At 39.1% G+C, this 245,356-nt stretch overlaps 8 protein-coding genes, 2 long non-coding RNA genes and 4 pseudogenes across 20 annotated transcripts; 8 read left to right on the top strand and 6 right to left on the bottom strand.

The window, feature by feature from the left end:
- Nucleotides 1-2,161: 2,161 nt before the first annotated feature.
- Nucleotides 2,162-18,816, bottom strand: pcgf5a (polycomb group ring finger 5a). Of its 2 annotated transcripts, none has more exons than XM_055172234.2 (9): nt 18,629-18,816; nt 17,327-17,585; nt 15,766-15,862; nt 15,629-15,684; nt 13,425-13,484; nt 13,180-13,325; nt 12,265-12,363; nt 11,879-11,968; nt 2,162-3,622 (listed from the first exon to the last, which is right to left on the bottom strand). In XM_055172234.2, exons 2-9 carry the CDS (start codon nt 17,436-17,438, stop codon nt 3,575-3,577), a joined length of 708 nt encoding a protein of 235 aa, XP_055028209.1. In that variant the 5' UTR covers nt 17,439-17,585; nt 18,629-18,816; the 3' UTR covers nt 2,162-3,574. The 2 variants fall into 2 exon arrangements, with proteins under 2 accessions (XP_055028209.1, XP_055028207.1); XM_055172232.2 differs by having other exon boundaries at nt 11,873-11,968; nt 18,629-18,815.
- Nucleotides 18,817-39,336: 20,520 nt separating this feature from the next.
- Nucleotides 39,337-42,719, top strand: ankrd1a (ankyrin repeat domain 1a (cardiac muscle)). The gene is made up of 9 exons (XM_055171562.2): nt 39,337-39,655; nt 40,180-40,359; nt 40,453-40,578; nt 40,684-40,791; nt 40,881-40,979; nt 41,094-41,192; nt 41,320-41,418; nt 41,549-41,647; nt 41,949-42,719. The coding sequence occupies exons 1-9, from the start codon at nt 39,629-39,631 to the stop codon at nt 42,072-42,074; spliced, it is 963 nt and encodes a 320-aa protein (XP_055027537.1). The 5' UTR covers nt 39,337-39,628; the 3' UTR covers nt 42,075-42,719.
- Nucleotides 42,720-43,962: 1,243 nt separating this feature from the next.
- Nucleotides 43,963-76,173, top strand: LOC129417105 (kinesin-like protein KIF20B). 6 transcript variants are annotated; one of them, XR_012370466.1, is made up of 23 exons: nt 43,963-44,118; nt 44,414-44,524; nt 44,633-44,738; nt 46,854-46,973; nt 47,145-47,283; nt 47,497-47,681; nt 49,782-49,833; nt 49,931-50,143; nt 53,273-53,384; nt 53,505-53,576; nt 53,663-53,809; nt 53,889-54,045; nt 55,530-55,751; nt 59,201-59,349; nt 59,458-59,587; nt 59,680-59,881; nt 60,698-60,747; nt 66,773-66,892; nt 67,017-67,167; nt 72,860-72,998; nt 73,091-73,213; nt 73,309-73,772; nt 74,315-76,173. XR_012370466.1 is itself a non-coding variant. In XM_073869408.1 (20 exons), the coding sequence occupies exons 2-20, from the start codon at nt 44,421-44,423 to the stop codon at nt 68,211-68,213; spliced, it is 2,526 nt and encodes an 841-aa protein (XP_073725509.1). In that variant the 5' UTR covers nt 43,963-44,118; nt 44,414-44,420; the 3' UTR covers nt 68,214-70,104. The 6 variants fall into 6 exon arrangements, 4 of the variants coding, with proteins under 4 accessions (XP_073725509.1, XP_073725508.1, XP_073725511.1 ...); XM_073869408.1 differs by lacking the exons at nt 72,860-72,998; nt 73,091-73,213; nt 73,309-73,772; nt 74,315-76,173 and adding an exon at nt 68,119-70,104; XM_073869407.1 differs by lacking the exons at nt 72,860-72,998; nt 73,091-73,213; nt 73,309-73,772; nt 74,315-76,173 and having other exon boundaries at nt 67,017-67,605.
- A 1,767-nt stretch (nt 76,174-77,940) lies between these two features.
- LOC129445925 (uncharacterized) lies at nt 77,941-79,661 on the bottom strand (annotated as a pseudogene).
- A 566-nt stretch (nt 79,662-80,227) lies between these two features.
- Nucleotides 80,228-98,457, top strand: LOC141365254 (uncharacterized; annotated as a pseudogene).
- A 10,600-nt stretch (nt 98,458-109,057) lies between these two features.
- Nucleotides 109,058-143,501, top strand: LOC141349193 (kinesin-like protein KIF20B; annotated as a pseudogene).
- LOC141365255 (uncharacterized) lies at nt 121,895-124,096 on the bottom strand. The gene is made up of 2 exons (XM_073869412.1): nt 123,962-124,096; nt 121,895-123,321 (listed from the first exon to the last, which is right to left on the bottom strand). Exons 1-2 carry the CDS (start codon nt 124,089-124,091, stop codon nt 122,828-122,830), a joined length of 624 nt encoding a protein of 207 aa, XP_073725513.1. The 5' UTR covers nt 124,092-124,096; the 3' UTR covers nt 121,895-122,827.
- Nucleotides 143,502-147,994: 4,493 nt separating the features above from the next.
- LOC129417107 (uncharacterized) lies at nt 147,995-164,125 on the top strand (annotated as a pseudogene).
- Nucleotides 164,126-164,350: 225 nt separating this feature from the next.
- On the top strand, nt 164,351-203,607 carry LOC129417104 (kinesin-like protein KIF20B). Of its 4 annotated transcripts, none has more exons than XM_073869403.1 (35): nt 164,351-164,490; nt 164,830-164,941; nt 165,063-165,152; nt 166,604-166,723; nt 166,908-167,046; nt 167,233-167,417; nt 168,480-168,531; nt 168,629-168,841; nt 170,923-171,034; nt 171,159-171,230; nt 171,313-171,459; nt 171,538-171,694; nt 171,882-172,139; nt 175,765-175,913; nt 176,022-176,151; nt 176,244-176,445; nt 177,263-177,312; nt 178,881-179,000; nt 179,126-179,276; nt 179,831-180,914; nt 183,596-183,734; nt 183,827-183,949; nt 184,053-184,113; nt 184,271-184,396; nt 189,024-189,142; nt 189,396-189,551; nt 189,681-189,857; nt 192,622-192,744; nt 193,265-193,354; nt 193,569-193,781; nt 196,887-196,946; nt 198,753-198,827; nt 199,095-199,203; nt 199,316-199,452; nt 203,098-203,607. In XM_073869403.1, the coding sequence occupies exons 2-35, from the start codon at nt 164,834-164,836 to the stop codon at nt 203,173-203,175; spliced, it is 5,325 nt and encodes a 1,774-aa protein (XP_073725504.1). In that variant the 5' UTR covers nt 164,351-164,490; nt 164,830-164,833; the 3' UTR covers nt 203,176-203,607. The 4 variants fall into 4 exon arrangements, with proteins under 4 accessions (XP_073725504.1, XP_073725505.1, XP_073725506.1 ...); XM_073869404.1 differs by having other exon boundaries at nt 176,247-176,445; XM_073869405.1 differs by having other exon boundaries at nt 175,774-175,913.
- On the bottom strand, nt 168,897-174,315 carry LOC141365256 (uncharacterized). The gene is made up of 2 exons (XR_012370467.1): nt 173,429-174,315; nt 168,897-172,363 (listed from the first exon to the last, which is right to left on the bottom strand). It is a non-coding gene; the product is annotated as an uncharacterized lncRNA (long non-coding RNA).
- An 18,904-nt stretch (nt 203,608-222,511) lies between the features above and the next one.
- htr7a (5-hydroxytryptamine (serotonin) receptor 7a) lies at nt 222,512-226,863 on the bottom strand. The gene is made up of 2 exons (XM_055171722.2): nt 225,024-226,863; nt 222,512-224,309 (listed from the first exon to the last, which is right to left on the bottom strand). The coding sequence occupies exons 1-2, from the start codon at nt 225,629-225,631 to the stop codon at nt 223,496-223,498; spliced, it is 1,422 nt and encodes a 473-aa protein (XP_055027697.2). The 5' UTR covers nt 225,632-226,863; the 3' UTR covers nt 222,512-223,495.
- A 101-nt stretch (nt 226,864-226,964) lies between these two features.
- On the top strand, nt 226,965-228,417 carry LOC129417209 (C-signal). Its single transcript, XM_055171723.2, has 3 exons — nt 226,965-227,353; nt 227,515-227,692; nt 227,980-228,417. The coding sequence occupies exons 1-3, from the start codon at nt 227,030-227,032 to the stop codon at nt 228,264-228,266; spliced, it is 789 nt and encodes a 262-aa protein (XP_055027698.1). The 5' UTR covers nt 226,965-227,029; the 3' UTR covers nt 228,267-228,417.
- Nucleotides 228,418-231,616: 3,199 nt separating this feature from the next.
- pank1a (pantothenate kinase 1a) lies at nt 231,617-244,392 on the top strand. Of its 2 annotated transcripts, none has more exons than XM_055171720.2 (7): nt 231,617-232,141; nt 237,717-238,069; nt 238,302-238,555; nt 238,714-238,890; nt 239,389-239,512; nt 241,959-242,084; nt 242,228-244,392. In XM_055171720.2, the coding sequence occupies exons 1-7, from the start codon at nt 231,814-231,816 to the stop codon at nt 242,285-242,287; spliced, it is 1,422 nt and encodes a 473-aa protein (XP_055027695.2). In that variant the 5' UTR covers nt 231,617-231,813; the 3' UTR covers nt 242,288-244,392. The 2 variants fall into 2 exon arrangements, with proteins under 2 accessions (XP_055027695.2, XP_055027696.1); XM_055171721.2 differs by lacking the exon at nt 231,617-232,141 and adding an exon at nt 232,595-232,902.
- Nucleotides 234,375-235,135, bottom strand: LOC141365257 (uncharacterized). Its single transcript, XR_012370468.1, has 3 exons — nt 234,930-235,135; nt 234,789-234,843; nt 234,375-234,564 (listed from the first exon to the last, which is right to left on the bottom strand). It is a non-coding gene; the product is annotated as an uncharacterized lncRNA (long non-coding RNA).
- Nucleotides 244,393-245,356: the final 964 nt, after the last annotated feature.

Consider the following 245,356-nt stretch of genomic DNA (forward strand, 5'->3'; position numbering starts at 1 on the left):
TATTTACGTATTAGTTTAATACGAGCTGCGAGACGCCTGACAGACACGACATTGCATCGCGTCTGGGCAGTATGTTGAAACAGTAAATAAAGAGCGGGACATGTTTAACTTTTTATATTAAGAAGTTATGAAATAATAAGTTACTGTTACACTGAGATAGGCATGTGCCCGCGTGCACTGAAAGCCAGCTGGCAGCGCGGAGTTCCCATAGCTTATTTTTTGGCTATGTGCGCAGATATTATAAAAGCTCGTCTCGTTAGGTATTCCTGACATGCGTTTATTTAAAGTAACAGCAGCGTAAACGCCGTTTATAAAATATTAGAAGATCATGCTAACTAAATTTGTATTTACCCAAGACTTAAGAAAAGTTAAATGTTAAAGTTGATGTTAAATGAGAATGCAGTAACGTTACTACTGATAGTAATATAATATTAACAGTAATAATATAATGGTTACATTTTATAATAAGGGTTCATGAATCACAATGAACTTATTTTTACTTCAGTCTGAACTAATGCTGAGTAAATGCATGTACTAATCATAAACTAATGAAGAGTCATCATTAAGTACAACATGACATGTTTTTTAGTTAATGTATTAATAAACAATGATTTCATGTGAGTCATTTTGTAGTTAATGATGACTCTTCATTAGTTTATGATTAGCACTAGGGCTGGAACAATAAAGAGCGGGACATGTTTTTATATTAATAAGGAGTTATTATTCAGTTTGATTTATTTTTATTTTACTTCTTTAATATTAATATAGTTTATTTGTTTAAGGTAAATAATGCCCCTTTTGCACTGTTTATGTTAGGCTGAATTAATGTTGGACTTGTTTTTATGTGATTTGTTATATTTTCCTTGGCACTGGCACTGTTTGTGTATTTGTTTAATTGAGAAAATGCTTCAATAAAATGTTGGCATTAATAGCAGATGTTACATTTATTATTTGTAAAAAAATCTTTAGACTATTCGATTAATCGAAAAAATAATCGACAGACTAATCGGTTGAAAAAATAGTCGAAATTTGCAGCTCTAAACTAGATTGACGCAGTAATCAGGAAATTATAAATGAGACGCATAAACAATGACGCACGTGCTGTAGTGAGGACGCGCGTGTCATGGCAACATGAAGTTGATTCAACTCTTTAAAATGAGGGATTTACAACATTCACAACGAGAAATGTCAGCAAACTGGACTGAAGCAGATATCAGGTAAGTTAGCTCATTACTTACATCGTTGAAACGGAGATCATTCAGCAGCATAAAAGAATATCACGTCACATGCTCATTTGAGCTATAATAAACAAAAATACCCGTGTCAGCCCAACAAGTCGTTCAGCTCCTCAAAATGCGGGTTTTAAATGCATATAAACAATCACGATGAGAAATGTCTGAAAACTGTATTAAAGCAGAGATCAGGGAGCTCCTCAAATATCCACTCTGAAGCCCACCTGTCCTCGGCACCCAGCTTTGACTCAGGAAGTTGCGCCACAGAGCGCCACTCACATAGTTTAACATTAAATAACATCATATTTGTCCCAAATCATTAATGATTAACATTGGCTGCTAACATATTTTTTTGCATTTTAAAGTAGGCGCTATCTGACTAAGCTCACGCTATTTAATGTGCACTTTCGGTTTACGATACCTCCGAGTAGTCCTAGACATGACTCGACGCGGTGCTGAGCTGCGCGTCCGGTGTGCAACCCCCTTTAGATGGCGGCATTATCGGAAGCTAGTTATTTTCGTTTATAAAGTTTTAAATATGGATATTTCTACAATATAACGATGCGCATTACCCTCAGAAAACCTTTGTTTATCATCGTGGAGCCGTTTGGATTTCTTTGGGGAAGGATAAATGCACATTTTTTGGACTTGAAGGACGTGGACCCCATAACTTAACATTTGATTGACTGAAAGATCTAAAACATTTTCTAATATAACTGAAAATGTGCCAGTCTAAAAAACGATGGACATATGCATCTCGGACGGCCTGGGGGTGAGCAAATCATGGGTTTAACATAATTCCCGGCTGAACTATCCCTTTAAAGAGGGTTTTGCATCTGAACTCTTCAAATATCAGATTTTACAGAACTCATATCACTCGCACATCCTCTGCATAGCTGTTTTCTGAATTACATACTTTCAGACAAGTACAATTTTACAAAATTTGTTTAATTTCAAATATATATCAAATTTTTAAATATCAAATTATTTTATATTCCCTTTTAATTATCAATGAAAATATGTTTTAGTCTCAGCAATTCTGATCCACCAAACACTGCTGCATCGACACATAAAAACTATAGCCTTATTTTGCAATTGCCTAAGTGCAAAACCACACAAAATACACAGGAAATGTAATATTATAGACATTCTGGGTGTTGCATTCATAATTCAAAAAGTCTGTTGAGTTGATAAGGATTTCACAGGAATAACTTGTTGGCATTTAAATATAGTTTCTAATTAAACAGGAAACAACAGAATGTTTACAGCTAGCAGACTGTGATTAAAAGCTGTTCTGTGCAAGATACTGTACAGCTGGTGCTCCTCAGTCATTGCTTTCACTGAGAAAACATTTTAAAAAATGATATTTCTCAGTGAACCACTGGTTTAAACATATCTGGCATCAGTTATTGTAATACCATTCCTAATAAAATAAAGATCTAGTTTGGGTAATGTAAGATTTGGCCTTAGATTAGTGTGAGGGAGAAATGCTTACCCAGAGTGCCTTTCAGTGCAGTTATTTTGGGACATCTATAGACCTCTCATTCAATTCCAGCTGAATGAGATCCATCAATACTTCAGACCAGAGCCAAAACACCATTGGAAAAAAATTAGTGTGCGAGGGAAGATGGAAAAAGCTGGAGAAAGACAGAGTTCATGTGTGTGTGTGTGAGAGAGAAAGATAGAGATAGAGAGAGAGAAAGAGAGATAATGGTGACATGAAAAGTGTTACTGAATGTATGAAGAACAATGTGGGTGGTAAGAACAAGGTAGAAAAAGAAGAGAGAGAGAATGAAACAAAGATAGAATAGCCACAATACAGTGAGACATTTGGATTCGTCTCTAGTGCAAAGTCTCAGATAAAATGCCTACTAAAACAACAATTTAAAATCAATTAAACCCTTTTCTAGTAAGTATAAACTTCAGCCTAAAAATTCCTTATTTTTCTCTCCTACCTAGCCAGGGTGCATTTTTTGGATGTGTTTGGGAGGTTACTTTCTGTGCTAGATTGCTATCACATAATCCCAACAGGCTGCCCTACGCTAAGGCGTCGTCATAGAGACAACATGTAGGGAAAGCTTTGAAGGAACGTAATCATCAGACTTAATTCTGTGCCAGTGGGCGGAGCCACAATTGTCAATCAGGAACAAGGAGGAGGGAAGAAACACGGATAAGGCTGAAGCAGTGCACACAGGAAGAAGAGAGCAGTCCTGTCAGCCGTTGGGCTTCATCTTATTGTCTTTTAACAGAGGCACAATCATTCAGTTAATTAGCTTTTTGTCTATTACTTGACATCGGTCTGCAGGAGATTGGAGGAATTTCCAGAAAGCTGTAAGTGCCATTTAACCGAAGTCGATCCGTGGACGATACTCAAGGACCATGGGATAAGCCTGTAAAAATGTAAACAAAACAAACTTTCATTTTTTTTTCATTTAAAGGGATAGTCCACCCCAAAATGAAAACTTTGTTAGTATTTAATCACTCTCATGTTGTTTGAACCCCCAGTGTCTTTTCTGTTCAAAACTCAAACACAGAAGAAGAGTTGTTTTGGGTTTTCTGGTTACTAAGGGAGTGGATGGTGACCCTTTCAGCCCGCCCCATAAGTGTTAAATAAATAACTCCACTCGACTTGTGTGATATATTTTAAGTGTACTTAAGACATTTACATCCCTACTTTTTGTGAATATTGCTGTAGGTTCAGTTGTTACACATCATTTAAAAAGTAAACATCCTAAAACTGCCTAAACAACAGTTCAGACAAAGAAAATGAGCATTAAAAGAGAGAGTTTTATTTTACAAAACCCATTTGTATCCTTTTTAGATACATCACAAGTCAAGTAGAGTTATTTGTTTAACACTTTTGGGCCCTTTTGATGCTTGAAGGGGTGGTCTTCATCCACTCCCGTAGTATCCAGAAAGCCCAAAATAACACAAAAAAATCTGTATTTGGGTTCTAAAGAACAAAGAAAGACATAAGGTGAGAAAACAACATAAGGTTGAGTAAATAATGACAAAGTTTTCATTTATGGCTAAACTATCCCTTTAGCGGGATAGTTCGGCCAAAAATTATATTAAATCCATGATTCACTCACCCCCAAGCTGTCCGAGATGCACATGTCCACCGCCCCTCACACAAACACATTCTCAGCCACCTTAGAAAATGTTTTAGATGTTTCAGTTCATCAAATGTGAAGTTATGGGGTCCAGACCCTCAAGTCCAAAAAATGTGCATCCATCCCTCACAAAACGAATCCAAAAGGCTCCACGATGATAAACAAAGGCCTTCTGAGGGTAATTCACGCAGTTTCGTTGTAGAAATATCCACATTTAAAACTTTATAAACGAAAATAACTTTCATCCGGTAATGCCGCCATCTTAGTCGCGTCCGCACTCAAGATCAGAGCTTTACGCAGCATACGGAGGTTTCTCTGCTGCTGCTCTGTGCCCCCACCCTCCGAATTTGTCCTACGTCACTAAGAAAAGTGCGTACACTACGCTAATACTCTCTCCTGAATACCGAGGAGTCTAAGATGGCGGCGCTACCGGAAGGTATTGGATTTATTTTGTGAAAGATGGATGCACATTTCCTGAACCCGAAGGTCGTGGACCCCGCAACCCCACATTTAACCAACTGAAAGATCCAAAACACTCTCCAAAACAACTGAAAATGTGTTTGCATGAAAAACGATGGACACACGCATCCCGGACAGCCTGGGGCGAGCAAATCATGGGCTTGATATCATTTTTGGCCGAACTATCCCTTTAAGATCCATTTGATATATCACTTTGCTTTTGCTCTTTATAAGTAAGTTGAGGGCACAACCCTAAGGGCACCGATGTGTCCTCTGATTTTGTGTCAACTTCTAATGTGTGTGTGTAACTGGAGAAATATGACTCACAGATCTGTCGGTAGCTGTAAGCAGTTTTTTACTTTTGACTTCATCACAATCAACGACACCAACTCACTGACAGCTGTTCACACTTCTCATGAACACACACACCCAGACTCACATCCACTTAGGGTGTACTCACACTATTCGTTCCGTAATTTACCAGAGTACATTTGACCCCAAAGTACCGTTTGTTTGGCTAATGTGGCCCCTCCGTAGGGTGGTATTTTAAAAAGCAAATTTTTCGTTGCTAAAAAAACGTTATTTTGTGTATTTGGTATAATACAATGTGTTCGAGTGATTTATTAAAAAACACATAATTTTCAAAAATTTTTGTTGCTCCAGATATCCCTGCCTTCTTCAAACGCTCTGATTTGTTACAAAGCTCATCAATCTGAAAAGCGCTGTGGCCCTGATTGAAAATGTGATGCTCCTTACCATGTTTTGAGGATTAGCACACAATGCAATGCTGACAGGAGTTTATATCGTCTTTACTACCTTATCAATACAAGCCGAATCTGATCCAGAAAATGCAGATGACCAAGCTGATCGATCAACTTTGCTATGGAAGCATAATGGTAGCAAATTTCAATTTAGAGTTTGAGGCCGTTTACACTTGGCATTAACATGCGTTTTCGTCGATCGGATCACAAGTGGACGACGTTAATGCCAGGTGTAAACAGTGTTCAAAACGTTTTGAGCTTGTCCACTTTCGACCACTTTCAACCACATCCAGAGGTAGTCGAAACCACTTTCGATCGGATCGCTTTGGAGTTGCGGAACGCACATGTGGTTGAATGCGTTCGAACAGCCACACACGACTACCCTCTCTCCGCCCATTCATCCAATCTGAGGTATTAAACACAAGTTTTACGTCTTTTTTGAGTTCTGGCGTGAACATACGGTGAACAGCGCTATTTTTAGCCTTTCATTGATTAAACCAAAGCGGCTGATATCCGTAGTTTCGCTTTGAAAGCGTGTAAAAGTTGCGCAATCCTATTTCATCAATTGCGCTAAAAATTCAGAGAAAGCTCTTACATACACACGTACAAAACTCGGTGCAGCATGTTTACTTGCTAAACAAGCAGTTGAATCCGAAATAATATTAGTTTGCGTCCATATAAATTCATAATTACTCTCCCGCTCGGGTTTGAATGACAGTCCACCGCCCACCGTCTCACAGACCACCCCCTCATAGTATTCAGCACAGAAGCGGTCCAAAGTGGACAAAAGAGACGGACCCAAATACCAGGTGTAAACGTAATGTGTCTCCCTCGTCCACTTGTGATCCGATCGATGAAAACACATCTTAATACCAAGTGTAAACAGCCCCTTAAATATGCAATATTGCAATGCAATATGTAAAATGGCAATGCATTTCTGTATTTTAATTTACACTTTCCATGCTATATGTGCAATGTTTAGTGCAAAATTAAAATTCAATAATAGATAATAAATGTTTTTAACATGGTCAAGCAAAAATGTAGAAAAATAATCATTTAAATCATACCTTTCAACACTCCAAAACTAAATAAAGCTGCAAATTTAACAACAGCTGGATGGAGGAGATTAATTTCTTACTTACTGCGAATCAATATCGGCAATTCCCATGCTTTTTGCAAAGTATGTTGTGCTGATTTTTGTATCGGACTCGTGGGAAAAACAACATAACTCAGCACAATAAATCACAACAGGACAATCACACTGGAGGCTAAAAGCATAGACATTAAAGAAATAACTACACTTGCGCATTTGCTACTGGATCATGGGTCAACGGTGCCGCCATATTAGTGGTGGCAACTTCTCCATTAATCATAGCAGCTGGAGGTAAAATGCATCCGTTGTGTGCAATTTGAAGGTGTACAAACCATCACACACCTAAAAACAAGTCTCGGAGAATTACCTTTCGCAAGCAAGACTGAACAGTTCTTTCTGGTTGTGTTAGATCATTAGATCACAATCGTTATAATATTATTATGATAGAGAGTAGAGCCCGACCGATTTATCGTTTTGCCGATTTTATCGGCCGATATGAGCATGTCGCAGATATATCTGTATCGGCGTATAAGCCGCAGATATGAAGCCGATATGAACGTCCCTTTCAAAAAACATTAAATGCTTTTGAAAGATGTAAGTACTTGTTTGGCCAGCAGAGCGCGCCCTATTGGTTGCTAATGGCGACCCAGGTCACTCACTGGAGTGACACCAGCCAATCCCCCACCCCTTTCACTTCAGTCAGTTCAGGTGGCGGCAGTCACGCGGTTTCTTTACAACATTATACACCTGGAATTAAGATGCACTTTGGTCGATTGGACTATGAGTGTGCGAGAGAGACACATTCCTGTTTACATTTGGTGTTTTTAATCCGTCGCTTTTGTCCACTTGCGAGTTGTTTAAAACGCAAGCGGAAGAAATGACGCGAGGCGGAGAAAGGACGCGCTTAAACTGACGCGCAGTCTGTGTGAGTACAGCTGCTTGTGTTGTTACTGAACATGCAATTGATTAAATAAGCTCGCGCAACTTTGCTCTCCGCCTCTTTTATTTAGCGAGGGTGTAGACGCTTTAGTTTTATAAAAGTTTAAAGTCCCGACAGAACACTGTGGGTTCGTGTTATAAAAACGTTGTGCAGTACATTAAACATAAGCCTACATCATTATATTGTCAGTAAGTCAAGCATTGTGGTCTGAACGGTAAGTTTCTATTTAATTTGTGAAGTATAACTTACTGTAAAGCTAATAAACAATGACTTTATAAGTTTCTATTTTTTAAAATAAGCCCAATATAACATTATTCTCGTCAAAACTGACAATGGTTTAAGTTATATGTATTTTGTTTTGTTTGTGTTTTAAAGTTATTTATTATAAGTCAAGTTTACTGTTTTGTGCACTTATATCAGAATCATTTTGGATAATATAGTTTATTGTTAACTTGTAAAACACACCTGCCTATATTACATATCTTTATCACGTCATTTTAAGTGTTTGTTCACCACATTTGTGAGTGATGTGATCATTACAAAAAAGTATTTATATATAGTATATTCTGTTAATGTATATAGTGTATTCTATGTACAGTACTGTAGTAGTATAATATACTGTAGTATATGTGTACTGTACTATAATATGCACATAAAGAATATCGGCCGATATATCGTTATCGGTCTTTTTTTACTCCCTAATATCTGTATCGGCATCGGCCCCAAAAAATGCATATCGGTCGGGCTCTAATAGAGAGTTGTCAACTCGAGGTAGACTATTAATAACCAGAGATATAGCTTTTAGCTATGAATGTTGATACTTTACGAGAATTAACAATGTTTATTTTTGTTTTGTTTTTTTATAAAACAAGTTAGACTATATTAAATTGTCCATCTTACAATAGTTTGCTAGGGTTTACCAAAGTGAAAAATATGAGGAGGCATTGGGAGGTTGCTGAAAGTAGAGAAGGGTTTTGCATGTTATAATTTCAGTGCTATAAAACAGAATGCAGACTGTCACACTTTGCTAACCCCCCAGACAACCCCCCTCCCCTCCGGATTTTATAAGTTGGGAAAGAGCACCACCTGGTGGATAATAGTCAAAATACAGATTGCCGGAAAAACTCGTCATTGGCAGGAAAGCGTTTTTTCTTAATTGACGAGTTAACTCGTCAATGGCGGGGAAAGAGTTAAGCGCAAATTCGTTTTAAACATGACATTAGAAGGTTTTCATTGAACTAAACACGACTTGCTGTCAGCAGTCTGGCTTTATCCAGAAACAGCTCAAATAACGCGATAGCAGCATATAAAACAGTTACAGGCACTGTTATAAATTTCTGTCTTTATCATGGCACGAATAACCAAAACACATTTGTCTTTTAACGCAAGTAAATTAAAACAGTGGACAGTATACGTGAGGTCATCATTTGTGCTCTGCACAAAAGCGCTGATGGAAGTAGTGATATCTGCGGGTTATTTACTAAAAAGGCACAAAATAAATAACACAGGCGCAACAGCTGATTTCCATAATGACCAGCGCAATCTACGAAGAAAAAAATGAGTTGCGTGTAATCTACTAGCGACTTCAGCATCACAGAGATCACAGCTAACAAAGCCACAGGACACTGAAAAGTGAAGATTTATAATGAGTTTTGAAACACCTGGTATTGTGTGACTTCTCCTAGTGACTCCTCTTGGCAAAAAATGGCTTGGCAAACTGTATTTTTGAATAATATGTTCCTCTGGCATTACAAATAAACTGATGTATTTTTAAAAATCCTCTGCCTTGTACCACACGCTCTCTGATGCCTTTCTTATAAGCGGTTCTCGGTTCAGTACGGTTCTTGTTGTTATTGTTTCTTTTAATTTTTTAACACTCCAGAAATGTATTATCTTATTAATGTATTAATTATCCATATTTTAGGATACAGTATTAAAAAGTTATATCATGTAATCATACACAAACTGAATTTTGCTACAGCAAGAGGGAAGACATTGATGATTTCAACATGCTTTTTATTTATTTGGCAAAAAATAAACTGTGTATTGCCATCTACATTAACTTTTGTGCCTTTTTAACACACAAAGATAACTTGCATTTATCAAACTGCCAACTTCAGTGTAGCTCTTAGATTTATCACTGAGAGGCTGCTTAAATACTGCAGAGATTATATGTGGACGAGAGAGAAACATAACGTTTACACCTGTAATATTTAAATCCGTCTCTTTTGTCCACTTTTGACCACTTCTGTCCTGATTACTTTGAGGGGCAATTTATGAAAAAAGATCTCACAACTTTCACACGCTAGCAAAATGAAACTCCGCTGCTTTTGTTTTATCAATGAAAGGCTAAATATAGCGCTGTTCACCGTATGTTCCCGGCAGAAGTCAGAATAGACGTAAAACAATTGTGTTCAGTATCTCAGATTTAGGGATGTTAACAATTAATCGATCTTCGATTAATTGTCGATAAGAATTAAAATCGATAAAAATTAACGATTGTCGACAAAGCAAGCACGTGTGTCTGGCGCCTGCGCAAAGCACATACACAGCTGGTGAAAAAATTAAACAAGCGCGAAGAAGTTAAACTAGCCATGATCACAACGATGTTTGATGCCAAACACTCACTTGGGCTTTATAACCTCATTCGAGACGAGGCTGGCTGCTAACGCAACGAAATGGCATCCGCAGTGGATCTGAGAGGTTCCGATGCCGAAAATCTAAACACAGTTAGGATACTGAAAGCAAAGACCCTCTTCAGGGAAGCCTGCAAGATTAGCACAGCAACGCTGCTAACGCTGCTTTACACAGGGAAGGAGACCAGAAGCCGTTTTTAATAAACAGATTAAAATGTAAAACTTACATTCTGGCAAGAAACTGTTAAATGTAAACTGTAACTGACTGTCATTACACTCTGAACGCCCACAACATATATCATTGATCATCATCATTACTGGCTGAGGCGCTACACGCTAAACGGATTTTTTAATGGAAGGTTGAAGTCTTCATAATAAGCATCTTTGCTGAAAGTACGCCGCAGGTCTAAAGCTGAGGTGACGACGGGAAAAATGCCCTTTGTGTGCTTCTTGGATATAATTACAACAAGTGATGTATCAACGACTCAGAAAGCAAGGTGAACAACTAGAAAAATAACACTTGATGATAATGAAAACTTATTTTGTCATGGACGCACGGACTTTCATCCGACTGTGCGGAGTGCCCGTTATGAGACGGAGTTTACTGTGTCTATTAGTCATTATATTTCATTACGAGATTCAATTGATGATTTTTATCAAAACACCAACTACATTGACTCATTTTACAATCCCATTAGCATGTTATTTAGACAAAATAAAAACTTTTAATTTGTGTGAGGAAGCTGGCATTTTTACGCACACTTTTATGTCATTGGCTATATGTCACTGCTGTAATGGCTTATTGCACTATTACTGTTAACGATTATTCGATTGATTGATCGTTAATTTAAATGATCATCGAATATGGGAAATTGCATATTTTCACATCCCTACTCAGATTAGATAAATGGGCAGAGAGAAGGCGGTCATGTGTGGCTGTTCGAACACATTCAACCCATAGACTGCAGTTCTATCTATTGTATTATTTCCGCTGTCATCATAGGTAACATGAAATAAAAAAAAATTCCACACACCAAACTTATACGACGCTGGCACATCCTCCAACTCCGTGCAGACTTTCTTCCCACTTGCCATTTCTACACATAACATGACCTGCAGCACTCACTCTCCACACCAGTCACCTCTTCTTTCGCACGATTCGCGAAAGGGAAACTATCTGAGGTCACATACAGGGCACGAGGCTATTGCGCATGCCATGAACCATCGAACCGGGCAATGCACACACGCTCCGAACCGAGACAAGCGAACTGAGCGGTTCGGATTTTTTTCATGAACCGTGCCACCCCTAGTGTACATGTAAGCGTAGGCATTGTTGGAGAAGTGTTAAAAAGCTCAGTATCCTGAGCAGCACAAATACAGTCCTGTAGACCACCATTGTTGACATCACCGTATCACAGTTACGTAGTTTACACAGAGACGACAAGGTGTCGTTTTCAAAAACTTGCCTTTTGGAACTCATCCTCAAAAGTTTGTGTTTTGAGGACTCCAAAATGCAGTTGTCATGTAAATGAACAGTCAAACTGTATAAAACTTTCCCATTTACAGCTGAAAACATTGCAGTGTAAACGGGCCATAAGACGGTTTTCAAAGTGAAATCTTAAATAAACATACACTTACACTTACGCTTTCTCCCTGTAGTCTCCAACGAGTGCGGTAGATGAATTCCAGGGTGTGGTCTTTGCCCATGATCTCACCATTACACAGAACATCAAGCTGCAGGCACATCCCCAAGTACAGTATAAATGTATGTGAATATAAAAAATCTATTTAGTGAAATGGGGTAAGATCAGGTAACTAAACAAAAGATGATAATAATTAAGATTTGTTTTTAGATGGGCAATTGCATTTAAGACTCAATTTATGTATACCTATTTAAACTCTGAAGGTTTACTCTGGTAACTCTGAAAACACAGGCACATGCAGTTCACTGTTGTGAATCTAGCTGCATTTATAGTTTAAGTGTTGACTCTGGCTAACCCGGGGAAAAGAAAAATATAACAGTATTTTACCTCATAAGAGCTTGGCAACTTCAATTTCACACAGAGGAACTTCTTAATGGTTCCCACTGTAACACGAGTAGAGCAACGGATGAATTTCTTCATTAAACCCTGTCGCAGAGAGACAAGTTGAGGAGTTGTAAACATACTGTACACCGCCACAAACATACATCCAAAATATAAACAGTATATAAAGTGGCCCTAAGAAATTATTTCTGAAACTTAAACTGAACACTCCACAAACTTAAAAATATCCCCAAAATCAGCAAACAATAGATTTTAGATTTTTTACTGTTCTAAGCCATTTTCACAATGATGTTTAACCAACTGGTCTCTTAAGTAATTTTTTGTGGATGTATGACATAAAATTTCCTCTAGTTCAAACAGGTGTCATAGCAGAGTAACCACAAGTTTGGTTCATCACATAAACTATGGACAAAGTGTCCACACACGTTTAGTAGTATTTATTTTGAAAAGTATATTGTTTTAAACTTTAAAACCGAAACTGGCCAAAACTGGTACTGCAATCACAAAACTTGTGGCTAAAACTGGTACTGCAATAACACAACTGGTGGCCTCTACACAACATGACAACATAAACATCAGTTGAGGGCTGCAACTCCACTTTTTAAATGACAATATCCTGGCCAGACCACTGTTGTCAGTGATATAAGTATTTGAAATGAAAATTATTTCTTAATGTCTAGTGACAGATCAGGGCCATTTTATGATTCATTGATACAAATTTCTTACATACTGTTCCTTTAAATGTGTGTTTGTGTTACATTTAATTAGAATAAATGGCTTTTGGTTTTATATTTAATGTTTGTTATGAGTGATTCATTACATTCATACATTTTTTACATGGCTCAAATGTCCAAACACTTTAAGGGCATTACTATATTTAGCTACTCTGTCTCTATGTACCTTTACTATGCTTTCTCCTGACTGGCCATTGTTTCGTAGACAGTCCAGACAAATGGCAATCTGAGGATCGCTTCTGTGGTAGTCTCCACCCTTTCCATCATCTTCCTCTTCATCACTCAGTCGAGGTTTCTTAGACCTAGGGCCATCTATAAAACAGACAAAAATCATGGCTTCAAACTCAAAAGTATATTGATAACAATGTGTGTAAATGTTTGAATATCTTTGCAGGAATTTATTTAAGTTACCTTCTCCATTTGATTTGAGCTTATTTTTTCTCCAAAATTCACTTTCCTCTTGTTCCTCCTCTAGTAAATAAACATAATCAGTAAAGACACCAGTGCATTAAAAAACTTTATGAAATTAGGAGCTCTTACCAACCAAAACACAACCACAAAACATATCTTAAGACAAACTGTGAGTTTGTTTTTAGCTTTGGATATTCTTGACAAAGACAAATAAAGGCCGTTTAATACTAAAGAATTATAGTTTTGCGTAGGACCTTCGCCGTAGCCTGTGAGCAGTGGGCTACACGTCAGTTTTCATTTATACTTCTGCATCATTGTTCACATCGACATGCAACTGCAATTGCACATGCAAATTGCTAGAAGCCAGTGTCCATGGGCATGTTACTGGTGTATGCACATTTTCAAGGCAAAGCCGAAGAAGAAACAGCCTGCTGCGTACGATGAACGTAAATAGATTGCAACTTTTGTTGCGGCTGGAGTTAAAGAACACATATTCCGTTACTAAAAACAGGGTTTCCATACCTTAGTTAACTTCAAATTCAAGGACCTTTCAAGGACTTTCCAGGTCCAATTCCCTCAAATTCAAGGACTAAATGTGGGGACACATTTCAAATGAGAGCAAGATTACACCGTGTTACCTTAGATACATTGTTACAGTTCCCTTTCGAGGGAACTCGCGCTGCATCACTGCGGTGACACTTTGGTGCGTCTGAATGTGTATATTAAATTCAACCAATGGTGAGGCTTAACGACAAAGACAGGGTTATGCGGGAGCCAGGAAGTATATCGCTATCTGAAATATTGCCAAAGACGGCGTTACAAGGAGCAGGAAGTATGGCAAGGGAACAACAGTTACATGGGTAACCTGAGAGATTTTCATGTGTCAAACACAACTAAGCAAAAAAGCATTTTGGTATGAATCAACATTCGCATACAGAAGATATAAGCATTTAAAGCAAACAGTTTAGCACATGTGCTTAAAACGTATAGAATTTTTATGATATTATCCTACACTACACAGGGAATACTATGGACTTTTCTCCAGAAAACTTCAATGACTTGTATCTATGTATGTATATTTTCAAAAATTTCCCAGGGCCTTGATTTTTTTCCCCCAGATTCACAAACTTTCGAGGATTTCAAGGATCCTTGGGACCCCTGTAAAAAACAACTTTATTTTGTGTATGTGGTATAATACAATGTGTTTGCGTGGTTTATGGTTCAAAATACATTATTTTCCACATACCGTACATTTTTGTTGTTCCAGATTTCCCTGCCTTCCTCAAACGCTCTGATTTGTTACAAAGCTCATCGATCCGAAAGGCGCTGTGTCCCCAATTGGCCAGCAAACCAGCACGTTGTGATTGGCCTAAATACCTCTGACGTCAGACGGAAATGTGACGCTCCTTACCATGTTTGTAAGATTAGCTTACAATGCAATACTGATAGGAGTTAATATCATCTTTACTACCTTATTAATACGAGCCGAAACTGATCCAGAAAATCCAGATGGCCAAGTTGATCAATCAACTTTGCCACAGACTGGTAAGGTAAGGATTACTAGATTGGTAAGGTAAGGATTACTAAAACCATGTCTGCATTTGTGAACGTAGAAACGACAAACAGCAAGCTACAACGACTACTTACAGGCTGTATTTCAGAAGCAGGCGGAATTATGATAATGACCGTCGTGTCCATCGGGTCCACGTCAACTGGCCCAGGAAGTAAACTGTTGCCTACAATCCGTGTGTTTGTTGTAGTCCAAGAAAAGAGATTGACGTTGGAAATGACAACTCGAGGCATTGTTTACTTTGGGATTTGTACCTTTTGCATATCGTTAACATACAAATTTACTAACACACATTTACACACCTATGGAAATGTAAAATCGTGAATCAGATGATATGCTCTTTACATGTCACTCCCTAAGTCTGCCCATCTTTTATTTACCATCAAGTGGAAATACGTATACAGGAGAGGTACTAGTGGACCAATCACAGTGCTTGTGGTCCGCTTAGAACTGAGGTGTTGTTACAAATTTCCAGAGGTACACGTCACGCTATGCAGAGCTACACACAAGCTTACAGCACTACGCAGAACTATAAATCGCCCTTAAATGTCAGTATCTTAGTATAAAGACCATTACGTCTATACAAGGTTCTCAACAATATAGCTTTAAAGGTCTGTCTGTGTGAACAACTCACTCTCTCTTAGTCCAGGCACCAGCTTGAAGATAATCTCTTCTAAGGTCTTATCTAGTCTGCAAGAAGATAAGACAAAAAACCATATAAATCACAGAGGAAGTGTGTTTACTTTAACCTGTGTGTGTGAGAGACAGTACCTCAGCATCTCTAAAGGGTTGGTTTCATGGACCTGTATTCCACACTCTGGGCACTCATTGCTCTCCTCAAAATGCTGAACAATACAACTCTTACAAACTACATGAGTGGAAAAATAAAGAAGAAACAGAATATGAGAAAAAACGGAAAGACAAAAGGTCAAAATATACTAACATTTGAAGTGGATCAAAAGAGTTCATCAAAGTTGTCCTACGACAAGAACAGGTATTGAGCATTAATTTTAAGACAACTGTTATGAAAGGTTTTGATCCACTTCAAATGTTGACTAGTTTAGAATCATAAAACTTTTTCAAAGACTGTATCATACTTTGACCCTCAGGCCACTGATCTCTATGGAAAATTATAAGATTTGTTGTCCAAATAACAAGTTGCATTGCAAATATGCGAATTAGGGTCACAGTTTGAAATAAAAGGTTATGAGCAAATATATCAGAGAAACAATATTTCCATGAACCAATAGTACAATACAACATCAAAGCCTAAAGTTTCCATAGACAATACCTTAAACACCATTCAAATATTCCTTGACAGCATCACTTTAAAAGTGTTACTTTGCTAGTGTCATTGTTCAAAGGCGTTTGCAATCTGAACATGCATGCACCCACACACAACTTGGTCTTTTAAAGAGCACATTTCACAAGACTTTTTTAAGATGTCAAATAAATCTTTGATGTCCCCAGAGTCCATATGTGAAGTTCTAGCTCAAAATACCACATAGATCATTTATTATAGCATGTTTAAATTGCACACTTTGTAGGTGTGAGCAAAAATGTGCCGTTTTGGGTGTGTCCCTTTAAATGCAAATGAGCTGATCTCTGCACTTAACGTCAGTGCCGTGGTTGGATAGTGCAGATTAAGGAGCGGTATTATCCCCTTCTGACATCACAAGGGGAGCCAAATTCCAATGACCTATTTTTTCACATGCTTGCAGACAATGGTTTACCAAAGCTAAGTTACTGTGTTGATCTTTTTACATTTTCTAGGTTGATAGAAGCACTGGGGACCCAATTATAGCACTTAAACATGGAAAAAGTCAGATTTTCACGATGTCCCCTTTAACATCTTTTGAGTGCTTTGAAAGACCAAACTCGAACATCCCACTCCACACAAACACACAGACAGTAACTCTACCATGGCCTTTGACCTTTTAGACTCACTGACAACTGACAATGTATCTGACAATCGACAGGAGGTATTTTTTAGGTGGTTCAAGAAAAGACGGAAAGAATCTGGGTGTTAACCAGAGTGAGAAAAATAAGCTTAGATGAGAGCTGTGAAATATAACAACATAGTATAGACATTTGATAAGACATCAGGGATGCTATTGCTCAACCAAATGCACCTGCTGATGGGTCATTTCTTTCCAATATGAATTTAAAATATTAAAAACAATTAAACAATGTATTATTTTCGACTATGATAATATCTGTGATTTTAATGAAATGCAAGTAATTGGTTGATGAGAAATGCCTGGGAAAGTAAAAAAAAGAATGAGGACACAGAAGAGTTTTTAAGTAAGAATAGGGAAATGTAAGGACTTACAGGTGTGCAGGCATTCTGTGACAGCAGTGGGCTTGATCAAGTATCCACGGCAAATCGAGCAGGTGATGTATCGGTTGAAATCTCGGACCAGGTGCTTTCGCTGGTTTGCCATCTCGACTCAAAAGGTCACAGAGGTCAGGAGATCTCAAGCTGTCTGCAGCATTACTGTACAGGCGGTTGCCACAGTGATTTCATTCTTGCCTTAGTTTTGAGGTAGTTGTAACTCAAATCTAAAAGCATCTTTGTTCAGACAGTGACCCTAGTAAAGAAAAAGACATTTATTTATTTATGTGCTTATTTATAGGAACTTTTGCAGACCTTTGCATCATATTTTGTGCCTCCATGATATAAAGCAAAGTGTGAAAGATGTGAAAGACACCTCACAAATTGTTTTGAAACCAGTCTAACAAAGCAAACACAACCTGAACTCATGAAGAAAGTATATCAGAGTTCAAAAATCTTTTTCATTATGAAAACGTCTAGGAAAGTCCCTGTCAAGGGACGGGAAAGCTAAGGGTGTGTCATTGCAAGCAATATTTGAGATGTTTTCATTGGCTTGATTTTAAGGTTGTGTGGTCACAGAATAACCACCAGATACAGGCAGGGGAAACTGAGGTCATATTTCTTTTACATACACACAACAAAGTATTTAATACCTTTTTTTGGTGCTTTTCTCAACTCATTAAGAACAGATTACCAAAACAAATTTTTAGTTTGTTTAGCACGAAATGTTTGCTAGCATCATAGAAAGATCATCACAGGTGCTGCCATATGCCTTAGTTTAAACTTAACTACAATCCTACATGTACTGCTACAGTGTGACCGAAACCCGCATCATTTCTTATGGCGACGTAGTCTCGGCGATGCTCTTGCGTTTTACGTAATTTGTATGTAGCCTACACAACAGGAAAACATCAGCCCGCCAACTGGCACGCGAGGAAATACCCACCATCCGTCACAAATTCGACAACAAACCAATGACCTACACGCAAAAAGGGTTCCACGCGGATCACAATCGCGCAGCGCATCACACGCGGCAACAGTCCAGTTATCTCATCGGCGATAGCGTGACGTCATCGCCATAAAAATGATAACACATGGTAAGTTGAGCTCGTCTCGCTACGTCGTTTTGATATTATGTAATTTTGGATATATATATCCGCTCCACGAGAGCCGCACAACGGGCACACAGTCTCCGCGACACCACATGACACAACCTCTCCCCTCCCCAAACTCCACACACGCGCACGCGACAACGCCGCGCAGACTCCCACGTCCCGTGGCTATCCGAAATACACTTACCGTTATGAATTCTTTCGCGTCGCGTAATTCTGACTTCCTATTAGAGTCTTAAAGGGGGCTTTGTGAAAACCAGAAATAGTCACATCATTGCAGTCCGTCGGCGGATTTAGCGCGTGCAGGCAGTGCGTGGCTGGTAAACTCGCGGCCGACACGGAACTGGCAGTAGCACGCGCAGAGAAGGGGCGGGGGACGCGCGAGCCTGTTTTACGCTGTAGATTAATACAAGCGGAGGGAGCAAACAGTTTTTGATGGTTTTCTTTACACAGATAACATCGTTAAGAGAACGTCTCCAAATGTACGTGGGGAAAAGACAACTGTCAATAAGTAAAATAATGTACTAAATTAAAAAAATGTTGAAATGACGTACCGATTCTTTTTTCTACACTGATTTTATTTCTAAGCCCACACTTGAGAGATTAATAAGGGAGTAAAATGTTAAATACAGACATATAAAACAGATGTTGTGGCTAACAAGTAATGTAATTAATTAATTTTAAATATAATTTAGTTAGTATTAATTAATCAAACCATACACTTTTAAATTAGGTTTAGGGTTTGATGCTTATTATATGCATATGTTGTAATTAGGTAACAGTGACCTTGTTACAATTAAAATGCATTCCAATCTGACCTAATCTAACATTGTTATTTGGGACAGGGTTGTTATTTCACCACAGTTCAAAAGGTCCACATACAAACCACTTCCAGAAAAAATATCCATTAGTGTAACTGGATTACTTAAAACCTTATACTTCCAGTGATACTGTGTACAGCCCTTGTGACATCTGTAGTTCACAGTACTGTGATATCACAGTATAGAGGCAACAATATGTGACAACTAGCCCCGGTCACCCCTACTAAAAGTTTTCGCTTGCCCCTCTACTCTAATAATTTTTTTATACTGTAGGCTATACCAAGTGTTTAAGCCATTGTGTAAATAAACAGGATAGTATAAAAATCTAGTAGAATGCCCAGTCTCTCCCAAGTGTGTGGGTGAGTGCTTTAGTTTAAAGTGTGTGGGTGATAGCACAAGCTTTAATGGGTGAATGGTGACTGCATGTACATTTTTTAATGGGATAAACATCTGAGTTTTAAAGCTTTGCTTAATGTAAACACTCACCATTAGGTATGCTACCATAGCAACAGAACATCAGTGCAAAACCCTTTAAACTGAAAATATCATGATCATGATAGATCTTCTGAGATATCTGCTCCCTGGTGCATAGTATTACACATATGTGTTTACACATTGTCCATTTGTCTATGACCTGTGTGCTAAAATGATGTGTGCCCATTTATAGACACACAGAACATTATGCAACTTAGTTTTTATTCCGATGTTGTGTGCACAACCACACACAATGGAAGTATACATTCACGTTATTTTGCTTAGGGTGTTTTTAAAAGCCTGTGTGTGTATAATGTGTTTTCAAGGGGATTTTCTTCTCATACAGTTGGATGTCCTTCAAATCCTTCTGATTTTACTTGCCATGACATGGCACTATTTATAGAACAGCTTAACAAAGCCAGAAAATAACATAAAAACAGAGATGGGGGAGATGCAGAATAGGATGAGCATGTGTTATTTCAAAGACATTATCTCAAAGAGTTGGTGTTAGTATTGTGCAAAATCAAAAATGTTAAGGCCACACTATTAAAAATAAAGGCACTTCCCACAGAGGAACTATTTTTGGATGAACAGTTCCATTAAGAACCTTTAAAGGCAGAGTGCCCGATATCTGATAGATTCTAGATTTATATTAACTTTTAGCACCTTTATTTTAAAGTGTGTCGCTACCACTTGTATTTTACCAATGTGACGACAAAACATCAGAGAGATGAATTTCAAGTAATGCATAATGCGTGAGGTTATCATGTCCAATAGGTTGTCAAGAAACTGGTAGTTTGTTTGCTTAACATGTCGTAATGAGGACTGTATTAGCATGCCTCTATTGCTTTAAAAATGTTGAACATGGTCTCTGAGAAAAATCACAGTTTTTGAACCATAGTTAGATTAAAATTGTGAAACAGGTGATTCAACACTAAACACATAATGTAATGGCACCTTATTAAAGGGGCCATGGCACAAGACTTTTTTAATATGTCAAATAAATCTTTGGTGTACCCAGAGCACATATGTGAAGTTTTAGCTCAAAATACCATATTAATAATTTATTATAGCATGTTAAAATTGCCACTTTGTAGGTGTGTGCAAAAATGTGCCGTTTCGGGTGTGTCCTTTAAAATGCAAATGAGCTGATGAAATTCAAACGCTGATCACAATGATGGTGGTTTGTTGCAATTAAAACTCAATTGTGCTTTTCTCTGCACTAAATGGCAGTGCTGTGGTTGGATAGTGCAGATTAAGGGGTGGTATTATTATAATAAGAACTCCTTATGACATCATAAGAAGAGCCAAATTTCAACGACCTATTTTTTCACGTGTTTGCAGAGAATGGTTTACCTAAACTAAGTTACTGGGTTGATCTTTTTATCATTTTCTAGGTTGATAGAAGCACTGGGGACCCAATTATAGCACTTAAACAGAGAAAATGTCAGATTTTCATGCCATGGCCCCTTTAATACTCATATCATTGTAAAACCATATAAGGGTGATTCTCACGAAATCCAGAGTTAAAAGGTGTCCATCAGATTTTTTTAAAAAGCCATTACATTTTTTTGCACATATAAGATTAAGGTCTGAACTTACCATAACCATTATTTTTAGAGGATTTAAAAATATTTCCTATAGAATTCTTTACATTTTATTAGATTATCATTATAAAAATTATCATTACCACAACATGATATTACATTAAATATATGCATTTACTAACAAATGTTTCGGTAATGAGAACTAAAAAGTTGTTTAGGTACTATGACAAACAAAATGTTAACTTTTATCTGGAGAGAAAAAATAAAAACACCTTACCTGGAAACCATCTTGAGTGTCACAGTCAACAATTTAAAAAAAAAATGTTAGTTCATTGAGGGCTTAAACAATGATTGAAAATTGTTGCGGAGGATGAGAAACTTTTCTTGGCCACATTTATATTCCTTATTGTTGTCTCTACATTTACCAGTGATCACCAAATGTTTTTTACCGTAAATGTTTATAGTATAACATGCACTGAAGCTTTTTATTTTTTTATGTCAAAGAACCAAATACAACCAAATACACATTGCGGTAATGAAAACTCTCATATACTGTACTCTACTAACACCTACAGAATGAGAGAAAGTGACTTCAGCTGTGACTCTAATTATTGTATTTTCTGGCAAAATGTGTATAATACAAAAAAACTTGACATTTAAACCTTTAAATAAAATGTGTATCTTCATCTCATTTAAACAATTAACAAGTGCTTCTTTAAATCAATAATGTTAATTATTATTCTTTATGTGCCTTTTTTGTTTTACTTTTTAATGCCATTCCTTTAATGCTACTTTTTCAGCAAAAATAGGCAGGAATAAGAGAAAGAATAATTGAATCATGAATGTATTTTTATACTGAGCTGTTTTAAATTACTGTATGAATGATAACATTTACTGTACAATAAAGATGTTCTGTACAGTAACCGTTTCCCATTTTCTGCTGCGCTTTTACATTTTTATTTGCTCTCTCTCTCTCTCTCTCTCTCTCTCTCTCTCTCTCTCTCTGTATATATATATATATATATATATTTCCGGGACGACTGCAGAAGTACAGATAAGACTGTTGATTTGAAAAATAAAGAAAGGAACAATGAACTCTTGGCTTCTAATAATGTCATAAAATAAAGGAATAAAAGTTAAAGAGAGAAAGGTAGTTTGCCACCAATATCAACAACCAAAAAATTCTCATACAGACTCGTACAGTATGAGATACTGTTGCGTTTTTAAGAGTCGTTGCTGCTTAAGTGAACAGCTGTGTGTGGAACCTGTATGTGTTTGCATATGAGGTGATCTCATTATTATCACATTACAGCTCTTTGCAGGGCATGGGAATTCACAGACAAGGTTTTTATGAGTGGGCTTCCTTTGTCTTGCACAATGAGTAACTATCTACCAAAGCAAACCTTTGCTCCACCCACAAGGTCCAGGAATCTTAGTTGTCTGCTTCTCGCCACTGTCGGCTGTAACTTTATGTGAAGAAGTCATCAATTTTGGCAAAAAAGAAGGACACATAATACAGACCCATAAAGAAATGTGTGTGTCATTTTTTGTACACTTAAGTGTGTGTGAGTCCATTTAGTGATTTATATTACTTCAACAGCTGCAAGAGAGGTCATAAAAATAAAATCTCAAAACCAAATGGTCATACCAGTGTGTGTGCCTGCATTCTTAAACGTCTGCTCTAGGCGAACACACGTTCTATATTCTTTTTTTTCTATATTTTATGTGGCCAGTTTAGGTTTTAGTAAAACAGCAAGCAAAGCCAAATGGAGTCGCAGAACCCTTAGGCCCATACATCTTCTATTTCCAACAAATGGATATGTTACACTTCCTGTTTTATAAATGATTCCACATAGAAAGCCATCAGAAGTTAATTTGCCCTGTTTTGTCTGAGGTGAGCTCAGTCCAAGAGCTATTAACTGTAGGAATACTTTCAAGTCCAAACCCAACATATACAGAAAAGTTTCTATTTAAATACTGTTATATTAGCCAACACTTGTGACAATAAAGACACAACCAAAGAAAAGCTGACAGAAATACAAGAACTCATTAAATCCACTATTAAAATCTGCTGAGTTGTCATACATCTGAGCCCTTGTGGTTTGGGTAATGCTTTATTCCACTACAGGAGAGGGCTATGGACATTTCAATGAAGGGAAAATAAAGTGGCACTGGTTAATATAATGAGGTTATTACATTTATTTATAAAGAAACTTGCATTCAATGTAGTTTTGCATTTGTGGGTTTCCCAGGTTTAGAACCCATGACTTCGGCTTTGCTGGCACCATCAGCTGAACTACAGGAACTAGATCAGTGGTCTCCAACATGGTGCCCGCACAGTGTCTGTGAGGTGCCCGCTGAAGCACATTCTTTATTTATTGCATATTTTTTATATTAGCTTGGCTTCTTTTATGTATGCTAACATTTTAAACAATGATAAAACGTATCAACAACAAGTAAAATAAAATAAGTAAAACAAAAATGTTTTGAGTAAAAATCAAAATGTTGCCTTCCAGATACATTGCCCTTCCTCACAAAAGCTTTGAGACCCCTGAACTAGATGTACAATTTGTTACAATACTATAAGGTTAAAGAAAATTGTTAAAGGAATAGTCTACCCTTTTGCCATATTAAACTATGTTATTACCTCAACCTAGACAAATTAATACATACCTATCTTTTATCAATGCGTGCACTGTGCAGCGTGTTGTCAGTGTGTTGGCGTTTGGCCTGGCCCCATTCATTCCTATGGTACCAAAAAAAGTTTTATTTTGTGGCACCATACTTTCTGGTATAACTCCTCATGTAACAGTCTTTAAATAGGGAAAACACGGAAGTGTTTGGTGGCTTCCCTGTTTGGTACCATATGAATTAATGGGTCTAGGCTGGGTGCTGACGCATTCACGACGCGCTGTGCAGTGCACGCATTGAAAAAAGATAGATATGTATTCATTTGTCTAAGTTGAGGTAATAACATAGTTTAATATGGCAAAAGGGTAGACAATTCCTTTAATGTACTAATTAGGGACACTAAAACCTCGGCTGTTTACACTTGGAATAAACATGCGTTTTCATCCATCGGATCACAAGTGGACGAGAGAGGCACATCACAATTACACCTGGTATTTAAATCAGTCTCTTTTGTCCACTTTCGACCGCTTCTGATCTGAATACTATGAGGGGGTGGTCTGTCGAGATGGTGGGCGAGTCTCTGCTGTCATTTAAACGCGAGTGGGAGTAATGATGAGTTTATATGGACGCAAACTAATATTATGCTGGAGTCTGCTGCTTGTGTTGTAAGTCAGTGGTTCTCAAACTTTTTCAGCGTGCGGCCGCCCTTGTGTACGCCGCATTCCTTCGCGGCCCCCCCAAAGAAAATTTATGACAAGAAACTGTTTTAAAACTCAACTTTTGATTAAACAAAACATATTAAATGATATGAAGTAGTGCTGTTGGTTAGTAGTCTTATTTTTTTAGGTTTAATTGCACAGAATTCATGATAAATTAATTTATTTTATAAAATGTCATAAAACTGACCCCCCCCCCCGACCCCCAGTTTGAGAACCACTGTTGTAAGTAATCATGCTGCACAGTGTTTTGTACATGTATATGTTAAAGCTTTCTCTGATATTTCATCGCAATTGATGAAATAAGATCGCGCAACTTTCACACGCTTGCAAAATGAAACTGCGGAGATCAGCCGTGTTAGTTTTATCAATGAAAGGCTAGAAATAGCACTGTTCACAGTGTGTTCGCGCCAGAAGTCAGAAAAGACGTAAAACATTGTGTTTAGTACCTCAGATTAGATAAATGTTCTTGCAGTTGTTGTTAAACTTTAATTTCTTCTCTTCTTCAGGCTGTCCATAAGTTAGCTTAAACAAATTGTGCTTGTTCATTACCAATACCTAAATAGAGGCAATGCAATTTTACCTTGACTGTTCAAGGTAAAAGGAACCAAACAGCGACCCAAACCATTTTCATGAGACTGCTTAAGATGCATCTTTATCGTCAGCACTTGTCCCATAAATACTAGCACTTACCTACAGTATTTTTATCAATTTATTTTTAAAAAAAAATGCTAGTACGAGTAATTTCAGGTAAGGACCATCACATTTCCGGCAGACAAACAAACCATTTGTGAGATTAAATAACCTCCAAATCAGATTATTTAGAATGTAATTTAAAGTCGTCAAATCCAAAATGACAATTCTTATTTTTTATAGAATATTGCAGTGTTCATTATAAACAATTTATCTGAGTGGGTTATAATTCTTTTTTTAAATTCATGTGCCCTTATTAACCTTCAAAATCTGAAAATATACTTCCACCATCTTGTGCTGATCATTCTCTGATGATGTCAGATTGACGGTTTAAGCGGGGGCATCGTTAATGCCGCCCCTCCGACTGTCACTGCGAGTTCAATTTCTGAATACAATGCATACTTTTCTATATTTAATCAGTTCACAATGAAAACACTGATATTCTGTGTCGTTTGGAAAATGTCACAAAACAGAAGTCATCACAACTTCCTGTTCACAGGGACTTTAATCATTGATCTTAAGTACACAACTCTCTTTACCCAACACTAGATATAGCATAACACGTGTATATGATGCAGTAGAACATCATGCAAATCAAACATTGAAGTGTGGAATCATGTTCCATTACAGTGGCTTGGAATGCTGTAGGGCAGTGTTTCCCAATCCTGGTCCTCGTGTACCCCCTCCAAGAATAATTCAGATGTCTCCTTATATAAAACAACTGGTTCAACTCATCACCTCATTAGGGAGACATGCTTACCATTCTCGAAGGAGGCTGATAAGTTGCATCAAGTGTTCCAAACAAGGACATGTCTAAAACATTCTGGGAGGGGGTACTCAAGGACAAGGATTGGGCAACACTGCTATAGGGATTCGGAAATGCTGTGAAGGTATGTGACTGGTGAGGGTATTTAGGAATTCTCCAACTTTCAGCCCTGGCAATTGTATATTTTCAGCTGTAGCCACATGTCCAATGTGTTGTTGTAAGATGATATATTTTCCCTTCCTCTGCGTGACACTCACATGGCATCACTTGATCCCATAAGAGTGTCCACAACACACACATATTTCTCTATCACCTGAACATGTTTGCTATAACAGAACTAACACTGGCTTTTGTAGTTAAATTTGCATTTAATCATTTAGCAGACTTTCTTTAGCTTTCACCCAAAACAACCTATTAATGAGAATAATAATGGAATCAATTGAGTAAGCAAAGGGAGTAAGTTTTACATGGACTTTTAAGCAATTTAAAGGACAAGTTCGGTATTTTACACTTAAATTTATAAAGACGTGAAACTCACCAAGTGGTCAGGGGTGTTCACTGATATGCTCACACAAAAATCGCTGCAAAGACACATTCCAACAGGTTTTATCGTAGTTTTGTCAAACTCCATTGACTTGTATTAGATGTGCTGTGAGGTATTACTCCGCGCAGGGAACTTTGTTTGTATTCTTGCAATTGGCAAAAGCAGATTATTGCCACCAACTGGGCTGGAGTGTTTATTATTCAAGCTTTTAACGGTAGAATATACGGGTGTGAGGCGTTTGGAAAAATAGGTCCACGAGTTTACAACGAATGCTAAAACACCTGTTGGAATGCGTCTTTTGCAGCTATTTTTGTGTGATCAGTGAACACCCCTGACCACTCTGTGAGTTTTCACGTCTTTGTAAACGAAAGTTTAATGCATTTTAGGAAGGATTGTTCCTGTGCACCTATACACCCATTGTAGAGGTGGGAGGTGAAACAACAAACATCCGAAATTTCTCTTGGCAGCCACATATGTCGAAATTTCAGTCAAAACCGTTCTATTTCATCATAAACAATCTGAAAACAGGGCTTTAAGTGTAAAATACCGAACTTGTTCTTTAAGCAATTGTAATCTTTAAGTAAGTTTTACACTGATTTTTAAGCAATTTAAGTAGGTCTGTCAAAATATTAATCGTGATTAATCGCATACAAAATGAAAGTTTTTGCACGATTTATGTGTGTGGACTGTGTGTAATTATTTTATATATATATAAATACACACACGTTAATGTTTGTATTTAAGAAATAATTTAAAATTTATATATATTTTGATATATTTTATATTTTAAGTATAAATAAAAAATATACCCAAATAACATTTTTCTTCAATTCATACATGTGTGTATTTATGCATAATATATACACACAGTATACACACACATATATTATGCAAACACAAACTTTTATTTTGTATTTGATTTTATCGTAATTAATATTTTGAGAGCCCTAAATTTAAGCAATTGCTTAGAATTCCATGTAAAATTTACTTTAAAAAGTGGATGCAAAAATGATGCACTGTATTTTTAAGTAAATACAGCATAATATTTTTAGTCCACTGCCTAGTTAATTATATTTACTAAAATAATTCAAGTAGTTAAATTAAGTTATTTAAAATATAAATTTAATTTTCTTTTTACAAATTTTATATGATAAAATTTAGTTGCATTTATTAAAAAATGTTTTCATTTAGAATTACTCACATTTTTTTTTACTAAAATTTGGTTAAAAAACAAGAATACATTTTTTTAATATCATTTATTAATTTTATTTAATTTTACTAAGCCACAAAATCATTTTACAGTGCAATGAACACAAGGACTGTAGGCAACAATTTATTCCATAGCAAGTTGACATGGACTTAATGCACATTATCATAATTCCGCCCACTTCTTATTCACCGCCTGCCTATGAATGAGTGTGTAAGTAGATTAGAATAATGAAATATGCATGACCAAAATATACTTCATATTTTTGTATACTGTATATCTGTATGCATGTTTTGGGGAAAAGGAGTTTGCCGTTTGTGTACATTTTGAAAATAAACTGGAAGGTTATTCTGGTCTGGTGCCTGTTTGCTTCAAACGAGCAATAAAAAACATCACTATAACTAAGACAGCTGCTGCATGTGCTGGACAAATACAATCACAATCACTTGATACGACGATGTTTGCCAAGGTCAGTGTGTTGTAATTTTAAATCCCTTAGTGATATTAACATATATCCACTCAGTAATAAACCATAAATAAACCTTATTAGCGATTCCCAACTGCTAAATTTAACCTGTTTATAGGCACAGATTACTAACATGCTATTTATATAACAAAAACAATATTACGCCATTAACTTTAGACCAGGTTTTAATTGGTTAATGGCATAGTCTATTTTAGTTGCCTCAAAATAGCAACGCGTCAACAATGCGCCTGAACACACCTTGTTTTTTCGACCAGAATGCTCATGGATGCAAAAATGGGCGCAAATTTGCTATTTAAACAACGTGGCACTGAACGTGAAAATTACAACTGTGCCGGACTGAAACTAGCAAAAAACACTTGCGTCGCGCTTTACGCTCCATTGCGCGAGGTGTATGATAAGGGCCCTTACACACCAAAGAAAATGTAAAATCGTGAGTTGGAAAATATGCGCTCATTAGCTTTAGTTAACAGTAAAATGAGTTTGTAGGCTTTTTTAAGCATCATGAAACACTAACCAACATTTTTTTTAGATGTTTAATAGAATTAGTTGTGTTGCACATCACAGACGACAATGTTAGTATCTGTTAATTTTAACATTAGGAGAAAACTGGTTCATTCTAGCTTTTTTGTGATATTTTTGTCTTCCGAGTTTAAACTCCATATCATATCAACCTAACAGTTTGTGACATGGCAGCACTGTAGTACATTTTTGACTGTCTGTGTCTTATTATTATTTATAAGATAGCATGTTCTTATCCAATGCGAAGACGTTTCGCTTTTTTTCTACAAATACATTTAAACAACTTACCACAGTGATTGCTATCAGGATATGAGGAGACTTTTAACCAGCATAACTATAGGCTACATCGTTATTTTTGTTCTATTGTCATCACATATCCAACAATCGTCAAATGAGTAATGAGGTAAAAAATGGTCTTTTGTAAACATATGGGAAACTTGAGTGTGAACTGCCTCAGCTAGCACAGATAGCCACAAATGCTACACCATCTTTTATCTAAGGTCCCACTCTAAAAAAATGAGTCCATTCACAGCATTTTCTTTGGTTGTGTGCATAATTAATCCCTTGCTATTTATTATATGTGCAAAACAAAAAAATAATATTTATATGAAAAATGTATTTTTATACCCTTCAGTAAAATGAGAATAACTTTTGAATGCGACATGCTAAAGAGTTCATTCTTTTTTTGGGTGTTTACTGTCTGCTGCTGGTAGCAACCAGAACTGTCTGCAGTCTGCTAGAGCACCCAGAACCAGAGTTATACACTATCAAAACAGTATTCACAACATAAAAAAAGAAAATTTGGTGTTGTATCATATGAAAAACAACCTAAATAACATTTTTTGTCACAAACAGCAGTTTTTATGTAACTTCAAAGGGTTTCCTGTAAAATGATTCCAAACTTTTGTATGTGCAGCTCTACTTGTGGATATGGGAAGCTTTTGAAATTGGGTAGGCAAAATCCAGACGGAAATCCCCAAAATAGCCTCAGAGTGTTGCTATTCTTAGTAAATCTTAGCTTATATCAGTTTCCCCGCCCACTTCTTGCTGTTCTTCTCACAGCGTTCACGCCCACTTAAATTGCATTTTTCAAAATGATAGTGACGTAGACTGGAGCTGAAACAACGGGGTTTCGTGACGCCTTAAAGAGCACCTGTTTTCCTTTTCATGATTTTACATTTCTTTTGGTGTGTAAGTGTGTGTTAGTACATATTAACATCTGCAAAATTACTAATCGCTAAGTCTACGATGACGCAAGTTATCGTCTCCAACTTAATTCTCTTTTCTTGGACTACAATGAACAATAGGATTGTAGGCAACAATTTACTTCCACAGCGAGAGAGAGAGAGATAAATTTAAGGTTAAATTTAGCATTTGACTTTGCTGTCATTCAGGTAGCTGTCATTCAGGTAGCAGTTCAGCACCATGGAGAGTGTCGACAAGCTGACGTCCATTTAAAAACAAATACAAAAATATTCATGTCATTTTAAATCTGGATTATGATCCAGTGACACCCAAATATAACCATACTATATTTCTACGCTGCACAAAAAGTCTGTAACTGATCCATGCCGCTAGCTATTATTAAAACGCGAATAGTTCTACTCCATCATGCCACAATGCGATTTATACGACTATTAACAGACTTAAGGAGTTGTATTTCATCACTATGACACAGGCTTCACTGGATATATTGGTTATTTTATGGAAAGAGTATTATACACTTTAACTTAAGAACCCCCAGATTAAAAAACAACGCATAGATATTTTTAAAACCAACTGTTTACATAGAAGAGAATATACAAGAAAGCAAGATAGAGAATCATTTTCAAAATGCATCTTCCCTGAATGAGATTGGTCAAACACCTTGTTTTTACAAAGTGGGTTCGCAACATGTTTAAAAGTGACTAAAGGATTGTCTTTTAAAAAGATGTTCACATATCATGAAATTTGATGATGATGGAAACATGACATCATGTCATCTTTTATGTTTATATTTAGATACGGTAGTCTTTATGTGCCCTTCATACAATGTTAAGTAAAACAAAATATAGAAATGACCAACTGTATGAGGCTGTTTTGTATTACCTAATTTATTTTTGTTCTGCTGGTTATTTTTCCACAGCCAAAAGTTGTTAACCATTTCTTCTATATAAAAAAAAATATATGAAATTAACAAGTGACTAAATACATCATAATCCATGTAAATGTAATAATATGAAATGTATAAAATGCAACACTCAGTTTTATACCAAATCTTATTTGAGGGACCTGCTTTTGTCACTGTGTTTCCCCTCCAAAAATGTCTAAATATTGTTTAGATCACAATGTAATTTTTAGTTCTTATTGATGGAAATGTAGGGTTTATCTATGATTGCCATGTGATAACCAGCAGAAATGCTACAAGGTTATATAAATACTTAAATTAAAACAGCAAAGGACACCTTGTGATTTTCTGTTGTTATTCTGGTTGCAGGTTTGCCCACACTTTATTAAAGGTTCTCTAAGCGAATCTGTGTGTTGATTTTTGAAATGTGTTTTCAAACAAACTGAGCGTAGTTAACTCCTCCCCCTCCCTTCCGTGCTTTCATGAACGCGCCCAAACCCAACCCCCAAATCCTTCTTGGCGTTTATTGGTTAGAACACTTTGTTATGGTTTCTGTTGTAGGTTTGGCCATTTTGTTATTATTGCAGTTTGTGGAGGCTGGGCTGTCTACAGAGATCGCGTTTTTTTACAGTTTGATCAGCGGACAGGAAGCAAGCAGATAGTGAGATGTTTGCTGTATGTAACAAAAAATGTTTTATGGTCTAAAACGCGTGAATTCGCTTAGAGAACCTTTAATTGTAATGCAGATATTACTGTAACTCACCTAGACTACTGTATATACACTTACCTAAAGGATTATTAGGAACACCATACTGCGTTTGACCCCCTTTCGCCTTCAGAACTGCCTTAATTATATGTGGCATTGATTCAACAAGGTGCTGAAAGCATTCTTTAGAAAGGTTGGCCCTTATTGATAGGATAGCATCTTGTAGTTGATGGAGATTTGTGGGATGCACATCCAGGACACGAAGCTCCCGTTCCACCACATCCCAAAGATGCTCTATTGGGTTGAGATCTGGTAACATTTTAGTACAGTGAACTCATTGTCATGTTCAAGAAACCAATTTGAAATGATTCGAGCTTTGTGACATGGTGCATTATCATGCTGGAAGTAACCATCAGAGGATGCATACATGGGGGACATAAAGCGATTGACATGGTCAGAAACAATGCTCAGGTAGGCGGTGGCATTTAAACGATGCCCAATTGACACTAAGGGGCCTAAAGTGTGCCAAGAAAACATCCCCCACACAATAACACCACCAGCCTGCACAGTGGTAAAGGTATGATAGATCCATTTTCTCATTCCGTTAAACCAAATTCTGACTGTACCATCTGAATGTCTCAACAGAAATTGAGACTCATTAGACCAGGCAACATTTTTCTAGTCTTCAACTGTCCAATTTTGGTGAGCTCATTCAAATTGTAGCCTTTTTTCCTTTTTGTAGTGGAGATGAGTGGTACCCAGTGGGGTCTTCTGCTGTTGTAGCCCATCCACCTCAAGGTTGTGTGTGTTGTGGCTTCACAAATGCTTTGCTGCATACCTCAGTTGTAAAGAGTGGTTATTTCAGTCAAAATTGCTCTTCTATCAGCTTAAATTACTCGGCCCAGTCTCCTCTGACCTCTAGCATCAACGAGTCATTTTCGCCCACAGGACTGCCGCATACTGGATGTTTTCCCATTTCACACCATTCTTTGTAAACCCTAGAAATAGTTGTGTGTGAATATCCCAGTAACTAAGCAGATTGTGAAATACTCAGACCGGCCCGTCTGGCACCAACAACCATGCCACGCTCAAAATTGCTTAAATCACCTTTCCCATTCTGACATTCAGTTCGGAGTTCAGGAGATTGTCTTGACCAGGACCACACCCCTAAATGCATTGAAGCAACTGCCATGTGATTGGTTGAATAGATAATTACATTAATGAGAAATTGAACAGGTGTTCCTAATAATCCTTTAGGTGATTGTATATTGTCAGCTTCACTTTAACTGAAATATGGAAATATGGTCATTGCCAAAAATCTTACAAACATAAAGAACAACAAACTTAATGTTTCTTACAATCAGCCAATTCTTTCAACAGTATTACAGCTTGAGTAGATCAGGTTTCAACAGCATTTTTAGCATTAAAATAGTAATTTCCTATCATCACTTGCATGTGTGATTTGAAATAAAAATGTTTGAGACTGGGGCATTCATTCAGTTTCATCGTACCAGAATCCTTACATTAAAGGTCACATTCTTCCTGATACCATTTTTTAAACCCTAGTTAGTGTGTAATGTTGCTATAATAGCATAAATAACACCTGTAAAATGATAAAGCTCAAAGTTCACTGCCAGGCGATATATTTTCTTCAATAGAAGTCCTCTTTAAAAGCCTACAACGAACGGCCGGTTTGGACTACAGCCCTCTATTTCCTGCTTTAATGACGTCAGTAAAACAGTTTGTTGACTAAACTCCGCCCACAGGAATACGTCAGTCACCAGCTTTGGCTCAAACGGATTTGCTAAGCTAAGCTGCTATCGAATCACAGCACACTAAACAAACTTCTCGGTTACGTATGTAACCCACGTTCCCTGAAGGAAGGGAACGGAGACGTCACGTCATGACCGACGAATTGGGAACTCGTTTAGAGAGAACAATCTGCTTCGTAAACTACTAAAACGCCAATGAACTTGGCATTGAGATATTTGCATAATGCTGGCGCCACCCCGCCAGGTGCGTATATAAGCCTCAGGAGCAAATATGGAAATTAGCTTTGTTTCACTGAGAAAGCCGGAAAGTGTGACCGGCCGTTAAACAGCAGGGAGCAGCCCTCTGGCGACGGGACGTGACGTCTCCGTTCCCTTCCTTCAGGGAACGTGGGTTACATACGTAACCGAGACGTTCCCTTTCAGTCGGTCACTACGACGTCACATCGTAACCGACGAATTGGGAATCCCTACCAAAACGCCACAGAGGGCTGACCTCTGACTCTGACACTCCGGGCGATGGCAGAGGATCACTCTTCAGGAGACGGTGATTCGCTCCTTCCCCCGGTAGAGGGTCGGGTGGAAAATCCTTGGTTTGCATCTGTTCCACCGGCTGTCCAGCCGGTACCCACTTAACCACACATAAGCCACTTAAACTCACGATTTTCACGGAAGCGGCTAAGCGGGCGGGGCGAGCTGCTGACGACCGGTTCCCCTGCGCTGCCGAGATGGGGTCCGAGGAGGGGAACGGAGATGGCCGCCGCAGGACGCCGACGGCGAGAGGCAGACTGAGGAGCCGGCGTTGGTGGACCAGGGCAGCTCTCTTCCGCCGGGGCACGACCTAGGAGATCGCCTCAGTCTGCGCAGCGGAGCTGTATGACTCCCCGGGCTCGCCGAAGAGGCCGGTCTGTGAGACAGGAGCATTCAGGAAGTTGTTCTCATCTGTGTCCGTCATGTAAGCCAGACACAGCCAAAGGTGGCGATCTTGAACCACTGTGGTGGACATCGCACGACTGAATGTCGCGGCCTCCCTTGTAAATCTCTAAAGCCTTTGCTTGGTGAGCCTGCAGCAACATTGAGGGAGGTGAGGGGTGAAAGCTGAACGGCCGAGACGGCCGCAAATCACGTCAGCTCTTCGTGCCGTCGGGAAAGGCAGGCACAGGAGGTGAGGACCATAGAGGCCCGGGCAGCTCCGAAGTACCAATCATGTGGGGTTAGGGTTAGGTTCGGGCGGAGAGGGGTTAACCCCTCCAACTCTACCGTTTCCGCCGCTCGAGCGGGCACGGCCGCCATCTCCAGGACGACTCAGCCTCAGAGGGAAAAAATGGGCACCCCTCTGATGCTGCAGAAGTGACGGGACCAGAAGGAGGTCCAATGGATTCGGCAGAAATCACAGAACACGACTCTGCAGTCTCCACCGGAGCCTCAACCGGCTGAGGATGAGAAGGCCGGTAGGTGAAGGACGCTCTACTCAGCATAGTGATGCAAAGAGCGTCCTGCGAGCGCTTGACAGCCGCACCATGGCGGCGTTCAGCACTGCAAAGGCGCGGACGTCGTTCCCGTAGAAACGACAGTCGTCTCCGCAATCCAAGAAGGGTTATGCTCTCACAGAGAGAACCAAAACTCTCCACAAACGCAGCCTCGCAGTGCTCGATGCCCAAGTACGAAGACAGCGCTCGTGACCGTCACTGGAGCCCTTATACTTCTCGCATCCAAGATCGCACGGATGAAAAGCTATCCTGAAAAGGACGCTGATCTCCAAATATACGAGCGAGTGGCTGTCTTTAAAAAGACACAGAGCTCTCACGTATCACTCTATTAGGGAAATCACTCTTTAGGTGCTCAGCTGATGATGCGCACAGGGAGAGGCAACGCAAACACTAAACTCAAAACAAAAAAGATGCAGAGCAGTGGAATACTGCTAGCGTCCACTGTGTGTACTAGTACTAGTACTAGAAAACAGCGCTATACAGATAAGTAAATTGTGTGAAAAATACCGCGTTTTTTACACGTGAAACATGAACACATGTTATATTGCCCACTATAAACACAATCAAAGTTTCAAAATCACAGACAGAACGGGAGCTTTAAGCGATAGAGTGTTTAATTACTGAGGCACTTAACCAAAAGGTTGCAAGTTTGATCTTTACAAATAGAGATTCCAGCAAGAGACACTTTTATTCACTTCAACCTTTGTAAAGTTTGCTCTAGAAAGGCTCAAAAATAATATTTGCTCTAGCAAGTAGTGCTAAATAAAAATTACTTGATACTACTACTTCATGGGTCACTGTCCTTATCATGAGTCATGGTCTTTGGTAACTCTCAGATATAGATTTACACAGTTGCTAAGTGTCTCCTTGTAAGGCAAACATTACTGTCTGCCCCAAACCATTGCGAATCATTGATTTTGATTGATGGCTAATGGACTGCTTAACGTGCTCCACACTCTTACTGTAAACCTCAGATGTATCATAGACTGCTCTTATGAGTAATCACGCTTGTGCTTAAGCACCTGTTCAGCTCGCGGTTTAAGGGAATGAACGCCTTGCAGAAACACCTGCAAAAAGGCGCCCGCTGATAAATGACATCAGACCAAATCTATCTGTCCATAAGAGGTGAGGAGGTATCTGTGACTCTGTCACTACTGTGGAGCTATTTAAAGCCTATATTACCGACTGTCATCACATGTGCATTGTCATGTAAGAAGCTTTTAGACATCATACCATACCTGTCATGCTTTACACAACATGTGACATTTAAAATAGTATTGTTAACAGTACTTGACTGCCTCTCAAGAACTACGTAAGGGTAACATAACACTGAAAACAAGCCCATGACATGGGAAAACCATAGGTGAAAACATAAAAGAATACAAGAACAAAAAAGTTCTTCATAATGTACGGGTGAGCAGGGCAATACAGGGTTAATTGTATCACAGCTATTTTACATAGTTACACTCTCAGAAATAAAGGTACAAAAGTTGTCACTGGGACAGTACCCTTTCAAAAAGGAACACCTTTGTACCCAAAGAGTGCAGTTTAAAGGTACATATTGGCAGTTCAAAGATACATATTTGTACCTAAATGGTACATATTAGGACCTTTTTTAAAGGGTACTGCTCCAGTGACAGCTTTGTACATTTATTTTTGACAGTGTACACAGAGCCGAGCAATCTGTGCTTTCATTTTTTTCCCTCAAGGTCAGAAGATCTCCTGTGAATTAGTGAAAAGTTTGGAGTTTGTGAATGTGCTTTTTCTGAGTTGGGTGTGTAAGTCACCAAATCAAACCTTATATTATTTTAATTACTGTCTTGCTACCTAAAACATAGCACCATATTGAACATATTGAGTAATTTTACTTGATTACTGTACTTAAGTATTATTTTTGGGTATTTTACTTTACTTGAGTACAATTTAAAATCAATACTTTTACTCAATTTCATTTTTTAAGAAAAAAAGTACTTTTTACTCCTTACAATTTTATTTACAGGATAAAAGTACGTATTTTTTAGAGATCTCTTTGTTCTATTTTCCCTTGCTCTTACCAAACCAACTGAATTGGGCTGATTGCCAGTTTAATTTAAATGTTATTTTAATGTTAGCTCCCTGAAATTCATACGGCCGTAGCTCGGCCACCTTAAAGCAACACCAAAGAGTTTTTTTAACCTTAAAATAACGTTTCCAAAAAAGTTTCAGTCGTTCATCAACTCAAAACAGGGTGAACGGCACTTTCACATTCACTTAGCAGCCCTCTATCGGCCAAAACCGGACTAAAGAAGTTTCCAACCGCCGGGTCGCGGTCCTGTAGTTCGTGTGAAAACTACAACAACTTGCATAACGGCAGACCTACAATCCAATCAGAACCAGCTATGCTTCAGTAGGCTAAATTATCTACGACAGTGGTAATGAACAATTCTGCTTCTAACCTGTAGGGGGAGCAAAGAGCAAAAACTCTTTAGTGTTGCTTTAAGTTCAGGGCATTCGCCCTTCGCGACCCTTGTTCTGCCTGAGAGGGCCTTTCCAGCGAGCCAACCCCCGACTTTCTAACCCTTTCCAAGACACTGCGGTCATTCCCCTGATTTTCCCATGGCCGTAGCTTGGACGCATTTGGGTTGCTTACTCTGCCCGAGGGGACTTAAGTCGCCCAAGCCACGGCCTTATAAAAATCGGGGAAAGGACCGATGTATCTAGTCCAGGGAAAGGGCTAGAGACTCGTGGGTGGGCTCGTTGGAAAGGCCACTCGGGTAGAGTAAGTGAAGGACAAACGCCCCAGACTTAAGGCGCCAAAGCTAAGGCCAAGGGTAAATCCGGGACGGGTCAACCGTATCTTGGCAAGGGAAAGGGCTAGAGACTCGCGGGTGGGCTCGTCGGATGAAGATTTTTTCGCTTCTTTGAAACCGACAAGAAGTGAAGCCAGCAAAAAGTTGGATGGATATCTGTCCTGTGTTTCAGACACCAGAGAGCTCTGCTCATGTTCCCTGCTATTTGCACCCTCTCTATCAAGACTAAGACCTAAGACTAAGAGCTGCCTGAAGTGTACATATGAAGTAGACTCGGTCAAAATCAAGGGAGTGAGGGTCTCTCCATATAAACTTTCCTCGTCCACTTGACGAAGTGGAACGCACAAAATGGCAACAGGGATTTCCCCAAAGGGTATGTGTTTAGGGAAGTTGTCTAAAACTGGAGTGGAACGCAGCTCTGATCTTCAAAGCAACTGTAAACTTCCCTCACCACAACGTAAGGCCCGCCTCTCCCCTCATTCGATTGGACAATGGAAAGACACGAATGACGTCAGGCGCTTTTCCCCTCTCAGCGCTCCTTCAAAAGCGCGTGCTGTGGCAGGCGGCAAAGAACGCAAGGCATTCTGCACATATAAACAGCGCGCAAATGCTCCCTGCCCATAGAATATCATTCAAAAAAGCCTGCAACTGCCATAAACGCTTTTGGTGTGATTGGCCCCTAAATTTGTGTTGTTGAATCAACTCAGGTACAAGTCATGTGTCAACTTACTATTGTTTATGACAAGAGGAGTTGCTATAATGAAGTTGACTTTTTTCAAGTTATAACAACTCATCTAGTTATTACAACCCATCTCTAGTCAAGATAAATAATAGTAAATCAACATTCAACCAAAAAAAATTCAACAAAAAAAAAATTAAGGAAAATTAAAAATTAAGGCAGTAAAGAATTGTTTACAGTGTGTGTTGTTTGTGAAAAAAATTATTAATCAACATAAGTTATTGTTTGAATGACTGAGTCAAAACCAAAATGCCCCACTCCCCCTATAGTTGTAAAGAAAAGTTACAATAACTCCTCACTAGCCAAGATTAAAAACAGTAAGCTGAAATGACTTAAACAGTCTATTTGATAAATTTACAGTATAGTAAAGTAGTTGGGTAAACAAGTGAACACCCACACTGGAACACATTAAGGTAGCTTGCATTTTAACCTTGAACTTGTTGCGTGTGTTTGTATACGTCGGTAGGTATACATCAAGTCAGGCTTGTTTAAATTGTCACATTTTATTGGTGCATAATAGTTGTAAGTACACACAATTGGTTTAATACCATATCTGTAATACCAAACTTACAGTATAAGTGAACATTTATATTGAATTGTATTGGGTGGCATTTATCCATAATTTTGAGGTCCACAAATACAAAAAAATAAATCCATAATTCAAATATTTTTAATTAACAATATAATCATACAGCCCTGTTACATGTTTTTATTACTTTTTCATGCGCAGAATAGGCTATGTTGTCATACAGTACACGTTCAGGCACCTGTTGCTCACAAGCATTTTCAGTGGTAGCAGGTCACAGTGAGTCTAGCTACTGGTAGGCGCTGTCCATACCAGAGGCAAAGCCGTGAGTTCCTGACTTGTGTAGTCATCTCTCACGCAGATCATCAGGAAGGATGAATTAAGGTGTCTCGTGCCTTTGGAATTTTGTGGGCGGTGAGAAAGTGAGACAGAAGTCATGGAATATGATCTAACTTTGCATGGCTTGTGTCACAGTCTGGACCTATATATATAAGCAATGATGGAGAGGGGCTACACAGATCATCAGGGAGCTGAGCAGGCACACTGATCGCTTTGGGACTAATTTACTTAAGAGGACTACATCCCTCATCACTGACAACATTACAACACAGGCACTACAAACAAAGAGCTGAAAACATAAACTCAAGACCACAGACATGGGACTGCTGCGTGTTGAAGAACTGGTAAGTTTGTGCTGCTGACACACACAACATTCTGTATGCAGGTATGACTGCGGATGGGATTTTCTTATAATGTCTGAATGTGAACTACAGAGTTTGATTTTAAGATTTATGTGGGCAGACTATAGTGAATGCATGCACAAAGAAAGAAAGAAAAAGAAAGATTGAGACAGACAAATGCATAAAAAAGTTACAAATTGATAGATAGATAGATAGATGAGAAAGAAAGAAAGTGACAAACAAGAAACAGTTTGAGGGAGGGGGTGATGTTATTAAATATCTGTCAGTGATTAAAGAGGATCCAACTGCAGGGACCTTTCCTACTATTTTAAACAACTTGGATAATAACAAACGTCTGTAATTATTTATTTAGATACACAAAACAGCTGAACACTCCCTCTGCCCCACCCGCACAATCACCCTAAATTAAACTACATCTGCTTTAAACCACATGGCACTTCTTCGGAGGCTGTTTAATCCTAGCAACAGTGTGTGTAATAATAAATGTACTGTTGCTCATATTACAGGTAACTGGGAAGAAAAGCGAGGGAAAGGGAACAGGAGGGGGCTGTGCAGAGGTGTTTCCTACAGGAGAATATGAGACCACCATCATTCAAGAGAAACAGGATGGTGTTCAGACGCACAAGGACCCCAATGAAAGCATCCAGAATGACAATAAACAGAACGAACAAAACATCAAACTCAATGTATGAATGCATACAACTTTACAAGAGCGAACATGGCTGAACATCTTACATGATAGCAGTATGAAAACAAAATCTATTGATTTCTTTTGTTAGGTCGACCGGTCAGGGCAGTTAAAACTGGAGACTGTAGAAGACCTCTACAACATTTTGCAGCTGAGAAAGAGGAGGAAGGAAAGAAAGACTCAAAAGCCAAAGAAACAGCCAGAGCCTGACATCCTGGTAAGCTGGGTCATTACATTAAACTAAATGTAATCAGTGTACAAAACACATAAAACTGTTACAGTATGTAATAACGTGTCGATTTTCTGCCTGTATTTTTTTCAGCCTGAAACCGTTGACCAGACTTTGTTTCTGAAGGCTGTAACAGAAAATAAACTCCCTGTTGTTGAGAAATATTTGTCAGATGGTGGAGATCCCAATGCCTGCGATCATGTGAGTATGACAACAACACACACAGTCTAGTGCAATGTACAGAATTGAAATAAAAAATGTTGTCCTCTCCCTCTCTCTCTTTCTCTCAGTTTAAGCGCTCAGCTCTGCATAAGGCCAGTGCACAAGGTCACATAGAGATCATGAAGAAACTCCTGGAGAGAGGAGCATCAATGGAACATAAAGACAAGGTAGAACAAATGGGACTGTGTAGAATAATAATTATCATTTTACAATACAAGTCATAGATGCAAACTTCCATGTCATTGGCTTTTTTATAATTCGTCATTATAAAATGTCTATAGCTGGATGCCAGAGCTGTGCACTGGGCCTGCAGAGGTGGAAGCCTCCCTGCCCTGGAGTTACTGCTGAATGAAGGAGCCAAATTCAATTCTAGAGACAAGGTAGATCCAAATTTTTTCATGCAATATTCTTCAGAGCAAATAAAGTGATTGATTAATGTAACGGCATACATAAGTTACACATTTACCAGAAAGTGCACTAACTAGTTTCCTTTTTGTGGATCTGCAGCTTAGTAGTACACCCCTCCATGTTGCGGTTCGAACAGGACATTACGAGTGTGCTGAACATCTCATTCACTGTGGAGCTGATGTGAACGCTAAAGACCGGGTGAGATATTTTTGCACTTCCTTAAACAATGCGAAAATGTTTTGGACTTTCATTTAGCATATTTTTACACATTCACTGACACATTATTACGCTACTGTTTCTCTTATGCTAATGCTCTGTGTTTGTGCAGGATGGAGACACACCCATGCATGATGCAGTGCGGATAAATAGATTTAAAATGATAAAACTGTTGATGATGTATGGAGCCAGTCTTCATGCTAAAAACAACGTAAGTCCAATCTGGGTACATACTACAACTCAACATACACCACAATGTATTTACTTGGCGCCCTCTTGAGACAGATTGAGTTATTACAACTGACTTGAGAAAATATTACATTTAGAGGCAAGAGATGCAAAAAAAGATAATGAGTGCTACTGTTTACAGATGTTGGTTTCTTTTCATCTGTTTAATAATAACTATCTTACACTGTTTACCTTAGAGAAGTCATATGTACAAATAAACCAATAAGAATGGGTTTTACTTATGCATACTGTAGATATATATCCTAAAATTATGTTCTTTACAGGATGGAAAGACACCTTTGGAGAGTCTGCTTTCATGGCAAAAAGGAGTAAAAAACATCCTCAATAATTTTAATGAAGAGGCAGAACCAAAGCCAAATGACTTAACTTCCTTCCTACTGCTGAACTAAGTGACACGTTTCTTTTTTTCTTTCTTTCTTTCTTTCTTTTCTTTTCTTTCTCTTTCATTCTTTTAAAAAATGAAACTGGGCAGTGCTTGCAATAATTGTGGACATTTGCAATGATGATTCTTATTGCTGGCAATAGAGCATCAAATATATTTATGAGGTTATTTGTAAATATTGTTTTCTCACCCTGAAGATTTTAAGAAAACTTCAGTCAGTGGCCTGAGAGTTGTTTATTGGGTGGTTGGTTTGTGTTTGATTGTTTATTTATTTATTTGTGCATTTATTTAATGTAATTTTCATTGGTTTAAGATCTCAGTGAGTACGCTGAAATAATGTCATGGCTATGTTTTGATCTTTTGAGAGACGTAGGCTACTGCAATTGTCTGGAGAGAGAAACAGAACTGAAACAGAATGTAAATGCGGGTCTGAGTATGTTTATTAAGTGAAGTTTATAATGATGGATTTTATTTTTCTAATTGTTTTGTAACTATGGATTGGAATTGAGAAAGATATGGAACTGTATAGATGGAAGTCCCTAAAAAAGCACTTCAGAAACATGTCAAATGTGTTATTTTCATGAACACTTTTATAAATTGTGCACCATTGTAATTTACTGTACATGTAAATAAACCGTGTGTCTCAATCAGCTCCCTTCAGTAGTCAGGGCACTGATCAGGAAGTCAGCCATTTTAAGGGCTGTCTCAATCGCAAAATCCGTTCATTGCACTCACTGGAACATTCGTTCCCTAAAAATTCCCACAATGCACCGCAAAAACCAGTGAGCATCGATGCTCCCTATGTTCCCTAACCGGAAATCACGTGACCTTTTCTGAAGCTCGCCAACCGAACATCACGTGATCCAACTCAATAAACTTTATGAAATGTTACAGAACTTTTATAAAGACAAACGTTTGTTTTAGTTGTAAATATAAACACACATTGCTACACAGTAAGGGACCACAATCTACTCAATATTTAAAATAATAATATTTATTTAAAATTGTAAATATATTATTACATTTAAAATGTAATTATATGCCTCCAATTTTATGCACAGATATCTAAGAGAATAATGACAACATTTTTCACAATGTACTGTTTTTAAAATTAAGTCAGAGAGATGTTGGTTTTGCCGGTTGTTAATGAGTAACAGCTGTGAGTTATTACAACGCGCTTATAGTCACGTGACAGAAAAATAAGTGAACATTGCTGTTTCTCAATTCCAAGAACGCAAAGAACGGACTTGCGTCCTCGTGGAGATCGGTCTTGCCAGGCGACCTTGGAAGAACGAACTCGGAAGTTTTGCCGCAATGACTTCTGGGGCGTAAAGCGATTTCAGCAAGTCTGCACTCGATGCATCCTCGATATCAAGAACACATCCGGGTATTTTCATGCGTCCTCTGTCCTTGCGTTCTTGAGAATTGGAATGAACTTCGACCGTTAATGATGACGTAGAGCGAGGACACGAGGACGCAAGATCGCTTAAGAACGCATATTGAGAAACAGCCATTGTCCCAATGTGAAGTGAGCTAGGGTCCTTAACAGTGCCCGAACCTGTGTACACGATGTACTGGACTGATTCACGACCTCGGGAGCTAGGGAACGAATTGAGACACACGGAAAATGTTTGCCATTTTGTGTCTTTGTTGAGTCTCAGTCTATTTCATTCCTAACAAACAATAACAAACAAAAATGAAATAAACAACAAAAACATGAACACGGGCAATAACATAATCTTTACAAAACAAACTGAAAACGAGACATTTACACACTGACCTACTGTACTGCACCAATGCAGCGCCATGTAAATGCTGCGCATTTTGTAACGCCACTATGAAGTTCTCGAATGCGAGCTCCCAGCAGCCTTTGCCGTTGGTTGGTCTCGCTCATCCCATTGGAGGAATTTGAAAATAAGTACGCGCGGCTGTTTGGGAGATGAGACAACACAAATAAACACTGTTAACGACGTCGGAATTAATATTATACAGAGTTTATCATCCGACATACAGAGTGTTTAATGCACACGTTTAGTGTTCTGTTGTGAAAGGTAACGTTAGAGTTTATTTTGGGTTTGTGTGTTTGGGAGTGTCCGTATGACAAATGTCTGCTAAACCTCCGAGAAAAAGTGTGTAAAGTTTGTGCATCACTGAACGCATTTAAAAAGTCAAATCAATAGTGAAGTCCTAAAGGCGAGGAATAGAAATATAGCGAACAAGAATTCCATTGACGTCTGAAGTGCTAAAGGGATATTGTCACCACTTTGTGTTTTAGATACGGTGATCTCAAACGTTAACGTGCTGTTTTTTTTGTTGTTGTTGTTGTTGTCATGTTGTACTTTACAGCAGGATAATGGAGTCGGGGCTAAAGGATGAAACGGTAAGATCTGAGATGGTAACAGTGGAAGATCTAAAGATAAATTTATCATCCGAGTTCAGTGAGTGTTCCGATTTCCAGGTAAGCTGACAGCAGGCATGCTTTTATAAATGTACGGATTTTTACATGAAGAAATCTGTGATGTGTGGAAGCCTGGATGGATTACATTAAGGATTGTTTTGTGTGCTGGTGTCTCTTTTGAATGATCCGGTTGACCTGGAGAAGGAACATTTGAAGGTCTATCTCAGGATAAAACCATTTTCAGCAACTGAGATTGAGAATGGAGAATCACAGGTGAAAACTAGAAGAAAAGGCTGTTGCACACATATGACAAGCACTCTATGGGGCGGTTTCCTGTACAGGGTTAAGGACATTTAAGTATTATTAGGACATTTAAGTAGTTTTTACAAACAAACCTTACACAAAACAATACTGATGTGCATCGTGAGACAAAACAATGGCACTGATATGTGTTAAAATATGTCAGTGCAAGATATTTTTTGAATTAAGGCAGCCCAAACATGCATTTTAGTCTGGGATCAGGATAAGCCCTGTCTGGAAAACCGACCCTAAATGCTTCTGTTTCCTGGGAAATGTTTAATTACTAGTTTTTTCTAGTATTTATGTATTTTGACTGTTAAAAATGCTGACAATTTTTTTGTTAACTTCATTTGTGGGTGATTCTCACGAAATCTAGACTTAAAAGGTGTCCAGCATCAGATTTTTTAAAAAGCTCTTGAAGACATTTTTTGCACATATAAGATTAAGGTCTTCTATTTCCTATAGAATTATTTACATTTTTTGTCATTATAAAAAATTATCATTACCGCAACATGATATTACATTTAATATTTGCATTTACAAACTCATGTTCGGTAATGAGAAATAAAATGTTGTCTTGGGTGCTATGACAAACAAAATTTCAACTTTCATCTGGAGAGAAAAAATAAGATCTGCTTACCTGGTAGCCATCTTGAGTGTCACAGTCAATTATGTCCCTTCCAACTATTTTTTTTTAAAAATGTTAGATCCTTGAGGGTTTAAACAATGATTGAAAATTGTTGCGGTGGATGAGAAAATTAGTTTTGGACACATTAATATTCCTTATTATTGTCAAATACTAGGGCTGGGTATCGATTCAGATGTTCCAGATCGATTCGATTTCGATTCACAGGCTATCAAATCGATTCAATTTCGATTCTCGATTAATTTTTCGATTCTGGTTCTCATGTAGGTTTTTATACTCGATTCTCGATTCAACTCAATGAATATAGATTTAATACAAAAACTATATTAATAAAAAAGAACAGTGAACAGCAGTTTACAAGTGGGTAATTAATAAAAAAAATTAAAAGCCACAACACTAACGTTGAAGAAGACTAATTAGATTAAAGTTAATCTTACGTTCAATGTTTGCGGAACTAAATATAAAAGAAAAAAAAATCGATTCTGCTCTTTGAGAATCGATTTTTATTAGACCACGTTTTAAAAAACGATTAATCGGAAAATCAATTTTTTTGCCCAGCCCTACCAAATACCACATGTTTCTTTACTGTAAATGTTTATAGTATAACATGCACTGAAGCTTTTCATTTTTTAGATTTTTTAATTATAAATATTTCCATGTCAAAGAACCCAAATCCAGTCATGGACACGTTGCAATGATGAAAATTTTCCCCTATAAAGGCGGAGTCCACGATGTTTGAAAAACGCATTGGAAAAGGAGACGGGCCGACTACCAAAACACACTTATAGCCAATCAAATCAAATGCCGGGTTGCGTATGTGTGGGGCGGGTCTATCAACAGAACGTCCAGGTTCTATTGGGGTAGGGGCGTGTTTGTTTAGGTGATTTCAAATATCAACATTGGCTTTCAAACATCATGGACTCCGCCTTTAATGTAGAAAAAACGACAAAATTGGTTTGTATGATGTCATTTGAAATCATGTGCAAAATAGTACATGAAGAGATGTTTGAAACTGTATGCTGCTTATTTTGATACTTTACTTGTTTCATGACACCTCATAAGTCTTATTTCGCGAGAATAACCCATGTACAGCAGAATTTAGGTAGATTTTAATGCACTGAAATTAACAGGGTAAAAAATACCTTGGATGACTTTTCCAGTCTTACACAAATTTTGCGATCGAATATATTCACCGGACAATTTGTAGAAATTAATTTTTGTTTTATGATGTGTGTTAGATTTTTTTGCAATATGCTATTGATTTCTATAGGTTATAGCAATAATTGTTTAAGTTAGTTCAATGGTAGTATTCAACATAATTGGAAATTTTCATTTATGTGGTTAAAATGATAAAACATTCCACAATTTCAGTGGGTTAGTATTGCCCTTCAAAAAGTTCATTTCTGACATTAGTCTCTTTCCCATTGTGTGCCTTTCTGTAGGACTGTGTGGCCATGCACCCTCCAGAGACTGTGCTTTTAAAAGCACCACAACCATCGCTCTCTGCCAGACTCAGTGCGAAATCAGTTCCTGTTACAGCTCAACGTTTCCAGTTCTCTAAGGCAAGATGATGCACCAGCACTCTCAGTTTATAGTGATTGATGATGTGCAATAGTAGTTTTTCCAGTTTGACAACACCGAACAACTTTAATCTTTGTACTTAAAAAGTTTGAGATCAGGTATTGTGCTTTTGTTTTGGTCAGTTTGAGTCTTATTTTTGACTGTATTTTTAGGTTTATGGGCCAGACACAACGCAGGAGGAGATGTTTGATGGTACAGTGAAGAGCCTTGTCCAGCATGTGCTTGAGGGACAGAATTCTCTGGTGTTTACGTACGGTGTCACCAATGCAGGGAAGACCTTCACCTTTTTAGGTCTGTGTATTTTGTATATATTATATTCTACTTATTTTTTCTTTTATACCAAAACTGGAAAAAAACACGAACATTTCTAAACCCATTCTAAATTTTGTGATGTTAAATATCTCACCTCTTCTTTCTTAGTATGATGCTAGAAATGTGTTTTATGAATAAGTAGTTATTTGAAAAATATTATTTTCAAGCATGTTGACTGTGCTAATGCCTCAGGTCCAGATAATGATCCCGGCATCCTGCCCCGTTCCCTCAACATGATCTTTGGCAGTTTAGAGGGTCACATTTTTAACCAAATGTGCCTGAAACCTCAAAGGTGCAAAGATTTTATTAGGCTGACCAAAAAACAGGAAAATGAAGAAGAAATCACTAAGCGTAATCTACTGAAGCTCTTCAAAGAGGTACTGGAACATAGATACAGACATCAGATTGCTCGGAGACAGTGGCTGTATCTAAAATAGTCCCGTTCACAATTCCTTACATTAATCCACTAATATACCAGTAGTTCTCTTAAAGGGGACATAGAATGATTGAACGGAGTATTTATCCTTGTTCTGTGATGTGACATGTAGACAAAAAAATTTGTTTGGGTCTGTAATGCTTTAGAAGCTTCCTAAAAACCTCTCTCAGATAGCTCTATTAGGGTGGGGGATTTTAAACAAGTGGTTTTGCACCTATTTGGCTCCCCCTACTGGCTTAACTTGCAATCTCATTACTGATTGGCTGACTTTGCTGCCACTCAGAAAATGTAGCCAATTATTTTAAAGTGAAGGGGCAGAGAGATGCATGTGATGTCATAAGCATCAGTTTTTCAGATTGGTCCGTTTTCTGGCTGACATTTCTAAAAGAGGAATTTCTATGAGACTGAGATGTTGAGCATGTTTAGCACTTTTTGTATGTTTGTGAATGCGGGTAGACCACCATTATTCAACAAAAACAAGGTAAAAATGGTTTGTCTTTCTCTGTCCCCTTTAAAGGAGTGAATCATATCCCGATCTATGAAATCGAACACACCTGCTGTGTTTGCACTTAATTTATAGTGATCAAAGGCTTAGGGCATTCCCTATTCACCAGTAGTGGACACTCGTCGCAATATAAGTAATGACCCACATCCAAGTCAACAAGACAGAGGGAAGTTTGCGAGGAAAGGGAACAAAATTTTACAGTGGAACACAGCCTAGGATTTTGGACACTAGGGGAGAGCAGGCCACAACCTAACACTTTTTGGTTTTGGCTCAATCATTCAAAAAATATTTGAGTTTGATTACTTATATTTTTACACAAGCAACACACACATCTCTGCTACAAATGAACATTTGAAGTTTGTTTCTAGTACTTACCATTCTTGGACAATTACACCAAACGTGACAGAATTGCAAAAGTTACAACTTGCCCCATAGGTGGGGTTAATTGTAACAGGCAGGGGGTTAGTTGTAACACTTGCTAAAAATTAAGTTTGCAGGCAAATATTTCAATACTATTTTGTCTTTATACTTAAAGTGGATATTGTTTATATATATCTGTCTTTAATAGACAGGTATCCACACTGTATTCATTCATCCAGCCCTTTTCTAACAATAGTTCAATTATAAATTAATACAAATGTCTAAATATGTGAGAAAAGCAGCACAATTATGACAAAACACCTTTTTTATATGTGACCCAGTCTGTAATAACCATACTACAGTTTCAAAATCAAATTCTGAGATGATGAGCATCAAAGTCTGATTCTAGCCATTCATTTCATTATCATTTCAATCTTTGACATGACCTTATTCAATCAATATTAAACATATGAACAAAAATAAGACGGGCACATTTATTTTGTTGGCAGCCAGCAATCATTTGTGTGTAGCTTATTTAAAACAATGGCAAGAATTACGCTAACGTTAGCGGTTTTCGTATCGTAAGTGCTGAGGGGTTAGTAACACAGCGTTACAATTAACCCCGCTGGGTCAAAATATTTTCAAGCCTACCAAAAAAGTTGTTAAGAGCTGCAGGTATATTTCAAATCGATGCTATATTTTAGTCAACAAGACACTGATTAATATGACATAGCATTGGATTTGGTATCTTACACACCCTACATAGAAACCGAAAAAAAAAACATGATGAATAAATGTACGTACATGCCACCAAAACACTTGTTCATCAATAACTCTCTGGAAAAACATTATACATTTCCATTAATTTGCTGGAGATCGTCTTTTGGCAGCGTGAAAAAAACACAAGAAAAATAAACACACAACCTTGTGCAACAATGTAAACAGTCTGTGTTACAACTAACCCCGCGTTAGTTTTTGCCCTGCACACCCCTACTAAAAATAGATGTTCCCTCAAGTAGTGCACTATTTAATGGTATGGGGGCTATTTCGGACATAGCCAATGTCAGGTAGAGAGTGTAAAACTCACTACAATTCGAGTATCTTAGTTTTTGCATGGGTGTTAAATCCTATTAAATATTAAAATTTGATCTTTTTTTAATTCTTTATTCTTTTTAGACGAATGCTCAGAAGAACTTGTCTGGCCAAAGCTCAAAATCTGATTTTGATGGTAAAAAGCACGAATTTCTACACCACTATAATATATTATATGATCACTGGCTTGTATTGCTTGTATTGGTGACAAATAACTTTTGTTTTTCCACCAGATGGTTCTTCTTTGTGTGATATTAGCACTGGAGCGAATGAGAAAAGTTTGGCTCTGGACATGGACATTCACACTAAGTTTTCTGTTTGGGTTTCGTTCTATGAAATCTACAACGAGAACATTCACGATTTGCTGGAACAGCAAGCGAACAACGCCTCACGTAGAATAAACCTCCGTCTTTGTCAGGACGTCAAAGGCAACTCATTTATCAAAGGTAATCGACCACCTGCTTTTATATTTCAAGCAACAAGAAATGTCCTTGGAACAGCTATGATTACCACAATAAAGGATTTTAATCTTTTAAACAATTAATAACATACAGTTTCATGCAAAATTGCAATCTTTCTTTATAAAATCAATTCACCAATACTTTTAACTCTTATTGCAGTGGGTTTGTGGGTGGTTATTTATGGTAATGTCCTTATGTGCAATAACTAAAACTGGCCAGTGGTTGGTGCTAGTACAACATCAAAAAATTGACAAAAACAGCATTCCAACGTTTCCATGTACAAAGCTCATGTACTATTCCTCACATTGGTTGTTTCAAACCCATATGACTTTTCAGTTAAAAAAGCCAATAAGATGTTATGGATGTTTTTTTTATGCAGTAACCATGTATGAGGCTGTGCATGTGTTATAATACAGTACATTTTTAAGGTGAGGAAGACACAGATATAAGTTATAGTAATTACTTATGGAATGGACATCTGCCTTTTAGTCCTCCTTGGCACATTTATGAAAGTAGCAGCAATTGATTTTGTATTTCAAATCTGTATTTCAACTGATTCATTGAAAAGATGAAGAAGGATTTGATCATAATATGAGGATAACAAGGGTTAACAAATATGCAACCTAGTCTGTGTAAACCGTTTTCTGCATTAAAAATCATCTTGTATAATGTAAAGAACATTCTGGCCCCATACACACTGCATATTAATTCGGTTGACACCTTTTAATGCTTAATCCTGTTCTGTACACACACACAGTTCAGTAATTTACGGGACTGAAACAACTGCATTCTACAACTGAATTTACTCCCGCAAAATGCAGGTAGTGACAACTGCATTTAAAGTTACTCTGCATAGTGTGTGTACATAACTGAACTGAACAACTAGTAGTTAATAAAGTGTTTAAACGTGCTTCATTGCTGTGGAGCATCCTTACGGTACATTCACACGGGCATTCACTTTTAATGGATGACGTCATGCTTGCCAAACTGAATTGTGGATCCGTCGGTTCCGTGTCAGTGCCGTTGCGCGTGGCAGAAGTTGAACATTTCTCAACTTTTTACGCGGCAACGCGTGCGTCAGCCAATCAGATTGCCTTATGCAAATAATCTAGGCAGAGCCAGCCAATTACATTTATGGAAGACCGGAGCAGGTGCTGCGGCCACTGTAATTCGCTGTTGGCCATATTTCAGACAAGCCTTCTGTCAAGCGTCAACGCTTTTGCACTGTATGTACCGTTATGCTGCGTTCAGACCAGCCGTGGTAGACGCGTGAAGCGCAAATGATTTCAATGTAAAGTCTATGTAAAGACGCGTTGATACGCGTCTGGAGGTCTCACGATGCGAATGAGGTGTTTTACGCAGTGCGGTACATGCGATTCGGCTTCATTCACTCATCTAGTTCGCGCGAATGACATGAATTGAGCGTTGCCACGGTAAACGCGCGAGTTGGAAAATTTTAATTGCCGGAAAAATGTGCTGTGTTAAACAATCAGGAGCTTGCTCTAATAGTGACGTGAGTACAGGAAGCGAACAGAGTCGCAAAAGCCCCTCCCATGACGCGAATTCCCACATGAATGTCTCGATGACTAGAATTTTACGCACAAATGAAGTGAGTAAACTCAAACTGTTCAAGCAGCAAACTAGGCGTGCTAGATGCGATTTTGACGCCTCAAACTAAGCTGGTGTTAACCCACGGTTATGCTGCGTTCAGACCATAGACCGTAAAAAAAATTGGACGTAGTGTCCGTGACGTCACCCATTGGTATGTGAAGATCGCTTTTGAAGCTTAAAGTAGGCGTTGCCTGCCGTCGCCATCTTGGCCGCGCGTCCCCGCGAATTACTCGCGGAAACCCGAAAATGGGTAAAGAGGCGGGACATGGGTGAAACTGAGGTGAAACCACGCCCGCCTAGCGCGAGTCTAGTGACAGCAGTGGCTGTTCAACCGACACTCAAGCGGCCACGCCCTTAAATATGCAGAAGTTTAAGGCTTAATAAAAACTGAGTTAGAAAAAAAATAACCCCCTCACAGTTGTCATGAAGGGCAAAATTATCAATATAGGCCAAAAACACATTTTTTAACAGGCTATAAAAAAATTATTTTATAATGTAAAGTTGGCCATTTTTAACATGGGAGTGTATGGGAATTGACTCCCTTTTGAAGCCAGCCTCAAGCGGCCAGTCGATGAATTGCAGTTTAAGTCACTTCCGTGTTGGCTTCATTGGAGAGATCGGAAGGTTGCCCCTCGGTTCAGACCAGGGGCGGTATAGGCGTCAAGCGTAAGTGATTTCAATGTTAAGTCAATGTAAAGATGTGGTGACGTGCATCTGGAGGTCTCGTGGCGCGAATGAGGCATTTAGTTCGGAGCGTCTAGTTTGCGCGAATTGAGCGTTTCTGCGGGAACCGCGCGAGTTGGAAAATTTGAACTTTGGTGATAAAATGTACAACATTAACCAATCAGGAGCTTGCTCTAGTAGTGACGTGATTACAGAAAGAGAACAGAGTCGCAAAAGCCTATGGAAGGTCTTCATTTGGCGCGAATTTCACAAGCGAATGAAGTGAGTAAACTCAAAATGTTCAAGCGGCAAACTAGACGCGGTAGACGCGAATTTGATGCCTCAAACGCGGCTGGTGTGAAACCACTGGAAACACATTCGTACAATACACAATGCCAAGGTTAATTGCAAAACAACGCTGTTAAATTATTTTGGTCAAAGCTGTGAACGATAAACACGCGAGACGGCAGAACGTTGCTATAATAATCTCTGTGGCAATCATCACTTTTTTTGGGAGTCACAGTGAGTCTTGTTCTGTACACACATAAAAATAACATTTGGGGCATTCACTCCCACATTTAAATGCGGTTGTCACTTCCGAAAGTTTGCAGTGTTTACGAGGCCTCTGTGAAAGTACAACCCTGATGACTTATTGACCAAGTAAGGTCTTGTCAGAGATTGAAACTGAAGTAAAATCAGTGTCTGTAGTCAAAGTTTGATGCTCCTAATTAGTTCCTGAGACATTAGTTTGGATTTCACCGACATGGTCACATATAAGACTGGTGCATGGTGTTGGTGTTTAAGAGTAACAAAGTGAGCCTTTGCTGTATTGTTCTACAGATCTAAAGTGGGTGCAGGTGAGCAGTGCTGATGAAGCGTTTAAAGTGATGAAAATAGGCAAGAGGAATCAGAGTATCTACAGCACCAAACTCAACCTTCTCTCCAGCAGAAGGTAAACATGACCCACTCATTGTGTTATGTCAAGCTGGTTCAGTACAGTTTGAATTGAATGGTGGATTGAATTCTTTCTCCATCTTTCTGATTTAATGCTCTTGTTCCCTCTTATTTTTAGTCACAGTATTTTCTCAGTCCGGATTCTGAAAGTTGAGGATGTGGGAATACCCAGAGTGGAGTCAGTCAGCGAGTGAGTCGGTTTGTCCTGATCTGAGCTATCTGCAAGCTGTTTGTTTGTTTGTTTGTTGAGTTTCTGAAAGCATGTTGTGGTTTCAGGCTGGCATTGTGTGATCTGGCCGGGTCCGAACGGTGTGCTAAAACCCAAAATATAGGTGATCGTCTGAAAGAGGCAGGAAACATCAACACCTCACTGCTTAGCCTGGGAAAATGCATCAATGCACTTCGAAATAGCCAACAGTCTAGGTACTGTATACATGTTTCTTTCTCTTTTTTATTCTTTATTTGCTTCTTTTAATTTAAATGATTTGTTTTTTATTTCCAGACAGCATGTTCCGTTTCGAGAGAGTAAACTCACTCACTATCTGCAGGGCTATTTCACTGGCCGAGGTAAAGCCTGCATGATTGTAAATATTAACCAATGCGCATCCATGTATGATGAGACGCTCAACGTACTCAAGTTCTCTGCTGTGGCACAGAAGGTTTGTGATGCATCTGCACCATGTACTTTGCTCTTTATTTGTTACAGCTTGTTTTATTAACTGACTATTTTCATAAACTTTTTCAGAGTATGTTATAGGGATGGGCATTTTCCAGTAATTTACTATTCGAATATATAAGCTCATAAAGAACGAATATTCGAATATTCGTTTATTTAAATTATGTTAATTAAGACATGCGTGTTTTGTATTTTTCATTTTTTCATAATTTCACAGAAGGCTTATAATTAGGAAATATCCACAACAAGCTAAACTTATATTCTGTATGCATATATATATATATGTATGTATTTTTAAGTTGAAAACATTGCAAAAAATATATATATATATATATATATATATATATATATATGTATGTATGTATGTATGTGTGTGTGTGTGTGTGTGTGTGTGTGTGTGTGTGTGTGTGTGTGTGTGTGTGTGTGTGTGTGTGTGTGTGTGTGTGTGTGTGTATATATATGTGTGTATATATATATATATGTATATATAAGTCAAATCCTTAGTTTCAAGTCGGTCGTTAATATGAATTCATTACTGTTTGATCTTACATACATTATATTATACCAAATATTATACACTAACCCCAAATCTAAGCGAAGTTTGAGGACTTGCGAAGTTTAAAGTTTGAGGACTTGGCTATCATCATTTAAACCGACTCAAAACACCAAATAAGAGCCCGAAGCAAACGAAAAAACACATCTACATAACCGACTGTTCAGTCGCCATATAAATATCTTCTCAGTTTAGTTTGACATGTATTTGTGAATAAAGAAACCATATTTACCCTACCTGCTTCGGTAAAAGCCCGTTCTTCTGACTAGATACAATAATGCCGGTGCTGCGGAGAAAACTCTTCCTTGTGATGGTTATCCGATAAAAACAACAGACGGATTGAACAAGATTAAATATCTGTATTTAACATTATTTTACAAATAACGTAAGCTGGCTCGATACCTTATTGTTGACTGTGCAAAGTTACTAACGTTAGCTTAATTTAACAACATTTCACAAAGACGGAGCTTTGCTGCCATGTGCAGTTATCCGGTTTTTTGAAAGAGCACATATAATACATGTTCTCCGTTTCATTTCGTTCTCCGTGTCTGTCTCGTTATTAACAAAATAAAGTAGACTTTATAACAGAAAGCTTACAAATCTCTCATGATGTGTTGATGCTGGCGGCGGAGAAGCACGTTTAAAACACGTGAGCCCTCACTGAGCCAGTGGCCAAATACGGCGCGCCGCGGACAAAATTATTATTGCCGATCGAATATTCGAATATCCGTGCCCATCCCTAGTATGTTAGCTTATAATCATATTCTTGAACCAAAATTATGTAGAATAGGTGAACAATTTTCTAGCCTCTCTCAGGTCCTTAAAATTCCAAATGCTGTTTTGCTAGTAATACTTCAGAATGCAGAGTCTGCATCTTGTGTCTGTTATAGATAATTCTGTATCTCATGCATCAGGTGGTGGTCCTTGCCCCCATTTCTGTACCGTTGGTGGTGAAAAGGAGGGCCAGAGAACTGTCATTTATAATCGATAATGTTGATCGCCGGCAACTGCGACGCAGCTCACTGGTGGGGTGGGACCCCAGCCTTGAGGATGTCCAGGAAAATTCTGTCACTGAGGAGGAGGAAAGTGAAGTGGAGTACACAATACTGGACACTGAAGTGGAGGAGTTTTGTGAGGTTCGGCACCTTATTGTATGATACATTACCAAAGTGAAATTAATTATTTCATTTTGGGATATTCTCATAACCTTGTCAGGTTAACATGGATTTTCTTGTTTTGCTATTTTTTTATCCATTGTGACACATTCTCTATTCTGAATATACCTATGCATTCAAAATATTCAGAAATTCTTATTTACATAGTTATTTAGCAGATACTTTTATCCAAAGTGACTTACAAATGAGCTAAACAATAGAAGCAATTAGACAACACAAAAAAGCAATACAGTCAGGGTTCCCGCGGGGTCTTAAAAAGTCTTAAAAAGTCTTAAATTCAGAAAGTTAAATTTAACGCCATAAAAAGTCTTAAAAATGGCCAGATTTTCATCCTAGGTCTTAAATTTAATTAACCCAAGTCTTAAATTTCTTACCTGCGTTTATTCCCGAAAAGCGTTGTCCGCAAAAAATAAAATAGTAATTTAAAATGCAGAACTAATCAGTGATGGAGGAAGAAAGTGTTTAATGGGCGGGCCTCTAAAAAGGAAAGATTCGCACTTCGCTCGTCACTGGATCGCATTTCAATCCAGTTTTTAATCATTTTTTTTTAAAGAGGATACAAATGTAGGCTATTATAATCCATGCAATTCATGCCATAAGCAATATTTCAGGTGTTGTGATCTGACTGTAAACTGTAGGTTTGGCGAGAAACAAACCTTAAATGCAGTTTTGTATAAGCAAAAATCTTTTCTGTGTTAATTTAACCAACTAGCCCGTGGCTTACCTGAGCATTTGCCAGGTTGTGAAACATAAAGGACCCAGAAGCGAAAAAATCAACACTGCTTTATTGAAAATCAACATAAACAGTCAGGCCGCCGAGTCCCGAACCACCAACAATGAATCAACTTTAGTGTTACACAGTTTTTACTTAAAAAGCTTTTGTTTACCTCACTGCTCCATGCGCGTTTACTCCCTTGACTTTAATCTGCTAATCTTGATGACGTATGCAGAGTAAAAATGCGACCTCTGGAGGCTACAGCCTAAATGGCCTTGTTAGCAACACACAACAAACTACGAACAGCCTTTTAATGGTAAATTTCATTTTCATTTAATTATTGTGTAATTAGAGAGGCGAATAAATGCGATGGTGGTATAGCGCATATTAATGCATATAACATATGGGTAGAGAAAGTGTAAAACATGTTAACAAGGCACTTATCATCAGCTGACGATACTGATCTTCCCATATTAGTGGATTTTATTTGTCAAATTTTTTTTTAATGATGATATAAAAATATATATATAATTTGACACAAACTTGACACAAAGAGAGGAGTGATGTGCGCTCATTGAAGGCCACGCTTGCTGCTGCATTTTGGATCATCTGTAGAGGTTTAGTTATGCAGGATAGAAGTCTGGCCTGTTGTGTATTGCAATAGTCCAGTCTGGACATGAAAAAAGCCTGGATTAGTGTTGGCAACATGATCCGTGAAGCTAAGTTGATCATCCGTTATCACTCCTAGGTTTCTGGCTGTCCTGGAAGGTGTAATGGTCAACGAACCTAGTTGAATCGGAAATATTGTGGTGAATTGTTGGTTCAGACAAGATCACAAGCAGTTCTGTCTTTGCTAGGTTCAGTTGAATCGGAAATATTGTGGTGAATTGTTGGTTCAGACAAGATCACAAGCAGTTCTGTCTTTGCTAGGTTCAACTGCAGATGATGATCCTTCATTCAGAGTGATATGTCACTCAGGCATGCTGAGATGTGTGCAAAAACCATTGGATTGTCAGGCACTAGGGTGGAATGACAAGCGGAGTTGTGTGTCATCTGCATAGCAGTGGTAGGAAAAGCCATGTTTCTGAATGAGAAAACCAAGGGATATAGTTCATATGGAAAAAGCAGTGGTCCAAGCACTGAGCCCTGAGGTACCTCGGTATTGAAACGTTGGGACTCCGAGACGTCACTTCTCCAGGATACTCTAAATTACCTACCCTTTACCTGAGAGGTACGACTTGAACCATAGTAGCGCAGCTCTGTTCCAGAGACACCCATAGCCTCGAGGGTCGACAGGAGGATATGGTGATTGACAGTGTCCGAAGTGGCAGATAGATCCAGTAAAATCAGTACAGATGATTAATGGCACTTTTCCATTCCATAGTACCTCACACGTTGGGTCGTGTCAGCTCACTTAACTTTGGCACAGTTAGCTTTTCTATTGAGGGATTATAGGCGTGTATAGTATATTGGCGCTGCCTACTGCTGTGGTATCACACAAAAAGTGGGGGCAAACAACAGAGGAACATCGTTGGAATGCAGTGTTTCCCATATACATTAATTTATTTTTCAGTCCACTACAAATAGATGTTTGCACATCGCATTTATCACTACCCCTCTGTCTGTAGTGTCAGTCAACGCACTAGTTGGAGCCTCATTTAAGTTGCAAAAAAGTTGTGTATGCATGTTGACGGGTGTGTTCAGATGTGCTGCCCCAAACTGTAAGTCTGGAAAACACTCGTATGGTGTTCCTGATTCTAGGCCTGTGAATGTCATGTTTTCACCGCTAAAAGGGAGTTTGGGAACTTTCTGATGTAAATTTATTAAGCACAGAGGAGAACAGGTTTGTCTCAGTTATCTAAAGTGTGTGCATGTCACATTTTTGTATCAGCTCAGCTCGATTGTAACCTCAACCAATATCTCTATCTGGTACTACGTACAGTATTATTCATTCCAAAAGCTCCCAAAAGTAAGCTGAGTCGACCCAACCCGTGGGGTACTATGCAATGGAAAGCGCCATTAGAGGCTGCCTTTGCCTGCTTAGGGCTTTAATGACAGAGGAGTCCAGTGTCTGTGGAGTGACCACTCTTGAAGCCAGACTGATTGCTGTCTAGGAGGTTATTTTGCATGAAAAATTAGGAAAGCTGGTCAAACACAACACTCAAGAGTCTTTGCAATGAAGGCGAGGAGAGATGCCAGTCGATAGTTTTCTAACATTGCAGGATTGAGTGTGAGTTTTTTTAGAAGCGGGGTTATATGGGCCTCTTTAAAAGCTGTGGGTAATGTACCAGTGGAGGGAGAGGAGTTGATAATGTTGATGAATGCAGGGAGAGGATGTGACCTGAAGGAATGGGAATGGGATCTAGGGGGCAGGTAGATGGGTGGTTAAAAGCAAATATATTGCAAATGTCAGCTTCAGAGAGGAGAGAGAAAGACTGGAGCCAGCAGGCATTAGGAGTTTGGGCATGTGCAAGAGGCGGCAGCACAGAGAAATGACTGCTGATTGCATTGGTTTCTTTACAAATAATTATTCTGATGGTGTATTTTTATTTAAAATTTTACTCAAATTGTTATGCTGGTAATATAATTATAGTTAATATAAAAAGTCAGAGTGTTCAAATTGTTGACACTTGTATTGATTTTTATATTTGACTGAAGTTTCAGGTCTACAACTAAAGTGTTTTTGTTTATACAGTATGTAAAGGCCCAGCTGCAGTTTATAGAGGAGACTCAGCAGCAATTGAGGAAAGAGAAAGCCGAACACTTGACTCTCGAGGCACGTGTTCGAGAAGAAATCAGAAAAGAATTCTCTGAGCTCATCTCCCAGATGCAGGAGGATTACAGGTCAGAGATCACATGTGCTCACACCACTCAATTATGTGTAATTATGGCAAATTAGGAGTCTTTGTGTTTTCGATGACCCCTTTTCTTGCCCATCTTTTACCCTCTTAGTGAGCGCATATCCAGAGAGCGGGAGTTAATTGAGGAACGGTGCGAACGAAGATTGGAAATTTTCAAAAACCTAGTGGGAAAAACAGTCACGGAAGATGACCGTGTGGATTCAACAGGGACGAAATCAGAGGTGCTGTATAAAATTCAACAATTGAAATGTTATCAGATGTGTTTGTGGCCTCTCTAAAATCAATTGGTGCCCTTGTAAATATTTATTTGTAGGAGGAGACCCATGTATCTCTGGACAGCATGCTTGACTCTATTAGTACTGACCTGGTTGGAATCAAAGAAGATGATCAGACTGCCCAGTCCTGCCTGGTGACCTCTGACCCCTCTGTGACACTACATGACCTTGAGAAAAAGGTCATTGAACTCTCAAAACAGCTCAGTGAGGCTCAGAGTCACCTGTCACTCAAAACACACGGTGAGAAACCACTGATTGTGTGAAACCTTGCACCTGCAAAATGCCCAGCAGGTTTCCACAGAATCTGAATACTGGCATTCACAAATTTCGGCACACCCCCACAGCTTCTTATATAAAATGATTATATTTTTGTTAAACGTTCTTTTACCAAAAACTGTATACTAATTTAATCCAATTCAGAATCATGGCTGGGGTTGATTACTATGAAATGCCTTTGTACTTCAAGGGTACCTTGATTATAAAGACTTGTATGCTTTAATACTTAGTTTTCTACTACTAAAAAAATCCTTGGATAGTTTATTATTTTAGAAATTCCAATATATAATACTTATTTCAACCTATGGAGGCCACCATTATGTTCTGTGTGTAGTGCATTCTGGGCCAAATACCTATAAAGGTTGCAGTGGAATATTACAACATTTTATTGTAGTAAATACAATTGTATCTTCTATAAAGTTCTTGCACAGACACCATTGGTTTTGCTGCCATCAACTTTCATTATGCATTTATAGCTCTCATCCTCTGTTTGACGTCATTTTGCAATCTACTGACAGAAGAATTGTTTACCATGTTAACTCACTGTAGTGATAATAGAACTGGTTTGGCCTTTCTAGTGAATTTTTTTTCAAAGCTATGACATTTGCATTGTTTTAACTTTACATTCATATAGCCAATGCTAATCTATAAAGCCATACATGTGTTTATAGTCGTGGTACCCTTTATATAACTTGCTAATAGTTTTCTTAAATGTATCGCACTTTAACTTCCTTGGCTTTCTAATCGTTTGATCTAACACCAAGCCATATATCCAAACAGAGCTGGAGACCCAGAGTCAACTGTCAGATGAACTGGAAGAGATGAAGAAGGTAATAGAAAAACTTTTCAAAGAAACGTGATAATTATAACTTTATCCAAAGTTGCTTACAGCGCTTTCAGGGAATTCATTACAGTAGTTGTATTTCCTGGAAATTGAACCCATTTTTGCAGGGTAGCACATTGGTCTCCAACATGCTGCACGCACGAAGTCTGTTAGTTGCCTGCCAAAGCACATTCTACTAGTAGCCTGGTATATATACATACTCGCGTAAAGGATTATTAGGAACACTATACTAATACTGTGTTTGAACTAGGGATGGGCATAATTAATTGTTAAGAATTTCGTCGATTTCGTAATTTGTTATCAATTAATCTAATGCATTTTTTTTAATCTAACTCCTGTTTCACAAATACTCCGTATGCAGTGCGTTTGCGTATGTGTGCGGCGAATCCGTCAAGCACCCGTTGCTGCTGACCGCTTATTCTGCATAAAACGTTCATGTGATTGACACTTTCTGTGAACACTTTTCCGCATAAACAATAGAACAAAGCATCATTTTTTTACAAAACAATATATTTTAGATATTATTTGACAGACTAGTAAGTGTGGATTAAGGATGTTTAAAATCTCTAGCCTGGTGGTCAGGATCTGAATGGATCAAATCAGCAGTTTTGCAATGGTTTATTTATCTCCACAATAAGCAGAGTAACTTTGCAAGTCTACCCTTCCACATTATATATTTCCTACTATGCATGTATATGATTTCCAAATAATAAACGAGAGTATTCAACGACAAAAAGCGTCTCATATGGAAATAAATCCTCACAATATTATTATTTCTCAAAACTTTATGACAAAAAGAAGCAACTGTATTCCTACAGTTATTCAAAGATGCACACATTATTTTGCATATAATTTTAATATTATACAAAAGTATTCATATAACGGCACGTTTCATATGGCAAATAAATATCATCACATTAACATTACAGCATAATGAAATGAATAAACAGACAATGAAACAGGATTGAAATATAAATTGTATTATTATTACCGGAAAAAAGCAATAGCCTATTGCTAAAATAATCTCTGCGGTAAATGCGTCAAAAACGCTGTTAGCCGCACAATAAGTCTAAATGAGCAATAAAAGTGAAAAAAGCATTATTAGGCCATGTCTCAAAACTTTATTTGACAAAATATATTTAAAAGAAATGTATACTTAGTTATTCAAAGATGCACACATTATTCCATATTACTCCCGTTTATGAGCACGTTTGTCTCTGGCCTCGCTCTGTTATGTAATAGATTGACAGGTGCGCATCTCCGTCTTTCAAACATATATAATTTTGTAATTACTACCTTAGGAAAATTTGCCATGATTTTATCATTTTAAAAATGTTTTTTTTTGCAGATTAAAAACGATTTGTATTTACGCAATTTTACTACAAATACCATGGTTATGGTATATCGTGGAGTTGGAGACCATAGTAAATTTGTGTTTACTGCTGTTTTACAACAAATAAAAACTAAAAGACTATGTTAGTATAATTATACAATGGTAAATGGGGCTCAGAAAACGCACGCTGTTTCACACATACCGTACTCTGTATGCGGAATAAGCCAAGTAAGCGCGGAGGTACCTGTGCATCCCGGTCAGTCTCCTCGGAGCGGCTGTTTTCGGCGGCGGCTGGACTGGCGGTCACCATGGGTTGCGGTCGCGTCTGACCCCAAAACATGCTTTTATTTCTCAAAAAAAAAAAAATCAGTAGACTGGTGCAGAAGTTTTATGCGAGTTACTAAAGTTAGTTATTTTTCACGAGGCTTTAAGTAGCCTAATTTGTTATAGCCTAATGTTAGGAAGGCTAATATCTTGCACTTTCTTCTGGCTTGAATAATTTTGAGTTACATTTTGACAAAACCTTTCAGATCTAAGTGTTATGTTTTTTGTTTAATTTAATGTTAAACATATTTTTTTTGGAACTAATAATGAGGTCTCTGATCTCTGTTTACTGCACAAAAGTAAACCTCTTGCTGGCCAACCAAACACAAACCCCTGTGTTCACTTTACCATGATTAGGCTATATGGTTTTTAAAAGGTAACTTATACTTGTGAAATTAATATAATATCAATAAAAAAAAAATATATATATATATAAGTAAGGGATCTCAGGTTTCGGAAGGAGAATAAAACTGCAATCGTTCCCCGATTTCGGACACAATATGTCTGAGAGCGTTGCTAGAGTACGAATATATTGTATTGCAATATGGAGCGTTTAAGTATTAACACTAAATCAAAACTAAACAACAGATTTGTAAATGAAAGGTTTAATTGCAGTACTGACTTAAAGTTACAGTTGAAATGGTTACACTATAAATGCATGAAATGGTAAATAATACAAACAATTGACTGTTTCCAATGTATGTGAGATATTACCTGATAAGATACACAACAGAGAAAGAAAGTTTAGAAGAAAGAGATTCACACTTGAGAACTGAAATCTAGGCCTAAAGGCCCGAACCCCAGAACTTAGGTGAAGAAAGAAAGGAAAGGGGAAAAGGCCAATGCAAAGGCAAAAGCTAAAATGCAAAGGCCCAGAGCTCATAAAAACCTTGACCTTTATCCTCTATCTCTTGACCATGTGACTAAGCCTAACTTGATACATTCAAATTGACCAATCAGAAGATCACCTGTAACCCCCACTGTACTTGACCAAACCCAACATAATACATTCAAACTGACCAATCAGAAGACCATCTTTAACCCCCACTGTATCGGCTGTGAACAATAGTCTTTGATCACACTATCAGCACAGGAGGTTTTGACAAGTTGTAACCAAGTATTAAATTCCTATATTTTAATTTTAATCTTACAATATATATATATATATATATATATATATATATATATATATATATATATATATATATATATATATATATATATATATATATATATATATATATATATATATATATATATATAATGTGTGTGTATTTACATTATATTGAAAAGTAAACCATATCTTGGTTTTACTGCAGAGAAAGTTACATTCCTGTTGAACATCCCCACAAGGCTCATTATGTGGCTCATTATGCAACCCTTATGTCTCTCAGCTGTCAATCACTGATTATTCAGGAGCTTTCCCGCCTCCACGCATACAGCCTTTCCCAAGCAAAAGTGTCTTAGAAATTGTAAATCAATATCTTGCTTTATGTGAATAAGTAGGCCGAATGATTTTCACATCATTTTGAAGAAAAAACTCTAGACTACTAGATCCTGTTTTGAAAAGTCTTGGGAAAACATGTTTAGAATTAGTTTTGTGGACTTATATCAGTGACTTAAAATTTTTGCTTTTTCAAAAACCATGCATAAAAATTTTTCTCTAAAAAAATACAAACATGTACATACATGTTGATTATATGATATTGTAGCCCAGTTTGTGATGAACACAGTGTTGTTAGACTTTTGCCATTAATATGTTTTTACGCAACTGAAAAAAGCACAAATGTCAGTGCATGTCAAAACTTCCCCAGGGCCCTAAAAAACCCTTAGACCCCAGAGGGTTAATTATACGTGGCATTGATTCAACAAGGTGCTGAAAGCATTCTTTAAAAATGTTGGCCCATATTGATAGGATAGCATCTTGCAGTTGATGGAGATTTTTGGAATGCACATCCAGGGCACGAAGCTCCCATTCCACCACATCCCAAAGATACTCTATTGGGTTCAGATCTGGTGACTGTGGGGGCCATTTTAGTACAGTGAACTCATTGTCATGTTCAAGAAACCAATTTGAAATGATTTGAGTTTTGTGACATTGTGCATTATCCTGCTGGAAGTAGCCATCAGAGGATGGGTACATGATGGTCATAAAAGGATGGACATGGTCAGAAACAATGCTAAGGTAGGCCCCGGCATTTAAACAATGCCCAATTGGCACTAAGGGCCCTAAAGTGTGCCAAGAAAACATCCCCCAAACCATAACACCACCACCAGCCTGCACAGTGGTAACAAGGCATGATGGATCTATGTTCTCATACGTTTACGCCAAATTCTGACTCTACCATCTGAATGTCTCAACAGAAATCGAGACTCATCAGACCAGGCAAAATTTTTCCAGTTTTTAACTGTCCAATTTTTGTGAGCTTGTGCAAATCGTAGCCTCTTTTTTTTCTATTTGTAGTGGAGATGAGTGGTACCCGGTGGGGTCTTCTGCTGTTGTAGCCCATCTGCCTCAAAGTTGTGCGTGTTGTGGCTTCACAAATGCTTTGCTGCCTACCTCGTTTGTAACAAATGGTTATTTCAGTCAAAGTTGCTCTTCTATCAGCTTGAATCAGTCGGAACATTCTCCTCTGACCTCTAGCATCAACAAGGCATTTTGGCCCACAGGACTGCCGCATACTGGATGTTTTTCCCTTTTCACACCATTCTTTGTAAACCCTAGAAATGGTTGTGCGTGAAAATCCCAGTTACTGAGCAGATTGTGAAATACTCAGACCGGCCCATCTGGCACCAACAACCATGCCACGCTCAAAATTGCTTAAATCACCTTTCTTTCCAATTCTGACATTCAGTTTGGATATTATTATTATTATTGTATCTACACTCTAAAAAACGATTCGTTGGCTGAACAACCATAACTTATGAAAGTAATTGGATTAAACACAAAAAACTTAGTATTTATAACTTTTCAACCTCTACTTAACATATTTAGTATGTGTAACACAAAAATTTAAGTTACCAGGTGAACTTAAATATATCCAAAAATAAAATGAAAAAACATAAGTAATGCTAACTACTTTAACAATTGCATCAAAATTAAGTAAATCTAGCATAACATTTTAAGTAACTATAGATCCACGTGATTTCCCATGATGCCTTTCCAGCCAAAAATTATGACATCTGTCGTAGCCATTTTGTGAAGCGCATGCCCTGTAAAAAATCCAACTTCAAAATGTTCTTTTAACAAAAAACAAAGTTTTTCTTGTTAAAGGGCATCAGTTCATTAATTTGTGTTCACTGAATGAAATAAGCATAATCATCCTGCTAACAAATATCATTTGTTGACTGGAGTTTTAAGTTTTTGTCCAATTTGTTTACCCAACTTGCCAAATTGAGTAATCTGAACAAGCAATTTAAAAAAAAACAATGGTCTGAATAGTTCCCAGCATGCATTGCGACATGTTCACTTCTTTGGTTAATATTTACTAAAAAAAGATGACTGTTTTAATGTTTGCTGGCTTTATTTATGTTGATATGTTGTTAATGTTAGTTATATGTTGTATTTAGAGTTATTTTGAAAAAAATTATGTTTGTTCATTCTTACCATGATTGAGAAGTGTGTGCTCAGTGTAGAGGGCAACACAGTGGGTTAGCGCGCATCTTTAGTTCCTCACAGCAAAAAGGTCTCTGATTCAAGCAAGAGCTAAGTCAGACAAAGACTTTGTTCAGCAGACCTTTCTGTGTACACTCCCACAGTCCAAAACATGCAGATTATTGGGTATACTAAATTGCTCCAACTTCACTCTAAAATATGTGTTGGATTTACTTAAAATATATATGCACCATTTTTGCAGCACACTTTTTAAGTAATCCCAACTTGGAATAATTGTACTTAAAATAAACAAGAAAATGTGTGTTATATGAACTTAAATATTTGAGTTCATCAACATTCTTTACTTAAAAATGTAGGTACATAAAACACAGGTTTTCTTGTTAATTTTAAGTAAAACTATCAAAGTTGGGAATACTTAAAAAGTGTGCTGCAAAAATGGTGCATATATATTTTAAGTAAATCCAACACATCATTTTTTAGAGTGTATATCTATATATATATATATATTATTTTTTTAAACAAGGATAACGCATATCAGCAAGTAAAATAAATAAAAATCAACAAGTTTGAGTAGACTATATTAAAAAGTAGCCATCCAGATGGTTTTATCTATTGTAATAGCCCTTGTTCACTAAAAGGTAAGTTGGAGACCCCTGGTCTAGCATTATAATAAAGGATTTGCATGGGTCACTTTCTCTTCAAAAAAATATAAGTTGTGTCTTGTTCTGTTGGTTTTAGACTCTGGAGAGCCACAAGCAAAGACAATCGGAGCTAAGTGAAATCTGCAGCCAGAAAGACGAGATCATCTCCAAGCTCCAGAAAGCTTTGGACCAACATGTAGAAAGTACTGCTAAGGATGTGAGTGTAAAACTGAAAAGAATGATATTTTGAAATGGATAAAGTAATTGTTTTATGAATAGTTAATACTATTACATAACAAAATCAGCGCATTACATGTTCTTGTTTCGTTGTGGTTTTGTAGATATCTCTGATCGACTCCATCAAGAAGGAGAATATCCATCTCAAAACATCTCATTGCACATGTTCAGAACAGAGGCCCAGCTCACGGTTCGAAAGCAGAAAACGGCATCAAGAGGGGGAGGGGCTTGATGGGCAGCCCCCTCTCAAGAAAGGTATAAACTCCGCCCCATCTGCTGATATTGCCTCCCAGCTTTTGCCACGACCAGAGGAGCAGGTCGGGTCACAAATCGTCAATACCTCCACGGTCGAAAGCAGCTCTCTGGAATAAAGAAATAATTGTGAAATTGTGTTACCAAAAAGTTATGAGTGCGTGATAAGCTCTGTTTCATAATGCTACTATGAAGTGTACTGTTTTTATCAGATCAACTGAATAAAGAAAGATTTATTTTGCTCATGGAAAACATAACATAATGAACAAGTCAAATAAGGGGGCAATCTCATTTTTTAATTATACTGCTATCATAACTACAAACACAATGATGCACATCATAAGATTTCACATTTAAGTGCCCTGCCAGAATAAAACTGAAAATGAGTTTGTTTACACCCCCATGTGCAAGAGGCAACAAATTGGGAATGTGTGAATAAGACAAACTAATTTTCATATTAAGCAATATTTAAATTGCAACATAATACAATTTTATATGTAAGCAATAAGGTACGAGAGGCTGTGCTGTATCGTGAATAAGTAACGGCTGAAGGGCGTTGTTATATTTTTCCAATATTAAAGGAAAAAAATAGTAGTGCAACTTTCATGAAGTTAAATTAATAAAAGCATTCCTTCCGCTAGAAAAAATAGTCCCTGACTGCGAAAAACAACATGAAAGTTCAAATAAAAACAACAAACTGTTCTCAGACTTTGTCTCATATGTTTATGTCTTGCTAAGGGTGTTGCTAAGGGCGCAGTGATATTAAATAGAACCGTTGGGTGAAGCGGTCATAGCAGTTTTTTATTGCGAATAAAGCACACCTATTGACCAATCAGTCTCAAGGATTGGAAGTAGCCGTTTTATAATAAGCACATATAAATCTATTATTGCATGCTTAATAGTCATAAGACCACATCCCCCATATACATAAACAAATATTCATAATATTTATAGGTCCCCCGGAGGACCCCACAGTCCAAGAAGACACTGGAGATAAAAGGTGTGTTCGACATCGGCTGTGGCTGGATGTAACCGATCGGCGAGATTAGCCGCGTGCAGGTGGGGAGGAGCTGAAATTGGAGACGTGAAGTCGGACGCGCTGTGGTTCCCGTAGCTTGCTGCATTTACGTCAGGGATGGCTGATCACGTGCCGTTTGCTTGCTTAATCGCATTCAACATGATTTGTAATATGTAAACTACATAAAAAGTTAATTATACTGTTTTGAATGTCCGTGTATGAGCATGAGTGGAACTGAAGAGGCTTACAGCAGTGTTTTTACAAGAATAAAGAATTCAACATAAGCATATATTATTTAAATACCAATGTAGTGGGGTCTACGTTTTTTATCCATTTTATTTTGATGACGATGACACAATATAACATCGCGACTACATGAAAAGAGCTTTAACTGTTATAAAAATACAGATTTGTGAGCATTTGTGGAACTGAAGGCGTGAAAATAAGCATGAAATACACGTGATTGTTGTCATGTGGTGAATCCGACCAATGGTGAAACAGCTGTGTCGTCATTACAGCCCATGCAGCTCCTCTTCGCGAACTGCGCTGGCTAACTCAGGCGGCTGATCTCGAACCGCACTCACGGTACTTAAAAAACATATGACATTAGGCTTGTTTGAGATGAGCAAATTCTGCGCAGAATCGATCACCGGTGATCCGCGCAAGATGCATGTCGGTTAGAAAAGTGTCCGACTTACGTCCGACTTGCTCTGATGTCACGCTGACGTGTGCAAAATAACTCTCGTGATGGAGAGGCGGGTTTGTCGGATTCTACAGCCGAGCGCAGTTGCTCACCACCGACTGCGTTGACGAAAAGCACGATGGGAAAAGACTTGCTGACGACACAGCTTAATGCTCATTGGCCAGGTTATGTCAGCTGACGACTTGTTAATTCTAAAAACTCTAATTCCTGTAGTCGTTTTTATATTAATTGAATTGTTCTTTATTATGACATTTATATTTTTTATGAATTCCTGTAAACTTCTGTATTGGTGTTGATGTATTTGTACTGTGAGCTGTTTATATTTCACACAACAGAAACGAATTTGTATTACCACTAGATTTATTCATCCCAACATTTACTAAGTAACCTTTTCCAGTAACGAACAGTTCACCTTCGTTGATTCTCCTTATAAACATCTTTACGTAAATGAATTTATTGGTATTTAAGTTGTATCTATTTAATCCGCGATAAAGTATGCGAACGTGATCTCTGCCTATGCTGACGTTTGTAGTCGACTGGACTGCGAGATTGGTGAAGTGTCTGACTTAAAAGCTCTTTTTTCACTCCTCCCCTTACTGCAGCCGTCTGCTCTCGTCTGAATTTCAGGCAAGGCAAGCTGCATCTCAAACAAGCCTACAGTCACGTGCCTGCAGCGCGAGCTGAAGTCGGACAAAAGTACTAACCAAAATGCACTGCTTCAAGTCAGCCGCCGATCGGTCTGCGCAGCGCCGCATGAAGTCGAACACACCTAATGGGTGTCAAGACTCCGCCCACCTTGAGGTCAAAGGTCAGCTTGAATGTTGTCATATTGAATCAAGACAGAAAGATAAGCGGATCACAGATCTGGAGCAGGAATGCCACACATTGAAAGTCTGCATTGAGGAGTTAAAGTCTAAGCTGGAGGAAACACGTTTAGATGAGCATTTTCAACACGAGAAGGATTACAAAAGCAAAACAAAGCTAGCATCTGTGGAGACCAAACCTATGATGAAAGTAATGGATCAAAGCAATATGAAGGCAGAGGTTGTGTCCATGGAGACAAGCCACAGCAACACAACACTTTTAGAAAGTGTTTATCAAGAACTGGCCACTGCAAAGTCCCTAATAACTAAGCAGGATCATGAAATGGAAGAAAAGAACAAACTCATTAAAACACTTGAACAGGAAATTACACAACTGAAACAGGAACTTGAAAACTTTGCAGTGTAGGGTGATTTAATGTAGAAAACAGTAAATCACACACACAGTTTTGGGTTTTTTACAGGCAGGGTCACAAATGTTAATCCACCGTTTTGAAAGCATCTATATTATTGATAAATATCCTCAATATTTACTTAACCCATGTTGTTATCTGTTTGATTTATTATATTCTTAAATTTTTTTTAACACATTACAAAAACAAAGTTTGCTCTGTTCTGCTGTAAAATACTGAAATGTTTTGTTGTAAGTGCAATTTTGGATTGTTTTACCAGCTGAGGGAACCATCAGTCACGTTATTTTACATGAATCCTTTTTACTGATTATGAAAATGGTCCTTTTGTTTTGAATTCAAGTAAATAGCAGTTTTAGTTGTGATTACTTGCATAAAAATCTTATTTTGCAATCAGTCTACATTTTGGTTAACAAAAGTGAATCATACTTGGCACTAGCTTACTGTAATCACTTATGGCCAGCTTCCCAGACAGTTTAGATTAAAGGGACATTCCACGGTTTTTAAAATATACTCATTTTCCAGCTCCCCTAGAGTTAAACATTTGACTTTTTACCGTTTTGGAATCCATTCAGCTGATATCCGGGTCTGGCGCTACCAATTTTAGCTTAGCTTAGCACAATCCATTGAATCTGATTAGACCATTAGCATCGCACTCAAAAATAACCAAAGAGTTTCAATATTTTTCTTATTTAAAACTTGACTCTTCTGTAGTTACATCGTGTACTAAAACCGACAAAAAATTAAAAGTTGTGATTTTCTAGACAGATATGACTAGGACTATACTCTCATTCGGGCGTAAAAATCAAGGACTTGCAGATGTAACATGGCTGAAGGAGCCGCAACAATATTACGCAACAGTCAGAAATAGTCCCCTAAGTAACTTTCAATACCAGGGGATTATTTTTGGCTGCTGCGTTTTATCACTTCGCCTGCTGCAGCAAATGTCTTGATTATTACACCAGAATGAGAGTATAGTCCTAGCCTTATCTGACTAGAAAATCACAACCTTAATTTTCTGTCGGTCTTAGTACACAATGTAACTACAGATCAGTCGAGTTTTAAATAGAAAAATATCAAAACTCTTTGGTTATTTTTTTGTGCGATGCTAATGGTCTAATTAGATTCAATGTATTGTGCTAAGCTATTCTAAACAGTGTTTCCCACAGGATTTTGAGAGACTGTGGTGGTGATGACGTCACCAGCTAATTAGCATATATGTGACGTCATCATGTCGTGTTTGAGTTTGATAGTGTTGGCACCTGAAATATGTTTCACTTCTACTCTTTGATCTGTATTTGATCTGTATTATATATCGAATTATATTTTAAGCCGAATTAAGCTGTTTTAAATAGTGAAATAAAAACGTAAATGGGAATCATGAAAATTCTATTTTTGGGGGTCAGTGTTGATTCTGTGGTGGGCCACCACAAATAAATCAATGCATGGGAAACACTGCTAAAAGTGGTAGCGCCAGAACTGAAGATCAGCTGAATGGATTCCAAAACGGTAAAAATCTTAATGTTTAACTCTAGTGGAGCTGGAAAATTAGTATATATTTTTTAAAAAGGTGGAATGTCCCTTTAAGCTAGGACTAGATCTTAGTTATGGTAGGAAATGTAAGTTTTTTTTAAACATACCTTACAAAATCATTACTGGTGTCCATCTTTAGACAAAACAATAGCACTGATATATTTTAAATATATGTCAGTGCAAGTTGTTATAAGTTAAAGGTGACATAGAATGATTGAACGGGGTATTTATCCTTGTTCTGTATGTGACATGTAGACAAAAACATTTTTGTTTGGGTCTGTAATGCCTTAGAACAGTGGTTCTCAGCTCCAGTCCTCGTGACCCACTGCTCTGCATATTGTGCATGTCTCCCTTATTTAACACACCTGATTCAGATCATCAGCTCATTAGGATAGAGTCTATGAACTGAACTGAGTGTGTCAGATATGAGAGACATCCAAAATGTGCAAAGCGGCGGGTCCCGAGGACTGGAGTTGAGAACCACTGCCTTAAAAGCTTCCTAAAAACCTCTCCCAGATAGCTCTATTAGGGTGGGGGATTTTAAACAAGTGGTTTTGCACCTATTTGGCTCCCCCTACTGGCTTAACTTGCAATCTCATTACTGATTGGCTGACTTTGCTGCCACTCAAAAAATTTTGCCAATTATTTTAAAGTGGAGGGGCAGTGAGATGCCTGTGATGTCATAAGCATCAGTTTTTCAGATTGGGCCGTTTTCTGGCTGACATTTCTAAAAGAGGAATTTCTATGAGACTGAGATGTTTAGCATGTTTAGCACTTTTTGTATGTTTGTGAATGCGGGTAGACTACCATTATTCAACAAAGACAAGATAAAATGGTTTTTCATTCTCTGTCCCCTTTAAGACAACTCATAGTCTGGGATTAGCTTAAGCCCTGTCTGGGAAACCGCTTATAGTGTGTCTGAGCACTATCCTCAGAAAGTTTGTATTTAAATGCACTTGCTCGGTTGATCTGTCAAAGATATTGTACCTGATAGCTACATTTTTAAGATTAATGATCTTCCCACACAAAAGACAGTGATTTATTTGAGTCATTTAACAGCCTTTTTTATTATTTATTGTAGGTACTATCAGCCGTTTCCCCTACTGAAAGTCACTTGCACTGTTTTTAATCACGTTTATAAATGATTGTTAGAATAATGTCTAGTATTGACTCAGATTAACTTTATTGTTATGTTTTTTTCTTCACCCAGGTTGAAGGAAGAGATTAAAACTAGCGAGCAAAAGGTGAACAGTCTGACAGTCGACCTGCGCAGGAAAGATGATGATTCATCAGATATTCGAGAGAAACTTTGCGACTCAAAAAAGCAGATACAGCAGGTGCAGAAAGAGGTGAGAAATCACTCATCCCGAAACTTCATCTTCTGTGCCGAAATGTGTCATATCTTGAATTGAGCCTAACTGACCTTTATGCGCTTTCATAGATCTCTTCAATGCGCGATTCAGAAAAATCTTTAAGACTGAAGCTCAGCGATTTAGAAAAGATTTAATTGCAACTTCAGAATGAGATCGCGAGCAGGGACCGTGTCATCCAACAGCTGAAAGCCGTAAGCATCATCCAGCGATGAATACCAAAGTACATGTCCTCATTGCTTTTTATTAGAATTCAAATATTGAGTTATTTTTCATTGATCCCAAATAGAGCATGCAAGCGACGTCACTGCGACGTCATCGCGCAATGTACTGTGAGGAGTGTCCGCCATTTTGTGAGGCCACACAAACACAAGCCGGTAACAGGTTGTATGAATAAGATGTGAATATTTATGTATGGGTATGCTTAAAAATAGTTTAAAACAAGGTGGATTGTACAGAGACAAACTCCTACCTGACGCCAAGAAACGCTATGTTGAAAAAATCCACTTTATTGGAAATGTCGATCCTTATGAAGTCCCAAAAGACCAGTGGATCCGCGACCCTGACTCCTTACCTCCAATCACTTTTCCTGATATTTTTACTTATTTTGTTTGTGGTGTCAGTGCCTATACTGCTGAACAATTTCGCAATTATAAGTCTCTGGAAGCCCACGTTCAGTTTACGAATGGTTGGGTACATGACCTGGAGAGTTTTAAACCTGTCAACGGTGAAAACACTGTAGTCCGAACGAAGGTAAGTTAATTTACCAGTTTTCTTTCTTTTAGCATTTTTCTGTAACCGATAAATATGTATTACATACAATATATAAATAAATCAACGATTAAAACACTGTCGTCCGAACGAAAAGTAACTTAACCGGCTTTCGTTCTAAATATAGCCTTAAAGGGATAGTTCACCCAAATATGAAAATTCTGCCATCATTTACTCACTCTCGTGTTGTTGCAGACCCGCGTGGATGTCTTCGTTCTGACAAACCCAGGGGGGGATGTTTTGAGGGATGTTTGTGGCCAGGCTGTTTGTGGATCCCATTCACTTACATGGTAGGAAAAAATAATACTATGGAAGTAAATGAGATCCACAAACAGTTTGGTTACAAACATTTCTCAAAATATCTTCCTTTGTGTGGATCAGAGCAGGGACATTTGTGCAGGTTTGTAACAACACGAGAATGTAAATGACACATTTTTGGGTGAATTACACTTTGTCTGTTGTTTAAAGGAATAACATAGAAAACACATAAACATTACAATATTAACTTTTTTGTCTTTGTTAAGGTCATGCACTCTCAGCGACTGAACGAACCGCCTTTAAAGCCATGGGTGATCGTCAGCAGCAGTGGAAAGGTGGAGTGTGCACACTGCACATGTATGGCAGGGGTAGCGGAAACATGTACCCACGTAGGCGCTCTCTTGTTTAAAATGGAGGCTACTTTTCGGATTCGTGGGAATAAAACTGTCACTGATGTACCAGCATATTGGGTTTTGCCCAGCAATTTGAGCAAGATTACAGCTGAAGTGGGCTACAAGATTGACTACACCTCATCTGCTAGGCAAAAAAATTGCTTGATCAGCGCATAACTGCACCCTCCACTGCGCCAGGCATAAGGAGTCGTCCGAAAAAAAGGAAAATTCCCCTAGCAAAACTTGATGAGTTGTCACCTGTGCTTGACACACTGCTGCAGCATAGCAAGGCTGTTTGTTTGTCAGGGATGAATGACTATTACACACTGTACACAGACACAGTTCACCCCTCTGCGGTGCCCGAGTCCCTTGCAACATCTCTGTATGATAAAAAAATAGATTCCCATAGAGTGCTGAAGTCATGACGTCACTTTGTAGGCCAACCCGGAAGTTAGCGGCGCATGGGTTCCCTCGATCGAAAAGCCATTCATTTTTCCCATAGACTTTTGGAAAATCGCAAAAAATAAGATCTGTGTTCAACAAAGAGTTATGAACCTTACACGTTTTGTCTATCAAGATAATCTTTATAAGTTAATCGAAAATGTATACATTTGAAGCCTAAATAAAGCCGTCAGATATAAAATGCTAACGGTATGCTATAAACGGACTACAGCGCACCGGTCGCGGATCAACGTCATCATCAAGCGTCCTCAAACTTTATTTAAAAAACACGCTCGCTCATTATGATCTGCGCTGTTTATGGACACTTATCCACTTTTTCATGAGAAATATTGCCCATTCGTTATTTCCAGAAATGTTAGAAATTTTGTTTACCCGTGCCTCTTTGAGATTTTTTGTTAATGTTTTATTTATTTATTAGTTTATTATTTCGTTAGTTTATATAAACCTTAATATTATTTTCTTTATGATTAAGGTTATTATGCATGATCATTGTGCCCCAAATAAACTTTAAAGATTATCTTTCACTGTATTATGTTTGATTGTATGTTTGCATGCCATTTGCTAATTCGCCAGAAAAAAAACATCTCAGAAGCCCTAGCTATTGCCGTATCAATTTCCAATCTTATGTACTTTTTCTTACTTAGACGATAGAAAACCATAGATCGAGGAGAGAGAACCACTATAAATCTGGACATAACAGTGCAGCTTAGATGCTGGTTTACTTACCGGTATTGTAAGGGCCAGCATGAGGGACAAGGTTTATCAAGTCTTATTAAGTAAAACTATGGAGAGATAGAGGAGTTAAATAAAGTGTTCTATGTATTTATAAGATAACTATACAATCTCTGAACAAACAGAACACAGTTAAATTCCAAACATTTAATATAATAGTTATATATAATTATATATGTTGAATTTAAAGAGAATTGTCCAATAGCATCAATGCTTAAATACAATATATTATAATTAAACCATACATGTTCCCTAAATAAACCATATATACTAATTTTGTTCACATTTTCTATATATTTTTACCTGGTAATCCACAAGCCCCAATGTGAGAGCCTGTGTAGTAAATTTTATCTCACATTACTGTGAGCTGACTGGTGTATAGTTACAACAGTATACAATAATTTAACATTTAATTTTTGGTATTTGTTAGACAAGTGACTTACAGTGCATTCAAGCTATAGATATCAGCGTGTTCTCTGGGAATTAAACAAAAGTTAACAAAATGCTCCAATCACTGATCCACAGAAACATTGCATCAAGTTTTGTAGTAAACATCTTTATTTTCATAAAATAAGTAAACTGAAAACAAACTATATACTATAATTCACATGACAAGCATCTTTCATCGACGACTTGTGGTTGCGGACAAAACAAAACATGTCTAACTACAGTCTCTCCACAGTACAACAATATTTGGAAAAACTACAATTTGAAAAGACTAAATATATAACGTTATGTATATTAACTGAAAGGTAAACTTCTGAGAACGTGAGGCTGAAAGGCTAGTGACAGATTTGTCACGATGACGTCTAAACTCCCCGCCAAGGATGTAGTCCCTATTAGCAACTTGTTAGCAACCACCGTTTTTAAGGCACAATAAAGTTTAAAAAAATCACAAGCAGATTTTAACTGGTGTATTTTATGTCATAGAACAAAACGTGAAAATATTTAGAGGTTTTGTTAACCACAGACCTTATTTCAGGCGATTTAGCAAAAACCCATTCAAAAAACCCATAGACTTCAGGGCGAGGGAACCCGTAGTGCTAAAATGCTAACTCACTTCCGCGTTTTAGCCTACAAAGTGACGCCATTACTTCGGCACTCTATTACCTTTCAGCTATCCAACTACACTGTGAGAAATACAGAGATGCTGCAAATGTGACTGATGAGCAGGCATCAGCTATTGAGATGTGCACAAGACAACAGCATAAATCTTCTGCTTGGTATGCAAGTCGGACTGGAAGAATTACTGCCTCAAACATGCATGCAGTCTTTGCCACCAGTATGGAAAAGCCAGCCCTGACTGTTGTTAAAAAGGTATGCAACCCACAAAACACAGTGTCCACTGTACAAACCAGATGGGGTATAGAGCATGAGATTGATGCTCAAAAGGCCTACCTTCACACCAGAGCCCCACATCACACAAACCTAAAAGTGAAAGAGTGTGGTTTTATAATTAACCCCAGGTTTCCAGAAATTAGAGCCTCTCCTGATGGACTTACAATGTGTGATTGCTGTGGAAAAGGCTGCCTTGAAGTTAAGTGTCCCTTCAAATATAGATCATGCAGTATCCAACAGGCCTTAGAAACAAAGGACAAAGACTTCTGTCTCGAATTGTCAGATGAAAAGCTTCAGCTTAAGAAAACACACAGTTATTATACACAGACACAAATCTTTGTCACTGGATCCAACCACTGTGACCTTGCTGTTTGGACTCTGGAGGACTTTGTTGTAGTACGGGTCTTTCCAGACCAAGAATTCTGGGATCTACGTCTACAGAAAGCACAAATGTTTTTTGAAAAAGTTTACCTTCCAGAGCTTGTAGCCAAATATTATACCAAAGAATACACCACAGGTACTATAAGCTAAGTTTGTTCTCAACATGATTGCACTGTATGTAATGTATTTACATATGAAATTTGTTCTCAACATGATTGCACTGTATGTAATGTATTTACATATGAAATTTGTTCTCAACATGATTGCACTGTATGTAATGTATTTACATATTAAGTTTGTTCTCAACATGATTGCACTGTATACAATATTTACGTATGAAGTTTGTTCTCAACATGATTGCACTGTATACAATATTTACGTATGAAGTTTGTTCTCAACATGATTGCACTGTATACAATATTTACATTTGAAGTTTGTTCTCAACATGATTAAGTTTGTTCTCAACATGATTGAACTGTATACTAATATATATATCAGTTTCTGAAGATGTTTGCACAGGCAAGTTTACATTTGTGACTGGATAGATTCAACTAATCCCCCCCCCCAAAAAAAAATGTTGCTGTTGATTTTGTACTTGCAAATTTCATTTTTATTAAAAAGTGTCTACAAATTCATATTGTGTCAGTCTTCAAATGAAGTATTTAAACATACAAACATGTCATCAAAACTAATATTACAACAACTGTAATATACATATATACAACATTAAAATGAAACCGTTTTAACATGCACATTTTTCATTTTCATCTGGTTTTACAACCACACTGGGACACATGTTAAGAAGTATACAGCAAACATTCACTATCTTGTCAAGAAGTGTCATATCCTCCCCCTCACATGGCAGTAACATACTAATTGGTATTTTCTTATGTAACATTGTGTACTTGTTGCGCATACTGCCAATCACCCTTTCAACATGAATCCTCAGGTGTGCTATCGCTCGTGTGTTTTCCACAGCCTTAGCGTCTAGCTGACATCTTCCTTTAGTGAACGCAGGAACTTTGACCTCTGCACACATCATCCCCACACTATCCTTGATATTGAAGCCTCGATCAGCTAGTACCAAGTCACCAGGTAAGAGTTTGTTAAGAAGGCCACAGTTTTCAGTTATTTGCTTGTCAGAGGCACGCCCACCCCATCCCTTGGAAATAAATGATACAGCACCTTGTGGTGTAATACCAATGAGGTATTTAATGGTGTGTGTACCCTTGTAATGAGAAAAGGCCTGTGCACGTGCCTTTAGATTTGATGGCCTTTCTATGCGTATTTCAAAGCAGTCGACTATAATAGCAACACGTTTCCCAAAAGCTTCCAAAAATTGATGTGGCATTGTAGCTTGCAAGCAATGCCTCTCTGGCCAGCACACCAATGGATTAAGCCGTGCATTCAAAACATCTATGGTGTCAGTAAAGGCAGTGGAAAGAGTTGTACGCGAAACATTAAAGAGATGGGCAAGGTGCTGTACAGGAAGATCAAGCCTCAGACGTATGAGTGTCAACAAAAGCATTTGAAAGGATGACAACTTTTTGTTAACTGGCAGGAAAGGCTTAACATTGGTGAACACTGACAATAAAATGGCAAAGCATGGAATTCCTGTGTAGTACCTGACCTTATTTGTGTTACCCTAAAAAATTCCTCATTCATCTTTCTCTTGTTCAGCTCACTCCTAAGCTCCTTGTTCTCCTGCAACAGACGGTTGATTTCTGCACTGTTGCGCTCACAAAACTGACACTCTGTTCTTGGTCTCTTAACTGTTGTTTCATCTTCTGCCTGGTTTTCACATTCCTCATCCTCTGCGTCTTCCACATCCGCCCATTCTCCACATTCATCTTCTACAGCTTCCACCTCTGCATGGTCACTACCTCCCGCATCTGCTGCCACTTCTGCCTCTGCCTGGTCATCACCTTCCTTTTCTTGTGCTGCTTCCACCGGTTTTCTTTTTTCTTCATCTTCTACAGTGGTTTCTCCCTGCATTTGAGAGTCGCTGTCGTCTACTGCTACTGGCACGGTCATTTGTTGTCGTTGTAATCGGCGAGAATACCGGTCTGATTTGGTAGCACGCACTTCAGAGTGTCCCAGGTGCAGTGTTGGAGCCCAGTCAGGATTGGACTCATCCATTTCATATGCTGGTTTACTTACAAGAAGACATCAATAAATTAATACAGAACAAACTACTGCTGTGAAACAAATCATTTTTAAACAACATAGAAAATACCATTTTAAGATGCATATTAAAGAAATCACACCTAACTTAAAGGAACACGCCCACATCTTGGGAATTTAGGTTATTCACTGTATCCCCCAGAGTTAGATAAGGCCATACATACCATTCTCATCTCCGCGCACGCTGCAACTGGGTCCGACGCAGCCCCCGCCAGCCCAGCACAAATACCTGAAGTTAACGGCCCCAGCCAGCAAACCGCTCCCAACAAGTGACAAAACAATGCAAACATTTTCCTATTTGTGTGTTGTGATTTGTGTGGTCACACCGTGTACAGATGGCAAGGTCATGTGGGACACAGCCATCTTTTAACAGTATACATACTGGGAACTATATTCTCTGAAGGCGTAGCACTGCTACTTGGGCGGAGTGATTTGCTCGCAGCAACCAAGAAACCCCCTTGTGAGGAGCAGAAAGTTCGGTCAGAGTTGTGCAGGTCACTCCCCCAAGTAGCAGTGCTTCGTCTTCTGAGAATATAGTTCCCAGTATGTATACTGTTAAAAGATGGCTGTGTCTCATATGACCTTGTTAATTGTACACAGTGTAACTATACAAATCACAACACATAAATAGGAAAATGTTTGCATTATTTTGTCACTTATTGAGAGCAGTTTTGCTAGTTGGAGCCATTCACTTCCAGTCTTTGTGCTAAGCTAAGCTAGCGGGGGCTGCGTCAGACAGAGTTACAGCACGCACGGAGATGAGAAAGGTATGTATGGACTTATCTAACTCTGGGGGATACGGTGAATAAGCTAAATTCCCAAAATGTGGGCGTGTTCCTTTAACATTACAATCATAATAAGAAATTAAAATAGGAATGTTTACCAATACATCCTGTCACATTAAATATTATGATATAAACACATTTTTATATATCTCATATTTGAGATAATATTGATTAATTTATTATTATTATTTAACTGTGTAGATAAAAGTGATGGTAATATATCCATCATTATGTGTTTGTAAAATCTCCTGTGTTACAGTAATTTTGTTTACAACTATGTAGACCATTTTGGAAGTGTAAACAACACTAGTCCAGAAACACTTCCTGTTTCAGTTTGAACTGTTTTCTTTATTTTACACATAAAGAAAACATCTTAAATATGTTTAACTTTTTGATTCAGATCTATATGTTTTGTTGGTTGTATTTTATCCCAACGTTTATGCAGTGTTAAAAAAACGGAAACTGAAGTTATTCTGGACGAGTGTTGTTAACATCTTGCTGGTAGAATGTACCCAATACTTTGACACTCACCTGAATAAAAATGTCTGGAACACACCTTTAACGATCGTGGGATGCTGGAAAATTTGATGTCTGTTCGTCTTATGGCTGATATCCAAGACAGCCGGCGTCTCTTCGTCACATCAGACACATAGCTTCCTTGATTCTGCCTCCAGACGGGAAAGCTAAAGAAAGACAATGCGTTGTCTAATTTCTTACCCTGTCGGTCGTGTGAACGGACATTACAACCGACAACACAACAAGTTCTTCCCATAACTTCAAAAATTAATCGAAATGACACTGTACACTTTATATTTTAGCGGTCCTTATTCGCGTCTGCCAGCGGAACGTCGATGGCCTCACAATATGGCGGCAGTACCCATCAGCCACCACGGCGCTCTGTGACTGACGTCACGTCTGCACGCCCTATAGGAACGATCTTCTAATTCCAAATCAGAAGAACATCTGTTACTCCATCAAAAAGCATCTAATGGTATGTGAATTATTAAACATATTTACTTCCTCATTAGTGTGTCTTTGATCGTCTGCTGTAATGCACTGTTTGTGTTTAATAGTTTAAATGTGTTTACTGGCCCAGGCTTGTTAATATGAAAATGAATGTTAATGTTTGCTGCTGATTGTGTGTGTAGATTTGCAGGAGCGTGAGCGTGTTATAGAAGACATGCGTTTGGCTCTGACAGAACAGGAAGAAACGCAGACACAGTTGGATCTAGAGTTATAAAACAGAGAGGCTCAGATAAATGAGCTCACACGGGGTATGAGACTAAATAGATAAAATCGCATCAATGAAACATAATTGTACAGCAGTGAACATTATATGATTAAATAGATAATGTATCTGAAAATTGTCATAATTTACTCACACATTTCAGTCCAAATCTGCGTGGTGTTGTTTTTCTGTTTAACACAGCAGTTGGAATTTATTTTAAAGAGCCCCTATTTTCCGTTTCATGATTTTACATTTCTTTCTGTAATGGCGCTTTTTCATTGCACGGTACCCCATGGGTCAGGTTTTGTCAGCTCAACTTCTTTGGCTTGCTTAGTTTTCCATTGAAAAGTTTAGTACCAGTTCAGAGTGGGAGGGATTATAGGCATGTCATTATATTTGCGCTGCCTACTGCTGTGACATCATACAAAAAGTGGGAGCGAGCATCGTTGGAATGCAATGTTTCCCATGCATTTATTTATGGTCAGTCCGCCACAAAATCAAAATAAATAGAACCAGCATAAATAGATGTTTGCACATTGTGTTTATCACTATACCACGGTCTCAGATGACAGTTTCTGTACAAACACCCATGGTGTCGCTCGAAGTGCTCTGCTTAGTTGCAAGCATGGTCTGCTCGACGACGATGTGTTTTGGGGGGTGCCGGTTTCAGAATTGGTGATGGCGGTTATGACGTGAGTGAAATGTGACGGTTTGTAACATAACCGGGGTGGGGGTGCGTTTTGCGCGTTGCGACGTTCGTCTGTTATAGGACAACTGACAAACGAGCAGTCACTGATTAGCTACTTGCTCTACGTTTATTTAAAATTAACAGCAAGACAACTAGCAGTGAATGTGATTTCACCACTATAACCCAACAACCCCCTTCTTTAGACTAGGAAGCATCTCCCTCTAACCCGTCGTTTAAAACAATTGACCATTCGCAGGGAGCTTGATTGACAGGTGATCTGACCAATCATAATTCTTCGCCATCCAAAGCAGTCAGGAGAGTTCGTAGATTAAAATTTGAGGATTTGAACTTGAAAAGCGGAGTGTACTGACGCCTTTCCGCGGATAAAACAACATTCCTCCTTATGATTATTCATGTTTATTTGATGCTATAAATTAACTAGAAGGAAGAGATGATTTGAAAGGTGAGACTTTGTGTAATATGTTGATTCTCATCCTGTGGATGTTTTTGCCGCTAAAAGGGAGTTTGAGAACATGCAACAAAGCACAAGTGACAGGTTTGCTCGAGACAGCGCAAGCACGAAGATAAAGCTAATTGTGCGTTTTAAAGCATGCAGCAATGATGCTAGTAGGGACGATTCTCTCAGACCAATCAATGATCTACAGTGTTTTCACGGCACAAATCTCAAAGTCTGTAATGACACGAGATATCGTCTCCAACTGAAATCTCTTTTCTTGGACTGTAGTAAATGCAAGGATGGTGGGCTTGCCAAGCGGGGGAAAAAAAACATGAGTTAAGTGCTGCAAGTCGACCTCCTCTAACTTCGCTAGCTACAGCCAGTCAAAAGATAGCATGGCAGATGCAGGAGACACCCCGCAAGCTGCTCTTTACAAAAACAAAAAACAGCAAGCGCCACCCGCCTTCAGTTGAACTCAATCAGAACAGAGCACGCATGCAGCAGAATTGCGTCTGTGCCAGGACCATTCAGTGTTGTGCCTGAACGAGTTCATTGAACGAAAGTTCATGAACGCGTTCATATTTTGAGCGAACGTGAACTGAACGTACTGTATTACTGCCTGATGAACTTATTGTGAACTCATTCATTCTGGTGCTTGTGAATGGCACGCGCTCTCATTTTAATGTTGTTCAATAGGGTGCCAGATTTCTATAGAGTCTTCCAGACAAAAACCCGGTTAAAACACATTGTAAACAGGCCTTAATGTGTAGCGGAAAAAACATCCAATCTGGCAACACCGCCACCAGGCTGCATGCGTCATCAATACAACACTGACTGGACGCTGCTGAAATCCAAATCCCTGCCGCGGCACTCACATACAGTTGTGTTCAAAATTATTCAACCCCCCAATGCTGTTAAGGGTTTTAGGGAATTTAGTGAACATTTGTAATTGTATTCAGAATGAAATCCTACAATGACTTCTTAAAGAACCATATGCAACTAAAATGACATCAATTGGTTTTGTAATATAGTAGTAAATGTTTCTTTTGTGAATTCTTCATTGACACAATTATTCAACCCCTTAAAGAACTACCACTCTGAAGAACAGAGGTTCATTGAAGTGTTTTCAATCAGGTATTGAAAACACCTCTGGATGTCAGGGAAAAGCAATAAAGCCTAATAAGCACCACTTAGGCAGCTTTAAAATGACTGTGATACTCAACTCCTTCTAAACATTTACTGGTGTGGTTACTGTAAGGGGAACAACTTTGACCCCATCCATCCGTTTGGCCCAACGACGGAATCCAAACGAAGGGTTATAGCGCGTTCGGTCTTTTCCTGCGCTTATAAAGACAAATTAACGTTACTCAACTTTACACCTGACTCCAAAGATATAAAACGTATTGTAATATGAATCAAATTGATATAAATATAGAATTTGGATAAACGTTTGATCATTCTATTTAACTCATTGTTATATTGACTCGTTCAAGTGGATCTCAATTGTCGCTTAGAATCCTTGCATCAGCTGCTGCAGGTTCACGATCACAAACTCGACCATACAACTAATCAAGAGTTAAGAAGTTCGTCGATGCTTAACCCTGTAGTTAAAATTAAGTGGTTCGTCAGACCAAAGGCAGACGATACGCCAAACTTAACCCTATTAAGAGTAAGTGGTTCGTCAGACCAAAATAATAAAAGGCAAACGATACGCCAAACTTACCCTATTAAGAGTAAGTGGTTCGTCAGACCAAAATAGTAAAAGGCAGACGATACGCCAAACTTACCCTATTAAGAGTAAGTGGTTCGTCAGACCAAAATAGTAAAAGGCAGACGATACGCCAAACTTACCCTATTAAGAGTAAGTGGTTCGTCAGACCAAAATAGTAAAAGGCAGACGATACGCCAAACTTACCCTATTAAGAGTAAGTGGTTCGTCGAAAAAACCATTGCATACCTGGTAAGGAGATGAAGATCTGGTTACAGATTCCTCAAAATAAAATAAAAAGAAACATGATGCTGTATCAAAGATACAGCATCATGGGGGTGCATTTCTAGATATCGAAAGTCCCGCCTAAGTCTTCTACACATCTCCTTAAATAACCAGAGAACAAAGCATATAGGAGTTTGGTATTGATTGGTTGTTGTAAAATCAGGGGTGTAGCCTAATATACATACAGTGGGTGATTAGTCAACATGTCTAAGTTAGGAGTTGTCTCCCAACATTAGGTTAAGTTTACTTATTTATTGTCACAGATTAACATTGAATCCTGTTGTCATATTAACAAACCCAAATGTACCACTTGCATTAAAACACTTCATATAACACCAAACAAAACCAGTTTCACATTCTTTGTACATGTAGAATGTATTACTTTTATAAAACATGAGGAGAGGGGGACAAGAAAGTGTGGTCGGGTGTGACTCTGTCCCACACCATGGGGTAACTGTCTTGGGGGGTAGATGTGAATTCTTTGAGGAAGGTTTCAGATGATAATTCAACAAGGAATTAAGAAGCGGTTTCCTGTGGATTCAGCCATTTGTTGCTGGCTTCAGGAAATACCTTTTGTCAGGGTTTGGCACCACCATTCAGCTCTTACATTACAAACATGGTGAAGTCAAAAGAATGGTCCAGGAAGACAAGAGAAGAGGTGATTAATCTTCACAGGAAGGGCAATGGCTATAAGAAGATTGCAAAGATGTTAAACATACCAAGAGACACCATAGGAAGCATCATTCGCAAATTCAAGGCAAAGGGCACTGTTGAAACGCTTCCTGGTCGTGGCAGAAAAAAGATGCTAACTGCGACTGCTGTGCGCTATCTGAAGCGTAGAGTGGAAAAAAGTCCCCGTGTGACTGCTGAGGAACTGAGAAAAGATTTGTCAGATGTGGGTACTGAAGTTTCTGCTCAGACAATACGGCGCACCCTGCGTACTGAAGGCCAGAACTCCCAGGCGCACCCCCTTGCTGTCTCCAAAGAATAAGAAGAGTCGACTGCAGTATGCCAAAAGTCATGTGGACAAACCACAGAAGTTTTGGGATAGTGTTCTGTGGAAAATTAGAACTGTTTGGGCCCAGGGATCAACGCTATGTTTGGAGGAGGAAAAACAAGGCCTATGAAGAAAAGAACACCTTGCCTACTGTGAAGCATGGTGGGGGGTCAATCATGCTTTGGGGCTGTTTTGCTTCTGCAGGTACAGGGAAACTTCAGTGTGTGCAAGGTACCATGAATTCTCTTCAGTACCAGGAGATATTGGATGACAATGTGTTGCAGTCCCTCACAAACCTGAGGCTTGGGAGACGTTGGACCTTTCAACAGGACAATGATCCCAAGCATACCTCCAAATCCACTAGAGCATGGTTGCAGAAAAAAGGCTGGAACATTTTGAAGTGGCCATCGCAGTCACCAGACTTAAATTCGATTGAGAACCTCTGGTGGGACTTAAAGAAAGCAGTTGCAGTGCGCAAGCCTAAGAATGTGACTGAACTGGAGGCTTTTGCCCATGATGAATGGGCGAAGATACCCGTAGATCGCTGCAAGACACTTGTGTCAAGCTATGCTTCACGTTTAAAAGCTGTTTTAACTGTAAAAGGATGTTGTACTAAGTACTAAGATTGAATGTCACTTGGGGGTTGAATAAAACTGATAATGATGTGAGCACAGAAATGTGCAGCCCAAAATTTGAGACCGCGCGGACAGTGCGCGTACAGTCCGCGTACAACAGCGCATGCGCGTGAATATATTTAGACAGGGCACTCCACTATAAACAATTATACAAAGGATATAGACAGCATTTGCACACACACTATCATTTTTCTTCTTTAACTTTTACTTCTTCCAAGAACAGAAAGCTGTGGAGCATGTTTGTTACCATAATGTTTGATTCCTGTTCTTTGTTGTCTTGTTGTTTGTTCTAAACTGTGTTTGCAATGGTGGATCAGTTACTTTTCTTCATCTATCCTAATGTTTTAATGTACTGTAAATGTCGCCAAATCAGTGCTGCCCTGACAGCCTGTTAGACTAATAATTTGAATAAGAAATCATTTGTATTGCGAATAGTGTCGAACGCGGCCATCCGCGTGTAGCCGGGGGAGTATACTCGAAAAGCTGCGCGGACGCGGAAAAAAGTATACCCGGGCCTTAACATTAAATAGCATTAAATTTGTCCTAAACGGTTAACGATTAACATAAGTTAGGCTGCTAACGCATATTCTGGATCTTGAAATAGACTTTGACTAAGCTCACGCTATTTAACGTGCACGTGCGGTTGTCCTATACGCGATGCCTCGCAGCGCTTTTCGCCCGGAAAACCCCCTTGAAGCACCGGCTAGCCTTTCAAGGTATGTGCAAGCAAATACAAAAATTAAAAGACAGTCAATGCTAATGTAAAACCTGGTTGGATAAGGATATGATGGTGAAATCTGACGCATTTAGCTTCAGTGTTAAAACTGATAAAATAATTGCTGTCTGTGGTTATATGGGCTATAATGGCAATCTTTTTTTTTATAATATGGGAAAAAAGAACTATAAATTAGTTCATTTTTGGAACTGTGAACTAGATCAAAATTTTGAAATATGAACTATGAACTGAACTAGTTCATTTTAAAATTTGTGAACTGTGAACTGAACTAGTTCATGTAGAAAGTGAACTTTCCCAACACTGGCCTTAATTATATGTGGCATTGATTCAGCAAGGTGCTGAAACCATTCTTTAGAAAGGTTGGCCCTTATTGATAGGATAGCATCTTGTAGTTGATGGAGATTTGTGGGGTGCACATCCAGGACACGAAGCTCCCGTTCCACCACATCCCAAAGATGCTCTATTGGGTTGAGATCTGGTAACATTTTAGTACAGTGAACTCATTGTCATGTTCAAGAAACCAATTTGAAATGATTCGAGCTTTGTGACATGGTGCATTATTATGCTGGAAGTAGCCATTAGAGGATGCGTACATGGGGGTCATAAAGCGATGGACATGTTCAGAAACAATGCTCAGGTAGGCAGTGGCATTTAAACGATGCCCAATTGACACTAAGGGGCCTAAAGTGTGCCAAGAAAACATCCCCCACACAATAACACCACCACCACCAGCCTGCACAGTGGTAATGTCAGGTGTGGGGAAAACAGAACCCAAGTGCAGACAGCTCTCAACCAAAAATACTTTTATTATATAACAAAAACACCCTCGAGGGGGTAAAACAAAGACAATAATCCAAAAGAATATTATAACATAACATGACACTAAACAGGGCAGGATGTGACAAAACAAGAACACAAGACATCATCATAGATGAACAATGATCCAGCACGAGACAGTAGACACAGGCTCTGTTTACACGTACATGGTTATTTTTAAAAACTGAGAGATTTACCTCCGTTTGTGCCCCTCGTTTACACGCAAATGGAGAACTCGCCTCTGAAACCGATTGTTTCTAAAAACTCCGGCCAGAGTGGAGATCTTGAAAATCTTTGGTTGCACGGTTGCATGCAAAGTGAGACAAACGGATGCCCAAGCAGGCAACGCCGCAGAGAACGCGCCAGAGCTCGCACCCACGCCAAAAGTGCGACCCATGTTTACATGTGACTGCTACTCTGAATGCTTCCAAGATCACATTTATGTTCGTGCAAACTCGTTTCGTGTGCTTGTATTTGCAAATACAGCTGCTCCATTATGTCGAGGAGCAGAGACGAGCGCTCGAAGGTCAGCAATTTTATGCGTGTTTGACTTCATGCAGCGCTGCAAGAACCAACGGACGGATGATGTCAAAGTACCGCGAGAGCAATTCAAAATTACACCTCTACGTGTGATTCCTCAACTCGCTCTCGCGGTATGTCAACGTCATCAATCATCTACTGCAACAACTCCTCCCTCCAACATGAAGAACCAGTTCACGTCACCACCAGCGCTGCCGGTGATTGGCTTACGGGGGCTTGAGCGTCTCTTGACGGCAAATATGCACGGGTACGTGTACATAAACACTTTTCTGAAAACTGACATGTGTACACGATATTATTTTTGAAACCGGAGAGGTTGAAATGTCCGTTTATGAAAATAGCCGCCCACGTGTAAACATAGCCACACGGGCATTAAATAGGGGAGAACTAAACAAGGGAACAAGGACACACAGGTGAAGGGAGTTAACTAATAATGAATAATTAACAAGGGAACAAGGGGGCAGGGTTAAGACTAAGACAGGAGAGCCAGAGGAACACAAACACAAGCCACGTGACTCCACACAAAACAAGACAACAGTAATAAGGGCTGCCATGATCCTGTCACATGAAACAAGGGAAAATACATACAGTGCTGACAGGATCATGACAGTACGCCCCTCTTAAGGGACGCCTCCTGGCGTCCTCAGGAAACAGAACATAACACAAGGCATGACATGACATAAAGACAAAGTCCATGGGGCAAAACAGTGCCAGGGATCCGGACCCCCAAGACAAGACGCGGGACACCTGTCACCGCAAGGAGGTGGGCTTGGGATCCTGTGCCGCTCTAGGCTCACCGGCCAGCCACGCCCACGCGGGGCTCGTCAACCAGGAACACGCCTGCAGAGCTCGCAGACCGGGAACAATCCCACGGAGCTCGCCGGCCGGGAACAGGCACCCGGAACTCTCCCTCCAAAAAGCCGGCACTCGCGGCACGCCGTCTGGGAAGCAGGAACTCCTCCTTAGCTCCCCAATCAGAACCGGCACCAAAACAGCCATCCCGGAACAGGAACCCACGGCTAACAGTCCCGGGACGCGTGCTCGCGTTCTCACCGCCCAGGATCTTGCGGCTCCCTGAACAGGAACACCTTCTTGCAGTCCTCCCTCCAGGGACCCGCGGCTCACCGACCAGGAACACGGGCCTCACGTCTCGCCGCCAGGAACGCAGCCACGGCTCACCATACCGGGACACGGACACCAAACAAGACGACACCAGATGACAGGAACACACTTGAAGGATGCGAAACTAAACTTGGTAAACAAAAAAAAAACAGAGCTGTCTGCTGGGTTCTAGAATGCCTGGATCATTCTGTCAGGTGTGGGGAAGACAAAACCCAAGTGCACACAGCTCTCAACCAAAAATACTTTTATTATATAACAAAAACACCCTCGAGGGGGTAAAACAAAGACAATAATCCAAAAGAATATTATAACATAACATGACACTAAACAGGGCAGGATGTGACAAAACAAGAACACAAGACTTCATCATAGATGAACAATGATCCAGCACGAGACAGTAGACACAAGGGCATTAAATAGGGGAGAACTAAACAAGGGAACAAGGACACACAGGTGAAGGGAGTTAACTAATAATGAATAATTAACAAGGGAACAAGGGGGCAGGGTTAAGACTAAGACAGGAGAGCCAGAGGTACACAAACACAAGCCACGTGACTCTCCACACAAAACAAGACAACAGTAATAAGGGCTGCCATGATCCTGTCACATGAAACAAGGGAAAATGCATACAGTGCTGACAGGATCATGACAGGTAACGCCAAATTCTGACTCTACCATCTGAATGTCTCAACAGAAATCAAGACTCATCAGACCAGGCAACATTTTTCCAGCCTTCAACTGTCCAATTTTGGTGAGCTCGTGCAAATTGTAGCCATTTTTTCCTTTTTGTAGTGGAGATGAGTGGTACCCGGTGGGGTCTTCTGCTGTTGTTTCCTATCCGCCTCAAGGTTGTGCGTGTTGTGGCTTCACAAATGCTTTGCTGCATACCTCGGTTGTAACGAGTGGTTATGTTAGTCAAAGTTGCTCTTCTATCAGCTTGAATCAGTCGGCCCATTCTCCTCTGACCTCTACCGTCAACAAGGCATTTTCGCCCACAGGACTGCTGCATACTGGATGTTTTTCCCTTTTTACACCATTCTTTGTAAACCCTAGAAATGGTTGTGTGTGAAAATCCCAGTAACTGAGCAGATTGTGAAATACTCAGACCTGGCACAAACAACCATGCCACGCTCAAAATTGCTTCAATCACCTTTCTTTCCCATTCTGACATTCAGTTTGGAGTTCAGGAGATTGTCTTGACCAGGAACACACCCCTAAATGCATTGAAGCAACTGCCATGTGATTGGTTGATTAGATAATTGCATTAATGAGAAATTGAACAGGTGTTCCTAATAATCATTTAGGCGAGTGTATATTGTCAGCTTCACTTTAACTGAAATATGGAAATATGGCCATTGCCAGAAAATCTTACCAACATAAAGAACAACAAACTTAATGTTTCTTACAATCAGCCAATTATTTCAACAGTATTACAGCTTGAGTATAGATTTCAACAGCATTTTTAGCATTAAAATAGTAATTATCATGACCTGCATGTGTGATTTGAAATAAAAATGTTTAAGACTGGGGCATTCATTCAGTTTCATCGTACCAGAATCCTTACCTTAAGCGATAGAGTGTTTAATTACTGAGGCACTTAACCAAAAGGTTGCAAGTTTGATCTTTACAAATAGAGATTCCAACAAGAGACACTTTCATTCACTTCACCCTTTGTAAAGTTTGCTCTAGAAAGGCTCAAAAATAACATTTGCTGTAGCAAGTAGTGCTATAGAAATAAAACTACTTGATACTACTACTTGATAGGTCACTGTCCTTATCATGAGTCATGGTCTTTGGTAACTCTCAGATATAGATTTACACAGTTGCTAAGTGTCTCCTTGTAAGGCAAACATTACTGTCTGCCCCAAACCATTGCGAATCATTGATTTTGATTGATGGCTAATGGACTGCTTACCGTGCTTCACACTCTTACTGTAAACCTCAGATGTATCATAGACTGCTCTTATGAGTAATCACGCTTGTGCTCAAGCACCTGTTCAGCTCGCGGTTTAAGGGAATGAACACCTTGCAGAAACACCTGCAAAAAGGCGCCCGCTGATAGATGACATCAGACCAAATCTATCTGTCCGTAAGAGGTGAGGAGGTATCTGTGACTCTGTCACTACTGTGGAGCTATTTAAAGCCTATATTACCGACTGTCATCACATGTGCATTGTCATGTAAGAAGCTTTTAGACATCATACCATACCTGTCATGCTTTACACAACATGTGACATTTAAAATAGTATTGTTAACAGTACTTGACTGCCTCTCAAGAACTACGTAAGGGTAACATAACACTGAAAACAAGCCCATGACATGGGAAAACCATAGATGAAAACATAAAAGAATACAAGAACAAAAAAGTTCTTCATAACGTAGGGGTGAGCAGGGCAACAGGGTTAATTGTATCACAGCTATTTTACATAGTTACACTCTCAGAAATAAAGGTACAAAAGTTGTCACTGGGACAGTACCCTTTCAAAAAGGAACACCAGTGCAGTTTAAAGGTACATATTGGCAGTTCAAAGATACATATTCGTACCTAAATGGTACATATTAGGACATTTTTTAAAGGTTAGTGCCCCAGTGACAGCTTTGTACATTTATTTTTGACAGTGCCGAGCAATCTGTGCTTTCATTTTTTCCCTCAAGGTCAGAAGGTCTCCTGTGAATTAGTGAAAAGTTTGGAGTTTGTGAATGTGTTTTTTTCTGAGTTGGGTGTGTAAGTCACCAAATCAAACCTTATATTATTTTAATTACTGTCTTGCTACCTAAAACATAGCACCATATTGAACATATTGAGTAATTTTACTTGATTACTGTACTTAAGTATTATTTTGGGGTATTTTTACTTTACTTGAGTACAATTTAAAATCAATACTTTTACTCAATTTCATTTTTTAAGAAAAAAAGTACTTTTTACTCCTTACAATTTTATTTACAGGATAAAAGTATGTATTTTTTAGAGATCTCTTTGTTCTATTTTCCCTTGCTCTTACCAAACCAACTGAATTGGGCTGATGGCCAGTTTAATTTAAATGTTATTTTAATGTTAGCTCCCTGAAATTCATACGGCCGTAGCTCGGGCACCTTAAAGCAACACCAAAGAGTTTTTTTAACCTCAAAATAACGTTTCCAACAGGGCAGTGCAGAGACCATTGGAGGGGCAGGTGCTCAAAGAATAAAAAGGGCACTTTGCTCGCTGACACGCAAGCACACAACTGAAACAAATAATAAAATAATACAGAATAGAAAGATGATTTTAAGTCTAACGTTTTTCTTTATTTTCCTTGCAAATAGAGTGAGGCAGAAAAATCTATAGACTGAGTTTTATATCTATATATATATGCATTTGGCAGTCACTTTTATCCAAAACGACTTACAGTGCATTTCATTTTGTGTTTGTGTGTGTCAACAGTATATGCAGCTTTGAAATTATATGATATATATTATATATTGCATTGTGACATTAAGATACTATTACGTTTACAGGCTTGTGTTTTTGTTGTCATATTTAAAATATAATTCTATTCTATTCTAATCCTGTTCGAAATTTGTATACAAAGAGAGTACATGTTTTAGTTTTGAATCGTGTTTGTGTTGTGTTTTTGCACCCTTTGATGCCTTGATGACAGGGCAATAAAATAATGACATTCATCTCCTTTCATTCATTTTTCTTTCATTCATTACCCAACATCAGCTCCCATTGTCTTTTATCAAAGGCGAGTCCAGGAATCGTAAATTCAATATGATACAAAAATTAAACGAGTTTTTTACTGTATTCATCGGATCTTGCTCTTCCAACAAACTCCGCGTGACAGGTGGATGACATTAGAACAGCGCGAGAGCGATTTGAAATCAAACTCCTCCGTATGATTTCCCGAATATTTCTCGCGGTACTTTGATGTCATGTGCGTTTCGATTCTTGCATTGCTGCGTGAAGTTGAGCACACCTACAAACTCGAGACAGTTACCTGTATGAATTCCCGGCAGAGAACGTCCCTGCCTTTGCTTCATCCATTGTTTTTATATGGGAAGAATGTTTTCTTTTCAGCGTGAGAAATGCAATGACGTGTGATGGCTGAAATGCGTGTGTCTCACGCCGAATGCGTGAGACTTGAAAGCCCTGTTTGCATCTAACGTTCTAGAGATGTTAATACACACAGACAGCAATAAACAAAAGCTGTGCATGCTCTCCTCACGTTGTTCTTGTAAAATAATAATAATATAACAAGCATACCGCTTCGGTTCAATGCCGGCTCGAGGGGGATCCTCCCTGTACTGCGCACCGTGTCGTGCACGTGTGGGCGCTGCTAGGGCTGTGAGCTAGTGATCATCCCTAAAGAGATTGTCCAATGAAAGGTCAATATCATGTGACTAATTTTATTTGCGTCTAAATTATTTTTTATTAATTTTACTAATAGTTAGATTGGGCAGGCCTTCACAAAAGGGCATTTAATTACAAAAAAAATGCCTTGACAAAAAGGGCACTTTGGTCATCCAGGGGTAAAGGGGCAGGTGCTTGGGCACCCACCGCCCCCCCCCCCCTCTGCACGTGCCTGGTTTCCAAAAAAGTTTCAGTCGTTCATTAACTCGAAACAGGGTGAACGGCACTTTCACATTCACTTAGCAGCCCTCTATCGGCCAAAACCGGACTAAAGAATTTTCCAACCGTCGGGTCGCGGTCCTGTAGTTCGTGTGAAAACTACAAAAACTTGCATAACGGCAGACCTACAATCCAATCAGAACCAGCTATGCTTCAGTATGCTAAATTATTTACGACAGTGGTAATGAACAATTCCGCTTCTAACCTGTAGGGGTAGCAAAGAGCAAAAACTCTTTAGTGTTGCTCTAAGTTCGGGGCATTCGCCCTTCGAGTCCCTTATCCCACCCGAGAGATCCCTTCCACAAGCCAACCCCCGACCCTCCAACCCCCTCCAAGACACAGCGGTCAGTCCCCCGATCTCCCCATGGCCGTAGCTTGGACACATTTGGGTTGCTTACTCTGCCCGAGGGGACTTAAGTCGCCCAAGCCACGGCCTTATAAAAATCGGGGAAAGGACCGATGTATCTAGTCCAGGGAAAGGGCCAGAGACTCGTGGGCGGGCTCGTTGGAAAGGCCACTCGGTTAGAGTAAGCGAAGGACAAATGCCCCAGACTTAAGGCGCCAAAGCTAAGGCCAAGGGTAAATCCGGGACGGGTCAACCGTATCTTGGCACGGGAAAGGGCTAGAGACTCGCGGGTGGGCTCGTCGGATGAAGATTTTTTAGCTTCTTTGAAACCGACAACACATGAAGCCAGCAAAGAGTTGGATGGATATCTGTCCTGTGTTTCAGGCACCAGAGAGCTCTGCTCATGTTCCCTGCTATTTGCAGCCTCTCTATCAAGACTAAGACCAAATCTGGTTTTAGTGCATATCCGATTGGACCCACTGTCCACATTGTGTATCACAACTGCTTAGATATGTAGCGTTTTGCGGTTTTCCGGATTATCTGTCTCTATGGCAATGACATCACAACAATTGTGTTTACATTTTACGTGATGTGATAGCATGACGAACCAAAAAGCTACAAAAATACAATCAGAGCGGTCAGACTTAAATGTATTTCTGGAAATGTGATTTGAACCTCTGGATATAGCATGAAACGGCTAAAAAAACAGATTTCATTTGGTTTTGGCCATTTACACGTTCTAAATGTGATTGAATTCCAATCAGATATGCACCAAAATCAGATATGGATTGACAGTGTGAACAAGGTCTAACTGTGGGTTTACACCAGATGCGAGTTCAACGATTTGCGCGAGTAGATAATATATACAAAGTCAATGTGAAGACGCGATCAGAAGCGTCCTCACGTGGGGCGATGCGAATGACGCGATATGGGCGGCGCGTTTGCCGTGTTCGCCTCAAACGAGTCTTCGCCCAAGTTGAAAATATTCAACTCGAGCAAAAAATTCGAATGACACGAAGTTAAATCCCATGAGTAATCTAGAGGGAGCAACGCGATGCGATTGCACGCTTCATGTTTGGTGTAAACCCACAGTAATACAACTCTTTTGTTCATCAGGAAGGATGAATTAGGTGTCTCGTGCCTTTGGAATTTTGTGGGCGGTGAGAAAGTGAGACAGAAGTCATGGAATATGATCTAAGAGTTTGATTTTAAGATTTATGTAGGCAGACTATAGTGAATGCATGCACAAAGAAAGAAAGAAAAAGAAAGAGTGAGACATGGATAGATGACAAACAAGAAAGCAACAGTTTAACGGAGGTGGTGATGTTATTAAATATCTGTCAGTGATTAAAGAGGATCCAACTGCAGGGGCCTTTCCTACTATTTTAAACAACTTGGATAACAACAAACATCTGTAATTATTTATTTAGATACACAAAACAGCTGAACACTCCCTCTGCCCCACCCGCACAATCACCCTAAATTAAACTACATCTACTTTAAACCACATGGCTCTTCTTTGGAGGCTGTTTAATCCTAGCAACAGTGTGTGTGTAATAATAAATGTACTGTTGCTCATAGTACAGGTAACTGGGAAGAAAAGCGAGGGAAAGGGAACAGGAGGGGGCTGTGCAGAGGTGTTTCCTACAGGAGAATATGAGACCACCATTATTCAAGAGAAACAGGATGGTGTTCAGACGCACAAGGACCCCAATGAAAGCATCCAGAATGACAATAAACAGAACGAACAAAACATCAAACTCAATGTATGAATGCATACAACTTTACAAGAGCGAACATGGTTGAACATCTTACATGATAGCAGTATGAAAACAAAATCTATTGATTTCTTTTGTTAGGTCGACCGGTCAGGGCAGTTAAAACTAGAGACTGTAGAAGACCTCTACAACATTTTGCAGCTGAGAAAGAGGAGGAAGGAAAGAAAGACTCAAAAGCCAAAGAAACAGCCAGAGCCTGACATCCTGGTAAGCTGGGTCATTACATTAAACTAAATGTAATCAGTGTACAAAACACATAAAACTGTTACAGTATGTAATAACGTGTCGATTCTCTGCCTGCATTTTTTCAGCCTGAAACCGTTGACCAGATAAAATAAAAATCTTTTGTCCTCTCCCTCTCTCTCTTTCTCTCAGTTTAAGCGCTCAGCTCTGCATAAGGCCAGTGCACAAGGTCACACAGAGATCATGAAGAAAATCCTGACAAGAGGAGCATCAATGGAACATAAAGACAAGGTAGAACAAATGGGACTGTGTAGAATAATAATTATCATTTTACAATACAAGTCATAGATGCAAACTTCCATGTCATTGGCTTTTTTTTTATAATTCGTCATTATAAAATGTCTACAGCTGGATGCCAGAGCTGTGCACTGGGCCTGCAGAGGTGGAAGCCTCCCTGCCCTGGAGTTACTGCTGAATGAAGGAGCCAAATTCAATTCTAGAGACAAGGTAGATACAAATCTTTCATGCAATATTCTTCAGAGCAAATAAAGCGATTGATTAATGTGACGGCGAACATAAGTTACACATTTACCAGAAAGTGCACTAACTAGTTTCCTTTTTGTGGATCTGCAGCTTAGTAGTACACCCCTCCATGTTGCGGTTCGAACAGGACATTACGAGTGTGCCGAGCATCTCATTCACTGTGGAGCTGATGTGAACGCTAAAGACCGGGTGAGATATTTTTGCACTTCCTTAAACAATGCGAAAATGTTTTGGACTTTCATTTAGCATATTTTTACACATTCACTGACACAACATTACGCTACTGTTTCTCTTATGCTAATGCTCTGTGTTTGTGCAGGATGGAGACACACCCATGCATGATGCAGTGCGGATAAATAGATTTAAAATGATAAAACTGTTGATGATGTATGGAGCCAGTCTTCATGCTAAAAACAACGTAAGTCCAATCTGGGTACATACTACAACTCAACATACACCACAATCTATTTACTTGGCGCCCTCTTGAGACAGATTGAGTTATTACAACTGACTTCATAAAATATTATATTTAGAGGCAAGAGATGCAAAAAAAGATAATGAGTGCTACTGTTTACAGATGTTGGTTTCTTTTCATCTGTTTAATAATAAATATCTTACACTGTTTACCTTAGAGAGGTCATATGTACAAATAAACCAATAAGAATTGGTTTTACTTATGCATACTGTAGATATATATCCTAAAATTGTGTTCTTTACAGGATGGAAAGACACCTTTGGAGAGTCTGCTTTCATGGCAAAAAGGAGTAAAAAACATCCTCAATAATTTTAATGAAGAGGCAGAACCAAAGCCAAATGACTTAACTTCCTTCCTACTGCTGAACTAAGTGACACGTCTCTTTCGTTCTTTTCGTTCTCTCTTTCGCAATACAGCATCAAATATATTTATGAGGTTATTTGTAAATATTGTTTTCTCACCCTGAAGATTTTAAGAAAACTTCAGTCAGTGGCCTGAGGGTTGTTTATTGGGTGGTTGGTTTGTGTTTGATTGTTTATTTATTTATTTGTGCATTTATTTAATGTAATTTTCATTGGTTTAAGATCTCAGTGAGTACGCTGAAATAATGTCCATGGCTATGTGTTGTGTATGTAGTAGAAAACAAAGCAGTCACAGTCCAGGTTAACTATATTCTCTTTACTCAACTTCCTCACACACGGTTCTCTTCATCTCCTTCATACATACGTATTCTGTTGAATAACATGGGTGCATAGCGCCACTAACTGGGCAGGAGGTGTATTGCACTATACCACATATTCCTCTCTTGTAAGAAATAAAACTCTGTACTGTAGCACCAAAATATCAGTACTTCATGAACAATATATGTAAACTGAAACAACAAAATTGTAGAAAATAATAATCTCACATGAAGAACAGAATCCACAGGTATTATCAGATCTAGCCTAGCATGTAAATGGAAAGTCTAATCAGTAAGTCAAAATTCAAACTTATGACAAATATACTAGTAAATGAACTGTAGATACAATCTTCAGGGAACAGAGACAAAATAAACATGTTCACATCACTTTTTTTTTTTTTTAAATCACAGTCTCTGGACCATACCGGGGCATGTCGCATCCTTGGAACTCTTGGAGAGAGGGGAAGGGATTGCACAGTTTCGGGTGGTTCAGAGGTGCTTGGCAGCAAACAAGCATCATCAGGCTGTGATGTAGGAACACTTGAAGTGGTGGGGGGTGTAGGTGCAAGGTGGATGGCATTCCACACTTTTCCATCTGATAACAGATAAGTAGCAGGACCTTTCTGGGCTACCACTTTAAAAGGTTGGGTGAACTTAGAACATCCTTTCGCAATGAACCCAGGCTTGCGGACACGTACAGAAGATCCAACTTGGAAAGTGGATGGTTTTGCACTACGTCGTTTGTCTGTATACCGTTTTGTTTTCAGTTGCTTCATCTGGATGTTTTGTTTCAGGTTTGTATGCTCTGAAAGAGGCAATGTGGAGTGGAGACCTCTGATATGCAGCTTTGTATTGAGTGGTCTACCATGCAGCAGCTCGGCAGGAGACACTGAGGTCATGGCATGAGGAGTGGCTCTGTATGTGTGCAAAAACTCAGTGACAAAGGCTTTCACAGGTTTACCTTCGATGTTGGCTGTCTGTAAGCAGTCCTTAAATACTCTGTTGAAGCGTTCTATTTCCCCATTTGCTTGTGGGTAATACACGGAGCTGCGGCAATGCTTGATATCTCTGTCAGCAAGGAAGGATTCAAACTGAGCTGAAACAAACTGAGGGCCATTGTCAGTGACCAGTTCGAGTGGATTTCCTTCTCTACTAAACACAGTGGCAAGAAAGTTCATAACAGTAATTGAGGTAATACCTGAGCTGAAGGCAATCTCAGGCCATCGGCTATAGTAGTCAATGAGAGTTATTGCAAAACGGCAGTCAGGAGGTGCAGCTTGAATAGGTCCCACGATATCCACAGCTACCTTTTCCCAGGCTGCAGACGGAGTAGGCACAGGTTGTAGCGGGGCAGCACGGGTGATAGCAGTTTTGTCATGCTGCAGGCAGGTAGAGCATGATTTAATGGCAGACTCAACCTGTGAATCTATGCCAGGCCACCAATACAAGTCTCGCAGTCTTTGTTTTGTGCGAACAATCCCTTGGTGTGTGTCATGAGCTAACTGAATGAGCTTTGATTGCAGAGCTTGTGGTACAATCACACGATGAGTGCCGCGAATTATGTAACTATCCTGCACAGCCAGTTCATTCTGGATACGAAAGTAAGGTGTGATGACAGGGTCTAGGTTTTTTGCACTCCTAGGCCATCCTTTAGAAATGTAGAATCTCACCTTCTGTAGCACAGGGCATGCATCACAGGCTCTTGAGAGCTCTTCAGCAGTGACAGCTCCAAAGTCAGCTGACACAACAGCCACCATCTCCAGCTCAGGATCTTGATGTTCTTCTGTAATGGGAAGAGGCAGACGTGACAAGCAATCGGCTGTAACATTCTCTCGCCCTGGTTTGTATTCAATGTTGTAATTAAAACACAACAAGCGAGCAGACCATCGGGCTATTCTCATGCCTGCACGTCCAAGGCCTTTGGTTGAGAGTAAGGTAGTCAGAGGGCTGTGGTTCGTTCTTAAAGTAAAGTGACGACCCCACAAGTAAGTGCGCCACTTTTCAGTCGCCCAGACACACGCTAAGGCCTCTTTTTCAATTGTAGAGTACCTGCGTTCACACTCGGTCAGTGCTCTAGAAGCGAATGCAACTGTCTGTTCTGTATGGCCCTGGATCTGTGTCAGCACAGCACCAATGCCGTAATCTGATGCGTCGGTGGTGACGACTGTCGGCAAGGAAGGGTTGAACAAGGCAAGAGCAGGGCTTGTAGCTATTATGTCTTTAACACGGGAGAAGTTTTCCTGAGCCTCATCAGTCCAATGGAAACCAGTAGACTTACGAAGTAGAGCACGAAGAGGTTCAACAAGTGTGGCATAATTGGGAATGAACTTTGAATACCACGCAGTCAGGCCAAGAAAAGAACGTAGTGACTGAGCGTCATGAGGAGGGGGAGCTTGAACCACAGCTTGGACATGGTCAGGGTCGGGTTGTAGGCCAGAGGCAGAAATGAGATGCCCCAGAAAGGACAACTCAGACTTTCTGAAGTGGCATTTAGCGGTGTTCAGCTTCAACCCACTCTCTTGTAGGCAGTGAAGGACAGCTTTCAGTCTCGTGTCATGAAGTTCAGGCGTCTCAGCATATACTATGATGTCGTCTAGATAGCATTGCACACCTTTTTTATCTGTCAGAATCTGAGACATCATCCGTTGGAAGGCACTAGGTGCTGAGGCCAAGCCGTATGGGACCCTTGTAAAACGAAAAAGTCCGTCATGCGTTATAAACGCTGTAAGGTCTCTGCTGCTTGGGTGTAACTGGACTTGATGGTAGGCATTTTGCAAATCGATTGTGGAGAACATTGTTGCACCACGGAGCTCAGTAAAGACTTCTTCGATGTGTGGCAAAGGGTGACTGTCTATCACCACCGCTCTGTTTGGCTCACGTAAATCCACACAAAGACGAATGCCACCAGTCTTTTTCTTCACAACCACCAGAGGAGACACCCAGGCAGACGAGTCAACTCTCTCTATGACGCCTTCTGCTTCGAGTCTTTTCAACTCCTCTGAAACAGCATTACGAACAGCAAATGGCAGTCTGCGAAGTTTCTGCTGAACTGGGGGCACATCAGAATGCATTTTAACTTTGTGGGTAAATCCAGTAGCAATGCCTAAAGCCTCAGTGTTGTTAACAGCAGTTCGATCCTCTGCTGGTGAGGCAGGTGGTTCAATATGTCCATCTTGAATTTGAAGGCGCAGAGCAGTGAAAAGATCCATTCCGAGCAAAGATGTCCCATCACGGACAATGTAGAAGTCTGTTTGTGTGCTATGGTTGCAGTATGTAACAGTAAGGTTAAGGCATCCAAGGACAGGAATAGGTTTCTTCATGTAGGTCACTAGACGTACTGTAGGCTTTTTAAGGGGCATATGCAGGAACGTCTGGCGGTAAACATGCTCTGGAAGGATGGAAACTGCTGACCCTGTGTCTACAAGCAAATCTGTGTTAAGTAACTGTCCATCTTTTACATGAAGAGACACAGTACAGGTAAGGCGTTTTGTCTGTGACACAGTGGAAGTAGGAGTAATATTTAAGACCGTAAGATCTGGCACAGTAACTTCTTGCACATTGCATGTGGAAGCTGAACTGCGACACACTTTGGCAAAGTGTCCTATTTTTCCACAATGGTTGCATTTTGCATGTTTAGCAGGACATGTTGGGTTGTTGGCTAGATGTGAACTGGATCCACAACGGTAACAAGTCTTGCGTTGGGCAGTGTGAGTAGGGCCATTGTGTGTGCGTGTTGCATTTGATTTCGTTGTCGTTCTACGTTTATGTGTGGCAGCACCACCTCTTGATTGAACGAATTTGACTGTAGCCTCAGCTGCGGGAGCCATCGCTTTCGCTTCAGCCACTGCATTTTCAATTTGGGACGCAATTGTAATTGCTTTCTGCAGTGTGAGATCTGTTTCTAAAAGTAGACGTTCTCTAATACGTCCGGAGGACGTTTTTTCTATAATTTGATCCCTAATCATGTCATCAGCGAGAGCGCCAAAATCACAGTTCAGAAGCAAATCCCGTAATGCAGCAACGTATTGAATAGTAGATTCGCCGTGCATCTGCGCACGCTGACGAAATTTATTCCTCTCCACAACCACGTTCACTTTCGGAACAAAAAAGGCTTGTAAAGCATCACACGCAGACTTGTAAGTTGTACCGACATCCGGAAGTGTAAGAAAAATCCGCTGGCCTTCTGTGCCCAAACAATGAAGCAGCAGCGCACGTTTTCGCTTGTCTGGCATGTCGTTTGCAGTGAGCGCCAGGAGGTAATTCTCAAACATTTGTATCCAAGACTTATAGAAAATTGTCGGCTCACCAGGAGTGTCCAGGAAAGCTGGGGGTTGTGAAATTCCAAGAAAAGCCATTCCTCGTCGCCAATATGTTGTGTATGTAGTAGAAAACAAAGCAGTCACAGTCCAGGTTAACTATATTCTCTTTACTCAACTTCCTCACACACGGTTCTCTTCATCTCCTTCATACATACGTATTCTGTTGAATAACATGGGTGCATAGCGCCACTAACTGGGCAGGAGGTGTATTGCACTATACCACACTATGTTTTGATCTTTTGAGAGACGTAGGCTATTGCAATTGTCTGGAGAGAGAAACAGAACTGAAACAGAATGTAAATGCGGGTCTAAGTATGTTTATTAAGTGAAGTTTATAATGATGGATTTTATTTTTCTAATTGTTTTGTAACTATGGATTGGAATTGAGAAAGATATGGAACTGCATAGATGGAAGTCCCTAAAAAAGCACTTCAGAAACATGTAAAATGTGTTATTTTCATGAACACTTTCATAAAATTGTGCACCATTGTAATTTACTGTATGTAAATAAAATGTTTGGTATTTTGTGCCTCTGTTGAGTCTCAGATCTATTTTATTCCTAACAAACAATAACAACAAAAATGAAATAAACAACAAAATCATGTCATGAGCACGGGCAATGACATCATCTTTACAAAACAAACTGAAAAAGAGACATTTACACACTCACCTACTTTACTGCGCCATGTAAATGCTGCGCATTTTGTAACGCCACTATGAAGTTCTCGAATGCGAGCTCCCAGCAGCCATTGCCGTTGGTCTTGCTCATCCCATTGGAGGAATTTGAAAATAAGTACGCGCGGCTGTTTGGGAGATGAGACAACGTCTCGGTTACTATCGTAACCTCGGTTCCCTGAGAGACGGGAACGAGACATTGCGTCCGCTGACGCTACGGGGAAACTCCTCCCTCTTCCGGTTTCTTATTGAACAACGCCATTGCAGGGCACTGGCCAATCGTCGCTGACCGCGGGAAGCGGGAGCCTGTAAAAGGCGGTGTAAGAGCGACGAACATCAGAATACTCGACTGAACGAATATGGCTGGCAAGCCGCGAGCTCGGCGCGTAACGCAATGTCTTGTTCCCGTCTCTCAGGGAACCGAGGTTACGATAGTAACCGAGACGTTCCCTATCGAGAGCGGTCTCTCGACATTGCGTCCGCTGATGCTATGGGAACATTGTACAACCACGCCGAGCGAGGGGTGAAGTCAGCCCTGCAACGCAATGTTGTCTAGAACACAACCAATAAAAACCCTGACACGCGGAGCCCGTAACGTAGGGGGCGTGTCCGGCCAATAGGATGTCGATCTTCCTGAGGTATGAAATTTGCATATCCAAACCTAAGAAACGTGAATACTCATCACTGCGCCGCTACGGGGCAAGTAGACAAGTAATTTGAGTGAATACACGTAGTAATAGTAGCACGCACGGCTTTGCCGGACAACATATAGCAAAAATGATAGAGGTAATTGGGGTTCTGTCTCAACACGGAGTTAACAGCCGCAGCGGTAACACCGTTAAACCCAAAACGTCTTTAGTAGAGACGACCTGATGGAGCGCAGCGTTCTAAGAGAGTAACACAAGCACACACACATACAGGTAGCTGCTTTAGAAGCCAAGGCGACCTGAGAGAACCCAGGGCGCTATAAATTAGAGGCATAAGAATGTTCAGTACTCACCGACAGAACTTTTGCAGCTAGCGAATGCATATTGAGCAAGTAAAACCTCGCGAAGGTGTTATGTGAAGCCCAACCAGCCGCGCGACACACATCTTGCACAGTAGTACCTTGAAACCAAGCCCATGATGAGGCAATAGCCCTCGTAGAGTGTGCCCTGATGTTAAAAGGGGGCTCCAATCCGCCGCTCTCGTAAGCTAGCGTTATAGCATCCACTAACCAGTGAGAGAGCCGCTGTTTAGACACCGCTCTGCCTTTAGTAGCGCCACCGAAGCACACAAAGAGTTGGTCCGATGCTCTGAAGTTGGCAGTACGATTCACATATGCCCTCAAGGCTCTGACAGGGCAAATAGCCTCCTGGTTAGGTGCGTTCTGAGATGTTGCAGGCGTTGCAGATAACGCCGATATGGTAACTACCTGATCGCGAAAGGGGGTAGAGAGAGATTTAGGTATAAATCCAATCTTGGGTCTCAAGATGACATTACAATCTCCCGAGCCGAAGCGTAAGCAATCCTCGTTGACAGAAAACGCTTGTAAATCCCCAACGCGTTTCGTAGTAGCCAGAGCGAGAAGAAGAGCCGTTTTAAGAGACAGGTCTTTAATAGAGCAAGACTCCAGAGGTTCGAACGGCGGTCGTGAAAGTGCACTAAGCACTACATCTAAATCCCAAGGCGGCACCGAAGGGGTGCGAGGGGGTTTTAGTCTTCTCGCTCCTCTCAGGAATCGGACAACAAGTGCGTGTTTTCCTATCGAGTGCCCTTCCAAGGGGGGGCGTATCGCCGCAATAGCCGCCACGTAGACTTTTAGCGTCGACGGCGAGCTGCCGGCGTCCATCTTATGCTGTAAGAAAAGCAAAATGTCCGACACCGGGCAGTTTAACGGGTCGATGCCGTTGTCATGACACCATTTTAGAAACACATTCCATTTAAGATCGTACAAGCGCCTCGTAGACGGCGCTCGCGCCTCAGTGAGCGTGTTCTCCACCCGATGCGAGAGATCGCTAAAGTTATCTAACGTTACGTTCCTCTCACCTGCCAAGCGTGTAGGTTCCACAGCCCTGGGTTGGGGTGCCATACTGAACCTTCCACCTGAGTCAGTAAGTCCCTCCTTAAGGGAATCTGCCATGGGGGGCTTAATAACATCTCTCTCAAGTTCGGATACCACGGCTGGTTCGGCCAGTCTGGTGCGACTAGAATTACCGTGGCTCTCTCCTCCCTGATTTTGCATAACACCAAGGGTATGAGTTTTATCGGAGGGAAAGCATACAGTCTGGATTCCGGCCAGCGTGATGTCAACGCGTCCCCTTGTAGCGGGGAGTGAGTGAGCGAGAAAAACAGCGGGCAGTGCGTGTTCTCGCTGGTCGCGAACAGGTCTATCGACGCCCTCCCGAACTGGCTCCATATCAGCTGAACCGATTCGGGATGGAGCCTCCACTCTCCGCTGGGAAGGCCGTTCCTCGATAACATATCCGCTCCTCTGTTCAGAATGCCCGGAATATGTGCTGCTCTGATGGAGAGTAAATGGCAATCCGCCCATAGAAGAAGGCTGGCCGCCTGCTCGAATAGGGCTTTTGAATGAATACCTCCCTGGCGATTTATATATGAAACCACCGTCGTGTTGTCCGTCCGTACTAGAACATGATGACGCTCGAGTTGCGGACGAAATGTCTTGAGCGCTAACATTACCGCTCTCATTTCCAGACGGTTTATGTGCCAAACACTCACTGGATCCGGCCACACACCGGACGCCGGTGTGCTCATGCATACCGCTCCCCAGCCTGACCTCGACGCATCCGTGGTGACCGCTATACGAGAGGCTACCTGTCCTAGCGGGGCTCCGACACTGTACAGGGTCGGGTCGCGCCACGGTCTCAGCGCGCTGACACAGCTGTGTGTTATCTGAATGCGCAAAAACGCCGAGGCCCACATATTCATCGGAACTCGATCTTTCAGCCATATCTGTAACGGCCGCATGCGAAGCAATCCCAAATGACAAACTGGAGCGGCTGATGCCATCAGACCCAGCAGCCTTTGAAACTCTCTGAGGAGGACAAACCGGCCGGTTCTGAAACGGCGAATGTACAGCGTTAATGTTTCTACACGTTGCTGCGAGAGATGAGCGCGCATCGATGTAGAATCCAACAGAACTCCCAGGTAAGAAATGGATTGACTCGGTATGAGTTTGCTTTTCTGTACATTGACTCTGAGTCCTAACGCTTCCAAGTGGGGCAGCAATGCTTCTACGTGACTGATTAATAGATCGCGAGATTGAGCTAAAATCAGCCAGTCGTCCAGATAATTCATAATGCGCATCCCGCTCGCTCTGAGGGGGGAGAGAGCCGCATCCATGCATTTCGTGAACGTGCGCGGGGCTAAAGCTAGCCCGAACGGTAGGACGGAGTATTGATAAGCTGCGCCCTCAAACGCAAATCTCAGAAAACACCTGTGATGGGGGGATATCTGAATATGGCAGTAAGCGTCCTTTAGATCGATCGACGCAAACCAGTCCCCAGGCCGAACTTGCGCTAGGATCTGTTTCACGGTTATCATCTTGAATACACGTTTGCGTAGCGCACGATTGATAGGTCTTAAGTCCAGAATCGGTCTCATCCCGCCGTCTTTCTTGGGCACCACAAAGTACCGGCTGTAAAATCCGCTGTTCAACTCGCCGTGAGGGACACGCTCTATCGCTCCTGTCGCGAGCAGGTTTTGTATCTCCCGTCTCAGGACAGGGGCATTTTGCGGTGTTGTTAATGACGTTACCACACCATTGCAACGGGGCGGTCTGCGTCTGAATTGTAGAGAATAGCCGTTCTCTATGATGCTTATTACCCATTCTGATACGCCCGGAATCGCCTTCCAAGCTTCTAGAAATTGGCATAGAGGGCGAAGGTGGCCGTGCATAGACGCTTGTGACGTGTTTTCTACGAACGAGCCTGACCCTTGCGGAGCTAGAAATGTCAGCGGCGGGGCGGCACGTAGAAGCTGATTCTCGTTCAACGGCTCGGTGGCGGTGCCCGAGTTTAACTGATAAGCACTTTGTACATATCTCAACCTCGCGCTGCATGACTGCAGGGCTTCGGTCGCTATATGAGGGCTGTGAGGAGGAAAAAGCTCTTTTTGTGGTGATGTTTGTGTTTTTATTACATTTACACACATAACAGTATTCACAACAGTATTTACAACGGTGTTTATTGAACAAGGAATGTCGCCCACAGGAACAGAGGGGGGCAGAGGAACCCGGCGTGTAGACGCCTGCCCCTTCACGAGCGATCTCCTCCTCTCGCCCTCTCCATCAGGAAGAAGGCTTGCGAGCCTGATGCTGTCCGCCGCGGCGTCGAGGGCTCCTGCCACGACCGTGACCTCCTCGGGGCTGCCAGTTCTTAGGGCGCACATCGGGCTCCTGACGCGATGGTGCGGAGAAACCAGCTGGTTTAGGAGGGCGTTGTGCGGATCGCGGGGCTGAAGAAGAGCGCGATCTAGCCGCCTCATGCTGAGAGGAGCGTCTGGGAAGCAGCTGACTCATGGCGCGTGAGCGCTTTTGTGCCTCTGAAAAACGCTCGACGACTGACTCCACGGCGTCACCGAAGAGGCCGGCGGGAGTAAAATGAGCATTCAGCAACGCTTTACGCTCGTTGTCCTTCAGCTCAGCTAGGGTAAGCCATAGGTGGCGATGAAGGACGACCATGAAGCCCATAGATTTTCCGACGGCCTGGGCAGAGAGCTTCGTTGCCATGAGAGCAAAATCCGTGGCAGCACGTAGGTTGCGTACCACCTCAGTATCGACATAATCACCCAGCGACTGCAGAATCTTCGCCTGGAAGACTTGTAGAGCGGCCATAGCGTGTAGCGCCGCCTCACCAGATGATGCATAAGCCTTGTCCGCCAGATGGGCTGTCATCCGACAGGGCTTTGACGGCAGGCCGCGCTCAGCGCCGAGTGACGCGGAGGAAGGGCAAAGGTGTGCCGCGACGTTCTCTTCCACGGGGGGAATGCGCACGTAACCGTGGGCTTCCCCGCCGTCTATCTGGGAGAACATGCCGGGTGCATGGACGCGCGCCGATTGGGGTGCAGACCATGTCTTGGAGATCTGATCGTGAACATCAGGGAAGAAAGGCGTCTTCCTCCTCGGAGCGGCCTGCTGGCGGCCCGATTGGAGGAACCATGAATCTAGCTTGCTCCTCAGGCGATGTCCAGCTGAGGTCCAGCTCTTTTGCCGCCATCTCCATAATCCTAGACATCTCAGACTGGAGATCCACGTGAGGCGGGCGTTCCCGCTCTGCCTCAGCCCAGCTGGTAGATGCAGAAAGAGACATGCTGTCTTCCTCGTCCTCAATTCCAAACGAGACAGCCACGTCCGAAGCAGAAGGGGGGCGGAAAACATCCGGGTGGAACTCCACTGGAGAGCGCTTAGATCCCGAAGGGCGGGCGCCACCGGAGGAGCTCCCGCCGTCGTTACCATCCTGGCGGGGAGCAAGAGAAGAATCAGAGGGGGGGGGACCCGCCTGCGGCACAGCGGCGGCAGCGGGTTGCTCCCCGGCGAGACCTCGAGCCACGGCTCTCCTAATCCTGAGCACGCGTGCTGGGAGGTCGGCGCAGTGCTCGCACGAAGAATCCGCGAGAGCCGCCTCGGCGTGCGCCAATCCCAGACAGGCGATGCAGTGCTCGTGGGAGTCCGGCTGCTCCAGGGGTCCCGCGCAGAGAATGCAGATCATAGACTTGCTTGAAGATTTCATCTTGAGTGAAGAAGAGAATTCTGATGTTCGTCGCTCTTACACCGCCTTTTATAGGCTCCCGCTTCCCGCGGTCAGCGACGATTGGCCAGTGCCCTGCAATGGCGTTGTTCAATAAGAAACCGGAAGAGGGAGGAGTTTCCCCGTAGCGTCAGCGGACGCAATGTCGAGTGACCGCTCTCGAAAGGGAACACAAATAAACCCTGTCAACGAAGTCGGAATTAATATTATACACAGTTTATCCTCCGACAGCCCTGTAAGTCAATGAAACGAACGTGTTTAATGCACAATTTTAGTGTTCTGTTGTGAAAGGTAGAGTTTATTTAGCGAAGTTCTGGGTTTGTGTGTTTGGGAGTGTCCGTATGACAAAAGTCTGCTAAACCTCCGAGAAAAAGTCTGGAAAGTGTGTGTATCACTGAACGCATTTTAAAAAGTCAAATCATCAGTGAAGTCATTAAGCGCCAATAAAAAATGGAAGAAGAAGAAGTAATTCAGCGAGGAATAAAAATATAGCTGCAAACAAGAATTGCATTGACGTGCTAAAGAGATATTGCCACAACTTGTATTACGGTTATCTCAAACGTTACTGTTTGTTAATCATGTTTTACTTTACAGCAGGATGATGGAGTCGGGGCTAAAGGATGAAACGGTAAGACCTGAGATGATAGCAGTGGAAGATCTAAAGAGAAATTTATCATCCGAGTTCAGTGAGTGTTCCGATTTCCAGGTAAGCTGACAGCAGGCATGCTTTTATAAATGTACGGATTTTTACATTAAGGAATTTGTGATATGAACGCGTGGAAGGATTACATTAAGGATTGTTTTGTGTGCTGGTGTCTCTTTTGAAGGATTCGGTTGACCTGGAGAAGGAACATTTGAAGGTCTATCTCAGGATAAGACCATTTTCAGCAACTGAGATTGAGAATGGAGAATCACAGGTGAAAAATAATAGGAAAAGGATGTTGCACACACATAACAAGCACTCCATGACTAGGCCTTATTTATATTAGGACATTTAAGTAGTTTTTTTTTTTACAAACAAACCTTAAATAAGCAATACTGATGTGCATCCTGAGACATATCAGTGCCATTGTTATATGTTAAGATATGTCAGTGCATGATATTTTTGAATTAAGGCAGCCCATACATGCAATTTAGTCTGGGACCAGGATAAGCCCTGTCTGCGCCCCTAAATGCTTCTGATTCTTGGGAAATGTTTAATTACTAGTTTTTCTAGTATTTGTGTATTTAGACTGTTAAACGTGCTGAATTTTTTTTTTGTTAACTTCATATGTGGGTGATTCTCACGAAATCTAGACTTAAAAGGTGTCTAGCATCAGAATTGTTAAAAAGCCCTTAGAGACAATTTATTTTTGCACATATAAGATTAAGGTCTTCTATTTCCTATAGAATTATTTACATTTTTTGTCATTATAAAAAATTATCATTACCGCAACATGATATTACATTAAATATTTGCATTTACAAACTCATGTTTCGGTAATGAGAACTAAAAAGTTGTCTAGGTAATATGACAAACAAATTTTCAACTTTTATCTGGAGAGAAAAAATAAGAACTGCTTACCTGGTAGCCATCTTGAGTGTCACAGTCAATTATGTCCCTTCCAACAATTTTTTTTGAAAATGTTAGTTCCTTGAGGGTTTAAACAACGATTGAAAATTGTTGCGGAGGATGAGAAAATTGGTTTTTGGACACATTTATATTCCTTATTTTTGTCTCTACATTTACCAATGATCACCTAATACCACATGTTTCTTTACTGTAAATGTTTATAGTATAACATGCACTGAAGCTTTTTATTTTGTAGATTTTTTAATTATAAATATTTCCATGTCAAAGAACCCAAATCCAGTCATGGACACATTGCAGTAATGAAAATGTTCCTTTTAAATGTAGAAAAAAATTGCTTTGTATGATGTCATTTGAAATCATGTGCAAAATAGTACACGAAGAGATGTTTGTAACTGTATGCTTCTTATTTTGATACTTTTACTTGTTTCATGACACCTCATAAGTCTAAAATGTTTCATGACACCTCATGAGTCTAATGCACTGAAATTAACAGGGTAAAAATACCTTGGATGTTTTTTTTCCAGTCTTACACAAATTTTGCGATCGAATATTTTGACTGGACAATTTGTAAAAATTAATTTTTGTTTTATGATGTGTGTTGGATTATTTGCAATATGCTATTGATTTCTATAGGTTATAGCAATAATTGTTTAAGTTAGTTCAATGGTAGTATTCAACATAATTGGAAATTTCCATTTATGTGGTTAAAATGATAAAACATTCCACAATTTCAGTGGGGTAGTATTGCCCTTCAAAAAGTTTGTTTCTGACATTAGTCTGTTTCCCATTGTGTGCCTTTCTGTAGGACTGTGTGGCCATGCAGCCTCCAGAGACTGTGCTTTTAAAAGCACCACGAACATCGCTCTCTGCCAGACTCAGTGATAAATCAGTTCCTGTTACAGCTCAACGTTTCCAGTTCTCTAAGGCAAGATGATGCACCAGCAGTCTCCGTTTATAGTGATCGATGATGTGCAATAGTAGTTTTTCCTGTTTGTCAACCCTGAACAACTTTAATCTTTGTACTTAAAAAGTTTGAGATCAGGTTTTGTGCTTTGTTTTGGTCAGTTTGAGTCTTCAGTGTGTTTTTTATTTTTTGACTGTATTTTTAGGTTTATGGTCCAGACACAACGCAGAAGGAGATGTTTGATGGTACAGTGAAGAGCCTTGTCCAGCGTGTGCTTGAAGGACAGAATTCTCTGGTGTTTACATACGGTGTTACCAATGCAGGGAAGACCTTCACCTTTTTAGGTCTGTGTATTTTGTATATATTCTACTCATTTTTTTCTTTTACACCAAAAGTGAAAAAAAAACCTGTGATGTTAAATATCTCATCTTTTCTTTCTTTGTATTATGCTATTAGAAACGTGTTTTAGAAATAAGTAGTAATTTGCAAAATATTATTTCAAGCATGTTGACTGTGCTAATGCCTCAGGTCCAGATAATGATCCAGGCATCCTGCCTCGTTCCCTCAACATGATCTTTGGCAGTTTAGAGGGCCGCATTTTTAACCAGATGTGCCTGAAACCTCAAAGGTGCAAAGATTTTATTAGGCTGACCAAAAAACAGGAAAACGAAGAAGAAATCACCAAGCGTAATCTACTTAAGCTCTTCAAAGAGGTACTGGAACACGGATACAGACATCAGATTGCTCTGAGACAGTGGATGTGTCTGAAATAGTCCCATTCACTATTCCCTACATTAATCCACCAATATAGTTCTCTTGAAGGAGTGAATCATACACTGATCTATGAAATCGAACACACCTGCTGTGTTTGTACTTAATTTATAGTGATCAAGGGCTAGGGCATTCCCTATTCACCAGTAGTGGACACTCGTCGCAATATAAGCAATGACGCACATCCAAGTCAATGAGACAGAGGGAAGTTTGCGAGGGAAGGGAACAAAAATTTACAGTGGAACACAGCCTAGGATTTTGGACACTAGGGGAGAGCGGGCATAATCTAATGCTTTTTGGTTTTGGCTCAATCATTTAAAAAATATTTGAGTTTGATTAATTATATTGTTACACAAACAACACACATATCTCTGCTAAAAATGAACATTTGAAGTTTGTTTCTAGTACTTATCATTCTTGGACAATTACACCAAACGTGACAGAATTGCAAACGTTACAACTTACCCAATAGGTGGGATTAATTGTGACAGGCAGGGGGTTTGCAGACATATTTCAAATCGATGCTATGTTTTAGTGAACAAGGCACTGATTAATATCACATAGCATTGGATTTGGTATCTTACACACCCAACTTAGAAACCCCAAAAAAACATATGAAAAAATTAACTTGCATGCCACCAAAACACTTGTTCATCAATAACTCTATGGAAAAACATTATACATTTCCAATATTTTGCAGGAGATCGTCTTTTGGCAGCGTGAAAAAAACACAAGAAAAACAAAACGCACAACCTTGTGCAACAATGTAAACAGTCCGTGTTACAACTAACCCCGCGTTATTTTTTCCCCCGCGCACCCCGACTAAAAATAGATGTTCCTTCAAGTAGTGCACTATTTAATGGTATGGGGGCTATTTCGGACATAGCCATTGTCAGGTAGAGAATGTTAAACTCCCTACAATCCGAGTGTTTTAGTTTTTGCATGGGTGTTTAATCCTACTAAATATTAAAATTGGATCTTTTTAAATTCTTTAAATTCATTTTTTTTCTTTTTAGACGGATGCTCAGAAAAACTCATCTGGCCAAAGCTCAAAATCTGATCTTGAGGGTAAAAAGCACGAATTTCTACACCACTATAATATATTATATGATCACTGGCTTGTATTGCTTGTATTGGTGACAAATAACTTTTGTTTTTCCACCAGATGGTTATTCTTTGTGTGATATTAGCACTGGAGCGAATGAGAAAAGTTTGGATCTGGACATGGACATTCACACTAAGTTTTCTGTTTGGGTTTCGTTATATGAAATCTACAACGAGAACATTCACGATTTGCTGGAACAGCAAGCGAACAACGCCTCACGTAGAATAAACCTCCGTCTTTGTCAGGACGTCAAAGGCAACTCATTTATCAAAGGTAATCTACCACCTGCTTTTATATTTCAAGCAACAAGAAATGTCCTTGGAACAGCTATGATTACCACAATAAGGGATATTACTCTTTTAAACAATTAATAACATACAGTTTCATGCATAATTGCAATCTTTCTTTATAAAATCAATTCACCAATACAATACAAAACTCTTATTGCAGTGGGTTTGTGGGCTGTGATTTATGGTACTGTCTTTGTGCAATAACTAAAAATGGCCAGTGAAGGATGTGATCATAATATGAGAATAAAACCTTTTTAGGCAATTTAAGCAAGGGTTAACAAATATGCGACCTAGTCTGTGAAAACCCAGCTAGAGTATTTTTTTGTTATTTGCCATTTTCTGCATTAAAACTCATCTTGTATAATGTAAAGAACATTCTGGTCCCATACACACTGCATATTCATTTGGTTGTCACCTTCTAAAGCTTAACCCTGTTCTATACACACACACAGTTCAGTAATTTACGGGACTGACAACCGCATTCTACAACCGAATTTACTCCCGCAAAATATGGCCTTGTACACACTGCATATGAATTTAGTTGTCACTCCACCTTTTAATGCTTAATTCTGTTCTGTACACACACAGTTCAGTAATATATGGGACTGACGACCGCATTCTACAACCGAATTAACTCCCGCAAAATGCAGGTAGTGACAATTGCATATACAGAAAACTTAAAAGAAACTGCAAAGTGTGTACATAACCGAGCTGAACAACTGGTAGTTAATAAAGTGTTTAAATGTGCATCATGTACATGACAGGTCTCTCTTTAAAAAAAAAAAAAAAATTCTAGAAGGGGAAAAAGTATTCTGTATGTGCAGTGAAGAAAAGGACAGAGGCACAAGCGTTTGCTGCCCAGTGTTGCCAGATCTTGCACGAAAAATCCAATAATAAACCAAGATAAATCCAAATGCTTTACATCAAAGATCAAAATATTGGGAATGGACTCTTCACACTTTAATAACACCAAACACTTGATCGCTTCATGAGCCAAAAGCCATAAATGGTTAAGCCCCGAGTACCAGAAAGGTGAGGACCTGGCAACACTGCAAGACAGTGTGCTGTGGAGCAGCCTTAGGGGCCAGTCACACCAAAAGCGTTTATGGCAGTTGCAGGCGCCTTTTTTGAATGATATTCTATGGGCATGGCGCGACGTCATTCGCGTCTTTCCATTGTCCAATCGAATGAGGGGGAGAGGTGGGCCTTCCGTTGTGGTGAGGGAAGTTTACAGTTGCTTTGAAGAATCCGACTCCACTCGCTCACTCTCTCCGTGTTTGTGCACTTCTCACCCTCAAACAAGGTCAGAGCAAGCGCCCTCTTTTTAAAGTTTCTGCTAATATGACAGTTAACAGCAAAAGAGCGCTCACGCTTCAGTATTTGATTGACAAGACAGGTGACTCGGTGGTTGCTTAGCAATATGAAAAGCCGCGTCGCACTGCTCTTTTTTAAAAAAGGCAGTGCGTCGCGCCTTGCGTTTGCAAGCGTTTAAAGCGCTTTTGGTGTGACTGGCCCCTTATGCTGCGTTCAGACCAGCTGCGGTAGAGGCGTCAAGCCCGAGTGATTTCAATGTTAAGTCTATGTTGACGCGTTGGCGCATGTCTGGAGGTCTCGCGGCGCAAATGTTTAGCGTAGCGCGGTAGACGCGATTCCACCTCATTCGCATGTCTACTTTGCGCAAATTGAGCGTTGCCGCGCGAGTTGGAAAATTTGAACTTTGGGCGAAAAACGCACCACGTTAACCAATCAGGAGCTTGCTCTAGTAGTGACGTGATAACAGGAAGCGAGCGCAAAAGCCTATGGAAGTCCCTCCCATGACGCCAATTTCTGCGTGAATGTCTCGATGACTAGAATTTCACACGCAAATCAAGCGAGTAAACTCAAAATGTTCAAGGGGCAAACTAGATGCGGTAGACACGAATTTGACGCCTCAAACGTGGCTGGTGTGCCCCCATGAAACGCATTCAATACACAATGCCAAGATGGAGGTTTATTGCAAAACATGACGCTGTTAAATTATTTTGGTCAAAGCTGTGAATGATAAACACGCGAGACGGCAGAACGTTGCTATGACAATCTCTGAGTCAATCATCATATTTTTGGGAGTGAGTCTTGTTCCGTACACGAAAAGAACATATAGGGCATTCACTCATACATTTAAATGCGGTTGTCACTTCCGAAAGTTTGCAGTGTGTACGAGGCCTCTGTGAAAGTACAACCCTGATTGACCGAGTAAGATCTTGTCAGAGATTGAAATTAAAGTGAAATCAGTGTCTGAAGTCAAAGTTTGATGCTCCTATAATTAGGTCATGAGACATTAATTTGGATTTCACAGACAGGGTCACACATATGACTGGTGCATGGTGTTGGTGTTTAAGAGTAACAAAGTGAGCCTTTGCTGTATTATCCTACAGATCTGAAGTGGGTGCAGGTGAGCAGTGCTGATGAAGCATTTAAAGTGATGAAACTGGGCAAGAGGAATCAGAGTATCTCCAGCACTAAACTCAACCTTCTCTCCAGCAGAAGGTAAACATGACCCACTCATTGTGTTATGTCAAGCTGGTTCAGTACAGTTTAAATTGAATGGTGGATTGAATTCTTTCTCCATCTTTCTATCTGATTTAATGTTCTTGTTCCCTCTTATTTTTAGTCACAGTATTTTCTCAGTCCGGATCCTGAAAGTTGAGGATGTGGGAATACCCAGAGTGGAGTCAGTCAGCGAGTGAGTCTGTTTGTCCCAGGGGCGGATCTACCGGGGTGGCACGGGGTGGCAGTTGCCACCCTAAATAAAAGCATTGCCACCCCATATGCCACCCCAGCGCTGGTATCCTAATATATATAGGGGCTGCGTCCGAAAACTCTAAATTGCTGCCTTCTGAGGCAGCTTTCCAAGGCAGCAAGGCATCAAGGCATGTCCGAATTCAATGTTTGGTTTACTTCCTGTCTCCTGAGATACCTATGCGTGGACGTACAATAAGAATGTGATTGGTCAAGTCCGGTCGAGTTCGAAAAAATAAAATGGCGGCCAAGGACTCGACTGGACCACCAATTTAGTGTAAATAAAGGTATATTTTCACTTTTTACACCTTTTAATTGCATTTCTAGCGAGAAATTAGTATTGTAGTTTTCAAATATGTGATTAGTTATCAAAAAGGCGCTCTCTGTTTATATTTCAAACACGCTGCCTTAAAAGTGTGTCCGAAAGTCTTTCTCTGAGCTACCTTCATGCCTCCGAAGTCATTTCCTCATGAGGCAGCGAGGCAACGAGTCACTGCCTTGAGTTTTCGGACGCAGCAAATATATACCCGAGTAGGCTCTTTTAACCAGAAAGGCAATGTGGTTTTTCTCTGCGTGTGTTTAGGGGTGGGAGACACATATCTGACGATGATTGGTGTGTGTGTCTTAGAGGGGGTGGGACAACCACATAGCTGATTGTGATTGGCTTAATTTCCATCGTTAGCCAACCAGAGGCAGCAGAGTTCATATACAAGCACGAACAGTCAGTCAGAGCAGAAAGTCTTTTACAGTGTAAAAAAAGTCCGTGCAGTCTTGTCAACTTGGTCGCTATATTAAGAAACTTTTTAGACCCCTTTAGCGACTTTATTTAAAACGACTAGGACAAATCTAGCGATCTTTTCTGGCGTGGTTGGAAACTTTTGGAAACTGCCGTGAAAGCATGCATCACCCCATCCAAGGCATTCACATGCAGCCCGGTTCTCGCGCTGCAGTCCATCCGTGATCTGAGTCGCACAAACCTGCGACAACAGAGCGATGGAAAGTACAACGAGCTCAAAACAAAGGTAGCGGAAGCAAGCAAAAAGTATAAAAAGCACAAACGTTACTTTTCCATCGTTGAGGTGAAAGGCAAGAATGTTTATGTAACGTGCAACTTATGCCCATGAAGAGAGAGTCTCTTCACATCTGTAGCAAGTAATTCTGATCTAATAAACCTCACATCATCACATGCTGGCAAAACATTAGTGGTTTCTCTTTAGTGTCTTTAAGTGATTAAGTTGAGCATCACATCAGCAAATCAGAGTACTGAATACGGTCATATTTTACAGATAAATGTTGCATCAGGATAAAAATACAAAAGTTAAACTGTTGATTGTTTAATATTAATATATAAAAACAACTGAACTGCACGTTTGTGTAAGCAGTAAATATCTTTTAAGCAGTTCTTTCTAGTTAGCCCGTCATGTCTTGTTAGCTACTGCAGCAATCAAAATATTCCATACGTGCATATATGAAATCACTCGTTATGATATAGTCTTCATTAAGGAGACAAAACTATTCAGTGTTGTGTATGTTTAGAAAGCTTGAAAGACAAAACTTAATGATACTATGAAAAGAAGGCTGATATCCATTTTCATTTTTTTAACCAAAAATAATAGAAAAATCAAATACTATGGGAGTGGAAGGTACAAATAAAACAGACAAATATGTTGTGGGGAAAGGAGTAGATGAAGTCATGAAAGAATGAAACATATGGATGGCAAATAGCTAAAAGAAGTGAAAAGACAGAAATCCATCATGAAGTGAGTGAAAGGATTAAAGAAGAGGGTTATGAGAGAAAGAGATGTGTGCCTTTTAAATATGTTTTACATTAATATAAACTAGGCAAACCTATTTTATTTATATAACAGTCTTTATACCATTATGTTCAACCTTGCTCATCATGGTTACAGTCAGTGTTTTTAGATATTGGTAAGATGTGTGTATTAAGACAAATGGTGCTACAGTAGAGATGCTAAAGGTAGCTGCTTGGGTACTTATAGGAACATTTGTTGTTGCCTGTTTTTATGTTATAAAAATTTGAGGTCCAGTGTATACACCGCATATAGTATATACAGTATATAATTTTTTGTATCCACGACAACCATGCAAGGATGCTTACTTCATTGCCACCCCTCGTAGTTCTCATGCCACCCCCTTGCCACCCCATAAATAATTTTCTAGATCCGCCCCTGGTTTGTCCTGATCTGAGCTATCTGCAAGCTGTTTGTTTGTTTGTTGAGTTTCTGAAAGCATGTTGTGGTTTCAGGCTGGCACTGTGTGATCTGGCCGGATCCGAACGGTGTGCTAAAACCCAAAATATAGGTGATCGTCTGAAAGAGGCAGGAAACATCAACACCTCACTGCTTAGCCTGGGAAAATGCATCAATGCACTTCGAAATAGCCAACAGTCTAGGTACTGTATACATGTTTCTTTCTCTTTTTTATTCTTTATTTGCTTCTTTTAATTTAAATGATTTGTTTTTTATTTCCAGACAGCACGTTCCGTTTCGAGAGAGTAAACTCACTCACTATCTGCAGGGCTATTTCACTGGCCGAGGTAAAGCCTGCATGATTGTAAATATTAACCAATGCGCATCCATGTATGATGAGACGCTCAACGTACTCAAGTTCTCTGCTGTGGCACAGAAGGTTTGTGATGCATCTGCACCATGTACTTTGCTCTTTATTTGTTACAGCTTGTTTTATTAACTGGCTATTTCATAAACTTTTTCAGAGTATGTTATAGGGATGGGCATTTTCCAGTAATTTACTATTCGAATATATAAGCTCATAAAGAACGAATATTCGAATATTCGTTTATTTAAATTATGTTAATTAAGACATGCGTGTTTTGTATTTTTCATTTTGTCATAATTTCACAGAAGGCTTCTAATTAGGAAATATCCACAACGAGCTAAACTTATATTCTGTATGCATATATATATGTATGTATTTTTAAGTTGAAAACATTGCAAAAAATAAAATAATATATATATATATATATATATATATATATATATATATATATATATATATATATATATATATATATATATATATTTAAATTCCTCTTAAAAATATCCTATAGAAAAAAGGCGTTAAAACCCCATGCGGAGCGCAGTCTGACTGTGCATTCAGACCGCCACCGGCGAGAGCGTCAAACGCCGCTCTCGACGCCCTGCCAAGAAAGCTGTACAAAAGATTAATTGACGCTATGACGCTCTGAGGTGCAAACTTAATTTAAAGGGCCCACAAATCAATAATCTTGTGCAGATTGACCACAAGCACGATGAACCTCATGAAATATTTCAAATGTAATAAAAAATTGTAAATGGAAAAAAACTAAATGATTATAGCTAACATAAACATTATTTTGTGAAAAGTAATATGACCTTAATGTGATTGGTCAAATCTGTGATATTTTAAGCAAATGAATTGCATTCCCGCTGAAAACAAGCGTTCTAGCGCGAAAATTTTCCCTATAAATAGTGTTGCGCGGTTTCTTATCATTCACATCACCATGGATGATCAAGTTGCTGTATTAATACTGCTCTACCTGCGGAGAAAACGTCGGAGATCGGTTTGGGTGCATGAGATTCTCCAAGCCCGTCAGCAGCTTGGAGAATATCACCGCCTAGTGCAGGAGCTGCGGCTGGACAGCGACAGGTTTCAGCGGTATTTTAGGCTGGACAGCGACCAGTTTGACAACCTGCTGTCAAAGGTGGGGCCGCGAATTGCGAGGCAGGACACCAACTATCGGCGCGCTATTAATGTGGCTGAGCGCCTCGCAATTTGTCTACAGTGAGTAGTACTAATACCACACTATAAAATACTCTGATACAAGTAAACGTTATGCACTGAAAATGTTAAATATAATCAAATATAAACATTATTTCATAATGTAACTAATCAGGAAACTGACTGAAAGGATTAAACATGAGCAGTAACTTTTATCTATACTATATATTATATTTTCATCAATAATGTTTATATTTAATTATATTTAACTTTATCAGTGCAGGACTATATATATATATATATACATGAGAGAGTTTACCACAGATGTATTTTGGTGAATTTTTAGTATTTATAAGTTGTTGTTTTTTGCAGATTCTTGGCCACTGGAGACTCCTTCTGCACCATAGCTTTCAGCTATCGTGTGGGAGTGAGCACTGTGGCAGGGATTGTTGGGGAGGTCACCAGAGCAATATGGGACACCTTGGTGCAGGAGGTCATGCCAGTCCCCACTACTGAGGACTGGCGAAGCATCGCCAATGACTTCCTTCATCGGTGGAACTTTCCCAACTGCCTTGGGTCTATCGATGGCAAACATGTTGTCATTAAGTCCCCTGACAACTCCGGGTCCCTCTATTTTAACTACAAGGGGACTTACTCCATTGTGCTCCTGGCAGTGGTAGATGCCCAGTACTGCTTCCGGGTGGTGGATGTGGGCAGCTACGGGAGGACGAGCGATGGCGGTGTGCTGGCTAACTCCACCTTCGGCCAGGCACTCCGAAATGGGACCCTTGGTCTACCACAGGATGCTGTGCTGCCTGGTGCAGAGCATTTGGGGCCACAGCCACACGTGTTTGTAGCTGATGAGGCATTTCCTCTCCGCCGAGACCTCATGCGGCCTTTTCCAGGACACAATCTCTCCAGCAGGCAGAGAGTCTTCAACTACAGGCTTTCACGGGCAAGGCTGATTGTTGAGAACACCTTTGGTATTCTCAAAGCTCAATGGCGCATGTACAGAAGAGTTATTGAGATCAGCCCTGCCAACGTGGATGCCTGTGTGAAGGCTACCTGTGTCCTGCACAACTTTATAAGGAGATCCAGGAAAACCACCAGGACGCCCATACCATCGGCTGGAGATGAAGAAGCTGTTGGTCTACAGGAGATCACCCGAGCGGGCAGCAACAACGCCACACGAGAGGCCATCCGTGTCCGGGAGACATTAACAACATATTTTTCCACAGAGGGAGCTGTCCCCTGGCAACCTGTGGCATAAGCCATAGCATTAAACGGCTCTTTTCAGAGCCACCCAATTATTTAAAAAAAGGGTGTTTCCATAAATATAATAGTATATATATTTATTTAAACATTTCATACAAAGATGGGTTAAAGTTTACTACAAGTGCTAACTAAATACTATTTTTAATACATAGATGGTATGTTAAAAGCATATTTTAATTTATATACAGTTTCTCAAAATAGCACAGTTGAGGGCACTTAGTACTGAACCATAATTTTTAGTATATTAAGTACAAAATTAGTGTTTGGAAATAGAGCACTTTTAAGTACAAGTACAGCAGTATACTTTATTTCACCTGCACCTCCTATATGTGTTTAATGTGTGTGGTAGAATATAAAACACATAACAAGGAATTTTGACAATGTTTTATTGCCTATATATTGACATTTTATTTTAATTTCAAATAAACAAACTGTTTTAAGAAATACTTTAGATATTACGAACAGTATTTAACAAATAATTTGTGTTATTTGAACAGAATTATTGTGTGTGAGGGAGAAAGCACAAGGTGCAGACTGCGAGGGAACCAATGGCGCTTTTCTATTGCATAGTACCCCACGGTTTAGTCCAGTCTGGGCCGGGTCAGCTCACCTCACTTTGGCTTGGTTAGCTTTTCCATTGAGTTTAGTATCACTTCGCAGTGGGAGGGATTATAGGCGTGTTGTTATATTTGCGCTGCCTGCTGTGACATCATACAAGTGAGAGCGTCGTTGTACATTCCCATTCATTTATTTATTTATCAGTCCGCCACAAAATTAAAATTGACCACCACAAACAGACGTTTGCATATCGCGTTTATCACTATACCTCTGTCTCACATGACAGTTTCTGTTCAAACACCCGTGGCGTCAGTCGACGGCTCCGCTGAGCCTCAATGAAGTTGCATTAAAGCATAAATAATACTGACGTGCACGTCGCGAATGTGCCGCCACAAACTGCAAGTCTGGAAAAACTTTTATGTGTCCTGATTCACAACCTGTGGATGTTTTTAATCGCTAAAAGGGTGTTTGGAAACTTAAAACAGAGCACAGATGACAACATGTTTGCTCGAGACAGCGCAAGCTAGCAGCAAGCTAAAGCTAATATTTTACATAATAGGATGACGGCGCCGATGACGATTCTCTCAGACCAATCAGTGAACTACAGTGTTTACGCGTCACGTTTGGTATCAGCTCGGGTCGCTTGGAACCCCAACCGAGGTGGTACGAAAAAAGTATCGGGTACTACGAAGTGATCCCAATGGAAAAGCTCCCAAAAGTAAGCTGACCCGACCCAAACCAAACCAAACCGCGGGGCACCATGCAATGGAAAAGCGCCATAAGATTACAAACACCCCTCACAGACTTGTCAGCTGCACCCTCTCTCCCCAATGTTCAGTCTGGCACGCTTTCTGACATTTTGCTTCATACACTAGTCTGTGAATTTGAAACTTCAAGTCCTGCCTGGTCCTTATTGACAGCGACCTAAAGTCCTCCAGAAGACTTTAAAAAAATAGACTGTCACTATCTTCCTGAGGAGCGGTAGATCGTTTAGTAATAGTCTCCAAAGCTGTTAGCATCCTTTCATCTATCTCTCTGCTGCTGTGTGGTCTCTTTCTCCTGCTTGACTGCCCTGTCTGTTCCTCGCTGGACTGGGTCAGACTTGATTGTCCTGCCTGTCCTTCAAGGCTGGACTGTCTCGGGTTGGTGCTCGGGATCTCACCCTGAAGGTTCGGCTCACACTGCTGTGCTGCCTGACTGTGCCTGGCGATGGCATCTTCTCTATTCTCTGGGGTCAGAGCTTCCTCAACCCCCCCTACCATATTACTGTCAGTTATTCTATCTTCTAGGAAGGGGTTGAGGAAGCCCATGACCCCACTATAGCGCCATGGGCGGACGCTGCTTGCCCCTGCTCCACTCTTCTTCCTCTCTGCCTCCTTTTTCCTCTCTTTTCTGTAGGTGTCTCTAAGAGACTTCCACCTTTTTCTGCACTCATCCACTAGTGAAAAGACAATAGAAAACACAAATTCAACACATAATCAACGCGAATTCAACACATCATTATCACACGCACAAACACACACGCACACACACATTCTGGTTTCCATGTTTTGTGGGGACATTCCATAGACGTAATGCATTTTATACTGTACAAACTGTATATTCTATTCCCCTTACCTACCCCATTCCCTAACCCCAACCATCACAGAAACCTTTATCCTACTTCACAATTTCAAGAAACATCATTCTGTTTGATTTATAAGCTTGTTTCATCAAAATGTCCCCACAAGGTCATAAAACCACTGGTATTCCTATCTCCCCACAACGTGATAATTACCAGGTACACACACACGCACACACACACACACACACACACACACACACACACACACACACACGAGACTAGGCAACGTTATAATACACTTTAATTTGTCCTTGTAGGGAAAAGAATAGGCATTAACTAATATAACATATACTTAAAAATTAATAATATATAAAAAGTTTGTTATTTATGTTTATTTACATTATGTTAGAAATAATTTGCTGCAGCTCAATTGTTTTACATGTTCTGGCGCCAAGTTAGCATGAAATTAGCGCTTTTTTAGACAATATAACGTTAATACACATCAGCATCTCACCAGGAACACCAACGATCTCAGACACCTTTGTCCACGCATCATTTTTTTTAGTAACGTCCCTGTAATCAAACAGGGACACATCATAAATTATTGGAAAGCCAGCCACAGCAATAATCAATTTCTCCTCCATTTTGCTTGAGAACTAATGTGGTCGGTGTCAGTACCCGATCCGTGCCGCCTGTCCAATCTGTTTTGCGCATGCGCATAATTGTACGCATGCGCAGAAGCTCAACTTGTTTTACGACAGTTTACGACCCTACCTGATCTGTTCTACGCATGCGCGACAACCGGAGTTTAAAAATAGTGAAGAAATGCGTCATATAAGAACACCGGCGAACATATGGAGGCTAAGGTAAGTGACGGAAATGTTCGTTCATAAGTTTTTAATGCAGATATACAGGCGTCTTTATGCATAAACAACAAGGTCACTAAGACATAATATACAGTATTTCATATCATCATGTAGTAGTTAGCTAGACTAGCTGGCTGGTTAGGCTTACAATGAAATGCAGTGTGTCCGGTTACCTGAAAACTTCGAGTGTTTAAACTAACATTTATTTGATGGTGTATTGGCCCTGACTAGATTCGTGTGACATGTAGGCTAAACCACAATCCTTGTTGATACCAGAGGTGGACATTACTTAAGTATTTTACTTTCTACATAAAACTAAATGTTTAAGTATTCCTTTTTAATCAGTGTTTTACTTTGGAAAACATACATTCTAAAGTATATTATCATAATTTTTACTCCACTACATTTCATAATTTCAAGTGTTTGGTTTCCCTACTGAAAATCCAGCTAAAACCAGCATAAGCTGGTAGCTGTTTTTTGCTGGTTTAAGCTGGTCAGGCTGGAAGACAGCTGACCCACCAGCTTTGCCAGGCTGGGAGGACAAGCTTAAACCAGCTACTGCCACCTTAAAGCTTATGCTGGTTTTAGCTGGATTTTCCAGTAGGGGTGTATTTTAATCTCTATCTGTTTATCTTATTTATGTTTATTGTTTCGTCATCTTTGTTTTAATCCCTTTCATTGTCTGTGCATGTCACATTAAAAATGTGCAATATAAATAAAGTTTATTTAATTTGATTTAGTCTTTCATCATTGTATCTATGTGTTAACATTGTAGCAGCATATGGTGAGTGAAGATATCTTTTTTTTTAGTCATTCGTATAAAGGACCAACATGGACCAGTAGTTATTTCATGCTGCCCTTCGGCAGTACCTACTAAGTGGGATGTCGATGTCGCGGTTGACTGGAAGAGAGTCATGTGGGTGGCCAACCACTTCGTTGTAGATGGTAAGTTAGTTGAGATAACATTGGACAGACAGACAGACCAATAAATCAATAAATTAATAAATCATCTATTTTTCAGACAATCATCTTTTGTATACTATTATTTTTTTTCAGTGTTTTACATCTGCTCTTGGTTGTTTCCATTTAATGAATCTCGCACTGCATACTATTGTTTGCTTTGTGACAAATTAAATGTTATGTTTGTAGGTTTGTCCATGCTGATGGCTATGCAGCATAGTTGAAGCAGACCTGTCAGAAAACTTCTCTAAGGTGCTATGAATCCTATGACTAGTAAGTAGAACCTCAAACTAATACATTGCTGTTCAAAGGTTTAAGGTTGTGCTTTATTTATTTAAAATGCACCCATTTCATTGCTAAAAAACAACGTTATCTTGTGTATTTGGTATAATACAATGTGTTTGCGTGGTTTCTAGTAAAAAAAAATATTTTCCACATACCGTACATTTTTGTAGGTTTAGATTTCCCTCCTTCCTCAAACGCATTGATTTTGTACAGAACTCATTGATTTAAAAAGCTCTGTGTCCCTAATTGACCAGCTAATCTGTACATTGTGACGCTCCTTACCATGTTTAAAAAAAATTGCTCGAAATGCTAACAGGAGTTAACTTACAGGCCAAAGTGGGAAGAATTATGATAATGTCGGTCTTGGCTACATCACCAATCCCAGGAAGTAAACTGTTGCCTACAATCCGTGTGTTTGTAGTCCAATAAAAGATATTTACATTGGAGGCAATAACTTGTGTCATCGTTTACTTTGGGGTTTATACCTTTAGCATATCGTTAAAATTTACTACTACACACTTACACACCAAAGGAAATGCAAAAAAGTGAATCAGACCATAGTTGCACTTTAACAAAAACAGTTAAACTGTTTTTTAACAAAAACAGTTTAGAGTTTACTCCTAAACTCTACCAGTCTTAATTAAGAAAAACACCTCTTCTAAGCCAAGCATTCACATACACATCTTATGACCTTGTTCTCCAGTGATGAAATAAGAAGTGCACATAAGCTTTTGCTTGAAATAATATGAACCACAGTAATCCTCATCCTTCTAATTTTCCTTTCCTGTTTTTTTTCCCCATCAGGATACACATCCTAAAATTACTAGAGGTTACGGAAGCTCCTTTTTGGATCCAGCTTCATTTGTGAAGACTTCAGATGATGCCAACACTAACAGAGGCTTAAGACGATGGCAACAATAGATGGACATACAAAATTGCCAAATATAATATTGTAATTACTGCCCCAAAGCGCAAGTTTGCCGATTTTTAACCCACTTTATATTGTTACAAATACAATAGATGCTAACATTTGAACAGAAAATGTTTCCTCTTTATTCTTGAGTTAATTGTGCTGATTTATTCCCATTTTTTATCCACAATTCTTTGCCAAAATGATGTTTTGCATCATCCAAATGGTTCATTTTCAAATTAAAGACATTGTAACAACACAAAGTGGGTTGAAATTCTGCCAACTTACCCTATAATAATAATTGTCTTTTAACTGAACAGGACTTTAAACACATGACTTGTATTAACTTAGAGCTATTGTGAAATTAATATTGTTTTGTTTCCAGAACATTCTCCTCAGTGAGTCACTGTTACCTCAGACTGATTAAGGGATTTTTGTAACCTTGAAACATGCATTGGTTTTATTATGGTAAAACTGCATATCTTATTTCAAACCAAGGTTTTGTAACCATGGTTCTACTACAGTAACATTATAGTAATGCTGGAGTGAAACTGTGGTAACCATATTATTTTAAATCATGGTAAAGTTTGTGGTTACTAAAATGCACTTCTATATGCTGTTGTAAGAGCATGATTATTTTTTATTTATTAATAAACCATGGTTGATTTTATTTTTACTGTGGTTTTACTGCAAATTATGGTAAAAAAAATTATAGATAACTTTTGCATGGGTACAGAAAAAAGGTGTAAACTAAAAGTCACGTTGGTTAAATGCATCTGATAAATGTAAATGGATTTGTATATTTATTCTGTTTACTGAAAATAATACATTTGCAGTTGCTATTGTATATTGTTTATTATTCTGTTGAAAGACATTTTGGTTAGAGTGATTTAACGATTATGAACCATTAGCCGCTGTATGTTAGCTGGGATGCGGTTTCGGATAATTGCCTTCATTTAAATATGTCTTTAAAAAAAGTCTTCATTTAAATATGTTTAAAAAGAGTCTTTATTAACTACACAAAAGTGTAGCCTACAAAAATACGCTGCCAGTTGTTATGCTTGGCCGTAAAGTGTTTCAACGCATGCGTGGTACCAATCGCACAGTGAAATGATGACGTTTTCTACTACGCAATTATGCGCATGCGCAAAACAGATTGGACAGGCGGCACGAATCGGGTACTGACAGTCGGAACCAAAGTTTACAGGACCGCTTTCTCTGGAATTCTATGAAGCGAAGGACTACATTCCGATTGGTTGCCACCGAACGTTTCCGCCTTTCGATTGGTTGCCGCTGAACCGCGTCATAGCTCATTACCATAAAGTTGACCTGATTTCAACTCTCCTCGACGCTCAAACCGTCCAAAGCTCGCCGCGCCGCTGCTCGCCGGAGCTCGCCGCCGGCTCTCATTGAAAAGGAATGACTTCCGGCCACTTTGACGCTCTCGTCGGTGGCGGTCTGAATGCACAGTGAGGCTATGTTTACATTAATGCGTTTATGCTTTAAAACGCGTTACTTTTGCTACGTTTACGCCTTTCATCTACACTACATCACCGTTTTCGACCCTCATAAACAGATTCGTTCGCAAACGCTGAATACCCTGTTTTAGTTTGAGAGCTCAGACGTTGCTCTGAGTGTAAATGAAAGTCTTATGTAAACGAACAGCTGATATTAACGCGACAGCGCATCATTTTCAAAGTAAAAATTATTTTATTGATGTAAATGTTGGTTTGCAACGGAGGTTTTGCCAAAAATACTAAACATCTACCAACCAGCTATTATAAACGCTATATCGGATTGTTTTAACATGTATCCTTATAGATAATGTCTGTTTTATATTAATGTTTGAGTATTGTTGGGTTTAATGTGTTTGTTTTGTTTAAATTTAGTTAGCTTATGAAAGATAGACTGTAATTTTATACGCCATATAGGCGTTGCAAAGGCCAATATGAAGGGAGAATTGTAATGGGTCAGACATTATTTTCGAGTTTAATGTAAGTTTTGTTTGCTACTTTAAAATGAATTTCGTTTCAGATAATTTGTCTCTTAATTTTAATCGATGTTTTGTTGATAAGTTTTGTGAATATAAATTAATAAAAACTATAAACTCAACGTCATTAATAAATAATGCTCGTTTAGGCGCTTGGCTTTTAGCTATTTGTGTGTTGCTAGCGGAGGACGTGCACGGACCTCGCACACTTTTAAAACTTAATGCAATGAGCATTTCTGTAGGCAAAAGCTATACTTCACTTCTTACTATATGTTTGATTGAAGTTTGCATTTGCTGAATTTATTTTTGCTTCAAGTTCGCTACTGTTTAGAATGCTTTCTTTTTAAATCATAAAGACCTTTCTGTTTAGTTATAAAATCAAAATTAACCTATTAATCATATTAATATGTTGTAGGGGGAGCTAGAACAGTATAAGTGTTTATGTTTTGTTTAAATTTAGTTAGCTTACGAAAGATAGACTGTAATTTTAAATGCAATATAGGCGTTGTAAAGGCCAATATGAAGGGAGAATTGTAATGGGTCAGAGATTATTTTCCAGTTTAATGTAAGTTTTGTTTGCTACTTTAAAATGAATTTCGTTTCAGATAATTTGTCTCTTAATTTTAATCGATGTTTTGTTGATAAGTTTTGTGAATATAAATTAATAAAAACAATAAACTCAACGTCATTAATATATAATGCTCGTTTAGGCGCTTGCGCTTTTAGCTATTTGTGTGTTGCTAGCGGAGGACGTGCACGGACCTCGCACACTTTTAAAAATGAATGCAATAAGCATTTCTGGTAGGCTAAAGCTATACTTCACCTCTTACTATGTTTGATCGAAGTTTGCATATGCTTACATTTATTTTTGCTTCAAGTTCGTTTAGTACTGTTCACTTGAATGCTTTCTTTTTAAATCATAAAGACCTTTCTGTTTAGTTATAAAATCAAAATTAACCTATTAATCATATTAATATGTTGTAGGGGGGAAATAGAACAGTATAAGACTTTCCCAAACACATTTTTATAGGTCCAAAAATAGTGTCTGTTATAGTTGCCAGCAAAAGACCCATGTATGACTTTTTGTCAATATCGCACACCCCTAGGCTGCGCAAAGGTAAGCTATTATTAGAGTAATAAGTTATTTTACACTTATATGCGCATGCCCAGTTACGTGATTGGTCATGTTTCATGCGTTTATGGTGGTGTATAGTGTGGATGAAGATTATTTTTAAAATGCCAGTATAAACGAGGATCGTTTTCATTTTAAAATGCCGTTTTAAAACGCAAATGCTCTAATGTAAACATGGCCTGAGTCAAATCCTTAGTTTCAAGTCGGTCGTTAATATGAATTCATTACTGTTTGATCTTACATACATTATATTATACCAAATATTATACACTAACCCCAAATCTAAGCGAAGTTTGAGGACTTGCGTAGTTTAAAGTTTGAGGACTTGGCTATCATCATTTAAACCGACTCAAAACACCAAATAAGAGCCCGGAGCAAACGAAAAAAACACATCTACATAACCGACTGCTCAGTCGCCATATAAATATCTTCTCAGTTTAGTTTGACATGTATTTGTGAATAAAGAAACCATATTTACCCTACCTGCTTCGGTAAAAGCCTGTTCTTCTGACTAGATACAATAATGCCGGTGCTGCGGAGAAAACTCTTCCTCGTGATGGTTATCCGATAAAAACAACAGACGGATTGAACAAGATTAAATATCTGTATTTAACATTATTTTACAAATAACGTTAGCTGGCTCGATACCTTATTGTTGACTGTGCAAAGTTACTAACGTTAGCTTAATTTAACAACATTTCACAAAGACGGAGCTTTGCTGCCATGTGCAGTTATCCGGTTTTTTGAAAGAGCACATATAATACATGTTCTCCGTTTCATTTCGTTCTCCGTGTCTGTCTCGTTATTAACAAAATAAAGTAGACTTTATAACAGAAAGCTTACAAATCTCTCATGATGTGTTGATGCTGGCGGCGGAGAAGCACGTTTAAAACACGTGAGCCCTCACTGAGCCAGTGGCCAAATACGGCGCGCCGCGGACAAAATTATTATTGCCGATCGAATATTCGAATATCCGTGCCCATCCCTAGTATGTTAGCTTATAATCATATTCTTGAACCAAAATTATGTAGAATAGGTGAACAATTTTCTAGCCTCTCTCAGGTCCTTAAAATTCCAAATGCTGTTTTGCTAGTAATACTTCAGAATGCAGAGTCTGCATCTTGTGTCTGTTATAGATAATTCTGTATCTCATGCATCAGGTGGTGGTCCTTGCCCCCATTTCTGTACCGTTGGTGGTGAAAAGGAGGGCCAGAGAACTGTCATTTATAATCGATAATGTTGATCGCCGGCAACTGCGACGCAGCTCACTGGTGGGGTGGGACCCCAGCCTTGAGGATGTCCAGGAAAATTCTGTCACTGAGGAGGAGGATGAGGAGGAAAGTGAAGTGGAGTACACAATACTGGACACTGAAGTGGAGGAGTTTTGTGAGGTTCGGCACCTTATTGTATGATACATTACCAAAGTGAAATTAATTATTTCATTTTGGGATATTCTCATAACCTTGTCAGGTTAACATGGATTTTCTTGTTTTGCTATTTTTTTATCCATTGTGACACATTCTCTATTCTGAATATACCTATGCATTCAAAATATTCAGAAATTCTTATTTACATAGTTATTTAGCAGATACTTTTATCCAAAGTGACTTACAAATGAGCTAAACAATAGAAGCAATTAGGCAACACAAAAAAGCAATACAGTCAGGGTTCCCGCGGGGTCTTAAAAAGTCTTAAAAAGTCTAAAATTCAGAAAGTGAAATTTAAGGCCATAAAAAGTCTTAAAAATGGCCAGATTTTCATACTAGGTCTTAAATTTAATTAACCCAAGTCTTAAATTTCTTACATCCGTTTATTCCCGAAAAGCGTTGTCCGCAAAAAATAAAATAGTAATTTAAAATGCTGTAGAACTAATCAGTGATGAAGGAAGAAAGTGTTTGATAGGCGGGTCTCTAAAAAGAAAAGTTCTGCACTTCGCTTGTCACTGGATCGCACTTCAATCCAGTTTTTAATCATTTTTTTTTAAAGAGGATACAAATGTAGGCTATTATAATCAATGCAATTCATGCCATAAGCAATATTTCAGGTGTTGTGATCTGACTGTAAACTGTAGGTTTGGCGAGAAACAAACCTTAAATGCAGTTTTGTATAAGCAAAAATCTTTTCTGTGTTAATTTAACCAACTAGCCCGTGGCTTACCTGAGCATTTGCCAGGTTGTGAAACATAAAGGACCCAGAAGCTAAAAAATCAACACTGCTTTATTGAAAAACAACTTAAACAGTCAGGCCGTTGAGTCCCAAACCACCAACAACGAATCAACTTTAGTGTTACACAGTTTTTACTTAAAAAGCTTTTGTTTACCTCACTGCTCCATGGCGTTTACTCCTTTGACTTTAATCTGCTAATCTTGATGACGTATGCAGCCTAAAAATGCGACCTCTGGAGGCTACAGCCTAAACGGCCTTGTTAGCAACACACAACAAACTACGAACAGCCTTTTAATGGTAAATTTCATTTTCATTTAATTATTGTGTAATTAGAGAGGCGAATAAATGCGATGGCGGTATAGTGCATATTAATGCATATAACATATGGGTAGAGAAAGTGTAAAACATGTTAACAAGGCACTTATCATCAGCTGACGATACTGATCTTCCCATATTAGTGGATTTTATTTGTCAAAATTTTTTTAATGATGATATAAAAAAATATATATAATTTGACACAAACTTGACACAAAGAGAGGAGTGATGTGCGCTCATTGAAGGCCACGCTTGCTGCTGCATTTTGGATCATCTGTAGAGGTTTAGTTATGCAGGATAGAAGTCTGGCCTGTTGTGTATTGCAATAGTCCAGTCTGGACATGAAAAAAGCCTGGATTAGTGTTGGCAACATGATCCGTGAAGCTAAGTTGATCATCCGTTATCACTCCTAGGTTTCTGGCTGTCCTGGAAGGTGTAATGGTCAACGAACCTAGTTGAATCGGAAATATTGTGGTGAATTGTTGGTTCAGACAAGATCACAAGCAGTTCTGTCTTTGCTAGGTTCAACTGCAGATGATGATCCTTCATTCAGAGTGATATGTCACTCAGGCATGCTGAGATGTGTGCAAAAACCATTGGATTGTCAGGCACTAGGGTGGAATGACAAGCGGAGTTGTGTGTCATCTGCATAGCAGTGGTAGGAAAAGCCATGTTTCTGAATGAGAAAACAAAGGGATATAGTTCATATGGAAAAAGCAGTGGTCCAAGCACTGAGCCCTGAGGTACCTCGGTATTGAAACGTTGGGACTCCGAGACGTCACTTCTCCAGGATACTCTAAATTACCTACCCTTTACCTGAGAGGTACGACTTGAACCATAGTAGCGCAGCTCTGTTCCAGAGACACCCATAGCCTCGAGGGTCGACAGGAGGATGTGGTGATTGACAGTGTCCGAAGTGGCAGATAGATCCAGTAAAATCAGTACAGATGATTAATGGCACTTTTCCATTCCATAGTACCTCACACGTTGGGTCGTGTCAGCTCACTTAACTTTGGCACAGTTAGCTTTTCTATTGAGGGATTATAGGCGTGTATAGTATATTGGCGCTGCCTACTGCTGTGGTATCACACAAAAAGTGGGGGCAAACAACAGAGGAACATCGTTGGAATGCAGTGTTTCCCATATACATTAATTTATTTTTCAGTCCACTACAAATAGATGTTTGCACATCGCATTTATCACTACCCCTCTGTCTGTAGTGTCAGTCAACGCACTAGTTGGAGCCTCATTTAAGTTGCAAAAAAGTTGTGTATGCATGTTGACAGGTGTGTTCAGATGTGCTGCCCCAAACTGTAAGTCTGGAAAACACTCGTATGGTGTTCCTGATTCTAGGCCTGTGAATGTCATGTTTTCACCGCTAAAAGGGAGTTTGGGAACTTTCTGATGTAAATTTATTAAGCACAGAGGAGAACAGGTTTGTCTCAGTTATCTAAAGTGTGTGCATGTCACATTTTTGTATCAGCTCAGCTCGATTGTAACCTCAACCAATATCTCTATCTGGTACTACGTACAGTATTATTCATTCCAAAAGCTCCCAAAAGTAAGCTGAGTCGACCCAACCCGTGGGGTACTATGCAATGGAAAGCGCCATTAGAGGCTGCCTTTGCCTGCTTAGGGCTTTAATGACAGAGGAGTCCAGTGTCTGTGGAGTGACCACTCTTGAAGCCAGACTGATTGCTGTCTAGGAGGTTATTTTGCATGAAAAATTAGGAAAGCTGGTCAAACACAACACACTCAAGAGTCTTTGCAATGAAGGCGAGGAGAGATGCCAGTCGATAGTTTTCTAACATTGCAGGATTAAGTGTGAGTTTTTTTAGAAGCGGGGTTATATGGGCCTCTTTAAAAGCTGTGGGTAATGTACCAGTGGAGGGAGAGGAGTTGATAATGCGGATGAATGCAGGGAGAAGATGTGACCTGAAGGAAAGGGAATGGGATCTTGGGGGCAGGTAGATGGGTGGTTAAAAGCAAATACATTGCAAATGTCAGCTTCAGAGAGGTGAGAGAAAGACTGGAGCCAGCAGGCATTAGGAGTTTGGGCATGTGCAAGAGGCGGCAGCACAGATAAATGACTGCTGATTGCATTGGTTTCTTTACAAATAATTATTCTGATGGTGTATTTTTATTTAAAATTTTACTCAAATTGTTATGCTGGTAATATAATTATAGTTAATATAAAAAGTCAGAGTGTTCAAATTGTTGACACTTGTACTGATTTTTATATTTGACTGAAGTTTCAGGTCTACAACTAAAGTGTTTTTGTTTATACAGTATGTAAAGGCCCAGCTGCAGTTTATAGAGGAGACTCAGCAGCAATTGAGGAAAGAGAAAGCCGAACACTTGACTCTCGAGGCACGTGTTCGAGAAGAAATCAGAAAAGAATTCTCTGAGCTCATCTCCCAGATGCAGGAGGATTACAGGTCAGAGATCACATGTGCTCACACCACTCAATTATGTGTAATTATGGCAAATTAGGAGTCTTTGTGTTTTCGATGACCCCTTTTCTTGCCCATCTTTTACCCTCTTAGTGAGCGCATATCCAGAGAGCGGGAGTTAATTGAGGAACGGTGCGAACGAAGATTGGAAATTTTCAAAAACCTAGTGGGAAAAACAGTCACGGAAGATGACCGTGTGGATTCAACAGGGACGAAATCAGAGGTGCTGTATAAAATTCAACAATTGAAATGTTATCAGATGTGTTTGTGGCCTCTCTAAAATCAATTGGTGCCCTTGTAAATATTTATTTGTAGGAGGAGACCCATGTATCTCTGGACAGCATGCTTGACTCTATTAGTACTGACCTGGTTGGAATCAAAGAAGATGATCAGACTGCCCAGTCCTGCCTGGTGACCTCTGACCCCTCTGTGACACTACATGACCTTGAGAAAAAGGTCATTGAACATTGTCTCAAAACAGCTCAGTGAGGCTCAGAGTCACCTGTCACTCAAAACACACGGTGAGAAACCACTGATTGTGTGAAACCTTGCACCTGCAAAATGCCCAGCAGGTTTCCACAGAATCTGAATACTGGCATTCACAAATTTCGGCACACCCCCACAGCTTCTTATATAAAATGATTATATTTTTGTTAAACGTTCTTTTACCAAAAACTGTATACTAATTTAATCCAATTCAGAATCATGGCTGGGGTTGATTACTATGAAATGCCTTTGTACTTCAAGGGTACCTTGATTATAAAGACTTGTATGCTTTAATACTTAGTTTTCTACTACTAAAAAAATCCTTGGATAGTTTATTATTTTAGAAATTCCAATATATAATACTTATTTCAACCTATGGAGGCCACCATTATGTTCTGTGTGTAGTGCATTCTGGGCCAAATACCTATAAAGGTTGCAGTGGAATATTACAACATTTTATTGTAGTAAATACAATTGTATCTTCTATAAAGTTCTTGCACAGACACCATTGGTTTTGCTGCCATCAACTTTCATTATGCATTTATAGCTCTCATCCTCTGTTTGACGTCATTTTGCAATCTACTGAAAGAAGACTTTTTTTTCAAAGCTATGACATTTGCATTGTTTTAACTTTACATTCATATAGCCAATGCTAATCTATAAAGCCATACATGTGTTTATAGTCGTGGTACCCTTTATATAACTTGCTAATAGTTTTCTTAAATGTATCGCACTTTAACTTCCTTGGCTTTCTAATCGTTTGATCTAACACCAAGCCATATATCCAAACAGAGCTGGAGACCCAGAGTCAACTGTCAGATGAACTGGAAGAGATGAAGAAGGTAATAGAAAAACTTTTCAAAGAAACGTGATAATTATAACTTTATCCAAAGTTGCTTACAGCGCTTTCAGGGAATTCATTACAGTAGTTGTATTTCCTGGAAATTGAACCCATTTTTGCAGGGTAGCACATTGGTCTCCAACATGCTGCACGCACGAAGTCTGTTAGTTGCCTGCCAAAGCACATTCTACTAATAGCCTGGTATATATACATACTCGCGTAAAGGATTATTAGGAACACTATACTAATACTGTGTTTGAACTAGGGATGGGCATAATTAATCGACGATCGATAATTGATTGTTAAGAATTTCGTCGATTTCGTAATTTGTTATCAATTAATCTAATGCATTTTTTTTTATCTAACTCCTGTTTCACAAATACTCCGTATGCAGTGCGTTTGCGTATGTGTGCGGCGAATCCGTCAAGCACCCGTTGCTGCTGACCGCTTATTCTGCATAAAACGTTCATGTGATTGACACTTTCTGTGAACACTTTTCCGCATAAACAATAGAACAAAGCATCATTTTTTTTACAAAACAATATATTTTAGATATTATTTGACAGACTAGTAAGTGTGGATTAAGGATGTTTAAAATCTCTAGCCTGGTGGTCAGGATCTGAATGGATCAAATCAGCAGTTTTGCAATGGTTTATTTATCTCCACAATAAGCAGAGTAACTTTGCAAGTCTACCCTTCCACATTATATATTTCCTACTATGCATGTATATGATTTCCAAATAATAAACGAGAGTATTCAACGACAAAAAGCGTCTCATATGGAAATAAATCCTCACAATATTATTATTTCTCAAAACTTTATGACAAAAATAAGCAACTGTATTCCTACAGTTATTCAAAGATGCACACATTATTTTGCATATAATTTTAATATTATACAAAAGTATTCATATAACGGCACGTTTCATATGGCAAATAAATATCATCACATTAACATTACAGCATAATGAAATGAATAAACAGACAATGAAACAGGATTGAAATATAAATTGTATTATTATTACCGGAAAAAAGCAATAGCCTATTGCTAAAATAATCTCTGCGGTAAATGCGTCAAAAACGCTGTTAGCCGCACAATAAGTCTAAATGAGCAATAAAAGTGAAAAAAGCATTATTAGGCCATGTCTCAAAACTTTATTTGACAAAATATATTTAAAAGAAATGTATACTTAGTTATTCAAAGATGCACACATTAGTCCATATTACTCCCGTTTATGAGCACGTTTGTCTCTGGCCTCGCTCTGTTATGTAATGGATTGACAGGTGCGCATCTCCGTCTTTCAAACATATATAATTTTGTAATTACTACCTTAGGAAAATTTGCCATGATTTTATCATTTTAAAAATGTTTTTTTTTGCAGATTAAAAACGATTTGTATTTCCGCAATTTTACTACAAATACCATGGTTATGGTATATCGTGGAGTTGGAGACCATAGTAAATTTGTGTTTACTGCTGTTTTACAACAAATAAAAACTAAAAGACTATGTTAGTATAATTATACAATGGTAAATGGGGCTCAGAAAACGCACGCTGTTTCACACATACTCTGTATGCGGAATAAGTTAGCGCTGAGGTACCTGTGCATCCCGGTCAGTCTCCTTGGAGCGGCTGTTTTCGGCAGCGGCTGGACTGGCGGTCACCATGGGTTGCGGTCGCGTCTGACCCCAAAACATGCTTTTATTTCTCAAAAAAAAAATCAGTAGACTGGTGCAGAAGTTTTATGCGAGTTACTAAAGTTAGTTATTTTTCACGCGGCTTTAAGTAGCCTAATTTGTTATAGCCTAACGTTAGGAAGGCTAATATCTTGCACTTTCTTCTGGCTTGAATAATTTTGAGTTACATTTTGACAAAACCTTTCAGATCTAAGTGTTATGTTTTTTGTTTAATTTAATGTTAAACATATTTTTTTTGGAACTAATAATGAGGTCTCTGATCTCTGTTTACTGCACAAAAGTAAACCTCTTGCTGGCCAACCAAACACAAACCCCTGTGTTCACTTTACCATGATTAGGCTATATGGTTTTTAAAAGGTAACTTATACTTGTGAAATTAATATAATATCAATAAAAAAAATATATATATATATATAAGTAAGGGATCTCAGGTTTCGGAAGGAGAATAAAACTGCAATCGTTCCCCGATTTCGGACACAATATGTCTGAGAGCGTTGCTAGAGTACGAATATATTGTATTGCAATATGGAGCGTTTAAGTATTAACACTAAATCAAAACTAAACAACAGATTTGTAAATGAAAGGTTTAATTGCAGTACTGACTTAAAGTTACAGTTGAAATGGTTACACTATAAATGCATGAAATGGTAAATAATACAAACAATTGAGTGTTTCCAATGTATGTGAGATATTACCTGATAAGATAGAGAACAGAGAAAGAAAGTTTAGAAGAAAGAGATTCACACTTGAGAACTGAAATCTAGGCCTAAAGGCCCGAACCCCAGAACTTAGGTGAAGAAAGAAAGGAAAGGGGAAAAGGCCAATGCAAAGGCAAAAGCTAAAATGCAAAGGCCCAGAGCTCATAAAAACCTTGACCTTTATCCTCTATCTCTTGACCATGTGACTAAACCTAACTTGATACATTCAAATTGACCAATCAGAAGATCACCTGTAACCCCCACTGTACTTGACCAAACCCAACATAATACATTCAAACTGACCAATCAGAAGACCATCTTTAACCCCCACTGTATCGGCTGTGAACAATAGTCTTTGATCACACTATCAGCACAGGAGGTTTTGACAAGTTGTAACCAAGTATTAAATTCCTATATTTTAATTTTAATCTTACAATATATATATATATCTATATATATCTATATATATATATATATATATATATATATATATATATATATAATGTGTGTATTTACATTATATTGAAAAGTAAACCATATCTTGGTTTTACTGCAGAGAAAGTTACATTCCTGTTGAACATCCCCACAAGGCTCATTATGTGGCTCATTATGCAACCCTTATGTCTCTCAGCTGTCAATCACTGATTATTCAGGAGCTTTCCCGCCTCCACGCATACAGCCTTTCCCAAGCAAAAGTGTCTTAGAAATTGTAAATCAATATCTTGCTTTATGTGAATAAGTAGGCCGAATGATTTTCACATCATTTTGAAGAAAAAACTCTAGACTACTAGATCCTGTTTTGAAAAGTCTTGGGAAAACATGTTTAGAATTAGTTTTGTGGACTTATATCAGTGACTTAAAATTTTTGCTTTTTCAAAAACCATGCATAAAAATTTTTCTCTAAAAAATACAAACATGTACATACATGTTGATTATATGATATTGTAGCCCAGTTTGTGATGAACACAGTGTTATGAGACTTTTGCCATTAATATGTTTTTACGCAACTGAAAAAAGCACAAATGTCAGTGCATGTCAAAACTTCCCCAGGGCCCTAAAAACCCCTTAGACCCCAGAGGGTTAATTATACGTGGCATTGATTCAACAAGGTGCTGAAAGCATTCTTTAAAAATGTTGGCCCATATTGATAGGATAGCATCTTGCAGTTGATGGAGATTTGTGGAATGCACATCCAGGGCACGAAGCTCCCATTCCACCACATCCCAAAGATACTCTATTGGGTTCAGATCTGGTGACTGTGGGGGCCATTTTAGTACAGTGAACTCATTGTCATGTTCAAGAAACCAATTTGAAATGATTTGAGTTTTGTGACATTGTGCATTATCCTGCTGGAAGTAGCCATCAGAGGATGGGTACATGATGGTCATAAAAGGATGGACATGGTCAGAAACAATGCTAAGGTAGGCCCCGGCATTTAAACAATGCCCAATTGGCACTAAGGGCCCTAAAGTGTGCCAAGAAAACATCCCCCAAACCATAACACCACCACCAGCCTGCACAGTGGTAACAAGGCATGATGGATCTATGTTCTCATACGTTTACGCCAAATTCTGACTCTACCATCTGAATGTCTCAACAGAAATCGAGACTCATCAGACCAGGCAACATTTTTCCAGTCTTTAACTGTCCAATTTTTGTGAGCTTGTGCAAATTGTAGCCTCTTTTTTTCTATTTGTCTGCTGTTGTAGCCCATCTGCCTCAAAGTTGTGCGTGTTGTGGCTTCACAAATGCTTTGCTGCCTACCTCGTTTGTAACAAATGGTTATTTCAGTCAAAGTTGCTCTTCTATCAGCTTGAATCAGTCGGACCATTCTCCTCTGACCTCTAGCATCAACAAGGCATTTTCACCACAGGACTGCCGCATACTGGATGTTTTTCCCTTTTCACAACATTCTTTGTAAACCCTAGAAATGGTTGTGCGTGAAAATCCCAGTAACTGAGCAGATTGTGAAATACTCAGACCGGCCCATCTGGCACCAACAACCATGCCACGCTCAAAATTGCTTAAATCACCTTTCTTTCCAATTCTGACATTCAGTTTGGATATTATTATTATTGTATCTACACTCTAAAAAACGATTCGTTGGCTGAACAACCATAACTTATGAAAGTAATTGGATTAAACACAAAAAACTTAGTATTTATAACTTTTCAACCTCTACTTAACATATTTAGTATGTGTAACACAAAAATTTAAGTTACCAGGTGAACTTAAATGTATCCAAAAATAAAATGAAAAAACATAAGTAATGCTAACTACTTTAACAATTGCATCAAAATTAAGTAAATCTAGCATAACATTTTAAGTAACTATAGATCCACGTGATTTCCCATGATGCCTTTCCAGCCAAAAATTATGACATCTGTCGTAGCCATTTTGTGAAGCGCATGCCCTGTAAAAAATCCAACTTCAAAATGTTCTTTTAACAAAAAACAAAGTTTTTCTTGTTGAAGGGCATCAGTTCATTAATTTGTGTTCACTGAATGAAATAAGCATAATCATCCTGCTAACAAATATCATTTGTTGACTGGAGTTTTAAGTTTTTGTCCAATTTGTTTACCCAACTTGCCAAATTGAGTAATCTGAACAAGCAATTTAAAAAAAAACAATGGTCTGAATAGTTCCCAGCATGCATTGCGACATGTTCACTTCTTTGGTTAATATTTACTAAAAAAAGATGACTGTTTTAATGTTTGCTGGCTTTATTTATGTTGATATGTTGTTAATGTTAGTTATATGTTGTATTTAGAGTTATTTTGAAAAAAATTATGTTTGTTCATTCTTACCATGATTGAGAAGTGTGTGCTCAGTGTAGAGGGCAACACAGTGGGTTAGCGCGCATCTTTAGTTCCTCACAGCAAAAAGGTCTCTGATTCAAGCAAGAGCTAAGTCAGACAAAGACTTTGTTCAGCAGACCTTTCTGTGTACACTCCCACAGTCCAAAACATGCAGATTATTGGGTATACTAAATTGCTCCAACTTCACTCTAAAATATGTGTTGGATTTACTTAAAATATATATGCACCATTTTTGCAGCACACTTTTTAAGTAATCCCAACTTGGAATAATTGTACTTAAAATAAACAAGAAAATGTGTGTTATATGAACTTAAATATTTGAGTTCATCAACATTCTTTACTTAAAAATGTAGGTACATAAAACACAGGTTTTCTTGTTAATTTTAAGTAAAACTATCAAAGTTGGGAATACTTAAAAAGTGTGCTGCAAAAATGGTGCATATATATTTTAAGTAAATCCAACACATCATTTTTTAGAGTGTATATCTATATCTATATATTATTTTTTAAACAATGATAACACATATCAGCAAGTAAAATAAATAAAAATCAACAAGTTTGAGTAGACTATATTAAAAAGTAGCCATCCAGATGGTTTTATCTATTGTTATAGCCCTTGTTCACTAAAAGGTAAGTTGGAGACCCCTGGTCTAGCATTATAATAAAGGATTTGCATGGGTCACTTTCTCTTCAAAAAAATATAAGTTGTGTCTTGTTCTGTTGGTTTTAGACTCTGGAGAGCCACAAGCAAAGACAATCGGAGCTAAGTGAAATCTGCAGCCAGAAAGACGAGATCATCTCCAAGCTCCAGAAAGCTTTGGACCAACATGTAGAAAGTACTGCTAAGGATGTGAGTGTAAAACTGAAAAGAATGATATTTTGAAATGGATAAAGTAATTGTTTTATGAATAGTTAATACTATTACATAACAAAATCAGCGCAGTACATGTTCTTGTTTCGTTGTGGATTTGTAGAGATCTCTGATCGACTCCATCAAGAAGGAGAATATCCATCTCAAAACATCTCATTGCACATGTTCAGAACAGAGGCCCAGCTCACGGTTCGAAAGCAGAAAGCGGCATCAAGAGGGGGAGGGGCTTGATGGGCAGCCCCCTCTCAAGAAAGGTATAAACTCCGCCCCATCTGCTGATATTGCCTCCCAGCTTTTGCCACGACCAGAGGAGCAGGTTGGGTCAAAAATCGTCAATACCTCCACGGTCGAAAGCAGCTCTCTGGAATAAAGAAATAATTGTGAAATTGTGTTACCAAAAAGTTATGAGTGCGTGATAAGCTCTGTTTCATAATGCTACTATGAAGTGTACTGTTTTTATCAGATCAACTGAATAAAGAAAGATTTATTTTGCTCATGGAAAACATAACATAATGAACAAGTCAAATAAGGGGGCAATCTCATTTTTTAATTATACTGCTATCATAACTACAAACACAATGATGCACATCATAAGATTTCACATTTAAGTGCCCTGCCAGAATAAAACTGAAAATGAGTTTGTTTACACCCCCATGTGCAAGAGGCAACAAATTGGGAATGTGTGAATAAGACAAACTAATTTTCATATTAAGCAATATTTAAATTGCAACATAATACAATTTTATATGTAAGCGGTAGGGTGCGAGAGGCTGTGCTGTGTCGTGAATGAGTGGCGGCTGAGGGGCGTTGTTAGGCACGACGCGAAGCGGAGTGCCTGCAACCCCTTCGGCCGTTGCTTATTCACGATGCAGCACTTGCCTCAAGTACCTTATTGCTTTTATAAAACGGTTACCACACAATATTAAAGGAAAAAAAATATTAGTGCAACTTTCATGAAGTTAAATTAATAAAAGCATTCCTTCCGCTAGAAAAAATAGTCCCTGACTGCGAAAAACAACATGAAAGTTCAAATAAAAACAACAAACTGTTCTCAGACTTTGTCTCATATGTTTATGTCTTGCTAAGGGTGTTGCTAAGGGCGCAGTGATATTAAATAGAACCGTTGGGTGAAGCGGTCATAGCAGTGTTTTATTGCGAATAAAGCACACCTATTGACCAATCAGAATCAAGGATTGGAACTAACCGTTTTATAATAAGCACATATAAATCTATTATTGCATGCTTAATAGTCATAAGACCACATCCCCCATATACATAAACAAATATTCATAATATTTATAGGTCCCCCGGAGGACCCCACAGTCCAAGAAGACACTGGAGATAAAAGGTGTGTTCGACATCGGCTGTGGCTGGATGTAACCGATCGGCGAGATTAGCCGCGTGCAGGTGGGGAGGAGCTGAAATTGGAGACGTGAAGTCGGACGCGCTGTGGTTCCCGTAGCTTGCTGCATTTACGTCAGGGATGGCTGATCACGTGCCGTTTGCTTGCTTAATCGCATTCAACATGATTTGTAATATGTAAACTACATAAAAAGTTAATTATACTGTTTTGAATGTCCGTGTATGAGCATGAGTGGAACTGAAGAGGCTTACAGCAGTGTTTTTACAAGAATAAAGAATTCAACATAAGCATATATTATTTAAATACCAATGTAGTGGGGTCTACGTTTTTTATCCATTTTATTTTGATGACGATGACACAATATAACATCGCGACTACATGAAAAGAGCTTTAACTGTTATAAAAATACAGATTTGTGAGCATTTGTGGAACTGAAGGCGTGAAAATAAGCATGAAATACACGTGATTGTTGTCATGTGGTGAATCCGACCAATGGTGAAACAGCTGTGTCGTCATTACAGCCCATGCAGCTCCTCTTCGCGAACTGTGCTGGCTAACTCAGGCGGCTGATCTCGAACCGCACTCACGGTACTTAAAAAACATATGACATTAGGCTTGTTTGAGATGAGCAAATTCTGCGCAGAATCGATCACCGGTGATCCGCGCAAGATGCATGTCGGTTAGAAAAGTGTCCGACTTACGTCCGACTTGCTCTGATGTCACGCTGACGTGTGCAAAATAACTCTCGTGATGGAGAGGCGGGTTTGTCGGATTCTACAGCCGAGCGCAGTTGCTCACCACCGACTGCGTTGACGAAAAGCACGATGGGAAAAGACTTGCTGACGACACAGCTTAATGCTCATTGGCCAGGTTATGTCAGCTGACGACTTGTTAATTCTAAAAACTCTAATTCCTGTAGTCGTTTTTATATTAATTGAATTGTTCTTTATTATGACATTTATATTTTTTATGAATTCCTGTAAACTTCTGTATTGGTGTTGATGTATTTGTACTGTGAGCTGTTTATATTTCACACAACAGAAACGAATTTGTATTACCACTAGATTTATTCATCCCAACATTTACTAAGTAACCTTTTCCAGTAACGAACAGTTCACCTTCGTTGATTCTCCTTATAAACATCTTTACGTAAATGAATTTATTGGTATTTAAGTTGTATCTATTTAATCCGCGATAAAGTATGCGAACGTGATCTCTGCCTATGCTGACGTTTGTAGTCGACTGGACTGCGAGATTGGTGAGTGTCTGACTTCAAAGCTCTTTTTTCACTCCTCCCCTTACTGCAGCCATCTGCTCTCGTCTGAATTTCAGGCAAGGCAAGCTGCATCTCAAACAAGCCTACAGTCACGTGCCTGCAGCGCGAGCTGAAGTCGGACAAAAGTACTAACCAAAATGCACTGCTTCAAGTCAGCCGCCGATCGGTCTGCGCAGCGCCGCATGAAGTCGAACACACCTAATGGGTGTCAAGACTCCGCCCACCTTGAGGTCAAAGGTCAGCTTGAATGTTGTCATATTGAATCAAGACAGAAAGATAAGCGGATCACAGATCTGGAGCAGGAATGCCACACATTGAAAGTCTGCATTGAGGAGTTAAAGTCTAAGCTGGAGGAAACACGTTTAGATGAGCATTTTCAACACGAGAAGGATTACAAAAGCAAAACAAAGCTAGCATCTGTGGAGACCAAACCTATGATGAAAGTAATGGATCAAAGCAATATGAAGGCAGAGGTTGTGTCCATGGAGACAAGCCACAGCAACACAACACTTTTAGAAAGTGTTTATCAAGAACTGGCCACTGCAAAGTCCCTAATAACTAAGCAGGATCATGAAATGGAAGAAAAGAACAAACTCATTAAAACACTTGAACAGGAAATTACACAAGTGAAACAGGAACTTGAAAACTTTGCAGTGTAGGGTGATTTAATGTAGAAAACAGTAAATCACACACACAGTTTTGGGTTTTTTACAGGCAGGGTCACAAATGTTAATCCACCGTTTTGAAAGCATCTATATTATTGATAAATATCCTCAATATTTACTTAACCCATGTTGTTATCTGTTTGATTTATTATATTCTTAAATTTTTTTAACACATTACAAAAACAAAGTTTGCTCTGTTCTGCTGTAAAATACTGAAATGTTTTGTTGTAAGTGCAATTTTGGATTGTTTTACCAGCTGAGGGAACCATCAGTCACGTTATTTTACATGAATCCTTTTTACTGATTATGAAAATGGTCCTTTTGTTTTGAATTCAAGTAAATAGCAGTTTTAGTTGTGATTACTTGCATAAAAATCTTATTTTGCAATCAGTCTACATTTTGGTTAACAAAAGTGAATCATACTTGGCACTAGCTTACTGTAATCACTTATGGCCAGCTTCCCAGACAGTTTAGATTAAAGGGACATTCCACGGTTTTTAAAATATACTCATTTTCCAGCTCCCCTAGAGTTAAACATTTGACTTTTTACCGTTTTGGAATCCATTCAGCTGATATCCGGGTCTGGCGCTACCAATTTTAGCTTAGCTTAGCACAATCCATTGAATCTGATTAGACCATTAGCATCGCACTCAAAAATAACCAAAGAGTTTCAATATTTTTCTTATTTAAAACTTGACTCTTCTGTAGTTACATCGTGTACTAAAACCGACAAAAAATTAAAAGTTGTGATTTTCTAGACAGATATGACTAGGACTATACTCTCATTCGGGCGTAAAAATCAAGGACTTGCAGATGTAACATGGCTGAAGGAGCCGCAACAATATTACGCAACAGTCAGAAATAGTCCCCTAAGTAACTTTCAATACCAGGGGATTATTTTTGGCTGCTGCGTTTTATCACTTCGCCTGCTGCAGCCATGTTACAGCAGCAAATGTCTTGATTATTACACCAGAATGAGAGTATAGTCCTAGCCTTATCTGCCTAGAAAATCACAACCTTAATTTTCTGTCGGTCTTAGTACACAATGTAACTACAGATAAGTCGAGTTTTAAATAGAAAAATATCAAAACTCTTTGGTTATTTTTTTGTGCGATGCTAATGGTCTAATTAGATTCAATGTATTGTGCTAAGCTATTCTAAACAGTGTTTCCCACAGGATTTTGAGAGACTGTGGTGGTGATGACGTCACCAGCTAATTAGCATATATGTGACGTCATCATGTCGTGTTTGAGTTTGATAGTGTTGGCACCTGAAATATGTTTCACTTCTACTCTTTGATCTGTATTTGATCTGTATTATATATCGAATTATATTTTAAGCCGAATTAAGCTGTTTTAAATAGTGAAATAAAAACGTAAATGGGAATCATGAAAATTCTATTTTTGGGGGTCAGTGTTGATTCTGTGGTGGGCCACCACAAATAAATCAATGCATGGGAAACACTGCTAAAAGTGGTAGCGCCAGAACTGAAGATCAGCTGAATGGATTCCAAAACGGTAAAAATCTTAATGTTTAACTCTAGGGGAGCTGGAAAATTAGTATATATTTTTTAAAAAGGTGGAATGTCCCTTTAAGCTAGGACTAGATCTTAGTTATGGTAGGAAATGTAAGTTTTTTTTAAACATACCTTACAAAATCATTACTGGTGTCCATCTTTAGACAAAACAATAGCACTGATATATTTTAAATATATGTCAGTGCAAGTTGTTATAAGTTAAAGGTGACATAGAATGATTGAACGGGGTATTTATCCTTGTTCTGTATGTGACATGTAGACAAAAACATTTTTGTTTGGGTCTGTAATGCCTTAGAACAGTGGTTCTCAACTCCAGTCCTCGTGACCCACTGCTCTGCATATTGTGCATGTCTCCCTTATTTAACACACCTGATTCAGATCATCAGCTCATTAGGATAGAGTCTATGAACTGAACTGAGTGCGTCAGATATGAGAGACATCCAAAATGTGCAGAGCGGCGGGTCCCGAGGACTGGAGTTGAGAACCACTGCCTTAGAAGCTTCCTAAAAATCTCTCTCAGATAGCTCTATTAGGGTGGGGGATTTTAAACAAGTGGTTTTGCACCTATTTGGCTCCCCCTACTGGCTTAACTTGCAATCTCATTACTGATTGGCTGACTTTGCTGCCACTCAAAAAATGTAACCAATTATTTTAAAGTGGAGGGGCAGTGAGATGCCTATGATGTCATAAGCATCAGTTTTTCAGATTGGGCCGTTTTCTGGCTGACATTTTTAAAAGAGGAATTTCTATAAGACTGAGATGTTTAGCATGTTTAGCACTTTTTGTATGTTTGTGAATGCGGGTAGACCACCATTATTCAACAAAAACAAGGTAAAATGGTTTTTCATTCTCTGTCCCCTTTAAGACAACTCATAGTCTGGGATTAGCTTAAGCCCTGTCTGGGAAACCGCTTATAGTGTGTCTGAGCACTATCCTCAGAAAGTTTGTATTTAAATGCACTTGCTCGGTTGATCTGTCACAGATATTGTACCTGATAGCTACATTTTTAAGATTAATGATCTTCCCACACAAAAGACAGTGATTTATTTGAGTCATTTAACAGCCTTTTTTGTTATTTATTGTAGGTACTATCAGCCGTTTCCCCTACTGAAATTCACTTGCACTGTTTTTAATCACGTTTATAAATGATTGTTAGAATAATGTCTAGTATTGACTCAGATTAACTTTATTGTTATGTTTTTTTTCTTCACCCAGGTTGAAGGAAGAGATTAAAACTAGCGAGCAAAAGGTGAACAGTCTGACAGTCGACCTGCGCAGGAAAGATGATGATTCATCAGATATTCGAGAGAAACTTTGCGACTCAAAAAAGCAGATACAGCAGGTGCAGAAAGAGGTGAGAAATCACTCATCCCGAAACTTCATCTTCTGTGCCGAAATGTGTCATATCTTGAATTGAGCCTAACTGACCTTTATGCGCTTTCATAGATCTCTTCAATGTGCGATTCAGAAAAATCTTTAAGACTGAAGCTCAGCGATTTAGAAAAGATTTAATTGCAACTTCAGAATGAGATCGCGAGCAGGGACCGTGTCATCCACCAGCTGAAAGCCGTAAGCATCATCCAGCGATGAATACCAAAGTACATGTGTCCTCATTGCTTTTTATTAGAATTCAAATATTGAGTTATTTTTCATTGATCCCAAATAGGAACGATCTTCTAATTCCAAATCAGAAGAACATCTGTTACTCCATCAAAAAGCATCTAATGGTATGTGAATTATTAAACATTTTTACTTCCTCATTAGTGTGTCTTTGATCGTCTGCTGTAATGCACTGTTTGTGTTTAATAGTTTAAATGTGTTTACTGGCCCAGGCTTGTTAATATGAAAATGAATGTTAATGTTTGCTGCTGATTGTGTGTGTAGATTTGCAGGAGCGTGAGCGTGTTATAGAAGACATGCGTTTGGCTCTGACAGAACAGGAAGAAACGCAGACACAGTTGGATCTAGAGTTATAAAACAGAGAGGCTCAGATAAATGAGCTCACACGGGGTATGAGACTAAATAGATAAAATCGCATCAATGAAACATAATTGTACAGCAGTGAACATTATATGATTAAATAGATAATGTATCTGAAAATTGTCATAATTTACTCACACATTTCAGTCCAAATCTGCGTGGTGGTGTTTTTCTGTTTAACACAGCAGTTGGAATTTATTTTAAAGAGCCCCTATTTTCCGTTTCATGATTTTACATTTCTTTCTGTAATGGCGCTTTTTCATTGCACGGGTACCCCATGGGTCAGGTTTTGTCAGCTCAACTTCTTTGGCTTGCTTAGTTTTCCATTGAAAAGTTTAGTACCAGTTCAGAGTGGGAGGGATTATAGGCATGTCATTATATTTGCGCTGCCTACTGCTGTGACATCATACAAAAAGTGGGAGCGAGCATCGTTGGAATGCAATGTTTCCCATGCATTTATTTATGGTCAGTCCGCCACAAAATCAAAATAAATAGAACCAGCATAAATAGATGTTTGCACATTGTGTTTATCACTATACCACGGTCTCAGATGACAGTTTCTGTACAAACACCCATGGTGTCGCTCGAAGTGCTCTGCTTAGTTGCAAGCATGGTCTGCTCGACGACGAGGTGTTGTGGGGGGTGCCGGTTTCAGAATTGGTGAGGGCGGTTATGACGGGAGTGAAATGTGACGGTTTGTAACATAACCGGGGTGGGGGTGCGTTTTGCGCGTTGCGACGTTCGTCTGTTATAGGACAACTGACAAACGAGCAGTCACTGATTAGCTACTTGCTCTACGTTTATTTAAAATTAACAGCAAGACAACTAGCAGTGAATGTGATTTCACCGCTATAACCCAACGACCCCCTTCTTTAGACTAGGAAGCATCTCCCTCTAACCCGTCGTTTAAAACAATTGACCATTCGCAGTGAGCTTGATTGACAGGTGATCTGACCAATCATAATTCTTCGCCATCCAAAGCAGTCAGGAGAGTTCGTAGATTAACATTGGAGGATTTGAACTTGAAAAGCGGAGTGTACTGACGCCTTTCCGCGGATAAAACAACATTCCTCCTTATGATTATTCATGTTTATTTGATGCTATAAATTAACTAGAAGGAAGAGATGATTTGAAAGGTGAGACTTTGTGTAATATGTTGATTCTCATCCTGTGGATGTTTTTGCCGCTAAAAGGGAGTTTGAGAACTTGCAACAAAGCACAAGTGACAGGTTTGCTCGAGACAGCGCAAGCACGAAGATAAAGCTAATCGTGCGTTTTAAAGCATGCAGCAATGATGCTAGTAGGGACGATTCTCTCAGACCAATCAATGATCTACAGTGTTTTCACGGCACAAATCTCAAAGTCTGTAATGACACGAGATTTCAAAGATACAGCATCATGGGGGTGCATTTCTAGATATCGAAAGTCCCGCCTAAGTCTTCTACACATCTCCTTAAATAACCAGAGAACAAAGCATATAGGAGTTTGGTATTGATTGGTTGTTGTAAAATCAGGGGTGTAGCCTAATATACATACAGTGGGTGATTAGTCAACATGTCTAAGTTAGGAGTTGTCTCCCAACATTAGGTTAAGTTTACTTATTTATTGTCACAGATTAACATTGAATCCTGTTGTCATATTAACAAACCCAAATGTACCACTTGCATTAAAACACTTCATATAACACCAAACAAAACCAGTTTCACATTCTTTGTACATGTAGAATGTATTACTTTTATAAAACATGAGGAGAGGGGGACAAGAAAGTGTGGTCGGGTGTGACTCTGTCCCACACCATGGGGTAACTGTCTTGGGGGGTAGATGTGAATTCTTTGAGGAAGGTTTCGGGGTAGATGTGAATTCTTTGTGGAGGGTTTCAGATGATAATTCAACAAGGAATTAGGAAGCGGTTTCCTGTGGATTCAGCCATTTGTTGCTGGCTTCAGGAAATACCTTTTGTCAGGGTTTGGCACCACCATTCAGCTCTTACATTACAAACATGGTGAAGTCAAAAGAATGGTCCAGGAAGACAAGAGAAGAGGTGATTAATCTTCACAGGAAGGGCAATGGCTATAAGAAGATTGCAAAGATGTTAAACATACCAAGAGACACCATAGGAAGCATCATTCGCAAATTCAAGGCAAAGGGCACTGTTGAAACGCTTCCTGGTCGTGGCAGAAAAAAGATGCTAACTGCGACTGCTGTGCGCTATCTGAAGCGTAGAGTGTAAAAAAGTCCCGGTGTGACTGTTGAGGAACTGAGAAAAGATTTGTCAGATGTGGGTACTGAAGTTTCTGCTCAGACAATACGGCGCACCCTGCGTACTGAAGGCCAGAACTCCCAGGCTCACCCCCTTGCTGTCTCCAAAGAATAAGAAGAGTCGACTGCAGTATGCCAAAAGTCATGTGGACAAACCACAGAAGTTTTGGGATAGTGTTCTGTGGAAAATTAGAACTGTTTGGGCCCATGGATCAACGCTATGTTTGGAGGAGGAAAAACAAGGCCTATGAAGAAAAGAACACCTTGCCTACTGTGAAGCATGGTGGGGGGTCAATCATGCTTTGGGGCTGTTTTGCTTCTGCAGGTACAGGGAAACTTCAGTGTGTGCAAGGTACCATGAATTCTCTTCAGTACCAGGAGATATTGGATGACAATGTGTTGCAGTCCCTCACAAACCTGAGGCTTGGGAGACGTTGGACCTTTCAACAGGACAATGATCCCAAGCATACCTCCAAATCCACTAGAGCATGGTTGCCGAAAAAAGGCTGGAACATTTTGAAGTGGCCATCGCAGTCACCAGACTTAAATTCGATTGAGAACCTCTGGTGGGACTTAAAGAAAGCAGTTGCAGTGCGCAAGCCTAAGAATGTGACTGAACTGGAGGCTTTTGCCCATGATGAATGGGCGAAGATACCCGTAGATCGCTGCAAGACACTTGTGTCAAGCTATGCTTCACGTTTAAAAGCTGTTTTAACTGTAAAAGGATGTTGTACTAAGTACTAAGATTGAATGTCACTTGGGGGTTGAATAAAACTGATAATGATGTGAGCACAGAAATGTGCAGCCCAAAATTTGAGACCGCGCGGACAGTGCGCGTACAGTCCGCGTACAACAGCGCATGCGCGTGAATATATTTAGACAGGGCACTCCACTATAAACAATTATACAAAGGATATAGACAGCATTTGCACACACACTATCGTTTTTCTTCTTTAACTTTTACTTCTTCCAAGAACATTAAGCTGTTGAGCATGCTCGTTACCATAATGTTTGATTCCTGTTCTTTGTTGTCTTGTTGTTTGTTCTAAACTGTGTTTGCAATGGCGGAATCAGTTACTTTTATTCATTTATCCTAATGTTTTAATGTACTGTAAATGTCGCCAAATCAGTGCTGCCCTGACAGCCTGTTAGACTAATAATTTGAATAAGAAATCATTTGTATTGCGAATAGTGTCGAACACGGCCATCCGCGTGTAGCCGCGGGGAGTATACTCGAAAAGCTGTGCGGACGCGGAAAAAAGTATACCCGGGCCTTAACATTAAATAGCATTAAATTTGTCCTAAACGGTTAACGATTAACATAAGTTAGGCTGCTAACGCATATTCTGGATCTTGAAATAGACTTTGACTAAGCTCACGCTATTTAACGTGCACGTGCGGTTGTCCTACGCGATGCCTCGCAGCGCTTTTCGCCCGGAAAACCCCCTTGAAGCACCGGCTAGCCTTTCAAGGTGTGCAAATACAAACATTAAAAGACAGTCAATGCTAATGTAAAACCTGGCTGGATAAGGATATGATGGTGAAATCTGACGCATTTAACTTCAGTGTTAAAACTGATAAAATAATTGCTGTCTGTGGTTATATGGGCTATAATGGCAATCTTTTTTTTATAATATGGGAAAAAAGAACTATAAATTAGTTCATTTTTGGAACTGTGAACTAGATCAAAATTTTGAAATATGAACTATGAACTGAACTAGTTCATTTTAAAATTTGTGAACTGTGAACTGAACTAGTTCATGTAGAAAGTGAACTTTCCCAACACTGGCCTTAATTATATGTGGCATTGATTCAACAAGGAGCTGAAACCATTCTTTAGAAAGGTTGGCCCTTATTGATAGGATAGCATCTTGTAGTTGATGGAGATTTGTGGGGTGCACATCCAGGACACGAAGCTCCCGTTCCACCACATCCCAAAGATGCTCTATTGGGTTGAGATCTAGTAACATTTTAGTACAGTGAACTCATTGTCATGTTCAAGAAACCAATTTGAAATGATTCAAGCTTTGTGACATGGTGCATTATTATGCTGGAAGTAGCCATTAGAGGATGCGTACATGGGGGTCATAAAGCGATGGACATGTTCAGAAACAATGCTCAGGTAGGCAGTGGCATTTAAACGATGCCCAATTGACACTAAGGGGCCTAAAGTGTGCCAAGAAAACATCCCCCACACAATAACACCACCACCACCAGCCTGCACAGTGGTAATGTCAGGTGTGGGGAAGACAGAACCCAAGTGCAGACAGCTCTCAACCAAAAATACTTTTATTATATAACAAAAACACCCTCGAGGGGGTAAAACAAAGACAATAATCCAAAAGAATATTATAACATAACATGACACTAAACAGGGCAGGATGTGACAAAACAAGAACACAAGACATCATCATAGATGAACAATGATCCAGCACGAGACAGTAGACACAGGCTCTGTTTACACGTACATGGTTATTTTTAAAAACTGAGAGATTTACCTCCGTTTGTGCCCCTCGTTTACACGCAAATGGAGAACTCGCCTCTGAAACCGATTGTTTCTAAAAACTCCGGCCAGAGTGGAGATCTTGAAAATCTTTGGTTGCACGGTTGCATGTAAAGTGAGACAAACGGATGTTTAAGCAGGCAACGTCACAGAGTATGCGCCAGAGCTCGCACCTACGTCAAAAGTGCGACCCATGTTTACATGTGACTGCTACTCTGAATGCTTCCAAGATCACATTTATGTTCGTGCAAACTCGTTTCGTGTGCTTGTATTTGCAAATACAGCTGCTCCATTATGTCGAGGAGCAGAGACGAGTGCTCGGAGGTCAGCAATTTTACGCGTGTTTGACTTCATGCAGCGCTGCAAGAACCAACGGACGGATGATGTCAAAGTACCGCGAGAGCAATTCAAAATTACACCTCTACGTGTGATTCCTCAACTCGCTCTCGCGGTACGTCAACGTCATCAATCATCTACTGCAACAACTCCTCCCTCCAACATGAAGAGCCAGTTCACGTCACCACCAGCGCTGCCGGTGATTGGCTTACGTGGGCTTGAGCGTCTCTTGACAGCAAATATGCACGGGTACGTGTAAATAAACACTTTTCTGAAAACTGACATGTGTGCACGATATTATTTTTGATACCGGCGAGGTTGAAATGTCCGTTTATGAAAATAGCCGTCCACGTGTAAACATAGCCACAAGGGCATTAAATAGGGGAGAACTAAACAAGGGAACAAGGACACACAGGTGAAGGGAGTTAACTAATAATGAATAATTAACAAGGGAACAAGGGGGCAGGGTTAAGACTAAGACAGGAGAGCCAGAGGAACACAAACACAAGCCACGTGACTCCACACAAAACAAGACAACAGTAATAAGGGCTGCCATGATCCTGTCACATGAAACAAGGGAAAATACATACAGTGCTGACAGGATCATGACAGTACGCCCCTCTTAAGGGACGCCTCCTGGCGTCCTCAGGAAACAGAACATAACACAAGGCATGACATGACATAAAGACAAAGTCCATGGGGCAAAACAGTGCCAGGGATCCGGACCCCCAAGACAAGAAGCGGGACACCTGTCACCGCAAGGAGGTGGGCTTGGGATCCCGCGCCGCTCTAGGCTCACCGGCCAGCCACGCCCACGCGGGGCTCGTCAACCAGGAACACGCCTGCAGAGCTTGCAGACCGGGAACACTCCCACGGAGCTCGCCGGCCGGGAACAGGCACCCGGAACTCTCCCTCCAAAAAGCCGGCACTCGCGGCACGCCGTCTGGGAAGCAGGAACTCCTCCTTAGCTCCCCAACCAGAACCGGCACCAAAACAGCCATCCCGGAACAGGAACCCACGGCTAACAGTCCCGGGACGCGTGCTCGTGTTCTCACCGCCCAGGATCTTGCGGCTCCCTGAACAGGAACGCCTTCTTGCAGTCCTCCCTCCAGGGACCCGCGGCTCACCGACCAGGAACACGGGCCTCACGTCTCGCACACCAGACGACACCAGATGACAGGAACACACTTGAAGGACGCGAAACTAAACTTGGTTAACAAAAAAAAAACAGAGCTGTCTGCTGGGTTCTAGAATGCCTGGATCATTCTGTCAGGTGTGGGGAAGACAAAACCCAAGTGCACACAGCTCTCAACCAAAAATACTTTTATTATATAACAAAAACACCCTCGAGGGGGTAAAACAAAGACAATAATCCAAAAGAATATTATAACATAACATGACACTAAACAGGGCAGGATGTGACAAAACAAGAACACAAGACATCATCATAGATGAACAATGATCCAGCACAAGACAGTAGACACAAGGGCATTAAATAGGGGAGAACTAAACTAGGGAACGTGGACACACAGGTGAAGGGAGTTAACTAATAATGAATAATTAACAAGGGAACAAGGGGGCAGGGTTAAGACTAAGACAGGAGAGCCAGAGGTACACAAACACAAGCCACGTGACTCTCCACACAAAACAAGACAACAGTAATAAGGGCTGCCATGATCCTGTCACATGAAACAAGGGAAAATACATACAGTGCTGACAGGATCATGACAGGTAACGCCAAATTCTAACTCTACCATCTGAATGTCTCAACAGAAATCAAGACTCATCAGACCAGGCAACATTTTTCCAGCCTTCAACTGTCCAATTTTGGTGAGCTCGTGCAAATTGTAGCCATTTTTTCCTTTTTGTAGTGGAGATGAGTGGTACCCGGTGGGGTCTTCTGCTGTTGTTTCCTATCCGCCTCAAGGTTGTGCGTGTTGTGGCTTCACAAATGCTTTGCTGCATACCTCGGTTGTAACGAGTGGTTATGTTAGTCAAAGTTGCTCTTCTATCAGCTTGAATCAGTCGGCCCATTCTCCTCTGACCTCTACCGTCAACAAGGCATTTTCGCCCACAGGACTGCTGCATACTGGATGTTTTTCCCTTTTTACACCATTCTTTGTAAACCCTAGAAATGGTTGTGTGTGAAAATCCCAGTAACTGAGCAGATTGTGAAATACTCAGACCTGGCACAAACAACCATGCCACGCTCAAAATTGCTTCAATCACCTTTCTTTCCCATTCTGACATTCAGTTTGGAGTTCAGGAGATTGTCTTGACCAGGAACACACCCCTAAATGCATTGAAGCAACTGCCATGTGATTGGTTGATTAGATAATTGCATTAATGAGAAATTGAACAGGTGTTCCTAATAATCATTTAGGCGAGTGTATATTGTCAGCTTCACTTTAACTGAAATATGGAAATATGGCCATTGCCAGAAAATCTTACCAACATAAAGAACAACAAACTTAATGTTTCTTACAATCAGCCAATTATTTCAACAGTATTACAGCTTGAGTATAGATTTCAACAGCATTTTTAGCATTAAAATAGTAATTATCATGACCTGCATGTGTGATTTGAAATAAAAATGTTTAAGACTGGGGCATTCATTCAGTTTCATCGTACCAGAATCCTTACCTTAAGCGATAGAGTGTTTAATTACTGAGGCACTTAACCAAAAGGTTGCAAGTTTGATCTTTACAAATAGAGATTCCAACAAGAGACACTTTCATTCACTTCACCCTTTGTAAAGTTTGCTCTAGAAAGGCTCAAAAATAACATTTGCTGTAGCAAGTAGTGCTATAGAAATAAAACTACTTGATACTACTACTTGATAGGTCACTGTCCTTATCATGAGTCATGGTCTTTGGTAACTCTCAGATATAGATTTACACAGTTGCTAAGTGTCTCCTTGTAAGGCAAACATTACTGTCTGCCCCAAACCATTGCGAATCATTGATTTTGATTGATGGCTAATGGACTGCTTACCGTGCTTCACACTCTTACTGTAAACCTCAGATGTATCATAGACTGCTCTTATGAGTAATCACGCTTGTGCTCAAGCACCTGTTCAGCTCGCGGTTTAAGGGAATGAACGCCTTGCAGAAACACCTGCAAAAAGGCGCCCGCTGATAGATGACAACAGACCAAATCTATCTGTCCGTAAGAGGTGAGGAGGTATCTGTGACTCTGTCACTAGTACTGTGGAGCTATTTAAAGCCTATATTACCGACTGTCATCACATGTGCATTGTCATGTAAGAAGCTTTTAGACATCATACCATACCTGTCATGCTTTACACAACATGTGACATTTAAAATAGTATTGTTAACAGTACTTGACTGCCTCTCAAGAACTACGTAAGGGTAACATAACACTGAAAACAAGCCCATGACATGGGAAAACCATAGGTGAAAACATAAAAGAATACAAGAACAAAAAAGTTCTTCATAACGTAGGGGTGAGCAGGGCAATACAGGGTTAATTGTATCACAGCTATTTTACATAGTTACACTCTCAGAAATAAAGGTACAAAAGTTGTCACTGGGACAGTACCCTTTCAAAAAGGAACACCAGTGCAGTTTAAAGGTACATATTGGCAGTTCAAAGATACATATTCGTACCTAAATGGTACATATTAGGACATTTTTTAAAGGTTAGTGCCCCAGTGACAGCTTTGTACATTTATTTTTGACAGTGTACACAGAGCCGAGCAATCTGTGCTTTCATTTTTTCCCTCAAGGTCAGAAGGTCTCCTGTGAATTAGTGAAAAGTTTGGAGTTTGTGAATGTGTTTTTTTCTGAGTTGGGTGTGTAAGTCACCAAATCAAACCTTATATTATTTTAATTACTGTCTTGCTACCTAAAACATAGCACCATATTGAACATATTGAGTAATTTTACTTGATTACTGTACTTAAGTATTATTTTGGGGTATTTTTACTTTACTTGAGTACAATTTAAAATCAATACTTTTACTCAATTTCATTTTTTAAGAAAAAAAGTACTTTTTACTCCTTACAATTTTATTTACAGGATAAAAGTATGTATTTTTTAGAGATCACTTTTTTCTATTTTCCCTTGCTCTTACCAAACCAACTGAATTGGGCTGATGGCCAGTTTAATTTAAATGTTATTTTAATGTTAGCTCCCTGAAATTCTTACGGCCGTAGCTCGGGCACCTTAAAGCAACACCAAAGAGTTTTTTTAACCTTAAAATAACGTTTCCAACAGGGCAGTGCAGAGACCATTGGAGGGTCTGGTGCTGAAAGATTAAAAAGTGCAATTAGCTCGCTGACACGCAAGCACACAACTGAAACAAATAATAAAATAATACAGAATAGAAAGATGATTTTAAGTCTAACGTTTTTCTTTATTTTCCTTGCAAATAGAGTGAGGCAGAAAAATCTATAGACTGAGTTTTATATCTATATATTTATGCATTTGGCAGCCACTTTTATCCAAAACGACTTACAGTGCATTTCATTTTGTGTTTGTGTGTGTCAACAGTATATGCAGCTTTGAAATTATATGATATATATTATATATTGCATTGTGACATTAAGATACTATTACGATTACAGGCTTGTGTTTTTGTTGTCATATTTAAAATATAATTCTATTCTATTCTAATCCTGTTCGAAATTTGTATACAAAGAGAGTACATGTTTTAGTTTTGAATCGTGTTTGTGTTGTGTTTTTGCACCCTTTGATGCCTTGATGACAGGGCAATAAAATAATGACATTCATCTCCTTTCATTCATTTTTCTTTCATTCATTACCCAACATCAGCTCCCATTGTCTTTTATCAAAGGCGAGTCCAGGAATCGTAAATTCAATATGATACAAAAATTAAACTAGTTTTTTACCGTATTCATCGGATCTTGCTCTTCCAACAAACTCCGCGTGATAGGTGGATGACATTAGAACAGCGCGAGAGCGATTTAAAATCAAACTCCTCCGTATGATTTCCCGAATATGTCTCGCGGTACTTTGATGTCATGTGCGTTTCGGTTCTTGCATTGCTGCGTGAAGTTGAGCACACCTAAAAACTCGAGACAGTTACCTGTATGAATTCCCGGCAGAGAACGTCCCTGCCTTTGCTTCATCCATTGTTTTTATATGGGAAGAATGTTTTCTTTTCAGCGTGAGAAATGCAATGACGTGTGATGGCTGAAATGCGTGTGTCTCACGCCGAATGCGTGAGACTTGAGAGCCCTGTTTGCATCTAACGTTCTAGAGATGTTAATACACACAGACAGCAATAAACAAAAGCTGTGCATGCTCTCCTCACGTTGTTCTTGTAAAATAATAATAATATAACAAGCATACCGCTTCGGTTCAATGCCGGCTCGAGGGGGATCCTCCCTGTACTGCGCACCGTGTCGTGCACGTGTGGGCGCTGCTAGGGCTGTGAGCTAGTGATCATCCCTAAAGAGATTGTCCAATGAAAGGTCAATATCATGTGACTAATTTTATTTGCGTCTAAATTATTTTTTATTAATTTTACTAATAATTAGAGTGGGCAGGCCTTCACAAAAGGGCATTTAATTACAAAAAAAATGCCTTGACAAAAAGGGCACTTTGGTCATCCAGGGGTAAAGGGGCAGGTGCTTGGGCACCCACCGCCCCCCCCCCCCCCCTCTGCACGTGCCTGGTTTCCAAAAAAGTTTCAGTCGTTCATTAACTCGAAACAGGGTGAACGGCACTTTCACATTCACTTAGCAGCCCTCTATCGGCCAAAACCGGACTAAAGAAGTTTCCAACCGTCGGGTCGCGGTCCTGTAGTTTGTGTGAAAACTACAAAAACTTGCATAACGGCAGACCTACAATCCAATCAGAACCAGCTATGCTTCAGTATGCTAAATTATTTACGACAGTGGTAATGAACAATTCCGCTTCTAACCTGTAGGGGTAGCAAAGAGCAAAAACTCTTTAGTGTTGCTTTAAGTTCGGGGCATTCGCCCTTCGAGTCCCTTATCCTACCCGAGAGAGCCTTTCCAACAAGCCAACCCCCGACTTTCTAACCCTTTCCAAGACACAGCGGTCATTCCCCTGATTTTCCCATGGCCGTAGCTTGGACACATTTGGGTTGCTTACTCTGCCCGAGGGGACTTAAGTCGCCCAAGCCATGGCCTTATAAAAATCGGGGAAAGGACCGATGTATCTAGTCCAGGGAAAGGGCTAGAGACTCGTGGGTGGGCTCGTTGGAAAGGCCACTCGGTTAGAGTAAGCGAAGGACAAACGCCCCAGACTTAAGGCGCCAAAGCTAAGGCCAAGGGTAAATCCGGGACGGGTCAACCATATCTTGGCAAGGGAAAGGGCTAGAGACTCGCGGGTGGGCTCGTCGGATGAAGATTTTTTTAGCTTCTTTGAAACCGACAACACATGAAGCCAGCAAAGAGTTGGATGGATATCTGTCCTGTGTTTCAGGCACCAGAGAGCTCTGCTCATGTTCCCTGCTATTTGCAGCCTCTCTATCAAGACTAAGACCAAATCTGGTTTTAGTGCATATCCGATTGGACCCACTGTCCACATTGTGTATCACAACTGCTTAGATATGTAGCGTTTTGCGGTTTTCCGGATTATCTGTCTCTATGGCAATGACATCACAACAATTGTGTTTACATTTTACGTGATGTGATAGCATGACGAACCAAAAAGCTACAAAAATACAATCAGAGTGGTCAGACTTAAATGTATTTCTGGAAATGTGATTTGAACCTCTGGATATAGCATGAAACGGATAAAAAAACAGATTTCATTTGGTTTTGGCCATTTACACGTTCTAAATGTGATTGAATTCCAATCAGATATGCACGAAAATCAGATATGGATTGACAGTGTGAACAAGGTCTAACTGTGGGTTTACACCAGATGCGAGTTCAACGATTTGCGCGAGTAGATAATATATACAAAGTCAATGTGAAGACGCGATCAGAAGCGTCCTCACGTGGGGCGATGCGAAAGACGCGATATGGGCGGCGCGTTTGCCGTGTTCGCCTCAAACGCGTCTTCGCCCAAGTTGAAAATATTCAACTCGAGCAAAAAATTCGAATGACACGAAGTTAAATCCCATGAGTAATCTAGAGGGAGCAACGCGATGCGATTGCACGCTTCATGTTTGGTGTAAACCCACAGTAATACAACTCTTTTGTTCATCAGGAAGGATGAATTAAGGTGTCTCGTGCCTTTGGAATTTTGTGGGCGGTGAGAAAGTGAGACAGAAGTCATGGAATATGATCTAATGGCTTGTGTCACAGTCTGGACCTATATATATGAGCAATGATGGAGAGGGGCTACACAGATCATCAGGGAGCTGAGCAGGCACACTGATCGCTTTGAGACTAATTTACTTAAGAGGACTACATCCCTCATCACTGACAACATTACAACACAGGCACTACAAACAAAGAGCTGAAAACATAAACTCAAGACCCCAGACATGGGACTGCTGCGTGTTGAAGAACTGGTAAGTTTGTGCTGATGCACACAACATTCTGTATGTATGACTGCGGATGGGATTTTCTTATAATGTCTGAATGTGAACTACAGAGTTTGATTTTAAGATTTATGTGGGCAGACTACAGTGAATATAGTGCATGCACAAAGAAAGAAAGAAAAAGAAAGAGTGAGACATGGATAGATGACAAACAAGAAAGCAACAGTTTAAGGGAGGGGGTGATGTTATTAAATATCTGTCAGTGATTAAAGAGGATCCAACTGCAGGGGCCTTTCCTACTATTTTAAACAACTTGGATAACAACAAACGTCTGTAATTATTTATTTAGATACACAAAACAGCTGAACACTCCCTCTGCCCCACCCGCACAATCACTCTAAATTAAACTACATCTGCTTTAAACCACATGGCTCTTCTTTGGAGGCTGTTTAATCCTAGCAACAGTGTGTGTAATAATAAATGTACTGTTGCTCATATTACAGGTAACTGGGAAGAAAAGCGAGGGAAAGGGAACAGGAAGGGGCTGTGCAGAGGTGTTTCCTACAGGAGAATATGAGACCACCATCATTCAAGAGAAACAGGATGGTGTTCAGACGCACAAGGACCCCAATGAAAGCATCCAGAATGACAATAAACAGAATGAACAAAACATCAAACTCAATGTATGAATGCATACAACTTTACAAGAGCGAACATGGTTGAACATCTTACATGATAGCAGTATGAAAACAAAATCTATTGATTTCTTTTGTTAGGTCGACCGGTCAGGGCAGTTAAAACTAGAGACTGTAGAAGACCTCTACAACATTTTGCAGCTGAGAAAGAGGAGGAAGGAAAGAAAGACTCAAAAGCCAAAAAACAGCCAGAGCCTGACATCCTGGTAAGCTGGGTACTCATTACATTAAACTAAATGTAATCAGTGTACAAAACACATAAAACTGTTACAGTATGTAATAACGTGTCGATTCTCTGCCTGCATTTTTTCAGCCTGAAACCGTTGACCAGATAAAATAAAAATCTTTTGTCCTCTCCCTCTCTCTCTTTCTCTCAGTTTAAGCGCTCAGCTCTGCATAAGGCCAGTGCACAAGGTCACACAGAGATCATGAAGAAAATCCTGGAAAGAGGAGCATCAATGGAATACAAAGACAAGGTAGAACAAATGGGACTGTGTAGAATAATAATTATCATTTTACAATACAAGTCATAGATGCAAACTTCCATGTCATTGACTTTTTTTTATAATTCGTCATTATAAAATGTCTATAGCTGGATGCCAGAGCTGTGCACTGGGCCTGCAGAGGTGGAAGCCTCCCTCCCCTGGAGTTACTGCTGAATGAAGGAGCCAAATTCAATTCTAGAGACAAGGTAGATCCAAATCTTTCATGCAATATTCTTCAGAGCAAATAAAGCGATTGATTAATGTGACGGCGAACATAAGTTACACATTTACCAGAAAGTGCACTAACTAGTTTCCTTTTTGTGGATCTGCAGCTTAGTAGTACACCCCTCCATGTTGCGGTTCGAACAGGACATTACGAGTGTGCTGAACATCTCATTCACTGTGGAGCTGATGTGAATGCTAAAGACCGGGTGAGATATTTTTGCACTTCCTTAAACAATGCGAAAATGATTTGGACTTTCATTTAGCATATTTTTACACATTCACTGACACAACATTACGCTACTGTTTCTCTTATGCTAATGCTCTTTGTTTGTGCAGGATGGAGACACACCCATGCATGATGCAGTGCGGATAAATAGATTTAAAATGATAAAACTGTTGATGATGTATGGAGCCAGTCTTCATGCTAAAAACAACGTAAGTCCAATCTGGGTACATACTACAACTCAACATACACCACAATGTATTTACTTGGCGCCCTCTTGAGACAGATTGAGTTATTACAACTGACTTCATAAAATATTATATTTAGAGGCAAGAGATGCAAAAAAAGATAATGAGTGCTACTGTTTACAGATGTTGGTTTCTTTTCATCTGTTTAATAATAAATATCTTACACTGTTTACCTTAGAGAAGTCATATGTACAAATAAACCAATAAGAATTGGTTTTACTTATGCATACTGTAGATATATATCCTAAAATTGTGTTCTTTACAGGATGGAAAGACACCTTTGGAGAGTCTGCTTTCATGGCAAAAAGGAGTAAAAGACATCCTCAATAATTTTAATAAAGAGGCAGAACCAAAGCCAAATGACTTAACTTCCTTCCTACTGCTGAACTAAGTGACACGTTTCTTTCGTTCTTTTCGTTCTCTCTTTCGCAATACAGCATCAAATATATTTATGAGGTTATTTGTAAATATTGTTTTCTCACCCTGAAGATTTTAAGAAAACTTCAGTCAGTGGCCTGAGAGTTGTTTATTGGGTGGTTGGTTTGTGTTTGATTGTTTATTTATTTATTTGTGCATTTATTTAATGTAATTTTCATTGGTTTAAGATCTCAGTGAGTACGCTGAAATAATGTCCATGGCTATGTTTTGATCTTTTGAGAGACGTAGGCTACTGCAATTGTCTGGAGAGAGAAACAGAACTGAAACAGAATGTAAATGCGGGTCTGAGTATGTTTATTAAGTGAAGTTTATAATGATGGGTTTTATTTTTCTAATTGTTTTGTAACTATGGATTGGAATTGAGAAAGATATGGAACTGCATAGATGGAAGTCCCTAAAAAAGCACTTCAGAAACATGTAAAATGTGTTATTTTCATGAACACTTTCATAAAATTGTGCACCATTGTAATTTACTGTATGTAAATAAAATGTTTGGTATTTTGTGCCTCTGTTGAGTCTCAGATCTATTTTATTCCTAACAAACAATAACAACAAAAATGAAATAAACAACAAAAACATGTCATGAACACGGGCAATGACATCATCTTTACAAAACAAACTGAAAACGAGACATTTACACACTGACCTACTGTACTGCACCAATGCAGCGCCATGTAAATGCTGCGCATTTTGTAACGCCACTATGAAGTTCTCGAATGCGAGCTCCCAGCAGCCTTTGCCGTTGGTCTTGCTCATCCCATTGGAGGAATTTGAAAATAAGTACGCGCGGCTGTTTGGGAGATGAGACAACACAAATAAACCCTGTCAACGAAGTCGGAATTAATATCATACACAGTTTATCCTCCGACAGCCCTGTAAGTCAATGAAACGAACGTGTTTAATGCACAATTTTAGTGTTCTGTTGTGAAAGGTAGAGTTTATTTAGCGAAGATCTGGGTTTGTGTGTTTGGGAGTGTCCGTATGACAAATGTCTGCTAAACCTCCGAGAAAAAGTCTGTAAAGTGTGTGTATCACTGAACGCATTTTAAAAAGTCAAATCATCAGTGAAGTCATTAAGCGCCAATAAAAAATGGAAGAAGAAGTCATTCAGCGTGCAAACAAGAATTGCATTGACGTGCTAAAGGGATATTGCCACAACTTGTATTACGGTTATCTCAAACGTTACTGTTTGTTAATCATGTTTTACTTTACAGCAGGATGATGGAGTCGGGGCTAAAGGATGAAACGGTAAGACCTGAGATGATAGCAGTGGAAGATCTAAAGAGAAATTTATCATCCGAGTTCAGTGAGTGTTCCGATTTCCAGGTAAGCTGACAGCAGGCATGCTTTTATAAATGTACGGATTTTTACATTAAGGAATCTGTGATATGAACGCGTGGAAGGATTACATTAAGGATTGTTTTGTGTGCTGGTGTCTCTTTTGAAGGATTCGGTTGACCTGGAGAAGGAACATTTGAAGGTCTATCTCAGGATAAGACCATTTTCAGCAACTGAGATTGAGAATGGAGAATCACAGGTGAAAAATAATAGGAAAAGGATGTTGCACACACATAACAAGCACTCCATGACTAGGCCTTATTTATATTAGGACATTTAAGTAGTTTTTTTTTTTTACAAACAAACCTTAAATAAGCAATACTGATGTGCATCCTGAGACATATCAGTGCCATTGTTATATGTTAAGATATGTCAGTGCATGATATTTTTGAATTAAGGCAGCCCATACATGCAATTTAGTCTGGGACCAGGATAAGCCCTGTCTGCGCCCCTAAATGCTTCTGATTCTTGGGAAATGTTTAATTACTAGTTTTTCTAGTATTTGTGTATTTAGACTGTTAAACGTGCTGAAATTTTTTTTGTTAACTTCATATGTGGGTGATTCTCACGAAATCTAGACTAGCATCAGAATTGTTAAAAAGCCCTTAGAGACAATTTATTTTTGCACATATAAGATTAAGGTCTTCTATTTCCTATAGAATTATTTACATTTTTTGTCATTATAAAAAAATTATCATTACCGCAACACGATATTACATTTAATATTTGCATTTACAAACTCATTTTTCGGCAATGAGAACTAAAAAGTTGTCTTGGTAATATGACAAACAAATTTTCAAGTTTTATCTGGAGAGAAAAAAATAAGAACTGCTTACCTGGTAGCCATCTTGAGTGTCACAGTCAATTATGTCCCTTTCAACAATTTTTTTTGAAAATGTTAGATCCTTGAGGGTTTAAACAATGATTGAAAATTGTTGCGGAGGATGAGAAAATTGGTTTTTGGACACATTTATATTCCTTATTTTTGTCTCTACATTTACCAATGATCACCTAATACCACATGTTTCTTTACTGTAATGTTTATAGTATAACATGCACTGAAGTATTTTATTTTGTAGATTTTTTAAATTATAAATATTTCCATGTCAAAGAACCCATATCCAGTCATGGACACATTGCAGTAATGAAAATGTTCCTTTTAAATGTAGAAAAAAAATTGCTTTGTATGATGTCATTTGAAATCATGTGCAAAATAGTACACGAAGAGATGTTTGTAACTGTATGCTTCTTATTTTGATACTTTTACTTGTTTCATGACACCTCATAAGTCTAAAATGTTTCATGACACCTCATAAGTCTAATGCACTGAAATTAACAGGGTAAAAATACCTTGGATGTTTTTTTCCAGTCTTACACAAATTTTGCGATCGAATATTTTGACTGGACAATTTGTAGAAATTAATTTTTGTTTTATGATGCGTGTTAGATTATTTGCAATGTGCTATTGATTTCTATAGGTTATAGCAATAATTGTTTAAGTTAGTTCAATGGTAGTATTCAACATAATTGGAAATTTCCATTTATGTGGTTAAAATGATAAAACATTCCACAATTTCAGTGGGGTAGTATTGCCCTTCAAAAAGTTTGTTTCTGACATTAGTCTGTTTCCCATTGTGTGCCTTTCTGTAGGACTGTGTGGCCATGCAGCCTCCAGAGACTGTGCTTTTAAAAGCACCACGAACATCGCTCTCTGCCAGACTCAGTGATAAATCAGTTCCTGTTACAGCTCAACGTTTCCAGTTCTCTAAGGCAAGATGATGCACCAGCACTCTCCGTTTATAGTGATCGATGATGTGCAATAGTAGTTTTTCCTGTTTGTCAACCCTGAACAACTTTAATCTTTGTACTTAAAAAGTTTGAGATCAGGTTTTGTACTTTGTTTTGGTCAGTTTGAGTCTTCAGTGTGTTTTTTATTTTTTGACTGTATTTTTAGGTTTATGGTCCAGACACAACGCAGAAGGAGATGTTTGATGGTACAGTGAAGAGCCTTGTCCAGCATGTGCTTGAAGGACAGAATTCTCTGGTGTTTACATACGGTGTTACTAATGCAGGGAAGACCTTCACCTTTTTAGGTCTGTGTATTTTGTATATATTCTACTTATTTTTTCTTTTACACCAAAACTGAAAAAAACCCCACCTGTGATGTTAAATATCTCATCTTTTCTTTCTTTGTATTATGCTATTAGAAACGTGTTTTAGAAATAAGTAGTAATTTGCAAAATATTATTTCAAGCATGTTGACTGTGCTAATGCCTCAGGTCCAGATAATGATCCAGGCATCCTGCCTCGTTCCCTCAACATGATCTTTGGCAGTTTAGAGGGCCGCATTTTTAACCAGATGTGCCTGAAACCTCAAAGGTGCAGAGATTTTATCAGGCTGACCAAAAAACAGGAAAACGAAGAAGAAATCACCAAGCGTAATCTACTTAAGCTCTTCAAAGAGGTACTGGAACACGGATACAGACATCAGATTGCTCTGAGACAGTGGATGTGTCTGAAATAGTCCCATTCACTATTCCCTACATTAATCCACCAATATAGTTCTCTTGAAGGAGTGAATCATACACTGATCTATGAAATCGAACACACCTGCTGTGTTTGTACTTAATTTATAGTGATCAAAGGCTTAGGGCATTCCCTATTCACCAGTAGTGGACACTCGTCGCAATATAAGCAATGACGCACATCCAAGTCAATGAGACAGAGGGAAGTTTGCGAGGGAAGGGAACAAAAATTTACAGTGGAACACAGCCTAGGATTTTGGACACTAGGGGAGAGCGGGCACAATCTAACGCTTTTTGGTTTTGGCTCAATCATTTAAAAAATATTTGAGTTTGATTAATTATATTGTTACACAAACAACACACATATCTCTGCTAAAAATGAACATTTGAAGTTTGTTTCTAGTACTTATCATTCTTGGACAATTACAACAAACGTGACAGAATTGCAAACGTTACAACTTACCCAATAGGTGGGGTTAATTGTGACAGGCAGGGGGTTTGCAGACATATTTCAAATCGATGCTATGTTTTAGTGAACAAGGCACTGATTAATATCACATAGCATTGGATTTGGTATCTTACACACCCAACTTAGAAACCCCCAAAAAACATATGAAAAAATGTACTTACATGCCACCAAAACACTTGTTCATCAATAACTCTCTGGAAAAACATTATACATTTCCATTAATTTGCTGGAGATCGTCTTTTGGCAGCGTGAAAAAAACACAAGAAAAACAAAACGCACAACCTTGTGCAACAATGTAAACAGTCTGTGTTACAACTAACCCGCGTTATTTTTTCCCCCGCGCGCCCCGACTAAAAATAGATGTTCCTTCAAGTAGTGCACTATTTAATGGTATGGGGGCTATTTCGGACATGGCCAATGTCAGGTAGAGAATGTTAAACTCCCTACAATCCGAGTGTTTTAGTTTTTGCATGGGTGTTTAATTCTACTAAATATTAAAATTGGGTCTTTTTAAATTCTTTATTCTTTTTAGACGGATGCTCAGAAAAACTCATCTGGCCAAAGCTCAAAATCTGATCTTGAGGGTAAAAAGCACGAATTTCTACACCACTATAATATATTATATGATCACTGGCTTGTATTGCTTGTATTGGTGACAAATAACATTTGTTTTTCCACCAGATGGTTCTTCTTTGTGTGATATTAGCACTGGAGCGAATGAGAAAAGTTTGGCTCTGGACATGGACATTCACACTAAGTTTTCTGTTTGGGTTTCGTTCTATGAAATCTACAACGAGAACATTCACGATTTGCTGGAACAGCAAGCGAACAACGCCTCACGTAGAATAAACCTCCGTCTTTGTCAGGACGTCAAAGGCAACTCATTTATCAAAGGTAATCGACCACCTGCTTTTATATTTCAAGCAACAAGAAATGTCCTTGGAACAGCTATGATTACCACAATAAGGGATATTACTCTTTTAAACAATTAATAACATACAGTTTCATGCATAATTGCAATCTTTCTTTATAAAATCAATTCACCAATACAATACAAAACTCTTATTGCAGTGGGTTTGTGGGCTGTGATTTATGGTACTGTCTTTGTGCAATAACTAAAAATGGCCAGTGGGTGGTGCTAGTACAACAACAAAAACTTGACAAAAACAGCATTCCAACGTTCCCATGTACAAAACTCATATACTATTCCTCACATTGGTTGTTTCAAACCCATATGACTTTACAGTTAAAAAAACACAATGAGATGTCATGGTTGTTTTTTATGCAGTAACCATGTATGACGCTGTGCATGTGTTATAATACAGTACATTTTTTAAAGGTGAGGAAAACACAGATATAAGTTATAGTAATTACTTATGGAATGGACATCTGCCTTTTAGTCCACCTTTGCACATTTGTGAAAGTAGCAGCAATTGATTTTGTATTTCAAAATGAACTGATTCAGTGAAAAGATGAAGGATGTGATCATAATATGAGAATAAAACCTTTTTAGGCAATTTAAGCAAGAATTAACAAGTATGCGACCTAGTCTGTGAAAACCCAGCTAGAGTATTTTTTGTTATTTGCCATTTTCTGCATTAAAACTCATCTTGTATAATGTAAAGAACATTCTGGTCCCATACACACTGCATATTAATTTGGTTGTCACCTTCTAATGCTTAACCCTGTTCTGTACACACACACAGTTCAGTAATTTACGGGACTGACAACCGCATTCTACAACCGAATTTACTCCCGCAAAATGTGGCCTTGTACACACTGCATATAAGTTTAGTTGTCACTCCACCTTTTAATGCTTAATTCTGTTCTGTACACACACAGTTCAGTAATATATGGGTCAGAGCAAGCGCCCTCTTTTTAAAGTTTATGCTAATATGACAGTTAACAGCAAAAGAGCGCTCACGCTTCAATATTTGATTGACAAGACAGCTGACTCGGTGGTTGCTTAGCAATATGAAAAGCCACGTCGCACTGCTCTTTTTTAAAAAAGGCAGTGCGTCGCGCCTTGCGTTTGCAAACGTTTAAAGCGCTTTTGGTGTGACTGGCCCCTTATGCTGCGTTCAGACCAGCTGCGGTAGAGGCGTCAAGCCCGAGTGATTTCAATGTTAAGTCTATGTAAAGACGCGTTGGCGCATGTCTGGAGGTCTCGTGGCGCAAATGTTTAGCGCAGCGCGGTAGACGCGATTCCACCTCATTCGCACGTCTACTTTGCACAAATTGAGCGTTGCCGCGGGAGTTGGAAAATTTGAACTTTGGGCGAAAAACGCACCACGTTAACCAATCAGGAGCTTGCTCTAGTAGTGACGTGATAACAGGAAGCGAGCGCAAAAGCCTATGGAAGTCCCTCCCATGACGCCAATTTCTGCGTGAATGTCTCGATGACTAGAATTTCACACGCAAATCAAGCGAGTAAACTCAAAATGTTCAAGGGGCAAACTAGATGCGGTAGACACGAATTTGACGCCTCAAACGTGGCTGGTGTGCCCCCATAAAACGCATTCAATACACAATGCCAAGATGGAGGTTTATTGCAAAACATGACGCTATTAAATTATTTTGGTCAAAGCTGTGAATGATAAACACGCGAGACGGCAGAACGTTGCTATGACAATCTCTGAGTCAATCATCATATTTTCGGGAGTGAGTCTTGTTCCGTACACGAAAAGAACATATAGGGCATTCACTCCCACATTTAAATGCGGTTGTCACTTCCGAAAGTTTGCAGTGTGTACGAGGCCTCTGTGAAAGTACAACACTGCTGACTTAATGACCAAGTAAGGTCTTGTCAGAGATTGAAATTAAAGTGAAATCAGTGTCTGAAGTCAAAGTTTGATGATCCTAATTAGTTCATGAGACATAAGTTTGGATTTCACAGACAGGGTCACACATAAGACTGGTGCATGGTGTTGGTGTTTAAGAGTAACAAAGTGAGCCTTTGCTGTATTATCCTACAGATCTGAAGTGGGTGCAGGTGAGCAGTGCTGATGAAGCATTTAAAGTGATGAAACTGGGCAAGAGGAATCAGAGTATCTCCAGCACTAAACTCAACCTTCTCTCCAGCAGAAGGTAAACATGACCCACTCATTGTGTTATGTCAAGCTGGTTCAGTACAGTTTAAATTGAATGGTGGATTGAATTCTTTCTCCATCTTTCTATCTGATTTAATGTTCTTGTTCCCTCTTATTTTAAGTCACAGTATTTTCTCAGTCCGGATTCTGAAAGTTGAGGATGTGGGAATACCCAGAGTGGAGTCAGTCAGCGAGTGAGTCTGTTTGTCCTGATCTGAGCTATCTGCAAGCTGTTTGTTTGTTTGTTGAGTTTCTGAAAGCATGTTGTGGTTTCAGGTTGGCACTGTGTGATCTGGCCGGATCCGAACGGTGTGCTAAAACCCAAAATATAGGTGATCGTCTGAAAGAGGCAGGAAACATCAACACCTCACTGCTTAGCCTGGGAAAATGCATCAATGCACTTCGAAATAGCCAACAGTCTAGGTACTGTATACATGTTTCTTTCTCTTTTTTATTCTTTATTTCCTTCTTTTAATTTAAATGATTTGTTTTTATTTCCAGACAGCACGTTCCGTTTCGAGAGAGTAAACTCACTCACTATCTGCAGGGCTATTTCACTGGCCGAGGTAAAGCCTGCATGATTGTAAATATTAACCAATGCGCATCCATGTATGATGAAACACTCAACGTACTCAAGTTCTCTGCTGTGGCACAGAAGGTTTGTGATGCGTCTGCCCCTGTACTTTGCTCTTTATTTGTTACAGCTTGTTTTATTACCTGGCTATTTCATAAACTTTTTTCAAAATATGTTAGCTTATAATCATATTCTTGCACCAAAATATTTGTATAATAGGTGAAGATTTAGCTTGTGTCTGATATAGATAATTCTGTATCTCATGCATTAGGTGGTGGTCCTCACCCCCATTGCTGTACCAGTGGTGGTGAAAAGGAGTGCCAGAGAAGTGTCCTTCATCATCAATAATGTTGATCGCCGGCAACTGCGACGCAGCTCACTGGTGGGTTGGGACCCCAGCCTTGAGGATGTCCAGGAAGATTCTGACACTGAGGAGGAAGATGAAGAGCAAAGCGAAGTGGAGAACACTATACTGGACACTGAAGAGGAGGGGAAAGAAACAGTCCTGCTTGATAAAGAGATTTATGAGGTTCAGCACCTTAATTGTATGATACATTACCAAAGTGAAATTAATTATCCTTTTTGGGATATTCTCATAACCTTGTCAGGTAAACAGGTTGGATTGTCTTGTTTTGCAATTTTTTTATCCATTGTGACACATTCTCTATTCTGAATATTTATGTAATTAGAATATTGAAAAAACTCTTACTTACATTTAGCAGACGCTTTTATCCAAAGTGACTTACAAATGAGCTAAACAATAGAAGCAAAGAACAACACAAAAAAGCAATACATAAGTGCAATAAAACTAGTCACATCAAGCCTAACACAGTATATGAAGCTAAAGTTGGTTGTGTTTTTTTTTTAAGAGCAGAAAAGAAAAGGATAGAAAACAGATTATTGAGATGTATTAGTGAGCCAGGTGTTACGAAAGAGATGGGTTTTTAGCTGATTCTTAAGGGGATCGCACACCAGCCGCACCACGTCGCGCCTAGGAGAATTCGGCCGGTGTGCGATCCCCTTTAAAGATGCCTACAAAATCAGCAGATCTTGTCGCATGATTGCGATTTATTTATTTTTTTCCTTTTTTGGTTATGGCACCACAAGACGTTGCTCGTTGGCAGAGCGCAGGGATCTAGAGGGTACATAAGTCTGTATAAGCGAGTGAAAGTGAGAGGGTGCTGAGTCCGTGGTGGACCCAGACCAGGAGCAGAGCCTCCTATAGTCGTTCGTATCAAATTCAATGTAACTTGACAAAGAGAGGAGTGATGTGCACTAGAGCCCGACCGATATGCATTTTTTGGGACCGATACAGATATTAGGGAGTAAAAAAAAGACCGATAACGATATATCGGCCGATATTCTTTATGTGCATTTTATAGTACAGTACACATATACTACAGTATATTATACTACAATAGGCTACTGTACATATAATACACTATATACATTAACAGAATATACTATATATAAATACTTTTTTGCAATGATCACTCTATGATCACACCACAAATGTTGTGATCAAACACTTAAAATGACGTTACAAAGATATGTAATATAGGCAGGTGTGTTTTACAAGTTAACAATAAACTTTATTATCCAAAATGATTCTGATATAAGTGCACAAAACAGTAAACTTGACTTAGTATAAATAACTTTAAAACACAAACAAAACAAAATACATATAACTTAAATCATTGTCAGTTTTGACGAGAATAATGTTATATTGGGCTTATTTTAAAAAATGGAAACTTATAAAGTCATTGTTTATTAGCTTTACATTAAGTTATGTACTTCACAAAATAATTAAAAACTTACCGTTCAGACGACAATGCTTGACTTACTGACAACATACTGATGTAGGCTTATGTTTAATGTACTGCACAACGTTTTTATGACGCGAACCCATAGTGTTCTGCCGGGACTTTAAACTTTTATAAAACTAAAGCGTCTGCTCTCCGCCTCTTTTATTAAGCGAGGGTGTAAAGTTGCGCGAGCTTATTTAATCAGTTGGCTTGAAATGAGCATGTTTGGTAACAGCACAAGCAGCTGTACTCCCACAGACTGTGCGTCAGTTTATACGCGTCCTTTCTCCGCCTCGCGTTATTTCTCCCGCTTGCGTTTTAAACAACTCGCAAGTGGACAAAAGAGACGGATTAAAAACACTAAAACTAAACGGGAATGTGTCTCTCTCGCCCACTTATAATCCAATCGACCAAAGCGCGTCTTAATACCAGCTGTAAAATGTTGTGAAGAAACCGCGTGACTGCCGCCACCTGAACTGAGAGACTGACTGACTGAAGTGAAGGGGCGGGGGATTGGCTGGTGTCACTCCAGTGAGTGACTTGGGTCGCCATTAGCAACCAGTATGGCGCGCTCTGCTGGACAAACAAGTACTTACATCTTTCAAAAGCATTTAATGTTTTGTGTAAGGAACGTTCATATCGGCTTCATATCTGCGGCTTATACGCCGATACAGATATATCTTCAACATGCTCATATCGGCCGATAAAATCGGCAAAACGATAAATCGGTCGGGCTCTAATGTGCACTCTCTTTGGCTCATTGAAGACCACTCTTGCCGCTGCATTTTGGATCATCTGTAGAGGTTTAGTTGTGCTGGCCGGGAGTCTGGCAAGTAGTGCATTGCAATAGTCCAGTCTGGACAGGACAAGAGTGTATCATGCTCCGATAGGAAAGGTCTAATTTTCCTTAGGTTGTAAAGGATAAATATAAGGGACCTGGCGGTGTTGGCGACATGATCTATTAAGCTAAGCTGATCATCAATTACCACTCAGGTTTCTGGCTGTCCTGGAAGGTGTAATGGTCGACGAACCTAGTTGAATCGGATGGGTTGTGATGAATCGTTGGGTCAGACAAGATCACAAGCAGTTCTGTCTTTGCTAGGTTCAGCTGTAGATGATGATCCTTCATTCAGAGTGAAATGTCACTCTGGAAACTATTGGATCCTCACGGACTAGGGTGGAATGACAAGCGGAGTTGTGTGTCATCTGCATGGCAGTGGTAGAAAAGCCATGTTTCTGAATGAGAGAACCAAGGGATGTAGTGTATATGGAAAAGAGCAGTGGTCCAAGCACTGAGCCCTGAGGTACCCCAGTATTGTGACATTTGGACTCTAAATTACCTAACCTGGGTACGACTAGAACCATAGTAGTGCTGTTCCAGTGACACACATAGCCTCGAGGGTCGACAGGAGGATGTAGTGATTGACAGTGTCAGAAGCGGCAGATAGATCCAATAGAATCAGTACAGATGATTAATGACACTTTTCCATTCCATAGTACCCCACAGGTGGGGTCGTGTAAGCTCACTTAACTTTGACATGGTTAGCTTTTCTATTGAGTTTAGAACCACTTCAGAGTGTGAGGAATTATAGGTGTGTCTTATATTTTTAGTGGGAAAGCTCCCAAAAGTAAGCTGATCCATCCCAAACCGTGGGGTACTATGCAATGGAAAGCGCCATTAGAGGCTGACTTTGCCTGCTTAGGGCTTAAATGACAGAGTAGTGCAGTCTCTGTGGAGTGACCACTCTTGAAGCCAGACTGATTGCTCTCTAGGAGGTTATTTTGCATGAAAAATTAGGAAAGCTGGTCAAACACAACACTCAAGAGTCTTTGCAATGAAGGCGAGGAGAGATACCAGTCGATAGTTTTCTAACATTGCAGGATTAAGTGTGAGTTTTTTTAGAAGTGGGGTTATATGGGCCTCTTTAAAAGCTGTGGGTAATGTACCAGTGAAGAGAGAGGAGTTGATAATGTTGATGAATGCAGGGAGAGGATGTGACCTGAAGGAATGGGAATGGGATCTAGGGGGCAGGTAGATGGGTGGTTAAAAGCAAATACCTTGGAAATGTCAGCTTCAGAGAGGAGAGAGAAAGACTGGAGCCAGCAGGCATTAGGAGTTTGGGCATGTGCAAGAGGCGGCAGCACAGAGAAATGACTGCTGATTGCATTGGTTTCTTTACAAATAATTATTCTGATGTCGTATTTTTATTTAAAATTTCACTCAAATTGTTATACTGGTAATATAATTATAATTAATTTAAAAAGTCAGAGTGTACAAATTGTTGACACTTGTATTGATTTATATATGTCAGTGAGGTTTCTGGTTTACAACTAAAGCATTTTTGTTTATATGTAAAGGCCCAGCTGCAGTTTATAGAGGAGATTCAGCAGCAATTGAGGAAAGAGAAAGCCGAACACTTGACTCTCGAGGCACGTGTTCGAGAAGAAATCACAAAAGAATTCTCTGAGCTCATCTCCCAGATGCAGGAGGATTACAGGTCAGAGATCACATGTGCTCACACCATTCAATTATGTGTAATTATGGCAAATAAGGAGTCTTTGTGTTTTCGATGACCCCTTTTCTTGCCCATCTTTTACCCTCTTAGTGAGCGCATATCCAGAGAGCGGGAGTTAATTGAGGAACGGTGCGAACGAAGATTGGAAATTTTCAAAAACCTAGTGGGAAAAACAGTCACGGAAGATGACCGTGTGGATTCAACAGGGACGAAATCAGAGGTGCTGTATAAAATTCAACAATTGAAATGTTATCAGATGTGTTTGTGGCCTCTCTAAAATCAATTGGTGCCCTTGTAAATATTTATTTGTAGGAGGAGACCCATGTATCTCTGGACAGCATGCTTGACTCTATTAGTACTGACCTGGTTGGAATCAGAGAAGATGCCCAGGCTGCCCAGTCCTGCCTGGTGACCTCTGACCCCTCTGTGACACTACATGACCTTGAGAAAAAGGTCACTGAACTCTCAAAACAGCTCAGTGAGGCTCAGAGTCACCTGTCACTCAAAACACACGGTGAGAAACCACTGATTGTGTGAAACCTTGCACCTGCAAAATGCCCAGCAGGTTTCCACAGAATCTGAATACTGGCATTCACAAATTTCGGCACACCCCCACAGCTTGTTATATAAAATATGATTATATTTTTGTTAAATGTTCATCTACCAAAAACCGTATACTAATTTAATCCAATTCAGAATCATGGCTTGGGTTGATTACTTTGAAATGCCTTTGTACTTCAAGGGTACCTTGATTATAAAGACTTGTATGCTTTAATACTTTGTTTTCTACTACTAAAAAATCCTTGGGTAGTTTATTCTTTTAGAAATTCCAATAAATAATACTTATTTCAACCTATGGAGGCCACCATTATGTTCTGTGTGTAGTGCATTCTGGGCCAAAGACCTATAAAGGTTGCAGTGGAATATTGCAACATTTTATTGTTGTAAATACAATTGTATCTTCTATAAAGTTCTTGCACAGACACCGTTGGTTTTGCTGCCATCAACTTTCATTATGCATTTATAGCTGTCATCCTCTGTTTGACGTCATTTTGCAATCTACTGACAGAAGAATTGTTTACCATGTTAACTCACTGTAGTGATAATAGAACTGGTTTGGCCTTTCTAGTGAATTTTTTTTCAAAGCTATGACATTTGCATTGTTTTAACTTTACATTCATATAGCCAATGCTAGTCTATAAAGCCATACATGTGTTTATAGTCGTGGTACCCTTTATATAACTTGCTAAAAGTTTTGTTAAATGTATCACACTTTACCTTCCTTGGCTTTCTAATCGTTTGATCTAACACCAAGCCATATATCCAAACAGAGCTGGAGACCCAGAGTCAACTGTCAGATGAACTGGAAGAGATGAAGAAGGTAATAGAAAAGCTTTTCAAAGAAAAGTGATAACTATAACTTTATCCAAAGTTGCTTACAGCGCTTTCAGGGAATTCATTACAGTAGGTGTATTTCCTGGAAATTGAACCCATTTTTGCAGGGTAGCACATTGGTCTCCAACATGGTGCACGCACGAAGTCTGTTAGTTGCCTGCCAAAGCACTACTAATAGCCTGATATATATATACACTCACCTAAAGGATTATTAGGAATACCATACTAATACTGTGTTTGAACCCTTTGCCTTCAGAACTGCCTTAATTATATGTGGCATATTCAACAAGGTGCTGAAAGCATTATTTAAAAATGTTGGCCCATATTGATAGGATAGCATCTTGCAGTTGATGGAGATTTGTGGAATGCACATCCAGGGCACAAAGCTCCCATTCCACCACATCCCAAAGATACTCTATTGGGTTCAGATCTGGTGACTGTGGGGGCCATTTTAGTACAGTGAACTCATTGTCATGTTCAAGAAACCAATTTGAAATGATTTGAGCTTTGTGATATGGTGCATTATCCTGCTGGAAGTAGCCATCAGAAGATGGGTACATGATGTTCATAAAGGGATGGACATGGTCAGAAACAATGCTTAGGTAGGCCCCGGCATTTAAACAATGCCCAATTGGCACTAAGGGGCCTAAAGTGTGCTAAGAAAACATCCCCCACATTATTACACCACCAGCCTGCACAGTGGTAACAAGGCATGATGTATCCATGTTCTCATTCTGTTTACGCCAAATTCTGACTCTACCATCTGAATGTCTCAACAGAAATCGAGACTCATAAGACCAGACAAAAATTTTCCAGTCTTTAACTGTCCAATTTTTGTGAGTTTGTGCAAATTGTAGCCTTTTTTTTGTAGTGGAGATGAGTGGTACCCGGTGGGGTCTTCTGCTGTTGTAGCCCATCCGCCTCAAGGTTGTGCGTGTTGTGGCTTCACAAATGCTTTGCTGCATACCTCGGTTGTAATAGTGGTTATTTCAGTCAAAGTTGCTCTTCTATCAGCTTGAATCAGTCGGCCCATTCTCCTCTAGCATCAACAAGGCATTTCCGCCCACAGGACTGCCACATACTGGATGTTTTTCCATTTTCACACCATTCTTTATAAACCCTAGAAATGGTTATGTGTGAAAATCCCAGTAACTGAGCAGATTGTGAAATACTCAGACCGGCCCGTCTGGCACCAACAACCATGCCAAGCTCAAAATTGCTTAAATCACCTTTCTTTCCAATTCTGACATTCAGTTTGGATATATATTATTATTATTATTATTATTATTATTATTATTATTATTATTTATATATATATATATTATATATTTTTTAAAACAATGGTAACACATATCAGCAAGTAAAATTAAAATAAAAATCAACAAGTTTGAGTAGACTATATTAAAAAGTAGCCCTCCAGATGGTTTTATCTATTGTAATAGCCCTTGCTCACTAAAAGGTTGGAGACCCCTGGTCTAGCATTATAATAAAGGATTTGCATGGGTCACTTTCTCTTCAAAAAATATAAGTTGTGTCTTGTTCTGTTGGTTTTAGACTCTGGAGAGCCACAAGCAAAGACAATCGGAGCTAAGTGAAATCTGCAGCCAGAAAGACGAGATCATCTCCGAACTCCAAAAAGCTTTGGACCATCATGTAGAAAGTACTGCTAAGGATGTGAGTGTAAACCTAAAAAGAATTACATTTTGAAATGGATAAAAGTAATTGTTTTATGAATAGTTAATACTATTACATTACAAAATCAGCGCAGTACATGTTCTTGTTTCTTTGTGGATTTGTAGAGATCTCTGATCGACTCCATCAAAAAGGAGATTATCCATCTCAAGACATCTCATTGCACATGTTCAGAACAGAGGCCCAGCTCACGGTTCGAAAGCAGAAAGCGACGTCAAGAGGGGGAGGGGCTTGATGGGCAGCCCCCTCTCAAGAAAGGTATAGACTCCGCCCCATCTGCTGATAATTGCCTCCCAGCTTTTGTCACGACCAGAGGAGCAGGTCGGGTCAAAAATCGTCGATACCTCCACGGTCGAAAGCGTCTCTCTGGAATAAAGAAATAATTGTGAAATTGTGTTACCAAAATGTTATCAGTGCGTGATAAGCTTTGTTTCTTAATGCTTCTATGAAGTGTACTGTTTTTATCAGATCAACTGAATAAAGAAAGATATTTATTTTGCTCATGGAAAACAACATAATGAACAAGTCAAATAAGGGGGTAGTCTCACACAATGATGCACATCATATGATTTCACATTTAAATGCCCTGCCAGAATAAAACTGAAAATGTGTTTGTTTACACCCCCATGTGCAAGAGGCAACAAATTGGGAATGTCTGGATAAGACAAACTAATTTGCATATTAAGCAATATTTTAATTGCAACATAATACAATTTTTTATTAAGCACACATAAATATTCTATTATTGCATGCTTAATAGTCATAAGACCACATCACCCATATACCTAAACAAATATTCATAATATTTATAGGTCCCCTGGAGGCCTCCACAGTCCAAGAAGACACTGGAGATAATGGGTCTCAAGACTCCGCCCACCTTGAGGTCAAAGGTCAGCTTGAATGTTGTCATATTGAATCGAGACAGAAAGATAAGCGGATCACAGATCTGGAGCAGGAATGCCACACTTTGAAAGTCTGCATTGAGGAGTTAAAGTCAAAGCTGGAGGAAACAAGTTTAGATGAGCATTTTCAACACGAGAAGGATTACAAAAGCAAAACAAAGCTAGCATCTGTGGAGACCAAACCTATGATGAAAGTAATGGATCAAAGCAATTTGAAGGCAGAGGTTGTATCCATGGAGACAAGCCACAGCAACACTACACTTTTAGAAAGTGTTTATCAAGAACTGGCCACTGCGAAGTCTCTAATAACTAAGCAGGATCATGAAATGGGAGAAAAGAACAAACTTATTAAAACACTTGAACAGGAAATTACACTACTGAAACAGGAAGTTGAAAATTTTGCAGTGCTGCAGAGGGACTTCAAGCTTTGTCGTGAGGAGTTGACAGCCACACAACAGGAGAGGGATAGAAAATATGAGAGAATAAAGATCCTGGAAAACCAACTAAATAAGCTTCATTCCACTTCCTCTGAAAACCTATCAGCTGCTAATAATAACCTTAATAACGTTAACTCTGAAGTCACAACCCTTCATGGGGTCATAGCTGAGCTGGAGGAGAAGGTCAAATGCCTTCAAAAAGAGAAAGAAGACAGAGACATGGGGATAGCACAAAATAAAGCGGGGCCAATCAACCAGCTGAAGAACCCTAATGATGTTGTATCTAAAAACAAGGAGCTTAATGATCAGATCAATTTCACACAGGAGGCCAATCTGGTAGAGAAGGAGAAAGCCCTAGCGTTAAAAGAGGCTCAGCTCTCAGCACTGCAGAAGAGTCTCAAAGAAGCTCAGGAGCGTCTGGAAGAAGAGGAGACGCAAGCGGTGCAGGAGGCTCGCAAGAGGGAGGTGGAGAGGAGGAGAGAGCTGTTGGCTGTGGCAGAGGAGGCCATTGCTCAGAAAGATGCAGAACTGCAGAAGAGACAAGAAGAGATTAACCGGTTAGTTGCCTTCCATATGAATTGGTATTTTCTAAAACACAAAATTATATTGCTCCAAAGTACAAGATGAGTAATTTCAATGATTGTTTCAGGTATAGTACAAGTTCAGTTTTATTAAGCACTATTTCAGTGGCCATAGAAAATAATTTGACTTATCCATTAGTTTGTCAAATGAAATGTAATGCACTTTCACAATTAAAGAATACTTATGTAAGGCATTGCACCAGAATAAATGTGACCCTGCCTGTGAAATCCAAGCTAAAGTCACATCATCTAATTATTAGGTTTGATTTCACTTTAATTTCAGTTTTTGACATGGCTTTACTCAGTCTGTATTAAAGATATCAAAGTGATATTTTCAGAGAATGTTTTCTACATACATAGGATGATTTAATGTAGAAAACAGTAAATCACACACAGTTTTGGGGGTTTTACAGGCAGGGTCACAAATGTTAATCCACCGTTTTGAAAGCATCTATATTATTGATAAATATTCTCAATATTTCCTCAACTCATGTTGTTATCTTTCAGATGGAACACAAAAGTATAAATGTTTGATTTATTATATTCTTAAATTTTTTTAACACATTACAAAAACAAAGTTTGCTCTGTTCTGCTGTAAAACACTGAAATGTTTTGTTGTAAGTGCAATTTTGGCTTGTTTTTTACCAGCTGAGGGAACCATCAGTCACGTTATTTTACATGAATCCTTTTTACTGATTATGAAAATGGTCCTTTTGTTTTGAATTCAAGTAAATAGCAGTTTTAGTTGTGATTACTTGCATAAAAAAATCTTATTTTGCAATCAGTCTACATTTTGGTTAACAAAAGTGAATCATACTTGGCATTAGCTTACTGTAATCACTTATGGCCAGCTTCCCAGACAGTTTAGATTAAAGGGACATTCCACGGTTTTTAACATATACTCATTTTCCAGCTCCCCTAGAGTTAAACATTTGATTTTTACAGTTTTGGAATCCATTCAGCTGATATCCGGGTCTGGCGCTACCAATTTTAGCATAGCTTAGCACAATTCATTGAATCTGATTAGACCATTAGCATCGCACAAAAAAATAACCAAAGCTATTTAAGCTATTCTAAACAGTGTTTCCCACAGGATTTTGAGAGACTGTGGTGGTGATGACGTCACCAGCTAATTAGCATATGTGACATCATCATGTCATGTTTGCGTTTGATCTAGTGTTGGCACCTGAAAATATGTTTCACTTCTACTCTTTGATCTGTATTATATATCAAATTATATTTTAAGCCGAATTAAGCTGTTTTAAATAATGAAATAAAAATGAAAATAGGAATCATGAAAATTCTATTTGTGGGGGCCAGTGTTGATTCTGTGGTGGGCCACCACAAATAAATCAATGTATGGGAAACACTGCTAAAGGTGATAGCGCCAGAACCGGAGATCAGCTGAATGGATTCCAAAATTGTAAAAATCTTAATGTTTAAATGTAGGGGAGCTGGAAAATTAGTATATTTTTTTAAAAAAGGTGGAATGTCCCTTTAAGCTAGGACTAGATCTTAGTTATGGTAGGAAATTTAAGTTTTTTTTAAACATACCTTACAAAATCATTACTGGTGTCCATCTTTAGACAAAACAATAGCACTGATATATTTTAAATATATGTCAGTGCAAGTTGTTATAAGTTAAAGGTGACATAGAATGATTGAACGGGGTATTTATCCTTGTTCTGTATGTGACATGTAGACAAAAAAAATTTGTTTGGGTCTGTAATGCCTTAGAACAGTGGTTCTCAACTCCAGTCCTCGTGACCCACTACTCTGCATATTGTGCATGTCTCCCTTATTTAACACACCTGATTCAGATCATCAGCTCGTTAGGATAGATTCCATGAACTGAACTGAGTGTGTCAGATATGAGAGACATCCAAAATGTGCAGAGCAGCGGGTCACAAGGACTGGAGTTGAGAACCACTGCCTTAGAAGCTTCCTAAAAACCTCTCTCAGATAGCTCTATTAGGGTGGGGTATTTTAAACAAGTGGTTTTGCACCTATTTGGCTCCCCCTACTGGCTTAACTTGCAATCTCATTACTGATTGGCTGACTTTGCTGCCACTCAAAAAATGTAGCCAATTATTTTAAAGTGGAGGGGCAGTGAGATGCCTGTGATGTCATAAGCATCAGTTTTTCAGATCGGGCCGTTTTCTGGCTGACATTTCTAAAAGAGGAATTTCTATGAGACTGAGATGTTTAGCATGTTTAGCACTTTTTGTATGTTTGTGAATGCGGGTAGACTACCATTATTCAACAAAGACAAGATAAAATGGTTTTTCATTCTCTGTCCCCTTTAAGACAACTCATAGTCTGGGATTAGCTTAAGCCCTGTCTGGGAAACCGCTTATAGTGTGTCTGAGCACTATCCTCAGAAAGTTTGTATTTAAATGCACTTGCTCGGTTGATCTGTCAAAGATATTGTACCTGATAGCTACATTTTTAAGATTAATGATCTTCCCACACAAAAGACAGTGATTTATTTGAGTCATTTAACAGCCTTTTTTGTTATTTATTGTAGGTACTATCAGCCGTTTCCCCTACTGAAAGTCACTTGCACTGTTTTTAATCACGTTTATAAATGATTGTTAGAATAATGTCTAGTATTGACTCAGATTAACTTTATTGTTATGTTTTTTTTCTTCACCCAGGTTGAAGGAAGAGATTAAAACTAGCGAGCAAAAGGTGAACAGTCTGACAGTCGACCTGCGCAGGAAAGATGATGATTCATCAGATATTCGAGAGAAACTTTGCGACTCAAAAAAGCAGATACAGCAGGTGCAGAAAGAGGTGAGAAATCACTCATCCCGAAACTTCATCTTCTGTGCCGAAATGTGTCATATCTTGAATTGAGCCTAACTGACCTTTATGCGCTTTCATAGATCTCTTCAATGCGCGATTCAGAAAAATCTTTAAGACTGAAGCTCAGCGATTTAGAAAAGATTAAATTGCAACTTCAGAATGAGATCGCGAGCAGGGACCGTGTCATCCAACAGCTGAAAGCCGTAAGCATCATATAGCGATGAATACCAAAATACATGTCCTCACTGTCTCACTGCTTTTTGTTAGAATTAAAATATTAAGTAATTTTTCATTGATCTCAAATAGGAACGATCTTCAAATTCCAAATCAGAAGAACATCTGTTACTCCATCAAAAAGCATCTAATGGTATGTGAATTATTAAACATATTTACTTCCTCATTAGTGTGTGTTTGATCATCTGCTGTAATGCACTGCTTGTGTTTAATAGTTTAAATGTGTTTACTGGCCCAGGCTTGTTAATATGAAAATTAATGTTAATGTTTGCTGCTGATTTTTTGTGTAGATTTGCAGGAGCGTGAGCGTGTTATAGAAGACATGCGTTTGGCTCTGACAGAACAGGAAGAAACGCAGACACAGTTGGATCTGGAGTTAGAAAACAGAGAGGCTCAGATAAATGAGCTCACACGGGGTATGAGACTAAATAGATAAAACCGCATCAATGAAACATAATTGTACAGCAGTGGACATTGTATGATTAAATAGATAATGTATCTGAAAATTGTCATAATTTACTCACACATTTTAGTCCAAATCTGCGTGGTGTTGTTTTTCTGTTTAACACAGCAGTTGGAATTTATTTTAAAGAGCCCCTATTGTCCGTTTCATGATTTTACATTTCTTTCTGTAATGGCGCTTTTTCATTGCACGGTACCCCATGGGTCAGGTTGTGTCAGCTCAACTTTTTTGGCTTGCTTAGTAGGGGTGTGACGAGATCTGTATCGCGAGATTAAGTGTGTCTCGCGAAATTTCTTGTGTAGGTGAAATTCTGGCCGTTTCTCAAATAAAAGACTGCATCCTTCGGACGTCGCATTTTTAAACTGCATTTACTTCATAAAGACTGTCTTATTAGAGACTACTAACAATTATAAAGTTTACTAATAATTTAGTTAATCGCAAATTGTTGTAATATGCTCACGACTTGCGAATGTAATGCTCAGTTAATGATCTGAAATAAACCTTAATGACGTATGCAACCTGCATATGTGACCTCCGGAGGATGCAGCTTTCTGTTTGACCCTTTTAGGGGCCAGTTACACCAAAAGCGTTTATGGCAGTTGCAGGCGCCTTTTTTAAATGATATTCTATGGGCATGGAGCGTTTGCGCGCTGTATATGCGCGCTGAGCGCCTTGCAGTTTTTGCCGGCGGCCGCAGCACGCGCCTTTGAAGGAACGCCGAGAGCGGAGAAGCGCCCGACATCATTCGCGTCTTTCCATTGTCCACTCGAATGAGGGGAGATGCGGGCTTTACGTTGTGGTGAGGGAAGTTTACAGTTGCTTTGAAGAACCGGACTCCACTCGCTCACTCTCTCCTGCGTGTTTGTGCACCTCTCACCCTCAAACAAGGTCAGAGCAAGCGTCATCTTTTTAAAGTTTCTGCTAATGTGACAGTTATCAGCAAAAGAGCGCACGCTTCAATATTTGATTGACAAGACAGCTGACTAGGTGGTTGCCTAGCAATATTAAAAGCCGCGTCGACTCGCACTGCTCTTTTTTTAAAAAGGCAGTGCGTCGCGCCTTGCGTTTCCAAGCATTTAAAGTGTGGTTGGTGTAGTTAGCCTCTTACAGTGCATGCATTATATTCTGTCTTTTACTGCATTTGCTTTTTTGTTTGGGTTTCCAATAATGTTCGTTTGGAAGCTCGTATGAAGTCTGAAACGTGTTGTGTTTGTCTGATGATCAGTGTCAGATGTGAAGTCTCAGCAGATTAAACCATCACAGAGTTTACATGATTTAATGTCTGCATGTTCATTTCTATTGTAAAGAAATGGACGTATATTAAATATTCAAATGAATTTAAACATTGTTTGGCTAAAAACAAGCGTTTCTCTCCGTCTAAAGTGAAAGTGAAGATAGCGTCCGCGAGACGAGTCAACTATCTCCCCCTGCAGGCATTTGTTATAATATATACATTATGCTTTTTATTTATACACCACAAATGTAATGTGTTTGTTAATGTAATGTTGTTTAATGTAACTTGGCTACTGCTCACTTGGGTCTATTTTTATTACCCAAAAATAACAAATTACTTCATTATCAGTTAGTAAAATAATTGTTAGGGCCAGTCCTTGATTAGTTAAAACATTTAAAAATAACATGATTTCAGTTTCTTATTCATTTATTTTATCATCGAGGGTTTCTTAAAAAGTGTAAAAATATCGTCTCGTTCTTGTGAACCCAATCTCGTGTCTCGTCTCGTCTCGTGGATTAAGTGTCTCGTCACACCCCTATTGCTTAGCTTTTCCATTGAAAAGTTTAGTACCAGTTCAGAGTGGGAGGGATTATATGCATGTCGTTATATTTGCGCTGGTTACTGCTGTGACATCATACAAAAGTGGGAGCGAGCATCGTTGGAATGCAATGTTTCCCATGCATTTATTTATGGTAAGTCCGCCCCAAAATCAAAATTGACCAGCATAAATAGATGTTTGCACATTGTGTTTATCACTATACCTCGGTCTCAGATGACAGTTTCTGTACAAACGCCCATGGTGTCGTTCGAAGTGTTCTGCTTAGTTGCAAACATGGTCTGCATTCGTGCATGCGGACGTGCTCGACGACGATGTGTTTTGGGGGGTGCCGGTTTCAGAATTGGTGATGACGGTTATGACGTGAGTGAAATGTGAGGGTTTGTAACATAACCGGGGTGGGGGTGCATTTTGTGCGTTGCAACATTCGTCCGTTATAGGACAACTGACAAACGAGCAGACACTGATTAGCTACTTGCTATTTAAAATTAACAGCAAGACAACTAGCAGTGAATGTGATTTCACCGCTATAACACAACGACCCCCTTCTTTAGACTAGGAAGCATCTCCCTCTAACCCAGTGCTTCTCAATTATTTTCTGTCACGCCCCCCTAGGAAGAAGTAAACATTTCGCGCCCCCCAACTCTCCGCCGCGTAAATAGTATAATTTGTCTATAAATTGACACATCTGCAAAACATTGTATCCTTATTAACATTACAGAAAACACAAAAATAGAAATATCGATCAACTTACAACAAAGAATAACTTTATTAACATTGTTTTTTAGTCCGTAACAAAAAAGACTTAAATGCATCAATTTGCCTGAAAAAACAAAACAATCCTTAATTAAAGTATAATATTTTTTGACCATTTGATACTGAAAAATTAAATTAAATATAATCAATAAATGCTTATCAGCGTGATTGGGGTGTAATGTCTTTAAGTGACAGTGCAAAAAAAATAACTTCCTGAAAAAGTATTTTCCCCCGGGGTCTTGCGCGCCCCCCCTGGTGTCGCTTCGAGCCCCCCCTGGAGGTCCCATCCCACTATTTCAGAAGCACTGCTCTAACCCGTCGTTTAAAACAATTGATCATTCGCACGGAGCTTGATTGACAGGTGATCTGACCAATCATACTTCGCCATCCAAAGCAGTCAGGAGAGTTCGTAGATTAACATTGGAGGATTTGAACTTGAAAAGCCGAGTGTACTGACGCCTTTCCGCGGATAAAACAACATTTCTCCTTATGGTTATTCATGTTTATTTGATGCTATAAATTAACTAGAAGGAAGAGATGATTTGAAAGGTCAGACTTTGTGTAATATGTTGGCTTGAGACAGCGCAAGCACGAAGATAAAGCTAATCGTGCGTTTTAAAGCATGCAGCAATGATGCTAGTAGGGACGATTCTCTCAGACCAATCAATGATCTACAGTGTTTTCACGGCACAAATCTCAAAGTCTGTTATGACACAAGATATCGTCTCCAACTGAAATCTCTTTGCTTGGACTGTAGTGAATGCAAGGATGGTGGGCTTGCCAAGCGGGGGGAAAAAAACATGGGTTAAGTGCTGCAAGTCGACCTCCTCTAACTTCGCTAGCTACAGCCAGTCAAAAGATAGCATGGCAGATGCAGGAGACACCACGCGAGCTGCTCTTTACAAAAACAAAAAACAGCAAGCACCACCCGCCTTCACTTGAACTCAATCAGAACAGAGCACGCATGCAGCAGAATTGCATCTGTGCCAGGACCGGTCGTTTCTCTGAACTGAGATCTGTTTAAGTTTCACAACAACTTATTTCAGTTGCTTAAGTGTTATGAAAACAGCATTTAAACTTGACTTATTGGGGTATAGTCTCACAATCTTGTCTGACGTGGTGCAAAGTACTAACAGGAATGTTCATCTGACAGGAAGTTTCGTTTTATCAGGTATGTGTGTGTACCATATTTTTCCACTGTCAGCATGACTAACATGGCAGGGCATCTCCGGGTTTAAGGTTAGATATTATATTTCATAAAAGTCTAGTCTAAAAATGGCATAGCATTTTTTGTGCTTTAAAAAAAAAGTAAAAACCGAGAATCAAATCGAATCGTGACATTAGAATGGAAAATGTTATCGAATCGAGGATTTGGAGAATCCTGACACGCTTATTAAAAAAATTTGCAACTGACTATTCAAACCATGATTTAAACCCGAGTTTTGAGCATTGTAGAGTAGCGCTTGTTTGTCGTTTCTACGATCACAAATGCAGACATGATTTTATGTTTTAGTATCCTTACCTTACCAACCTGTTACGTTCTGCTTAAAGTTGATCGATCAGCTTGGTCATCTGCATTTTCTAGATAAGATTCAGGCTCGTATTGATAAGGAAATAAAAACTATAATATCTCATGTTGGGAGCTGATTTTCCAAATATGACAGGGAGCGCCAGATTTTCGCCACTCGCTTGAGGTATTCGGCCAATCACACCGCACTGGATAGCTGGCCAATCGGAGCACACCGCTCTCTTTAGAACAATGAGCTTTGTACAAAAGATGCGTTTCAGAAAGTTGGGGCAAAGAGAAACAACAATAATATACGGTATGTGAAAATAATGTGTTTTTGAACAATAAACCACGCAAACACATTGTATTGCACCAAATACACAAAATAACATTATTTTTAGCAATGAAATAGGGGCTCTTTAAGAATCTTTTATATTTTTATTACAAAATAAAAGTATATGCAGTATCTATGCCAAAATCTGACTGCAGAGTTTATGTTAGTTTCAAATGTGCATCACTATTTTCAGAGCTGGAGAGATGGAGAGAAATGATCCCCGACCAGTGTAACAGGAGAGTTCCCAGACCCGCCTCTGATGACCTTGTACAGACCAGACAAGAGAGAGATCAAGCCCAGGAGAGCTTACACGTCTGTTCTCATTTAGATTTATACAATTCACAGCCACTTTTATCCAGAGAGACTTGGAGTGCGTTCAAGTTATACATTTTTATATCAGTATGTCTGTTGTGACCTTTGCACTGCTGCTAAAGCAATGCTCTACCAATTGAACTATAGAAACAGCTGTTCACTTTTATTTTTTCCATGATACAGTAATATATTTAACCCAAAAAACAATAATTCTGTCATCACTTACTCTTTTCACAATCCTGTATGTTTATAGTTGGCTAATGAGAAGCACCTGGCAGAGCGCAGGAAGTGGATGGAGGAGAAATTGGTTCTGATTGGTCAAGCTAAAGAAGCTGAGGAAAGAAGGAACCAGGACATGAGACGATTTGCTGACGATCGGGAACGGCATGTCCGGCAGCAGACCGAAATGGTTAGTTGTATGTATGTGTGTGTGTTTCCAGAAGCTGTCAGGCCTGAACAATTAAAAAATATGTCATCAACAGCTGTGAGTGTGCTTCTACTTTAACAATTAATGACTGTGGATTGATGTGTTCATCAGGAGTCTCTGGCCGCACAACTTTCAGCTCGTGAGAAAGAGATGGAAAGTTGGAGAAAGGAGAGAGACGCGCTTGTCTCAGCTCTTGAGGTTCAGCTAAAGAAGCTCATCATGTCCAATGCTGAGAAAGATAAACAGATCCAGATCCTACAGTCCACTAACACCCCCCAGACACCAGAGGTCAGTAGAGTGCTGGGGACAGGAGAATTGAAATCAATGGAGGGTATGCACGTAACGTCACCTTCGGCAAAAGTGACTGCGGTTACGCCCACTGAGTGGCAAAATTTGTGTACAGTGTGAAATCAGCTAAAAGGCTGTTGTGCGACAGATTTAACAAAAGAAGAAGTAAATGGATCGTCCATGCCAAAGTCTACAGACCACAGGTGGGTTGACAAGTTGCTAGGGTCACTATCAAGTCCAACTAAATTTAAATTTTGCTGATCATTGTCAGCTATACTGACATTTTCGTGGCCGCAGCTACAACAGCCAACCATTTTGGCTAAACGACAGCATTAACATAGCATGAAAAATACGTCTAAAATGGGAAAAGTAGTTGTGTAATCGATGGTGCTAACAGATTCAACAAAAATTTGGAGCGGCCTTTTTGCAAACTTCAAAAAACACTCAAAGGAGAAGTAAATCAGTAGCAGTAGCCATATGTCAGGTATGTAAAGTTTGGGATAAAAGAATCCTATAAAAATACACCAATGAGACTCTTATTCTGTGTAATTGCAAAGTTTTGTCAGTGATTCTTCATTAAAAAACATCCATTATGATGAGCCTTGTGTTCTACAAAGGTAGGATGGTTTAATAGTGTTAGGCAAGACAAACATATATGTCAAGAAAAGAAATGTCTGGCCATATGCCAATGTCCACAGACTACTGGTTGTTAGGGTCACTGTTAAATTCAATTTAAGCTGATAATACTCAGTTTTACTGACGTTTTCACAGCAGCCGCTATGAAAATCAGCCATTTTGTTGAATGTTTTGCCACTCAACAGGGTGAGCTCCAGTGTGGTCAAGTGGAAAAGTGACGTCGTTGCATACCCTCTATACTTTTTTGGAAGTTGACGTGATGTGACGTTCTTTAAAATATTTTAAACTCTATTTTGCATTTAGTTTTTAGGACATCACATTATTTAAGAGATATCATTAAAATGTTGTACTTTTAATAGTTTGTTTGACACATACAGGGCTGTATCAACTAGGGAGAGCCACAGGGTGGAAAATCACAGTTTTTAAAAAAAAATTTACAGGAACTATATGTTTATACATTTATATACATTTTAACCAAAATTATTGATTTTGGATTTTAAAAGGTCCACAAAATTTTCAAAGCCCCCTGTGGTGAAAATCAAGTTTTTGTTGTTTATATGTCGGTTTGTTGCATGCTTTAAAACAGACCAGGTGGAAATTCATTATTCAGCATCATTTACTCCATATAATTGCAGTTTTCCAACGACGGTTCAAGCATGTAACCTATGCTATGTTTCCATCCAAAGTTCCGTAATAATTGAAATATCGCATTAAACATTTGAAAATAAAGCAGCGAGCTGTGAGCTGAAGAGGGCAAAGTCTTCACTTCTCTATAAACTGGCACTAAATAACAGTAAGAAAAGCGTATAACCACAGAATTTAACCGTTTTCGTGTATAATCACCTCAGAGCGTGAAGACGAAACACCATACACCTGGTATCTGCTTCTGGGTGTGAATTCATAGCTGGAAACATAGCTATAGTTAAATGAGTGGATGCTTTAACCTTTTAAGATAAGCGCTGGAAAAACGTTTACATACTGTATTTTCCAGAGTATAAGCTACATCATTAAAAAATGCGTGATTAAGACAAAATAACATACACTCACCTAAAGGATTATTAGGAACACCATACTAATACTGTGTTTGACCCTCTTTCCCCTTCAGAACTGCCTTAATTCTACGTGGCATTGATTAAACAAGGTGCTGAAAGCATTCTTTAGAAATGTTGGCCCATATTGATAGGATAGCTTCTTGCAGTTGATGGAGATTTGTGGGATGCACATCCAGGGCACAAAGCTCCCGTTCCACCACATCCCAAAGATGCTCTATTGGGTTGAGATCTGGTGACTGTTGGGGCCATTTTAGTACAGTGAACTCATTGTCATGTTCATGAAACCAATTTAAAAAATGATTTGAGCATTGTGACATGGTGCATTATCCTGCTGGACGTAGCCTCAGAGGATGGGTACATGGTGGTCATAAAGGGATAGACATGGTCAGAAACAATGCTCAGGTAGGTCGCGGCATTTAAACGACGTCCAATTGGCACTAAGGGGCCTAAAGTGTGCCAAGAAAACATCCCCCACACCATTACACCATTGCATTAATGAGAAAATTGAACAAGTGTTCCTAATAATCCTTTAGGTGAGTGTATATAAGTCGCAGTGGACCATTTCACAAAAAAAATCACAAAATCCAAGCCGAAGAACAGACATTTAATCTGGAAAGGCAAGTTATTCAACTAAACAATAGCACACAGAACAGCAGGCTGAATAGATACTTCAGAAGTTACCTGGAAGGTTCAATAGTCTAAATTAACCAAACAAGCCAAATAGCGTGAAGTTTGCAGACTCGTCATTCCGCATCACTGAATCCATTGAATTACATAAATACAGGAGCAGCATATAGCGGACTCTTGTGGCTGTAGACGGTAATGATGTCTCATAAATTTCCAAATTAATTCATACTGACTTACAACGCACACCTAGCACCAGCCAAGTTATGAAAAAAACGTGGCTTATAGTCCAAAAAATACAGTATGCTGTTTTGATGCCTAAAGATGAGCTTTAAATGATACAATTATCAACTACAGGGGAACTTAAATCTCGTACAGTAATGTATCAAAAACCTCCTTGTCCTTAACTTTTTGTATGTTGAGTAAGCATTGTTTTAATCCTTTCCCCAAAGGTCAATGAGGACAGCCAAGTAGAGGCACTACAAGCAGAGCTGGATGCAAAAGATGCAGAGATCCAGAAACTGAGAGAACCATCCAGGGTCAATGTCTTGGAGAGCAGACACTCATCCACGCAGGTTAGTCATACACCTTCTCTGATTCAACAAAGTCACTATACACCAAAAATAGGATCTTTGATTAAAACATTTTGAATATTTTTAAAGGCTTTTTTTACAGAACTCGCACTGCAAAGCGTGATCTTGTATGTTGAATGGTTCATTGCATGTCCATGGTTATATTTTATTTTGTACTTTCTATTTAGATAAGGTCAGAGTTTTCTCTGTATGCCAGTAGTTGAAATTGTTGAATAGAGCCTTTACTGTATATAGAGTTCTTTTATATAATTTACAGCTACAATGAATGCGGCTTCATCTTTTTTTACTTTGTAGGAACATAATTGGACTTTCTGAGAAAATGTCTTGCCATGCAATCTGATCTGAACTAAATGTATTCTTTGAAGCAGCTCTCTCAGTTTTATAATGTGTATCAGGCAACTTAATGCAATGTGTGTTGTTTATTTGCACAGCTGTTTATTAGATAGAGTTGCTTATTGGATATAACGTAAGAAGTCGTAATTGAATTTCGTGTGTGTGTTAGACAATGGAAGCAGAGTTCTCTGATGCAAAGCCTTTGAATAGCAGTACATTCAAATACACTGGCAGGACCAGAGGATCCGTCACCAGCCAGGTACCACAAAAATACAGCCTACTTTTTTATCACTGCACTATGTGAACTTATATGAATTAATATGGTTAAAATGAGCACCATGTTAGTGGCGGTCTGACCAGGCCCTTTGATTCCAGACAGATCTTAGTTGTTTAGTATGCAATGTCATTTGAACGGCCTGTTTTTGATATTATTATGGTCAAGATGATGTTAATGATAAATCTTCACATCATAGAGTTCATCTGGTAGCTGTCCGTTGGTGCTAGATTCATCAGAGATTTCCACGGATATGGGGAGACGATCTAGGTTTCCGCGGCCCGAGCTGGAAATTTCCTTCAGCCCACTACAACCGGATCGTTTTGCTCTCAAGCGGCAGGGAGAGGACTCAGCAGTCACTGTTAAAATTCCCCGAACCACACGCAAGAGGAAGAGCGGAGAGATGGAGAAGGTGAGAAATGAGTGATATCATGGGAGATGTTTCAGAAAATTGGGTCTCTTGTCTTAAAGCAATGTAATAAAACAAATGATTCTGTTATTTATTCATGTCATTCTAAACCTGTGATGTGACATTTACACCAGACACGGAAGAGGCGGCAAGCGTGAGTAATTTACATGTTAAGTCACTGCAAAGAAGCGAATAGGCGTCCTGCGGCGCGAAATAAGCGTTGCCGTGGGAAATCTGTACTTTGGCGTATATTCGCGCCATGTTAACCAATCAGGAGCTTGCTCTAGTAGTGACGTGATGACAGGGAGTGAACGGAGTCGCAGATGCCCCTCCCATGACACGAATTTCCACGTGAATGTCTCGAATGACTAGAATTTCACACGCAAATGAAGCGAGTAAACTCAAAATGTTCAAGCATCCAACTACGCGCAAATGGCACGGTTTTGCCGCCTCTACCGCGGCTGGTGTGAATGCAGAGTTAGGCTTCGGAATAAGAAATATTTGCCACTTTTTTCATAAGATTAAGCTGAATATAAGGACTCTCTCCAAGAGTGCTCAGTTCAACTCATGCTGTATTACAAGTCTTGCAAAGCTATTAAAGGCAGTGTAGCTGCTATTATTTTTAGTCATGTTGGTTAAAAGTTTCCGCACATCCTGACAGCAACCACTATGTTGAGTTTCAATGGGGTGGTTTGCCGGACAGGGATTAGCTTAAACCAGGACTAGGCCCTAGTTTAATTAGGAAATATATATTAGTTTTAACAAATATGCCTTCCTAAAAACATTACTTGGGTGCATTTTTAAGCAAAACAAAGGGCACTGACGTATTTTAAGATATGTTAACTTTTTCACTATAAAGTTTGCTCTTGTGCAGCAGGTGACACACATTATGCATCCCTGAATGCTAGACTGTCTCATTTCAGTCCTCTTCATGGACTTAGGAGGCTGCCACCTTTGAAGACTCGCCATCTCGTCATTAGAAGGTTGCAGTCTTTGAATGGGCTTTGTGCCCAGCTGCACTCCTTCCAGAACTTCAGCCAGCTCCTTGTTTCCTGTCTGCCATTGTTGGACAAGCTGATTAATCCAGGTGTGCCTGACCTCAGTAGTCACAACAACAATAATCAGACACACCTGGATTAATCAGTTTGTCCAGTGGTGGCAGGCGGGAGGCGGGGAGCTGGCTGAGGTTCGGGAGGTGGTGCAGCTGGGCATAAAGCCTATTGGGACACAGCTGTGGGCTTTCTTGTCTGTGCATGGTCATGTGTTTTGGATGAGGCGTGGCTTTGGATGGCGATTTGAATGGAGGGTGGAATCGTGATTTCAGTGCTAGTAGGCTAAAGTTTTCATAATCACACACACTGCCTTTAAAGAGAGAAAATAGGCTTCTTTTTCAGCTCCCCTAGAGTTAATATTTGATTTTACTGTTTTGGAATCCATTTAGCCGATCTCCGGTTCTGGCAGTACCATTTTTAGCATAGCTTAGCATTGAATCTGATTGGACCATTGGCATCACACTCAAAAATAACCTATTTAAAACTTGACTCTTCTGAAGTTACAAAGTTGCCCAAAAATAGTCCCCTTGGTTACTTTCAATAGCAGAGGAGTATTTTGATTCTTGATTATTGAGATGGAAGGAGAGTATAGTTCCTTGCCATACTGGACTAGAAAACCACAACTTTTAATTTTCTGTCGGTCTTAGAACACGATGTAACTACAGAAGAGTCAAGTTTTAAATAGGAAAAATATCAAAACTCTTTGGTTATTTTTGAGTGTGATGCTGATGGTCTAATCAGATTCAATGGATTATACTAAGCTATGCTGGGAGTGGAGGCGCCGGAGCCGGAGATCGGCTGAATGGATTCCAAAACAGTAAAAATCATAGGGGAGCTGGAAAATGAGCATATTTAAAAAAAAAGTGACATAATCGTTCCATCTAGTCGACATCTTCGCCCATATTCGAAATTGGTCGCGATTTCATATTTGTTGTGTGATGAAGACACCAAGAATTCAAATTGCTTTATGGCTTTGGAAAATGTGGAATACTGTATAATGCACAGGTCACATGAAACATCTTTCTGAAGCTTTTGGAGCTTTTATGCCGTTTTGGAACCTGTCAGCCCTATTTCTCATTTACTGTAATTATGTGGATGAGAATGAAAGAAGGAAGAGCATACAGTAAACTCTTGCAGACATTGGAATGACATGCCATTGAGTAAATAATTGACAGGCTTTTGGTGAACTTTTCATTTAAATTCTTTGAATACCAAGTAATGGTTCTTATTTTACACAAACTGAAAATGCTGCCTAAAATTGTACTGTGACCAAAATGACCTGTAATCGTTTTGTTTTTGCACAAGATCTTTTTATTTTTTGCTTCTGGCACCCCTTAAAATCACAGGAAATCGAGTGGAATGGTTGTTCAGGCTTCTCTCTCAAAGGTTTGCTCATCTCTGCCTGTTTTATTGTTTTTTATTTATACATTCAGCAGACCATCTGCTGCTGACCCAGTCTGCACAGCTAGCAGCTCTTTAATTTCCTTAATAAGTCATTAACAAGGCTCTAATTTTCCTCACTGTAACTTTACAATCAATGTTCATTGTGCATGTGCAGCAAAATGGCAGTCCCATTAAGCATATAGTTGCGTGTGAGAGAATGCATTTATATATGTGTGTGGTTAAGGACTGACTTCACCTCATACGCTTCTCCAGGCAATGTAAACCACAGACTGATGGGTAGGAGTTTTAAATGTTTATGGATTTAATAAAGAAAAAAATGATAGAAATTTAATTGATTTGTTCAGACAAATGGATCACGAATACTTAATAAATCTCCCATAAATGCTGATTAAAGTCCATAAACGTTTTATTACATGCACTTATAAAAGTCTCTGGTCAGGATAGGTCAAGTTATCTTCTCCAGAACTGAAGAAATGCTTTCCGCTCACAATATCGGCTCTCTTATTCTTGAAGAACCGTGTGCACTTTCGCTGGTTGCCCTTGGCAACAGAGTCACGCTTCCACATGATGTGCAGCTGCTAATTGTCGGAGAGTTTTGTAAATGAAATGAATGGCACAAACTATTTTTAATGGCTCTTCTGTTCACTTAAAGAGAAAGGGAGGCAGAAGCAGCGTGGTGAAAAAGAAACATTTCTCTGAGCACAAACCTCAGGTACCCACTTCTGTTTAATGCAACCACTGTCAGGACTCACAACCTAATGGACCAAAACCAGACGTTCACAGCTCAGATGCTCGGTGTCATGGATATTTCTCCAGTTCAATACAGCTGGAAAATATTTGTGAAAAATTTGTTTTCCACTTTATATTTTTAAAACCACATTAATGTAATTACCTAAATATATTAAAAGATATCTTACATCTTCCTGACATCCATAGACTTTTTTCAATATGTAAGTCAGAGAAAGATTGCAATCTAAAGGAATTGTTCACTCAAAAATGGGATCATTTTCTTATTTCAATGAAACACAAAAATCAACACTCCTGATTAAATTCCTCTTTTGTGTTCAGTGAAAAAGGAAATCATTCTGGCTGTCATAATCCCAGCAACCTCCATTTTTTAATAGCAAAAAATCATTTCTAATAGAGTTTTAGTGAGCGTTTTATTCGGGCCATTTGGTTAGAGCTCCTGGTGGTGGAAATATAGTTTATGAGTTACTATCCCTAAAGCCTTTGTTTTATCACTGATAATAACCTTACTTACTTTCTATCTATCTGACTGAGTAAATGGAGGGTAGCAGGTTTTTTTAGTATATAGAATATCACCTTATAATAGCTGTCATTGCCCTCTGCAGTTGTGTCTATATTAGGCAAAGGACAAAGGCTTTAGGAGATAAGATCTCTAGTCCTCTACATAACTCTACATCTCATTGTCTTTCACTCATAATTCATCGGTCACTCACAAAATCCTCAAGTCACATCTAAATGGGCAAAATTATTGTAATTCTCTGACACTCTTGACTTCTCTAAATTATTGTAATTAAAATTTTACATTTCGTGGCAGGCAAACGCTGGCATAGTGGATTTACAAAGCGAGCCAACGCGCTTGTTTTCTCACACGTTTGCCGTGATTGGATTGAATAGTGAGAGATTTGGCAGGTTTAGGGCATTAGTATGCTTTTAATGTGAGCTCCCAAGTTATTGTTTGAAACAGCACTTCACCTTCCAGAAAGGAAACAGCAGGTGACAGGTGTGACAGACAAAGCTCCGCCCTGTCCTTCGTGTTTTGGCCGGCAAGGGTTACGAGCGTGGCATTGCCTGTCATATGCGATATCACAGTTGAGGGCTCGTTGTAAAGAGAGCAATGGTGACAGGAAGGGAGTGATGAGCAAGACAGGATGGAGGGACAATGAAAACTGATGAGTCACTAGAGAGAGACTATGGAGGCTTTCAGTCAAGAGAATAAAATCTTTTCAGCAGTTTTGATTATTTATCATGTATTATTTCTTCATGCTTTTGTATGTAGAGAGTGAGAGCGATGTTGCAGATGCTCTATTGTCTTACTTAAGATGCATTAATGCATCTTTAGTGCACAGGCTTGTTGCTTCATTAATGCTCTTATGCTGTCGAGTATTTAACCGACGCTCTTTCCATCTGACCTGTTTAGCAGATTGTGTTCTGCTGATGAAGATCAGAGATTTGGTTAAAAATAGAGATTGTGTTACATTTGTATAATTGCCTGCAGATCGTTTCAGTTTTTAACCAATGCATTCTGGGTAATCTTTTTCCTCCAGCTGTGGTCATCACCATCCATCAATCACATCTTATCTGACCAATCATGGGCAAGGTTTCGGGTTTAACTAAGGGCTATTGCACACACCTGTGCACATTCATTTTAATGAGTTACAGCGTTCACGCACCTGTTGCTTCATTCGTGCCATAGATGCTGAATGTGTTAAAATTCAAATTAAACAATAGACTTATGCTGAACCAAAATCTGTTTACACTTTCACTATCACAGGATGGATTAGAAAATGAGAACGTCAGGAATACAAGGACCAGAAACACTCCTTGCCTAACACCTCATAAGGAGGAGGTGAGCATTTTCATTTTGATATTGAAATATTATGTAGATGTATTTAAAAATGTAGTAATCTCACAGTGGTGGATGTGCCAAGACACCTGTTCGAAATCATAATCAAAAAATCTGATGGAAATGTGAAGGAGTAGTAGAAAAGTTGAGAAAAAAGTGGGTCACTACAGCAGAAACAATCCTGAATGGCCGTGATTGGAAGAGTTGCGAATCCTGATGGTGACAGCACTGTAATTACTGTGAGTGATGATCTCTCTTCTCTTTCCTCAGCCTGCAAATTCCCAGGAATCAAACTCGGGCCACAAAGGGAAAAAAGATAAAACTCTTCAAAAGATTGGAGATTTTCTTCAAGGCTCTCCCACTTTTCTGGGTAGTAAAGGTCAGACCCAAGGAGACCTTTCTTACTGACTGTTTTTGTGGCAGACTTTTCATTTCTAGACTTTGACATCCTAGTCATTTCCCACTTATGTTCTGTGTTTCTGTGTGTCTAGCAAAGAGGATCATGGGATTGATGAGTGGAAAGTCCCCTGATGGTGGAGGAGCCTCTTTGAAACTCAAAGACAAACGTATCAAACGAAAACACGACAGACCTGACATCTCTTCGCCAATGGACATACCAGCCCATCAGGTACCTATATGGTAGACATGTTTGATTTTGCCTACTACTGTCAGCATCTCCTGAATTCATTTGGAGTTCCTACATGAAAAGTCCACTTCAAGTCTGATGAGAATCATATTATTTTCTTAAATCTTAAACATGCTTACTGTACACTACAAAATCATGGCGCGTCACACACTACAGGCTATTATTAAGATTATCGTGTCAGAGCGAGCGAGTCACCTTAGCAGATGTAAATGAATGGAGATTGTGACACATTTATTATTTTTATTGTTAACATTCACTAGCTAGTACACTAGCAGCTCTCTACACTCACCTGGTGTGTTTAAAATCAATGCTATTTCACCTCATCTGTTATTTTCGAGGCAACGATCATGATACGTTTTCACGGATGCATTATTCAGCCAGTTATGTTTCCACACTTCCACAAGAAGTTTTGCAGTTGCTATTTTGAAAGGTCTGTCATATACCTTCCTCTCTCATTGGCTATTGTAAAAGTATGATGTAATCATTACGACTTAAAATCCTATATATTAAGCATTTGTAATTTGCTTCTGACAATATCAGGATGTTTAAATAAAACACCACCGTTTTTCAATATTTTACTATGTTCTTCCCTCATCTTAGACGAATTAATACATACCTCTCTTTTCTAAATGCGTGCACTTAATCGTACTACAGCGCCTCCATTTAGCTTAGCATCATTCATTCGTTAGTATCCAAACAGGGATGAAATTAGAATCCGCCAGACACTTCCATGTTTTCCCTTTTTAAAGACTGTTACATGAGTATGTACACGAGTGAGTATGGTGGCATAAAATAAAACATGGCAATTTTCTAAGCTATAAAAAATTAGAACTATATTGTAAGGCGAAAGAGCACTTAAGGGGGATCGTGCGCAGGACAAGAAGCGTTGCATCACGTCTAGGACAACTCGTAGGTATCGTACACCGAAAGTGCACATTAACTAGTGCGAGCTTAGTCTACTTCAAAATGCAAAATATACGTAAGCAGCCAATGTTAATCACTAACGATTTGGGACAAATATGATGTTATGGAATGTTAAACTATGTGAGTGGCACAACATGGATTTGAGCAGTGTCCTGAGTCACAGCGGACAGACGCTGCCGGTGTGCGTACATTTATAGAAAATAATGTGATCTGTTTTTACATTCAAGGCGCAGCGCTTTTAGTCCGGTTTATGACCCCCTTTAGTTTACAGCACTTCGACCTCGGGCGCAGTAACACCATTAGAGTTGTAGAAGATAGTATCGTGTATCATTGATCGTCAGACATATCGCAAATAGCAGGCTTTCAAGATAATAGTTGGTGATGATTATTATTATCACCATAGTTTCACATTAAAGGACAAGTTCGGTATTTTACACTTAAAGCCCTGTTTTCAAATTGTTTATGATGAAATAGAACGGTTTTGACTGAAATTTCGACATATGATGCTGGCCGAGAATTTTCCGTGTTTGTTTCTCACCTCATACCTCTACAATGGGTTTAATGGTGCACTGGAACAATCCTTCCTAAAATGCATTAAACTTTCGTTTACAAAGACGTGAAACTCACCGAGTGGTCAGGAGTGTTCACTGATATGCTCACAAAAAAATCCTGCAAAAGATGCTTTCCAACAGGTGTTTTAGCATTCGTTGTTAACTTGTGGACCTATTTTTTCAAACGCCTCACACCGGTACATTCTTCCGCTTAGAGCTTGAATAATAGACACTCCAGCCCAGGTGGTGGCGCTAATCCGCCTTTACCAATTGCAAGAATAGAAACAAAGTTCCCGGCGCCGAGTAATACCGTACCTCACAGCACAACTAATACAAGTCAATGGAGTTGGCAAAAACTACGATAAAACCTGTTGGAATGCGTATTTTGCAGCGATTTTTGTGTGAGCATACCGGTGAACGCCCTTGGCCACTCGGTGAGTTTCACGTCTTTGTGGACGAGGGTTTGGTGCATTTTGGGAAGGATTGTTCCAGTGCACCATTGAACCCATTGTGGAGGTGGGAGGTGAAACACAAACACCCCAAACTTCTCGGGGCAGCCGCATATGTCGAAATTTCAGTCAAAACCGTTCTATTTCATCATAAACAATCTGAAAACAGGGCTTTAAGTGTAAAATACCGAACTTGTCCTTTAACATGCGCATTGCGTGCTTTTTCTCGCATGAGAAGGTTTGTGGGCTTCACTTTGCGCAAGAGAGTTTGTAGAGACGCGCGATCAGCGAAGGACCAAAGCGCGAGTAGAACCCAACCTAACGTTTGCTCGGACCTGAATGTGCGCGGCATGGACTCTATCTAGCACCAGTGGCCGGTTGCATAAAACTTTAAGACTAGTCTTTAAAGTTAGTCATGAATTTTTTCAAGACTGATCATAACTGTTTTAAGTATGTTACATAGAAAGGTAGATTGGTCTAATTTAAAATACAAATAATAAGACTGATTAGCTCTAACTAATTGCTAGTTAGTAAGAATCATTCTTAAGACGCAGTCTTACTGTCACGGCTATGTTTATGCAACCGGCCACTGAACTTGTAATGCGCATGATTCAGACTCTTCCTTGCACATGAGCTTGTAATTCACACGGCATTGACATTTCCTTGCACTGGAGGGGTTGGCACGCAGGGGTTTAAAACCAGCGAGTGTGTTGTCCCCGCTCTCTGGCACGCAAGAAATTTCAAAGTGCCTGTGCTTTAATGACATGCTCGGAATAATGGCATCAGTTTTTAAGAAGGTTGCGGTCGTGACAGTGTTGCCCTTGCTTCATTTTCGTCCACCAATCAAATGACTTGTCATAAATTAGTAAAAAATGAACACATAAATAAAATAATAAACTACTGCCCTGCCCCCCGATACTATCATGTATCGGCGATCTCACAGGCTGAAGATAGCACGATCTCAAAATGGGGCATATCACCCAACACTAAACACCATTACTTCTGACTTTGGAAATTTGAACGAGAGGGGGAGTTGATGATGTGGTGTTTTCCTTTTAAGGGATAGTTCACTTTAAAATGAAAATTCTGTCATAATTTACTCATCCTCATGTTGTTCTAAACCTGTATGATTTTTTTTCTGATGAACACAAAGATATTTTGAGAAATGATGGTAAATACACAGCAGTAAGTGACCATAGACTTCCATAGTAGGAAAAAAATATTTTGGAAGTATTGTGATAAATAACTAAGAAAATATTTTGATAAATGATGGTAAGCACACAGTTGACGGTACCCATTAAATTCCATTTTATTTTTATATCATATATGTTTAGAACAACATGTGGATGAGTAAATTATGACAGAATTTTCATTTTAAAGTGAACTATCCCTTTAAGGTTTGATCTGTAAACGTCACACATTACATGATGATCTGAGCTAAACATCATAACAGATAGAGGGCCAGGACCTCATTTTCTCTCTGATTCTTGGTAGAAGAAATCTGTGTGAAATTCAGGCTGATAATCCTTTAGTACCGTGAGCCTGGTACTACAGTCAAAAATGATATTGTTTTTTTTCTGCAAGCTATGTAAGCAGTGTGCAAGCTGTTTACATTTCTTTCAGAATCAATAGATTTTAACATTTAACATTTTTGCATTGTCATCTATATCTTGTGACAGTTGACGTATAACCTTTTCTTGTAGATCATTGGCCGAAATCCAGAGGGGAAAGAGAGTGAAAACCTTATCAAAAAACGTCTTCGTACTAGAACCGGTAAATGACCTCACATGAAGAAGCACAGTAACAAAACGGAAATGTTTTACCTCCCTGTATTTTGTCTTTTTAAAATCTTTTTTTTTATTTTTTGGGATTTTTAATCAAATGTTTTTTGCACTTTTTAAATATACAGTATCAATTGATTATACGTTAAATTCTATTATTTGTGTATCAAATATGGCACGTAATATATTATGCTTAAACCATAATGAACACTATTTTAACAAGCTTTTTATGGCACAGTTGAATGTTAGTAATTTTTATGTATTAAAGTAACAGTAGTTAAAGTAAAGTTTTGCTGCTAGACGGACGATCAGAAATCACTACTGCACATTTCTGAAACAGTTTATTTTTGCTGTAAATTTAATACACGGTTTAATAGTTTACATGTGGTTATGCTGCCCTGCAAATAAATGCTAATCACCGTTTCTTCTTAACCACTTTCTACTTTCTAATATATGACACACACACACACCAATTTATACCACAGAGTGAAAGTTTGTTGGTTTTTTGTGTGTTTTTTTTAATGTGAAGTTTTTTTGTATACATCACCCTGTCACAAATTAATGTGTTACTCACGACGTGTGTAAAAACTATTTTCCTATCAGTAAAACTGTACCAGTTGCTTAATAATAACCAATTGGCTATTCATTTGATTTACTTAACAATGGGTAATAAATTTTTCTGTCACATCCAACAAATTCGGTGCTCTTATCTAAGATAGCTTTGGAGAAAAGAAAGGAAAAGTATGAGCTAGAAGCAGGTCTACTCTTTGTTGAATGGGGTGCCTGTTTGCGATGATGATTCATGGTGTCAAAAATGTGGGAGAATGTGGTGAAGACAAAATGGAGGAGTGAAAACTGGCTGTGTGAGGAGGCGGCGAAGTTAAAAGCATGCGTGTTTACAGGTCCAGTTGTGCGTGTGCAGATCTTTGTTGCTGAATTTTTCACACGTCATAATTGCAATCATTAGAGATGAGATCTGGAAAAAGAAAAACTGAAATCACTGTTTTGTTTGCATGTCTTTAACCTCCTGTGTACTTCCGGATGGTTTACTCCATGTGTACAGTGCCCATTTGGACGTTTACGTGCTTTCCAGTTAATATAGGCATTGCGAACCGTATTTGGATTGTTTGTGTTACATTGCACAGGGCGTGCTCATCTGTCTTTGGGCACGAGGTGACTCACTGTAATTTGATCGCGTCACTTAATTGACGCGCTGACACAAAAGTCCAGCCTTTTTATATTTTGTTCCCGTTTCTTTTATCTCTGTCCGTCTATGCACAGAAAGAGGGTAGGCCTGCGAGCATCAGCCTCATCCAAGGGCATCCATGCCTGGTAAACAATTCGGTAATAATAATCTTCTGCACCTATAATTTAGCACAGAAAATTACCACATCATTTGAAATGATAAACAGGCAGATTGCAGCTCTATCTTACCCAGCTCTGTCGCCTGTGGAAAGAATTCAGAGCCTGTGGGGATGTTTGTAATTGCTCGTCCTCATCAGGAGATGGGCTTTAAATAGGTTTGTGACAAAGTACTGAGAGCATTGAAAGGAATTTGTACATGAACGTTTTCACTTCGTGTATCTGATCGCTTTAATCCAAGCAATTCGTTTAGGCTGTGAGATAATGAGTGCTCTGCACTGCAGTTACACGCACCATCTTGTCTTGTTTGTACCAGGTTGAGAATGTTATTAGTGCTCATACAGTTCGGTGACTAAAGTTAATTTGTATAAATTAAATGTTCATCCAAAAATAAAAATAGTGCTGTAACGTGCAAATGCATGTTTTCTCAATGAATGAATTTTAATGAATTACGGTGAAATCCCAGCACATTCAAATACCAGGGGGCGATCTCATGCAGAAACTCCCTTTGTGTCATAGAAGTAGCAGCATTACAAACGCTATTCCAGGAAATGTCTACAGGGATATTTATATCGCTGTTCTTCAAATTGTTTCAGGTATTTAATGATAATAAAGAATATTTTGAATGAATTTTATTAAACTTTTTGCGTTTTTAAATGCACGTTATAAACGACTCCGACTCATAATGATTTTAGATTTCCTACTGACCAAATGCCGTAGTTCATGCACAAGCTGCGCATGAAACAAAGAATCGCAGCCTTGCGATTCAGAATCGATTTCAGACAGGCATTTTTAATGGGACACATGATTAAATCGTTACATCCCTAACAACAAATATATTGCACATTTATTTTTAAGTGTATATGTGACCCTGCCTAAAGGCTAAAGGAGGTTGCACACTGGACGCACAGTTCAGTGCCGCGCCGTTCTAAAAAAAATTTAACACATTGTTTTCTGAGTTTTCGCACATCGGCGCCGACAGATGGACAACTCGGAGGTATCGTAAACCGGAAGTGCACATTAAATAGTGCAAGCTTAGTCACATAGCGTCTACTTCAGATGCAAAATATATATGTTAACAGCCAATGTTAAATGGCGCTCTGTGGCGAGACAGGGATTTGAGCAACTTCCTGAGTCAAAGCTCTGCGCCGCAAGGTGCTGCGCTGAGCTGCGAATCCGGTGTGGGACCCACTTCAGGAAGTTGCTCAAATCCCTGTCGCGCCACAGAGCGCAACTCACATAGTTTAACATTTAATAACATCATATTTGTCCCAAATCATTAGCGATTAACATTGGCTGCTAACGTATATTTTGCATTTTGAAGTAGACGCTATCTGCAATATATTTGTCGTTAGGGATGTAACCATTAAATCACGTGTCCCATTAAAAAATGCCTTTCTGAAATCGTCCATTGTGCGACTCCCTAAAGACAAGTGTCATAATCTAATTATGGAATTAGGAATATCAAAGTTTGATTTTGCCTTGTTTAATTTTTGATATGACCTTACTCCGTTAATATATTTCCACAGAATGTTATTATGTAGGATGAATTTGTGTAAAAAAACAACACTCTAAAAATGGCTGGGTTATTTTTAACCCATAATGGGTAAATATTGGACAGAACACGTGCTGGGTTAAAAATTGACCCAATGCTGGGTTATTCTAACCCAACTGCTGGGTTATTATACCCCATGGTTGCATACCTACAACCCAACATTGGGTCATTTTTAACCCAGCATGTGTTCTATCCAATATTTACCCATTATGGGTCAAGAATATCCCAGCCATTTTTAGAGTAAATAAATCACAAAAAATTACTTTAGCTGGGTTTTCACAGGCAAGGTGATGCTTTTATTGAAAGTGACTTAAAGGGAAAGGTATTTATTTTTGTCAGCATGTGTGTTCCCTGGCTTTATTTTCATTTGTAATGACTTCAATAAAGACATTTAGAGCACTAGTCATTTTAGAGCACCTGTATGCATCAGTTTCAAAGCCTCAATGCATGGACAAAAGCGACCATGTACATTTTTTTTTTATTTCACATTTTACATGGATGAATGAAAGTCAAACAAATTATGAACAATTTGGGAATAAGTGCATGCGGACAGTAAATGCTTTTCTTTTCGGGGCAAACTATTATTTAAAACAAAAACATATCAAGAGATGCAGTTCTCACCAGCAAGGCAGAGCTGCATTGTGCTCAAGTTGTACACCAGTTGTCCTTGATTTATTTTCTTTGCAGATGTTTTATTGCAAAAGCATCTGTGAGCATTTCTTCAGCTTATTGTAGCCCTGTCGGTCACAGTATACTGAGGTTGCTCATATTTTTCCCCACTACAGCACTGACTCATTTTGTATTTTTTTCGTAAGCATTTAGCACCCGCTGTAATACACTTTTCACACCTCCAGCATTATGTTGTTCTGCAGTGCTTATGTGGGTACTGTACGCTATGTATTTACCATGTACAAACATAATGGATTTATCATGTATGGTGTGATGGGTCTAATAACCCAGTTTTCTTTTTATTTGGACTTTATTCCTATATATAGAGAACAGTGTGAATGATGATATGACCCTGTCTTTGAAATCTATTATGAGATTAGAAGCATCAAATTCACATATAGATTTTAATGTTTGATCTTGCTCAGTGAACATTTAAAATATCGAGGTTATATTTTCACAGATTGTCTTTTACATTATGTGAATGATTTTATGTAGAAATAGTAAATCACAAAAATTAGTCTAATCAGTATCCTCAATGTATTCTTTTTTTGTCTTTTCAGACAAAAACGTCAAATGAAATAAATTTTACAGGTTTGAATGCCTTATTCAATAGAGTTGAATTTTAATCTAATCTTTTGTACGACAAAATGCACACCTCAGGAATTTGCCCGAACACTCCAGCTCTTGGCAGGCATGTTTTAATTTATTAAATGGGGCTTCACCTGAGCTCATCAAGAATGCCCACTGTATAAAAACTCCTCCGGTCGTGTGACTGTTCATCATTGCAAAAATAATTCAGAAAGACACCAAACTCTGTGTCACCTTTCGTTTCTCTCTCTCTCTCCCTCTCCTGTCGTGACTTACACGGCTCAGTAGTTAAAGTAATTTAATTTGCTCCCACTATTTTTAAGAACTTGATGAGTGAATTATAAGGACAGGGAACAACAGATATGTTTCATTTGTGGTTCAAAAGGAAGTATAAGCAATGGTTTTCCAGCGGGTCTTAAGTAAAGTTAAGTTCATTTTACTGTATATATTTTTTGTAAAATTAGATGAAAGACTGAGATTTTCATGTGTGCACTTAAAAATAAAGGTTCTTATTGTTTTTGTCCAGCTGTATGGTTCCATAAAGAATTTTCAACTTACCATCTTAGAAATAAAGGAACCAGAAGGTACAAAAGTTGTGACTGGGGCGATACCTTTTTTTAAAAAGTACACATTTCTACCTAAAAGGTACATACAGGGTTCCCACAGATCCTTGCTTTAATCTATTTTATGCAAGAAGTTTTCTGGAAAAAATCCATATTATTCCCTGTGTGGTAGGATAATATCATAAAACTTCTAGACTTTTTAAGCACACGTGCTAAACTGTTCGCTTTAAATGCTTATATCTTCTCTATGCGAATGTTGATTCATACCAAAATGCTTTTTTTGCATAGTTGTGTTTGACACATGAAAACACACTGTCTCAGGTTACGTATGTAACTGCACAGCAAGAAAAAACCAAGACGTTGAAATGACGGCTAACTATAGACCCAATATAGACTTGCTATGAGTAACCCACTTCTACCCTAAATAGCCTTGAATTTGGTTACATGCCATTTTTGCCAAAATAACTTGAATATGTATGATATTCCAACATGTTGGCAAAGTCAACAGGTGTTCAATGTGTTTGCTTTCATTTTAGTTTTAAACTTATACGTATCATCTATTCTTGGGCTTTTTACACCTTTTAAATGCATTTCTAGTGAGAAACTAGTATTGTAGTTTTGAAATATGTGATTAGTTATCACAAAGGCGCTCTCTGTTTATTTTTCAAACACGCTGCCTTTGAAGTGTGTCCGAAAGTCTTTCTCTGAGCTGCCTACATGCCTCCGAAGTCATTGCCTCATAAGGCAGCGAGGCACAGGTCACTGCCTTGAGTTTTCGGACGCAGCCGCCGTCTTTGGCAATATTTCAGATAGTGATATACTTTCTGACTCCCGTGTCACCCTGTCTTTGTCGTTAAGCCTCACCATTGGTTGAATTTGATATACACATTCAGACGCACTTACCCCTGGAGGCGTCCCCAAAGTCTCACTGCAGTGACGCAGCGTGAGTTCCCTGGAAAGGGAACTGTAACAATGTATCTTAAAAGGTAACACAATGTAACCTTGCTCTTACATGAAATGTGTCCCCAAATTTAGTCCTTGAATTTGAGGGTATTGGACCTGGAAAGTCCTTTAAAGGTCCTTGAATTTTGAAGTTAACTAAGGTGTGGGAACACTGTACATACTGGTACCTCAAGTGTACATAATCTGTACCTTCTTAAAAAGTACCGTACACAGTGACAACTGTTGTTGTACTTGTACATTTTCTCTGAGAGTGCACAGTGCCATAAATAAAACAAATATTGACCAATCAACCCTCCACTAAAAGAAACAAAACAACAGTACAGAAAAATTGTATCATCTCTGCTGCAAAAAGTTTCTTAGCAAACCTCTGTAATGGAATCGGTTGATCTTAATTAAAGTCTAACTTTGTTCTCTCTGGAAAAAGGAAATACAAAAGAATAATTTTGGTTTATTGTGTTACTTGGCCAGTTGACAGAGGTCTCGCTTTTGTTCTGTGACCACAGAGACATAATTTATGTTTAAAATGAGATTTAACTAAAATGGCAACCAGACAAAAAAACACACATTTCCATCTGGCCATTAAAAATAAAAGTGGTGTAATGTAATTGCATTGTTACTCATCAATGGAGGGTATAAAACCCTCCAGAGATGTGTTTGTTAAAGGTACCCTGACTTTTTGTCCAAAAAATTCTTCTTGAATCCACATAATGTGTGTATTATAATAAAAATTCCCAAAATATAGTTTTGCCATGTATTTTTGTCTGGGACGTCTTGCGCACAGTACACAATTTTGTCACCAGAGCTGCCAAATTGTAGAGATCCATCTTTGCATGTTGTGTACTGGATTGAACATATAAATTAGTGCTAAATAGCACTAAAAGCTCGTAATTATAGGGGAACCGTTTTTAGTGCTATATAGCACCTGGGACCGTCCGGAAGTGATATTGCACCAGATATGGTTCTATATAGCACACTATGGTTCTACACAGGTACATAGGTGCTATATAGAACTTAAAATGGTTCCAAGCCAATGAACCACTTTTAGTGCTATTTAGCACTGTTTGTTTTTAGAGTGTATACTAACGAAAAGGTTCAAGCTTTTGGATCTTTTTATGGCATGTCAATTTTATAGTAATGTTTAATGTATCAGTTTAACCTTAATACATGGATTGTCGATGCAGTTTTGTATGAAAATGTGGCTGGAGGTGAAAGTGTGTGGCAATTTTACACAAAAATTGGCTAGAGCATCAATGGTGGTGCGGGAGATCAGTAAAGCTTGTCTGCTCATATCTGACTGTCTTCAAAGAAAGGTTGATGCTTGTATAGCCATTGATGCTTTGACCTTTTAAATTAAGATGTCAGCGCTTAATTTTTTTATGTTTATGCCCAACTAGATAAAGAACATAACTTGGTTATAAATAAACCTTTTCCAAATCTTCAATGTTCTTTTTCTTATAATGTTTTGATTGTCTCTGAGCAGTTCGTCTAAATGCTTTACCTTTCTGCTTTGGTACACTGTGCTATTCAGAAATGGGAGACATGGCAGGCACAGAAATAATTTTTAAGGTCACTCAATAAAAGCTATCTGTGGCATTTAATTAAAAAATAATGTAGATGGATGATCTTTTACAGTGGTCTCAAACTACAGTATTACTAAATAAAATGTTTGCAATTAATGCATTTCATCCAAGATTATTTTGTTCTCTTGGGATTGAACCCATGACCTTTGCGTTGCTAATGTAGTGCTTTACCAACTGAGTACAGGAACACGTCTAAATAAATGCACATCCAAAACATTCATTTACATTGTATTCTCATATCATTCCAAGATGTGTTTCTTTCCCAATTTATATTTTGATGTTCCAATCAGTTAAGAAATGACTTTAGTAGTCTTTAAGTTTTATGACACCTAAGTGTTTCTGTAACTCATTACGTAAGCACTATGAAAGTCATGTGTTCAAATCTCAGAGAACACACATAATGATTAAAAAAAGATATATATACCTTGTATGCACTGTAAGTTGCTGAAATTATCTGCCTAATGTGACTAAAAGGTATATGAATAATGCTTTTGATCATGTTTGGAGAGGCACAAAGGTTGAGTAGATCATGGCCGAAGTTATATACAGTGAGGAAAATAAGTATTTGAACACCCTGCTATTTTGCAAGTTCTCCAACTTAGAAATCATAGAGGGGTCTGAAATTGTCATTGTAGGTGCATGTTCTCTGTGAGAGACATAATCTAAAATAAAATCCAGAAATCACAATGTATGATTTTTTTAACTATTGATTTGTATGATACAGCTGCATATAAGTATTTTAACACATGAGAAAGTCAATGTTTATATTTGGTACAGTAGCCTTTGTTTGGAATTACAAAGGTCAAACGTTTTCTGTAGTTTTTCACCAGGTTTGCAGACACTGCAGGAGGGATTTTGGCCCTTCTCTAGATCAGTCAGTTTGAGCTCCCTCCAAAGATTCTCTATTGGGTTTGGTCTGGAGACTGGCTAGGCCACGCCAGAACCTTGATATACAGTACAGAGCCACTCCTTGGTTATCCTGGCTGTGTGCTTCAGGTCATTGTCATGTTGGAAGACCAAGCCTCGACCCATCTTCAATGCTCTAACTGAGGAAAGGAGGTTGTTCCCCAAAATCTCGCAATACATGGCCCCTGTCATCCTTTCTCCTATGACTCCTCTGGATCATCCAAATGGCCATTGGCAAACTTAAGACGGCCCTGGACATGTGCTGGTTTAAGCAGGGGAACCTTCCATGCCATGCATGATTTCAAACCATGACGTCTTAGTGTATTACCAACAGTAACTTTGGAAGCGGTGGTCCCAGATCTTTTCAGGTCATTGACCAGCTCCTCCCGTGTAGTTCTGGGCTGATTTCTCACTTTTCTTAGGATCATTGAGACCCCACAAGGTGAGATCTTGCATGGAGCCCCAGTCCGAGGGAGATTGACAGTCATGTTTAGCTTTTTCCGTAATGATTGCTCCAACAGTGGACCTTTTTCACCAAGCTGCTTAGCAATTTCCTCGTAGCCCTTTCCAGCCTTGTGGAGGTGTACAATTTTGTCTCTAGTGTCTTTGGACAGGTTTTTTTGGCCCTTTCCCAAATGGCGCACTTCATGTGGACTTTCGGTCTCGTGGCCTTAAATTGCGCGTGCTCGCTTAGTCCACGAGTTCGTAGGGTGTCCCATCTGTCATTTTTACGCTTTGAAGTGTGCTCATCAGCGCCTCCTTTGCCCCCTTGATGCGGTCTTCAGCGAAGCCCGCACTGCAGCAGGCTTCGCGCACTTTACCAACCCAGAAGTCCTTGCGAAAGAGCAATCAGACCAATCAGACGAAGGAAGGGAGGAGCTCACACTGACGGCAACTTCTCTACCTATGTCCGGTGTGACGCTCGAGTCTGTCCCAAAATACGACTCCGTTGCACCCACGTGGACTCGCATTAAGGGTCCCTAAAGTCTGGACTACGTGATGTCATCAAAGTGTGGACTCTGAGGAGGACCACAAGTCCGGAGTGTGCCATTTGGGACAGGACCTTCGTCTTCGCCATGTTAGTAGTTGGATTCTTACTGATTGTATGGGGTGGACAGGTGTCTTTATGCAGCTAACGACTTCAAACAGGTGCATCTAATTTAGGATAATAAATGGAGTGGACGTGGACATTTTAAAGGCAGACTAACAGGTTTTTGAGGGTCAGAATTCTAGCTGATAGACAGGTGTTCAAATGCTTATTTGCAGCTGTATCATACATTAATACACTCTAAGAAAGGATGTGTTAATTTTAACACATTGTTTTGTGTTAAACTATTTAACACATTATGTGTTATTTTAACACATTGTGTGTCATTTCGTGTAGAATGTGGGCTTAAATAAATGACAACACAAGATGTGTTAAAACAACACAAAGTGTGTTATTCCAAAAATAACACAGAGATGTGTTAAGTTAAGGACAACACACTAGATGTGTTGTCCTTAACTAGACACAAGATGTGTTAATTTAACACATTCATTTTAAGAGTGTAGTTGAAAAATCATACATTGTGATTTCAGGATTATTATTATTATTATTATTATTATTTATTTCTTTAATATGTCTCTCACAGTGGACATGCACTTATGATGACAATTTCAGACCCTTCCATGATTTCGAAGTGGAAGAACTTGCAAAATAGCAGGGTGTTCAAATACTTATTTTCCTCACTGTAGTCTCTCTCTCTCTCTCTCTCTCTTTTCCTCTCTGTCTCTTCACTTCATAGTGTTGCTAATTTATGCAAGATCATTTAACACACACTTAAGCTTTATGACCAAACCCTATAAGCTCTTGCCAGTCCTGATGAAGGGATAATGTGCAAATCTTGATTAAGCCCCCAAAATATGTCCATGCCTCCCATGAATGAAAAGAAAGATTTAGGGAAAGAAAAAGAGACCTGAATAAAGGCATGAAGTTGAGCCTCACTTTCAGACAACTATACAAGACAAGACATTATCATATAAAATTTTATGACAGACATTTACATTTTGTCTAAAGGCTTCATAGTGAACTGTGTTTTTCCAAAAGTATTGAGTCTTGAAGTCCAGAAAAAAGTTGAATGTTGATGGAAAATGTATCTGCTATAGTTACACTGCTGACTTTACTCATTAAGTTAATCCACTTGGCTTTAGAGGTAAATGCATCTTTATAGATCTCTTTAAGTTGTGTGTATGTGTGAATCTAAATCATTGTAATAGTCTCCTTTAAATCTGAACTGCAATCACTTGAAATGAAATTAATAAGAGTTATAACCTTAAAGGGATACTTCACCGATTTAGCATTCAGCTTTGTATCTGTAGAAACCCGGCAGTATTACTGAATGACCATGTTTCCCTCACTCGTTTCCCCCTGGGGGGAGGGATATCTGCATTTTGGTTCTGCGGGAAAGTCCTCCGATGATGTAATATGACGATTTTTGCATCGTCGGAGGACTTTTTTGCAGAACCAAAATGCAGATATCTCTCCTCTCAGGGGGAAATGATGGAGGGAAACATGGTCATTCAGTAATACTGCCGGGTTTCTACAGATACAAAGCTGAATGCTAAATCGGTGAAGTATCCCTTTAAATATGATATTACTTTAGAAAATGCGTTTGTGTTGGTTATGTAAAGGTTATCTTTTGTTAATCTTACAGTGCGAATGGTCTGAAAAAAATGAAATGTTATTTTTTTGGTTGTTGACCAATCACATGCCTTTCTGATTGTCCTGCTCTGTCAATAGCATAATAGCCTTGTATAGAAATTTCCTGAAACATAAACACCATTCATTAAAAAACTTTCTCGTGTCTATTTGTGGTTTTTGATTGCTCTCAAATAAGACAAGACATTGTATGTGTGAAATGGGTTTTGAGTTTTCATCTTCAGTACATTGTAAAACGGTGAACGTAAACAGTTGTGCTACTCTCGAAGCACAGCTTTTCAGTGTGCTTTCCTTTCAGAGACACAGATTTGGTGCTATTACAGATATGTGTAGTGCTTTGTGTGTACTTGACCACAATGTACTACTCTTTAACTAACAAAACACGAGTTTCCATGTCATTTTGTGTCCCTGTTTCTTTATACTGTATGTGGGAGACTGTTACTGCTTTAATGTGATTTCAAACATTTGATTGTGGTGTTATGTGTAACGTTAAAAGGCTTTGTGATTTGCATGTACTGTACACTGACAAAATGGTCAAAAAGCTGTTATTGGAGCAGTAAAAAGGTTTTCAAAAAGTACACTTTTAAAGAGTTCATATTACTACCTCACAGGTACATCTTGGTTCCAAAGAGTGCATATTAGTACCTCAAAGGTACATATTGGTATCAAATGTATACATATCTGTACACAGCCAAATCACCAGTGTTATATGTACACTGCTGCTGGTGTCAGGATCCAGGTCGGGATTTTGCTGTGTACCTAAATGGCATATTCAGACCATTTAAAAGGGCACTGCCACAGCTTGGGATCATGTATTAACCATTTTTTTCTGACAGTGTAGCAGTATGCAAACAGTGGCATTGCAAATACCAAAGAATATCAACAATAACCTGGCTTTATTAAAAAATTATATATTCTGAAATCATCAATACAACATATTAATCACATGCATTTAAAGTTTGCGTCACTTATTCAATCCAAATATATGGTATATTTCATAATAAGGGTCTGCAATCTCAAGTGGCCTTCCAGAAATGATCTATGATCTTTCTGAGGAGTCTGACTGTGTTAAAAATAACCCCATTATCATCTGATATCAGCATCAGGTATCAGATATTAATATACTTCTTCTATGATGTTCTGTCATATCTCTTCACCCCCCTCCTTTTCTTTCCTTACCCTTAATCCTGGAAAACCATAGAGGTTGTTCAAATCTGTTTATGGTCCTCTCTACACCATATACACAGAGCCACATTAATGACATTTTAAGTGCTGTATATTAGTAATGAACTACTTTTTTTAATATGCATCACTGTTAATGCTGCTCATATTTAAGATTAGGGATTTAAAGGAACACATTGCCTAACCACAAGGTTACCTCAGTATTTGCCTTGAATGTGAATGATACTTCAAAAGGCTAATCTACTGGGTGCATCACATTCACGTGGTGTACAATAAATATCGTATTGACTAATTTTAAAGGAAAACATTACCTTTTTCAATAATTTACTATGTTCTTACCTCAACTTAGACTAATTAACACGTACCTGTCTTTTTTCAATGCGTGCACTTAAACTTTGTGAAGCGCATCGTGAATGTGTTAGCATTTAGCCTAGGCCTATTCATTCCTTAGGATTCAAACAGGGATGAATTTAGAAGCCACCAAACACTTCCATTTTTTCCCTATTAAAAAGATTGTTACGTGAGTAGTTACATGAGTAATATGGTGACACAAAATAAAACTGTATTGTATGGCGGAGGAGCACTTTTTTTGCAGCACTTCGACCTCGGGCGCAGTAATATTGACGGCCGCTTGAGCAAGAAGGGTAGTAGTCAGGAGTGATGATTTTACTGCACGCCGAGTTGAAGTGCTGCAAACTAGAGTTCTTCACGGGTCCACTTAGATCCGAAAACCAGAGGTCCGACCCGAGACCCGATCGGGTTTGGGTCTAAAAGTTACACATGGGCCTCGGACACGGGTGGGAATAATAGCAGCATTGGGTCTTGGGTAATTTAAAATGATTGTGTTTTTTTGCTGAACGGACCCGAGAAGACCCGAACTCGTGTGTGTGTGCGTGTGCGTTCATGTGGACCTGGTAATGATCACATCGGGGGGACCAATTGTCCCCACAAAGATAGAAATACCAGTAAATTTTACGCCTATGGAATGTCCCCACAAAACATTGAAATCCTACGTGTGTTTGCGTGCGTCCGTCCACTTGGGCCCTTACTGTGTCCATGCTGTTAGATTTTAGGATGGCTCTTGAGAGCACAGCCATTTTTAATCAGTCTCACAGAGGGGAAACTGACCAGAGAGGCTTTAATACTCCCAGCGCTCCCAGACATTGATATGCCATATGTGGGTTGCATTTGCTGTAAACATTGTCCTGCCCTCTAAGTGCAGATCATTTGTAGCTGCAAAGGTGTCAGCATGTGGTGGGTTGGCACACTTTATTATATGTAGTTGCTTTAAAAGGCTTGAAAAGATAAGAATTGTTTCAAAGCATGATTTTGGTCAAATATGGGCAAACATAACCACTGGTTTATCTTATGCTGGATTGTTTCAATGACGTGATTTTATAGGTTAATTTAACCTAATTTAGCCTTATATCCCTTAAACGTTCAAATAAATAGTAACTTAAAATTGCAAATATTTGCCTATTGCAAAAGTGCATATTAGTTTTAGTCATTTTAGGTCCTTTGCCACAAAATTAAAATGCACCTCAGGCAACATAATAAATAATAATAAAAATACATTTCATGACCCCTTTTAAAGCAACACTATGTAGTTTCCATGTAAAAATGACTTACAGCTCCCCCATGTGGTTGAAAAGCGCAACAGTGCCTGGTATCAGACACTCTTCTGCAGGCAGGGGGAGGGGCGGGGCGGCGCTGTGTGCTCTACCCTCCACTGCCACTTTCAGAGTGTGCTTGTAGCAGCTAGGAGGTTGCTCAGGTTGCAGCAACAGTACAATTTGTCCAGTTAAGAGTTGTTCTATCACTGAAATCATTTTAGAGACATTATTTAAAGGTAAAAAAAACTACATAGTGTTGCTTTAAATTACATCCCAACAGGTGGAGTTCTTCCCAAATGTTGAGTGAAAATAACCAGCATTTTAGTTAGTCTTTATTAACATAAGCTGATGAACCCAGGCATTGTTAAGCAAAGTCACTACACGTACCTTTGCTTCAAGTATTCTGTGCAGTAATTTAATGGAAACACTACCAGTGAGACCTCAAAAGACCCCTTACAAATCTTTCTCCATTTTGTCCTGCCTTTCAGTGCTTATTCAAAAGAAACGTCTGACATGAAAGAATAAAGATGTACTTCACACAAGAACATTCCCTACTATACAGTATAGGCATAATTACATTAACCATTATAATAATTACCCATACCAACAATTAACATAGGTTATTAAATTCAATTTTGTTTATATAGCGCTTTTCACAATTGCTTTAAAGCAGCTTTACATGAATTAAAGCAGGAGAAAACAGAATAATCAGTGGAGTACAGCAGCTAAGATAAAATTGTACTAGAGATCCTAGTATTAATGTATGCTAAGTCAATGTTATCACATTATCAGTAGTGAGCAAGCCCTTTGGTTAGACACTGAGCAGCTGTCCACCCTGCTGAAAAAATAAAGAGTGACAGACGGACAAAATGAGACAGATCTGAGTAGATCAGATATTCTGTGAATGACATCCTCACATAGGGTCCCAGTGAGTAACAAATGTCACATTTTGGATTCATAGCAGAAGTCATTTTTGTTAAACAATCCAGTCAGAGCACTTCTCAGGAGGTATTATTGATTTGTTTTGTGAATTTCACTGATTGTTAAATGAATGTTTTATTATGCAAATGTTACCGGTGATTGAGCCTGTGATTAACTGTTGTAGTGAAATAAGGCAGCTTGAATATTTATTAGTTTTTCAAAGCAGTCACGTACAAGTATAAGTTAATCAGTTTGAAGTGCACAAAATGCTCACAGATGACGCCTCTTGCTTGTTATTCTTCTCTCTCGTCTTGCGCTTTCTCTCAGCAGGTAGTCTGAGCAGTTTCTGTGACTAATGCACTTCTGAACCACTTCATATGTAAATGGCAACCAGACTTATGTTCGTAGCACAGAACTCATGTGAGGAGTCGGTCAAGGATCTGCTAACAGTCTGTACAGCAAAAATAAACAGGAAGAATAGGAAAACTGTATTCTTCACTACAATAAATGACATTCTTTCTTATTATTTTTGTCTTGTTTTTAGTACAAATATCTAACAATTCTTAAATCAAGATGTATTTTCTTAATGAGCCAAATGAAAGTAAGAAAATAAGCCTAGTTTTTAGACCAAAAAATATTAAATTTAAGTGAACTTGTGTTTTATTTGTATTTTTTTTGCTTGTTTCACTTAAATTTGATATTTTATGTCTAAAATGTACGGAGCCCCTAGGGGGCAGGGAGCAAATATTAAATAAAGTTTAGTTTCGCATGCTCACATGAAACTATCGCATGCTCACGTGAAACTTTCACGTGCGCATGCAAAACCAAAGTTTAAAAAAAATTGTGCACATGAAGGTTTCGCGTGAGCACATGAAACTAAATTTAGATTTTTTTTTACTCCAATGTCACATTAGGGGCTCGGTAATACTGTATCTAAATGTAAGTTTTTTTTAGATATTTGTACTTCAAACAAGAGAAAAACACTAAGAAAAAAGTCATTTTTGCTGTGTTCTGATTATCGCGGTGTGTAGAATAAGTGCGTTGAGAACCAAAATGAGCTTTATAGAAAATACTAAAAGTGTGAAAAGTCTGATATTAAATGTGCTTTCATTGTGTCACACCACAGAAACATATGTTATTAACCACCCAGACAAATTTGAATGATTAAAAAACCACCAAGTTAATAAAATAAGTTATCAAAATCTTGAAAAACAGGCAGGTAGTGTGTCTCTGCTCTTAAACGCTGGAGGCGTGTCCGTTGTCAGCGTTGAAACCACGCCCACTTGCGGGAAAGCTGGACTGCATTCAACCCCGACAAAACGTTGCACAACGGTTTTTAAACAGAAACGGTGATGTGTTGAACAGCCTATTCTAATGACGCAAGAGTTGCAACTACGGTAGCTGACAAGGCCATTCTTTGTGTTCTTTTTTTATGTTTCCGGAACCCTATGAAATCGTTATAAATACGTGTTTAATACTGTAAAATACACTCAATGCTACAGTCACTGCCCTTGGTGTCCAGAATGAAATACAACATTTCAATTTGAACCCATTGTGCAAGCACGTCTCTTTAGTACCGCGTGATTTATTTACATGTTGCTGTTGATTGGACTGCATTTCTGACCCCGAAATTCTCAAACCCCGGTGGATACCGTTTCCAGGAGACATGTCGTTCAAACCGGAAACCGTAGGAAAACGTTGCGCCCCGTTTTGAATTTGAACATGGCCCTGCTTAACTTAGGCCCTGTCCCAAATGGCACACTCCTGAATTATGGGCTTCCTCTGAGTCCACACTTTGATGACATCATGTGGTGCAGACCTTAGGGATCCTTGACGCGAGTCCACGAGGGCGCACCGGAGTCGTATTTTGGAACAGACTCATGCGTCACGCCGGAAATAGGAAAAGAAGTTGCCCATCAATGTAAACTCCTCCCTTACGTCGTCTGATTGATCTTTCGCAAGAGCTGTGTCTGAAACCGCTCCCTCGTTCACTCATTCACTATTCCCTATATAGCAAATGACAACTGAGTCCACTATATGGGAAAGAAGTAAATGAAAATGAGTGAGCGATTTCGGACACTGACGTAAATACCATGTGTCTTAAATCTACTTTTTTACTGTTTGTCACATTTGTCATAAAGAGAACAAAACAACTTCTTGTCATATTTACTGTTGTTTATTTAATTTTTAATAAAAAGTTATTATATTTTAAATAAAGATATCGCAATTATAAAAATAACTGACAACAAGATCGAACTAAAAATAGTGTATAAACTTACATTTTTGGTGTGTACTGTCAGTATCCTTTAGCTGATTCCAGTCACGTGTTCTCCTCATATGAGTGAGCGAGTGTACATCGAATGTACCCTCAAAATCAGAGTGCCTTGTGGGTAAAAGTAGTGAACGAATGTAGGGAATGAAGTTGTTCACTCAGGTTTCGGACACCATTACAAAATGGCAGACACCCGATATAGTGCACTATATAGTAGATAGGGAGTGGTTTCGGACACAGGTAAGGACTTCTGGGTTGGTAAGGCCATGTCCCAAATGGCGCACTTCATGTGGACTTTCGGTCTCGTGGCCTTAAATTGCACGTGCTTGCTTAGTCTACGAGTCCGTAGGGTGTCCCATCTGCCATTTTTATGCTTTGAAGTGTGCTCATCAGCGCCTCCTTTGCCCCCTTGATGCGGTCTTCAGCGAAGCCTGCACTGCAGCAAGCTTTGCGCACTTTAGCAACCCAGAAGTCCTTGCGAAAGAGCAATCAGACCAATCAGACGATGGAGGGGAGGAGTTCACACTGACGGGCAACTTCTCTACCTATTTCTGGTGTGACGCTCGAGTGTGTCCCAAAATACGACTCCTGTGCACCCACGTGGACTCGCATCAAGGGTCCCTAAAGTCTGCACTACATGATGTCATCAAAGTCCGCAAGTCCGGAGTGTGCCATTTGGAACAGGGCCTAAAGTGTGCGAAGCCTGCTGCAGTATGGGCTTTACAAAGATTGCATCAATGATGCAAAGCGGGCCATGAGACCGAAATTCCACATGAAGTGCGCCATTTGGGACAGGGCCTTAAACCACTACAACTTGAATGAATGCTTGCGATGGTGTTACGGTACATTCACACGGAGTGTTAGCATTGACCGAACTCAATTGTGCATCCATCGGCGCCGCGTCACTGCCGTTGCTCGCAGCAGAAGTTGAACTTTTCTCAACTTTTCAAGCAGCAACGCCTGCGTCAAACAATCAGATTGCCCTATGCAAATAACTTAGGCAGAGCCAGCCAATTACTTTTATGAAAGATTGGAGCATGTGTTGCGCTTCAGGCAAGCCTTCCATCAAGCGTTAACGTTTCTCTACTGTGTGAATGTACCGTTAGGGGCGAGGCCATGCTTGGTGGCTGCAGTGCGTCATCGCGCCACCATTTAAGGCCCGCTCAAATCATCCTGAATGCAGAAAATGGAAAACCTGTTTAACGTTGTAACTCAGATATTCAGTACTAAATAGTTCACAGTTTTTGAACTAAAATAAAATCTATATTTAAATAGTATTGATGAAAAATGGAGGGCGAGTCAATAGGTGGAGTCACATCATTATTATATATCAGAGGACAGTTTATTATTAGTGTCATGAAAAATGTATTAGACATGGAGGAAATAAAGAGAAGTTAGACACTTTTTTGTTTCAATAGACTTTTTTTGTATTTTGTTCTCTTCACCTTTCCAGACGCAGGTGATTATAACCCACTGAATTTTCTCCTGTCTGGTTCTTATATTTCAAAGAATTGTCTCAGTGGGGTGAAATGTAAGGGAATTATTCTGATCTGTAATTTTACACTCCAGTCCGTCTACCGCTGTGTCGTTGACCTTTGTTACATTATTTTACTTCTTTAGCACAGTGGGCAAAAATGATTTCTGTGTTGGCAGGTGCTCATAGAACAGAATAGATTCGTGTAACTCATGATGAGAAAAACACCACTGTTAAATTGGGACCTTATCATTACCCTCAAAGGCAGCGACGCAGTCTCAATAAAGATTGAATTTGTCACCTGCGGCAGGTAGCTGTCGCAGGTAGAAACTGGACCCTTAAAATAACATTCCCTGCAGGGACTCGTGGTCTGGGCAACTAATTAGATTCAAGCCATAATGGCCGCTTTTGTGATTCTAAGTGAATAGGGACACTTTCCTCTTAATTAACTTCAATTTTCCATCATTTCTTTCTAACTTTATCCTTGCGGCATTTTCCTGACCTGAGCTATGCTTGGATATTCACTTGTCAAATGTGGATATCCCAGTGGTCCCAAACTTTTTTTCATTAGTGTTTTTAAATCGTATGTTTTTGTATGATTCACTTCGTATGAATTAGCCCAGTGGTTCTCAAACTGGGGTCCGGGGCCCCCGGGGGGCCGCGAGATGGTGCCAGGGGGGCCCCAGTTTTATGACGTTTTATAAAATATATTCATTTATCATGAATTCTGTGTAATTAAACCTAAAAAAATAAGGCTACTAACCAACAGCACTACTTTGTATAGCTTAATATGTTTTGTTTAATTAAAATGTTAAATTTTAGAACAGTTTTTGTCATAAATTTTCTTTGGGGGGACCGCAAAGGAATGCACCGTACACAAGGGGGGCCGCACGCGGAAAAAGTTTGAGAACCACTGAATTAGCCAACTAAAATGTAAATTCTCATGAGATCAGGCAAGTATTTCAAAAACAAATTTCAAGTCCTTTTTAATCACATTTTCTTTATTTCAAATTAGATTGGAAAATACTCTATATACAAGAAATAACATTTAAGAGGTATAACAACAAAAATGCATTAGTGAGGGTGTGTAGGGGTACTGTACATTACAGTGCATGTGCTTAAAATATTTACACAACTAGACATCATATACACTTTATTTTGACATATTTGCCAATATTTTTGATGGAAACAATTTTATAAAAGGGAATCTAAACACAATCTTTATTTCTTATCACAACATTTTGCTTATTGTGTGACTAGTGTTCGAAACAAATTGTACTGACATGCAAGCTTTTTCATAGGATTAATGCCGAATCAAACGATAAATGCCTACAGAATAAAGACCAGAGTCTTACTGGTGTACCTTTAATTACTGATCAGGGATCAGATTACAACCTGGCTTATCAGGCTTTACCATGAAGCAGACTGGAGCTTAGCTGACATTAGATCTATGCTTCAATGCACTGTGCATGAAAGCATAAAACAATCAGCAGTCACAGGTTTTTGGTGGGGGTGAGCATGTGCACGGTGCGGAAAGCAGATGTGGATTGTCTTTAGGTGTTATTTGTAAAGAGTCTCAGCACACAGTGAGTCACAAATGAATTACACTTACTGAGTTAACAGGTGACAAACAAGTGTGTAAGTACATACTAAGCTGAAATAGTTTTTGTTTCTCTACATTTCAGTTTTTCGTCTTTGCTTTAATCGTTCTCCAAACAGATTTCCTCATTCCATCTTTTGGCAGCCAACAACAAATGCTGTGTCCACAATGATGATTTCGAATGGAAATGCATGACCACTGTCTTTCATTCTCGCACTCTCGGTCTGTAGGTAGCTTATACTACATACAGTATTTGCAGTACAATGTGACACCTTTCAAACATGACACAGTCATTTAGGATCACGAGTCCTATTCCACCTCCTTGAGCAAATGCTAACCATCAAACTCTCTGTTTGTTATGTGCACGTTATAGGTCACCCAGAGACAACCACTTCTGGTCTTTCCACCAGCCGCAAGGCCTCATGCATGCCGACGGCTGACAGCCTGCGGTTAATATTGCGGTAACGGCAGCTGAGCAGGCTTCGGTAGGTGGTGCGCAGGTCCCGGTTGAAGAAAGCATAGATGAAGGGGTTAATGAGTGAGTTGGCATAACCCAACCACAGCAGAGTTCTCTCCACCCACAAGGGTACACAACTACACTGCGTCCCACATATGAAGGGCCGAGCCGTAGAAAGGAGGAAAAACGGCAGCCAACAGACAGTAAACGCTCCCACCACCACTCCAAGCGTCGCCGCTGCCTTCTGTTCCCGTTTGAATATGGAGATGCTCCTCCGATCTGAGCTCCTCTTGCCCACACCTCGCAGAAATTGTGACAGCCGTGTACACTCTTCCACTTCCCTCTGAAGCTTGATCGCCACTGTTACGCAATTCACACCCACGGGCTCTTCCGTCCCATCACCCCCTTCCTCTTCCTCCTCCTCTTCAGCACGAGGAAAGCCAGTGATGGTGTGTTTGGCGGCGCTGAGCTTAGCGGCACGGTAGATGCGGTAATACATGACCAGCATGACGGTCATAGGGATGTAGAAAGCAACGGCTGTGGAGTAAATGGTGTAGCCGAAGTCCTGGCTGATCAGACACACCCGGTCATCATTCACATTTTGTGCCCAGCCAAAGAGCGGCGGCAGGGTGATTGACGCAGAAAGTAACCACACAGAAAGCACCATTTTGGCCATACACCACCCGTTCTGCCTTACTGGGTATGTTAAGGGTCTGGTGATGCCCAGGTACCTGTGATAGAATGAAACCACATATGAAATATGCTGTGTTTCTATGTTGTTAAGATGTTTTATGCAGTCTAACAAATAATTTTAAAAAGTATTTTATCCTTAACCTGGTTTAGTTTAGTGTAGTTTAGTTTTATTTAAAATTTGACAAGGCAAGAAAAAAATAATGAAATTCAAAAATATATGTGTGTAGAAAAGGTATCTTCTCAACAATTTTAGAGCATGTGGAATAAAGGAAAGTTAATGGCATTTAGTTTTAGTCCTGGGTATAATTTACTCCTGGTAATTCAGGAAATACACAAAATTGACCATGGTTAACTACAGTAAGTAACCAACGTTTTTTGTTTAATTTGTAGTAAAACCATAGTGACTATAAATTAACCTTGGTTAATTACTATTGAATCATGTGTGTCCATGTTTGTGGTAGTACATGATGACTAAATCATAACAGAAAATGTGAACTAATGATGTGACTCTCGCAGACACAGCTATGATAAATAACAAGATCTGGTTAAAAACTCATTCTCATGTAGCTGTTTAAGGGTTAATCTGCTGGTCATCTCAGACTATCCATATAATACCACAAAATTCACTTCAAATGCATTTGTCTTTATTAAACAAATGGATAAACCTGAAGTTCTTCAGAGAATGACATTCAAGAGCTGAAATAACCAAAAGTGGTCACTGTGAACAATAATCAACTTAAAACAACACTCACCGGTCAATACTTATAACGCATAGGGTCATGATGGACGCGGTACAACACATCACGTCCATGGCTATAAACACATTGCAGAAGAACTTGCCAAAAATCCACCTGCCACCTATCAGGTCGGTGATGCTGACAAACGGCATCACCGCGAGCGCAACGGAGAGGTCGGCGAGCGCAAGGGACACGATCAGATAGTTGGAGGGTTGCCGTAGTTTTTTCACAAAGCATACCGAGATGACCACCAGAAGATTCCCGCAGATGGTGAAGAGAGTGAGCATGGTCAGCACACCCCCGATCAGCACTTTCTCCATCTCCCCATAGCTTAGGATCTGCTCCGCGCAACGCGTGCCGTTTGGCATCTCCATCATCTCCAGGAGTACCGGGAGGCTGGAAGGCTTCATTCCTACAGGACTAAAACCGGCAGCTGTTGCCATCTCTCCCGACTCGTGCGCGATTTTGAAAAGCCGAGGGAAAAGGGCTTCGGAGATCATCATGCTGTTTGAGGTTTCCAAACTTGCCACTGTCTCTCTTGCGCGCTCCTCTGCCATCAGGGACTTCATGGTTTCTTTGTAGTTTTGCGCGACACTGGTACAGTTGGTTTCGCCCACCACCATGCCGTGTGCCTTTTATGCATGAACTTTTCAGAGTGCGCGCGGATGGCCCGAGTGTATAGCTGCGCGCGCAATACGTGATGCGCGCATACGATTCACTGACGCGCGGCTAATTTTATTATTTTTAGAGGATATCGTTCATTTGTCATTTATACACGTCTTTTAGAAAAGTTATGCCATTTATTTGTTGGCCTATTTATAACCTATAACAAACAATAATGTGACAAATAAAATACAGTATCTGTCCTCTAATTCTACGAGATGGCTTTTTAAGGTCAGTTCAGATTCACATACCTAATTTATATAATTGGCGATATGTTGTACTGGTAGCACACGTTTATATTTTATTGGTTTTAGTTTGAGGTTTAACGTGACAAAAAACTTAATCAATGTATTTACAAGGCACGATTAAAAAACGGCTTGACATTTTAGGCTACTGTACAATTAAAATAAATTATCAATGCAATAAAACATAAACAGTCTGATCGATTGAGAATAAAATCACTTTTCCAAATTCAGGCAGCCCTGTTTCTAATCATAAGACGTAGACAAATATAAATCTCACATGCATTTCTCTTTGTAAGGTGCATCAAGTTCATATAAACATCCTGCAATACCGCCTCCTAGTGGTAAAATACACAAAAAGAACAAATAACCTATTTTATCCATTAAAGTCACACAATTAACTAAACATTTAACTTAACTTTTTTATTTCGTCTGGCATCTGTTAAAGTTATGATGGATTTTAGTGTTTTTCCATCCCTTGTACCTTCAAATGACATTTTTAGGGTCACTGCGTGCCAATCCTTCTACTTCTGCTATTACTAATAAAAATATGGTACTTTTCTGCTGAAAAGAAACCACAGAAATGATAATGGATTTATTTGTATTTGTTTCAATAGTAGCCATTATGGTCTCTGTGGGTCTCTGCTGGTAATATTGGTGGGGGTGTTATAGGGCAGATAGGAACCAATAAAGAAACAAAACATGTATGCTTCATAATGGCATTTGTAATGAAACCCATTCAAATGTATAATCCTTTTCAGCAGGGTTGCTGGTATATTTTTGTCTATTTTTATTTAGTTCCGTGTTGGTCGTACATAAAAAAGATATCCTGAAGATGAATTTATTTATCAGGGTCACAAGGTCATTTAATTCAGCACAAAATAATAATAATAATAATAAATGAAACAATAGTGCTTACAGTTTCTTAAGATACACTGTCTCTGTCAAAATCAAATGCACTTTAACCTTGTGAAAAACAAGTTATCTAAATATTCATGAGATTACTCAAGCATATAGTGCAAGTTACAAAACGAGTTGGTTGTGTGTCCTTCTTTCTCCCATAGGGGGCAGTGAATCTAAACTCACGTGCGCGTGTTGCTGTTTTAGTGAAGACTTATGGCTGCTGTGGCCTTAGTGCAGGGTGCTAGCAGGGGTTTGGGGCTTGAGTTTTGCAGATATCTACTTTTAAATAAAGCTCCAGCCGCCGTGATCGCAACATGCAGAAACCCGGACAGCGCACAGCATCTGGCCGCACTATCCGCACAGCACCCAGGTAGAATGAGTGTACTGAGACTGGACGTAAACAGGGAGGAAGACATCAAAAGTGCATCTAAAAGAGTCAAATCTGAATTTGGGAAGTTGGATCTGATCATTAATTGTTCCGCTGTGCTTCATCCGTCGGGTAAAGGAGAAACAAGTTTACGAGACGTGTCCGCTCAGGTAAACTTAACAACTAAGGAAGAACGAGATATGTCATATGCTTTTGTTTATTACCCAAATACCAGTATTTATAGCTAAAGCGTTGTACCTTGCCTTTTCTGGCATGGTAAAAATTCCATTTCTCTTTTGACTTCCTGTTTCATTTTTGGGTCATAAAACAGGGCATCATCTCCACACTGACCACTAATACTGTGGGTCCACTGGTGATGGTCAAGTATTTTGCCCCACTGCTGCAGGTCGGGACAGGGGCATTTGGCCAACAACCAAAAGAGAAAGCAAAACAACACACTGGAATCATTGTTAACATGACTGCTAGAGTGGGATCAATTGGAGACAATGGTTTGTATCCATGTGTGACCCCATGTGTGATGATGCCTGTGTGCTCCCATGAAACATACTGTACAGGATGTGCTGAATTGATAGTAATACATCTTGTAATCTACCCACTTTACAAGTACTTTGTTAGTCTCTTTTTAATCCCCCTGTTTTGGCATGCTTGCTATTTGCTCTTTTTGGGCCGTAACACTATTCAAGTATTGACAATAGTTTTTATGAATTACAGATGCATGGTTTGCATGAGCTCAGATTATTTATATTTTACTTATTCTTTGTTTTGTTGTTTCCAGCTCTTGGAGGATGGTACAGCTATAGGATGTCTAAAGCTGCTTTAAACATGGCCACCCGAAACTTGTCCATCGAGCTGGGTCGTGGACAATCTAAAATTGTGTGCGTGTCCCTGCATCCTGGAACTGTGAATACAGATTTATCTCGGCCTTATCACCGAAACGTTCCCAAGGACAAGCTGTTCAGCACAGAATACTCTGTACAGTGTCTTATGAATGTCATAGACAGCTTAAATATTAGCAAAACAGGGAAAGCGTATGCATGGGATGGCACTGAAATTACCTGGTAGACAAGCTGATCAAAGACAGACTGTCTTTTTCAGTTCAAGGTCAAGATGAATTAAAGAAATTATGCAATAATGGTTGTTAATGGATTATCACTCGCTGCATTTATTACAGAATAAGGCTTGCTTATAAACTACTCCAAAAAGAAACACAAAATGTGCTCATGGTTTATTGGTTCACTTGACCTCAGAATTTTTCGAGACATACACATGCATTCCAGAAAGACTTGATGTCTGTATATTTTGTACCACTAGAAAGGTACAGAATCTTCTGTACCGAAAAAACAAAGTCTTTCAACGTCTGCTTAATAAACATATTTGTGTTATAATTATAGGCGGAGGGGACGGACCAATTTTTAAAATGTGGGCCGGTTGGATTATATACATACATACATAAATGGGTGATTCTCATGAAACCATTGAAACACCACGGCACTAAAATGTGTAATATAGTAACATTAACAAGCATCAGAATTAACACAATACTGTGTTCTACCTTGCACAATATGTGATTTCAACATAAGAATTTATAATTGGAAATTTTATCTCATTTTCTGCTAAAATTCTCATTACCGCAATGTGTCCGGCTGTGTTTGAACATGCGTTATGTTGTAATTTAATCAAATTAACACAAAAATATTAAGAAAAAAAATAAATGGACGTTTTGCTAGACTACTTTAGATGACAGAAAAAATATTTACTGAATATTCATGTATTTGAAAAATTAGGAAAATTATGTGTCCATGCCTGATGTTCTCATCCTCCGCAACACTTTTTGAGAACAGTTTAAGCACACATACAGAATTTTAATAAAGTTTGATTTTGAGTGACCAAGCACATGGACCAGTTACTTCAAGATGGCTACCAGGTAAGATCATTTTTTTACAGTTAATTTGAAATATTGTCTTGTCAGAATGCTTACACGACATTTTGATTATCATTACCGCAACAGATGCTTATTAAATGTTAATTTAATTAATAGAAGCATAATACTTTGATTTTAAATGCATGTGCAGAATCTCCAAATTATGTTCTTTCAGGTTTGTCATGTCATTTTGAAAATATGTCAGTGTTGATGTTTTCTGACTGTTGCGGTAATGAGATTTTTTAGGACTAATTTTTTAAATTATGTTACAAAAAGTGTTCAATGATAAGTAAAAGTTTTTAAATTAATGTTCCCATTTACTCCAGACTTTGTTTTTCAGTGTCTGGCGGGAAAAAAAGTAAATTTAAGCAATTTTTACGTTTTCATGCTTGACATTTTTAAAACCAAGTTTTCGTGAGAATCACCCACACACATACATATATATACATATATTATACTGATAATTAGCAAACCCAGGATGCACACTACTTACCTTTATGTGAATTTTGGTGTTTTTTTATTATTAAAAATGAACTTTACGTAATTTGCAATGAAAAGCCATTGCTACATTAATTGTCATTCAAGCAAATACAAAGATACAGTATGCATGTGTATATTGTGGATTAAATTAGAATGGAAGAAATCACGAGAGGCCAGAAATGTTTTTGCAAGTAATGAAATGACTTGACTGTTTTTTTAGGGCTAATTTTATAAATCTTATTAAAACTACTAGTTTTTATAGTTCAATTTTTCATGTTTTCTATGAGAAAGAGACTTTGTGAGTAGGCTACATTTAATTTGTTCCCTTTTGTTTAGACAAAAATCATTTAGATTTTGGACAGTATATCCAAAACAATGCATAAATAGACCTGTGTCCTCCTCAGGCCCTTATGTTAGCAAAGTCCGTTCACACCTTTGATTACCTGGCTTTGGTGGTAGATTTTCAGTAAATTTATTTGTTCTTGATAATGATTTATAAAACTTAAAGTGAGAGATCATCAGGGTTTGGTTGGTCGCTTTGGGTGAGAAAGTACAGGGACACTTTTTAGTCCCAGTCCACCTCTGGTTGTAATATCATTAAAAATGCACTTCCAGTATTTGATTAAATGAATTGCATTATTCAACTGTTGATTGGACAAAACCAACCTATAATGAAAACTGATCCATGGTCCTGGACTTGGTCTTGTTTAGATTTTGGTGTTTTTTATGTATTACAAAACAGCCTATTTAATTGTTAAATGTCCTTATCATATTATTGACAGAGACGTCCAGTTCCCTCTGATGATCCTGCCAAGTATTTGTTTTAAGTCACAGTGGTGTCACATGATTTGGCCCCTCATAGCTATTTAGGCATGTATCTATTTTGGTTCGACCATGAAAGTCCCTCCCCCACTGATATCCAGAAATGTCAGCAGTGTAAGTGTGATAACATTTAATGATGCAATTATTATTCTAGCTTTGTCTGCCTGTGTGTTATAAAAGCCATCATTTTAGCAGCAGTCCATTCATCCTTAAAAATATTGGCCAATTACTAATCACTGACTGTATATTTGGTTTAGTTTTGTGTTTTCAGTTTAAATGTGCATACACCGTCTTTTTGAATACACATTAAATGAGATTTAGAGCTACTGGTAATTTGTTTCCTAAATTAGACTAGCCTATATATTTTCAAATGTGGTATTTTGATTAAATAGTTTTTACTCTAAAGTATTCTTTTTTTTAACTCTTATTAAGAGAAAAATGTTTGTTGCTATTTAAACACTATGCCTGTTTCCGCTAATGATACCTGAGAACCACAACCACTAAAGATAAACTCTGTGACCTCATTCACTCCCCACACATGAGAAACTACACTCAGCAGAATTAACATATACGCCCAGATAGGTGGATGGATAGAGAGACAGATACCTGAAAACTCACTAAAGTGAAACTCATCACCCCAAAACACATGCTACAAGAAACTACACTCTTTTAAAATTCTATTTTATTTATATAGTGCTTTTCAAACTTGTTTAATTGTTTCAAATCAGCTTTACATTAATACATGCAAGAGAAAACAGAACAATTGGTGGACAACACAAGTAGCAAAGTACTCCTAGGTGGAAAAATAATATTTATTAGGGGGGGGGGATCCTTTGGAGAAAAAAACCTTGAGAGAGAAACTCCTTGTACTACTTTAAAAACTAGTAGTCCTCCCAGATTTACCATAGATAGATACTGAATTAAATTTTTTTGGAGGTGTGTCCCAAAACGATAGATAGATAGATAGATAGATAGATAGATAGATAGATAGATAGATAGATAGATAGATGGATAGATAGATGGATAGATAGATAGATAGATAGATAGATAGATAGATAGATAGATAGATAGATAGATAGATACTTTATTTTTTGCTCAGTGATAACATTAGGGGACGCAATTCCTTGTGCGTGCGCGCGCACAGCGCAATGCTCTGCTCGCGCAGACCTGTAAAACTGGCTCGTGTAGTCATTCCGGGTGACGTCACGAGCCGGTTGTTTGACGGGGTGGCTGCTGCAGCGCCGTGACCATAGACTAGAATATGACCGACAATGACCTCGACCGAAGCTTGTATTAGCCTTTTACTTACCTCGCTCTGGATTCGACATTTCTAAAGAAACGGTTTAATGGTTCGTATTGTTTTTCTCACATAAGCGCGTTTTGTGTATGTCATTAGCCTCGAGCCTGTTCTTACCCCGAGAGACAGATTCAGCGCGTGTTTGTTTAAGGCTCGCTTTCAAGCTTACCAAAATCGCGTATTGTACAAAAAAAATGGACAAAGCCAAATCAATTATTGACCAGAACGGAGCGGGTCCCTGTTACACAAACGGCATGCACAAGCCAATCCGACGACAGCTGAGCAACGGCAGCTGTAGCCCGTTTACCATTACGGACGACCACCATCTTCATCATCAAGACCCCCAAACCAACGGGTCCCCGGCGAAGAAGTGCCGGTTGCGGAGGCGCCTGGAATCTGCGAGAAAAAACAGACCACGTAAGTTGATCAGACATATTCATTGTTTTACGGATAAGAAGTGACTGTTTGTTTTCCAGACTATCTGATAAGCAATCACATTTAATTGTGGTTTACGTCAATATTTAACAATTTTTGGAATGCTTTGCACTGGATGTTTTGACCAGCGCACATAATGTTCGTCAGGATTAAATAAAAAAAGATTTTAAATGCAGTAACTGGCATATGATGCAAGAACATGGCATAAACGCACATCCTGTATGCAAAAAGGATCACAGATGTCTCTTTAGAATCACTGGATTCTAAAATCGTTTTATTTCATTTCAGGGTCCAAAGTGTCAGTTAGGGTCGAGCTTGAGGTGCAGTTCGTGTCAAATATATGCAATAGCAGAGAAATGTGCCTTTTGTTTTGATGAAACCTTTGAGATTATTCTTCTCGCATTCTGATTGGTCGCTCGACGGTCAGGAGTTGTACTGAAATCGCTCCTGATGGGAAGGCTTGACGCGTTTTGACCAATCACCGCTTGACTTTTGTCTTCGCGTGGCCGCGTTAAAGGGGCAGACAGGAACGCCCCCACCCTCCAAAATGCAGGAAAATTCCTTATTTCTGCCACTCTTGTAAAACGACGACAAAACTTAACTTGAAGACCATATGTGTAACGTCGTTGTTATCGAAACGGAACAACGAGTTTATCTCCGCTTGTGGTGATCTGGGGTGTTTAGACTTTTGCACAGTTTTAAGGCGGCAAGCAGGATGAAGTTGAAATATTCAAGGAAGCCAGGTAAGACTTCACCTCATCCTAGAGTAAAGAGACAGGTTTCTGCTTCCTCTTGCAATTGATGTTTCGTTTCTAGGAAACAATTTACATGCAACGTACTGTGGTATATTATAGTAGTTACACCACTTTATAAAAGTATGCTATATTATACAGTAATATCACATATTGTGAATTTACTGTAGTAAATACTGTAGTTTACCGATGTAAATCTTGTAAGTTCAAAGCACTATAGTATCTATTTAACTAAAGTTTACTGCAGTAAACACTAAAGTATACCACAGGTTTTTTTCATATGGGGTTTCCTATCTTTTTTAAGAGCAAAAACGTGACTTTAGTTTTACTACAGTTTGTTGGCACAACTAATATCAACAAAAAGCTTAATACAAAACCAAAGCAGGTCTGTGGGTTCGTATTTGCGGTAGTCCTAACTGCCTGACCAGCTTGTCAGCATTCCACAACTTCGACCATGCATTGTCCAACTCTTTTTGAAAGCAATTGTTTATTTTTTTTCTTAATCAATTTATAAAAATAAACCCAAATGATATTTAACTATTTACATTTCATGTGTAATCTTACCAGACCAGATAAGCCATGTGAAGTAATACATATTTTGACCAATTATAGGGATTTATAGATTAGGTACTGTTTCTGTTTCTGCTGGTAATCTTTTGTATGATGTGACTGGTTAGCACTGTCTGCCAAGTATTTGTTATGTTCTATAGTTCAGATTTATAAAATACAAGGTTAGAGATTTATAAACAAATAACAAGGATAAGCATTATAGTAATCTAACTTTCAGACGCATGTGCATTAGCAGAGTAGTTTACTATATTATATTATAGTAAGAAAATGTAGTTCTGAGATTCTTGGTAAGTTTGGCTATGTAAGTGATAGACACATTTCTTTTCCTCTAGTTTGTTACCCAATGATGGCCTTTCTCGCTCATTGGCGGTCTAAATGCCCCTCTTTCCTATTGGCACAGACTTGCCTGCCAATCTCACTCTGTCGCTTTCTGGCAACCACTGTTCTGCCTTTCATTGACTCTCTCTTGCCAGTTTTCACCTTTCCCAGCCCCCCACATGACCAAACTTTACTGCCAATACTCTCTCAGTCTCCCTCTCTCTCCCTCTCTCTCCCTCTCTCTCTCTCTCTTTCTCTCTCTCTCTCTCTCTCGCTCTCTGACTGGTGGATGTAAACAGACCTTTCACCCACATGGTCTGTGCTGTCTGTTTAAACGTCATTATGTCACACCACTCTCACACCCCCTGATCGTCTGCTGCTTCTGGCTCCTGCCTATAAAACAATGAAGAAACAACATTGGTCCATCACTTGCCATTACTGTTTTTTCCTCTCTTCATAATTTGAAACTTTTTAAAGTAATATTTCACCTCAAAAACTCCTTGACTGACTTGATGACTTTCATGATTGTAAAGCCTACATAGAATAAACAAACAAACTCCTCAGTCCCATAATCATCTTTTTCATAGTTATTTATTCACAATCCAACCATAATAAAATAACACATAAATAGGCTTCTTTGGTAGCAAGTGCATGTGGGTATATTAAAATGGGCAAACACTTTTAAGTACCTCACAAGTGGATTTAGAAACACATTGGGTTTATATATTATATCTAAAGCCTCAAAACAGTGACATAGGCCAGCTCCTAAAACAGAGCCAGAAATCACCATTAATCTTACACCCAACATTTAACAATAAAAACACATCATCCATAAATACATGCATTACCCAAATATCAAATACACTACAATACATTTAAATACATGCATTACTTAAATACCGAATACAATACAATACATTTAAATACATCAAAGCACAAAAACATTTACAAAACACCGTCACAATGCACTATAGCTACACATCACATACCTGGCAGCAGCTACAACAAATGTCTCATCGCACAGGTACAACCCTTCATCATTGCCTGCATGACATATCCAAATATACGCCATTACACCACATGTCATGCATTTTAAAAAACATTACCTTACATATTAAAATTCACTATACCTTAAATAAGGAAGAACAGCCACCAAACGGCGTTGTCTACTCGGCGTTGTTTACTCGCGTGCACGCCGCCATTACAACTCCATTCATAAAACACTCCATGCTTACTACCGTAATCCCCCTATATAATTGGACTACCGTAAATACATATGGGAGTACCCTTATTTACCGTAAATGCATTACAGCGGTCACGACCATTACATGATGTTTTTAAAAGAATCATTGTAGGTCCTGCCATACAATGACAGTTCAAAGTGACTATTCATCTAGCTGGGCTCTTTTCCACTTGATTTGCAAACTCCAAAATAAGAGTATTAGAGTGATGTCCAAAATATCCCTCCCAATACAGTATACTTCCATGTCTATATTAGGGGGAGGAAGGGAAGTGTGAGGGTCATTTGAGATGATGTCGTAATGGGAACGTTCTGGCCACTGACTGTCACCTGCACAGCACCAGCTGAAAATGCTTTATACCTCAGTGTCACATATAGTGATCAATCATTTGAACTCAACAAAGATGGCTTTGATGTTTAAATATTTTTCTGAACACAGCTTTGCATGTGCCAGGTAATTCAAATAAGATCTGTGTCCCTGAGCTACCTTGATTTTTTTTTTTTTTTTTAGGTTTGTCTGGGTTAGCCCAGTGAATATACTATCATAGTACCTACGTGAGTGTACCTACTATCTGATAAATCAGTGGTCCATAACAAATTTCTGTGTACTGATCATAGATTTGTCTTTTATTTATAGACCAGTAGTCTTTACATCACTTTGTATTGATGCTGCTGTCTTTTGTAGTGTGCTTATGTCTGGTTTCTTACCTGCTAAGCATCCTTCAACAACAGCCATTTGCTGCTTTAGGGCTGTTACCACGGTAACTGGCTGACTCCACATTAACTCCTGCAGCATTGCTTGTGGTGTCCAAGTCAGTGCCTCTTATTGGCTGTCCTGCTTGCGATGTTTAGAGACATAAAATACACACACTGCAAAATGTTTTATTTCTATACTGACTTTGTCTGTCAAGAAGAAAACTAGAAGACAACCAGTTGCAAATTGTTCTGTAGAAATGTATACATTTTCATAGTGCCACAAGGTGATCAACAGTAAAAATGACAAATGTGACCTCTTTGCAAAAGGAAAAAGCACCAACATTCAAAAATGCTTGATAAAAAGGTGTCATAGCTCTGCAATCAAAGAGTGTGGTTGTAATGGAAGTCAATGGGGCAAAAACAGCCACTAACAATAAATGAGGAAAAAAACTTATGCTAAACAAAAGCTAAAATGCTTCAAAGCCAATGTTGAACCAATCTGTGACAAGCCCAAGACTTTTTATATTGAAAATCTGTCATTTTCCCCAAATCAGTGACACGACTTATGAACTTGTCAATTAAAGCATTAAAATCATGGAATTTTTGTGAAGATTTGGTAGTTTTGAGGTTGATTAACAGATTTATGAAAAAAAAATGGAAAAAATATTCATCTGATACATTTTTATAGGCGTTGCATTTAGTGGATGTTTTCATCCACTAACAACACGAAAGGGTAGTAAATAGTTTCACTTTTTCTTAAAACGTAAAGTAAGAGATTACTGTTTTTTTCCAGTAATTTAATTACAGTTACTTCTAATGTAATTGAATTAAATGTGTATGGACTGTAGATCAATTATATATAAAACAATAATGGATTTAACATCAACGTTTAAAGTCTAAGGTTAAAATGCATGTTTTTATCTATACTTCTCACTATTAACTAGTTGGTTATTAGCATTTATATTACTGAGATATTGACTATTCATTAATACTTAAAAAGCACATACTGCATATTTCTGCAAAACTAGGGGTGGGCATAGATTAATCTTAATCTCATACAAAATAAAAGTAATTTTTTACATAATAAGTTTGTGCTGTGTGTAAATATGATGTAAATTTAATGTACATTACGTACATTTTTTATTTATATATAATATATAAAAATATAAATAAATAAATATATAAATATAAATATATATACACACACACACACACACACACACACACACACACACACACACACACATGTAAATGTTCCTTAAATACATACATGAATGTGTGTGTATTTATATATACATAATTATTACACACAGCACAAACTCATATGTTATGCAAACATTTTATTTTGTATCAGATGAATCTATGCCCAGCCTTATGCAAAACCTTACATCCTTAATCCTTCCCAATTCCTACCAATGCTTAAACTTTACAACTATTTTACTGAGTATTAATAAGCAGTAATTAGTAGTATATTGAGGCAAAAGTAATAGTTAATATAAGACTTTCTCTATTTTGTTCTTTTTATTTATCTGTACATTCTTTAAAAAAAATGTACTAACCAACCCTTGGCTATACTGTGTTGAACTTGATGAGACTATTTCCAGAGCACTTATGTATTGCTGTTCTTGTGTTGCTATATTTGCTTCTATTGTTTACCTCATTTGTAAGTCGCTTTGGACAAAAGCGTCTGCTAAATGTAAATGTAAGTTAATAGTGACTGAGAATTGGACCTTAAAAGTGTGACCAAAATAATTTATGTACTTTTATATGATTTATTTGAGCCATTTCAAGCCTATATTTGTGTCATTTACTAAATAGGATGTAAAAAGGTAATTAGTAATCATGAAATATTTTTGAGAGAGTAATTTGTATGTAATCTAATTAGTATATAATTACTTTTTTTTAGTAACTTACCCAACACTAGTGCTAGTGATATTGATCCATCTTCTCTCTTTCTTTCTCTTGATGTGTGTCTCTCCAGCCTTCCCATGGTTCGGGATGGACATCGGAGGTACTTTAGTAAAACTTGTCTACTTTGAGCCAAAAGACATCACTGCAGAAGAAGAACAGGAGGAGGTGGAAAATCTGAAGAGCATACGCCGTTACCTCACCTCCAACACGGCTTACGGCAAAAGCGGTGTCCGTGACGTTCACCTTGAACTGCGCAACCTAACCATCTGCGGTCGCACAGGAAACCTGCACTTTATCCGCTTTCCCACTACTGGCATGCATAGATTTATTCAGATGGGCAGAGACAAGCACTTTTCAAGCTTGCACACCACACTGTGTGCCACTGGTGGTGGAGCTTACAAGTTTGAGAATGACTTCAGAACGGTGAGTAGTGGACCACACCACAGTTTTGACCATTAAATAGTATTAATCATAAGTTAAAATCTAGTTTGCACAATCAAGCAATTTGCCTGCCTATACAGTGGTATGGGCTTTTGAACCTTTTAGATTTCATGGTGGGCTGGGCTACATGAGTGATGCTACAAATGTAAAATTTACATTTGCAAATGTAAAAGTAATGTTCTTTCCTTTTTCTTTCATTCTTTCTTTTTTTTAGATGGCAGACCTAGAGCTGCTGAAGCTGGATGAGTTGGACTGTCTGATCCAGGGACTGTTGTACATAGACTCGGTTGGCTTTAATGGTCATCCAGAGTGCTATTATTTTGAGAACCCGTCTGACACACAGAACTGCATCAAGAGACCCTGTTGTCTTGACAACCCTTTCCCCATGTTGCTGGTTAACATTGGTTCGGGCGTCAGCATTCTGGCAGTGTACTCCAAAGACAACTACAAACGTGTGACAGGCACAAGGTCAGCACATAAATAACACGAAGCCAACGGCTGGCACATTTTAATTAACACAGAAGCACAAAAGCCTGTTTGAAAAATATGAACATACAGTCAAGTGCTTTTTTAAAAAGCACCTTCAGAAGACCATACATTTTAATATTTTTCTTTTTTCCCCAAAGTCTCGGGGGTGGGACGTTTTTAGGGCTGTGTTGTCTTTTGACGGGTTGCGACACATTTGAAGAAGCCCTTGAGATGGCCAGTAAAGGTGACAGCACCAATGTGGACAAACTGGTAAAGGATATCTACGGGGGAGACTACGAGCGTTTCGGGCTGCAGGGGTCAGCTGTGGCTTCGAGGTACAAAGAAACTCTGTGTTTGCGTTTATGGTATCAGGTGGCAATGGCCTCTAAAGGAAAGTGATTCTGCTGTTGTATTTACACAGTCTCACAAGTAGGATTGCCTCACATAACACAACCTAGTAAGAACCCATTCCTTGATAAACATCTAAGGTGACGTCGTTAGGGTGAAGTGTGGAAAAAGAGATGAATTATTTTATGGGCAGGAACAAGAGCAATGTGAGAGATGCCTTGATGATTGAGAGGAATGAACTCAGACTTGTTTATTTAGAAACACAATAGTAGAAGAGTATCTATTTTAAACATTAAAAATTCAACTACTGTAAAAATGAAAAGAATCTGGATTCATACTATAGATCAATGCAGACGTGGTTCTTTTGTTTTCTGTATTTTTTGTTTTATTATTATGCAAATAGATAAACCAGTTTGTTTTTAATTGTTCTAAGTTTAGGAGTGTCTGCTTGATATACAAATATGTGTTTGTGTTTTTCTTTATAGTTTTGGGCATATGATGAGCAAAGAGAAAAGAGACAGTATTTCGAAAGAGGACCTGGCACGAGCAACACTCGTCACCATCACCAACAACATCGGCTCCATTGCACGCATGTGTGCAGTCAATGAGGTGTGTTGTATGTCCTGTTGCAGAAAAAAGTAGACACTACTTCTACCCACAGATCTTATTTATAGCACTGTAGCACATTTTAAAGTCCAATCCATCCAAATTTCAAAATCATCAATAGAAGTGAAACTGAAAGGAAGAAAAGCCTTATGTGCACTTTATATTTCTGTGTCGATTGTACGGATTGGTCTGCTAGAACCCCAAAAACATCTGTGGTGCATTTTCTCGCACACATTTTCACTTGCGATGGTAAAAACAATGATGGACCAATATTTAACAACTCTGGTTTTCCTCCACCCCTACTGATGCTTTTCCAGAAACATACACAATCAGCTTCTTCTTTGGCTATTGCCTTAATACTGTAACATGCCCGTGGACATTGTTTACTAGCGATCTGCATGTGTATTTGCATGTTGATGTGAACAATGCAGCGTAGAGGCCACAGCGTTGGTTCTATGCAGAAGCCAGCCTTACTAGCAAACTAAATGATATCAATTTATTTGCCGTTTTCTTACCACAAGGAAATTGAGGTGACACTTGGAGGGGTCTGAAATTGTCATCGTAGGTGCATATCCACTTTGAGAGACATAATCTAAAAATAAAAATCCAGAAATCACAATGTAGGATTTTTTAACTATTTATTTGTATGATACAGCTGCAAATAAGTATTTGAACACCTGTCTATCTGCTAGAATTCTGACCCTTAAAGACCTGTTAGTCTGCCCTTAAAATGTCCAACTCCACTCCATTTATTATCCTAAATTAGATGCACCTGTTTGAGGTCGTTTGCTGCATAAAGACACCTGTCCACCCCATACAATCAGTAAGAATCCAACTACTAACATGGTCAAGACCAAAGAAATGTCCGAAGACACTAGATACAAAATTGTACACCTCCACAAGGCTGGAAAGGGCTACGGGGAAATTGCCAAGCAGCTTGGTGAAAAAAGGTCCACTGTTGGAGCAATAATTAGAAAATGGAAGAAGCTAAATATGACTGTCAATCTCCCTCGGACTGGGGCTCCATGCAAGATCCCACCTCGTGGGGTCTTAATGATCCCAAGAAAGTTGAGAAATCACCCCAGAACTACACGAGAGGAGCTGTTCAATGACCTGAAAAGAGCTGGGACCACCGTTTCCAAGGTTACTGTTGGTAATACACGAAGACGTCATGGTTTGAAATCATGCATGGCACGGAAGGTTCCCCTGCTTAAACCAGCACATGTCCAGGCCCGTCATAAGTTTGCCAATGACCATTTGAATGATCCAGAGGAGACATGGTAGAAAGTAATGTGGTCAGATGAGACCAAAATATAACTTTTTGGTCATAATTCCACTAAACGTGTTTGTGGAAGAAGAATGATGAGTACCATCCCAAAAACGCCATTCCTACTGTGAAGCATGTGGGTGGTAGCATCATGCTTTGGGGGTGTTGTTTTTCTGCACATGGGACAGGGCAACTGCACTGTATAAAGGAGAGGGTGACCACCGGGGCCATGTATTGCGAGATTTTGGGGAACAACCTTCTTCCCTTAGTTAGAGCATTGAAGATGGGTCGAGGCTGGGTCTTCCAACATGACAATGACCTGAAGCACACAGCCAGGATAACCAAGGAGTGGCTCTGTATGAAGCATATCAAGGTTCTGGCGTGGCCTAGCCAGGCTTAAGACCTAAACCCAATAGAGAATCTTTAGAATGAGCTCAAACTCCGTGTTTCTCAGCGACAGGCCAGAAACCTGACTGATCTAGAGAAGATCTGTGTGGAGGAGTGGGCCAAAATCCCTCCTGCAGTGTGTGCAGCTGTATCATACAAATAAATAGTCAAAAAATCATACATTGTGGTTTAGATTTTTTTTTGGATTGGGTCTCTCACGGTGGACGTGCACCTACGATGACAATTTCAGACCCCTCCATGATTTCTAAGTGGGAGAACTTGCAAAATAGCAGGGTGTTCAAATACTTATTTTCCTCACTGAATATCACTATACTATATTTATTATATTTTTTATTTATTTTGAAAATAGTCATGGAAGCTGGCGCTGCATCTATCTGACCGCTCTGGGCTTCTCTACAGTGTTGCCTTGTAACCTGGTGATCAAGCAGCATTGTACAGGGCTTTCAGAGCGTACAGAATATCATCAGAGCATAAACATCTAATAAAACGCAGTCAATAATCACACCTTAATCACATTATTCAGTATTTTGATGGCAAAAAGATTGAATTGGCCCCAGACAGACCTTTTTAAGCACCCATCATTTAAGAAAACTGAAATGGACCATTTATCAAATGTGATGTTTCCCCCTGGTGGTAGTGAAGATGTCCTGCAGGTGCAATATAATTTGTACTGTTAGCCTACCATATTTAAATGCATTTTACAAAATTCTGTATATTTTCTTTTTAAATTACTGCTTTGTCTTGTTTGTAACTGGTTGGTGTTTTGTCTTGCAGAAAATTGAACGGGTTGTTTTCGTCGGGAACTTTCTTCGCATAAACACAGTGTCAACAAAGCTTCTTGCCTATGCTATGGATTTTTGGTCCAAGGGCCAAATGAGGGCCCTTTTCCTAGAACATGAGGTAATTTTGTGGTCTTTTGCTTCTTTTAACATGTATATAGCCGGTGGTTCAGTGAAAATATGTTGTACATTTGTCCTCACTACCAACTGACAATTGTGCAGGTGCATGTTTATATGTACACTTACACGTGTTTGTGTCTTAAGGGGTACTTTGGAGCTGTTGGTGCTTTTTTAGAACTGCTGAAATCGTCTTCCGACGACTAAAGGAAAGGCATTTTTGTCTGATTATCCAGAAGCAGCTTCAAGACTTCCACACGGAAGCCCCAACAGGAAAACTGGATACTGGGAACACTAGGAAATATTGAAAGAAGCCATTATAGTAATTAACTGTAAATAACTGTTAAAAGACGGTTTTAAAACATTTTTATGACTAATTTTGTCTCTCTCAGACTGGTGACTCTAACCGAACATTTTTGTTTTCTTATTGTATGGTTTGTAAATAGCTCTGTTGTATTAATAGCTCAAATGTTTAAATGACCTTGTTCTTGAGCTGCCGCCAGGTAAGAGTGGCACTTCTGTATTTAAACGTTCTTTGTCCCTGGGCACTGCTAAACAGTGGACCTTAAAACTTCTCTTTAGATCCCAAAAAATGTTTAACATTGTTTTAAAAGTCTTGGGTTCTATGTTGAATAGGTCTGTTGTTTAGGACAAGGACCTGGTGTAAGATTTCTGCACAGTATGGAACAAACTTTTCTTCACTGCTGTTCGTGGTTTTTCATGCAGTTATTTAAATGGGAATCATAAAAGAAGTATTTGTACATTAATTCACACAAAGCCTTTCATTTTAAAGGATATAAAGAAAGCTCAGGGTGTCTCACGTGGTTTTAATTTTGAAACGGAATTCTGTGGGACCAAGTGGCCAATTTGATATTATCAGTTCGGTTAGGAAATTTCTTTAATGTCCCACATGTGGTATGACCTGATATGTAGCACGAGTTAAATACACTGATTTTAAAATTGTCCTTCACAGAGTAGCCCAGTTATCTGTGTGATTTTGTTATCCCTGAGATTTTGGTGTTGCAGTTTTTCCTTAACCAAAGTAACTTTACAATCATCTTTAAAACAAGAGCGTATGGTTATATGTACAGTATATTTGCCTTCTTCCTGCATGTGGTCCAAACAGATAGTTGCAGAGTTCAAAGTTCCCTCACCATTCAAATATCAAACATGTTTAGACAGTTCAATGGCTTTCCATTGTGTGCCAAACTGTAAACGGGAGAACTCAAACCCGAAAACCAGCCAATACCAACACTCTTGCTTTGTCAGGCCATGTACCACAGGGTGACTCCTGGCTTTAGAGTATTTTTAAGATGAATATTAGTTGACCTAATATAATATATTCTGCTACCAAGGCAGAAAATACATTTAAACATTTTTTGTTTTCAACTTATGTGAAGTGTTGAGAAAAATTGCACATCTTTGTATACTTATGGCTTTATTTGGACTTGTATATATGGTATAAATGTGTTTTAGATACACAGTTTGCAGTTAACTTTATTAACATTCATTGTGTAATAACTTCATAGAGCTGTATGCTTTACCCAAACATAGCTGCAACCAGTCTTTATCATTAGCTTTTATTACAAAAAAGTCAACTTTATGTTTAGTACACGTGGGAGAGGTCCTCTTATAAAAATATATAATGTTACTGGTATTTCTTATTGTTATACCAATAAGCAGCAGTAGCAGCACTGGTCAGATGCAAATATCTAAAATTGTACTGTGAAACAACAATACCGCTGACTGAAAGTTTGTATTGGTGTATATAATGAAAGATAATTTTTGATTTGCTGTATGGTTCGCTTTCTCTAAATAGTGGTTAAACGTGTCCTCTTGCTATGCATAAGAATCAGTAGCCCAGAATGTTGTTTGCAGCAATTTGGCTAAGAGAGTCTGACTGCTTTTCTCAGAAATCTGGCTGCTCATGTTTTGTCTCGGCCACTATTCTGTTATACAGAATTGAAAAGACTGGGAACTTTTAGGGAGGGGGAGGAGGGGTTCCTTTGTCTTTAAAACTTTTTGTGTTTTTCTTGGGCTCCTGCTGACAGTTTCGAGAAATTATTCTTTGTTTTGCTTGTTTGACGCTAATTTAATGGGACATTTTGTGCTATTTTATCAGTTTGTACAAATCTGTATATATTTATGTCTTTCCATTTCTCTGAAGTGTCACTGTATTTTTCTTCTTAGTGAAATTTGTGACTTCACTATAAAAATGGGAGACACTTGATATCTGTTTGCATCACTGGGTTTAATGGATGATGAGACTTTAGAAAGGACATTTTTAGAGACTAATAAAAGTTTTAAACAGATATTCAAGTGTTTGTTTTTCTTCTCTATCACTTAATATCAGTTGTACACGTACTTGTAATGCAAATAAACCACACCAAAGTAAATTTTTAAAAAGAATAGCCAAAACATTATTAAAACCCATTACACAACAACCCCATGTAAACACACCTGATAAAAGCTTTTTTCAAAAGCAAATGAACAGCACTGTGCTCACCTTACCCCCTAGGACAGTGTTTCTCAACCAGTAGGCAGGGGGTCTTAACAAACTTGCAATGGGACCAAAGACCTTAAAATAAATTAAAATGAAAAATACGCATTAAAATTACACAGAAATCGTGTTATTTATGTTTTATTACAATTATACATACCATGCTTTACAATATTTTACAGGGTAGAAATTATGAGGGCCTTCAAAAAAAAAAAAAAATGGGAGGGGGCTTCTAAGATGTAGTAGGTTATGCACAGTTAGCTGTTAACCCCCCTAAAAGGGATGGGTGAGTGTAAAAACCCGGTAAACATCTGACCAATGATGACTGGAGAGCTTGAGAAAGATTTGGGAAAGATTGGAGACGCGCAGCCCGCTTGTAGTTTCCGCCCTGTGATGCAGAAGCATGTGCGTCCAGCACAGTTCACACGAAAACTGTTGTTTTGGACCTCGTGTACTTAAGATGCTCCACACACACTGAGAAATGCGTTTCAGGGTACGTCTGTTTCTATTGGATCTCTTAAATCGCTTAGTCATGGACTTTCAATGCTTTTTGTTTAGATAAACCGACTGACTAGGTTACGCAATATTTATAACGTTAACTGGTCAAGCAAATGATGCACTTTACGTTTTCCTGTGTTATATAACTTTCTCATTTCTTTTGTTATTTTTACACATTTCTTATTTTTGTCATGTGAAGCGAAATTTTTTCGGCTACATAAATAAAATTGAATATAAAATGTAACATTTTGTAATAAACACGAAAATCGCCCACGGTT

The sequence above is a fragment of the Misgurnus anguillicaudatus genome, chromosome 7, assembly GCF_027580225.2.
Source record: "Misgurnus anguillicaudatus chromosome 7, ASM2758022v2, whole genome shotgun sequence".
NCBI classification, from domain to species: domain Eukaryota; kingdom Metazoa; phylum Chordata; class Actinopteri; order Cypriniformes; family Cobitidae; genus Misgurnus; species Misgurnus anguillicaudatus.

Bases quoted from the DNA above. Each gene is read 5' to 3' on its own strand.
- LOC129417104 (XM_073869403.1), top strand. From the start codon at position 164,834: ATGATGGAGTCGGGGCTAAAGGATGAAACGGTAAGACCTGAGATGATA. The intron at 166,724-166,907 runs GCAAGATGATGC...CTGTATTTTTAG, and splicing joins AACGTTTCCAGTTCTCTAAG to GTTTATGGTCCAGACACAAC. The intron at 183,735-183,826 runs GTGAGAAATCAC...GCGCTTTCATAG, and splicing joins TACAGCAGGTGCAGAAAGAG to ATCTCTTCAATGCGCGATTC.
- pcgf5a (XM_055172232.2), bottom strand. From the start codon at position 17,438: ATGGCAAACCAGCGAAAGCACCTGGTCCGAGATTTCAACCGATACATC. The intron at 13,485-15,628 runs GTGAGTTGTTCA...TTTATTTACTAG, and splicing joins GGTGCCTGGACTAAGAGAGA to AGGAGGAACAAGAGGAAAGT. The intron at 12,364-13,179 runs GTACATAGAGAC...TCTCTGCGACAG, and splicing joins CAGGAGAAAGCATAGTAAAG to GGTTTAATGAAGAAATTCAT.
- pank1a (XM_055171720.2), top strand. From the start codon at position 231,814: ATGTCATTAGCCTCGAGCCTGTTCTTACCCCGAGAGACAGATTCAGCG. The intron at 238,891-239,388 runs GTACAAAGAAAC...TTTTCTTTATAG, and splicing joins GGGTCAGCTGTGGCTTCGAG to TTTTGGGCATATGATGAGCA. The intron at 239,513-241,958 runs GTGTGTTGTATG...TTTGTCTTGCAG, and splicing joins GCATGTGTGCAGTCAATGAG to AAAATTGAACGGGTTGTTTT.
- LOC129417209 (XM_055171723.2), top strand. From the start codon at position 227,030: ATGGCTGCTGTGGCCTTAGTGCAGGGTGCTAGCAGGGGTTTGGGGCTT. The intron at 227,354-227,514 runs GTAAACTTAACA...GTCATAAAACAG, and splicing joins TACGAGACGTGTCCGCTCAG to GGCATCATCTCCACACTGAC. The intron at 227,693-227,979 runs GTTTGTATCCAT...TGTTGTTTCCAG, and splicing joins GGGATCAATTGGAGACAATG to CTCTTGGAGGATGGTACAGC.
- htr7a (XM_055171722.2), bottom strand. From the start codon at position 225,631: ATGGTGGTGGGCGAAACCAACTGTACCAGTGTCGCGCAAAACTACAAA. The intron at 224,310-225,023 runs GTGAGTGTTGTT...ATTCTATCACAG, and splicing joins TGCGTTATAAGTATTGACCG to GTACCTGGGCATCACCAGAC.
- LOC129417105 (XM_073869407.1), top strand. From the start codon at position 44,421: ATGGAGTCGGGGCTAAAGGATGAAACGGTAAGATCTGAGATGGTAACA. The intron at 47,682-49,781 runs GTACTGGAACAT...TATTCTTTTTAG, and splicing joins TACTGAAGCTCTTCAAAGAG to ACGAATGCTCAGAAGAACTT. The intron at 59,882-60,697 runs GTGAGAAACCAC...ATATCCAAACAG, and splicing joins CCTGTCACTCAAAACACACG to AGCTGGAGACCCAGAGTCAA.
- ankrd1a (XM_055171562.2), top strand. From the start codon at position 39,629: ATGGGACTGCTGCGTGTTGAAGAACTG. The intron at 40,579-40,683 runs GTAAGCTGGGTC...TATTTTTTTCAG, and splicing joins AGCCAGAGCCTGACATCCTG to CCTGAAACCGTTGACCAGAC. The intron at 40,980-41,093 runs GTAGAACAAATG...AAATGTCTATAG, and splicing joins CAATGGAACATAAAGACAAG to CTGGATGCCAGAGCTGTGCA.
- LOC141365255 (XM_073869412.1), bottom strand. From the start codon at position 124,091: ATGGAGGAGAAATTGATTATTGCTGTGGCTGGCTTTCCAATAATTTAT. The intron at 123,322-123,961 runs GTGAGATGCTGA...TCTTTTCACTAG, and splicing joins TGAGATCGTTGGTGTTCCTG to TGGATGAGTGCAGAAAAAGG.